This window comes from Molossus molossus, unplaced genomic scaffold (genome assembly GCF_014108415.1).
Source record: "Molossus molossus isolate mMolMol1 unplaced genomic scaffold, mMolMol1.p scaffold_m16_p_7, whole genome shotgun sequence".
Taxonomy (NCBI): Eukaryota; Metazoa; Chordata; class Mammalia; order Chiroptera; family Molossidae; genus Molossus; species Molossus molossus.
In genome coordinates, this window is record NW_023425401.1 from 101,841,983 (window position 1) to 102,085,775 (window position 243,793).

The 243,793-nt window shown below is 47.3% G+C and overlaps 4 protein-coding genes, 1 non-coding gene and 2 pseudogenes across 11 annotated transcripts; 2 read left to right on the plus strand and 5 right to left on the minus strand.

Moving 5' to 3' along the window:
- Positions 1-9,638: 9,638 nt before the first annotated feature.
- LOC118619706 lies at positions 9,639-10,369 on the minus strand (annotated as a pseudogene).
- A 1,332-nt stretch (positions 10,370-11,701) lies between these two features.
- Positions 11,702-47,952, minus strand: SLC37A3 (solute carrier family 37 member 3). Of its 7 annotated transcripts, none has more exons than XM_036246579.1 (15): positions 47,773-47,952; positions 44,703-44,808; positions 38,512-38,604; positions 35,644-35,727; positions 33,349-33,494; positions 29,023-29,119; positions 26,949-27,033; positions 26,069-26,247; positions 23,681-23,822; positions 22,084-22,185; positions 21,448-21,495; positions 20,354-20,505; positions 14,810-14,875; positions 13,481-13,565; positions 11,733-11,942 (listed from the first exon to the last, which is right to left on the minus strand). In XM_036246579.1, the coding sequence occupies exons 1-15, from the start codon at positions 47,859-47,861 to the stop codon at positions 11,752-11,754; spliced, it is 1,665 nt and encodes a 554-aa protein (XP_036102472.1). In that variant the 5' UTR covers positions 47,862-47,952; the 3' UTR covers positions 11,733-11,751. The 7 variants fall into 7 exon arrangements, with proteins under 7 accessions (XP_036102477.1, XP_036102474.1, XP_036102472.1 ...); XM_036246580.1 differs by lacking the exon at positions 11,733-11,942 and adding an exon at positions 13,120-13,151; XM_036246581.1 differs by lacking the exon at positions 33,349-33,494 and having other exon boundaries at positions 11,724-11,942; positions 47,773-47,926.
- Positions 28,597-28,717, minus strand: LOC118620580. The gene has a single exon (XR_004957484.1). It is a non-coding gene; the product is annotated as a small nucleolar RNA SNORA16B/SNORA16A family (small nucleolar RNA).
- A 16,297-nt stretch (positions 47,953-64,249) lies between the features above and the next one.
- RAB19 (RAB19, member RAS oncogene family) lies at positions 64,250-73,524 on the plus strand. Its single transcript, XM_036247164.1, has 4 exons — positions 64,250-64,315; positions 66,260-66,483; positions 69,073-69,256; positions 72,347-73,524. Exons 2-4 carry the CDS (start codon positions 66,283-66,285, stop codon positions 72,613-72,615), a joined length of 654 nt encoding a protein of 217 aa, XP_036103057.1. The 5' UTR covers positions 64,250-64,315; positions 66,260-66,282; the 3' UTR covers positions 72,616-73,524.
- Positions 73,525-74,741: 1,217 nt separating this feature from the next.
- Positions 74,742-95,078, minus strand: MKRN1 (makorin ring finger protein 1). The gene is made up of 8 exons (XM_036246635.1): positions 94,717-95,078; positions 85,692-85,820; positions 80,832-81,061; positions 80,194-80,420; positions 78,264-78,478; positions 77,431-77,541; positions 76,787-76,925; positions 74,742-76,429 (listed from the first exon to the last, which is right to left on the minus strand). Exons 1-8 carry the CDS (start codon positions 94,884-94,886, stop codon positions 76,217-76,219), a joined length of 1,434 nt encoding a protein of 477 aa, XP_036102528.1. The 5' UTR covers positions 94,887-95,078; the 3' UTR covers positions 74,742-76,216.
- Positions 95,079-103,234: 8,156 nt separating this feature from the next.
- Positions 103,235-103,333, plus strand: LOC118620565 (annotated as a pseudogene).
- Positions 103,334-131,597: 28,264 nt separating this feature from the next.
- On the minus strand, positions 131,598-243,568 carry DENND2A (DENN domain containing 2A). The gene is made up of 20 exons (XM_036247319.1): positions 243,519-243,568; positions 209,445-209,546; positions 204,503-205,651; positions 188,381-188,508; positions 185,252-185,373; positions 180,200-180,400; positions 171,673-171,766; positions 171,138-171,188; positions 169,833-170,020; positions 164,212-164,321; positions 162,743-162,812; positions 161,692-161,769; positions 156,468-156,608; positions 154,745-154,893; positions 138,920-139,097; positions 137,553-137,594; positions 135,228-135,345; positions 134,601-134,846; positions 133,075-133,161; positions 131,598-132,054 (listed from the first exon to the last, which is right to left on the minus strand). The coding sequence occupies exons 2-20, from the start codon at positions 209,516-209,518 to the stop codon at positions 132,023-132,025; spliced, it is 3,258 nt and encodes a 1,085-aa protein (XP_036103212.1). The 5' UTR covers positions 209,519-209,546; positions 243,519-243,568; the 3' UTR covers positions 131,598-132,022.
- Positions 243,569-243,793: the final 225 nt, after the last annotated feature.

Here is a 243,793-nt window from a genome sequence, read left to right on the forward strand (position 1 = left end):
AAAAAGCTATTACCATACTAATGTCTTTCGTAAAAGCCAAGCAGCCGAACGTGAACTTAAGGAAAACAAGGGTTACCTGTATAAGCAAGAGACCTGAAAACATATATCCACACAAACATTTGTTCACAAATACTCACAGGAGCATTATCCATAATAGCCAAAAGGCGGGAATGACCCAGATGTCCACCAACTGATAAATGAATAAACCAAGTGTGGTGTACACATACGGTTCAGTCATAATAAGGAATGAAGAGCTGATACTTGTTGCTACAATATAAATGAGCTTTTGTCTCGATTGGACCTGCAGGATTTTAGTGTATGGAGGGGACTGAGTGATGCCACAGAGAGGTCGATGCCATTGAGTGGTGTGTATTACTTACAGCCCCTGGAGGAGGGCACGCCACCGCCGCGTGGGGCTGGGGAAGCTCCAGGCCTTCATCGGGAGGCAGAGGAGCCAGAGCCTGTGCTGTGTTTCTGCAGGAAAGGCAGGACAGGGTGAGCAGCTCAGAACCGGCTAGCCTGAATCATTCTGGCAGGCTTCCGGAAGGGGCTGTCCCTAGGTGTCTGGGACTGGCCTGGGGTTGGGTTAGCACAGGAGAAATATTGGCTGTGTGTGAGTTTGATAAAGAAAATGGTTGGTCAGGGTGTGGGCTCTGGACTAGGTCGTTTGCATGTGAAAAGTGTGCTCCAGGGTGAGCCCTTAGGTCTAAGAATTGGCTGGCCTGGGAGGGCAGTTTCTGCCCAATCAAGGAAGCCACATATGTTAGAGAATCAAGACAGAGAAAATTGCCCTGGCCGGTTTGGCTCAGCGGTTGGAGTGTCGGCCTGTGGTCCAGAGAGACCCAGGTTCGGTTCCCACTAAGGGCACGTACCTCAGTTGCAGTTTGTCCCTGGCCCTGGCTGGGTCCTGCAGAAAGCAGCCACTCGATGTGTCCCTTTCACATCAATGTTTCTCTCTCTTTCTTCCTCTCTCTCCCTCCCACTCTATCTGAACAAAAAATGAAAACATGTCCTCGGGTGGGGATAAAAAAAAAAGAATAGAGAAAATTACAAAAATATAATTAATGCCCTGGCCAGTGTGGCCCAGTTGGTTTAGTGTTGTCCCATGCACCAAGAGGTCATGAGTTTAATTCCCAGTCAGGGCACTTGCCTGGGTTGCAGGCTCAGTCCCCAACAGAGGGCTTGTAGGAGGCAGCCAATCGATGTTTCTCTCTCTCTCTCTCTCCCTCTCCCCCCCTTTCCTCTCTCTAAAATCAATAAAGACATATTAAAATATGTGTGTGTGTGTGTGTGATTAACACAGCCCTCCGATGAATGGATGCCAAATACAGAATCTAAGAAGAAAACCCAGTTTGAACAGCCTTGAAAATATTATGTTAAGTGAAAGAAGCCAATCACAAAAGACCACATATTGTATGATTCCATTTATATGAAATAGGCAAATCCACAGGCACAAGACGTAAACCAGTAGTTGCCTGGAGCTGGGGAGAGAGGAGAACGAGAGTGACTGCTGAGGGGTTTCTTTGGGGGGTGATGGAAATGTTCTCGAGAGAATAGGTGCAGAACTCTGTGACTATCCCTAAAACCATGGCACTCTTTTAACTGGGTGATTTGTATGCTATGTGCAAATTATATCTCAATAAAGGTGTTATTAAAAAAAAAAGAAGAAGCCCTGGTCGGTTTGGCTCAGTGGTTAGAGTGTCGGCCTGCGGTCCGGAGAGACCCGGGTTCAGTTCCCGCTAAGGGCATGTACTTCGGTTGCAGTTTGTCCCCGGCCCTGGTTGGTCGTGCGGGTGGCAGCCACTCGATGTGTCCCTTCACGTCGATGTTTCTCTCTCTCCCTTCCTCTCTCTCCCTCCCACTCTATCTGTACAAAAAATGGAAAAATGTCCTCGGGTGAGGATAAAAAAAAAAGACAAGGGAAGAGAGTGTTCAGTACAAACAACATCAGTGTGAGAGAAATGTCGCCAATGATTACGCTCAGATCTCTGGTCCCCCAGACTTTCTAACCAGAGGTGAGAATTCGTGCAAGCTCTCAGAATTAACCAGTAAACAAAAGAGTCACTTGTGATACTTGAGCAGGAGAATACCACCACAAGAACACCGTTTAGCAAGATTATTCTAGGGGTTGGGCATGGGGCAGAATGGATCAGGGCAAGACTAGAAGGAGACACAGCAAAAATAAGGCTGTTGGGAATCGCTCAGGTAGAGGAAGGGGCTTGGTAATTAAAGCAAGAGGTAAGTTGGAAAAGAATCAGCAACACCTGGACGCTGACTACAGGAGAGGGGGAAGGATGTGTCAAAGATGATCCTGTGAGCCTGGGGGGACAGTCTCTTTAACTGTCAGATGGTATTAGCACTGACAGGTCAGGAGAAACCAGAAAGTGTGAGAAATGTGGCAAAGTGGAGGACTCGTGGTCCAGTAGTAAGAGAGAGCTACTTAATGAGTCAGAATCTGAGTGTGCCTTGATGCCAAAGGTCACTCAAAAACATTTCAAGCAGCCCTGGCTGGTTTGGCTCAGCAGTTAGAGCACCTGCCTGTGTACCAAGGAGTCGCCGGTTCAATTCCAGTCAAGGGCATGTACCTCAGAATCGGTGTCTCTCTCTTACATCGATGTTTCTCTCTCCCTCCCCCCTTCCCACTCTATCTGAAGATAAATGGGAAAATATCCTTGGGTGAGAATTAAAAAAAAAAATTTTTGCTCTGGCCAGTTTGGCTCAGTGGTTAGAGTGTCGACCCACAGACCAATGGGTTCAATTCCGGTCAAGGGCATGTACCTCGGTTGTGGTTCATCCCCGGCCCTGGTCATGGTCATGCAGGAGCAGCCAGTCGATGTGTGTCTTTCACATCGACGTTTCTCTCTCTCTCTCTCCCCCTCCTTCCCATTCTATCTGATGACAAATAGAAAAATATCCTCGAGTGAAGATTAAAAAAAAAAAATTTCAGGCAGTTTATTAAATAAAGACCACTAAGAAAGTGACGTGGGCAGAGGGTTTGCAGGGCACTGGGGTGAGGAAATGCACGATTACATTGGGCTGCCGGCAGACATCGACCTCCGGGCGATTTGAGATGGGAAATGAGAACCAAACGGGCTGGAGAGAAATCTGTGGTAGTCGCCTGCAGGTCTTAGAATATGAAAGCGAACTTTCCGAAGGCAGCGTAGGAAGTAGAACAGAGGGAGTTAAACATTAACTAAGTTCTACCTTCCACCTACCAGCCATACTCTATGAGGGGATTTTTCCAAAATGATTACAAATAGCACTGCCTGGCCAGTGTGCCTCAGTGGATTGACCATCACCCCATGAACTGAGAAGTCTCAGTTCCATTCCCAGTCAAGGAACGTGTGCCGGTGGTGGGTTCGATCCCCGGTGGGGGGCGTGCAGGAGGCAGCCGATCGCTGTTTCTCTCTCATATCGATGTTTCTACCTCTCTCTAAAAAAATCAATAGAAGTATATTTAAAAAAAGAAAAGGCCCTGGTCAGTTTGGTTCAGTGGTTAGAACATAGGCCTGCGGACCAGAGTCCCGGGTTTGATTCTGGCCAAGGGCACGTACCTCGGTTGTGGTTCGTCCCCAGCCCTGGTCAGGTCGTGTGGGAAGCAGCCAGTCAACGTGTCTCTCTCGCGTCAATGTTTCTCTCTTGCTCTCTGCCCCCACTCTCCCTCCCTTCCGATCTGAAAGATCAATGGAAAAAATATCCTTAGCTGAGGATTAAAAAAAAGAAAGAAAAGAACATAGTACAGACTTTCTTTTTTCTTTTTATCCTCCCGAGGACTTTTTTTTTTTTTGCGTTTATCTTCAGATAGAGTGGGAGGGAGAGAGGGAGGGAGAGAGAGAGAAACATTGATATGAGAGAGACGGGGCTGGGGACAAACTGCAAGAGGCACATGCCCTTAGCGGGAACCAAACCTGGGACCCTCCGGTCTGTGGGCCGACACTCTAGTACTGACTTCCTAGGGTTTTGTAGATGAGTTGAAAACATGGCTGAAAATAGACTATGAACAAGAGTCTTAAGAACACAGAGGGTGAAACAATTTTGTTTGGAAACTTGTCTTGGGAGTGAAAACTAGAAGGAAAAGGGAAAATTAAAGTGGAGAGAAAAGTAGACCTCAGAGAATGGGAAGGTAGTTAACAACTTCCACAGTAGAAAACTGGCCTGCCAGGTTTGATCCGAAGTCAATACTGGGGGAACAGTTTCAATACATTTTAAGACTGGAAGCCTAAAAAGCTGAAAGGGAGAGACGAGGTTGTCTTCAGATATACCAAGAAAAATATAGGTCTGGGTGGCTTCAGAAGGAAGAATTAGGACCAATGGAAGCCATGATGGAGATATGCACTCTGGTAGGAGCACGAATTTTCTAACAATTTAAGCTATTCCACAATGAAATGGCCTGACAAAGGAGAGTGTCCTCTGTCTCAAGATGCGTCCATTTCTAAGCGCAGGTCCAGGCTGTGACTGGCTGTTAGAAGGACACAAAAGAATTTGCACACTGGGGAGGAGAAAGAATAAGCGCCCTACTAGGGAACAAATAGCTGGTAAATGAAAACAGGTGCTCAGGGTCTGACATCCAGGTTTGCACAGGCAGACCATCGAGTTAGCATGGGTAGACCGCAGGGTTTGCTGGGTAGAGCATCCAGGTTTCACAGGTGCACATCTTGGTTTGCATGGGCAGACCATCCAGGTTTGCATAGGCAGACCATCGAGTTTGCATGGACAGACCATCCAGGTTTGCATAGGCAGACCATCGAGTTTGCATGGGTAGCCCTCAGGGTTTGCTGGGTAGAGCATCCAGGTTTCACAGGTATACATATAGATTTGCATAAGTAGACCATCCGGGTTTGCATGGGTTGATCATCCAGGTTTTCACAGGTACACACCTAGGTTTGCATGGGTACATCCAGGTTTGCATGGGTAGACCATCGAGTTTGCATGGGTAGAACATCCATTTGGAGAATTCACTATTCGTAGAGGACATAGTAGCTGCAAGGAATAGAGGGGATGGTTGAAGGTCTCAAGTGAGGGGCCTACAGAATTTAAAAACTGAAAGAAAAAAAAAAGAAACCAGTGGAGAGAAACTAATCAAAGCGAGTGGGATTTAGAGTGAAGTTAATTCCTCTGAGAGACAGAACTGTCCAAGTGGATAAATTCCAGGTAATCTTGGTCTTCCAGTAAAACAGGCTGTCATTAGTCTTCAGCGGTGATAGGAGGCTGGGACAGGGGTCACTGAGAACTTCAACGAGAATAACGAGCCAGGAGGGTTTCAAAACAAACGTATATAAAGTAATAATGAAATAAAGAACATGTGGCACTTTATGGTGCTGAAAGTACAGCAGGCAAAGTCTTTGCAACTTTGTCTCCCCCTGCTGAGTCGAGAGGTACAAGTGACTGGAGACATGGAAAAGGGTTAATAGTGAGCTGTTTCCTTTGGGGGGAGGAGGAAAACATAAATGTTGGTCTAAAAATCTCCTTATAAATTAGAATCACTATGATCCTGCAGCATTAAATGAGCTGGTTATACAGACTGTGCCAAAGCCACACAACAGATGGATGTGTGCGTGTGCGTGTGCGTGTGCGTGTGTGTGTTGGGGAAGGCAGAATTGTGTCATTCCTTTGGCCCACTCTTGCTAAAAGGTTCTTCTCTTAACCCACCCATCCCTTAATCCAAAGGCTGTTTCAACAGCCAATAAATAAGTGATAGCGGAGACCAGGGTGGGAGTGTTCTGGGGGCTTTGGTCTTGTTTTAACTTAATTAGGGACCTTTCCTTCAGTCATGACACAGGCTTGTTTTTCCAAAGTTTTGTTAAATGACAGTCTGGGTGATTATGCGGCACTTATATTCCCTCCCAGTGCTTGTTCACAGAATCATCATCTATGGGAACCCAACCAGTAGGTCGATGATCAAACCTATTGCACACTATGGGGCATTTGGGGAAAGGTCTCTACTGTTTCACCGCCCAGCCCCACCTCCTGGATCCATACGGGTTGTTCTTCATTCCATAAGCCCTTTAACATCTTCATTCCGTGAAATAAAGGCAAGGCATGTATGCTATTCATTAGATGCAATTTTTTTATGGAAATCAACTGCAAAACTGTTAGGTTCATGAAACTTCCTGTGGTGAGGCTAGGAAAACAAACAGAATGCTAACTAAATAAGCAAATGCACACTTACACACAATCTAGGCCGATCGCATCCTGATGTCACTCTTTAGGGCATGATAATAACTATTAAACAAGGTGAAGGCCTTTGAAGTCCTCAGATGAAAGGTTTTACTTAAATACAATTATCCCATTAAAATCCACAACAACATTCCCATCAAACAGGGTGGACCTTTTATAAGCATTTTCACTGATGATGAAGTTATGAGATGACAACTTCCTTGTGATAAAGAAGATTTAAAATAGTCTCAAGTGACTTTGCTACTTTTTATCTAATTTCTAAAACGGCAAATGGAAAAAAAAATTGTGTCTTTCATCAGCAGGCAATAGAAGGCAGTAAAAAGCTGTCTAATGGCATTTTAGAGCCTCATTCAAAGTGAATGAAACTTCATTAGAAGGAAAGTTCAGTCCATGTGGCTCCGTGGATTGAGCATCGTCCCATGGACTGAGAGGTCCCAGTTCGATTCCTGGTCGGGGCTCATGCCCAGGTTGAGGGCTCGATCCCCAGTAGGGGGCGTGCAGGAGGCAGCCAACTGATGTTTCTCATCGATGTTTCTCTCTCTCCCTACCTCTCTCTCTAAAAAAATTTAAAAAATAAAATAAAATAAATCATGTGTGGTGCTGGAGTTCTGCTTTAAAAAAAAAGAGCAGGGACCTCGGTAAAGAAGAGAAAGAGGTAGACCTGGCTAAGGTGGACCTGTCCCACCCAGGGGACCGGGAGGAAGAGATTACAATGCAATCCTTCTGCGTCTCAGACAGAAGGACCAGGAAAAAGAGGGAAGAGGTGCTTTTTAAAAAGCAAACTTGTAGCAGAAGGCACTGCAGAGATGCCAAGGTGCAGGTGCCAGGGCAGCCCTGAGGGGCTCAGGGGCACGCAGTCAAGCAGCGGGTGCGGGCCTGGGGGCTGATGCAAGCAAAGCCGCACAGCGTCACACAGCCTGCTCACCCTCCAGGAGTAAATGGGAAGAGGCCCCGTGGCATAATGGGAACCACACTGGAGTGGAGTTAAAAGGCCTGGGTTGTGCCTTAGGCCCTGTTCTATCATGTACCAGACTGTGTGGCCCTGGGCAGACTACTTAACTTCTCTGAGCCTGTCCTCACATCCGAGGAACAGACTCAGCTGCCCTGCCTACCTTACAAAGATGCGGTGGGACAGAGTAGGGACTAGGATGGTATTTTGAGAAGAAGTGTACGCATATGAAGTATTATACCAGTGCTGACGGGAAGACCAAACCGCTGGGAGCTCAGGTACAGAATTCCTTCTCAAGTATTAGACTTGAGATGTGTGTGTACTAGCATACCTATTTATACTTGCACACATAAATTACATAACATAGCTCCATACAACATGTAGTCACATTTGAGTTACATATAATACGTACACAGATATAATCATTTAAGTGACTTGTATCATCACATATATAAACATCTGTATTTCACCTTTAATCTGATTTAATTTTTTTTCTTCATTGATTTCAGAGAGAGAGGAAGGGAGAGGAAGAGAGAAATAGAAACAGCGATGAGAGAGAACATCAATCGGCCGCCTCCTGCATGCCCTGCACTGGGAATCAGGCCCACAACCTGGGCATGTGCCCTGACCAGGAATCGAACTGGCGACCTCCTGGTGCATGGGTCAATGCTCAACCACTGAGCCACACCGGCCAGGATCATCTTTAATCTGATTTATTCTGGATATATGCTGAAACTAACTTGGTCGCCAGAAATGCTCAGGGCATTTCAAGAAAAGCAAAAGGAAGATGACCCAGAATTTAAAAGTCCAGAGGCCACGAGGAGAGGTAAACCTGCTCTCGATGACATGGCTGCAGCGTCCTTGGACATGGAACTGACTTTTGGACACTCACAACTTAATTGAGGAAACAACCCAAGAACAAAATAAGGCAGTAAACTCAGCCAGCGGGGCCGACTGTGCGGTCCTATCAGCTCCGGGACTGCGGTGGGAATAAAGACAGCAGCGTGAGTGGCGGGCAGGGGGCAACCAGGCCATTCGCTGCAGGAGGGCCGTGCCCTACGCTCTGCAAGGCAAAGGGTCGTTGGCAGGGTCAGGGAGGCACAGCCGCTTTGCCCACCCTCCACTCTCTCATTTCCTTTCCACCTTTTCTAGCGTCACCAACAGTGACTTAGGACCAACCGTGCGAGGAACTAGGAGCTGGAGAAAAAGAGCAACCTTCTCCCTGGGAGTTAGACATAAAAATAGGTAAGACCGAAATAGCTAAGTACCAAACAAGTAATATTGACACTGCTGCCCGAGGAAGGGAGGCCGTGGACTCACAGGCTGGCTGGGGGAGGTTTCTTGGATTAGATGGTGCTTGGCCAAGCCTTGAAGGAAAATTAAGATTCAGAAAGCTGAGCATTAAAAGGGGGCATTACAGACAAGAAGTGTAAATCGTGACAAGAAGGTATACAGCCCTGGCCGGTTTGGCTCAGCGGTTGGAGTGTCGGCCTGCGGTACAGAGAGACCCGGGTTCGGTTCCCGCTAAGGGCACGTACCTCGGTTGCAGTTTGTCCCCAGCCCTGGTTGGGTCGTACGTGTGGCAGCCACTCGATGTGTCCCTTTCACGTCGATGTTTCTCTTTCTCTCTCTTCCTCTCTCTCCCTCCCGCTCTATCTGAACAAAAAATGGAAAAATGTCCTCGGGTGAGGATAAAAAAAAAAAGAAGGTATACACCACAATGTGAATATACTTAACCGTACACTTAAAATGGTTAAGTTTGTCAATTTTGTGTGTATTTTATCTCAGGAATTTTTTTAATTTTTAAAAACAGCAGGGGCAGCCCAGCCAATGTGGCTCGGTGGTTGAGCATGGACCCATGCCCCAAGAGGTCGCCGGTTCAGGGCACATGCCCAGGCTGTGGGCCTGATCCCCAGTGGGGGGTGTGCAGGAGGTGGCTGATCGATGTTCTCTCTCATCGATGTTTCCATCTCTGTCTCTCCCTTTCAATAAGGAAATGTCAAAAACAGATCTCCTTCGGATGCAGTTTCTGTAGGGTGATGAAGACAGACCTCGGAAGTTAAGGATAAGGTGTCCAAATCGGGACACGAAGAGCCAAGGGAAGTGCTGTTGATAATCATGTCAGCATGTCAGGCACGAGCCCACGTCCTGGGCAAACAGATGCAGTGAGTTACCTAGTTGAGGAGGAAGTCAGTAGTACAGCCAGGAAGGCAGCAGATACCAACTCAGAGGATTTGGCCATGAAAAGATAAACAGGAAGTCAGTCAGAAAAAGTAGCCGAGATAAGGCTTTATCAGTGACTTACATGGGAGGCAGGGAGCACGGCTGGAGGCTCTGAAGGAGATGGAAGGAGTGGACGCCAGCGCCTCGTATCCACCCCCCTGAACACCACGGTGCACACGGAGGGCCTCAGACATTTCTTGCGTGAGTGTTGACTGTGGGGCTCTGGTCCTCCAGGACGCAGGAAGGAGCAGAATAAGCAGGAAGGGGAAAAGGCTTTCTTCCTTTGAAACTATACGAAAGGAGAAAAGAAAACGTGTAACAAGAAAAGGCAGGCAGGAGTACTGCATTTCAACCTAGTGAGCATCACAGGCTGAGCTGTCAGAGTGTATTTCCATTTCCAAATTAGCCTCACTATGGAAGAGACCAGTGAGCAAGTGAAGGTAACTCTTGGGAGTTCTTTGGGAGTTCTTTTTTTTTTAGGTTTCACTCCTCTTTCCTTAGCAATAGTGACAGTCACGTGAGAGGGGACTCGAGGAGCAGCAGCAGCCTCTCTAGCAGCTCCTCTCTGCAACCACCCCCTGCTTGCTTTGCTGGGCACTTCCTGGCACAATGAGGGGCCCCGACACGGCGATCACGGTCCCGGCAGGGCTTGGCCCCCTGGGCACAGCTCTGCCTGTAGCTCTCACCTCGCCTCTGCCGACAGGCCTTCCGCCCTTCCTGGATAATGCTGACAGTCTCTTGATCACTCTGCAGTGTCTTCTCCCTGCATTTCTGCTTCCCGCAGGCGCCAGACATCCTTTTCCTTGACTTGGTGACGTCAGGACCCGGTGGAACGCGCGGTGGCGATGGTAATACCCGTTCTTTGCACGCTGCCACTCTATAAACTGTCTCATGAGGGTCACAGGCTGGTCAAAGGCCTTCGGCATGTAGGTGATGGGGCTGGGCAGCGAGGTCTACGGCAAGGGCACCTGCCTGCAGTGGGGGCATGGGGTACACATCCTTGTCCCAACTGTCCGGCATGGCAGTGGCTCACGGAAGGATCCCTCTCGGAAGGACGCGCTGTCCCAGCCTCCACCTCTGACACGAGACCTAGTCTGCCCGCAGCACAGGATGCCCGAGGGCGGCTGCGACTACCTGGGGAGTTAACACCAATTCCTACGTACGTGGTCAGAACTAGAACGAGGAAATATATCCATAGTGCAACACGTCATTTAGTGCTGAACAGTTATTTTATTTATAATTTCATTCAGGTACATCGAGGTTTAAACTGGGTAAGAAGACAACAGTTGGTGCTGGGAAAGATGGAAGGCTACCAGGCTGCAGAAGAGACTTTATGTTGCTGATGAAGTGAGCAACGCTGTAAGAGGCTACAGCAAGTGCCATCGACTGCAACGCCTATCAGCACAGCAGTGAGTCAGTGCACCACAAATGTAGAACAAACTGGAAGCCAACTCACCACGCTGGGAAAACCGTTTAAATATATTGTGGGCCCTGGCCAGTTTGCTCAGTGGTTAGAGCGTCAGACCCGGGTTCGGTTCCCACTAAGGGCACGTACCTCAGTTGCAGTTTGTCCCCGGCCCGGTTGGGGTTGTGTGGGTGGCACCCAGTCAATGTGTCTCTCTCACATGGATGTTCCTCTCTCTCTTCTTCTCTCTCTCCCTCCATTTCTATCTGAAGATAAATGCAAAAATGTCCTCGGGTGAGGATTTAAAAAAAAAATAAAATAAAATAAAATAAAAAATATATTGTGGCCCAGCCAGTGTGGCTCAGTGGATTGAGCATCGTCCCATGGACTGAGGACCCGGTTCGATTCCCGTTCAGAGCACATGTCCGGTTGCAGGCTCGATGACCAGTAGGGGGCGTGCAGGCGGTGGTCGATCAATGTATTGCTCACATCAATGTTTCCTTCTCTCTCCCTTCCTCTCTCTCTCTCTAAAAAGTAGAAACATATTTAAAAGTAAACACTGAGATCTGTGTGGTTGTGCAGAACAGAGCAGGATTCCACACGCCCGGTCCTGGTGTCGAGGACAGCTCCTCGGACGGAGCCGCACCAGGTGACGGCAGAACGAGACCATGTGCTGCGTCGGCCGCGCCTCTGGACCGCGCACCTGACCTCACCCGCCTGGCTCTTCCTCCTTTAGTCTCAACATTTCTCTTCCATCTTCTAACCCAGCCGGGAATTCAGTGGACACCTTCCCATTGTTTTTGTGGCCCTCTCAAAATGTCGAGAAAACCCAGACGACAGAACTGTTACGACCAGCACGCCCTTCGCCAGGAGCCTCGCGCGAGGGGGTCAGGGCCTCGACTGCTACTTGTCTTCACCCCGATCTCTCCGAACACTCACGTCTGCTGGCGGCGCCTTCTCTACTGAGAGTCAAACACACGGACTTCCCACGTGGTCTTCACCCCGATCTCTCCGAACACTCACGTCTGCTGGCGGCGCCTTCTCTACTCCGAGAGTCAAACACACGGACTTCCCACGTGGTCTTCACCCCGATCTCTCCGAACACTCTCGTCTGCTGGCGTGCGCCTTCTCTACTGAGAGTCAAACACACGGACTTCCCACACTTCGGACTTGGGCCAGAATAAATTACTCCAATGGAAAAAGCAAAAAAAAAGGTGTGACCATACTGACCGTGTGTGGGGAGAGGACTCTCGGAGAAAGGTCAGGAAGAGGGTAGGTAATCAGACCAGGGGTCCTCCACAGACAGCTCCTAAGTGACAGCCAGGCCACTCACCGGAAGGCAGCCCACCTCCCGGCGGGAAAGGCAGGCCACAGCACCTGCAGGGAGCAGCTGTGCAGCCGGCGACACTGTGGGGCCCGGGAAAGGTCCCTGGGGAACACTCAGCGGCAGGACATTGTCAGGCATGAGTCACATTCTGAAACATGGAGCTCAGAGTATAAATTTAAATAACCAGATGGACAGATATTTATTATAAAAATCAGTTTATTTTCCCTTTCTGTGTTTCATATTTTCCCTTTTTGTCAGTAATGAGCAATTAACGGATTGTAAATCTGCTTGATTAAATAACATTGATAAGTCCACATACACACCACATTTCAGAGTCCAAAGCAGGAGGTTAAAAAATATTCCCTACCCCATTGTAAATTAGGCAGTTCTCAAAATTGCACATTTCTCCCCTGGTTTGCTTACATAATTTAGAATATACATCCAGAATGGCTTTGAAACACTGACAATCAGAATAGGATTCCCAGCCTTGAAGACGTATCCTCTCCGAACTTGTCAAGGACACCTAAGTACCCCTCAGGCTCGAGTGACCCATTAATGTGATTCAATGTCATATACCTATTGCTTCCTAGGACAAACGCCCTTTCCTTTTCTCTAATTCTAGTCTTCTGTTGAGGTAACTCAAGGCACCCAGTTGTGACAGAGACCAATCCTCTGAACACAGGGCTGAGCACATTTGCTTCCTCATGGATCCCAGACAGCAAATCTGGGGTGAGTACATCGTTACCAGTTACACACTGGAATGCTCACAACGTGTACCTTGTGGTCCTTGAAAGGGGGACTCAACACTGCCAGGGGCCAGCGTTCGTCTTGAATGAAGACGGAGAACAAGTTGAGGACAATGCGGAGATGTTTCCGCTTCTGCGTGCAGGACGATTTTTCCCACCACAGTAAACAAAGGCATCCTTGGTCCAAGGCAGGCTTGTGCTGGATCCAGCTGGAGCAGTTCATCAGGGTTTGATGCTCTGAAGATAAGCCACTCTCCGCAACAAGCCCTTCTATTCATGGAGCCGGACCTTGCATGCTGCCTCGTACTCACTCAGCTTCCCAGGCTGGAAAACAAGGGTCCAAGTCCAATGCAGCCTTTAAGGTTAAACGGATAAATTTCAACAGGCCCAACAAAGACCCTGGCAGATTCGCAGGCCGTGTGTACATTCGTGAAACAACAGTGAAGCTCATCAGCAATAATTCCTGTAGTGTAGCAAAGCAGCCACCTTCACTCTGGTCAGCATCGCAGCACCCGACACCGCTGAAAGAGGCTGGGCAATGTGAGGTGGTGTTGGAGCTCCTAAGACAACCCCAAAATAGGAGGAAGGAAAAGAAGTAAGAGTCCTGATGTGTCTCCTATTATTCTTGTTCTCTGTGGGCACCAGTCACTCACTCAGGATGCGAGCCTGTCGCCTTCGCATAAGAGAGCACGTTTCCCTCACTATTAATGGTGAAATAAACAGAATTGTACAACTCGTCTGTGAAGAGAAGAAAAGCATTACATGTGCAGTAACAATTTAATTACTTCTTTTGAAGCATGTTATTAAACATAATAATGACTTTGGACAATTACATTCATTCTGACTTCATACAAAGATAACTCTAATCTTCAATTAGAAAATAATCTTGAAAATTAGTTACTATTACAAAATACTTACATTACAGTCTCTAAAAAGAAAAGAAAAGAACTAAGGTACACAAATGAAATAATTTGCAACAGGTGGAACAGAAAAGCAACACTGGGGCTCAGATTTTTTTAAAGTGCGTCTTATAATAGACCCAGTTTCTTTCTATTACAACTTCTAGCATGATCATAACAGCAAGTTCATCAGGAGAGAGTTCCTCTCCTTAGCATGGATGTCAGAAGCGGAAAGAGTTTCACGACCCAGTCTCTGGAAGCCAGGGGCAGCTAGGCAGAAGAAAGCGTCTTTTGTGACAGCAAAGTACGTAAGCCTTCAGGCCGCACCAGGGAACTCCAGGTGCTGACCTACCCCATGACTCCGTGGACAAGACTGTAGTGTCTGGACTTGGGACAACTGAGGCCACCTCCAACAGGATGCCCCAGATTCAGGGACAGCAAACTGAATGCATCCCCTGGTGGACGAAGCTGTCACTAGACTTTCTCAAGCAGATCTGTCGTAAGCACTGTCTCGCCCATAATGGGATAGACTAGGTCACATGCTTACACAACAGAAAGCAACATTTAGAAAGCACAAGGCCTTATTCAGTATTGGCTATTTCCCAGAAAGTACAAAATTCCAGCCAAAAATGTCTAAGACACAACAGATTATTTTCTTGAGAGACTCAGGTTCTTTTTAGAACCTGCACACCACAGTGTTAATCATAGCCAATGATTCTTTTTTAACCCTATGTGGCTTGGCACACACTGTCATTTCCTTCAGAATTCCTAAATTATATTCAGCAGACAGCGTACCCTGGAAGAGTACACCAATAAATGGTTGGTGATACTTTAAATAAGTCTCGTCTTTTTTTCTGGTTTTATCAATGACAATACTCATTAGAGTTGGGTCAAGGGCAAACGAACGGCCCTTTCCCTCCTTGAAAAAGAATGTCTTTTAGACTAATAAAATATTACTTTCTACAAAAGGGTCTTTAGAGGAATCACCAATTTTGCTGGTTTAAGAAGTGGTTTAAGTAAATGCTTTGAACTGAATCCATAAGAAAACCTACTAGTTCAAAAAAGTAGGGGACACACACGTACCATGAGAATGAAAAAGTAGAAAACCCACATCCATCCAAGGTTGTCCTGGATCAAAGACACTAAATACTAAAAGGGAGAAAAAGAAGTTACATTATAATTCTTCATAAACTAATGAAATGAAGTAGCTGTAAGTAGATTAAACATGGCTCTTCTAGAAATGAGCAGGGCGCTGGGATTCGCAGTGTTTTGCAGTCTGCGAACCTCTTGCACATCGTGTTCCCACGTGAGCTTCCTCAGCAGCCTTTGTTGTGTAAGCTGCCAGAGCCCAACACCGCACAACAGAGGACAGAAGTGTGGAAGGTTTATTTCTACTCACTTCACCAAGAGAAGAAGATGAACAACCTCAAGTCACTTCCGTTTAGTAATTCCAATGAAAGCACCATAACTGATGCTTTCAAAAAGAGTTTGTCATTTAAGTATACCACTCATTTTACAATTATGCTGTTTGCTCATAGGATTACTGTATGACGTTAACATTTGACAACATATTCTTTTACTTTACTTTCAATTAATAAAAAGGACCTGAGAGTATTTAACCCTTTTTCTTTTTTTATTATGGTAAAAAATATAACATAAAATTTGACATTTTAACCATTTTTTAGTGAACAACTCAGAGGCACCAAATACAATCACAATGTTGCACAATCATCACCACCGTCTGTTTCCAAAAATTTTCATCACCCCAAACAGATCCTCTGTATCCATTAAGCAATAAGTCCCCCTCACCCCCTGCTGCTCAGCCCCTGGTAACCTCTAATGCTTTCTGTCTCTGAAATTTGCCTAGTCTAGATATTTCAGGTTAAGTAGAATCACACAGTACTCATCCTTTGTGTCTGGCTTATTTCACTTGGCATAATGTTTTTAAGGTTCAACCATGTTGTGCTGCATATCAGACCGTCATTCTTTTTCATGGCTGAATAGTATTCCATTGTAGGGATATACTATATTTTGTTCATCCAGTCATCCACTGATCGACACTTGAGTTGTTTCCACCTTTGACTACTATGAATAGTGTGTTGCAATGAACACTGGCATACAAATGTCTGAAACTCTCTTTTCAATCCACTGGGGATATATACCTAGGAGTGGAATTGCTGGGTCATATGGTAATTCTAATGTTTAACTTTCTGAGGAACCACCAGTGTTTCTATGACAGCTACACCATTTTACATTCTCACCAACAATATATGAGAACTCCAATTTCTCCAGGCCCTCATCAACACTTGCTGTTCTGTTGTTTTTTTAAATTATACCCATCCTAATAGAGGTAAAGTGGTATCTCACTGTGTTTTCTACTTGCATTTCCCCAACAACTTAGGATGCTGAGAGTCTTTTCATGTGCTTATAGGACATTTGCATATATTTCTCATGACAATTTGTCCCTGTTTTCTTCTAAAAATTTTCTAGTTTTAGCTCTTAAAGTCGGGTATTTGTCCATTTTTGAGTTACTTTTATGTATGGTAAAAGGTAAGGGTTCAAATGAATTCCTTTGCATGTGCATATCCAGTTACCCCAGCACCATTTGGCGAAGAAACCATTCTTCCCCCACTGAATGGTCTTGGCACCCTTGTCAAAAAACAACTGGCCATTGATGTGAGAGCTTAACCTATAGTCTTTGATCATGTTACTCATGAGCTTTATAAGTGGAAGAAATTAAAGCAGAACAACTTAGTGATTTAGCCAAGATGACATCATAAAAAGCAACAAAGCAGAGGTCTAGTCACCCATGAAAGGAAGCACAGTAGCCGTCCAAACTCTCTGACTGCTATTTTACCTTTTTTTTTTTGTATCCTAACCCGAGGACATTTTTTGATATTTTGTTCAGATAGAGTGGGAGAGAGAGAAAGAGAAACATCAACGTGAAAGGGACACATCGAGTGGTTGCCACCCACACAACCCAACCAGGGCCGGGGACAAACTGCAACCGAGGTACATGCCCTTAGCAGGAACCGAACCTGGGTCTCTCCAGACCACAGGCCAACGCTCTAACCGCTGAGCCAAACCGACCAGGGCAGTATTTTACCTTTCTTTTAAATAACTTCGTTGATATATAATTTACATAGCACAAAGCTCACCCACTTAACATAGAAAACCCAATGTTTTTAGTATACTTAGAGTTGTGCAACTATCGCTGTAACCTAAGTTTAAATCATTTCTCATCACCCCCAAAAGAAACCTTGTACCCATCAGTGGTCACTCCCCAGACTCATCCAGCCTTAGGCAACCGCAAGTCTCTTCCCTTATGCATTTGCCTATTCTGGATTCCTCCCATGAATAAAATCACATACAGTGTGTGGTCTTGTGGGACTGGCTTCTTTCGCATATTATATTTTTTAGGTTCATCCGTGTTATAGAATCTATAAGTCCTTCATTTCTCTATAATTGCCAAACAATACTCCTTTATATGAATATACCACATTTTATTTATCCATGCATCAGTTGATGGACACTCGAATTGTTTCTACTTTTTAGCTGTTATAAATAGTCCAGTTATGAACAACTGTGTACAGGGGTTTGTTTATGTGGACACTCATTCTCATTTCTCTTGGGCAGATAATGCAATCTCATCTCACCGAGCCCCTGCTACTTGTCAAAAACATACTAAGTGCTGGGAACATGAAGATGAAACAGTTTCTGTCCTCAAGGAATGCAGACTCTGGTACAGATAAATAAACCAACACGGGTAATACACTGTGACAAGTATTCTATTAGAGGTAGGTAATCTTGGGAAGTCAAAGAAAGGTGTAGGGAGAACAACATTACTTAAGGTGAGTTAGGACAGGAGCTAGAGAGAAGATTGGTAGTTTTCAACATTAAATCATGAAGTTTAAGGTTTCATAACCAAGGCAATGGGAAATCTTTCAAAAATCAACACGAAAGGGGAATGAGGAAAGCTAACAATGATTTACTCCTGATCTTGCTGCCCAAACCACCAGTCAGTCTAATGCTCACCCAAGTTCACAGTTAGAAATCTGAAGACTGGTAGGTGAGACATTTTAAATAAAGGTAAACTCTCTGCAATCATTGTAATCCACCCATTTGATTAATAAAGAAAATACCAGTGAGGAAGAATAACAAACTACAGTACTTTCAGAAAAGGATGGCCAATAGTCACCTCTTACTGCTTATAAGACATCTCAACTGGTGGCCAGAAGCATTCTTTGGTTCCTACCTCAGAACATGATTAAGTAAGCAATTTCTCCTACCACTAAGTTTTTCTCCCTTTAGTCTCATAATCAAATATGCTAAGCACATCAATCACGTCAATCATTCGTTCTACAACCATTCAACAAATATGGAATGTCTACTGTGTGCCAGGCACCGTGCTTGGTCCTGGGGCTACAGCAGAACACAAACCAAACCAAAGGCTGCCCTCCTGAAGCTTACATTGTAGTGGGAGAGACAGACATTAACAAATAAACACATAATACCTGGCTGGACAGTGATTAGTATTAAGACAGTTTACTTTCCTTATACTTGCCCTCTCATTAACAACTGGATATCAGTGATCTATCCTCACCAAGCAAGCAAAACAGCAATAACCTAAATGTAAAACCTACCAACCTTTTTCCTTCCAATCTCCTTCTCCTGCCCTCTCTGTATCTGTGACCTTACCGTCTAACACCTCCACAAATTCTGGCTTCCTATTTCTTTGACCACTGGGCATCCCTGAAGTTCTGCCTATATTCTCCTTCTCTATTTAACGTCTCATCACTTTCATAGTTCCAACTATTTTATCCATGCAGATGATTCTCAAATCCTTATTTCTGAAAAATTAGCACTGAATGACCTGCAGTGGTATACCTTGGAGAGGCAGGACTCATGACTGTTCCAGCATGACTCATGAGATAAGGCTGCATTTAAGCAAAAAAGATCGATCTGAATAGTTCTAACTCCGTACAGTAGGCCACTCTCAGCCTAGGAGATCTCAAACTTTAGAGTACAAAAGAATCACCAGGAAGGCTTGTTGAAATACAGATCCCCAGGCTCTAGCTCAGCAAGTCTGTGGTAGGCTTAGTGTTCTGTACTTTTGATGACTACCCCAGATGATTCTGATGTAAGACATTTATCAGCTACCCCTTGAGACACAGTTGTAGGAGGCCAAGAAAGTGACTCAGAGCAGCTCCAGAGTCCCTGGCCACTTCCGGCGGGAACCCATGGGATGAGCGTGTATACGTGAGAGCTTGGTAGGGTTTGCACGTCAGGTGAGGGACAACGAGAAGCACATATTTCGGGTCTCGTGGTCTCCTTGTGGTGCCAAGTTCAGGCTGGAAAGCAGGGGAGGCAGGTTGGGACTGAAGGGTCTATCTGATGACATGTGAGCTTATTTCCAGACAGAAAGAAGCTGGAAGTAAAAGTGGGAAAAAAGAACTAAAAATGTAGAGGCACCTTCCATATGAGATCATATCTGATGGCCCATAGAGAGAACTAAACCCCCAGGTTCCCAGTACAGCAGGACCTCAGAGAGGACTGAACCTCCGGGCTCTCGGCACAGCCGGACCTCAGACAGGACTGAACCCCGGGTTCCCGGCACAGCGGGACCTCAGACAGGACTGAACCCCGGGTTCCCGGCACAGCGGGACCTCAGACAGGACTGAATCCCGGGTTCCCGGCACAGCGGGACCTCAGACAGGACTGAATCCCGGGTTCCCGGCACAGCGGGACCTCAGACAGGACTGAATCCCGGGTTCCCGGCACAGCGGGACCTCAGACGGGACTGAACCCCGGGCTCCCGGCACAGCGGGACCTCAGACGGGACTGAACCCCGGGCTCCCGGCACAGCGGGACCTCAGACGGGACTGAACCCCGGGCTCTCGGCACAGCGGGACCTCAGACGGGACTGAACCCCGGGCTCTGGCACAGCGGGACCTCAGACGGGACCGAACCCGGGGCTCTCGGCACAGCGGGACCTCAGACGGGACCGAACCCCGGGCTTCCGGCACAGCGGGACCTCAGACGGGACTGAACCCCGGGCTCCCGGCACAGCGGGACCTCAGACGGGACTGAACCCCGGGCTCTCGGCACAGCGGGACTCAGACGGGACTGAACCCCGGGCTCTGGCACAGCGGGACCTCAGACGGGACCGAACCCGGGGCTCCCGGCACAGCGGGACCTCAGACGGGACCGAACCCCGGGCTTCCGGCACAGCGGGACCTCAGACGGGACTGAACCCCGGGCTCCCGGCACAGCAGGACCTCAGACGGGACTGAACCCCGGGCTCCCGGCACAGCGGGACCTCAGACGGGACTGAACCCCGGGCTCTGACACAGCGGGACCTCAGACGGGACTGAACCCCGGGCTCCCGGTACAGCGGGACCTCAGACGGGACTGAACCCCGGGCTCTCAGCACAGCGGGACCTCAGACAGGACTGAACCCCGGGCTCCCGGCACAGTGGGACCTCAGACGGGACTGAACCCCGGGCTCCCGGCACAGCACACTACAGCACAAGAGTGCCACCTGCTATGGCCCCGTGGGCAGGGTCAATTCTCCACCAGCTGAAGGAGCACTGACACTCCACTTCAGCCCCTCCGCTGCTCACTCACCTGGCCCACTGCAGCTCCAATGCTCCCGGTGCCATCGACTATTCCTGTGACGGTCGCCAAAGCCTCACTGCTCCCTTGGATGAGCTCCTGGCGACCCAAGTCAGCAGAAATAGCAGAACTAATCATATTAGAAGGTCCACCAATAAAAAATCCTGAAGTCACAAACAGAACAGGTTCTTATTAAAACATTATTCATAATTCCACTTGGAATCTAGTGAATAAGGCAAATTCTTATTCCACAATAATAATCAGTATGTTGGAAAGAAACAGAAGAAAGGAGGGAAATGACCAGTAAAAATGGAAACTCTCCCAGGTAGTATCATCTTCAAACTAGTTTCCATCCACATTTCTGAATTACATAACATGCTAGTATATTTTATAGAAACCAAAGATATAAAAAATATAGTGAACACACAGCCTTTTACCTCCTGTGAAGTGTGCCTTCATCAATTACGAACTGCACTAGCTTGTCACATCTGTCACAGAGCACAACTACCAAATCCAGCCAAACACAACGGGACGGGGGGGCTCCTTCGATGGTGCAGGTGGCTCTGTCTGACTGCTCTGGGGGCAGCTGTCCGAGGACCGAGCAGGAGCGGCCCACATGAATCCGTTAACACGGCTGGAATCAGAGCCTGTGATAGCGTGAGCAGCTCTCGCTGCTGAGTATGAGTGTGAGTATTACAAACAAGGAACTTTCCTGTAACATGATCCCTAACAGCACTTAGCTGGGACTGAAGTGAAGCGATACTGACCAGTCCTGACACAGGAGGAAAAACTAGCTATACTGGACATTTCGAAGGCTGGGGAACTGGTTCCAATGTGGCGGCTCCCTAAGCCACTTCCAGCAGCGATGTGAGAAGCTGGGGCAGCGATCGGGCTGTTAGGACACCCCTGTCCAGAGGACTGATTCTGTAACAGGACCGAGATCACGTGGCAGCAGAGTAACAGACTCTGGAGGAAGTGTCTTTCCTTTTACCATTTGAATTCGCGGTAATTAAGGTTTTAGTGTAACTCAAACTGAGGGAAATAGTTTCCTTTTCCCTGCTACTGACAGAGAAAACGGATCGGTGCAATGGGGCCAGATGCCATACCTGTCACAGCCATCAGAAGAGCATTCACGGACTTGTTGTCCGGGGAACCTGTGAGAAAGGCAGAAACAGCGCGCTGACTTGACAAGCGTGTCACGTGTGCCTCCACTGGGCGGTCCCCAAAGCCTGGGCTCTGTGACCTCGCAGATCTCACCCAGACACAACAAAGGGACACAACGTTTTCACGGCCTCTTCCAACTTTTATTTGTAATGTCTGCCTCTTGCTGGTGCTCAAGCTAACAAGACTTCTGAAAGCTACAGAAAAACCCTACTCCAATCTCACAGCATCTTAAGGAACATATACCAAGCCTACCAATTACCATCTTTCCTCTTTTGAAACCCTTTCCCTTTTATTGTTTTATTGTCTCTAATGCTGTCCCTCTGGAGCCTACCCTCAAAGCATATACACTCCCAAGCGAGCTTTTAAACAAACCAACAAAGCAGAAGAGATGCCAGTTTCCTCCCCAGCACAAATAAAACTATGTGATGATACTTTCACCAGGTATTCACAGGTCAATACAAAGGTCCCATATCATGCCTTTGTAGCTGGTAGCCAGGATTTCCCCAGGGTTGATCACTGACTCAAGGAAAATGCCTTAGTCCTAAGTGATCATAATTTAATTGCAAAGGAATACTCACGACTGTAGCCAACCAGGGACCCAATTGCCAGAAGCAGGCTCAGAGCTAAAACTGGTGCTCTCTTCTGTAACACATCAGAGATGAAGCCTTGCAGAGTTCCGCCTTTGGGCACAAAGAGCACAGCACAATTACAATCACTTATGATTTAGCTCGGTTACCTGAATCTTGCTCATCAGTACCCTCCACCTGCTATTCGGATCCTAACACTGGTCTACGCAGAAAAATGGCTGACTCCCCTAAAAGTTTCCTTCGTTATTTCTTTTTAGGAATACTACCTGACTGTTAATGTCACGATGACTGATAGGGACAGGACACCACAAACCAGACACCAAAGTAAGGAAAAAGGGGAAAATCACCAAAACCACCCCATCCCTTGTTTTCTCTTCTCAAACCAGCTGTGAAGGCGTTTCCAGATCTTTCTGCTTTTTTATTTAAACGATGATTAAGGACCATACCTTATAGGCTATTAGTAACAACCAATATTCACTGAAATTAAATGCAGCATTTATGGCTTAATAATAACTAACAGGTCCTCATGCTTAAAAAGCAAGACAGTCACATTTAGATACAGTCCCACGCTAAGTTCTGGGGGCCAGGGGACATCTGGTACATCTTCATCAGACAGCAGGACACAGAGCACGGTGAGGTCTAAAGGCAGCAACCCCGCCTTTGGCTCCGGGTCTAAGAACAAGGGCAAACAAGCGCAGTGCAGTAGCGGCATGTCGCCTAAGTGCGCCAGGTGCTCGCATGCTCAGGGCAGTTCCGTCTCACCACACTTCTAACTGTGAGCTTGACAGAGGATGTAAAGGCTTCATCAGCCATTTAAGTCATACTCACTAAAATTCACTCTGTACGCCTGTCTTATTTAAAGTTTCTTACTTCCCTGTTAATACTTCCAGCTATAACAAAAAGTCACTACTAAAACCCGCTGTGAACAAAGCAATTACAAAATATTCACAAAAATCAATCTCTATTGTTCCCACCTCTATCGCCTGACAATCCATACACTAAGCTAATGTGCACAGTTAAGCCCTAACTTATACTAAAGTGTATGCAAGGGTTACATTAAAAGAGGTCAGAGAGGGCCCTGGCCGGTTTGGCTCAGCGGTTAGAGCATCAGCCCACGAACCAAAGAGTTGCGGGTTCAATTCCGGTCAAGGGCACGTACCTCGGTTGCAGTCCGTCCTCGGCCCTGGTCAGGGTTGTGCGGGAGGCAGCCAGTCGATGTGTCTGTCTCACATCAATGTTTCTCTCTCTCTCTCCCTTCTTCTCACTCTATCTGAAGATAAATGAAAAAATGTCCTCGGATGAGGATTAAAAAAAAAAAAAAGAGGTCACAGAGGGAAACATCCGAAAACAAAAGAACAGACCCACCAACAAAGGACTGAGAATAAGAAGCCCGCAAACTAGAGCACTGCCGCAGGCTGGGTCTGTCCTGTGGACTTTTCTACAGAGTGTGGCTGTGTGCTGGTAGGCTAGTTTAAGAAAAATGGCTGTGGAATAAGTAATAAAACTTTACATGATGTCAGATTTCATAACCCAGTAAAAGGGTAAGTAACAGTGACTAGTATAGAAAAAGATGCATCGTGGGTATTACCTATAATTCCTCCAACATCGTACCAAATGGACAGCTTGTCAGCTTCAGCCTCCTTCCATCCAAAGTTGTTACTCAAGTAAAAGGGCAACCAGAAAAAGAAGGAGTAATTCACTAATTTCAAGCAGGCATAGGCCAGTGAGTACTAGAAGGAAAACATTCAATTATCAGTAAGAACAAACAGCACAGCGGGACCATGATGTCTCATGTAACTAAAAAGCAAAACAAAATAGGGGAGTTTGGGACGATTAACCTGACCATAAAATTAAATACTTCTACAAATTCCCATTGGCCTGACTTCACCTAGTCTCCCTCTTCTCTTTATCCCCATAAGCTTCTAGAAAAGCATGTACAGCAGGCCTCTGGAATAGAAAACACAGATGACCACCTCCTAACTCTCTCCAGTTTCTTCTCCTTCCAGTTCTCTGGTAGAAGCAAACCAGTGTTTTGAACCTGTAAAGCAGGGCACAAACTCATATTTCTTTATTTAAACAAAGATTAAAGGAATTCATTCCACTAACTAGCACTAACCATAAGCAAATAAATCCAATAAACATCAGAGCTTTTATTGCAAGCAGCCAAACTATTTTAGTTCTTCTAAGATTTCCTGCAAAATTAATACTATGAACGGTGGAGAATAATATGACTAGGTTATAGTTTCAAGGTCTAAGAAAAGCATCAACAATACAACTACTTTCACATTCTAGTTTCCAAAAGCTTTACACTCCCACATCCAGTGGGAAAGCGGCACGTTATCTCTGGAGAGTCAAAAAGAAAAGCCCACGGCTGTCCTGGGCCTTGTGGCGCTACTTGAGGACTAAGAGGTGCGGCTGCTTTAAGATGGCAGTGGCGCTAGGCCCCGGCATCCAACACGTTATTACCAGGAAATCCTGGCATTTAGCATCAAAGGAAAAAGGGGAAGGAACAGAGAGACTGACTTCAAAGGGTGTCTGGCTAGTATATTCTTTTCCCTAGAGCTGCCAGTTATTCCCTAGGTATCACTTGTTTTAAAACAGCTTCCCTGGCCGGCCACAGCCACCCCCTAGAGAGCCAAGTCCCAGGCAGGAGTGCATTCTGTCCAGACAGCCTGCCACAGAGACAAAGGAATTCAGTTAACTAGATTTCCCTTACATCCTACTCATGTTGGGGAACAACAGCTTGGCAAATACAAAGGAAGAGCAAAAGATTCCATATTTAGTCAGGACAAATTTAAGTTCTGTCTCAGAAATTAACCTATTACCAGCAGAATATTTTAATAACTAGTTAAAAAATATAAATCTTTAGCATAAGAACAGGCCTAAAGAATCTTGCATTTCCCTTACATTATACATCATCTTTTAAAGAATCTCGAGAACTTATATTTTAACTCATATTTAAGTATCTGTAAATGTCAGTTCTCTTAGTTAGCTTGGGGGCACAGACAGAAGGGAACTGATAAGCATGGAATATGACAGCCTGCAGACTCTGACTCTAGCTCAGAGGCTACATTCAGAAAGCACCACTAAACAGTAAAATAAAAGCAGGTGCATGTTCACGATACAATAGCTCAGCATTCTAGAGCCCAGGGCAGACTAGTGTGCTTTCAGTCACAGGAAGGAGAACTGAGACACAAGGATGGGCTGTGACTTACCCCAGGCCCCACAGAGAGTTAGTGGGTAAGCTGGAAACATAACCTAGGCCTCTTAACTTCCACTCCCGTGCTAGAGCGCCCGAAACACCAAGACAGAAAAACTGCAGCAGAAGGGATTTAGTTTAGACATTAGAAAGTTCTCCTGACTGTAAAGGTTGTGGAAACACTGGAATGCATTACCAAGAAACACTGTGGAGTATTTTGCTCTAGACCTTTTCATAGAAGGGCAAACAACTGTTTCTTCCTAAAATAAGAATATCGGCAAATAGGGCAGATTTAGCAGCCCATTCAAAACCCCTCCTGGCTGACATAAAATTTTATAATACGGCAAGAAGCCATAAAGTATATATTTAAAAATACCAACTTGCTACTTAAATGCTAGGTCAGGGTCAGCACACTAGGGCTCAGGGCCAAATCTGGCACGTCCTTTTATTTCACGTGGTCCACATTTCATTTGCTCTCTAGAGTTAAGTCGCTGTAGCAGAGGCATGCGGGCCCCCAAAGCTAAAAACATTCAATACTATCTGGCTCTTCACAGAAAAGGTTTGCCAACCTCTGCATTCAATATCAGGAGAGATTTCCAGTGGTGCCAATATAAAACTAAGCTGAGGGGTACTATCCAATATTCCTCTCAACATATATTTCTAAACTAAAGTATCTGCGAGAAGCTAAACACTTAAAGATGCTTCGTCCCAGGCAGAGGTGACCTCCAGGCCGTAACAGCTCCCTGGCTGCAGCGAGGAGATGTGAACAACCCTTACCAGTGTAACTCCAGGAAGGCAACAAGCCTGATAGAGGCTGATTGCCTTCACTTGGGCGACAGTACTGCCTTCTTGGACTGAATAGTTAGGCTCATAGTCATCTTCATTTTCAGCACCATTAATTAACGGCCTGTGCGAGTCTTCTTCAAAATGGTCTTCTGCCTCAACACCTGGGAGACCTAAAATCACATCAGCATCATTTACAGAGTGTCTGCTAGGTGCCTGGCGTGTTAAGCGCTTTGCATGTATGGGGTTGATATTATTTTATTTCCATTTTATAGAAGAAGCAACAAGGTTCAGAGGCCAAGGTCAACTAAGATCAATTAGAGTCACATAGCAACAAACCTAGGGCTCTAATTTATGTGGCTTCAAAGCAGTATGTTCTCAAAGAAATCACTCTAATTCTCTCATATACAAAAAGAAGTTAATTACATACTATTAAATGGATGTACCTCTTTAATAATATTCAAGATAGAATTGTACATCTATTTGCTTCTATGGTTTCATTAGTATGAATTCTCTATTTAACCAGAGATAAGTATCATACTAAATTATTTTTATGAAGGAAAAGAAATCTGTCTCAAGAAGTAAAATTAGAAACACATCCATGCTAATTTGTAACCAGTGTCTCAATTATAAAACTCATTTGCAAATAATGAGTTTTCCTGTCCCTGTGACAGGTGAGCCTCACTCCCCTCAAACACGTGCAGCTGTGCCAGGCTTCGCTGGGCGCAGGACACAACAGCAATCCTGCTCCTTTAATCCACCGAAAGGAGGTCACAATTCTCCTAGGAAGAAAGACACTGGCTGTTCTGGCCTCGGATTTCCCTTCACCCATAAGAGTAGAACGTTCTGAACAGAAGCAACAGCTTGTCCTCACCAATTTCTTCAGGTGACACCAGGAGTCCAAAGAAGATGACAATCCCACCAGCAAACTGCACAGCCGCTGTCACCAGAAAGGCATACTGGAGGAGAGAGGGTAGGTGCTCCTTACACAGCGGGAACACTCACGAGGCACGCGCGGGAGGTGGGGTGAGGACGGGCCGGAAGACCGGGGACACGGGGAAGAGCAAGTGCTGAGAGCTCGGCCTGTGCCAGCGGAGCTGTGTTTACTCGTGTTTTCTCTTTGCTTTTCCCAAGGACTCCACGAGGCCCAGTGGATAATGAAGGTCCCCTGAACACTGAGTGGTACTATTACGATTGTGAAATCAGGACTAGCTCCAAAAATCTCATTCTTTGCACCACACAGCCTCCCATAGGAACAGTATCTGCCAGAGAAGATATTCCACCCAGCAGAGGGAATTAAACAATAAACAAAACAATAATCTAAGGCAGCATGTAGCTGAATAAATGAGGAGGCCCAGTCCTAATAAGAAACATGTACAACAGGAATTTAGAAGAAACAGCTAAAGAGGCTGAAGTAGCTACACAATGCTTTACGGAGAACTGAAGATCAAAGCAATGGACCCTGTTTCCGGGCACAAGCGAAGCAAAGGCACAGGGTGGGAGTGAGGTAGAGAGCCATCTCCCGACCAAGGCAGGGGGCTTCTGCGGGGAGGTCCCCGGGAACAGAAACCTGGTTTGGAAGGTGATACCAAGATTAAAGACGTTCAAAAGCCAGGCTGAGCAGCTGAATGCTATTTAATAGACTATGGAGCCTCATGTGGATAGACAGCCTACACTTTTTAACAAGTCAGTGACAAAATTAAGTGTTTTCAGAGGCCAAATGTGGGAGCATCCCATAGGGTGAACCGAAATTCCCACCTGAACCAATTAGTACAATCCAGGTGTGAAGCCAAAAGGCCTAGAATGAAGGTGACTGAACACTGGAAGGACTTCCCATTGACCCGAAATAGAGCAAAATTCTTCAGACAGCTGTTTGAAACTATCTTCTTTTTAAAAGAGCAACTTACATCAAAAATATTAAAAATAAATAAAAGAGCAACTTACCTACTTTTAATTAGTTAGGCTTCTGAATAGACAACACATGTACATGATTCAAGCAACAAAAAGTAGATGTATAGTAAAAACGCTCCCCCACACCCCTTCTCCCGTCCACTCAATCCTCATTTTCCCATCATATAAGCATTGTCGTTACTGAACTCCTCCTTTCCAGAGATTGCTTTAGAAATACTAGCCGTGCCCTGGCCAGTTTGGCTCAGCGGTTAGAGCGCTGGCCCACGGACTGAGGGGTCGAGGGCCAGGTTTCCAGTCAAGGGCATGTACCTGGGATGCAGGGTCAATTCCCAGCCCCAGTTGGGGTCATTTGGGAGGCAACCAATTGATGTGTCTCTCTCAGATGCATGTTTGTTTCTCTCTCTCCCTCCCTCCCTAAAAATCACTGGAAAAATATTCTTGGGTGAGGATTAACAAAAACAAAAAAAGAAATACAAGCCAATACAAATATGTACTCTATGTACTCTTGACTTCCTCCTCCATTTTACACAAATGGCATCATTCAATACACAGTTAGTCTCTCTCTCTCTCTCTCTCTCTCTCTCTCTCTCCCCCTCTCTCTCTGCCCCCGGAACTGCCTTTTCCCTAAATGCTGCAGACAGTTACAGCAAAGAGAGTGGCGACCGTCAAGGAACCCGTCGCTCTGGGCTTTCTGACACAGCGCTATGTGGAAACAGCAGCACCCTGGCTGTCTTCACTTAGTCCACACCACTGCCTGTGCAGCTGTGAACAGAACTGCAAAGCTGGCCCTGGCCGGTTTGGCTCAGCGGACAGAGTGTCGGCCTGCGGACCAAAGAGTTGCGGGTTCGATCCGGTCAAGGGCACGTTCCTCGGTTGCAGTTTGGTCCCCAGCTGTGGCCGGGGTCGTGCGGGAGGCAGCCAGTCGATGTGTAGCTCTTATATTGATGTTTCTCTCCCCTCGCCCCCATTCTATCTGAAGATAAATGGAAACAATCCGCAGGTGAGGAATTATAAAAAAGCTAGAAAGTGGCACCTACCTCATAGCCATACTGCAGAACAGAGGAGGCCAGACACGCGCCCAGGATGTTGCCCACTGAAGCACAGGCACTCCAGAGGCCGAACACAGCGCCCCGCCTGAGACGGAGAGCAGCGGTCAGCAGGGGACAGCAGAGTAACAGGGGTGCGACTACAGTTCAAGTACAGAATGGCCAAAACAATGAAAGTTCACATTACAAAGAATCAACATTCTATTTTAAGATTTTTTTAAATACACCCACACAGCAAAACATCAGGTCTCTTCCAACTCTAAGATTTTACTATACTAAAGTTTAATTTGGGGCTCACTGAAAGAAACTATCAAGAGAATTTAAAAAGACAAGCCACAGATTGGAAGAGAAAATATTGCACATCACTTATCTGACAAGATTTGTACCTGGAATATAAAGAACTCTCACAACTCAATAATATGAAAACAGACAATGCAATGAAACGTTAAAGAGTATGAATCTATAACCATTTCAAAATAAAAATGTTTTTAAAAAAGGGCAAAAAATTTTAATAGATACTTCACATATAAAAATATGATGCAAATAAGCACATGAAAAGATATGCAACATCATCAGACATGAGGGAAGCACAAATTAAAACCACAATGAGATATCACTATTTGGCTACTAAATAGCTAAAATAAAAAAGACCCACCCGGCCGGTGTGGCTCAGCGGCTGAGCATCAACCCGTGCACCAAAAGGTCGCCGGTTCGATTCCTGGTCAGGGCACATGCCCAGGTTGTGGGCCGAATCCCCAGCAGGGCAAGCAGGAGGCAGCCAGTTGATGTTCTCTCTCATCAATGTTTCTATCTCTCTCTCCCTCATTCTCCCCCTTCCCCTCTTCCTAAAATCAATAAAGAAAAAAAACTTTTTTAAAAGACCAAGTGTACCAAGTGTTGGCAAAGATATACAGTAACTAGAACCCTTTACACTCTGCTGGTAGAAATGTAAAATGGCGCCCTGGCCAGTTTGGCTCAGCAGTTGGAGCATCGACCTGTGGACCAGAGAGTCCCTGGTTCAGTTCCCGCTAGGGGCACGTACCAAAAAAATAAAATAAAATAATGTAAAATGGTACAATCATGTGGAAGAGACGGCCAGTTTCTCAAAAAGATATAAACATACCTACTATATGATCCACATTCTACTTCAAGGTATTTATCCAAGGAAAATGAAAGCATATGTCCATACAAGAATTCTACACAAATGTTCACAGTAGCTTTTTTTGTAATAGCCAAAAACTGAAAACAACCCAAATGTTCATTAACAGGTGGACAGATAACCAAATTGTGTGCAATAAATTACCACTCAGCTATGAGAAGGAATGGATTATCAACATGCAACATGAATGAATCTCAAATTAATTCTGCTGAGTAAAAGACCAAAAAGAAGGAGTACGTACTGTGTGATTCCATTTATATACAAGCTCAGAAAATCTTAATTAATCTAAAGTGACAGGAAGCAGGTCGGCAGTTGCCTGGAGAGGGCAGTGGAGGGAGGGAGGGGGTGGCGTGGGGAGCGGTGCGGGGAGGGACTGCCATGGGCCTGAGGAAACTTTTGGGGATTAGGGACTGTCCATTATGTTAACTGTGATGATGGTTTTATGGGCATATTCCTGTCAAAACTCATCAAATAATACATTTTAAACATGTGTAACTTATTGTATATCTCAATAAAGCCATTTTTAAAAGATGGGTGGGTAGAGGAAGAGTCAGGTGGAAGGGAAATTAGCTTTTAAAACATCTTGGAGAAAAATGGTTAGCTCTCCACATAGGCAGAAAGGGCGGGTAAGAAAAGGTCATTTTCTAAAAGTTCACATGTGTACCCGGCTGGTGTGGCTCAGTGGCTGAGAGTTAACCCATGCACCAAGAGGTCGCTGGTCCAATTCCCAGTCAGGGCATATATATTTTTTCTTTATTTATTTTAGAGAGAGAGGGAGAGAGAGATAGAAACATTGATGAGAGAGAACATTGACTAGCCGCCTCCTGCCTGCCCCCTACTGGGGATTGAGCCCACAGCCTGGGCATGTGTCCTGACCAGGAATCAAACCGGAGATCTCTTGGTGCATGGGTTGACACTCAACCACTGAGCCACACCGGCTGAGCAAAAAAAAATTTTTTAATAAAAATTAAATAAATAAATAAAACGTTTAAGCTCTGTCAAGAGAGTTCTGGAGAAAACAGTCAGAAGACCATGCTCTGAGCAACACTTGCTGGCCAAAGACATGCTTTTACAAGAAATTGGCTAAAATAACTTATTTTAAGTTAGCACAGTCTTATTGGTAATTGTAGTTTATTGTTATGTAGCACAGGAAAAGTCACTATGTCTCAAGCAATGCATCATCAATTTTGCTCACTAGTGTTACTTATTTAAAAACAAATTATCTTACTGTCAAAAAGAAACTGGAGCCCAGCTGGTGTGGCTCAGTGGTTGAGTGTCGTCCCATGGACCAAGAGGTTGCTGGTTCAATTCCTGGTCAGGGCAACGCCCAGGTTTCGGGCTCGATCCCCAATAGGGGGCATGCAGGAGGCAGCCAATTGATGTTTCTATCTCTCTCCCTCTCCCTTTCTCTCTCTAAAAGTCAATAAAAATATGTTTTTTTAAAAAAGAAAGAAATTGTAATGCCTTTCTTGAATTTTTTGTTTCTCTGTAACTGATCCGCAGAAATAAGGAAGCGAGAGATCAACCTGTCCAGTCACTGCTATCAAATACCCAGTGTCATCTAATTTATAAAAACTCACAAAATTATCTCAAAATGATACATGTCAAAGTAATTACCTTTGAGTGATAGGATTTCAAGTGGTTTTTGCCTTTATTTCTCTTTGCTCATTTATATTATCTAGTTTGTGTACAATAAACAAGTAGCCTTTGAATCATTTTCAAAAATCATGACTAGAAAAAAAAAATACCTTAAAAATCTTATTAAGAATAAACAGCCCTGGCTGGTTTGGCTCAGCGGTTAGAGCGTCGGCCTGCGGTCCTGAGAGACCCGGGTTCGGTTCCCGCTAAGGGCACGTACCTCGGTTGCAGTTTGTCCCCGGCCCTGGTCGGTTGTGCGGGTGGCAACCACTCGATGTGTCCCTTCACATCGATGTTTCTCTCTCTCTGTTCCTCTCTCTCCCTCCCACTCTATCTGAACAAAAAATGGAAAAATGTCCTCGGGTGAGGATTAAAAAAAAAAAAAAAAAAAGAATAAACAGCACATGAGCAGACAGCATCATCCACTCCAAAAGAAAATGAAAGTATGATAGGGGAAAAGCGCCTCTTACAATCAATTCTGTTAAACTAGTGATGCTAGAGTTAGAAGGAGATAGAACCCACTGGAACACTGAAATATAATCAGAGCATTCTCATTAAGTGGCTTATTCTGACCACAGACGTTTTATAGGTGAAGTTTCACAACGTTACAGATCATTAGCCAGCAAGCATCATTACTCCCCCACTGTGAAACCGGGGAAGCTGGAAACCGAGAGGATAGGTCAGAGCTTGCTCGGATCACTGCGCTGCTGGACAATAATTTCTAGTGTGTGTACACTGGCCCCGACGTAGAAGTGCACACACAAAAGACAGAGCCATCAATTAGATAAATGTGTATGTCACAACACATAAATATTTATCTACAAAAATGACAGGAATTCATACTATTCCTGAAATTGGAGTTTCACAAATAATGACATACAACAAAGCCAAGTCTTTGGGAATCTCAGCTTACTTCCAGGCTGTAAATTAAGTATGGCTCTTCTTCCTGGTGGCCCAGAAGAGACTTTAGCAGGTGCCTATCCTCACACCTTGGCCCACACCACACACACAAACTCAAATACAATCTAATAATGACTTAAAGGTTTAGGAGAAAAATGCCCCCAAAGTTTGACATTCTCCATCTACATCTTCTTAGAGCCTTTGCTAGGTGACCTTAGGCAAGTCCCACGGACCACTTTTGGCCTCAGTTTCCTTATCTTTCATGGAAGAAAACTAAAGATCACTGAGTCTCAAAAAAGGGAAAGGAAGGCAAAACCCACAGGAGGAGATATTCATGTTCTCTAAAGGGAAGATTAAAGAAAACACTGAGACATACTGCCTTAGCCACACTGACCACGGCCGGAGAGTGTTGTGGACGTGAATGACTGGGCTGGATCATCCCTGAGGTCACACCATTTCCGACACATGTTGACGCCTAGCCTGTTTCTGAACGATTCTGACTTTCTAAATTAAGGGAGGATGTGGGTAGTGTCGAAGGGATCAAATTAATTGACAAGTCTGAATAATCCGATACTGAAATTACTTAAAAAGAAAAATTAAAGAAGAAGGAGGTGGCATACCCAGCTTTCCCAAACCAGTTGCCCATGACAGCAACCACACAGGGCCACCCAGTGGACTGCAGTAGGCCATTCACAATCCACAGGCAGCAGTACAGCCACTTGTTGTAGAAATGCAGCCATTCTGTGACAGTGCCAAAGACAAACACCTTAGAGAAGAAGGGAAGAAAGAGGGTCATGTAACTTCCATACGGACGCCTGGGGTACACTCAACTGCCACGCACACTTGTGTTTCTGTGACGAGACTACAGGAAGGAGACATCCAATATCTAGACTATGAGACACGTGGCCGACTCTTGGATGCTCCTGCTCAAAGCAGCACTGAGTGAGTGAGACCACCACCAAACGCCACCCACCCAAGAGGCAAAGATGGCAAACAGCATAAAACTCATCAGTGATTGTTCCTCCAACTTGTGTCTTCAACTCTAAAAAGTTAAGTTCTCATTGTCTGGCCTCCTTTTATATCTACAGTTGACCTTTGAACAACATAGAGGCTAGATCTGCTAACCTCTGAGCAGTCAAAAGTCCATGTTTAACTTTTCAGTCCCTCAAAACTTAACTTCTAATAGCCTGCTATTGACAGCAAGCCTTACCGATAACATAAGCAGTCGATAAACACATATTTTGTATGTTTATGTATCATATGTTGTATTCCTACAACAAAGTAAGCTAGAGGAAAAAACTGTTAAGAAAATCATAAGAGAAGATACATTTACAGTACCTATTGAAAAAAACTCCCGTATAAGGGGACCCACGCAGTGCAAACCCATGCTGTTCAAGGGTCACCTGTATTTCCAATTCCTCTGCCTCAGGCCTGTGTTTGTGGAGGACTGTTACGGGGACTGAGTCCATGTGGGTAACTTAAGTCAGAGCCATGTGCGGCACATCACGGGGACTGGGAAGCGCTGGCTACTACTATTGGTGCCGCTACTAAGTGAATCCGAGTACCTCGTGACAGGCTCAATAATTCAGTAGCACTCATGTCTCTGCTTTTTTCCAGGCATTCTGCTCGAGTGGACATTTTATTTGTCGCTTAAAGCCTCTTTTGGGGATCTCTGGCATGGGTGTGTATAAGTGTATGATTCCAGTCACGTGGCACCCTGAAGTGAGCAAGACTATAAAGCCAGAAAAATGGTCAGTGGTGGCCAGAGCGCAGCAGGAGGAGGCAGGGTAGCAGTTACACAACTATAGTTGCTGTTCAAAATCCAGAATTAGACACCAAAAAGGGTGAGTATATATACATACTTCAATTTTTCAAAAATAAGTTTTAAGTATGTTTTGAAATAGTATGTACATATGTATGGGTGAGCAGTTTGTGAATAAGTCAAATGGTTGCATTCTCTAAAATATCAAAGAAAAAAATATATTTTTTCCTGTGCACAATGGCAGACATTGAAAAGCAATAATGAAACAGTCTAACTAAGCTCCATGCCTTCATTCAATCAACAGAAATTTCTCACCAGCCCTTGTAAGCAAATAAAGATGGCTCATGGAGATGCCCACACGCACACTGCGCCAGGCTGTTCCAAATGCCTCACACAGAGCAACTCACCGAACCCTCACTACAGCCCAGGGCGGAGGGATTCCAATGAGGAAGCTGAAGCAGAGAAATCGCAGCTAGGTTATCGCAGGGGAGGGACAGAAAGCAGGCAGTGCCGTCTCAGGAAGTCTGTGACCGTCACTGCCGTGCTGCAGCCTCCAGGGAAAGCAAGACTGATACAGGCATGAGTAGGCTAGGCAATGACAATATTCAGCCTTCTCAGAAATGCAGGCCTGGGAGCTCAGAGGAGGGAACGGTGACTCCTAGGAGGGGTGTCAGCAAAGGAAGGCATTACGAAGGAAGTGCCACTTAGCCAGTCACTTGAAGGAGATGTTGAGTGAGACTGGAGAGCTGCAAAGAGGGCCACCCAAGCGAGGTAGGAACAGCAGGAACGACAGCAGTGAGGCAGAAAGGAGCCGGATACGTTAGGGCCACGGAAAGTAGTTTGACCAAGCAGAGCCAGGAAGCACAGCGACAGATGCGACTGTAAAGACAGGCTGGGACCAGGTTCTGGAGAGCACTGAACAGTATGCTATTTATGCGCGGACTTTGTTGGCGACTAAAGTCAAGGAAGGGGCATGCTCCGAATCATACTTTTAAAACGCTCCCCTAACTGAAAAGGCAGGCAAGGGATTCAAACACTGCAGATTAATTGCACTATTCTCTTCTACATACAGAAGGAGGGGGATTGCTTGGCTTTTAAATACCTGGCAATAATCATAAGCATCATCGTAATTTTGTTTAACTTTCAAACTTACCACCAATGCAGAAGAGCACATGCCAAAAGATAGAACACTTCGTAAATTAAGCCGATCCCCAACAATACCGCTGATGAAAAGGCCCTAAAAACAAAGCATTTCATTTTATAGCGCTGAATTACAACACAGCCTGAAAAAAAGAGGCACTGCAAAGCAAATGAGGCAAGCAATACACTGACACTACTTAAAATTAAATCTCATCCTGGTGCCCAGACGAACTGTCTACATCAGTTTCACAAATGTTTCATGAACCGACACCAGGGCTGCTGCACACCTTGTGCACCGAGAATCATAATTCAGTGCAAACTTACGTTCTACTTGATCTCCTAACCGCCTAAAGGGAGACTGCAGGAGGGGGGCGGGGGACAAAACTAACAAAAACAAACACGAATTATTCCAATAAAACAAGCACAAAACTACATTTCATTTTCTAGAATAGATTAACTCCTAACCATCAGTTATCCGCTTTCCCAAAGGGATCTCTTAGCTATTTGCATTCTGAATGAAGATGTGTTACAGCATGTCCTGCAGAACAGAAGCTTCTGGTGCACAGGTGCTGTCTGTTTAATCTGACCCTTGGGTTTCATGACAGACATCACAAGGCAAGGAGTGTATGGAGGCACAGACAATAATTAGCTGAACGTAGGTACAAACGTTCTGCCTTCTGCTCTCCTCCCACAGAGTGGCAGCAATTAAAACACTCGGATCATGGCAGCAAGCAGACGAAAACGCTAAGGGCAACACACTTTAGGTTTCTTCCACGAATACGTAAAATGTATAAAAGTCCCTACTAAAAACCTAAATTCTGATACAAGTGTTTCTAGTAAGCTGACTATCTGTATTAGAGAAAATGTAGACGATAAATGTCATAATAAATCTCTCTCCCTCACTAGAGACAAGCTCTCACTACCTCAAAAGAGGCACCTGCAAGCATTTGAGAAGATTCTACTTTCTACAGCTGCCACTCACAGGTCGTACCACACACACGATAGGGGTGAAGAACCTCTCTCAACTGTTTCAGATGAGGGGATCGTTACTCTGTGAGGCTCCTACTGCCTGACAACACCTGAAGTCACAGAAGAAAATGCAGCTCAACAGAAAGAACCACAACCACCGATTTTTCATGGCACGTATCTGTCACCTCCTCAACCTATATAACCCTACAGATAGGTACTATCACAACTCTATATATGTGGAAACTAAATATATTTTTTTAAAAAAGGTTCGTCCTGGCCAGGTGGTTCAGTCGACTGGAGCATCATCCCATACACTGAACGGTTTCGGGTTCGACTTCCAGTCCAGGCACATACCTAAGCTGTAGGTTCAATCCCCAGTCAAGGCACGTACAGGAGGCAACCAACTGATATTTCTTTCTCTCATTGATGCTTCTCTCTCTCTCTCTCTTCCTTCTTCTCGCTCTAAAATCAATAAAATATACCCTCAGGTGAGGATTAAGAAAAAAAAAAACAAAGTTAAATGCCAATGTGAAACCAAGTTTAACACAACTAGTTGATGGTGATAGAACTGGTTTTTCCACTAGACTCCACTGCTTCTTAAAATACTCCATAAAAGGCCCTGGCTGGGGTGGCTCAGTTGGCTGGGCGTTGACCCATGCACCGAGGGGTAAGGCCACACATCCAGGGGCCTCAATCCCCGGCGTGGGACATGCAGGAGCAGCTGATCGATGGATGTTTTTTTCCCTGGTTCTCTCTCCCTCTCCCTTACTCCTCTCTAAAAATCAATAACAAATCTTTGAAAACAAGTACTTAATAAAAGGCTTAAAGAGAAGCCTCATGTGGAATAACCATATATTAGGATTTTGAACCAAAAATACCCAGGGTAGGGAGTGAGGCTACGTGAGGTTAAGATCTGTTCCAATTTGTAACTTTCCTCTTTGAAGAAAAGATATTCCAATAATTACCCAAATAAACATTTAGAGAGTACTTTGGGACTTTCACCCAGTATTTTGCTTCACCTGGACATTCAAGCTTAAAAGGCTTTTGTTATCACTGGACACATTTTGAAGACAGGAAAAATGATGCTGGGGAGAGAAGGTCAGACAGCTCCCACAGGGCCCAGCTCCAGCTGCTGCCACCACTGGCCCACAGCTACCACTCGCGGCCACCACAGACATTCCCTACAACCCGAGGACACCCTCCGACAGTCAGCTCCTGCCATGCTGGTGTGGCTCCTGGGACGCCACCCTCTCGTGGTGCCCCTGCTCCCCACGGCTCCGTCTCAGCCTCCCGGCCCATTCCTTACCTTTGCTCCTCTAATGCTCAGTCTACCAAGGCTTAGTCTTCACCAACTCTCTTGATGATTGTACTCAGTCTCATAATTTTAAAAATCACATACATGCGAGGAATTCTGAAGGGAGACCTCCAGCCTGAATGTCTAGACACACTGACCTCACTCCCCCACTTCAGCTTTGTTCAAATAGTCCCTTCGTTGCGAGGTTTTCCCCAGCCACCTTACTTAAATTACACCCCTCACCCTGAGCTATTTATTCCCCTTTCCCTGCTTTATTTTTCTCCACGGCATTTAGCACCTTTAAACATACTTTATAATTTACTTATTTATAGCAGTTTGTTACTGTTTGTCTCTCTTGGCTCCCACTCCAAGAACATAAGCTTTATGAAGGCAGGGGTTTTCCCTGTGGGTCCACTGATGAATTCTCTGTGACTGGACAAGCACCTGGCACACGCTAGGTGCTCGGTATCTGTCGAAGGGATGGGTGCGAAGGACACCACGTTTAAAATTCAGCCAATACTGAACTCTCCTCAGTCAGCAAATTCAAAATCTCTTATAGACTTTGGAGTCATTCCCTTGTATATCTTTCTTTAAAATCCCTGGAATTCTAAAACTTACCACGGCATAGGAGAAGAGGAAAATGGTGTCCAGCGTCCCAAGGAAAAGAGTGGCCTCCTCTGCGCTGGGGAACAGATGGTTGCTGCTCCAGAGCTGCGGGGACACAACAGGAGCGCGTCAGCCGCTGGTGCCCACAGCTCTCTGTACTTCCCAAAGCCCCTTCCCGTGCACCCGCCCCCCTCTCAGAAACCCGCGGAGCTGGAAAGGGCGAAGCGGCGCTTTACAGACAGGAACACACGCAGTCAAACCTAGATGCACGCTGTATTAGCCCCTCTTAGCCAAGGTTTCGCCTTCCACAGCTTCGGTTACCTGAGATCAACCAAGGTCCAAAATATTACAGCGTTTTGAGAAAAAGAAGGAGGAAGGAGGGAGAGAGAATGCTGGTGTGAACAAGGAGGGTGGGAGGAAGGGAAGAAAAGAAAAAGAGAGACCACATTCACATAGCTTTTATTACAGTATGCTGTTATAACTGTTCTATTTTATAATTAGTTATTGTTGTCAATCTGTTACCGTGCCTAAATTTATAAATTAATCTTTACTAGAGATATGTAGGTATAGGAAAAGGATAAACTGTACAGGCTTTGGTACCATCCAGAGTTTCAGGTATCCACTGGGGTCAAGAACATATCCCCTGTGGATAAGGGGAGACTACTGGACTAAAAAGTTATTTTGTTTTTCTCTTTAACTTTTTCCATTGATGGTGCAAAAGCTGTGGTAGGTAAAACTGCTGAGCCTTGGCATGAATCAAGCAGTTACACCAAACTGTGCTATATTAACCCCTGGATTCTTTATTGCCACATTTACAGGGGGGAAAAAAGGTCAATTTCACTTAAGAAAGTTCTTGATGAAGCAGTAAGAATTATTCATGGTAGTATGTCTGTCCGTGTTCTGTGTGATGAGGTGGGACACAGACATCAGACAGAGCGAGATGGCTGTCCTAGGGACGCACTGTGCAACTAGGAGCTGCAAGCTGGGACGTCATGTGTACTTGAAAGAATGACAGACAGACACAATGCCCAGTTGTAAGTATTTGAGTATTCGGCGGATTTAAGTATCTGGTACATATTTTCTCAAAAAAGAATGAAACAAGCCTGCCAATTCAAGATTCATTCAAAGTACAAGACAGACAAATGGATGTTAATGTAAGGTTATAAAAAGTTAATTAATACAGTTTCAGATTCCACATTGCAACTACCCTTTAAGAAATTGCTACTTGTCAAATTCTGGTGTAGTACCAAAGACAAATACCCACAATTATCTGAAAAGGCTGTTAAAATACTTCCCCTCTTTCCACCATGTTATCTGTGGAAGACAAACTCTCTTCAGAGACTTGAAAGAATCATGTTGCAAAAGACTAAATTCAGAAGCAGACATGAAAACCCATTGTCTTCTATTCAGCCAGACAGGAAGAGATTTGCAAAAAAAAAAAATGTGTCAATCAATGCTATTATCCTCATTAAGTGATTTTTTTTTTGTCTTGAAAATCGTTTTTCATAAAATGTCACTCATGTTAACATGTGGTAGGTTAATTCATTTGAAAATAACTTAAAAACTAATGCATTTTTTTTCCAATTTCTTATTTTTCCTTTCTAAAGCTGCAAATATCTATAAATATGAACCCACATAACCAAAAGTCAAGAACTCCTGGACTAAATTATTTCTCAGAAGGGAAATTTGTCCTTTTTAAATCCTCACCCAAGAAAATGTTTACTGACTTTAGAGAAAGGTGAAGGAAGAGAAGCATCAATCGGCTGGCTGCCTCTAGTACACCCCCCAACCAGGGAGCAAACCCACAACTTAGGCATGTACCCTGACCAGGAATCGAACCCACAACCTTTCTATGTACAGGAGGATACTCCAACCCACTGAGCCACTCTGGCCGGGGCAAGAGAGAAATTAAGAATAACAGAAACAGCCTGGCCGGTGTGCTCAGTGGTTGAGCATCGACCCATGTACCAAGACGTTGCCGGTTTGATTCCTGGTCAGGGCACATGCCCAGGTTGTGGGTCCGATCCCCAGTGGGGGGACATGCAGGAGGCGGCCAATCGATGTTCTCTCTCATCGATGTTTCTGTCTCTCTCCCTCTCCCTTCCTCTCTCTAACATCAAGAAAAAATAAAATAAGAATAGTAAAAAGAAAAAATCACAATGAGCAATTAAAACATATATACCTTCAACAGGGAGTAAAATCCCAAAATACCGAAGTGAGATTCTCAAGTACTGGGACTCACTTCTGGGCGGCGTACGGCGCCAGTCTTTACCCACCACCCGTGTATTGCTTTCACGCTCGATGAGAAGCAGCGCACACAGCTGGATCGGTGAATATTTCAGCATGCCAGCGGGGGCCCTGAGTGTCTCCAATTAGTTGTTTTGTCACATTTTCCCTCTAACCACAATCTCTGATCCTGATGCCTCTGGGCTCAATAGGACCCAGGAGTAACCCTGTTGAGCATACACTCATGTGACCTAAAGACCCAGAGCCTCAAGTAGCTGCTGCAAGTTTCAGGGTTTTTTGACTCTTGCGAGAAGCCGCCAAAACTCCCGCAGGTGCGGCTTTCCCAAGAACTGACAGACTGCAAACAGCTTTTTTCTGCTTTGCTGCCAGAATTCAGCTGAAATACACTTCCGCTAGCCTCCTTAACAAGTGTAAACAAAACTAAAACATCAAACTAAGGCTAACAAAAAGAATCAGAAAACAGGTTAACAGAAAAAAGCCCAAAGAAGCAAGTTTATGTCCACAAAACAGTGCCAATCAAGAGACTATGCCAGCAGGTGAGAAATGGCCCAAATGCACATAGTGACTCATTCAAGGTTTAATGAAAGTCATGGACAAAAGGACTTTAAATGCTCCAGTGACTCAAGCTGGCCTGTATGTACAATGACCATGTGAATGTACTGGCCTGTATGTATGCAGGGCTTGTGCCGTGGGGCAGGAGCTATACTAAGCCACTACAATTGCTACATGTTGGGACACTTCCTGGAAGCATGAAATTGTGGGCACATTCAAAAGGTCACAGTGAGAATGATCGTCACAGAGTCAGGGCTGTGCGCAGGGGTAGGAGAACTACTGACACAAAGAGCTTCCTGGTGCGCAGAGCATGAGCTCAAGGGACCAGAGTTCAGGAGTTTGTCCTCTGTCTCAGGTGAGAAAATCTGAGGGACAGTGGCTGTGGACGAGGACACCCTGAGCCCAGCATCCCTCTCCTGAAGAGAACTCTAGATTCTCTTATGCTGTTCTTGCAGAAGCACTAGACTGTTTAGAGAGAGGAGACTTTTTAATTTTTTTTTTTTTAAGATTTTCTTTCTCATTGATTTTTAGAGAAAAAGGAAGGGAGAGGAACACAGAAGATGCAAGAGTGAAACAGTGATCAGCTGCCTCTTGCATGTCCCCCACCAGGGATCGAACCCAAAACCGGAGTATTTACGCTGACCAGGAATTGAACCAGCAATCTTTTGGTGCACAGGACCACACCCAACCAACCGAGCCACATCAGCCAGGACAAGACTTTTTAATTTAATAGAACAAATTTTTGCTTACAACTTTCAGTCTAGTTGACCTCTGATATTAGAGTTAGCCATTACCTCTTTATTATCTATAAACATAGATTTCATGCTAGTTTCACCTAGTATTTCCAATGTTTGTATACATCAGTGGGATCCATTATAAGTTCTCAAGGTATGGAGACTGTGTCTGCTTAATTTTCTGTAAAACACTTAAGACAACTATGCATAAAAACAAAAGCTATAGTAAGTACTTTTTCAGGATGCTATTGAGGACGCTTAAGAAATCTGATGCCCTGGCCGTTTTGGCTCAGCGGTTGGAGCGTCGGCCTGTGGACCAGAGAGACCTGGGTTCAGTTCCCGCTAGGGGCTCATACATACTTATATATATACATAAAAAAAAAAAAAGTTAAAAAAAAAAAAAAGAAATGTTTAACGCCCTGGCCGGTTTGGCTCAGCAGTTACAGCATCGGCCTGCGGACTGGAGAGTCCCAGTTTCGGTTCCCGCTAGGGGCATATACCTCAATTGCAGTTTGTCCCTGGCCCCAGCTGGGGTCATGTGGGTGGCAACCACTTGATATATCTCTCTCCCATCGATGTTTCTCTCTCTTCCTCCCGCTCTATCTGAAGATAAATGCAAAGAAGAGGATTAAAGAAAAGAAGAAGAAATGTTTAACAACTGCCCTGGCCAGTTTTGCTCAGTGGTTAGAGTGTTGGCCCTCAGACCAAAAGGTCTCAGGTTTGATTTCAGGTCAAGGACACCGTGTTGGGAGGCAACCAGCAACCAATCGATGTGTCTCTCTCACATCAATGTTTTTCTCTCTCCCTCCCTTCCTCCTACTCTCTCTAAAAAAAAAAAAAAAAAAAAAAAAAAAATCAATGGAAAAATATCCTCATGTGAGGATTAACAAAAAAAAAGAAATGTTGCCCTGGCCAGTTTGGCCTACCGGTTAGAGCATTGGCCGGCGGACCAGAGAGACCAGGGTTTGGTTCCCGTTAAGGGCACATACTCTCAAAAAGAAGAAAAAAAAAAAAAAAAAGAAATGTTTAACAACAAATATAAATATTTTTCAGAGCTCCGATTCATTTTACATATACTTCTGGCACTAAGTACCTTTCCACTTTGGACAAGAGAGTCTCAAAAGGAAGCTACAGTAAAGACGCTACAAATCCAAAGCAAAGGAGGGGTGAAGGGTACATAAGGGTACGTGCTGCCCCACCCTCTGCACTCCTAGCAGCTGGCTTCAGGAAAACAAAATCTGGACTTGAAAGTCTAAAGAAAGTCCAAATTGCTTAATCTATAGTCCTAAAACACCAGAATAGTGAAACCTATTTTAGCAGCAGAGTAAGTAAATAAATGTCTAAGCAGAAAAGTTAATGCCAGTGCAAAAGAAACTAATAATGTAACATGGTTCCAGGCAGGAAAGAGCTAGCATAGCGGGCCTGAGACTGCTACCCTTAAAAAGACCTACTTGTAGCCCTGGCCAGTTTGGCTCAGCAGTTAGAGCGTTGGCCTGCGGTCTGGAGAGACCCAGGTTCGATTCCCACAAAGGGCACGTACCTCGGTTGCAGTTTGTCCCCGGCCCTGGTTGGGTCATGTGGGTAGCAACCACTAGATGTGTCCCTTTCACGTCGATGTTTCTCTCTCTCTCTCTCCCTCCCACTCTATCTGAACAAAATATCGAAAAATGTCCTCGGGTGAAGATTAAAAAAAAAAAAAGACCTCCTTGTAGCCCGGTGGGTATGGCTCAGTGGAGTCAGCATCCTCCCATGGATTGAGAAGTCACGGTTTGATTCCTAGTCAGGGCACATGCCCAGGTTGCAGGCTTGATACCCAGTAGGGGGCGTGCAGGAGACAGCCAACTGATGTTTCTCTCTTAAAAAAAAAAAATCAAAAACATTTAAAAAAAATAAATAAATAAAAATCAATGAAAACCTATCCTCAGGTAAAGATTAACCAAAAAAAAAAGTAACATTTTATCCTGACAAAGCATAATTAAAAAAAAAAAAACAGAATGATGGCCCTGGTCAGTTTGGCTCAGCGGCTGGAGCATCGGCCTGCGGACCAGAAAGACCCAGGTTTGGTTCCTGCTAGGGGCATGTATCAAAAAAAATGAATGACTTTTTTTTTAATCCTCACCAGAGGATATTTTTCTATTTACCTTCAAATAGAGTGGGAAAGAGAGAAAGGGAGAGAGAGAAACATCAACATGAGAGGAACACATAGACTGGTTGCCTCCCACATGACCCCGACCAGGGCTGGGGACAAACTGCAACTAAGGTACTTGCCCATGACTGGAATTGAACCCGAGACTCTTTGGTCTGCGGGCCGATGCTCTACTGCTGAGCCAAACTGGCCAGGGCGAAAGCACAAATTTGATAGGTGGAAAGAAAGTAAAAGAGCATTAAAAAGAACAAAGGCAGAAATGAGCACAGTAGTTGTGAAACTCAATGAAAAAATGGCCTAGCCAGAATTGTGTGATTTCAAAACAGTGAGGAATGGGTTGGGTGGAATGGACCAAATCAGGGCAAGCTAAGAAATCAGAAGAGTTTGGACTTCAGGCCATAGGAAACAGTAAGCCATTCCAGAGTGCTAAGCAAATGGATGAAACAAAATAGAAGACCCTAAGAAGAATTCAGAGGTGGCATGGTCACCTCCTTAAATCCATCCCAGCACTTTGTTCTATTTACCTCTTCAGGTTCAATCGATCTGTTAAAAGCAGTTGGGGTCCACTGCTTAGATATGCTGACTTTGACATTGCTGAATGTTTTTCTTGATGCATGCAACAATGAATAACTACAAAAGAGAAGAAATACGGCTGAATGAATAGCAAAGAAGATGGCATTCAATAAAATCACAGATACATTCCTATTTGTTTTATTCAGTTTTAGAAGTTTTCTCTTTAAAAAGAGAGAGAAATACTGCTTTATAAGGACTATCAACTGGAACAGTCTCTGCTAAGCAAAAAAAATAATTAACTCGTCTTCTTCAGTATGAGCTCCCATGTTCACTCTTATCCCTGGACCTAGAGGATGGAGATGTAACTGATCCCAACCCACTTTATTTATTTATTTATTTATTTATTTATTTATTTATTTATTTTTAATCTTCACCCAAGGACATTCTTCCATTTTTTGTTCAGATAGAGTGGGAGGGAGAGAGAGAATCAGAAAAGAGAGAGAGAAACATCGATGTGAAAGGGACACATCGAGTGGCTGCCTCCCGCACAACCCCAACCAGGGCCGGGGACGAATAGCAACCGAGGTATGTTCCTTTGAACCTGTGACTCATTGGTCTGCAGGCCGATGCTCTAACCGCTGAGCAGAACTGGCCAGGGCCCAACCCACTTTAAATTATGGCTGCAGTTCTGTAAAAAAATGTTAAGTCTTTTGCAAACACTGGCTGCTCACTGCACTAGCCATTGAGTAGCTTTTTCTTTGGGTCCTGGCTTTTCTTCATACTACTGCTTCCTCCCACCCCACACAAATAGATCTTCTCTAAACCAAGCATCCAAAACTATCTATCAACTCTTGCATAATTAGAGAACTGTTTTTCTAGTTTCTATCTTAAAACAAACAAACAAATCATCCTCATTTGTGGTACCTTCAATAAAGAAGAAAATCTATTCAGAAGACATAATCAAAATAGTTGAGTCACAAGGTTATGAATAACGCTGCTAACACCAAAAGGCCTGGTTTGTTGTGTCATCAATAGACCACTAAAGAGGGCCACTGAGCCCTGGCCAGTTTGGCTCAGCAGTTAGAGCGTCAGCCTGCGGTCCAGAGACCCGGGTTTGGTTCCTCCTAAGGGGATGTGTCTCGGTTGCAGTTTGTCCCCGGCCCTGGATGAGTCGTGCAGGTGGCAACCACTCAATGTGCCCCTTTCACTTCGATGTTTCTCTCTCCCTCTCTCTCCCTTCCACTCTATCTGAACAAAAAATGGAAAAATATCCTCAGGTGAGGATTAAAAAAAAGAGGGTCACTTAGGGCCACAGACTCATAAACACAGATGATTTTTTTTTTCTTTATTGATTTGAGAGAGAGAGAAAGGATGAGGGAGAGAGGGATAGAAACATCAGTGAGAGAGAACATTGTCTGGCCGCCTCCTGAATGTCCCCCAGTGGGGATCTGGCCCACAACCTGGGCATGTACCTGACTAGGAATCAAACCGGCGACCTCTTGGTGCATGGGTCAATGCTCAACCATGAGCCACACTGGCTGGGCTACACGGACAATTCTTTAGTCACGTGGACTGGTCGGGGATCTCACATGAGTTACCAGAGTTCCTCACGACTGTCTCATACTATTTTTACTGCTCAAAAAGGCACAGGGTGGTCCCTGAACACCCTTTGTTCTCAAGCTCCTGACTTTAACAAATAAAGGACTTTATATTAGATCAGTTTCTCAACCACCACACCACTGACATTTTGGGCTCCTCAAATTCTCTATTGTTGAGGGTTGCCTTGTGTACTGTAGGACGTTTAGCAGCAACCCTGGTCTCTACCCACTACCCACTAGATGCAAACAGCATGACAACCAAAAATGTCTGCAGACAATGCCAAATATGGGCAAAAGAGCCCACAAGGACTACTCTATTAGAGCTATCAAGAAATATAAGAGGCCCTGACCAGTTTGGTTCAGTGGTTACAGCATCGGCCATGGACCAAAGGGTCTTGGGTTTGATTCCCAGTCAAGGGCACAAACTTGGGTTGAAGGTTCGATCCCCAGCCCCAGTTGTGGTTGTGCAGGAAGCAACCAAAGTGTCTCAAATGTCTTTCTTTCTTTTCTTTCTTTTCTTTCTTCCTCTCTCCCTCCCTCCTTCCTTTCTCTCTCTCTCTCTCTCTCTCTCCCCTCCTCCCTCCCTCCCTCCCTCCTACTCGCTCTAAAAATCAATGAAAAATATCCTCAGGTGAGGATTAACAAAAAAAAGTACAAGAGGCCCAACCGGTGTGGCTCAGTGGATTGAGCATCAGCCCATGCATCAGAAGGTCACTGGTTCAATTCCCGATTAAGGCACATGCCTGGGCTTGACCCCCAGTAGGGGATGTGAAGGAGGCAGCCGATCTCATCGATGTTTCTATTCCTCCCTCTCTCTCTAAAGTCAACAAAAATATACTTTAAAAAAATAAATAGCCCTGGGCGGTTTGGTTCAGCGGTTAGAGCGTCAGCCCATGGACCAAAGAGTCCCCGGTTCGATTCCAGCCAAGGACACGTACCTCTGTTGCAGTTCGTCCCTGGCCCCAGTTGGGGTTGTGCAGGTGGCAACCAATCGATGTATCTCTCTCACATCGATGTTTCTCTCTCTCTCTCTCCCCTTCCCTCCCACTCTGTCTGAAGATAAATGTAAAAATATCCTCGGGTGAGAATAAATAAATAAATAAATAAATACGCACAAGAGGAGTGGCTAGGATAAGCCCCTACCAAACGCTGCATTAAGCACTTGCCATGCAATAAGTACCCCCCTCAAAAGGCACAAACAGCCCTGGCCAGTTTAGCTCAGCGGTTAGAGCGTCGGCCTGTGGTCTGGAGAGACCCGGGTTCAGTTCCCGCTAAGGGTACGTACCTTGGTTGCAGTTTGTCCCTGGCCCTGGTTGGGGTTGTGTGGGTGGCAACCACTTGATGTGTCCCTTTCACATCGATGTTTCTCTCTCTCTCCCTCCCTCCCTCTCTATCTGAACAAAATATCGAAAAATGTCCTCGGGTGAGGATAAAAAAAAAAAAGGCACAAACAACACGAGAGCAGCTGTAACAATGCACCCACCTGAAGAAGGTGAGCAGGAACACGACCACATGATGGTGGCTGAACCGGGACAGCAGAGTTCCTCTCTGAAAAATACTTGGCCAGGCCATGTTCTTCCTGACTTTTCTTCCAGCCTCTGACCTTAAAGTTTCAATAGTGAAAGACTTACAGCATTTCTTCTTACTGAAAAGGCAAAACACATTATTAACATTACTCAACTTATCCAAAAACTGAATTATTTAGACTTAGAATCAGTCGGCATATAATCAGGGCTTGCAAGAAAAATCACTTGGGCCAGCTGACACCAGAAAACCAGGTGGATAATTATGTTCTAAAGTGGTCAGCTAGTCCTTTAAAAAGGGAATCCTTGACCAAAGATTACACCCTAATAGAAAGAACTCTCATACAAACTGATTTTATTAAAATTACTAATTTTAATAGAAAAAATGAATAAAGGAAATGAATAGACAACTCAGAAGAAAAGAAATTACTATTAAACTTACGAAATGAAAGTTCCAATCGCACTAGGAATATAAGAAATGCTAATAGCCCTGGCGGGTTTGGCTCAGCAGTTAGACCGTCAGCCTGAGGTCCAGAGAGACCCGGGTTCAGTTCCCGCTAAGGGCATGTACCTCGGTTGCAGTTTGTCCCCGGCCCTGGTTGGTCGTGTGGGTAGCAGCCACTCGATGTGTCCCTTTCACGTCGATGTTTCTCTCTCTCTCTCTCTCTCTTCCTCCCACTCTGTCTAAACAAAAAATGGAAAAAAGTTCTCAGGTGAGGATAAAAAAAAAAAGAAAGAAATGCTAATAAAGGCAAGAAAATGTTTTCACAGTTTAAACAGATTATGGTCAATGTAGCTCAAGGTCCAATGATTTCTGAACTCTCATTTGATGCTGATGGAAGTGAAATTAGTACAGTATTACAGGAAGACAATCTGGCCAAGTTCATTAAGCGCCTTTGACACAAAAAAAACGTAATTTCCAGGGATCTATTCCTAAAGAAATATAAGATGCATTCAGGTCTACTAAATAGAGTTAGTTTTTACAAAGGAGCTTTTATAATTTAATTTTTAATCTTTCACCCGAGGATATGTGTTACTGGTTTTTGAGAGAGAGAAAAAATCGGTGGGGGGGGGGTGGCAATCGATGTGAGAGCAAAACATTGATCGGTTACCTCTTTTTTTTTTTTTTTTTTTCTTATCCTCACCCGAGGACATTTTTCCATTTTTGTTCAGGTAGAGTGGGAGGGGGAGAGAGGAACAGAGAGAGAGAGAGAAACATCGATGTGAAAGGAACACATCGAGTGGCTGCCACCCGCACAACCGACCAGGGCCGGGGACAAACTGCAACCGAGGTACATGCCCTTAGCGGGAACCGAACCCGGGTCTCTCAGGACCGCAGGCCGACGCTTTAACCGCTGAGCCAAACCGGCCAGGGCGATCGGTTACCTCTTGCACACATCCTGACCTTGGAGACCAACCTCACAACCCAAGTATGTGCTCTGACTGGGAATCAAACCCAAAACCCCTTGCTGTGCGGGATGATGCTCCAACCAACTAAGCCACCCAGCCAGGGCAAGGAGCTTTTTTCTTTTATAGAAATGAACCCGTGTCCATCGTAAGCATACAGGGAACAGAGGAAGGGCTGGCCACTCCTATGCCATCTCTCTCCACTATTTCCAAGGAAAAGTCCTCTCTGAAAGCTGCATCCATGCTCTGACAGCATGAAGCATAAAGTAAGCAACTTAATGTCTCCATTATGAGTCTGCAGAAACAACCTAAATATGCAGGAGTAGAAAGATTAAATAAATTATGGTATATCCATATGGCCGAATATTTTATAATCATTTAACATGATGAATTCACTTTCTTTTTGGTACATGCCCCTTGCGGAAACCAAACCCAGGTCTCTTTGGTCTGCAGGCTGATGCTCCAACCACTGAGCAAAACCAGCCAGGGCTGAATTCACTTTCTAATAACATGAGAAAATGTCAAATGAAAAAAGTAAGATATGACATAAGTATAATCAACTCTGTATTTACATACTATTTACAAATAAGTAGGGAATATACTAGTTCTCCTTAGGTAGTAGAATTATGAGTAATTTTAATTTTCTATACAATTCCCTAAAATTTTTATAATAAATGTATATATTACTTTTATAATCAAGAGAGAAACACCCACAGCATTGGAAAAATCCTATAATTGATCTGCATATTAAAAAAAAGTTGTGACACCCTGGCCGGTTTGGGCCCTGGCCGGTTTGGCTCAGCGGTTGGAGCGTCGGTCGGCCTGCGGTACAGAGAGACCCGGGTTCGGTTCCCGCTAAGGGCATGTACCTCGGTTGCAGTTTGTTCCCGGCCCTGGTTGGTCATGCGGGTGGCAGCCACTCGATGTGTCCCTTCACATCGATGTTTCTCTCTCTCTCTCTTCCTCTCTCTCCCTCCCACTCTACCTGAACAAAAAATGGAAAAATGTCCTCGGGTGAGGATAAAAAAAAAAAAAAAAAAAGTTAAATTAACAAAACGACTTGTATGATAAATACACTACAATAGACAAGGTTAGAGACAAACTCAAGAGCTCCCAATACTAAAATGAGCAAATCCTAGGGCTTAGCTTTCAAGGCCATGCTCCCTGTGAGTGCTGTCATACCCCCATTTTCACTAGCCACAGCTTGGTGATGTATCCAAACTATAAATGCTGAGAGACCCAGGTGAAACTTTTTTTTTTTTTAATCCTCACCCGAAGACATGTTTTCTATTAATTTTTAGAGAGAGGAAGGGAGCAGAGAGAGAGAGAGAAAGAGACATTGATGTGAGAGAGAAACATCAACTGGTTGCCTCCCGTACACACCCCAACCAGGGATCAAACCTGCAACCTAGGTATATGCCCTGACCAGGAATCTACCCCAAAACTTTTGCGCACCAGATGACACTCCAACCAACTGAGCCTCCCGGCTAGGGCAAAAGGCCATTCCTGGTCAACATTACAGCCGTTGCATTTACTGGCTATGAGCTCTTGGACAAGTCACTCTCTACGAGTCGCATATGGGTCTTCTGTAAAATGGCCTCTCTCCTCTAAGAGTTATGGAACTAACATACACAATGTATGCAAGGAATTAAGATTATTTTCGTCTGGCCGGTAAGGCTCAGTGGTTGAGCATCGACACATGCACCAAGAAGTCTCCAGTTCAATTCCTGGTCAGGGCACATGCCCAGGTTGTGGGCCAGGTCCCCAGTGAGGGGCATACAGGAGGCGGCCAATCGATGTTCTTTCTCATCGTTTCTATCTCTCTCTCTCCCTAAAAATCAATTTTTTAAAAAAAGATCATTATTTTAGCTACTGATCTGCCTAGGATTAATCCCACATCAGCAGAATGCATCTAACTTCATTTAATCATTCTCCCTGAAAAATGCTAACAAAATTATGAGCTAAGACTATAAAATTCCATATACAAAAATGTAACAAATAAACTTTCTGTCTGTAATTCCAGGAAGTTACAAAACAGAGTGCTATTAGTGTTACTGCTAAATGTATCTTCATCCTCAAATTAAAGATGCAACCCGAGTGGAACTGGAAACTCACCATTCTTCATAAAGCATAGTTCTTTGAATACATTCACACCTCAAAACACTGTATTGAGTTTTTCCAAAAAAAGTTATGGGTTATGAAATTCAGTAATTTATCAGGGAAAATAATTCCAAAAATATACACTCCAACAGATGAGGATGACATCACTTCAGCAATAATGGTTGTGTATTTCAGGGCTGTACAGTTACATCAACAGATTTAATGACGAACTATCTGGATTTGAGACCATCTGGATTTACTTTCTAAATAAAACACCTTTTCCTTGGCTACAGTGATGGAGGAGAAAAGGCTTAGTAAGTACATCAGGAAAATGGTTTTAAGAGTTCACTTGCTATCGGCAGAATGACTTTTAAAATGAATGCTACTGAGACTTCCAGTCAAGATTGCAGCGTAGGTAAACGCGGTATCCCGTCCTCCCACAACCATATCAAAGTTACAACTAAACTACAGAACAACCATCATTCAAAACCGCCTGAAATCAAACTGAATGGAAGTCCTACAACTACGGAATTAAAGAAGCCACACAGAGACTGGTAGGAGGGGCAGAGGCGGACGGGCTGGTGGTCCCACACCCACGTGTGGCAGATAAAAATTAGGACACCTCCACTGGGAAGGTCCTCCCTGAGGACTGAGGGGTCCCTGTCCCACACCAGGCGCCCAGCTCAGGGTACCAGTGCCAGGAAGAGAATCCCCATAATTTCTGGCTGGAAAAACCAGCGGGAACTGAGGCTCAGGGAGGCTGAGGCAGCTGGAGCCCCAGGCAGCTCCTCTTAAAGGGCCCACGCATGGTCTTACTTGCACTCGCACCCTTCAGGCTCCAGCGTTGGGGAGGCAGCTTGAAAGGCACCAGAGACATACAGGGAAGAACTGAGCTGTTTGGCATTGGAGTGAGGGCAGAGAAGCAGCTTTCTCCGGACAGACGTGCTGTCAGAGGCCTTTGTTCCTTTTTGGTGAGCCCTTCCCTGAAGCAGCAGACAGTCACCATATCTGGGACTCCAGCAACCTGGCTCACACTGGTTGCCCCGCCCTTGTGACTCCCTGAGGCCCCGCCCCTCCCAACTTTCAGGCCCACCCAAGCTGTTGCCAGTTGCTTAACCATAGGATTGGATCCTGCTTCAGGTTTTCCTAAATTCTTTCAAACAAGCAGCATCTGGTCTCAGCTAGCCCCATACCTCTCGTTAAGTAATACACAGAAACAAACACAGGGAGGCAGCCAAAATGAGGAGACACAGAAACAGGTCCCAAATAAAAGAACAGAACAAATCTCCAGGAAAAGAACTAAGCAAAATGGAGATAAGCAACCTAACAGATGCTGAGTTCAAAACACTGCTTACAAGGATGCTCAAAGGACTTAGTGAGAACCTCAGTGAACTTAGTGAGGACCTCAAGAGCATAAAAAAGGACCAGTCAGAAATGAAGGAGGCACTAACTGAAATAAAGAATAATTTACACCCTGGCCGGTTTGGCTCAGTGTTTAGAGCGCCAGCTCGTGGTCCCGAGAGACCAGGGTTCAGTTCCCGCTAAGGGCATGTATCTCAGTTGCAGTTTGTCCCCAGCCCTGGTTGGGTCGTGCGGGAGGCAGCCACTCGATGTGTACCTTTCACGTCGATGTTTCTCTTTCTCTCTTTCTCTCTTTCTCTCTCTCCCTCTCTCTCCCTCCACTCTATATGAACAAAAAATGTCCTCGGGTGAGGATAAAAAAAAAAAGAAGAAGAATTTACACAGATTCAATAGTGGAGTAGGTAAAGCCAAGAAATCAAACCATTGATTTGGAATATAAGGAAGCAAAAAATACCCAATCAGGACAGCAAAAAGAAAAAAGAATCCAAAAAAATGAGGATCGTGTAAGGAGCCTCTGGGACAACTTCAAGCGTGCCAACATTTGTATCTTGGGGGTGCCAGAAGGAGAAGAGAGAACAAGAAATAGAAAACCTATTTGAAACAATAATGGCAGAAAACTTCCCTAACTTGGGGAACGAAACAGACATACAAGTCCAGGAAGCACAGAGAGTCCCAAACAAAATGAACCCCAAGAGGCCCACACCAAGACACATCATCATCAAAATGCAAAAGATTCAAGACAAAGAGAGAATCTTAAAAGCAGCAAGAGAAAAGCAGTTAGTTACCTACAAGGGAGTTCCCATAAGACTGTCAGCTGATTTCTCAAAAGAAACTTTGCAGGCCAGAAGGGAGTGGCAAGAAATATTCAGTGATGAAAAGCAAGAATCTACAACCAAGATTACTCTATCCTGCAAAGCTGTCATTTAGAATCGATGGACAGATAAAAACTTTCCCAGACAAGGAAAAGCTAAGGAGTTCATCACCACCAAACCGTTATTATATGAAATGTTGAAGGGTCTTCTTGAAGAAAAAGATAAAAAATATGAACAAACAAAATAGCAATGAATACATATCTGTCAACAACTGAATCTACAAACAAAATGAATAAGCAGAACAGAAACATTCTCATAGATACAGAGAAAAATTTTGTTGGTTGCCAGATGGGAAGGGGGTTGAGGGAATGGGTGAAAAAGGTGAAGGGATTAAGAAGTACGAATTGCCCTGACCAGTTTGGCTCAGCAGTTAGAGCGTCCGCCTGAGGACCGGAGAGTCCCAGGTTTAGTTTCCACTAAGGGCACATACCTTGGTTGCGGTTTGTCCCTGGCCCCGGTTGGGGTTGTGTGGGTGCAGCCACTCGGTGTGTCTCTCTCACAAGGATGTTTCTCTCTCTCTTCCTCCCTCTCTCCCTCCCGCTCTATCTAAAGATAAATGCAAAAAAAGTCCTTGGGTGAGGATACAAAAAACAAACAAAGAAGTACAAATTGATTGTTAGACTGACAAACCTCAAAGGGAAGGGAGGTTGGGGGTTGGGAAGAAATAAACCAAAGAATTTATATGTATATATGCATAACCAGTGGACACGGACAACAGTGTGGAGAAAGGCAGGAGGGGGGCCAGCATGGAGCGGAAGGGGTCAATGGGGGAAAAATGAGGAAATCTGTAATACATTCAACAATAAGTTAAAAAAATAAAATGAATACTATTGTAACATCCGGACCTATGTGATTATAAGTAACAATACCTTCACTTCTATACATCACAGAAGTGATTTCTTTTTTTTCAATCCTCACCCGAGGACAGTTTTTCTATTTCCAGATACAGTGGGAGGGAGAGAGAGAGGAACATCAACGTGAGAGGGACACATCGACTGGCTGCCTCCTGCAGGACCCTGACCAGGGCCGGAGACAAACCACAACCGAGGTGCATGCCCTTGACCAGAATCAAACCCGAGATACATTGGTCTGTGGGCCGACACTCAACCACTGAGCATGCAGGCGATTTCTAATCACCTATGAGCTCTGGGAAAGCACACAAAGTTTTTGCCAAATCTGAATCCAGCAAGCACTTCCTACTTTCTAAAGAACATTTTCTTTCCTGATCTAAATAAAGACTAAACAAATGTCTAAATTTTTCCAGGGTATGTAAATGCTGTTATAATAAAATCAAAATCCATTTAAGTGTTTCTGAATTCACAATAGGTCTTCATTTAATATTTTCTCCATCGGTGGATACTGGATATACATACAACCATCATGTGAGAACAAGAATTATCTTGAACAAGGAAAAAACCCCACCTTATTAAAAATAAGATCCTTGCCATCATAAAGGATCCAGAACCATTGAACCATGTTTCACTTTTCAAAGCAAGTTCATAATCACTAATTCATCTGACTGTAATGAAGCTTCTAGCAGATCACCCATAACTGAATCACTTCCCCAAACTCGATTTCAAACATCCTTCCTTCCAGAAAACTGCTGACTTTCACAGGCTCCCACCTCGGTCACCTCACCATTTCTCCATTATCCATCACCCCCTCTTGTCCTCATTTCCTTCTCGACCAACTTAGAAACTGGACTATCTCCCTCACGGGACTTCGTTTTCTTTTTCCTGCTTGCCTCTGTCCTTCCCTGCGCCCAAGCAGCTGAATTCTGCCAGAGGAAAATCACACATTCCTGCTGGTTTCACTTTTTAGATTCAAAACCACAAACCTCAAAGGACATGCAATATTGCCCAGCGAGTCTACACTTCCCTAATTACTCTGCTTTCTCAACCTCTAAGGCAGCGATTTCACACTTCAGACTTCCACCATTCTCTCCTCCGAGTACCACAGCTTTCTGCCAATGACCAGCCCTACAGTGCAACTCAGACACTCCAGGGTTCCCCACAGTACAGCCAACTGACGTGATTCCCCTCCCTGCATCGACAGAATTCTTCGTCCTCCCTCCAAACCCAGTCCTCCTCCATTAGGCCCCACCTCAGCTAATGGTGTCACACTGCTCCATGTTGCCCAAGGTAACTAGGCCTTACCCTTCATTTCTCCTTGCTCTCAGCTTCCACATACAACCCATCACTAAGCACAGTCTCTATAACCTCCCAAATCCCTCCCAAATCAATCCTTTCCTCTCCATCCCCACTGCCACCACTAAGATAGACCACCCATATCCCCCACCAAGCCTCCTGCAGAGTTTCACGATTTCTACATCAACCCGCCCCCACCATCATCCACACATCAGCCAGAAATATATATACACACCCGAAGATATCTTTCCATTGATTTTTAGACAGAATAGAAGGGAGCAAGGGACGGAAGGAGGGAGGGAGAGAGGTGGGGGGAAGAAATGCCGATGGATTGGTTGCCTCCTGCTTGCCCCAGACCAGGCTGGGGATCGAACCTGCAACCCATGTACATGTCCTTGACCCAGAATCGAATCTGAGACTCTTTGGTTTGCAGGCTGACACTCTTAACTGATGAGTCAAACCGGCCAGGGCAGAAATATATCTCAGGGCATACACCAGCTGTCAGCCCTCCACTTAACACACTTTGATGGCTTCCCAAGACTCAGATGAAAACACAAGACTCCGCCATGGCCTTCAGGACCTGTACACCACAGTCCTCCATAGTGAAATAGGAAGGTTAAGGGACGGGGAGCAGTAGAGTTGATAGCTGGGGTTGGCACAAAGAGGCAAGGATGAAGGAGGGGGCTCTCTGAGCAACGACAGGAGAGACTGGGTTCATTTTTTAGATTATTTTATTAGTTTTCAATAGGTTCTGTATGCATAAGGTAGAAAGTTCAAAAGACACCAAAGGATATACAGTGACATCTTGCTCCCCGTGCTACCAATTTCTTCCAGGCATAGCTCCTCACACTCACACGTACACAAATGACATATGACGTACACTATTCTGCACCATTTTTCTCCTTATCAGAGGCTGGGGGTCTGTCCACATCTTCACCTACAAAGCTGCCACATTCCAGTCTACAGGATCTGGGCGGTCCCCAATCCCTTGCAAATATACAGTGAGGTACAGCACATTCCTTTCCTAGTCTTTGCCCACCTTGCCCCCTACCCTCGCCAGCACCTTGCCTCCACACTCTCTCCCATCTCCCCACACTTAATCCCTTTCTCATCTCTGAACCTACCAAGCCCTTTCTTGCTTTGGGCCTTTGCATTTGCTGTTCCGCAGCCTGAAATGCTTTTCTCCTGGTTCTTTGCAAAAATGGCTTGTTCTTTCCTTTTCTTGGCTTGTCCTCAAAAGTCATCTTCTACAATAACCTGCCCTGATCGCCCTATTTCAAATGGTCTCCCTCACCCTGGCCAGTTTTGCTCAACGGTTAGAGCATCAGCCAAGGACCAAAGGGTCATGGGTTCAATTCCCAGTCAAGGGCACATACCTGGGTTGCAGGTTCGATCCCCGCCCCCCTTGGGTAGCATTCAGGAGGCAACCAACCAATGTGTCTTGTTCACATTGATGCTTCTTTCTCTCCCTCTCTCTCTCCCTTCTCTCCCTTCCACTCTCTCTAAAAATCAATAGAAAAATATCCTTGAGTGAGGATTAACAAATAAATAAATAAATAAAACAAAATAGTCTTCCTCAGTCACTCCCCCCCCCCCCCATTTCTTCCCTTATAAAATTTTTCCTAATCTGATTATCTGGTTTGATTGATTACTTGTTTATTGCTCATCTGTAACCTCCATAAAAGCAGTGGCCTTATCTGTCTTAAGTCCACAGCTAGATCCCCAGCCCCTAGCAGAGCATTGAGAACGATCAGTAAAGATGTTTTGGATGAGCAATTCTTTGACTGACGGCCAACACTGAAGGCTTTCGAAGTGCCGGGCACTGTGCTAGGTCCTTGCCATGTATCACTGCATTTAGCTCTCACAACATCTTGCAGATGAGAAAACAGATTTTAGAAAGTAATCTTTCTCTCAAGAGATGAAGCGAACATTCAAACTCGGACCTGACCCTAGCCCCTAGGTTACACTGTGCAATATCCCAAATTGGGTAAACACAGAAATCAGAAATATCTCACCTTAAACTTAGATATATAAATTCAGGATGGAGCCCTGGCCGGTTTGGCTCAGCAGTAGAGCGTCGGCCCTTGGACCAATGAGTCGCAGATTCGTACCTTGGTTGTGGTTTGTCCCCGGCCCTGGTCAGGGTAGTGTGGGAGGAAATCAGTCCATGTGTCCCTCTCACATTGATGTTTCTCTCTCTCTCCCTCCCACTCTATCTGAAGATAAACAGAAAAATATCCTCATGTGAGGATTAAAAAAAAAATTCAGGATGAAAAAAAATGCACCTTATTAGAGGGCTTTAGAAGGGCAATTAATTCACTTCCCAACTTCAGTTTTTACATTTGCAAAGTACAAAGATTATATGTACTCAAAAGTATAAAGAGGTAGGTGAGAAAGTATTAAATGGGTAGTTGGGTTCACCTATTCCGACAGTATTGTGCATACTGGAATCTGGCACCCCAATGCTCGACACTTCTATAAGTATCTTTTTATCCCACATTATCTCATTTGAAGCCATTTACCTATACCACATAAACCCTTTTATTCAAAACTCAAGTCTCCCTGTAACTGTTCTCTTTTCTCAATTGTTTCATTACCACAAATATAAAACACCTAGCACTTATCTGTAAAATTCTCTCATCTTATTCCAGGGTTCCCCAAACCACATTCTTCCTACCTATTCTGAACACATTCCACAGACAACTAGTTTACAAGATAAACTAGACAAACGACTCCATTAATGGCCACTGCGGTGGCATCTCAATGTCACTATTAAATAGGGACAAAATAGCACCTACAGTAATACACTTGATCCAGACAGCTAGAGAGCAACAAGACACTGCACCGACTGTACGTTTAAAGTGCTGTTTCTGGGGTCACTTTCTGATGGAAATTAAAGATGAACAGAAGGATGTCACCTGAAGCCACATGTGGCCCACAAAAAGGCATCAAGTTCGAGTTGGAATCCAAGAATCCCCACTTAATCAAATTCTTTGAGCCTCAATGTCCTTATTTAAAGATCAAATGGGATCATTTACAGAGAGTGCCTAACACAAGGTCAGGCACAGCCAACAAGTGGGAAAGAAATAATTCAAGTACCAAGTACCAAGACACTGAAGAAAGGTGGCAATTAAGAATGAGGTTTTGCTCACCCCGGAAACATATTCTCCCTACAAACATTTCGGTAAAAGTTACCATGACCTCACCCACAATCTTGTATTCCAGAAAGCCTCGTGGGCACATTCCCATTGTCCTCTGTCAAAAGTGAAGATAAACAGACCACCTTCTGCAAATAATACTGAGGGAACGACTAATACTTAGGTTGACCAAATTCCTTGACTGAGATCCTGTAACCAAAAACCACAACCCAGGAATTCCACCAACACCCGTCTCCCTCTCTGGCCCCTGCACGCCCTTTCCAGAGGCTTCCCCACCCTGCCCGAAAAGGGTCCCTTCCCCTGGCCCGAGGTGCAAGGCTGCCCAAGAGCCCCGCCGCGCGCGGGCCAGGCCGCCGGCTCCCCCCGGGGCTCCTCCGGGACCCTCCCGCTGCGGTCCTCGCCCGCCCGCCCGCAGCACCGGGGGCCCAGGAGCCAGGCCCCGGGGTGGAAGGAGCATGTGGCCGGCCCGCCCCGCCCGCGGCGCCACACCCACGGGCCACCACCCTCCGCATCTCCGCCTCGCCCTCCCGCCTCCTGGAAGTCCCTCGGACCTGCCCTCCCGCGCGGCGCCCCCACGCCGCCACCCCAAGCTGGGCTCCGCCTCTTCCCGGCTCGCGCACCCGTGACCCGCAGAAACCGCTGCTCCCCGACACGCCGCCCGTTCACCCCGCTCGGAGCCGATGCCCGCAGGCCGCCTCCGCCGCCACCTCACCCCCGGTGCCGCGGCCAGGGTTTCCGGGCGCCCACGTGACCCGCGCGGTTCCCGACGCATGCTGGGAGTTGTAGTCCGACCGCGGGGGCGGGGGAGACTGGGTGGGCGGGGCTGCTTCCAGCGGCCCGCAGAGTAGTCCGTGGACCCCGCTGCGGGGCGGGGATGGGGCGGGAGGGTGCGTATACCGTCCGGGGGTGTTAGGAAAACAGCGGCGAAGGGGAAGGAAGACACGACCTGAAGAGAAATGATGTACACATCACCCTTTTGTAAAAACCTTTCTCCCGCTCTTTGTTTTTCGCAGAAAGCAACGTGTTGCTAAGTGTACTCCTGACCTGCCGGGAGGGCACAGGCTTTGCATTGTTGTTTAGTTAAATAGTTAGTTGCCCAGCCCTGGCCGGTGCGGCTCGGATGGTTGGAGCGTGGTCCATCGCACCACAAGGTGGCGGGTTCCACTCCCGCTCAGGGCATGTGCCCGGGTTGTGGTTGCCCCCCCCCCCCCCCCCCCGCCCGGTGGATTCCGGGTTGGAGCACCTGCGGGAGGCAACTAACTGATGGGTGTTTCTTTCTGGCATCAGTGTCTCTCTCTTAGTCTCCCTGTCTCTGTCTCTCACTCTTCCTCTCTTTTAAAATCAATATAAGAAAAAAAGTTTAAAAAATAAATAAGTAAATACAGTTGCCCATAGTCTACCAGTATCATTCACTGTTCTATGTCCCACCCCACCCACCAAACAAATAAATGAATGTTCAGATCCTGGCAGCCTCAAGCAACAGTTAAAGGCCTTATAACACTGAACTTTGAACAAGGGTCCTCTGTCCTCCTGAGCTGCTTCCAACTGTTGGGGAAATATAATTAGAAAAACAAAACAGCCTGGCTGGTGTGGCTCGGTGGTCGATCCATTCACCAAGAGGTTGCCGGCTCCATTCCCGGTCAGGGCACATGCCCAGGTTGTGGGCCAAATTTCCAATGGGGGGTATGCAGGAGGCAGCCAGTCAATGTTCTCTTTCATGGATGTTTCTCTCTCTCTCTCCCTCTCCCTTCCTCTCTCTAAAATAAATGAAGAAAAAAAATGTTTTAAGAAAAAAACAAACAAACAATAACTCCCAACCCAGAAAACCTCTCCACAAAGGTAACGGATTAGAAAAGTTTTATTATCGAATGAGCTTTAATCCAGGATGTGAGTGAGGCAGATCTCAGGCAATGCAGGAAGATTGCAAACGCAGACGGAATCTCCCCTTACACAATTAAGCCAGTACAACCCTTTGCAGTCACGTTCTCAAGATAACCATTAGTCCTCAAATGAGAGAACTCAACAGCACTTTTTGTTACTCATAGTTCATCCTAACTTTCTCACGGTAACTGGGGAGACCACCTGTGTTGGCTAATCCAGAGGGGAAACAAACGTCTCACTTTTTTTTTTTTTTATTCCTCACCCGGGGATATTTTTACATTTATATTCAGATAGAGTGGAGGAGAGAGAGAGAGAAACATCGATGTGAGAGAGACACTCGATTGGTTGCCACCCGCATGACCCCAACCGTGGTTCGTGCCGTTGGCCAGAATCAAACCTGGGACTCTGGTCTGCAGGCCGACGTTCTAACCACTGAACAAACTGGCCAGGGCAATGTCTCACATCTTTGGGACAGGAGATAGTTTTGCAGATTGGAGCAAGGTGCCCACACAGGAACTGAGAGTTAGGGATACTAGCTGGATGTTTACATTTCAATGATTGCCTGGTCCTGGAGAAACCGGTCCTGGGTGTGAGCCTAACCACAGGTTATGTAGCCATTATAAGTATACGCATGTATTTGAAAAGTACACAGGAAGAAATTTTGAAAGAAAAGGGAGTTTATGCAATGCTGTAGTTTTGTTTCCAGTCACCTAAGGGGATAGCTGGGGAAACGTGCTATCAGGGTAAGCAACAATAAATCAGCCAAGCCCTGGCCGGTTTGGCTCAGCGGTTAGAGCATCGGCCTGCGGTCCAGAGAGACCTGGGTTCGGTTCCCGCTAAGGGCATGTACCTCGGTAGCAGTTTGTCACCGGCCCTGGTTGGGTCATGTGGGTGGCAACCACTCGATGTGTCCCTTTCACATCGATGTTTCTCTCTCTCTCTCTCCCTCCCACTCTATCTGAATCAAATATCGAAAAGAATGTCCTCGGGTGAGGATAAAATAAATAAATAAATAAATAAAAATAAATAAACAAAAATAAAAATAAATAAAAAATAAAAACAAAAAATACATGGTATGCCCTGGCCAGTTTGGCTCAGCAGTTAGAGCATAGGCCCAAGGACCAAAGTGTCATGGGTTCGATTCCAGTCAAGGGCACGTACCTGGGTTGCGGGAGGCAACAAGTCGATGTGTCCCTCTCACATAGATGTTTCTCTCTCTGTCTCTCTCTCTTTCTCTCTCTCTCTCTCTCTCTCTCTCTCTCTCTCCCCCCCTCCCTCCCACTCTATCTGAAGATAAATAGAAAAATATCCTCAGGTGAGAATTAAAATAATAATAATAATTAATTTAATTTAATTTAAAAATACATGCTAGGATATTATTCAGACTTAAAGAAGGGATGAAATTCTGAAACATGCTACAATATGAATGAACCTTGAAAACATTAGGCTAAGTGAAATAAGACACACAAAACAAGTATTGTCTGATTCTGTTTATGTGCCATACCTAGAGTAATCAAAATTCATAGGAACAAAAGGTAGAATAGAGGTTACCAGGGGCTGGGGGAAGGGGAAATGTTTAATGGACATAGAGTTTCAGTTGGGGATAATGAAAAAGTTCTGGAGATGGTTAGTGGTGATGGTTGCACAAAAATACGAACATATTTGTCCATCCGGTGTGGCTCAGCAGTTGAGCACTGACCCATGTACCAAGAGGTCAGTTCAATTCCCGGTCAGGGCACATGCCCAGGTTTGGGCCCGATCCCTAGTTCCATGCAGGAGGCAGACAGTCGATGTTCTCTCTCATCAATGTTTCTCTCTCTCCCTCTCCCTTCCTCTCTAAAATCAATAAAAGGATAAAAATAAAAATAAATGAACATATTTCATGAACGGTAGGTACACGTAAAATGGGTATATTGTGAAATACATGTATGTGTATGTACATATGTATTTATGCAGGTATATAAAATAAGTCTATAACCTGATCACCACCACTCAGAACGCCTCTTCCATAGTTACAGTCACGTTGATGGAGAGGGTCGGAGTAGAGAGAGGCAGAATCTCTCCTTGGCTTCCGTAACAATCTGGACATCTTACTTTTGATTTCTACTCTAGATGTTCTCCAAGTACTGGGTCTGAGTCAGCTATTTTTTCTTCTTTAACAGTAACCATTACCAGAAGGAAACGTTTGACTATTAACCTCATTGACATTGACATCTAACGGGTTTTGTTTCCTGACCCTGACCATACATTTGTGGTGGATCTTGACCTACATTTCATTTCCTAGTGGCAGACATGTGACCGTGGCTCAAAGTGCGGCAGCATTTGGCAGTGTCTTTTGTCTTCTTGCTCTACCTGCCAGCATCGGGTTTACCTTACTCCAAAGAGCAGTTCCCGAAAATTGATCTGTAAATGGAATTTGGAGTAAAATAGGTCGTATTTTAAAGGTTATCTGAAGGAATCATTTTTAAAAATGTTCTTGGGTAGTGAACAAATTGTCCTCTATTTCAATGCTTCTCAATCTTTCTAGACCTCAACCCGCAGAAAGAAATACATTTTACACCACCCCCGGTTTACACTTGCAGGTCTGCAACTGACCCAAACATCTCACAGAGCAACACTGAGCCTCACTACGTGAGACACAGTCAGAAATTTCTTGCTAACCTTTCCTGCAACAATGCAGGTTGCCACCCACTAAAACTGATATCAGGACTCATTAATAGGTCTCAGCCCACAGTCTGAAAACACACTACCAATGTAAATATTTTATCAGTCGGATGTTTCTCTATATGGTGTAACTGGGCAATGTTACATTCTCCAGAGTGGAGAAAATGGAATCCCTACGATCTGAGAGCCGGTGACTCCAGCCTCTGCAGGGAGAAAAATAAGGCAAATGCACTACTGCTTTAAATGTTTTCTGCCAGCATCGGGGACTGATAAACAGTTTTCTCAGACCTAGAAATGAACCTTCGTTCTGTGGTAGATTATTTGAGGGAGAGAAAGAGACGCTTTTTCAGCTCTTTCTTCCCGTACAAATTCAAAGTTCTTTTAGGTTTTTAATCTTCTCTTTTGATCACCTCCTTTCTCTTAGTGGCTCCTCAAGAAGAGTAATTCAAATCCACAAAACAAGGAAAAGACTCCAGACCCAGATCCGTATCGTTTAAATTGCGTTCTCTCCCCTCGAGCCCCCAGCCCAGCCAAACAAGGGACATCGGGGAAAATCGGGGTGACGGCGGGGGGGCTGCATAAGAGAAAGGGAGTGGAAAGGAGGAACAGGGCAGTTTGCTAGGTATCCTGGCTGAGTTGACCGGCTGTGCCAGGTGTTCACAGGCTGTGCCCAGGGAGTGCTGCCAGCGCCTCACCTGCGCTTTGTGCCCAAGGGCAGCTCCGGGCCCAGGGGCGGTGGGAGGGCTTCGTTTTCCTTTCACTTTCTCAGGCCGCCCAACCTGACAGCTGGGGACAGAACTACAGTTCCCACCGCGCAGCGAGGCAGCAGGAGGAAGGGGCCCTGAGGGCCAAAGAGGAAACAAGAAGAAAAAGAAAACCTTACCTGCTAGCAGAGGTGAGAGAGCAGGACAGGTAAGCGACAGGTGAACCAGAAAGGTGGACGCTCCGAATACAGGATGGACGATGTCTCGGGTGGACACCGCTGTCTCCTCGCAGGGCGTGCGGGCTGAGTGAAAGGGGCTTTTGTGGAAGCCCTGAGGACTTCCTGGGGGGGGAGGTGGCATGGAAGGAAATTTTCAGCTCACGTTGTAGTAATAAGACACCGGAAGTGGGATGGCTTTCTCTATATTTGAAAAGTCAGAGGGGACAAAACAGTGGTTTGATTGTGTCTCTTGTCTACTGGATCATTGAGCCACAGGTGATTTGGGGGGCGTCCAAGAGAGGTACGGGGTTTTTACAGATTGGATATTTGTGTGCATTTTAATTTGTGTAACAATATGCACTTGTCCTTGTCTATGAGTTTAAAGAAAACCAAAGAATAAAAGGGGGGGGGGTGAAGAAGGGTATCCTCCTCCGGCAGCAGCGATTTGCAGCACATCAGAAGGAATCATCAAACGGGGTCAGGTTTCATGTATTTTTATGAGGCATTGGAGGTGGAGATCCAACACAATAGCCGGAGAAGAGTTGAGGGCCTGGGGATGTTTGCCTGGAGGGGATATGCTGGAGGCACCAAATATCTGATGGGCTGGCATGTGGAATGGGAGTCTGCCCAGACCTGGCAGAGCATGAGGGTCAGCAGATGGGGGAGATAGATTTCAACCCCCTGTGAATTAGAGCTGCGCACACAGGATGGATTTTTGCAGGAGGTAGTCGATAATATTGAGGCACAGGTGGAACGTTGAGCAGACACGCTGAAGGTGAGAATAAAATTTCAGGTGAGTGGTTGTGTTGACCAATGTTTCCCAAACCTGGCTGGGCATCAGAATCACCTGGGGAGCGTGTGCATGTATGTGTGTGCATGTTTCTAAATATCTTTAGCAGACCTGGGATGGGCTTTGAAAAATGTATGTATTTTTCATTATCTCCCCAGATAATTTTGATATAATCAGTTGGTTTGGGAAACACTGTCATTTAGAAGCTTGAAGCTATTTTCCAGTTTATGGTGAAGGATGCCGTAGACCTTCTCACGACAGTTTTTTCTTTTCTTTTTTCTCCTCACCCGAGGACATTTTCCCATTTATCATCAGATAGAGCGGGAGGGAGAGAGGGAGGAAGAGAGAGAGAGAAACATCCATGTGAGGGAGACATATCGAGTGGCTGCCACCCGCACAACCCCATCCGGGGCTCTAGACAAACTGCAACGGAGGTACGTGCCCTTAGCGGGAACCGAAAGCAGGACTCTCTGGTCCATGGGCTGATGCTCTAACCGCTGAGCCAAACCAGCCAGGGCATGACAGTTTTCTTTTTGAATATTCCCAAAATCCTAACTTCCTGGTGGAGAAAAATTAGGTGCCAGTCAGAAGAAGACCATGTCATCTAAACTAATTTCTCTGTCCAATCTTGTCGCTCCTTGCTGCTGGCCGCCTGGACGTTCAGTCTCCCCGGGGCTGGGAGTCCTTCTCCTCGTGTGAACTGGAGAGAGGGTGACGGCTAGGCATGTCCTCCAGCTGGTGAATGGCAAGGAAAGCACCCTTGTGGGCATCTCCTCTGCCATCCTCCTACAGTGTGGGCACTCGACGGAGCAATGGACACCGGGTCTCAATGACTAGGATTTCCATCCTTGCTGTCATGACTGTGTTGACCGTGCAGTAGGCCCAGCAGGAATGGCAATAGAACCCCTTCATTCTGAGGACACCCCTACAGTAATATCAACCCACCTAAGGCAGGTGTGAGCTTATGGGGGCAGCTCCCTTGCACCTGATGGTAATTAGTGTCCTTCTCCCACAAGGATGTTAGTGCTACGAAAGCAATGACCTCCCTCTGCCTTGCCCTGCCCTGGACCCCACAGGCCTTGAACAGTGCCTGGCACCTGGTCGGGGCTCACTCGAGATGCTGAATGCCTTCTTTTCTTCCTAGCTCCACTCTGGGCAGCCAGAGCCATGCAATTCTCCAGCTCAGCGCGGGCCGCAGATGAGAACTTCGACTATTTGTTCAAGATCATCCTCATCGGGGACTCCAACGTGGGGAAGACGTGTGTGGTGCAGCACTTCAAGTCTGGGGTCTACACGGAGACACAGCAGAACACGATTGGGGTGGATTTCACCGTGCGCTCCCTGGATATCGACGGCAAGAAAGTGAAGGTCAGCGGGGCACGGGGATCGCTCCCCTTCTTTTAGCCAGAGTAACACCGAGACACACGCCTGAGGAATAAAAGGTTTAAATATAAGCCCAGGCGGTGTGGCTCAGTGGTTGAGCATTGAGCCACACACCAAGAGGTAGCAGTTCGATTCCCGGTCAGGCCACAGGCCCAGGTTGTGGATCCAATCCCCAGTGGGGGGCGTGCAGGAGGCGGCCAGTCGATGATGTTCTCTCTCTTTGATGATGTTTCTATATCTCTCTCCCTCTCCCTTCCTCTCTCTTTAAAATCAATAAAGAAAAAAATTAAAAATTAATAAGATAAAAAAGTAAAAATAAAAGATTTAAATATAAAACACGAAATCATGAAAGTACCAGGAAAAAACATAAGTGTATTCATTTTTATCATTGTGGAATGAGAAAATTGGGTTTTCCAGTAGGACAAAAAACCCAGAACATCTGTGATAGTGTCAACAATAAAAATTAAAATAAAAAAAAAAGACAAGGCCCTGGCCGGTTTGGTTCAGCAGATGGAGCGTTGGCCTGCGGACCAGAGAGGCCCGAGTTTGGTTCCCGCTAGGGGCACGTACCAAAAACAAAAATAATTAAAAAAGACGAGAGCCTGGCTGATTTGGCTCAACAGTTAGATCGTCAGCCTGCAGACTTAAGAGTCCTGGGTTCGATTCTGGCCAAGGGCACATACCCATTGCAGTTCATCCCCGGCCCCAGTTGGGGTCGTGCAGGTGGCAACCAATTGATGTGTCTCTCTCACATCCATGTCTCTCTCTCTCCCCCCCACCCCCACGCTGTCTGAAGATTAAAAAAAAAGGCGAGAAACCCAGAAGCCATAAGGGAAAACATTGCTCAATCTATCTCAAGGTCAAATGCATGTGTTTCTATGTAGCAATGTAAAGGTAAAATTTCTGCATATTCAAAAATACCATAAACCAAGTCAAAAGATAAATGACAAATTGGAAAGAAATATTTGCATATGTGGGTCTCAACAAAGGACAAATAATTCCTTTAATGTGAAAAGAGCCCTGCTAAACAGCTAAGAAAAAGCTCAACCAAACAAAAAAATGGGCAATTAGCAGATTGAACAAACTGCTGTAGCCCAGGCAGTGTGGCTCAGTGGTTGAGCGTCGACCCATGCACCGAGAGGTCACTGGTTTGATTCCCGGTCAGGGCACATGCCCAGGTTGTGGGCCAAATCCCCGGTGGGGGGCATGCAGGAGGCGGCCAGTCGATGTTCTCTCTCATCGATGTTTCTATCTCGCTCTCCCTCTCCCTCTCTCTAAAATCAATAAAGGAAAAAAAAAATTTGTTTTAATTGCTGTTTCACAAAATTTATAAGAACTAGCTCATACATTTACGTAAAGATGTAAAGGTGTCCATCCTCACTCCTAGTTAAACAACCAACTAATAGTGAGAAACTGTCTTAGCCATTTGATTAGAAAAGATTAAAAAATGTTGGTAAAAATGTAATAAATGGGCTTGTTTGGGATTCTGATTAAATAAAAACAACAGTAAAAAAAACATTTTGGAGACAATCAGGAAAATGTTCACATGGGCTGGGTACTAAATGATACCAAGGAATTATCAAAAAGTTTATTAGCAGTGATAATGGTGTTGTCATTATGAAAGAAAATGCCCATTTTGTAGGGATGTATATCGATGTAAATAGAGATGAAATGACATGAAGTCTGAGATTTACTTTAAAATCCTACCTCAAAGAAACCAACAGAATGGGCAAAATCTTGATAATTATTGAATCTGGGATGATGGCTATATGATTGTTCAATTCTGTCTAGTCTTGTGCATGTCTCCAAACTTCCTTAAGAAATAAATTTTGTAAATAATGTAAGAGTATGAAGAAACAGGTACCCTCAGACACTGCTGGAGCGTATATACATTGGTGGCATTGCCTGGGATGGTAGTTTAGAGGAAATAGTATGAGGACACTCGCTCCTGAACATACACACTGGAGTGGTCCTTTAAAATCCAAACAGTTCAGCCAACACTCTCCTTTTCCAGTGTTGGTATCAGTGGGCAGGCTCAAGAAATAAACCCCAGCCCTGACCGGTTTGGATCAGCGGTTAGAGTATCGGCCTGCGGACCAGAGAGACCCGGGTTCAGTTCCCACTGAGGGCACGTACCTCAGTTGCAGTTTGTCCCCGGCCCTGGTTGGGTCGTGCGGGTGGCAGCCACTCGATGTGTCCCTTTAACATCGATGTTTCTCTCTCTCTCTCTCCCTCCCTCTCACTCCATCTGAAAAAGAAAGAAAGAAAGAAACCCCAGAATCTGTTTGAAGGGATGCTTGAGGTGAAAAGGGAAAAAAACACCAGACCCCAGGACATTGGAATCCCCTCTCCCTGTGAAGCATCCCTGGGGTGGTGGCTCCCACACGTGAAAACCCATCCACATGACCCTGGAAGCAACTGAAAAACCAGACGCGTGGGCCCCAGCCCAGACCTCCTGAATTTGGAGATCTAGAATTGAGACCCAGCAGACTGTCTTTGGCAGATGACTTAGTGAGCAAGTGCCCGTCAGGTGCGGGCCCTCCTGACGCCATCCCCTTTCCTGCCCATCTCCAGATGCAGGTGTGGGACACCGCAGGCCAGGAGCGCTTCCGGACCATCACCCAAAGCTACTACCGCAGTGCCCACGCGGCCATCATCGCCTATGACCTCACCCGGCGGTCCACCTTCGAATCCGTTCCCCACTGGATTCACGAGATAGAAAAATACGGAGCTGCGAACTTGGTCATTATGCTGATTGGTACGGTGCTTCCGAAGGGTTAGCTCGGCTGTACTGGCCCCGCCGCAGAGGCTCAGAGGCTCCGCTTTGTGTTTCCAGTGGCAAGGGAGCATGACATCATAAAAATGCAAATGGGGGGCAGGACCTCAGAAAGTGTCTGGCCTAGCCCTGGCCACTTTGGCTCAGCGGTTAGAGCGTCCACCTGCGGTCCAGAGAAAGTGTCTGGCCTAGCCCTGGCCGCTTTGGCTCAGCAGTTGGAGCGTCAGCCCGTGGACCAATGAGTCCCAGGTTCGATTCCGGTCAAGGGCACGTACCTCGGTTGCAGTTCATCCCCGGTCCTGGTCGCATCATGTGGGAGGCAACCAGTCAACGTCTCTCTCACATCGATGTTTCTCTCTCTCTCTCCCTCTCTCCCTGCCTCCCACTCTTTCTGATGATAAATAGAAAAAATATCCTGGGGTGAGGATTAAAAAAAAAAAAAGAAAGAAAAAGAAAGTGGCCCAGAAACTCCCATCAGATTCCCTTGAAAATGAGAGTAGAGTGGTGAACTTGTTAATAGCGATCCTAGCCCTGGCCAGTTTGGCTCAGCGGTTAGAGCGTCGGCCCACAGACCAGAGAGTCCCGGGTTCGGTTCCCGCTAAGGGCACGTACCTCCGTTGCAGTTTGTCCCTGGCCCCGGTTGGGGTCATGTGGGTGGCAGCCAGTCGATGTGTCTCTCTCACATAGATGTTTCCCTCTCTCTCTTCCCCCTTCTCTCCCTCCAGTTCTATCTGAAGAGAAATGCAAATGTCCTCAGGTGAGGATTAAAATAATAATAATAATAATAGAGATCCTAGAGTTTCTCACTCTGGAGACATGGGATGGGGCCAGACATCTCTGCTGGATGCCCCAGCTGACCTGCTGCTCAGGATGTGTAGACCACACAAGGAGAGTCTGGAGGCTGAGGTTCACAGTCAGATGGCTCCATATCCCTGAGGGCGCCTCTCAAGAGAAAAGACTGACACACCCGACACACCCTTGAATCAACTCGTTAAAAAAATTTTTTAATCCTCACCGGAGGATATTCTTCCATTGATTTTTTTTAGACGGAATGGGAGGGAAGGAGGGAGAGAGAGAGACAGGGAGAAACATCTGATGTGAGAGAAATACATCGATTGCTTGCCTCCCACACAACCCCGACCAGGGCTGGGGATCAAACCTGCAACCCAGGTATGTGCCCTTGACCGAGAATCAAACCCCAGACTCTTTGGTCTGCAGGCTAACATTCTAATCTCTGAGCCAAACCAGCCAGGGCTTAAATATGTTCTTATTTATTTTTTTAGAGCAAGAGGACCCTTAGGGAGTAGGAGAGATAGAAACATCTTCAATGAGAGAGAAACATCGACATTGATGGGCTGCCTCCTGAATGGCCCTACTGGGGAGACAGCCCACAGCTCAGCCATGTGCCCTGACCAGGATTCAAACGGCGACCTCTAGGTACATGGGTCGATGCTCAGTCACTGAGCCATACCTGCTGGGCTCTTTCCTTTTTGCTCAATTCCTCCACCCCCTACCCACCTACCCCGGCCCACCAGAGCTGTCTACCTGCTCTCTATGAGAAAGTATTTTTTCACTCTTTTTTATTGGGACATATTAATGCATATAAAGAAAAAATATGCAGCCCTGGACAGTTTTTCTCAGTGGTTAGAGCATCGGCCTGTGGACTGGAGAGTCCCGAGTCGGTTCAGGTTCGGTTCCCACTAAGGGCACGTACCTTGGTTGCAGTTTGTCCCCATCCCTGGTTGGGGTCTCGGGGTCGTGTGGGTGGCAAACACTCAATGTGTCTCTCTCATCATAGATGTTTCTCTCCTTCCCTCTCTCCCTCCCACTCTATTTGAAAATAACTGCAAAAATGTCGGGTGAGGATTAAAAAAAAAAAAAGTATGCAAACGCTTATCACAAAGGGAACACTTGTGTCTACACCACCTGGGTCAGAAACATTGATAGCACTGTACCCCCAAACTCCCTTCTTGCCTCTCCCCATCACCTCCTCATTCTCCCCAAAGTGCATCATGACTGTCTGCAGTTCTACTTTGCTATTGTTTTTGGACCTTATATAAACGGCATTGGACCAAATGTCTTCTCGTCTAAGCATCTTTCCCTCAACATTACGTTTAGAAGTTTCGTCCACATGGTTGCAGGTAGCTATGTGTTCTTTTACGTAGTTGCTGTAATAATCCTTTGCACGGATGCACTACATAGTTATTTCTCCCTTCTCTTGGTGATGGACATTCAAATTGTTTTCGGCTTGGGACGAGTAGGAAAACTGCTGCTCTGAGCATTCTTGTAGATTTAGTGATGCACATGGGCTCAGACTTCTCTTAGGTGCACACCTGGAGCAGAACTGCATGGTCCTGCCGTGTCTTCCTCTAACAGATAATCCGTCGCTCGCATATGCATTCATCCAGACCCACTGAATGTCCAGTCTATGCATTTCACTGTATGCAAATTATAACTAACAAAGTCAGTCCTTCATTATTCAACCCAAGGCGTCCTGATCACAAGTCTCAGCTAGAGAAAGGTCTGTCTCAGTGCCCAACACTCTGTAGCTTGGGGGAGAGAAACCGGAGCATCACCCCTGCAGTCTCACCTGGTCGCACGTAGGAGCTGACAGTCTCCCAAGAGTACAGAGGCTCCACCCGTCCCAGCCAATAAAACACACGCCTCCAGCTAGTTCCTCTGGGAACAGCAAATACCGCTTGGTCTCCTCTGGCCCTGTCAGAAGGGAAGCCAAGTAGCTTCCTTCCCATCAGCCCGTCCCCATCCTGGAACCTGACCACTGCTCCAAAATAACCAGGGAAGGGTCCCCCCCATCTGTCCCCACCCTTCCCCCCATCCTCTCGTCTGGCTCTGCCAATTCCTCGCAGCTCTTAGAGATCTTAAAAACAGTGAATTAACAGAGTGGCTGTTTCCATTCATCCATGGTTTCATTTTCACTAAACTGGCCCTCAATTACTACTTGCAAATGAACGCATGCATGCATATTGCTGAACTAAAATGTTTTTCAAGTTCATTTTTTAAAAAAAACAAACCAGATTAAGTTAACGCGGTACTTGCCTCTCTCACTCCCAGGGAACAAATGTGACCTGTGGGAAAAGCGGCACGTTCTGTTTGAGGATGCCTGCACCCTGGCCGAGAAATACGGCCTCCTTGCTGTTTTGGAGACATCAGCCAAGGAGTCCAAGAACATAGACGAAGTCTTCGTGCTCATGGCCAGGGAGCTGATCGCCCGCAACAGCCTGCACCTGTACGGGGACAGCGCCCTGAACAACCTGTCCCTGGACTCCAGTCCAGTCCTCACGGCCCAGGCGCCCAGTGGGAAGCCCCACTGCACTTGCTGAGCACCTTCGGGCCAGCAGCAACCAACGGAGGCATCGCAAAACCGAAGGTAGCCGGGTCGTCCAGTGTCTGCGGAGCATTTCAGACCCAAGTGCAGACTTGCCGCTGGTTCCCATCCTCAGTTCAGACCAGAGGCCACGACGGTTGACTGCGGACAGGGACACCACCGTTTCGTGTTGTTGTTTTTTTTAACTTTGCCTTGGACCTAAGCACAGGGGTGGGACAAGGCTTATTCTTTTTCACCTTTTTTCTGTCTCCACAACCCTTCATGTATGTTTCTACTGAATCTTGCTTCTCACTTGCAGAGGGTAGTGAAGAGAAGAGTATCAAGGGGGAAGAGGATGTTGAGAACATTCTGGAACAGCTCAGGCATGGGAGAAGGTGAAGCTCACCCTGATAAACTAGAATGCTGTTAACATCTGCTTCCTGGCCGGCACACCTCAGGGCTTTAGTTTGGGGAGCAAAGCCTTTTGACATAAAGGCCATAAATCCCTCTCACCAAATGGTCAGTAGCCATGCGACAGAAACAATTGGATTTCGCTTCATTCTAGTTTGGGCGGGTTTGACCACCCTCCTGGAATGTGGGAGGTGTCTAGTACTTCTTTCTAAATGACCAAATTGGCTCCTGGGCCAGAAGGCATTTCTGAATTGACATTCAGTTGGCTCCCAGATGAAGAGCGAACCGATCCTGACCTCGCGCCCTGGCCCTGGACCTGTGGGGAACACACCATGGTTGTTCCAAGTCCCCTGATGTTTGGATGATTGTTGCTGGGGTTCATCTTGCAGTCACAGTAAGACCCACAAAGGCCAGTCTGGCCACAACACTGGCTCCCAAGGGGGAAATGCCTGGGGAGCTCCCTGTGGGCCCAGGCCAGTGCCCCGGCACTTACAGCCCGTGCATCAGTCATTAGGTGGAGATCTGCACAAAGCAGCCTGAGCCACGTGGAGTCCTTGACAGATGAGCAGGCCATTCGGCCCCCACCAACGTCCCCTCATTTCTGTGCACTCAATCTCAACCATACTCTGGAAGCTGCATCAGCTCCTAGGATTACGCACTCTGGGGACTACTTGGCACCTAAACCCCAGGCACCTGTGACTAACCGGCCTGGGCTTCTGTTGGAATAACAGGGCTGTGACAAACCCTGGAGGACACTGAAGGGGCCCCCACAGTGGAGTAGCTTCACTGGATCCGGGCACCCCAAAGTCACCTGCAGAGAGGCACAGGCTTTTGGGGAGCTGAGCAGTGTCGAACACAACCTGTAACCTAGCTCGGGCAGGCTCCCTTTGTGGCCATGGTCTCAAAAGGCTGCGTGTTAACTGAACTCACACTTGACACTACCTCAGTGAATACTGTCAACCATCTTTGGGGCAGGTGCTCTTTGTAATTCCTGTTTTCGAAATGACGACACCGAGATAAAGGTCAGCCACACAGCAAGGAAGTGGCAGAGTCAGGATCCAAACCCAAGCAACTTGGTTCCAAAGCCCACTTTTTTAATAATTGATTTTATTGGGGATGACCTTGGTCACAGAGCCCATTTTTTCTTTTTAAAATCCTCACCCAGCCCTGGCCAGTTTGGCTCAGCAGTCCGAAGGCTAGCTTGTGGACCAAAGTGTCGTGGGTTCGATTTTAGTCAAGAGCATGTACCTTGGTTGCGATCCAATCACTGAGCCACACCGGCCAGGCAGCATAAATTCTTAAATAGATATTAAAAACTAGGCAGCAATATTTTTACAAATAAGCACCGCAAAAAGGTCGCTGGAGGTATTCCCTGAGTGGCAAAAAGGCTTGTTGTTGTATTAATAAAAATCCCATACAGTAGAATTAGGAAAACAATGGGACCTACCAGGTATTTGCAGGTATGAAGCAGGTTCAAGTATAAGTATACATGTGGCAATGCCTGAGGTGGCCCAAGAGACTTGCAAATTCTAAAATACAGAATAGTTTGATGATCCTGCTGGTATGGTTTCCTTCTTTATCTCCCATTTCTCAGCAGGTTAGACATCTGACGAGGTGTAACTTGACTCAATGAAACTATCCACAGAAATTGGACTCACTGATGAGCTGATCAGAGTCGATGAAATAAACAGTGTGTGCATTTCAAACAGCTCATCACACAGGACAGAAAGACAACTTATGGTTTTTTTATTGTTTTATTTGGGAAAAGTGCTTCTTACAAAAGGGCAGCTGTAAAATACAGAGACCTCTGTAACAATGACTTGTTTTTCTTAAAGTGAAAGAATGGGTGGGACCCAAGGAACGAGCAGTAGATGGGACAACTCAGGAGCATGTCCAAGTTATTTTCAGGAAACAGCAACAAAATGCAAGCTCAGTTTTCCAATCAAGGAATTCTAACAACGTAGCTTGTATCATGGATTGCCAACCTCTCCGCCCTTTAGTGGGAAAGCATAACTTATTACTGCGAACCAATGACTCCACTACGAGAAACACCTTAGAACACAGCTTTGAATCACATCTGTCTACCTGCAAAGCACAGGGATGGAATGAGGCAAATACCCACAAAAACAAACACAAAAACCCCACAACAAAACCCCTGAAACCAGGACAAAGGTTTGCCAAAAGGTGCCTGAACTGGAGAGGGTAGGAGATTAAGTATTAAATAGAACTGTGTGTCCAAGACTCAGTTTGTGTTAATATATGGGATAACCAGATAGTTTGAAACCTCTATGGCTAAGCCCATTTATTTATATAGACAGGCAAAGCTAGCACTGCTCTAGTAACAGCTACCAACATACTGCTTTGTCCTGTAAGATCTATTTGCCACACTAGGCTGAAACCACTAAGCCGAGGTTTTCCACTAAGGCTAAGAACACTGCATCTATGCAGGGATGAGAAGCTCACCACACGCTCACACTCATACATGCCAAAGTCTATCAGTTCTTGGGAGTCAACTTCAACTCTGCATTTCTTTTATGCCAGTATATCTTTTATATGTGTTCTTTCAGAATTTCCCTATCACACTAAACACGGTAAAAAATCTCAACACATTCGCACCTGGTTATGGTTACCCAGTAGTTATTACTTGTGTGCAATTAAACAAGAGACCAAAACCACAGAACAAGTGCACAGGGCGGGGACTGCAGGGTAGGGAACAGATAAAAACACAGATGTGCAGATTTCACCAGAAACCTCAAGTATCCGCCTCCAAGTCCGTAGCTCAAGGCTACTCGCCAAGTCCCAATCCTTTGCCCATCACCCCATCCTCGGACCCCAAAGCAGGGCCAATGCTGTCTCCTCTGAGCCCGGGTCCTCAGAACGAGTGCGGCAAGTCCACAAACAACACCCTCCGATCGTGTGAATCTGGCTGAAAACAGGACGCAACAAACCTACACTAACTGTCTGACAGTTAAATCCGTGTTACAAAAAACTGACTTGAAGGTTTATTTTTGTAACTTTTTTAACCAGAGAAAACATACTCCTTGGGGAAAGGTGAGGGAGTGGAAAGACAGGCCCTGGGTAGGAAGGGTCAGGACAGCACCTGGAGTTGCTAGGCCCGCCTAGGAGGACACGGGCACTGCCACGTCACCACAGGGGACAGCTGCTGTCTGGGCTCAGCAGGCCAGTCCGCACGCCACGCAGGGCTGCTATAGGTCCAAGTCATAAAAGTCTTCCAGCTCATCGTGAAACAAGTCCCACTCGTCTTCAGAGTCTGTCAGCTCGTCGTCCCCACCTGCAGCCCAAAGCATAAGCAACATCTCGCCCAGCTCAAAGGTGACCACCTCTTCTTCGTCGTTGTCAAAGGGGTGGCTGTTCTCTCTTTCCTCAATGAGCTCCCAGAAGTGGTTCCTTCGTTGGGCCTGTAAAAAACAAGGCCGTGATAGGGACGGCACTGCCGAGCGGTCTCTTCTAGTCTCTCGTGTCTAAGGCAACACGTCCAGCACACCAGAGGGCATGACGAACCCGACTCCGCCTTTCGGGTCTCCACTGGACCAATCCTCCCCGCTGGCTACGCGATGCGAAGGGTTAGTCTAGAGCTTTCTGTATTCTAGCTTCTCCTCGCACCCCTCCCAGCTTCCTGCCGGTGGTTTCCTGCTTCCGGACCCTAGTCTCGCTCCCCGACCTGAATCCATCTTCTCCGGCCCCTACCCCAATCTGTGCAGAACTCAACTGACAGCGTGGCATTTCCCCCTCTCGAAAAAAACAGTGAGAGTTACCCGGTATCTGCTTGATGTTCCCACTTTCTGTCTCTGTGGCTCCTCTCTACGGCCATCAGGGTACGCATGCTTGTAAAAACAGTTCCCTCCAAATGGGCAGCTCCCACGTCCTTCATCAAAATACCTGCACGCCTTGTTGCTGGAAAGGAAAATATCGCAACCCTTATTCACAGTGGATTTCAGGTCTGTATGCGACTAGCATCCGGGGTTTCTTTAAACAGGCAGGGAAAGGACCGGCACGGCAGTTTACAGCCCTCCCCGGTGTGTTCTTAGACGCGCGTGTGCCAACGCACGAAACACTAGCTAGAACAGATCCTCGGTTCCAATCCACGCTAACAGCTCTGCTACGGCAGACCCAGCAGGGAGGAGTCTTCTAGAAAGCCCCCACACAAGAACACAGGACAACTATCACATGGACTCGGGGAAAGGGAGGCCCCCGGTCACGGGGCTTCAGCTACCAGCAGCACAGACTATAGCAAGACACGCCACGGGGCAGTGTTCCCGAGGGGGACGAAGTGCACTGTCCTGGGAAGTAAAAGAAAGGGTAGGAAGGAGGTAGGAGTATATAATGCAGCACTGTTCTTTTCAAAGTGAACCCAAGCTCTGTTGGGATCTTGCTGAAGAAAAGGCTGCAGCGCTCATACCTCATTGCCTCCTTGTATTTCTGAATGAGTTTCTGCTTCTCTTCTTTCTCCTCCACCCAGTACTCACTTGGAATGACAAAGTTAGATGTGATCCGGCATTCGGGGCAGGACCTGGGAAACAATGAACAGGCTGCAGTGCAAATTCCCCTCCACGGGCCCACTCTTCAAGGACACACCCTGGTGTGCTGCCTCCAGACTTAGACTCAACCCAAAGACAAGGGCACGTCCCGAAAGGGCGCCCAACACTGCCACACAACTGACCGTGTCCTCTGAGGCAAGACAAACCCTTAGCATTCAACTCGATGGCTAGCCAGTACATCAACCAAAATAGAACTTAAGAAAAAAAAGAAGACATTTCACACAGACTCCTTTTTCTTTCGTTTAAATAAATTTATTTCTTGCAACTTTGCTCTGTTTAGTTATGTGGTTTTTGTTCAGTTATGAGAACAATCTTTAAAGATGGTGGATTATTGGCTAGCTTAATGGATGGAATAGGAAAGTGAAAAATGTAAAACGTCAGGAAACATACATTCAGAGCCAGGTAAGTTTGTTCACTGAGCCTCAGGGGCTAATCCCTTCAACACAATCTCCTCAGAAAAAGCACGAAGATTCTAACTGATACACAGGGTTTCCTCATTCAAATAAAAGTCGAGATACCAACTAACCTAGAAGCTAGCTGAAATACAAAGAAGAAATCCCAATTAGAAGAATACCCCCGTTTCAAGATAAAATGCATGCATTTAAATGCAGTCCATCTGGTTGAAAGTTGGCACAAGATACTAAATTCTTCCCCAAAACAGAAAGCACAAACGAAGATTGGGGAGGAGTCTCACTTTATGATCTTGCTCTCAAATTGGTTAGCACTCCTCCACTTGCGAATACACTTGAGACAGTAGGTGTGGTTGCAATTGGAGAGGATCCCGAAGCGGCGCTCGCTGGGGTTGGCTTTCTCGAAGACCACCTCCATGCAGATGCCACACACCTTGTCCTTACTGCGCTGGACAGCGAACGAGAGCTCCATGTCCTTCTCATGGGCCTCAATGCACGACTGGAAAAGGAGAGAACAAGTGTGATCGGCAAGTCACCGCACCATGAGACTTCAAACAGAAGGTTAACGACTGTGTTCAGAGAATCAAATAGTCAACTGAAAAGATAACGTTCTCAGTTTAACATTAAAAGCAGCTTTGGCCCTGGCCAGTTTGGCTCAGCGGTTGGAGCGTCGGCCTGCGGTCTGGAGAGACCCAGGTTCGGTTCCCGCTAAGGGCACGTACTTCGGTTGCAGTTTGTCCCCGGCCCTGGTTGGTCGTGCGGGTGGCAGCCACTCGATGTGTCCCTTCACATCGATGTTTCTCTCTCTCTCTCTCTCTCTCTCTCTCTCTCTCTTTCTCTCTCTCTCTCTCTCCCTCTCTCTTCCTCCCACTCTATCTGTACAAAAAATGGAAAAATACCCTCGGGTGAGAATAAAAAAGAAAAAGAAAAAGCAGCTTTGTTCATTCCCGAGTAAGTACAGGTGCACTGACATTTTGGGACTTGACATCACTACAAAGTCACATGATGAGAACTTGACTTCCAAGTTTCTCTATTCTGCAGTTCAACCCCTGCTGTTATCCTCGTTAAAGACCGTTTCCACACTAAGTCGCTTGACTTTCAGGTTTCTACATAGAAAATGCTATTAGAATTAAGGTCCTAATTTATAACCTGTCAGATATTGGGTGAAGGAAACTAACATTTGAGGTGGCAATTATGTACCATGCACGTTAAAAAAAACCCAGCTTTAATGAGATTCACATACCACGTGATTCACTCATTTAAAGTGTACAATGAAATGGTTCTTGGTATATGCAAAGTTGTGCAACCATCACCACAATCAATCTTAGAACACTTACTGCCACAAAGAGAATCCCCTTAACCCATGCCCTCACTTCCTCCTGAACCCCAGTCCTAGGCAACTATTAATCGGTGTCTTTGCTTATTCAAACATTTCATATGAATACATAACCTTGTGAATGGCTTTGTTCACTTAGCACATTTTTAAGGTTATCTATGTAGTAGCGTCTACCAGTATTTCGTTCCCTATTACTGCTGAGTAATGTTCCATTGCATGGATGGACCATAATTTATCCATTCACTAGGTGATGAGCATTTCAAGTGCTTCTACTTTGGGGCCACTATGAACAATATACTCCTATGAACATTCATGTACAAGTTTTTGTGTGGGCATCACATATTTTAATTGAAGTATAACTGATTTATTATTATATTATACAGACATTTTTCCCCATTGATTTTTTCAGAGAGTGGAAAGAGAGAGAAACATCAGTATAATAAAGAGACACACCAATTGGTTGCCTCCACACAACCCTGACTGGGGCCGGGGATCAAACCTGCACCCCACCACATACATGTCCTTGACTGGAAATCAAACTCTCAACTCTGCAGTCCAAGGGTCATACAAACTTTTTAATCTATAAGAAACATGGTAACAGTAGGAAATGCAAAAAAATCAATAGAAAAGTCCCCCACAATCCCACATAACCACATTTTAGTACAGTAAAATGATCCTCGCATGGCTGGTGTGGCTCAGTGGCTGAGCATCAACCCTACACCAAGAGGTTGCAGGTTCCATTCCTGGTCAGGACACATGCCCAGGTTGTGGGCCTGATCCCCAGGGTAGGGCATGCAGGAGGTGGCCAATCAATGTTCTCTCTCCCTTCCTCTTTCAAATCAATAAAAAGGGTGAAGGGTTTTTTTTTTAAAACTTACTTTTATGTGCTGTGACCTCTGGGCAGCGTCCGCTGGGTGGAGAACCTGCAGCCCACACATGTCACAGGAGTCTCCGTGGAGATACACACAGTTCTCCCCGTAGCGGCACTCCCCAACCGCAGCATAGGGGCAAAGCTGCTGCTTCGTCTCCACTGCGGTCGGCTCCTTCTCTGCTCCTTCCTTGGCCCCTGAGCCCTGCAGGGGCGCTTCGGTGCACGAAGGGGCAGCTGAAATGTTGAAGAGGGTGGTAAAGGTCCAACATAGATGAAGCACATAAACTAAGGTGGCAGAACCTAACTGAGAAGAACTTCAGCTAAACTCAGAACACTGTCTACTGAACTAATTTCCTTTCTCCTGGAAGAAATGAACTCTTTCTAATGCTGCTATTTCCGAGTTGGGGGGGCTTTTTATGTGTTTATTGTGCAACTCTACTGATAAAAGGAGGCTTCCCTTTTTCAACATTCTAAAGCCAATACTATTAGGATTCAAAAGCTGCTTACATTCCACCTGTAATCCACTGTAGACTGTTAAGATTATGCTACATGTGAAGATGCAACTGGAAGGTTGTGAAAACTCAACAAATTGATGGACTTCTACTGTCCAGCTCTCTGACTTGTTTTATTCTTCAAAATACTCACTACGGCCACAGTAGGGCTGCCCAGGAACAAACTCAACAGCATTCACCCAGTCTTCTGAACCTGCTCCTACAGTTGCAAAGTTTGAATTTCTTGACTCAGCCTCGCCCGTATTCATTTCAACCACCGGTCCAACTACTGATGAGAGACTTGAGGAAGCAGCAAGAGATGATTTTGCAGTTAGATCTGTAGCAGTCGCCTCTTCCTGTTTCAATGGTTTGCTATGTTCATATCTAAAAAAAAAAAATTAAGTCAGCAGTCACTGTCTAGACAGAACCCTTTGGGTAGGATATATAAGATGGGATATAAATATTCTCAGATCCTGTCCTTGCGTTCTTTTCACACTGCTGTGCACGCGAATCGTCTGGGGAGTTGTTAGAAGGCAGGGACCTAAGCCCTGAGCCCTATTCTGCCCCCACACGATGCTCATCATGCTGGTCCAGGGACCACAGACCAGTGGACAGACCTGCCTGGTTAATCAAAGAAAAGCTGGCACCCGAATCCAACACGCAGAAATGTGGAACCTTTTACCAATGCATAGATTTAAAAACAAACGCTCCATTAAAAGGAATGGTATTTATAAAAATATGCAATATGTATTTCCTTTTCCTATATCCAATCACCTAATGGCTTACTTTACCAAATTCTTACCACCTTTTTATCTCTAAAATTACAATTAAGCCACATCTCCAAGTATAAGGAAAAACTATTTCCTTCAAGAAGCAACTACCTACCTGAGAAAATCCTCACAATTCTTTTGAGGTTGCATGCAGTAAATCTATACCGTTATAACTTACAGTATGTATCTAGCACTTCTTGCAATTACTGGGCAATACCACAGTGTCATGTGTTACAGGTGTCTGTTTACATCTTAAAAAGGAGTAAACCTAACTAAACACTGTCCTTTAGCTTAGAGCAAACAATCAGTGAACAGATTTTTATTATGTCAAATCTTCATATTCCTACCTAGCATTAGGTAGCCTACTTTGCTTTGCAGTACAAGGCACTTGAGTATCCTGCTATCAACTCCAATGCATTTTATTCCATAACCTGGAATCGTGGAAACTGAAGATCGAAGGAGAGGAAAGAACTACCACGAATATCCTTTTCCCAAGGGTGACGAAGTCTTTCATCATTCCAGGTGATGCAGACTACGTAACTGTCAATTAAGTGGTGTCCTAGGTCTAATGTGAATCTAACACTGCTTTGTACAATCGTACCACAGCCACTGGCCAAATCTAGCTATTTATTCTTTCCTTTTTCTTAATCCTCACCAGAGGATATTTTTCTATTCATCTTCAGCTAGGGTGCGAGGAAGGAGACCTCTCAGACCACGGGAGGAGGCTCAATCCTTTAAGCCACACCAGCTGGACGGTTATGACATTTTTAAATGGTTTGGGGGAGGGGGGATCATTTGATGACACAAAAAAATTATGAAATTCAAATGTCAGTATCCCTGAAAAAAGTTTCATCCTGGTCATATCTAAGATCTTGTTACAGTTATTAATTTAACAGGTTATCACAGAATCACTGTTTTTTTTCTTTATTGATTTTAGAGAGAGAGGAAAGGAGGGGGAGAGATAGAAACATCGATAAGAAAGAACATCAACTGGCCGCCTCCTGAATGCCCTGCACTGAGGATCGGGCCCACAGCCTGGGCATGTGCCCTGACCGGAAAGCGAACCGGTGACCTCTTGGTGTGTGGGTCGACGCGCAACCACACAACGGCTGGGCTCACTGATTCTTTTAGTCAAACTGTTAAGTGATGAATTAATGCTGAGTTAACAGTGAAATAAATACTGAGTTTTTCTTTTACGTCTTACACAGAAAACTATGATATATAGTATCAATTTCTATCTAAGGACGTTTAGTCACTGTTTCTTCTAGCTCTAAGCAACAGACACACTTTTTCCTCTGGTTGGCTTGCAACTCCCCACTCCCAGTCACTCCATCTGATGTCTGCCTGTAAAGATTTTAGTGTATACGATTTAGGAGATCCAGGGGTAAAACCCCACCATAACAACCAAGGCAATACTGCCTCTTTCTCCAGGTGCATATGTTCAGAGACCAAGGCAGGGGGTTCTGATGCGTTTAGTGGGTGGGGACAAAAAATGCCAGCTGTCCTGCAATGTCCAGTCCTGAGCAATGATGACCTGGCCTCACCAAATAACAGCACCACCACTGCAAACCACTGGTGTGGCACCACATCCAAGATGTCGGAAGTAGGATGCTATCTTCTGTTATAAACTATCCCTGGATGAGGAGTTAAAATTATTTGAAATCCCTGGGCACTGGCCCAGTTGTAAAAAAACAAAAAACAAAACATCCCTATAGACTAATAGTGAAAGATAGATTGAAGTCCCCAGGCATAATTTTAACAAAAACAAACAAATAACAAGCAGCCAGGGACCCAGACCCTCTAAGATTCCCTTCCTTGCCCTGGCAGGTTTGGCTCAGGGGTTAGAGCTTCGGCCCGCGGACCGGAGTCCAGGATTCAGTCCCTGCTAAAGGCATGTATCTTGGTTGCAGTTCGTCCCCAGCCCCGGTTGGGGTTGTGCGGGTGGCAACCAGTCAATGTTTCTTTCTCTCTTCCTCCCTCTCTATCTGAAAATAAATGCAAAAATGTCCTCGGGTGAGGATTTAAAAAAAAAAAAATTTCCGTCCTTCCGTAGTGTACAATACAGCTTGTAATCATCACCTGCATTAGCCTCTCGGAGCCCATCACCACCAAACTCCCCTTTCAGGCAGAGCATTGGTACAGAGGTTTCCCAACTCCTTGCACTTTAAACAGCCCCGGCTGGTTTGGCTCAGCGGTTAGAGCGTTGTTCTGTGGACCAGAATCTGGGGTTCGGTTCCTGCTAAGGGAAGGTACCTCAGCTGCAGTTTGTTCCTGGCCTCAGTTGGGGTCGTGTGGCTGGCAACCACTTGATGTGTCTCTCAGGTCAATGTTTCTCTCTCTCTTCCTCCCACTCTCCCTCCTGTTCTATCTGAAGATACATTAAAGAAAGAAAGAAAGAAAAGAAAGAAAAAATTAGAGAACAAATTACTAACGACTAAACTCAGGTAGCAGGAGTTCCATTTCTGAGTTCCTACAGTTACGTGAAAAGGTCCTTTTCTCTCCTCTCTCCTTACCAGATGCAGGAAAACAGATGCGGGGTGACCTAATATCAACATCCCACCCATCAATCAGTTCTGAGTCTCTTGAACTCGATCTGGACCCAACAGTTGCCACAATTCTTTTCTAATAGGACACTAGCTATGATGCCTTACCTCATGTGATGGTTTAAAGTATGTCCAGAATTCTGACACTCCTCCCTTCAAAAGGTGGAGCCCAACTCGTTCCTCTTGAACATGGGCTGGACTTCGTGACTTGCTTGTAATAAACAGAATATAGTGGAGGCAACAGTGTGTGACTTCTGAGACTAGGTCATAAAAGCCATTGTGGCTTTGTCAGGGCTCTCTCTCATACCACCTGCTGTCTGCCGAGTGTGGGGACACTAGCCATAGGGAAAGGCTGGTGAGGAAAAACTCTGGCTAGCAGTAATCTGAAAAGTGATCCTTCAGCCCTGGTCAAGACTTCTGATGATGGCAGCCCTGGCCAAAATCTTGGCTGCAATCTCGTGAGAGTCTGGGCTGGAACCACCCAGCAAAGCCACCCTCACATTCCAGACACCCAGAAACTGATCAGTGTTTTTAACCTAAATTTTGGGACACTTTGTTAACATCAATAAATAATGTATTATTAAGACACCTAGGTATTTTCTGAGCTGGCAATAAAGGAAAAGTCTACCCAATTCTGAAGCAGAGTCCACTATTGCTCAACCACAGCTTAATGGGATTATGGTGCCCAGTCCCTCAATGTGAGATACTAGAAACACTTTTGAAGCATTTACCATAAATCTTAGCTTATAATTATTCTTGGGAGCTGGCGGGGGAAGGCGGGCATAACAAACCCTTTTTTATTTTTAAATTCTCACAGGAGGCTATTTTTACATTTTACTTTCAGAGAGAGAAATATTAATGTGGGAGAGACACCAATTGGTTGCCTCTCCTTAATTTTTTTTTTTTTTATCCTCATCCGAGGACATTTTTCCATTTTTTGTACAGAGTGGGAGGGAGAGAGAGGAAGAGAGAGAGAGAAACATTGATGTGAAAGGGACACATCAAGTGGCTGCCACCCGCACGACCAACCAGGGCCGGGAACAAACTGCAACCGAGGAACGTGCCCTTAGTGGGAACCGAACCTGGGTCTCTCCGGACCGCAGGCGGACGCTCTAACCGCTGAGCCAAACCGGCCAGGGCAGGTTGCCTCTCACATGACTCTGACCAGGGCCGGTGATGGAACCTCAATCTGAGGTTCATGCCCTTCACTAGAATCAACTGGCGACTCTTTAGACACTAACGGCTGAGTCAAATCGGCCAGGGTCTGACACACCCTCTTAACTAGCAACCTGACACACTATTCCCATATACATGTGATCCCACTTTCTCTCCATAATTCCTATCAATAGAAAATGACTGAAACCAGTCCAGTTTGGTCCATTATGGGCCTCCTCCTTGGTTTAGATAAGAAACGCCACATACGAACGTACCACCGCCACACCCTAGCCCAAGGTTTGCAGCAGCTGCTCCTCTGGCATTAACTACATTTGGGACTAGCTTACAAATCCATTTTTTTTAAATGTAATGATTTATTCCCTCCAGAGATTTCTGTCAGTGTACTAACATTCCTAAGTCCTTTCAAAAGCATTATTTTCAATCTATAAATTATAAAGCTACTGGGATTATGCATGCGTTTTCCTCATTTTATCCCAAGCTATAATAATCCAACCCTGAACAAAACTGGTTTGGAAACAGTCTTACCTGCAGCGGTCTCCGTAAATACAGTAGCCTCGCTGAAAATACTTGCACACCACACCGTACGGACTGTCAGAGAGGTCGTGCGAGTAGCGACAGTTGTCTCCTTCCTTACAGACCCCATGCATGAAATACCTGTGAGACAAAGAGCCACAAAATTGGATTAAATGAGATGAAAGCCAATACTCAAAGAATTCATGACCAATATATTCCACTATTAATATACTGGTACTGTATACTAATACTACAGCCACAATTATATTCTATACAAACATGTAAAGTAAAACCAGACTATGGCCATAAAGTTATCCATTACGCGCCTGGCCAGTTTGGTTCAGCGGTTAGAGCGTCTGCCCACAGACCAGAGAGACCCGGGTTCGGTTCCCATTCAGGGCACGTGCCTCGGTTGCAGTTTGTTCCCGGCCCTGGTTGGTCGTGCGGGTGGCAGCCACTCGATGTGTCCCTTTCACGTCGATGTTTCTCTTTCTCTCTCTTCCTCTCTCTCTGAACAAAAAACGGAAAAATGTCCTCCAGTGAGGATTTAAAAAAGCAACAGAGGTGCGTGCCCTTGACCGTAATCGAACCCGCGACATCAGTCCGCAGGCCAACGCTCTAACCACTGACTAAAACCGCCAGGGCTAAATATGTTTTTATTGACATTTTTAGAGAGAAACAATCGGCTCCTTCCTGCACACCCCCTTATTGGGGATTGAGGCATGTGCCTTGACCTGGAATCGAACCCGGACCTCTCAGTCCATGGGAGGACACTCAATCCACTGAGCCACACCAGGCAGGTGACACATGTACCAATTTAGATTTCAGCTTTGAGGATGTCATTAATCTTGGTCTCTATAGGTTAAGTCTGACCACTGGTCTCATGTTATAGCCCTACTGGGGTACCTTCTTGTTTTTCAATCACCTTTAGTCATACTGGCAGCTCCATGTGTTTTTAAAAATCCAAGCCATGCCTGGCCAGTGTGGCTCAGTGGATTGAGCACTGTCCCATGTACCATGAGGTTGCAGGTTCAATTCCCAGTCAGGGCACATGCCCAGGTTGTGGACTTGATCCCTAGTAGGGGGGCATGCAAGAGGCAGCAAATCGATGTTCTCTTTCTTTTTCCTTCATTTTTTGTTCAGATAGAGCGGGAGGGAGAGGAGAGGAAGAGAGAAACATTGACGTGAAAGGTGCATATTGAGTGGCTGCCACTCGCACAACCCAACCAGGGCCGGGGACAAACTGCAACCAAGGTACGTGCCCTTAGCGGGAACCAAACCCGGGTCTCTCTGGACCACAGGCTGACACTCTAACTGCTGAGCCAAATCAGTCAGGGCTGGTGTTCTCTTTCAATATTTGTCTCTCTCTCTTCCTCCCCCTTCCTCTTTAAAATCAATTAAAAAATAAAATATAACTACTGTATGTTTCACTTCAAGAAACCATTTTAATTTTTTAAAAGCCACATGTGAAAATATAAGCAAAACTTGCTAAAAAAAATAGCGACAAAGGGAAATTACTATGTCCTTCGTTTAGTGACTTCTTCCTCAGCCTTAAAGGAGTCCTCATGTACCTAACCAGCAGTTTCCAAAAACCAAGAATCAGACCAGGACCAGCAGCATCAGCAGCATGTGGGGATTTGTTAGAAATGCACATTTTGAGACCTTACCCCAGACCTACTAATCTGTACCTGTGGATGGCCTGGGAGGGGGGGGGTGAAAGGGGTGGGACAAGCAACAATCTACATTTCCTTAAATCTCTAAATCCCTCTATGGATTAGGCAAGTAGTAAATTATCTTAATCATGTGAATCGAGAAAAACAAAAAACCACACCCACCCCCATCTTCCCATCACACTTGCCAGGACTCTATTCTTCTTAGTCTTTCTCCTGAGCAGGGTTAAAGATGTAATTTTGGCAGGTTACCCTCCCCAAATATGCACCTACACATGGCTGGTAGTGAGTAAGCAAAAAGTACCTATTTCCTGGGTGGAGAATATCAGTAAACACATTCCACTAGCCCACTAATCAAAATGATACACAGAAAAGACTTGCATTTAACTAAGTAGCCTTTAAGAAGGCTGCCCCCAGTTACAATGTGGAAGGTCCTAGTCAGAGATTTCCTGCAAGTGCAGTTTACTTACATAGATAACAGTATTATTTTCACAGCAGATTAATAAAACCAAACAAGTCAATGATAACTACCATGCTTCTGAGTATAAAAGTATCCACAATTCAAAATAGGTTATTCATTTGAAACAGTGTTGCTATTTGAATACAATTGTTTTTTTGTCCCATCCACCCCTGGGGGCACTTTCCCTCTCAGATTTTTTTTTTTTTTTTTTTAATTTGAGGGAGGAAGAAAGAGGGATAGAAACATCAATGACAGAATCATCAATCGACTGCCTCCTGCATAACCCTATTGGGGACGGACCCCACAACCCTGGGAACTCGGGCGTGAGCCCTGACCAGGAATCAGAGCAGCAACCCTTAGGTTCATGGGACTATCTATGCCCAACCAACTGAACCACACTGGCCAGGGCTAAGTTTGCTCTTAAGTCCCACTGGGCCACGGTTGTGTTCATTCTGTTGTTGCATTGAGGCTTATGATGCTCTACTTTATGTCAAATTATGTCTTCCAGGAATAAATACCTAACAGCTGACCTTAACCTTGTTTCCCCAATAAGTTGCTTCAAGGACCTCAACTCCCTATATCTGCACCTTCATGTTCAGCGTGATACTCTTCAACACACTTTGGCAATACCTATACCAGTATTCCTTCTTGATATCCATGATGGGGGGAAACTGCTCTAGAATCCAAAATGAAAGAAAAAAATAAGGTCAAATAGTTTGGCTTGCCTAGGACAGCAGAACATGGCCTACTAGCACTTTTCTGACAAAAAAAAATTGATACAGCACATGACAAGAGTGAAGAAAACGGGACAACTTGGGGAGAGATGGGCTAAATGCTAGGGAAATGACTACAGGACTCTTAAGCCAAGGTACCTTAAAATAGTAAAACACCATCGAAGGATTTAAAAGTGTCAGAACCCATTTAAATTTTAAAACTTTACATTTAAAAAGACCTAGACAGCCCTGGCCGGTTTGGCTCAGCGGTTAGAGCGCCCGCCTGCGGTCCGGAGAGACCCGGGTTTTCGGTTCCCGCTAAGGGCATGTACCTTGGTTGCAGTTTGTCCCCGACCCTGGTTGGTCGTGCGGGTGGCAGCCACTCGATGTGTCCCTTTCACGTCGATGTTTCCCTCTCTCTCTCTTCCTCTCTCTCCCTCCCACTCTGTCTGTACAAAAAATGGAAAAATGTCCTCGGGTGAGGATAAAATAAATAAATAAATAAAAAATAAAAAGACCTAGACATGCCCTGGCCAGTTTGGCTCAGCAGTGAAAGCATCGGCCGATGGACCAAAGAGTTGCAGGTTCGATTCTGGTCAAGGGCATGTACCTTGGTTATGGTTCGTTCCCAGCCTTGGTCAGGTGTTTCTCCCTCCCACTCTATCTGAAGATAAATAGAAAAGTATCCTCGGATGAGGATTAAAACAACAAAAGACAAAAAGAGACATAGACATGCCATAAGAAGAGTTTAAATGACTGGAGCTCAGCCAGGGAAGACGAAGGAATATGACCTTTCCAGCAGCAGATTCCTGACAAAGTGAATACATGCAGGTCACTGCTATCATAGATCTGGCTCAACATAAGGATTGAGAAATAGAACCACCCAGCGATGACACAAGTCCCTGAGGTCCATAATGAGCATAGCTAAAGGAATTCAAGCAGGCACGAAATCACCTGATACTGCAGAATCAACAGAAACACTAGAATACAAGTCTTAATTACTCACTGCCAAATGCGTACTAAGCATTATTTCGAGTTTATTTGGTAACCGTGGTCTCGGTTTTAAATTCTTTTTTCTCAGTGATAATCAACACTGTTGGTATACCCAGAATTATTATATAGACAGTCCTCATGGTGAAATCCCTTCTTGCCAACCTAAGACCGACATGACAGTGTAAGTTACAACAGATAAAAAGAAAAAAGCAACCCACTCCCAAGAATTTCTCCCCAAGACAAAACCTATCAAAATAAGTGCTTTTGGCCCTGGCCAGTGTGGTTCCATTGTTAAGTGTTGTCCAGTGCACAGAGAGGTCGCAAGCTCAATCCCCAGTAAAGGGACAGGGGGCAGCCAATGAATGTTTCTCTCCCTCATGGATGTCTGTCCGTCTCTCCCCACCTTCCTCTCTCTAAAATCAATTACAAAGAAAGCCCAACATATACCGTGTGTGTGTAAAACCAATTACGTGCTTTTATTGTTTTTAAATGCCACCAGGAAAAAAAAGCCACCATTCAAATTCACCTGGTGCCCCCCTGCCTAGGCTGAGAATGCTTTGGATGAAAGGCTGAGAAGCTGATTTTTTTTAATTTACTTTTTTTTTTTTGAGTGGGAGAGAGAAATGTCCATGTGAAAGTCAGCTGCCTCCTGCACACACCCCACCGGGTATGGAGACTGAAACCGGGTTATGCGCCCTGACCTGGAATCCAACCTCTGACCTTCCTGTGCATGGGATGATGTCCATCAACTGAGCCACACTGGCCAGGGCACCATTGATTTCTAATGTTCCTTCCACCTTGAAGATCACATGAAACTGACTAGAACCCCCCTACTGCTGTGCCTCTTAGAAAACTAAGCATGGCCAAGATACATTACAAGAAACCCCAAGAGCCCTGGCCGGTTTGGCTCAGCGGTTAGAGCGTCGGCCTGTGGTCCGGAGAGACCCGGGTTCGGTTCCCGCTAAGGGCATGTACTTTGGTTGCAGTTTGTCCCCGGCCCTGGTTGGTTGTGCGGGTGGCAGCCACTCGATGTGTCCCTTTCACGTCGATGTTTCTCTCTCTCTATCTTCCTCTCTCTCCCTCCCACTCTATCTGTACAAAAATTGGAAAAATGTCCTCGGGTGAGGATAAAAAAAAAAAAGAAACCCCAAGAGCAGCTTGTGAGGCTTCAACAGAGCCACGCATGCTCAGTTCCTATAGGCATAACAATCTTTGGGAATCTATAGAAATTACAGTTTATTAAATAATTTGGAATTTAATCTGCTATTACGTTTTTCTTTGATATTGATTTTTTGATGAGTGGATGTACCATTTCTCAAACTAGTGTGTAAATTCCTGGTGTTAACTATGCTTTGTTTTTATCTCCTACAGTATCCATACACATTATACAAATTTGCTTAATAAAAACTGAAGATACATATATGCATAGACCATGGTCATAGACAATAGTGTGGTGAGGCCTGGGGTAGGGTTAGGTGGAGGGGGCAAAGTGGGGGAAATGAGACATCTGCGATACTGACAACAAATAAATGGGGGGAGAAAGAAACTGTCTAAGACAGCTAAGTGTCACGGTGAATCATAGTAACAGTAGCAAATTAACTTCTTTCCCTGGGTTGCATAACTTTTTCAATACCATCATTTTCTTAAAAAATTTTTTTCTTTGCTGATTTTGAGAGAGAGGAAGGGGGAGGGAGAGAGACAGAAACATTGATCAGAGAACATCGATTGGCCGCTTCCTGCATGCTCCACACTGAGGATCGAACAAATGACCTCTTGATGCATGGGTCAACACTCAACCACTGAGTCACACCGGCCAGGCTTCGATACAATCCTTTCAAAAAACCCTATCAAGCCCTGGCCGGTTTGGCTCAGCGGTTAGAGCGTCGGCCTGCGGTCCAGAGAGATCCGGGTTCAGTTCCCGCTAAGGGCATGTACCTCGGATGCAGTTTGTCCCCGGCCCTGGTTGGGTTGTGCAGGTGGCAACCAGTCGATGTATCCCTTTCATGTCATTGTTTCTTTCTCTCTCCCCTACTCTAACTTAACAAAAAAATGGAAAAATGTCCTTGGGTGAGGATAAAAAAAAAAAGCCCTATGAAGCCCAGATGGTGGTGCTCAGTGAATTGAGCATCCTCCCATGGAATAAGAGGTCCAGGTTAGATTCCGGGTCAGGGCACATGCTCGGGTTGTGGGCTTGATTCCCCACTAGGGGGCGTGCAGGAGGCGCCAGACTGATGTTTCTCTCTCATATGGATGTTTCTCTCCCTCTCTAAAAAATAAATAAAATCATATTTTTTAAAACCCTATCAAGTTATAAGAAATAAATTTCAACTATAGGTATCACAGCACTTGGATGAAGACCTTCTAAAGACTTTCCTTCAGTTTCAACCTATACTATCTACCCTTAAAATTACAATTTGCAAATAATTTCTTTTAAGTATTTTGTTTAAATCCCCACACACAAGGAAGTTAGAAGTGACAGCATTTCTATTTCATAATAATCCTCTAATAATATATATGAAAAACAGCCTGGTGGGGGCAGCATAACACAGTTCCTTGGAAGAGGTATGCTTAGGCATTTCTTAAGCTGCAGAAATAAAACACAATGAGATAATAGGAACCAACAGAAAATGCAGATGATCTTGAGCAATTAAAAACAAATATCCATCACCCAAGCAACTTCTAACTTCTAAGAGAATTATACTCCAAGGGAAGAAAATAGCCTTAGTCAAAATCCTAAGGATGAGGGGGAAATGGGCATAAACACTAGAACACATCACACTGCCTGGGATCCTCAACAGAAGTTTAGCTGTAAAACACAGTATAACACAGTGCAACCCTGCATTCCCTTTAATGCCTAGCATTTGTAGGCACATATGCTTACCCACTGAATAAGTGCCATACACATGTCCCACATTAAGTCCTTTGTCTTTGTTAATTTACAAGTGGTGGTTTTTTGTTTATTTAATGAAAGCAAAGGAATCTTACTATTACATATTAAAGTGTGTGGTTTTAGGAGTGGGTTTATTAACATCAAATCAAGTCTTTACTGACTATGCCAGGTATAAGGTCCTACAGATAGGATGATGAACTAGAGCCCTGCTTTCAGAGGTCAAGTCTAAAATAAATGAAGATATCAATGATATTATTCTGCCCAATACAGATTTTTTTAAATAGGAGATCACACTGTTACCTAGAACAACTGAAAACAATGTCAAGCATTAAAACCCAATACATAAACTAACCTGCACATTTTAGATAACTGTCTCAAGCAAAAGCTATTGACAAAAAAACAACAACAAACAAACATGTAAGTTTCTATAGTGTTGGGTTTTTTAATTTTTAATTTTTTTTTTTTGCCCCTAGCGGTAACCGAACCTGGGACTCTCTGGTCTGCAGGACACTCCAACCACTGAGCCAAACAGGCCAGGGCTAGTGTTGGTTTTTTTTAAAAAAATACTAGATTGCTCTGCTATGTTAATTTCTGAAATACATAAATCAATTGGTTCACGGGCAAAAAGAAATCCCACTGGTCTGGGAACAATCTAGGGTATTTCATTAACTCAAAAATCCAAAAGGCAGGCAAAGAGGAGTAATTCCTTTGGTAAGCTCCCTTTTGAATTCTGATGTAAGGAACTAGAAAAGGGGAACAAGAAAAAGTACTGAACAGAGGGGAAACAGAAAGTGAAGTAGAGGTAGTGACAATGAATTCTCTGCAGAAATGTGAAGTTTGGCTCAAGTTACAGACCCAGCAAGATAATCATGAGAATCATGAGGGTGAGTATGTCAGGTTGGTGAGGGGTTTTCTAGGCTACTTAGATTGGAGAGGGTGAGGGGAAGCACCACTGCATGGAGTCCTTAAAGAAGTCACCAACTCCAGGGAGATTATCTTCAGTGTATGGATGTAGATTGGACTGCAAGGTGAACGGCTGGAAAAGTTCAGAAATATAAAAGGTTACACTAGCACTTTTATTTTCTTAAGACTCAACTATAACACATAAATCAACTGCAGCACTGTAAAGGCAAACATTCTAGTAATTAGTTACACGGATGGGAATTTTCTTAATTCTCATTTTGGGGACACTGCACTTGTTTCCATTCTTAGGATCTGCCTAAAACAGCTTTTACGCCTTCTCCATCCCCTTACTGAGAATTAAGGTAATTAAGCCTATCATTCATGCCTTAATTGCATCATATTAAAGACTGGGAGGGCTTCAATCTCGATGTTAATACTAAGGCAGTGAGTTCTGTATATTAGGAATATTTTTATGCATTTGTGTATGAATTATCCCACGGTAGATTTTTGCAAAGGAAGGCTTGTTCCTACTAATCACATTTTTAAAATCCGAGTACAACATCCAGTTAAATGCCCTAACCTTAACCTTATTATATATACAACTTGATAATTTTTCACACGCGTGTATACCTTCATAAAACCGCCATCCACTAACCACTTAAAAAATTATTTCATCTGATACACCAAACCAACACAAACCTCTCCCCTCCGGGTGCAAAAAGGTCTTTCACTCCCTCCAAGGGTATAATGCGGATTTCAAAAGGGAAACACATCACACCGGGGAGGGGAAGGGAATGGCAGGTCGTAAAATTTAGGGCGGGGGAATAGGACCCCGGCCCGGCCCTCCTTTCTAAGACAAAGCTCAGAACCGCCAGCCTCGATAAACATACAAAGAAGAAATAACAAAAGCTACTTCTCCGGGTGGGGCGGGGGCGGAGACGCGAGCAGACGTTACAAACCGATGCCCCGGCGGCGGGACCCCGCAACCACGCCACCTCGCCGGGACTCGCGCGCGCCGGCGCCTCCCGGCCCGGCAGGCTCGCGGGGAGGCCGGCTGCCTGCCAGCGACACCCGGCACCCCTGGCCGAACCTGCGGGGCTGGAGGCAGGGGGTGGGGGATCGGCGACAATAGAGGGAGGGAGGAGTCACCCCACCTCTCCCTCCGCGCGCCGTGCCGCACAGCCAGGCGCAGGGCGGGCGGCGGGCGGCGCGGCGGCTCCGCAGCGAGGGCGCGCGCGGGGCCTCGGCGGCCGGCGGGGGTTGACGCAGCGCGGGCGGGGAGGCCGCGGCGACCGCGGGGACGGCGGGGACTGCGGGGACCGCGAAACGCCGGCTGCCCCCCTCCCGTCCCTTCCTCCGCCGCATTAGCCCCCTCCCTGCGCCGGCGCCGGGCCGCGCAAGGTCTCACCTGCAGGTGACCTGTTTAGTCCAGCCGCCGCCGCCTCCCCCTCCCCCCGCCCCCGGGGACGGGGAGGGGACTGTGGGGATAGGGGTGGGGGAGGCCGCTGCCACCGCCGCCGCTGCCGCTCCTGCTCCTGATGGTTTGGCTGTTGTTCCGGGAGCTGCAGCCTCCGCCATTACTGTTTATCCCACACAGCAATGGCACCGGAACTTCCGGATCACATAGTTCCGGTCCGGCTGCGGGGAGAAGGCGGTGAGGCGACGGGAAGGGAGAAGAAGGTGACTGAAGGGCCGGCTCGCTCCCCTCGACACCGCGTCGGGTCTCCGAGCGCTCTCGCCGCTCGAACTGCAGACCCGAGCTGGAGCGCCCGCGGCCCGCCTCCAGCGCCCTGATTGGTAGACGGGGCGGTCCCGCCCCCGAGGGGCGGGGCAAGGGCCGGCTCCTCCAGGTGGGCCCCACCCCCTGCTGCCCCCAGGCTCCACCTCAGGGAACCAAAGTCTCAACTTCAATAGCCGTGACCCCGGGGCGCAGTAAGCAGAGGCTAGGACAGTGGAGTGGCGGGGAGGCAGCGGGGATTTGGGGTCTGGGCTTGAATTCAGACTTTCCCACTTACTGGCTTTTCCAATCACTAGGTGTATGAACTTGGGCTAGACACGTATTTTCTCTGATCCTCAGTTTCCCCATCTCTCAACGAGCATGAAAATAGGCTCTACCTCATCAGGTTGCTGTGAGGATTGCAAGACAAGCGTGGCAATCTCTGAGCCTAGTGCCCTGAGACCAGCTCACACTTAAATGTCCTTATCCCTCCAGAGGTGGGGTTGCTAAACCCAAGAGACCGGCACAGTAGTTCAGAGAAAGCTCTGGGGTTGGCTATCTCCCTGTCTCCCTGCTTCTGCCATTTCTAGTTACTTGTCTTTGAGCAAGTTAACTTACCTCTTAGTGCTCCTGCTTTAGTTCTAAAAACAAGTTTAAAAACCTAAATAACAATAATCTTACAACACCTACTCCAAAGATGGTTGAGAAAATCAAGCAAGTCTATGTAAAACCCTGAGCACTGCGTCACACTGCAGTTAAGACTAATAGACAATGAATAACAAAAGGTGTCTAAAATATCCCAACTTCTCAGGGTTTTTTTTCGGCTTTTTTAATCCTCACCTGTGGATATTTTTCCATTGCTTTTTAGATGGAGTGGATGGGAAAGAGAGAGAGAGAAATGTGAGAGAGACATCCACTAGTTGCCTCCCCAATGGTCCCCACCAGGGCTAGGGATCAAACTTGCAACCCAGGTAACATGCCCTTGAACAAGAACCGAACCAGCAACCCTTCAGTCCACAGGACAACACTCGAATCGCGGAGACAAACCGGCCAGGGCTAAGAGTTATTACTGTCAAAATTTAAATGTTTCCAATCCTATTGCCCATTAATGCCCACGCAAATGCTGCATATTAAATCCTGAGCTTCCACCCGGCTGGTGTGGCTCAGTGGTTGAGCATTGACCCATGCACAAGAGGTTGCCCGTTCAGTTCCAGGTCAGAGAGCATATGCTGAGGTTGTGGGCCAGGTCCCCAATGTGGGGGTCGATGTTCTCTCTCATCGATGTTTCTATCTCTCTCCCTCTCTCTTCCTCTCTCTAAAATCAATAAAGAAAAATAAATAAATAAATCCTGAGCTTCCATAGGCAGGTTTTCATAAGCCCATAAATTTGCTTTTCTCCTTTTTGAAGTATCTTTTTATTGACTTAAAGAGAGGAAGATCTCTCTCTCCCCCCTTCTCTCTAAAATCAATAAAGATGAAAAAATTTTAAATAAAAAAAGAGAAAAGGAGAAGATAAACATCAATGAGAGAGAAATATTGATTGGCTCCTCCTGCACACCCCCTACTGGGGATCAAACCCACAACCTGAGCATGTGCCCTGATTGGGAATCTAACTAGTGACCTCTTGGTCCATGGATCAAGGCTCAACTGCTGAGTCACACTGGTTGGGCTTAAATTTGCTTTTCTACGGTCTTGAGACAGGCCAGTGAGCCAGGACAAGTGGCACAGGGAAACTGAGACAGACAGCTGGACAAACCGGCAGAACAATTTACAGTGGATACAGAAGGTCATCTCCCTAGAAATACCATCTAGGCCTCAGTTGTATTTAGCTCCAGACCCAGACCCCAGACAAGCAGCAAAACCAGAAGGGCAACCTCAGGATCAGCTGCAATGCCTGGACACTGACTAATCAGTGAGGCCCACGACCCTGCAGGAGCACACCTAGAAAACTGATGAATCTTCTGCTGAAACCCTCCCCGAGATCTCCAAGATTCCCGCCTGCAAGAGAAATAAAAGCCTCAAGACAAAGGACCCGATGATGCCTGCTCTCCTTCCCAGGAGCAGGCCCGCGGTCCCGCTTCCCTACCCCCCACAGGCATGCATCTCCTAAACTTTAGAGAACCCCACCGGGCTTGCATCCAAGGCAACAACAATGGGCAGGGGCAGTTCATCCCATGTAAAACCTGAATCTGACCCAAAGGACCCCTTTTCCCTGACTTCTTCGTGAGCAGGGCAGATGAGCTTAGGCCTGTTTCCCCGGCCCTTTCTTGTTTCCCTGTCCCCAGCTTTAATAAGTGTCCTCTAAAATTCACCCGGACTCGTGATGTGAAACAAGAATTCACACACTTCTGACCCGGCCCCGGGCAAACCGGCCCGGTCCCCTTTTCCCTAACAGTCTCGACCTTGAGAAAGTGAAAATCGGTTCCACTGCTAATTAGACCAAAATGTAGCAAATACACAGAAACCGGGTCAGTGACAAAGCCAAGAGAAAACAACGTTTCTCCCAAGGCCACACAAGGGCTACAAAATGACTAACAATCCCTTCTTTTGAACAATTACAGCTTTTTTACAAATGACTTCCCTAGACCCGCTTCATTTCTCCCACCTCCCCAAGGCTTGCTGAGGCTCCCTTCCTAACCCGCCCCACCTCATGACACCACCCACCCCGGAGCGGGCCTGCTCTTCCCCCAGAATCCCCAGCACGATGAGCTTCATCATGTAAAAAGCCCCCCAGCTCCCTTTCCCAAGATGTCCCCACTCCCCTGGTTCGGCAAGTGAAATTTAATTTTGCTGGACTCCCATGTATTGCCAGTAGTCTGTGTTAGGTGTTACCAGTCAAGTAATTGTTTTTAATGGGGTGGGTGGAAGGAAGCACTTAAAATTATTTATGTAAAAAAAAAAAAAAAAAAAAAGAGCCAAAAAAAAAAAAAAAGGAGCCCAGCCGGTGTGGCTCAGTGGTTGAGCATCGACCCATGCACCGAGAGGTCGCCTGTTTGATTCCCAGTCAGGGCACGTGCCCAGGTTGTGGGCCCGATCCCCAGTGGAGGGCATGCAGGAGGCAGCAATTAATATTCACTCTCATCCATATTTCTGTATCTCCCCTTCTCTCTCTAAAATCAATAAGAACATTTTTTTTAAAAAAAAAGGAGTCACAAGAGAAAACAAACAAAAAGGTTAAAAAAAGGCAGCAAAAAAAAGGGGGGGTCAGTTAAACCTAAAATAATTCTACTTTAGGAAAATCGTATAGATAATGAATTCTTTTTGTACAATGGCACCCAGCATAAATTAAAGACTTCAGAGTCACAAAAGATCTGAGTCCTAAACAAACACCTAGGCCTGAACTTCAGAAATAATCCAGACCTGGTCCTAAAATGGAAGGAGCGTGGAACTCAAAACTATCCCCAAGCTTTTAGGTAAATCCCTGGGCCAGGAGACCTAAGAGGCTGACAACTCCTCGATTATCAGCTCGTTAAGGGAACTTACATGCAAGGTTGGTCTTGGGAGGAGGCAAGACGCCGTGGGTATCCCCTGCGCGACATGGAAGGCTGTGGGACAGGACGGAATGGATGAGGGTACTGGAGCGTGACCTGCCCTATATAAGGGGTCAACGCCTCACGTGCTTGCCTGGGGCGGAGAATGGGCTGTTCCAGAAACCAGCATGCCCGGGGCCTAGGGGAGGGTGAGGCAGTTTCTGAGATGCTTTAGGGCAGTAGTATCTGTTCTGGCCTGAAGCTAACTGGATCTAGTTTGAGGATCCAACACCAGCCAAGCCAGTGAATACAAACCCACACCGGCCCAACCGGGCTGAGTTCTGAATTTTAGATCTTCTCCTTCAGACTTGCAGCCTGTCCTGGGCTCGAAGTCCTGCAAGGAGGGTTTCCATCGGGCTTAGTCTCCTACGCCCTGTGTGACATGGCTGCTCCCCTTCTCAGACCCCATCTCTATTCTGCCCCTTTCTGGCTTCTCTCCAACCATCTGGCCGCATGCTGACCCCACACACTAGTCACAGGGTCTGTACATTAGCTTTCCCTCTGCTGGGAGCCTCAATACTCGGTTATTTCCTTGGCTGGCTTCTCCAAGTTCCTGCTAAATCTCAAGAAGAAATTTTCAAATCTTTTGTTTGTTTGTTTACTGATTGATTTTTTTTTTTTGAGAAACAAAAACCAAGTTTATTTGTTCATTTCTTGCATTTGAAGTACTCTTCGATGACATCCTTTGCCTGAGATTCTTTACCGTAGTCCTGAACCACCACACAACTGCAACCAACCACTTTACAGGGTTTTCCCTCTCTGTCGATTTTGCAGAGGCCTACCCGCTCTCCTAGGTTCTTGTCGTCAGCCTCGATGAGGTTGATTTGGTGTCCGCACAAAGGGCCTCCACCAACTTGACATACATAGGCTCATCACAGTTGGATGCGAGCACACAAAGGTGGGCTTGGCGCTTGTCTAAGGCTTTGGCAGCTTCGCGAATTCCGCGCTGGGCCATCGTGGATGAGGGCAGACTTCGGCCTCCTGTAAAGCTGTGTTAACGTCCATCACACCTCCAGCAGCAATGCCTTCCTCGGCCCTGGCGCTGGGTTATGGGTAGAGCCGAATCTTGAAGGCACCCAAGCCTCCGCCTCCGCGCAACTCCGCGGCGGCAGGGAGAGAGTGCTGATTGATTTTAAAGAGAGAGAGAGAGAAACAGCAGTCTGTTGTTCCACTTATTGATGCATTCATTGATTGATTATTGTATGTAACCACACGTGTTAAACAGAAAACCACAGGCCCAAAAGGGCTTAATTCTCGATGGAAAGCCCGTGACAACAAACCTAGATTTAATACCTGATGTGACTGCGATTCCAACCTCTCCCAGGAACCTAATCTTGTGGACGAAAAGGGGCCACATGCTAACCTGACAAACTCAGGGAAGGTCTGCGTGGTGGCCTTGCGAACCCAGAGACCTCGAGTAACACAAAGGATGTTCTGAAATTAAAACTTTTTAACTAAAAGCAGTTTCTGGAGGGTAGCCATGTCCTAGGCCGGCATCTTCCCTGATAAAAGTCACTCTTTACCTCAACCAAGCCTGTCTATTGTCTTTTGCATTAACTATAACATTCTTTTGGAATGTCAGGGTTACTCCCCTTTTCTCCAGACCCCTCAGGGCACAACCGAGGCACCACAAATCCGCTCATTGTTATTGTTATCAGCTTAATTGTTGACTGTTAACTATCCTGTACCCACCTAAATAAAAGATGTGTGTGTCTGTTATTTTATCTTCCATCCAATCCCAGAGGTTCCCCCCGCTTTGCTTTCTCCCACCTTCCTAGTCTATCACCAGTGGATTTCATGTAACTCACTTGTGTCTTTCTTTTGATTGTAATGAATAAAGTGCCAAGCTGCCATTCTCCGGAGCACTATCTCAGTCCCTTGAGATTTTACTTCCTAGCAATTGTCAACAGTTTGGCTCAAGTAAACTCACAAAAATTATTTCTGGGTTTGAATGTTTCACACCTTGACATTTTAATCAGTCTGGGATTTCCTGATCCACACTAGTGAGGTAATCCGCCTGATAAAACCCCCTGCATGCCTCCCAGGGAAGGTGTCCTTGCCTGAAATAATCCACTCTTTTAATTCCTTAGTCCCATCCTCTTTCTGCCTATGAAAACCTTCCGTTTTGTACAACTTGAGTGTCTTGGTAATTGCTAGATGGGATGCATTCATGAGTGGCTGAAAGCCAATTACAACTTGAAATGTACGTACTTGGTTGAAGTTTGGTTTTTAACAGGTGTGACGACCTTGATTTACCCAGTTATCCCAGCAGCATTTATTGAATAGTTTATCTTTTCTCCGCTCACTTGAGATGCCACTTTTATGGCATGTGACCTTCTTAGACTAGAGTCTATTTTTGAACATTCTATTTTGTTTGCTTTACTTAAATCCTAGTCACCATACTATTATTGGAGGTATATAATATCTGTTAGGGCTATATTACTTTTCTTTTTCAGGAATGTTCTCATATATTTACTTTTAACATATGCACTTGAGAATTTGCTTGTCTTATTTATTTTTTTATTGTTGACAGTATTACAGATGTCCCCCATTTCCCCTCATCTCCCCCCCCCCCCCGGCTTTTGTCCCCCTCCACCCAGCCCTGGCTCTCAACCCCCGGCCTTCAACACTATTGTCTGTGTCCCTGGGCTATGCATATATGCATATGAGTTCTTTGGTTAAGCTCTTCCTGGGGGGGGGGGGGGCATCTGTCAGTCTCGATTATTTTTAACGTGAAACATTTTTTAAGGAGCCCTACCCTCCACCCCACCCCAGTCTTCATACAAAGTTTGGAGGACTTTCTCCTCAGTATTTAGCTCAGTGCCTGACTCAGAGATTAAAATAATTTGTCAAGTACACAAGTGAGTATATAAACCAGGGGACAGATGCAGGAATGATAAACAAATAAACCAGGGAGGAGGGTGTCAGTGTGGGGGGGGGGGGAGGACAAACAATCTGTAACAAAAATAAATAAAATATCAAAATAAAAAATAAATAAATATAAATAAAAATTAAATTAAATTAAAAAAATAAAAATAGCCCTGGACAGTTTGGCTCAGCGGTTGGAGCGTCGGCCGGCGGACCAGAGTCCCGGGTTCGGTTCCCGCTAGGGACACATACCCAAAAAATAAAAATAAAAATAAAAAATAAATAAAAATAGCCTGGCCCGTGTGGCTCAGTGGTTGAGTGTCGACCCATGCACCAAGAGGTCGCTGGTTCGATTTCGGTCAGGGCACATGCCCAGGCTGTGAGTCCCATCCCCAGTGGGGGGCATGCAGAAGGCAGCCAATTGATGTTCTCTCTCATTAATGTTTCTATCTCTCTCTCCCTTCCTCTCTCTCTAAAATCAATAAAGAAAAAAATATATATGTATTTATTTTTTAATAAATAAATAAACCAACAGGGCTTTACCCTAGCTCCCAGCACCCCCACCCACTCAAAAGGATGAGAACTAAGGCATTTGGAAAACAATGCCTCCGGCTTAAATGGCAGAGTCTCTCAGCCATCCCACCCCCAAACGCCTTGTGCTGACCAAAGCCCAGGTGCTGCTTGAGGGCATCTCTTAGGGAGAGACAAAAATGCTAATGACACTTTCAGCTTCTCTTCTGGCCCCGGCTACCCGGCTACCCGTGAATTGAAAGCAACTGATAATCTCCAAAAGTACAGAAAGGGCCTGGGGCTGCCTGTGTGTAGAAAAGAGATAAACTAGATTTTTAAGAAAAGGGCTGATAATAACCATTTGAAATACCAAGAAGTCCTAGCAAAATCTTATCTGTTTTAACCTTTACTTTATTTATTTTTGCGTGTATAGTTTAGAAGTTGCAAATGAGCCTGGCCAGTGTGGCTCAGTGGATTGAGCGTCAGTCCCACGGGCTGAGAGGTCCCGGTCCGGGCACCAGCCCAAGCCGAGGGCTCGGTCCCCAGAAGGGGGCGGGGAGCGTGCAGGAGGCAGCTGATTGATGTTTCTCTCTCACATTGATATTTCTATCTCTCCCTTCCTCTCTAAAAAATCAATAAAAATATATTTTTTTAAAAAGTTGCAAATGAAACTCCCCTTGTTTACACACGTGCCCACACTGCACTTGATAGAAAGCTTGACTGCATTGTGTGGTGAGGTGTGTGTGTGTGTGTGTGTGTGTGTGTGTGTGTGTGTGCATCGTTAGAACAAATGACGTCATAGTGAAACCCAGCTTTTCTGGAAAGGGAGCCTGGAGAGGGCAGCCTAATCTTCATAGCAATTATCCATTTCAAGAGTTCTTGAGCCCTAAGAAGTAGATGCTGAGAACAGATTAAGAATCCCCTCAGCACCAACCATGTGATTAAAGGATTGAGATGCTCTTGACCTCAGGGGAGAGAAGGGCTGGAGATTGAGTTCATTACCCCTGGCCAAAGATTTGATAAATCATGTTTATATCATGGAACCTCCATAAAAACCTTAAACTAAGGGCTTTGGAGTGCTTCCAAGTTGATGAAGAAATTGAGGTCCTGTGAGGGTGCTGCACCGGGGAAGGCATGGGAGTCCGGTACCCCTCCCCACATACCTTGCCCGATGCATCCCTTCCATGTGGCTCTTTCTGAGTTGTATCCTTTATAATAAACTGACAGTAAGTAAAGAAAAAAAAAAAAAAGAATCCCCTCTGGCCTTATTTGGTTTAAATGCAAAATGTTGTTGTTGTTTGTCTTCTTAAGAAAAAGCCTCTACCTTTGGAACGATGCAGAGATCAGCATGGCCCCTGCGCAAGGACAGCAGGCAAATTCATGAAGTGTTCCATATTTTAAGAAAAAGAAAAAGCCTCTTCTAGATACAATCTTATTGGGCCACAGTCTTAGAGGACGATGGCGTCAGTGAATGAGTTCATTTATTCATTCATTGGTTGTCAGGGGAAGCCGAAGGTCATATTTGAAGGGAGACCTAAAGGATTTGAAAGCATAAGCCACATGGACACCGAAGGGACTAGTGTACGGGAGGGGAGGGAGGGGACAGCAAATGGAGAAGCCCTGAGGGGACTGTGTGGGGCCACATAGGAACCACTGGTCCCAGCCTGGCTGAGAGGCAGGTGGAGCAGGTGGGCTGGAGAGCAGCGGGGAGAGAGCATCCTCCCAACACTGCGGTCCCCAGCAGGCTCGGGACTTCCTGGGTCTGACTCCGCCGGCCAGCCAGAAGTTACCGAGCCCAGCGAGACTGCTGCGCAGTGAGCATCCTGGGGTGGCTACTGGAAGGGAACAGGCAAAGGTGTTTTGAGTGAGGGGCAGGGGCAATATTAGACCCCCCCTTTTCACTCTTGGATAATCACAGGTGCAGCTTACCTAACTTCCTGTCTGCTTCTGCTCCTGACTTCACACTAATGCGGGGGCTTTAATGGGAAGGATCACAGCGGTGCATTCTAAATGTGGTAGTTATTAGAGGAGAGGGAATTTTAAAAAAAACTTTTCCTCTACCCTCTTAGGTTGACTAATGGGGAATCTGCAAATTAAACTGGCAAAAGACAGCTTAACAGGAGAAAAAGAGTTACATTAGTTGTATGAGAGTCAACAATAGAAGTAGCTGGACCTTAAATGGTTAAAGGCTGATACACTACAGTATTTTAGTAGGAAAAAGGGAGGGGGGAGAAATGGCTTCTATAGGAAAAACACGTTTATTTAGGAAAGACAGATGGGTTTTTAGGAGAACAGATGACAGATAAGAAAGTTGGTGATGCCCTGGCCTGTTTGGCTCAGCGGTTAGAGCGTCAGCCTGTGGTTCAGAGATACCTGGGTTCGGTTCCGGCTAAGGGCATGTACCTGGGTTGCATTTTGTCCCCGGCCTTGGTTGGTTATGCGGGAGGCAGCCACTCTATGTGTCCCTTTCACATCGATGTTTCTCTCTCTCTCTCATCCTCTCTCCCCCTCCCACTATCTGAACAAAAAATGGAAAAGTGTCCTCGGGTGAGGATAAAAAAAAGAAAGTTGGTGATAATGTTTGTCTATCTGGGTCTGAGGGGTCTTTCTTTTTTATTTTAGAGGTCTTTTTTTTTTTAAATTAATTTTAGATAGAGAAGAAGGGAGAAGGAGAGAGAGAAAAAATATCGATGAAAGAGAACATCGAGGAAAAAAAAAAAAAAAGGAGCCCTGGCCGGTTTGGCTCAGCGGTTAGAGCGTCCGCCTGCGGTCCGGAGAGACCCGGGTTCGGTTCCCGCTAAGGGCATGTACCTCGGTTGCAGTTTGTCCCCGGCCCTGGTTGGTTGTGCGGGTGGCAGCCACTCGATGTGTCCCTTTCACATCGATGTTTCCCTCTCTCTCTCTTCCTCTCTCTCCCTCCCACTCTGTCTGTACAAAAAAATGGAAAAATGTCCTCGGGTGAGGATAAAAAAAAAAGGAAAGAGAACATTTATTGGCAGCCTCCTGCATGCCCCCCACTGGGGATTGGGCCCACAACCTGGGCATGTGCCCTGACCAGGAATCGAACCAGCGACCTCTTGGTGCAGGGGTCAACGCTCAACCACTGAGCCACATGGGCTGGGCTAAGGGGTCTTTCTTAAGGGCTGAACAGGATTTACAGTGGCTTCATTTTCCAGAAGTTGCTGCTTTTAGTCTAAGGGAAGCTCTGAAAAGGCTTTTGTCTGCATCTGTTGAGTTTCAAACGTTTTGGTAATTCTGAGCCCCCACATTAAATAACATGTATCTCCCCATATCTTGTGTTTACTGTCCAAAAAAAAATTTGCGTATATAACTGATGGATGAAAGCAATGTCCTTGATTCTTGGTTTAGAGAGGGGTTTGGGGGTTTGGGGGTGGATAATACCCAAATTTATATGTCCTAATAAGGCCGGGATCTGCCCGGCCAGTGTGGCTCAGTGGTTGAGCATCGACCCTGCATCAAGAGGTCGCTGGTTCGGTTCCCGGTCAGGCCACATTCCCAGGTTGTGGGCCTGATCCCCAGTAGGGGGCATGCAGGAGGCGGCCATTCGATGTTCTCTCTCATGGACGTTTCTATCTCTCCCTCTTCCTTCCTCTCTCTCTAAAAATTAATAAAGAAAAAAAAAAGGCTGGGATCTGAGCCCCCTGACTCGCCCCCAGGAGCAACACCGGACCACCTGGCCCTCAGCCTGCAGGGGAGTCCTCAGGTCATTGCCTGCCTCGGCCTGGTGCCTGCGGTCCCTGTTGGCGCTCACAGCTCCAGCCCAGCTCCCTGAACACTGGTTCCCTATGAAGGAACACCAGCCCAGCCCAGAGGTCACCAGTGACTTCCTCTCCCCTCTCCCCACAGCCCACCTGTGCCCAAGTCCTGAACTTCTGGCTTCTGAAATCTATTCTCTCCTCTCCGCCACCACTGCTCCCAGGCCAGACACTGTCATTCCAGCCCGATGACTTCAGTCGCCTCGGAAACGGTTGTGTTCCAAGGCCTCACCCTCAGTGGCCTTTTCTTACTCTTCTTTTTAACGCCAGATACCTTTTCTGGTGTTTACACCAGGTCTTTTCAGCCCCATAACCGCTCTGCCTCTGTCCAGTGCTGTCAGAGCCCATTCTCGGACCACATCTAATAGGGGTCTCAGGGACAATCGTCTTATGAGCCCAGGACTCCCCAAGAAAATGCCATTTGTCAAAAAACCTTTCTTGGTCACCACATTCTCCCCAAACCAATGAAAGGCGAGGGGTTTTAAATAGGAAGCTGGTCGCCCTGGCCGGTTTGGCTCAGCAATTAGAGCGTCAGCCTGCGGTCCAGAGAGACCCGGGTTCGGTTCCCGCTAAGGGCACGTACCTCGGTTGCAGTTTGTCCCCGGCGCTGGTTGGGTCATGCGGGTGGCAGCCACTCGATGTGTCCCTTTCACGTCGGTGTTTCTCTCTCTCTCTCTCTTCCACTCCCTCCCACTCTGTCTGAACAAAAAATGGAAAAATGTCCTCAGGTGAGGATAAATAAATAAATAAATAAATAGGAAGCTGGTCAATTCCGTTTTATTTTAATTCAGCAGTGTGTGTAGGGAGGTCCTTGTTCCAACACTGCACTCGAAATGTAAAAATGTATGGTGTACCCTGGCTGGCTTGGCTCAGTGGTTAGAATATTGAGCCCGCAGGTTTGATTCCTGTTCCCGGACAAGGACACCTAACCTACCTGGGTTGCAGGTCCCAGCCCTGGTTGGGGTCCTGCAGGAGGCAACCAATCGATGTGTCTCTCTCATATCGATGTTTCTCTCTCTCTCCCTCCCTCCCTTCCACTCTACCTAAAAATCAGGGGGAGAATATCAAGTGAGAATTAACAAAAGTAAATAAATGAAAATAAAAATGTATGGGGTGACTCAGATGTCCGTGGACAGATAAATGGATAAACAATGTGGCCGGTTTGGCTCAGCTGTTAGAGCCTCGGCCTGCGGACCAGAGAGTCCCAAGTTCGGTTCCCGCTAAGGGCACGTACCTCGGTTGCGGTTTGTCCCTGCCCGGGTTGGGTTGTGTGGGTGGCAGCCACTCGATGTGTCTCTCTCACATCGTTGAGGCTTCTCGCTCCCTCTCTCTTCCCCCTCTCTCTCTCCTGCTCTAACTGAAGATAAATGCAAAAAAAAAAAAAAAAGCCCTGGCCGGTTTGGGTCAGCGGTTGGAGCATCAGCCTGCGGACCACAGAGTCCTGGGTTCGGTTCCCACTAGGGGCATGTACCAAAAAAAAAAAAAAAAGTCCTCTGCTGAGGATAAAAAAAACAAAAACAGTATGTGGTGTGTACAACGGAATGAGTAATATTCAGCCTCAAAATGAACTCCTGACGTACACTCGCACGGGGATGAGCCTCGAGGATGCTGTGCTAAGTGAAATAAGCCAGTCACAAGAGGACACGCGGCAGGATTCCGCTCAGAGGACCTAGGAGAGTCACGTTCATCGAGAGAGAAAGTAGCACAGAGACGCCAGGGGCTGGGGAGAGCAGAGGCGGGGGTCGCTGCGGGCAGAGTTTCAGGCTGGAGGGTAAAGAGCTCTGGACGGGACGCTGGTGCTGGAGGCACAGCAGAGCAGCCGAGCACTGACGACACGCAGACATGGTTCGGATGGATGGCAGGCTTCACGTCACAGTGTTGCAGCACAGTTAAACCCAGCGGATTCAGGAGCGCTGGCGTCCAGACGGCCACAGGGCTGCGTGCCCGCTGTGGGAACCCCTGGTCAGCCAGAGCTGCACCAGCAGCTTGGAGACCTCATGGGGAAGGCAGATCCCAAGGGGAGAGAAGACCCAGCACCTGGCAGAGCCTCCAGCTACCAAATAAGGGGGTGTGTGAGCTATAAATAGTTGCTGAGGCTAGCTGAGGCATGTCCAGACTTTAAGAGCAGCTCAGCTGTTAGCTGCCTGGGAGACACATGGGGGGCGGGGGGCGCGATTGCTCACTCTTGTCACCTCCCTCTTCACCAGCCACCTGTCCTGCCCAGGCTCCAGCCCCCCCCCCCACATGTGCCCAGGGGCACCAGCCACTGAAGGCCCTGGGATCTGGCCCTGACCAGACTTCTAGGCCACACTTCTTGGGTGTGGCCGCAGGTGCCCCAGGAATCAGTCACGTCTGGGGTCAGAAGGGACCTCTCCCACTTTACAGATGGAGTGACACAAGAGCAGGAGGTGAACAGATGTGCCCCAGGTTCCACAGTGACCTGCAGGCAGAGTTGGGCGAGGGTGCTCTGTGCTTCCCTCTCTCCCATACTCCAGTGCCCACTTGGTGCCAGGGCCTCCGTGGGGACCGGTAAGAACCTAGAGTAGTGATGGAAATTAATCTCTTCCCCTAGGTGAGGCAGGGGATATTATCAACTTGCCAGTGAGATGCCAATCTGCTGGGCTTGGCATATAACACTCAGAGGGGATGATGACTTTTCCTTTTCTTCTTTTTTTATTTACTGATTGGTTTTAGAGAGTGAGGAAGGGAGAGGGTGAGAGAGAAACATCAGTGAGAGAGACCATCGATTGGCCGCCTCCTGCATGCCCCCACTGGGGATCGGGCCCACAGCCTGGGCATGTGCCCTGACTGGGAAGGGAATCGAACTGGCGACCTCTTGGTGCAATGGGTCGATGCTCAACCACTGAGCCACACCGGCTGGGCTTTCTTTTCTTTTTTAGGTGTGTGTGTATAAACATAAAAATAGAAGAGTGTGCACCCTGGTTGGGTGGCTCAATGGGTTAGAGTGTTGTCCCTTACACAGAGAGGTTGAGGGTTTGATTCTTTTTTTTTTTTTTTGGTATGTGCCCCTAGTAGGAACCGAACCCAGGACTCTCTGGTCTGCAGGCCAACCTCCAACCGCTGAGCCAAACTGGCCAGGGCGAGGGTTTGATTCTTGGTCAGGGGGCATATGGGAAGGCAACCGATAGATGTCTCTCTCTCTCTCTCCCTTTCCTTCTCTGTAAAATCAATAAGCAAGTCCTCAGTTGAGGATGAAAAACAAACAACAAAAAACAGAAGTGTGCAAAACCAGTGTGCACAGTCTAAATGGAAGAGGGTCAGGATATGCCCAAAATATGCCATTTAAGCATAAAGATTATCTTGAGCTGAAGGCAGCTGAGAATCAGCAGAGGCAGCAGGTGCCCTCTGCCCTCTCCCTTCCCCCTCCTAGAAGCAGGGCACCCCGTCTCCCTGGTGAAGATGCGCCTTCCTCCTACACCAGGAGGAGGAGAGCAACTCATCCCTGGAGATGATTACGTCCATACCCAGAGGAGTCTGCACAACTGAACCTTGTTGCCAGTGACTCCCCTCATACATTCCCTAGTGCTTTCCCCACAATTCTATTGTTCCTTCATGCCCAAGCCCCTTTTCTTTGTTAAAATCACATATAAGCCCTTGTATTTTTTATTACATTTTTATTTCTTTGTTAATCCTCACCCAAGGACATTTTTGCACTTATCTTCAGCTAGAGCAGGAGGGAGAGAGGAAGGAAGAGAGAGAGAGAGAGAGACATCGATGTGAGAGAGACACATCGAGTGGTTGCCACCCACACAACCCCAACCGGGGCTGGGGACAAACTGCAACCGAGGTACTGCCTCTAGCGGGAACCGAACCCGGGTCTCTCTGGTCTGCAGGCTGACGCTCTAACCGCTGAGCCAAACCAGCCAGGGCTTTCCATCGATTTTTTTTAGGTAGAGTGGAAGGGAGGGAGGGAGGGAGAGAGAGAGAAACATCAACATGAGAGAGACACATGGATTGATTTCCTCCCACCCAACCCCAACTGGGGCTGGGGATCGAACCGGAAATCCAGGTACAGATACGTGCCCTTGACCGGGAAGGGAACCCTCAACCCTTTAGTCTGTGTGCTGGTGCTCTAACCACTGAACAAACAGGCCAGGGCTTAATTACATTTTTATTTTAATTTTTTTTTCTTACTGATTTTAGAGAGAGAGGAAGAGAGAAGAAGAGACATAAACATTGATGAGAGAGAAAGAACATTGATTGGCTGCCTCCTGCATGCCCCCGACCGGGGATTTGGCCCATAACCTGGGCATGTGCCCTGACCGGGAATGGAACCAGCGACCTCTGGTTTCTATCTCTCGCCCTCTTCCTTCTGTCTCTAAAAAAGAAAAAATTAAAGTGTTGGATTTATTTAGTTTTCTTTTTGTCTTTTTTTGTTTGTTTGAATTTTTATAAGAGTTTATTGAGCCCTGGACAGTTTGGCTCAGCAGTTAGAATATTGGCCTGCGGTCCGGAGAGACCTGGGTTTGGTTCCCGCTAAGGGCATGTACCTCGGCTGCAGTTTGTCCCCGGCCCTGGTTGGGTCCTGCGGGTGGCAGCCACTCGATGTGTCCCTTTCACGTCGATCTTTCTCACTCTCTCTCTCTCTCTCTTCCTCTCTTTCCCTCCCACTCTATCTGAACAAAAAAATGGAAAAATGTCCTCGGCTGAGGATTTAAAAAAAAATTTAACTAATTCAAACCTCATAAAAGTTCTATTAGTTCAACTTTAAATATGTTTTGATTGATTGTTTTTAGAGAGGAATGGGGAAAGATATCGAAACATCGAAACATCGATGTGGGATGTGAGAGAGAAACATCCATCAGCTGCCTCCTGCCCGCCCCCTGCTGGGGATCGAGCCCACAACTGGGGCACGCGCCCTGACCAGGAATCAGAGGGACCACTCAGTCCATTGGACGACACTGAATCCGCCGAGCCACACTGGTCAGGTCATTAGTTTAACTTTACAGATGAGGAAACCGAGGCAGAGATGGTCAGGACCTGCTGAGTCCCACAGCTGGTGAGAGGGCTCAGACCTGGCAGTCCCCCGCTCTGGCCGCTGCCACGCTCTGCTGGGACTAATGTGTGTGCATGTCTGCAGCGAGGCCCAGTTTCTTCTCTTTCTATATGGAAAACCCCATTTGATTCAGGAATACTCTACCAGCTTCAGAAAAAAATCACTGTTCTCTCAGCATTGAAAATGGAACAAGATGAGACCAAGTACATGCTGTCCCGTCAAGCACCCAGGCCTCCCTAACCTTGGTCCTGCTGCTCTTCAAGGGCGGTGTGGGCCTCTCTCCCCCACCCTGGGCCCTAGTCTTCCCTTTTCAGCACAGCGCAAAAGCACCCAAAACACCCTTTCCCAGCCACACAGAGTCAGCATGGGTTGGGACTGGGATAAAGTGTGGCGGAGCCCTGGCCTGTGTGACTCGGTTGGGCGTAGTCCATGCACTGAGAGGTCGATGGTTCTATTCCTGGTCGGGGCACAGGTCTGGGTTTCTGGCTCCATTCCTGGTTGGGGCGGGGTGTGTGCAGGAGATGCCCCGAGAGATGTTCTGCTCTCACATCGACGTTTCTCTCTCTCCCTCTCCCTTTCTCTTTCTCTAAAAAAAAGGACCAAACACTCGGACTTTTTCATTCTTCTTTCTTTTTTAATATCTTTTCTTTATTGATTTTAGAGAGAGAGGAAAGGAGAGAGATAAAAACATCGATGAGAGAGAACATCGATTGATTGGCCACCTCCTGCATGCCCCCCACTGGGGATCTGGCCCACAACCTGGGCATGTGCCCTGACCAGGAATCAAACTGGCGACCTCAGCCTCTTTGTGCGTGGGACGATGCTAAACCACTGAGTCACAATGGCCGGGCTCATTCTTCTTTCAGAAGCCTGACTGCTACCCTGGCCTCCTTCCTAGAGGGCACTGTTGTTTGTCGGCAGATTAGCAATCACCCCCGGCTCTGGGATGGTGAAGGGCCTGTGGCAGCGAGGGGCATGGGGGCCTGGCCTGTCCTGGTCCAGAGTGTTTGAGTTGTTTCCTGTTTCACAGGCTGAAGGCAAAGCCAGGATTCCAGGAAGTGTTTGAAGCCTGGATACAGCCAGTGGAAGTGTCTCTGGGAAAGGATTAATGGGGGTGCTGTTGGGACCTGGGTGTGCAGAACACCCAGTAATCGTGCGGGTAGGGAGTGACCGGTCGTTCGGGGTGATGCTGTCAGCTGTTACAATGGAAACACGCTTCTCTAAGGAGCAGAATCTGTAGCGATCATGAAGGATCGTCAGCGTCGTTTGTGACGGGTTATTAGTGACAGTAGCCCTGACCCCCTAGGTGTCAGAGCCAAGCACCAAGAAGGGGGCTCTCTCTCCTGACAGAGGCGCAGATGCTGCTCCCCGTCCTGCAGCTCCTTGGGCCCCACACCTTGGGCAGCTGCAGGCTCAGCCTATCCCATGCACCAAGCTTTACTTCCTCTTGTCCCCCAGTGGCTGGTTTCGTCAATTATTAATTAAAATACAATTCACGTACCATAAAGTTCACCCTTTTAATATTTTTTCTTTATTGATTTTATAGAGAGAGGAAGGGAGAGGGAGAGAGAGATAGAAACATCAGTGAGAGAGAACATCAACTGGCCGCCTCCTGCACGCCCCCCACTGGGGATTTGGCCCACAACCTGGGCATGTGTCCTCACTGGGAATCGAACCAGCAACCTCTTGGTGTATGGGTCCACACTCAACCAGTGTTGGGCAGAAATGTACACTTTAAAAGGGTGAACTTGCCCAGCTGGTGTGGCTCAGTGGTTGAGCTTCGACCCATGCACCAAGAGGTAACTGGTTCGATTCCCAGTCAGGGCACATGCCCAGGCTGTGGACCAAATCCTCAATGGGGGGCATGCAGGAGGCGGCCAGTTGATGTTCTTTCTCATCGATCTCTCTCTCTCTCTAAAAAAATCAATAAAGAAAAAATTTTTTAAAAAGAGGCTACAGTGTTCCCCTGAAGGTCATCAGTGTGTGTGGGGGTTGGGGTGGCGGAGTGTCCCGGCCAGAGTGTGTTGCCTCAGAAGGTGGAGGGTTTGGCTATGAGGGAACCCCCCACGGTTGGCTGGTTCAGTCCCGGGGAGTGGCAAAGCCAGGGATAACATTCAGGGCAGGCCCCCCAATACCCGTCTCAGCTCTGCAAGCTGTGCCTGAGAAAGGGGTGCTGTAAAACCACAAATTCCTCACTGGGGAGGTCCTGGTGGCTAGGCATGCCCCAGGCCTGTACTGTCTTCAGTGGGAGGTTTGAAGCCGGCCCTGCCCATTGTTCTTGTGCACCTAGGTTAGCACACCTCTGAGGTGTGAGAAGGAATACCCCTGAGGGCGGAAGGCATCACCACCCTCAGGGGAGCACAGACTCTTCTAATCCAAGGACTTTCTCCCACCCTCCTGTCCCCTTCCTTACGTTCCCTCCTTCATCTCAAATTCATAAAAGAAGCTGCAAAACTGCCCAACTGGTGTGGCTCAGTGGTTGAGCAAAGACCCATGCACCAAGAGGTCACCAGTTCGATTCCCGGTCAGGGCACATGCCCAGGTTGTCGGCCCAATCCCCAGTGGAGGGCGTGCAGGAGGTGGCCAATCGATGTTCTCTCTCATCGATGTTTCTTTTTTTTTTTTATCCTCACCCGAGGACATTTTTCGATATTTTGTTCAGATAGAGTGAGAGGGAGAGAGAGAGAGAGAAACATCGAAGTGAAAGGGACACATCGAGTGGCTGCCACCCGCACGACCAACCAGGGCCGGGGACAAACTGCAACCGAGGTACGTGCCCTTAGCGGGAACCGAACCCGGGTCTCTCCGGACCGCAGGCCGACGTTCTAACGGCTGAGCCAAACCGGCCAGGGCTCATTGATGGTTCTATCTCTCCCTCTCCCTTCCTCCCTCTCTAAAATCAATAAAGAAAAAAAGAAGCGTCCTGGCCGGTTTGGCTCAGCGGTTAGAGCGTCGGCCTGCGGTCCGGAGAGACCCGGGTTCGGTTCCCGCTAAGGGCGCGTACCTCGGTTGCAGTTTGTCCCCGGCCCTGGCTGGTCGTGCGGGTGGCAGCCACTCGATGTGTCCCTTTCACGTTGATGTTTCTCTCTCTCTCTCTCTCCCTCTCTCTCCCTCCTACTCTATCTGTGCAAAAAATGGAAAAATGTCCTCGGGTGAGGATTAAAAAAAAAAAAGAAAAAAGAAAAAAAGAAGCTGCAAAACTGTTGTCTTTAGAGTGGAGTGTTTGAGATCTTGCTCCCCGGCCTATATGGTATTTGGCTCAACTAAAATCTTAGCAAAATTCTGTGCCCTGACAAAGACACACTTTAGGGGTCACAGATGAAGACTCAGCATTGAAACAGAAACGCTTTGCAGGGGGGAAGCAGCTGTTACACCGCAGACAGGTTCTCTGGGAAGTGAGTGAGGAGCCCAGGGGGGCGGGGGGGGGGGGGGGGCTCTGGGACAGGGAGGCGAGGGTCTCTGGCTGCCTGGCCAGGGAGAAGGGAGAGGAGACAGAGGGAAGACAAGGTCTCAGCAGAATCCTGTCTGGCGGCCACACGCGCCTTGGCCCAAGCTTCCATTTGTCATTTCTAAGCCTCGGAGGGGGAAGGCACTGGAGAATTCCTTCACGGTTTTCCGGACCAGTCCTGGGACGATGAGAAAACCAAGTTGGGGAGGAATGCATGTAACTGTGGTTTGTAGGCTTAGTAGGAAGTACTTTTAGGATCGAGACGTGGCGTGGAAGAGGTTGGCATGTGTCCTATGGAAATACATGTGTGAGTCACTTCATAAATTATATAAATGTCTCACCACGGTGCTGTACACCTGAAACTAATATAAAATAATATTAAATATCAACTGTAATTGGGGGGAAAAACTCTATGAAAAGAGCCACATTTCAACAGCATTTAAAAGACCACTTTAGTTTTTAGTACTTAATATAAAGTCATATTAAACTGTTATAAACTTAAAAAAAAAGATACATGTGTGAATGCTATGCAGCCCAAGGTTAAATCATTGCACTAGAACATAAAAACATTGCAACATTACTGGGGAGAGGTTGTGTGGTAACAGGTATATAACATAAGATGTATCATTTAAACCATCTTTTTTAATCCTTGCCTGGGGATATTTTTCTATTTATCATCAGATAGAGTGTGAGGGAGGGAGAGAGAGAGGGGGAAACACATGGACTGGTTGCCTCCTGCACCACCCTGACCAGGGCTAGGAATATTTACAACCAAGGTACGTGCCCTTGACCGGAATCGAACCCGTGACTCTGGTCCACAGGCTGATGTTCTAACTGCTGAGCCAGACCAGCCAGGGCTCATTTAAACCCTTTTTTTTACATCCTCCCCTCAGGACATTTTTCCATCTTTTGTTCAGATAGAGTGGGAGAGAGAGAGGGAGGAAAAGAGAGAGAAATACTGACAGAGAGATACATGAAGTGGTTGCCACCCACATGACCCCAACCGGGGCCAGGAACAAACTGAAACTGAGGTATATGCCCTTAGTGGGAACCGAACCCAGGTCTCTCTGGTTCGTGGGCCGATGCTCTAACCGCTGAACCAAACCAGCCAGGGCTGGAGTGGCGGATTTGATTCGATTCTAGTCAAGAGCTCGTACCTTGCAGTTCAGTCCCCCGGCCCTGGTCATGCGGGAGGCAGCCAATTCATGTGTCTCTCTCACATGGATGTTTCTCTCTCCTTCCCTCGCTCTCCCCCTCCCTCCTTCCCTCCCCCTCTATCTGAGGATAAAGATAAATGGAGTGGCCCTGGCCCGTTTGGCTCAGCGGCTGGAGCGTCAGCCTGTGGACCAGAGAGTCCCGGGTTCCGTTCCCGCTAAGGGCACATCACACACACACACACACACACACACACACACACGATAAATGGAGGAATATTTTCAAGGGAGGATTTTTTTCAAAAGTGCAGATGGTGGCCCTGGCCAGTTTGGTTCAGCGGTTAGAGCATCGGCCTGTGGTCCAGAAAGACCAGGTTCGGTTCCCGCTAAGGGCACGTACCTGGGTTGCAGTTTGTCCCCGGCCCTGGTTGGTAGTGTGGGTGGCAGCCACTCTATGTGTCCCTTTCACATGGATGTTTCTCTCTCTCTTCCTCTCTCTCCCTCCCGCTCTATCTGAACAAAAATGGAAAAATGTCCTCAGGTGAGGATTAAAAATAATAATAATTAAAGATAAAATAAATAAAAAGTGCAGATGGTGAAGGTCCAGCTTGGTGTAGCATGGCCCTTACCTTACTTGTCCCCCAGGGGGCGAATGTCCTCACCTTGAGATGTGGGGCAGCTTTTGGCTTCACGCTGCTTCCTCAGCCCAGGACTCTGCGGGCCTCAAGGGGCCGGAACCAAGGACTTGGGGCTGATGGACGCCATGCTGCTGGGAATGACACCGACCCACCCCACTCTGTGAGCCACTCTACTGGTTGACCCTGGCTTGGGCACAGGGCTGCTGTGCCCTCCCTGTCCCTGCCCAGAACTTACTTCCCCCCGACCGTGAAAACCAAGGCAGGGAGCGAGCGAAGCAGCATCAGCCAGAGAACCAAGCTACGCTCCAGGCACGGGGACTCCTGGCTCTGTCGGCTGGCCAGGCCCTGCCAGCTGGTCTCTTGGCCTCCGGCCTCGGGGCTTGTCCCATCCTGCCATCACCCAGAACTCCCTGGAGAAGCCTTCACACCTGTCCAGGGGCCTGGAGACACATGGAGGGTGGGCCTGCATGGATTCGGAGCTCTCTGCCAGGAAGGCCACTCCGTCCACGCCCCACCCGTGTGGGTAAGGCAATTAGCTCTGGGTGGAAAGGACTCGTGTTGTGAGGTTTCGTGGCAGGATTTAACTATGTGCTCTTAGAGTTCTGGTTGGGGTGGGGAGGCCAGGAAGGGGCCCAAGGCGGATCAAAGGTGAGCCTGTTTGCTCTCTGGCCTGGTGCCGGGGAAGCTGGAGCCAGGCCTCTGTGATTACAGCCAAAAAGAAGTTAGAGGTTGGCAGCTGAACCCCACCCAAGAGCTGGGTGAGGATGAGGTGTGGTCCCTGGGCAAGCCAAGGAGTGAAGTTAATTGGCCCCGACAGGTGCCAGCAGTTAAATGGCCCATCTCACTTGCCTTTTGCTTTTATTAACCTTTGCTCAGGCCACCAGCTCCCCTTCCTCTGCCTGTCAGCCCCTCCCACCACCCACGGCTGGCTCTGAAGTCAGCTCACACGAGCTGAGCCCGCCAGCCTTGCCCCCCTCCCAGTTCACCCCTGCGGCAGCCTCTCCTCAGGATTTTGGGGGGTCTGAAGTACCACTTTGGGTTTGCTCTCAAACATATGCAGGGTAACTAGAGTAATGGGACCTTAAAAACAACAACAAAAACAGCTGTCTTCTCCAGGTTTGATCTACTTCAAGAGTGTGGCCTTTTGGTGGCTTCTTTTGAGCGTATACCCATTTCACTGATGTTCTTATTCCCCAGAGCGTTTTCGGTCTGGGTAACGCCGAACTCAGGACACGTGGGCAAAAGTCTTATTTCTGAAACTTGGCCCTAACGCTAATCTCTATCAGTTCAACTGAAGGGAAAATCTGCATCTAAGGGAGGAAGGAGGTCCGTCCCCTGAAGAAGTGAGTCACGTAAGACAAAGTCCGGCAGATATCTTGCAGTCATTTAGGGAACTTCCAGCAAATCAAGCACCTTAGCTCCAGATAAGTCCCGGTAGATCCTAGGAATCTGCTTTTCAGACTAGTACCCCAGGCAAATCCTATATAGGTGGTGCCAACCATCCCTGAGAAACTCGGGGTCCTCTCCAGGGGGTACGGTTGGAAGGTGATGGATATAGCTAAGAAAGAAAGGGGTGTCCCTCAAACATTGTGGGTGGGAATGTTAAATGGTACAGCCACTGTAGAAAACAGTTTAATGGTTCCTCAAAATTTAATTTAATTTAATATTTAACCAGTACTTTTATCCCCTCACTAAAATTCCAGGTTTATTACTTGTGACTTTTATTTTATTTTTTTTTAATTTATTTTTTATTGAATTTACTGGGGTGACATTGGCTAATAAAATTATATAGGTTTCAGGTGTACACTTCTATAATACATCATCTGTATATTGGAGTTCCTCAACATTAAAAAAAATATATATATATATGTATTTTAAAGAACTGATCTCAGAGAGAGGAGGGGGAGGGAGAGAGAAGAGAGAAACAAGAGGAGCAGAGAAACTTGATTGGCTGAATGTTCCCCGCTGGAGGTGGAGCCCACAGCCCAGGCATGTGCTCTGACTTGGAATCAAACCAGAGACCTCTTGGTGCATGGGGGCCACTCTCAATCCACTGAGCCACACCCACATTGGCGAGGCCCACAACATTTTATTTCTTTAATTTTTCTTTATTGATTTGTATTTATTTATTTATTTTTATGAATTTATTTATTTATTTATTTTTTTGTTACAGATATTTTACCTTTTTACCCCATTGGCACCCCCCACCCCACCCCACCCTCCACCCTTTCCCCGGCTTAGTTGTCCATGTCCATTGGTCACGCATACATGCATATAAGTTCTGTGGTTTATCTCTTCCCACCCCACCACCCCCCACCCCCTCTTCTGAGGGATGTCAGTCTGTGCCCTACTTCCATGTGTCTGGGTCTACTGTATTCCTCAGACTGTTATGTTCATTATATTCCGTATATAAGTGAGATCATGTGGTATTTGTCTTTTTCTGCTTGGCTTCTTTCACTTAGGATAATACTTTCCAGGTCCCTCCATGTCGTCTCAAAGGATAAGAGATCTTTCTTTCTTACCGCTGCATAGTACTCCATTGTGTATATGTACCACAGCTTTTTGATCCATTCGTCTACTGGTGGACACTTGGGCTGTTTCCAGATCTTAGCTATTGTAAATAGTGCTGCTATGAACATGGGGGTACATATATTCTTCCTGATTGGTGTTTCAGGCTTCTTAGGGTATACTCCCAGCAGTGGGATCACTGGGTCAAATGGAAGTTCAATTTTTAATTTTTTGAGGTAGCACCATATTGTTTTCCATAGTGGCTGCACCAGTCTGCATTCCCACCAGCAGTGTATTAGAGTCCCCTTTTCTCCACACCCTCGCCAACACTTGTTGTTTGATGATTTGTTGATGGCAGCCATTCTGACAGGTGTGAGGTGATACCTCATTTGTATTTTTTTTTTTAATTGATTTTTACAGAGAGAGGAAGGGAGAGAGATAGAAACATCGATGAGAGAGAACATCCATTGGCTGCCTCCTGCATGCCCCCCACTGGGGATCAAGCCCACAACCTGGGCCTGTGCCCTGACTAGAATCGAACCAGTGACCTTTTGGTGCATGGTTCGATGCTCAATCACTGAGCCACACTGGCTGGGTCTCAACATTTTAAATGTAGAAATTACCATATGAGCCTTGGCTGTTTTTGCTCAGTGGTTAGAGCGTCGGCCTGAGGACCAGAGAGTTCCGGGTTCGGTTCCCGCTAAGGGCACGTACCTTGGTTGCAGTTTGTCCCCGGCCCCGGTTGAGGTTGTGGGGGTGACAACCAGTTGATGTGTCTCTCTCACATCGATGATGCTCTCTCTCTCTTCCTCCCTCTCTCCATCCCGCTCTATCTGAAGATAAAATGCAAAAATGTCCTCGGGTGAGGATAAAAAAAATAAAAAATAAAAATAAATAAATAAATGTAGAAATTACCATGTGAGCCCTGGCTGTTTTGGCTCAATGGTTGGAGCGTAGGCCCACGGACCAGAGAGTCCTGGGTGCGGTTCCTGCTAAGGGCATGTACCTCGTTTGCAGTTTGATCCCGGCCCCGGTTGGGGTTGCGTGGGTGGCAGCCACTTGATGTGTCTCTGTCACATGGATGTTTCTCTCTCTCTTCCTCCCTCTTTCCCTCCTGCTCTATCTGAAGATAAATGCAAAAATGTCCTCAGGTGAGGATTAAAAAAAAAAAAGAAATTACCATATGACCCAGCAATTCCACTCCTAGGTATATGCCCAGAGAAACCGAAAATAGGTACTCAAATACATATGCACAAACACATGTTTGTAGGAGCACCATTCATAATAACCAAAAGGTGGACACAACCTGAATGTCCATTGCTGGATGGACAGATAAACAGAACATGATATATCCATACCATGGAGTATCATTCAGCCATAAAGAGGAGTGAAGTACTGATACATGCTACAGTGTGGATGAACCTTGAAAACACTATGCTGAGTGAAAGAAACTAGCAAAAAGGTGACATATTGCAAAATACTCCAAACAGATAAATCCATAGAAATAGCAAGCAGATTGGTGGTTGCCAGGGGCTGGAGGGAGGAGAGATGGGCAGGAGGTTTCTTTTTAGGGCGATGGAAATGTTTTTAGTGTTTGCACAACAGAGTGAATGTACTAAATGTCACTGAATTGTTTACTTTAAAATTATGTGAGCCCTGACTGGGTAGCTCAGTTGGTCTCAGCATCGTCCCAATACTCTCAAGGTTGTGGGTTCAATGCCCGGTCAGGGCACATACAGGAATCAAGCAATGAATGCATAAGTAAGTGGAACAACAAATCGCTGTTTCTCTCTCTCTGTCTCAGATCAATCAATACAAAAATAAAGAAATAGCCCTGGCCGGTTTTGCTCAGTGGTTAGAGCATCAGCCCATGGACCAGTGAGTCACGGGTTCGATTCCGGTCAAGGGCACGTACCTTGGTTGCAGTTCGTCCCTGGCCCTGGTCGGTATCGTGCGGGAGGCAGCCATTTGATGTGTCCCTCTCACATCGATGTTTCTTTCTCTCTTCCTTCCTCCTACTCTATCTGAAGAAAAATTAAAAAATATCATTTGGAAAAAAAAAGAAAGAAAATGATGTTCATTTCACCCATAGAAAATAGAAAGAAGGAAAAGAAACGGGGTGGCGGGTGCCCGGGACCAAGGAGCAGCAGGCTGCCCAGCACTACCCGGGAGACAGACCCTCTGGGAGACAGGGGGGTCTGTCCTGCCCCCACCTCTCCTGGGGAGACGTCCCCTAGGCTGTGCAGTGCCCTTTGCTCCGAGGCCACACTCGCCAAGCAGCCTTCTGATGATCACTGTGGTGTCCTAGGCAGGTGCTTGGTGCTGAGACAGTATCTGAGATGCTGAGAACGGCTCTCAGTCGGCGGACCAGTTGACTGCTTCGGCTCTGTGGGGTCTGCCACCATCTCTACGGAGCCTGCTGCCTGCGGTAGAGACAGGAGCGCTCTGAGTCCTGTCGTGGGAATTGTGTCTTTGGTTAGCAAACCTTTGGTAAGAGCCTAGTGATGGGTAAAGAAGCGCTCAATACGTCGGCCTACGAACCAGGTTCAGTTCCCACTAAGGGCATGTACCTCGGTTGTGTTAGCTCTAACTTCCATATTACTGCCCCAAGCCTCTTAAATCTTTTACTTTCATACTGATGCCCCAAGCCTCTTATCCTTTAACCTTGCCCTAAGCCTCTCATTCCAGGACACCAAAACCCACCACTCCAGTCAGGCGGAACGGAATGACAGAACTACCCTAACCGACCCAAAACTGCAAGGTTGCTCGATAAGAAAAACAAGTCTCAGCCCGGCTGCTGTGGCTCAGTGGTTGAGCATCAACCCATGCACCAAGAGGTTGCCGGTTCGATTCCCAGTCAGGGCACATGCCCCGGTTGTGAGCCCGATCCCCAGTGGGGGGCATGCAGGAGGCAGCTAGTAGATGTTCTCTCTCATCGATGTTTCTCTCTCTTCCTCTCTCTCTAAAATCAATAAAATATTAAAACAAAGCAAAACAAAAAAACAAGTTTCAGGAGACCCCAGCCCTGACCAATCAAGGGTGACCACAACTCCTCGGCTGAACGACCACCCACCACAGCCCTAAATTTAAAAATCTTTAGTCTGCCCTGGCCGGTTTGGCTCAGCGGTTAGAGCGTCCGCCTGCGGTCCAGAGAGACCCGGGTTCAGTTCCTGCTAAGGGCATGTGCCTCGGTTGCAGTTTGTCCCCGGCCCTGGTTGGTCGTGCGGGTGGCAACCACTCGATGTGTCCCTTTCACGTCGATGTTTCTCTCTCTCTCTCCCTTCCTCTCTCTCCCTCCCACTCTATCTGTACAAAAAATGGAAAAATGTCCTCGGGTGAGGATAAAAAAAAAAAAAAAAAATCTTTAGTCTGGACAAGCCGGTTGCTATTTTCTCCTTAGAGGTAGCCCGGCAGGTCTTTCCCTCAATAAACCTGCACTCTGCTGGTTACTCAGCACTGTCTCGTTCTTACATTTTGGTGCTGAAACCCAGGGCAGGAGCGTGGTAGCCTGGACGATCCCTGGCACAGACCACCCTTACTACCTGGGAAGCAGTGGGCTGCGGCAGCTCGTCTGGGCTAACGCCCAGATTCCGGGCGGACTGTGGTTTGGGTTGACTGGCTGGCTCCAGCCCATCCCGGACCCCCTCCTACCTGCTGAACCAGAAGGTAAGGAATTTCTCCTTCCCCTCTCCAGTTGGTCTTCCCAATTTTAGGCCCCCTCACTCTCCCTTTCGCACACTCTTTCTCTCCTTCCCTATTCGCCCTTATTCTTCCACCTACATTTGCTACTGGGTGGCCCGCCTACCTCGTTCTCGTCTTGAAATTCACCGAGTGGCCTGCCCATCTCGCTTTTGTCTGGAAATTCTCCCCCTTGGCTGCCTACTGAAAAACCCAACCTCTGCAATATGGCCTGGCCCCAATATAAACTCGACAATAACTCTCAATGGCCAGAAGATGGCACTATGGACCTCAATATCCTAAGGGACCTAGACAATTTCTGCCACCGGATAGGCAAGGCCTCAGAACTTCCTTACCTGCAGGCTTTCTTCTCTCTCTGCTCACACCCTTCCCTTTGCTCCACCTGCTCCACACACCAAGTCCTTTCTAGCCCGATCCCCACGCCCTCTGCCTTCCACTGATTCTGTTGACTCTCAAGACCACTTGGCCCTCACTCCTCCTCCTCCTCCTGCCCCAGATACCCCCCTTCTCCCGCCCCACCAACCACTCCACCTCCACCTTACCCGAATACCTCTTCTCTTCCCCCACATCCCTCCCCTCTCTCCGGCCACGTAAGCCTCCGCATCCCGGCCTATGTCCACTCCGTGAGGTTGCGGGAGCTGAGGGGATAGTCCGCGTAGCCATCCCCTTCTCCCTCTCTGACTTCTCCCAAGTTGAACGCCGCCTTGGCTCCTTCTCCTCTGATCCCAACACCTACATCAAGGAGTTCCGGTACCTCACTCAATCGTATGATCTTACCTGGCACGATCTGACCTACCGTCCTTACTTCCTCCCTCTCTGCACACGATAAGGATCGGGTGTCCAGCAAGTAGCAGATGAGGCACATGCCTGAGACAATACTCTCCCTCTAGGGGGAGCAGCAGTTCCCCCCAGTGACCCAAATTGGAACTATCAAATTGGCCATGCTAATCGAGGGAACGCAACCGTCTTATACACTACCTTCTTCAGGCCTTAGAAAAACTTGCCAGCCCTGGCCGGTTTGGCTTAGCGGTTAGAGTGTCGGCCTGTGGTCCAGAGAGACCCGGGTTCGGTTCCCGCTAAGAGCGCGTACCTCGGTTGTAGTTTGTCCCGGCCCTGGTTGGTTATGTGGGTGGCAGCCACTCGATGTATCCCTTTCACATCGATGTTTCTCTCTCTCTCTCTTCCTCTCTCTCTCTCCCTCCACCTCTATCTGAACAAAAAATGGAAAAAAAATGTCCTTGGGTGAGGGTAAAAAAAAAAGAAAAACTAGCCAATAAGCCAATCAAATCATTCAAAGGCCCCAAGAAAATCCAGGAGAATTCCTAGAGCGACTCTCCCAGGCCTCTCATAGATACACTCGTATGGACCTACCTCCCCAGCGGGGACCACCCTCCTCCACTCCCATTTCCTCTCCGAACCTGCCCCCGACATTAGACGCAAACTCAACAAACTTGAGGACGCCTGAGATGCCTGGGAGAGAGCTCTTACATACTGCCTCCAAGGTCTGTAACACCCGGGAGGAACGGACAGGGAGGAGCAACAGAAGAGACAACAGGAGAACTGCCTATGCTAGCGAAGGCCCCTCAAGGGAACACGGGTCCGAGCGGCCGCGGCTCTAGGGGAAACCTCCCCAGTCAAATCCTCCTGGCCCCTGCTTCGAATGCCAATAAACGGGCCACTGGGCGAGGCAGTGCCCAAACCCTCGCCCCCCACCGGGGCCTTGCCCGCACTGTCACCGCACGGTCACCGCGAGGGCCAATGGGAATTGATTGCCCCGAGCACCAAAGGGCATTCGGGTCGACGGTCCCCAACAACGCCCCACCTAGGACAGTAACAGACTCTGGGACTGGGGCAGAGGACTGAGGAGGCCCTGGGACACCGGCCCCAGTACACATCACCAGCAGTGAGCCCAGGGTAAACCTTTGTGTAGCAGGTAAGGAGATCTCCTTCCTCATAGACACTGGGGCCCCTTCTCCACCCTCCCTCTCAGCTCTTCTCAAACCTTCCTAGTGGGGGGTCTCAGGTCAGCGCTCCTGCCCCCTTCTTACCCCTCCTGTAACTTGTCTTAGAAGGAACTTCATTTACACATTAATTCCTAGTCATGCCCCAATGCCCCACCCCCTTCCAGGACGGGATATCTTAAGCAAATTCCATACTACCCTCCAACTCTTCCCTCCAGAGAGACCTACAACCGTGTCTCAACATATCAGAATATTCTGTTTTCTGGACGACAGCCACACCCCCGATCCCTCCGATCCCTTCGCCTCCTTTCCCATTTCCCCTCCATTGTTAATCCTCAGGTCTGGGACACTAGCCAGCCCCCCACAGCTACTCACCTGACCCCCATCAAAGTATCCCTTAATAATATCTCTCTTTCCTAATGTACCCCAGTACCCCATCTCTCAACACTATAACCAACACTATCAACTAGCAATGCACAACCTCTACCTTGCAAGATTTTTTATTTTCTCACTCAGATTTTGGAACAATGTAGACGACCTCCTCACCTGGATCCAAGACCTCTTCAGGCAAGGAGCCTTCGAGGTTTTACACCCTTGGAGACCAACTTCTACACCTTCCTCCTCCTCTTTCTTCTCATGTAACATGTTTTCCCCACTTCTTTCTCTTGCCCTCTTCACATCTCTTCCTCTGACCTCAAGGTCCGAACCCTACGTTTGGAGGTTCTTTCTTAACATATCCTCCACCCAGCCTCTTTACCAAATAATCGCCTCCACAGACTGCCCCCTCACTGGCTGCTCGTCAACCATCACAATCACTCCCAACTCTGACGAAACAACCATTCAAAGGAATGGAGCTTTGCACCCCCTCTTCCATATACCTCGCCCTCCAAAATAGCTATATACTAGCCGCCACATGTCCTAAAAGAGACAACAGGTGTATAAAAACACCCACTGGCGCCCTGGCCGGTTTGGCTCAGCGGTTAGAGCGTCGGCCTGCGGTCCGGAGAGACCCGGGTTCGGTTCCCGCTAAGGGCACGTACTTCGGTTGCAGTTTGTCCCCGGCCCTGGTTGGTCGTGCGGGTGGCAGCCACTCGATGTGTCCCTTCACGTCGATGTTTCTCTCTCTCTCTCCCTTCCTCTCTCTTCCTCCCACTCTATCTGTACAAAAAATGGAAAAATATCCTCGGGTGAGGATAAAAAAAAAAACACAAAAAACACCCACTGGCCCCTGGACTTACTCCATTTCTGACCCCTGGGTCTATAAGTGGGAACGAGGCCAAAAAGGAACCCTTATCAAAGGATGGACCAAATACCATATAATCATCGGCCGGAAATATGTCCCGCAAAATCATCTTTCCAGAAACTAGAAGACCTCACCCACAAAATCTTAGCCCTAACGGAACACCTTTCTGACAAACAAACCCCATTTTCATGGCTAAATGTAATAAAAAAGGGAGTCCAAATTCTAAACCTAACCCAGGAAGTCGAGCCCTCTCAATGCTTCCTCTGTGCCTTCCTGGATGGACCACCAGTGGCTGCATCCCACCCCCTTACCCTCAACACTTCTAAAACCCGCCCCGCCTCCTCATTCCCCCTGGACCACGTGCCCTACACACCCCAAATAACACCTATCATCTATGCTACTGTAAAGTCATCTCCCACCCGACATGCAATCAAACTCATCAAATTACCTCTGACTTTACAAGTCTTTGGGGAACTTTCTTTCGGTGGAACCGCACCCTAACCAACCACATCGACACCACCTCTCCGGGCCCATGTGTCCCGGCAGTCCTCACCCCACAGCTTCTATGTTACACTGAGGATGAGGGAGCCGGAACCCTTCAAACCCCCCATCTTTGAAGGCCCGGGAACGGGCCATCTTTCTCCCTGTTCTTGTAGGCCTCTCTTTCTATCCTCACCCGAGGGTATTTTTCCATTTTTTTTTGTACAGATAGAGTGGGAGGGAGAGAGAGGAAGGGACAGACAGACAGAAACATCGACGTGAAGGGACACATCGAGTGGCTGCCACCCGCACGACCAACCAGGGCCGGGGACAAACTGCAACCGAAGTACGTGCCCTTAGCGGGAACCGAACCCGGGTCTCTCCAGACCGCAGGCCGACGCTCTAACCGCTGAGCCAAACTGGCCAGGGCTGTAGGCCTCTCTTTCTTCTCCTCCATAGCCGCCCTGGGAATCGGGGGAGCTGGACTCGGCTGCAGCCTTAAAATGACTGAACAAATTCAGGCGGATCTAGAAAGTTTTAGAAAACTCAGCTGCCTCCCTAGCCTCCCTACAATGACAACTCACCTCCCTAGCAGAGGTCGCCCTCCAAAACCGACGGGCCCTGGACCTTCTCATCACTGAGAAAGGAGGTACCTGCCTTTTCCTCCAAGAAAAATGCTGCTACTGTACCAACGAATCAGGTATCGTAGAGGAAAATACTAACTCTCTCCGAAAACTCCCGGAGAGGCTCTGCAATCACAGGCCCGAGGAAGCATCACCACCAAGCCAGTGGTGGCCAAACCCCCTCTTTAACATCCTGCTCCCACTTATAGCTCCACTAATAGTAATTTCTCTCCTCTTACTGCTTCTCCCATGTTTTCTGAAATTTCTACATGCATGGGTGACCGAGCTCACCAGGGTCACCCACCACCAACTACTACTCCATACTTACACCCCAGTACCCCAGGGGACCCCCAGGAGGAGCAACCCATAGGGAGAACAGCAGGAAGTAGCTACAGAAGAACACTCTTGCCCAAGAGGCCCTCCCTAGGGGTCAACCCACAGTTCCAATCAACGCAAACTTTATTCCAACTTATGTTAACTAAGAGTCGGGAATTGTTAGCTCTAACTTCCATATTACTGCCCCAAGCCTCTTAAATCTTTTACTTTCATATTCTCGCCCTAAGCCTCTCATTCCAGGAAACCAAAACCATCACTCCAGTCAGGCAGAACGGAATGATGGAACTACCCTAACCCACCCAAAACTGGGTCGCTCAGTCGCTCGACAAGAAAAACAAGTTTCAAGAGACCCCAGCCCCAACCAATCAAGAACTCGAGAGACCCCAGCCCCGACTAATCAAGGACGACCACAACTCCTCGGCCGAATGACCACCCACCCCAGCCCTAAAATTAAAAATCCTTACTCTGGCCGAGCCGGTTGCTATTTTCTCCTTAGAGGTAGCCCGGCAGGTCTTTCCCGCAATAAACCTGCACTGTTCTGGTTACTCAGCACCGCCTGGTTCTGACAGGTTGCAGTTTGTGTCTGGCCCTAGTTGGGGTCGTGTGGGTGGCAACCACTTGGTGTGTCTCTCTCACACCGATGTTCTCCCCCCGCCACTCTATCTGAAGATAAATGCAAAAAAGTCCTCAGGTGAGGATTTAAAAAAAAAAAGAAGTGCTCAATAAATTCTTATGAGTAGTAAGAGGTTTCTGTGATAGCTCCTAAGAATTCATTCTTCCTCTTCCCAGCAGTGACGGCTGCCGCCCCGATTGCTACCTGTGGCCCCCCACCAAGACATTCCAGCCCTACCTGTGGCACCAACCAAGACATTCCAGCCCTACCTGTGGCCCCCGACCAAGACTTTCCAGCCCTACCTGTGGCCCCGACCAAGACATTCCAGCCCTACCTGCGGCCCCCGACCAAGACATTCCAGCCCTACCTGCGGCCCCCGACCAAGACTTTCCAGCCCTACCTGTGGCCCCCGACCAAGACATTCCAGCCCTACCTGTGGCCCCCGACCAAGACTTTCCAGCCCTACCTGTGGCCCCCGACCAAGACATTCCAGCCCTACCTGTGGCCCCCGACCAAGACTTTCCAGCTCTACCTGTTCTCACCCACCCCTTCCGTCCTCGGTCCCAGGAGTCTCCGGTATTCCATAGCAGGAAATCCCAGCCGGCAGTCCTGCTCCAACGAGTTTTCATGACCTTCACTGAAACACAATAACAATCGCTTGTAAACACACACTCTTCATGGAAAATGTAGGCTTTGATTGGAACTGGAGGTTTGGGTGCTTGGACAGAGGGTTGCTGTGGACGAAAGGGGCCACCTGCTAACCTGACAAGCTCAGGGGAGGCCTACATGACAGGCTTGCAAACTCAGAGACCTCAAGTAACCACAAAGGGTGGTCTGAAATGTAATCTTTTAATTTTTATTAATTTCTTTAATCCTCACCCGAGGACACTTGTGCATTTATCTTTAGATAGAGCGAGAGGGAGAGAAAGGGAGAAAGAGAAACATGAATGTGAGAGAGACACATCGACTGGCTGCTTCCCAAAGGACCCCGACCGGGGCCGGGGATGAACCAACACCTAGGTACGTGCCCTTGACTGGAGTTGAACCTGAGACTCTTCGGTTCATGGACCGACACGCTACCGCTGAGCCAAACCAGCCAGGGCTGAAATGTAAACTTTATAACTAAAAGCAGTTGGTGGCAGGAAGTCATGTCCTAGGCCGGCATCTTTCCCGACAAAGTTCAGTTTGCACCTTAATTGAACCTATTGCCTTTTCTTTTTTCGCGTCTAAGATAACATACCTTTGGAATGTGGGGTAACTTCCTTTTTTCCAGACCCCTCAGGGCACGACCTATGCACCAGGGTGGAGACCACAAATCTCCATTGTTATTATTATCATGCCGATTGTTGACTGTTAGCTATCCTGTACCCACCTAGGTAAAAGAAGGATGTGTTTCATTTTACTTTTTATCCAACCCCAGAGGACCCCTCCCCTTGCTTTCTCCCGACTCCCTAATCCATCACCAGTGGATTTCATGTAACTCACATCTTCTTTGATTGTAATGTACAAACTAAGGTGCAAAACTGCCATTCTCGGGAGCATCTGTCGAGTTTGGCTCAAATAAACTCCCAAAATTCTTCACAGGTTTGAATGTTTCTTACGTTGACATTGCCAAGAGGCGAGACTCAAAGGCTGAGGAGGGGTGACCTGGTCTAGCGCAGCCAGGCCTGATAGCCTGCTGTGTCTGCACCCAATGAGCATCCCCTCCGGAACCCGCCCTAGGCTGCAGGCGGATCACAGCTCTCCTGTTTTCTCTCGCCTCTGACCCTCCCCAGCTACTTGACCACTTTGCAAATGTAGACAATTTGTTAGTTGGTTTAAACATCCGCAGAGTGGATGGGAGGGATTTCGGGAAGGCGGCAGGAGGGGCCTCAGGGGTCCGATGAGGTTTTGCTTCCTGACCTGGGTTCTGGTTACAGGAATGTGGTCATTCGTGAATTTTTTCAGCCTCTCTGACCATGAACATACTCATGACCTGAGCATTTTCTATATGTATACTCTACTTCAAGCAAGCATTCAAATGAAAATAAAGCAAATGTGCTTGTCCAAAGATGTTTCCTCCCATGCTCTTTAAGCTATTTTTTTTTCTTTTTAAAAAAATTTTCCCCCTTTATTGATTTTAGAGAGAGAGGAAGGAAGAGGGAGAGAGACATAGAAACATTGATGAGAGAGAGCATCGATCAGCTGCCTCCTGCCTGCCCTGCACTGGGAATCGGGCCCACAACCTGGGCATGTGTCCTGACCAGGAATTAAACTGGTGACCTTTTGGTGCATGGGTCTACACTCAACCACTGAGCCACACCGGCCAGACCTGAGGTATGTGCCTTTGGCTGGAATCGAACCCTCGATTCATTGGTCTGAGGGCTGACACTCTATCGCTGAGCCAAACCGGCCAGGGATCTTTAAGCTATTAAAAACTGGCCCGGCCGGTGCTGCTCAGTGGTTGAGCATCGACCCATGTACCAGGAGGTCACAGTTTGATTCCTGGTCAGGGCACATGCCCAGGTTGTGGGCCCCATCCCCAGTGGGGAGCATGCAGGAGGCGGCCAATTGATGTTCTATGCAGGAGGTGGCCAATTGATGTTATCTCTCATCGATGTTTCTATCTCTCTGTCCCTCTCTCTCTAAAAAAAATCAATAAAGTGGGAAAAAACCCTGAAAATGTCCTGCATGCATACAAGTAGAGGATTGGTAGGATAACTTTTAGTGTATCTATAAAACAGAGTATTATACAACCATTAGAAATATTGATAAAATGTATATTTATTCACTTGGAGGTGTTAAGTAAACAATAAAATATAAAATAAGTTAGAAAAGAAAGTATATTCCAAAATATTAAAAGTGATCATCTCTGGGCAGAATATTGGTATTAATAAAGTTAACTAATCTGAAGAGTTTGTTAGGTACAAATTCCTGAGCCCCCACACTCAGATCCTCATTCAGTCCCCCCCCAAACCCTGGACCACACACCTACCCAGGCTAATTGTTAAGCACAGCCCGGTTCCTACCAGTTTGGGAACTCCTGGACCCCTGTGCGAATCCGCTGTAAACTATGCACCCTCTCCCCTGACAAATAAATGGGCACATCGAATTCTGGATACAATTTGGAGAGAGATGGTCCATGATTCCAGGTAAGAACCCCTGATGTGGAATGAGAAGTCAAACTCCTCATTTTTTATCTTGTTCAGTTTTTCTTCAGAAGGCCCCTTGCTCCCACCTCCCAGGGGCCCGGGCCCTCCGCCCAGCAGCACAGGCCCTGGCCACGGCCCCCATCACAACACATCTCTGTGTGGTTTTTTTTTGGTATGTGCCCTTAGCGGGAACCGAACCCGGGACTCTGGTCCGCAGGATGATGCTCCAACCGCTGAGCCAAACCGGCCAGGGCTCTCTGCGTGTTTTTGTGGTGGTTGCTCGGCCATCCAGAGGGTGGGGCGGGTGGTGGGTGGGATGTGCGGGGCCCTGAGGCCTGCTTTCGAATGTGCCTGTCCCACCCCCACTGCGTCTGTCTTCCTGCCTCTCCTGGGTTCCCTGCAGGAGGGCAAGCTGCCTTGAAGGCCCAGGGCATAAGGAAGCTGTCCCCCAATTTTTTTTTTTTTTTGGTACATGTCCCTCGCGGGAACCGAACCCGGGACTCTCTGGTCCACAGGCTGATGTTCCAACCGCTGAGCCAAACCGCCCAGGGCTGTCCCCAAATTGTGATGCTCTCTCATTTACACCAGTAACAGAAGTCACTCTGTTCTCCCAAGCACTGTTTCACTTTGTGCTGATCTGGGCCCTACGAGATGGGAATATTTCATATAGCATACATGGGAATGGGGTCAGAACCGTGGCTTTAGGTGGGCTCCATGACACGTTATGATCATTAACTTTAGGACCCTAAGGACATTTTACTAACAGATCTTACGATTTCCTCTTTTTGTGTGTACCTCAAAAGTCACAGACAGCTCCGGTAGGGGCTCTAACAGAAGAGAGGCAGCTCAGAAGTCAGGTTCTGGGTGAGTTGGTGGCGCGTCGCTGGCCTCGGCCACCAGGTGGCGTCACTGGCCACTTTGGAAGCGCAGCTCATCCCAGGAAGCCCGAATCCCTGGAGCCCAGATCTGACTCCACAGAGGGCTCTGCCCTGGCCGGTGGCCCCAGTCTGCAGGGGTCAGCACAGCCCCTCCCTAACACCTGCACCTGTCCCCACTCGGCCCCGAGGAGCGCTGTCAGGCAGGATGAGCCAGGAAAGATGACACAGGGCAGGACAGTTTTCCTAGCCCTGGCATAATAAAAAGAAAATCCAAACATTTTTCTTTTTTTTAATATCTAAGATTTAAAAAAAATTAAAAATCCCCAAACCAGCAACCAAAACAATCCATCTGAATGTCGGCGACATGCCTGGTCTCGGCCCGCTTCCTGGAGCTGTTCTAAAGAAGTGGCACCTTCCGGGCAGCTCTGGGGCCTGGGGCCTGGGGACAAGCCAGTGGTGGCCGAAGTCCACCCTGGTCTTGACCAGCACCCCTGGGACAACTGAGGACCCGATGTTTCAGAAAGGCCACCAGGACGGTGTTTGAACATGGGTTGTTCTGAGAGTCACTTCTTCGAGTCTGAGGGTTATTTCTTGTGGAGAAACTTCATTTTATTGCCTAAAAAAAGAAAATGCAAACCTTTCAGCAGGAGATAAAGGAGGCTGAGTTAAATGCTGCACTTTTCATCCAGCTGCAGTGTGGATAGCAGGGCCCCCCGCCAGCCCCCCCGGGGCCTTCCCCCCGGGGCCCTCTCTGCACCGCCCTCTGCGACCTCCTGCACCTCCCCAAGGAAAGGGGTCTTCCTCAGACTGGGGAATCTGAGAGGAAGACTGTCAGGGCTACAGATACTGCTTCTGAAATGGTGAGTCAGGAACCTCTGAATGGAGTCGGTGGGAAGTCCCGGCCCAAGTGGCTATCTGTCCGCCCTGTGACAGGGACAGGGACAGGGACAAGCAGGCCCCTCCTCAGGTCTTCGCGGGGTCCTCCCTGCACAGCTCCTCCTCATTGACCTGCACCCTCCTTTCTTTCTTTTTTTTTGCATTTATCTTCAGACAGAGTGGGAGGGGGAGAGGGAGAGAGAGATGGAAACATGGATTGGCTGCCTCCTGCATGCCCCGCATCGGGGCTGTGCCCGGACCAGGAATCGAACCGGGACCTCTCAGTCCATGGGACAATGCTCAATCCACTGAGCCCCACCGGCTGGGCATCGTCCTCTTTTTGATTTCTTTTGATCCATCCTCCCTTTCCCAGCAAGGACCTTGTTACTGATTAAGCCGTAGTCCTCGTCATTCTTACATGTCCACTCTGCGGGGACACTAGGTGGCTGGGCCAGCTCTGCACTGCCAGACCCCACACCTGCTGCCATGCCCCCGCTTCCTGAGCTCAGGTCCCGGAAGACTGGGGAGTGCCCAGGCGACAGTGAAAGAGGGGCCAACCCAGCCCAGGGCCAGGAGAGCTGGGCAGGGCATCTGCGTCCGTTTGTACTTTGGGTCAGGTTAGAACAGGGGGTCGAAATGCCCATTTCGCCTGCGCAGCACAGCCAGAGAGCACTGCGTTCCTAGGGGCCGGCTCCCGTGGAGCAACTGGCCAGGAGCGCCTGGGCCAGAGGCTGCTGATGGGGACAGCCCTGGGCCTTACCCAGTCCCTTCAGGAACTTGTTGACACCACTGTGTTCTCCACTGGGGAGTGTTTCCAGGTACTCTTGGGCTCGGACCTCGAACAGACCTGTTGACGAGAGAAATCCCACCCATTACAGTTCCCTCTCTCGGCACTTCCGACCATACCCACTTCCTTTCTGCCACAGAAGAGGAACCTCGCTTCTGAGATGAGCTGCTCCTATAAACATACCCTGGATCATAAGGTTTATAAGAGTTTTTATGACCCTTATAATTGCCCAGCTCTGCGATAACTGTCTTTGGAAAGCTGTAAAACCAGCTCCTGCATGAAATCCTATTTTTACTCCACAAACACCTTCCAAGTGTCGACACTGCGCCAGGCACGCGGTTTCAAAGACGGACCAGCCGGTCCTGGCTCTCAGCAACTCCTGGAGTCCCCCTGAGAGAGGGACCTCGCCGCGTGGTGCAGCTTTCTGGGGATCTGCTTGCCATCTGTGAGCGCGGGAGGCTGGCGGGCACCTCTCAGGTGCCTTCAGCTCCCACTGCCCGTCTGAGCCCCAGGTGCTGTCTTCTCTTCTCTCGGATCCTCTCTGCAGAGGGCTCCCTGCATGGTGCGCTGAAGCTGTTACGTCTGGACCTCTGACACAGTGAGCGCACACCGGTTTCGTGTGTACCCAGGCGGCCTTCTGTTTGGAAGGGCCCTTCACCCGATGCTGTGACTCACACTCTGATCACTCTGCTCTGGTCTCTCAGATCTCACTCATCACAACTGCCTCCGCTTTACTCTGCAAGGAGCTCTGGGCATGGTGTGGCTCCTGCGCTCACTCTGCGACCACAGCACCAGAGCACAGCGAGGCCTGGGGCGGGCGCTCCTCCGGGACTCTGCCTGGTCACTGCCCAGCCAGTCCTCGGTGGCGAGCATCTCGCCCCTACTCAGGTCTAACTCCCACCTGCGACAGCCTCTACCACATCTCTAGTTTTGAGATTCCTGAAAGTCCTTACGATGATGTAGGAGAGACAGAATGTCGTCACCCTCTTTTCTTACACCTCGTCCTCCTCCATCCCTGACCCAGATGACAGGGACAAGGAGAAGGTAGGAGAAAAAAGAACTCCAGGAAGAGAGAGAGTGGGGTGGGGAGGGAATGGAGACCCACATGCTCCCAGCCCAGGGGCCGCAGCAGGCGCTCCTGCGAAGCAGAAGGTGTGCCGGCCTCTCCCGCCGGCTCCTGCCTGCTCCACGGTGGAGGGGAGGGAAGGAGGGCAGAAGGGGCGAGAGGAGGCCCGAGGAGAAGGACAGAGGGCAGGAGAGAGGAAGGAAAGGGGGTCTCCTTGGGCTGGAAAGCATGGCGCCCGAGGACAACCTGCCAGCAGGCCTGGCGTGCGTCTGGGAGAGGTGGGAGGGGGAGGTGCCCGAGGAGACGGGCGTCAGGGCAGCGGCTCAGAGGTGTGGAGAGGAACGTTCTCCAGAAGGGCCACAAGCTGCTTCCACCTGTGCGGCCGTGACCACCCTCCCTACTCAGCAGCCCCCAGCATGGAAGAGGCCCTGACCTTTGGCATCCTGCCGACGCAGCTCTCGCTCCTGGATGAAGCCCCGAAACATCTGGGTCTCCATGAACACCTCCAGGAAGCTGCGGAGGCTCTTGGAGGAGACGGCCTTGCGAAAGGCCTCTCGCTGCAGGGGCCGCTCCTCGCGCTCGCCCGCCGTCAGGAACAAGGAGTAATGGCCCACGATTTCCACGAAGAAGCGGACGAAGGCCTCAGACACCACCTGGTTCAAGGGGCTGGACTCCGGGCCTGAGCAAAGAGGGGATGGCCAGGCGGTTGAGGGTCAGAGCCTCTGAGACGAGCCAATTAGCAATACAAGCAACTTCTAGCTCTCAGTGAAAAATCGTGATGATCCATAGAAAGGTTGCCCAAAGTTACTAAATCATTTCTTTCCCTCTTTTAAACAGATATTTTAGGGCCAAATTGGGGGTGGTGGGAGAGTTCTCCCCACCGCTCATTGTTGAAATGAGATCCAGATGGGAGGCTGCGCGCCCAGCTTCTCCCCTTGCTCGCCTCTCTGCCCATTTTCCTACGTCACCTGTGCCAAGTGGAACGAATGGCCGTTGTCCATTTGCTCCCTGACCAATGCAGGAAGAGGGAGATGCAGTTTGGAGGCGGCTGAGCACTTACTGTGCCTATAGTCGGGGGGCCCTTCGTCCTGGTCACTGGCCAGGTCATTCCTCTGTTCCAGAACGTGTTCCAGGGCTACCTGAAGCTTCCGGGGCAGAATGGAATCCTCATCGTCCATCTGCAAGGACAAAGAACAGGTAGGCCACTGCCCCGTGCTCATGGAGATGGCCTCGCGCCCCGGGCAGCAGGACACACCGGGGAGCACAGGGCAGGCCCGCGGTTCTGTCTACAGGAAGAAACATGGCGTTGGGTCAGGGATCCGAGGTTTGAATCTTGACTCCACTGTTTACAAGCTGTGTGAGCCTCGGTTTCCCCATTTGCAGGATGGGCTCCTACTCAATATCTACCTCATTGGGAAGACTGAATGGAATATGCAAGACACTGGTGAAAGAAACTGAAGACACAAGCAATTTAGAAGATGCCCTGTGCTCATGGGTCAGAAGAATCAATGTTGTTAAAATGCCCAAGCCCTGGCCAGTTTGGCCAGTATCGGCCTGCGGACCAGAGAGTCCCGGGTTCAGTTCCCGCTAGGGGCACGTACCAAAAAAACAAAGTTGGCTTTATGATCTAGGCCTCTAAGCAGAGCCTCGGGGAAGGGAGTGGAAGCAATGCTAAAAAATGGCTTTAATGGCACAGAACTTTCCAGCTGTGTGGCAACTCCACGTTTAAAAGCAACCCAAGCCCTGGCCAGTTTGGTTCAGTGGTTGGAGCGTCAGCCTGTGGACCAGAGAGTCCCGGGTTCAGTTCCCACTAGGGGCACATACCCCCCGAAAAAATAAATAAAATAAAAAAAAATAAAAAAAAATAAAAGAAACCCAAGAGAGCCCGGCTGGTGTGGCTCAGTGGTTGAGTATCGTCCCATACACTAAGAGGTCGCCAGTTCGATTCCCGGTCAGGACACATGCCCAGGATGTGAGCAAAATCCCCAGTGTGGGGCATGCAGGAGGCGGCCAATCGATGTTCTCTTGCATGGATGTTTCTATCTCTCTCTCCCTCTCTCCCTTCCTCCCTCTCTCAAATCAATAAAGAAAAAAGAAAAGAAAAGAAAAGAAAAGCAACCCTACAGGATGCCCTAAAACCTTTCTGTTCAGGTTCTTTGCAAGACCTGATAAGAGTTAGACCTCTCTGGAAAATGATAATGAAAAAATAATGGTGTACTGCTTTCTCTAATAATGAAAGTAGTGTATAATCATCATAGAAAATACATGAGCCCTGGCCGGTTTGGCTCAGCGGTTGGAGCGTAAGCCTGTGGACCAGAGAGTCCTGGGGTTCGGTTCCCACTGGGGGTAAAAAACAAAACAAAACATGAAAGTTTAACAACAATTAAAAATCACTCATAATCTGTCTCCCTTTCAGTCTCCCACAATCAGCATTAATGTTTTGGTGAGTTTTCCTTTCCTACTTTTTTGGAGGTATATATATATATATATATATATATATACACATTCTCTCCTCTTTTAGAAAAACAAGGTTAGCAAAAAATGTGCATAATTTTGAATCCTGTTTTTTTTCCACTTAATATTACATCATAAAATTTGTTTTCAAATATTCTTTCTTTATTTTTTATTTTTTTATTTTTTATCCTCACCCGAGGACATTTTTCCATTTTTTGTTCAGATAGAGTGGGAGGGAGAGAGAGGAAGAGAGAGAGAGAGAGAGAGAGAGGGAGAAACATCAACGTGAAAGGGACACATCAAGTGGCTGCCACCCGCACGACCAACCAGGGCCGGGGACAAACTGCAACCGAGGTACGTGCCCTTAGCGGGAACCAAACCCGGGTCTCTCTGGACTCTAACCACTGAGCCAAACCGTCCAGGGCTCAAATATTCTTTAAAAGCATGTAGAAAAAGACAAGTCCATAGTTAAACCTATACAAAATCCTAATTGTTAGAAAACCATTTTGTCTTTTATTTTTATTGATTTTTTAGAGAGGAAAAGAGAGAGAGAAACACTGATGTGAGAGAGAAACATCGACTGGCCGCCTCCTGCACGCCCCCCACCGGAGATCGAGCCTGAAACCCGGGCATGTGCTCTGACTGGGAACCGAAGCGGGACCTCTCAGTCCACGGGACGTTGCTCAGTCCCCTGAGATACGCAGACCAGGCTAGAAAACCACTTAGTGACAGAACACATGGGGAATCAATCCTTGTGCCAAACCCACCCTCTTTGGCCCCTGCCTTCTGCCTTCTCAGTCCAGCCCTGGCCAGCGATCGCCCAGCACCCCCAGCCTGGTTTGCACCCCAGGCCCACCAAGGAGCTGAAGCTGAGCCCCCACACCAGAGAGGTAAAGAGCGAGCAGCCGGCTGGAGCTGGCCTTCCACTCACCTGTCTGAGGAACCGACTGTTGACGAGGTCGACCACAAGGACCTGCAACACAGGACGATGGACAATTACTGGTCCCGGGGCTTCTGGGATATAGTGATGGGCTCTTAGCCTTCTGCCTTCTTGGCACCCAGAAAGGCAGTGGGGGTAGGGATGGAGTGTGGTTTCCTGACGTTGCCACTGTGGCCACGAGTGATAAAGAGGGGAGGTGGGAGCAAGGGCTTTCTTGAATCGCATGCTTTCAACACGGAAACCGCAGGCTGGAACATATGTGTGCCACGGGCTGGGCTCCCCGCCTGCCGACTGGCTAAGGCAAAGCCTCCCAGACTGCTTTCTCAGTGCATGGCTTACTGGGGTGGGCGAGAGAGGCCAGGGGCCCCCCTGTTCCTCTTCCACTTGGCTCTGTCTCTCTGTCCCCAGGGGTTCTTTCTCCTTCCTCCGGGACACTCCCTTGGCCTTGTCATTTCTTAGCGGGAGAGGAGGGGAGAAACCCAGAGGAGAGCGATCCAGCCGCAGGTGCTGGCTTCACTAGTCAAGGGTCTGGACACAGCACCTTCTTTCTCCGTCCCCAGGGGGGCTGAGGCCCAGGACCAGAACGAGGGTGATGCAAGTCAAGTGCCAGCCCTTTGCTTGCAGGACCTCGAGAGCGAGACCTTCACCGGCCTCCGCACAGGCCACTGGCTACGAGGAAGGAAGAGGGGGACTGGAGGGACCCCCGTCTCCACAAAGAGCTGAAACGGGGGCCCTAATACCTCCCAGGACCCTGCCCAGGAGCTGAGGGTGCTTTCTCCTTCCCTCTGAAAAACCCTTCTGGGACGGAACTGAGCCACATTAGGGATCACAGGGCACCCAAAGTTCCTGCAGCTCACAAACCCACGCCTGAAGACCTGACCCTGCTGGTCACTAGTAATGAGGTTTTAGGAAAAACCTGGGCACCTGGAGGAGCTACATCTGGGGACCGAGGCTGAACTTTAGGACAGGTGTTCCCCCAGGGTTTCAGGGGTGAGGGGCACCAATCAGACCCCTGTGGTCCTCTCTCTGACTGCTGGGAGTTCTCAGTCCATGGGCACAGAGACTATTCAGAGGAAGGGCTAGGACGGAAAAACCAAAGAGCTGCCAAGTAGGACTTTCCCCACCTGGGTGCAAACCTGCAAACCCAGAACTTGGTCACTAAAAATATTTTGGTGGTTGTCTTTTTACTGATATAAAAAAGGACCTATTTGCAGACTTGGGGGGGGGGTGCGGCTATCTCCTAGCCAAAATCATGGGGTACCCTGCTCCCCTGGCACTGCCTGTCACACAGCCTTAGCCAGCACCTCCCCATGCCCTCTGCCCCCAGGGGAGGGGACAGGGACATCCCCGGAGCTCACCTCTTCCAGGGGCAGCTCCCTGAGCAGCGGCAGTGAGCTGGTGAGCAGCCCGATGAGGAAGGGGGTTGGTGAGCACACAATGTCGATCATGGCCGGAGGCAGCACGGGGATGTAGGTGTGCTGCCAGGTGAAGGGGTAGGTGATGGCCACCATGGCGTGGCAGCACTTGGACAGCTTGCTGCAGCCAGGAGAGAGGGAGGAGGGGCCGAATCAGGGAGGGCCCAGACAGAACAGTGTGCGACCATCCCATCCTGAGGCACGCTGGTGAGCGAAGTGGCATGCATGTGTTCAGTGTGCCATGTCACAGAGCCCTGACACAGTTGTCCTGGGCACACGCAGCCCGTGAGGCTCTGAGACACAGCAGAGGGGAAAATGTAACGCTCTGGCTAGTTTTTCCAAGTGTGCCTTCAACGTGAGCCCCATTCTGGTCCCATGTGGACGAGATCATTCGCTGCCACGCCCCTTCCCCACTCGCTGCGTCAAGAGCAAACCCAGACAGCTGAAGCCCTCTTCTCATGGTGCTCATGCTCCCACTGAAGACACTTTATACTGAACACACGCTCTCGGCCGAGCCTGAACACCTCGCTGCAGTCCGGGGAGAAGGTGACTGTGGGTATTCACCTGGCAGCGGTCAGCTCCAAATGACTGTTTTGTAAACATGAAACCCATTGGCCAGAACTCAAAACTTCAAGAAATACCAACATAGGAAAATACTGAGGTTTTCTCTTTCTTTTAAAAATACTTGTTATATGCATATGTATATTTTACATATATATTTTACATATATATATTTTAAATCCTCACCCGAGGACATTTTTTGATATTTTGTTCAGATAGAGTGGGAGGGAGAGAGAACGAGAGAGAGAGAGAGAGAGAAAACATCAATGCCAAAGGGACACATCGAGTGGTCACCACCCACACGACCCAATGAGTGCCCGGACAAACTGCAACCGAGGTACGTGCCCTTAGCAGGAACCGAACCCAGGTCTCTCCAGACTGCAGGCCAACGCTCTAACCGTTGAGCCAAACCGGCCAGGGCTATACATATTTTTTTAATTGTTTCTTTTTCTTTTTCAATTATAGGGGAGTCTTTTTTTTTTTTTTTAATGTTTTTTTTTAATTTATTTTTTATCCTCACCTGAGGACAGTTTTCCATTTAGAGTGGGAGGGAGAGAGAGGAAGAGAGAGAGAGAGAAACATCGACGTGAAAGGGACACACCCGCACAACCCGGGGACAAACTGCAACTGAGATACGCGCCCTGAACAGGAACTGAACCTGGGTCTCTCTGGACCGCAGGCTGATGCTCTAACCGTTGAGCCAAACTGGCCAGGGCCAGGGGAGTCTTTCTTTCTTTCTTTTTTTTTATCCTCACCCGAGGATATTTTTCCATTTTTTGTACAGAGTGGGAGGGAGAGAGAGAGAAACATCGACGTGAAAGGGACACATCGAGTGGCTGCCACCCGCACGACCAACCAGGGCCGGGGACAAACTGCAACCGAAGTACATGCCCTTAGCGGAAACCGAACCCGGGTCTCTCCGGACCGCTGAGTCAACTGGCCAGGGCCAGGGGGGTCTTTCTTAAAGAAGGACGACCACGTTGCTGTGTTGGTGGCAAGCACACGCTGTATGAACCGCTCCCTGGCTTCACGGCTTCGCGTTCAGGTTACCCAGCGAATGGGGGATGATCGACTGGCCCACCGAAAGCAGCAAGACCCAGATGCCTGGTGCCCATCCGAGGTGAGTGAGCGCCAACTTTCTCTTCCTTGCGACCGTTCCTACTGCTGGTGAGCCGGCATCCGGCAGCTCCTCTCTGCTCTCTCTCTGATAGGCTGTCTCCAGAAGCTTACGAGAAGCATGTGTGATGTCAGAATAAAACAAAGGTGAGGTCCCGGTGGGGTCTCCGTGAGTGCGCTGCGCCCTCCTCAGGGCACGAGCCCCTCCAGGCTTGCCCTGGCTTTCAGCTGTGCACTGCGCAGGGAGAGGTGTGGGGACGCTGAGTTCTGGACACACGAATGCTCCTTTACTGGGTCCCCATGATGTCAGGCAGCTATAATCTCGTTACAAAACTTTTCTGAGCCACTAAAAAAAAACCACCGAGTGCTGGCTTACTTAGGGAGGACAGAGGTGGTTAAAAGATACTGGCTAGCAAGTGAAGTAAGCCAGACAGAAAAAGACAAATACTATATGATTCCATTCACATTGAGGGACTTACCACAGGCAAATCCACAGACACAGGGGGCAGAACAGCAGTTATTGGGGGCAGAGGAGGGGAGAATGGGAAGGTAACAGGTCCAGAAGTTTCATTTCGAGATGAGAAAAAGGCTCTAGAAATGGGCCAACATTGTGAATGTATTTAATGCCAGTGAATTGTAAACTTAAAAGTGATTAAAATAGTAAATTTTATGTTATGTGTATATATATATTGTTTTTCTTAAAAGCATTTTTTTTCTTTTAATCCTCACCCGAGGACATTTTTTTTTTCCATTTTTTGTTCAGATAGAGTGGGAGGAAGAGAGAGAGAGAGAGAAAGAAACATCGATGTGAAAGGGACACATCGAGTGGCTGCCACCCGCACGACCCAACCAGGGCCAGGGACAAACTGCAACCAAGGTATATGCCCTTAGCGGGAACCGAACCCAGGTCTCTCTGGACCGCAGACCAATGCTCTAATCGCTGAGCCAAACCGGCCAGGGCAAAAAAAAATATTTTTTTTCTTTATTGATTTTAGAGAGAGGGGAAAGGAGAGGGAGAGAGAGACAGAAACATCAAGGAGTGAGAACATTGATTGGCCACCTCCTGCATGCCCCCCCACTGGGGATCGGACCCACAACCTGGGCATGTGTCCTGACCAGGAATCAAACCGGCGACCTCTTGGTGTATGGGTCAAGGCTCAACCACTGAGCCACACCGGCTGGGCTATATTTTTTTCTTGATGGATTTTAGAGAGAGGAAGGCAGATGGAGAGATAGAAACATTGATGAGAGAGAACATCGATTGGCCGCCTCGTGCACGCCCACACCGGGGATTTGGCCCACAACCTGGGCATGTGCCCTGAGCGGTAATCAAATCCGTGACTTCTTGGTGCATGGGTCAGTGCTCAACCACTGAGCCACACTGGCTGGACTATCTATGTATTTTTAATAGTTCTATTCATTTTTTTTTTTTTTTAGAGAGAGAGAGAGAGAGAGGCAGGGGAGAGAGATAGAAACATCAATGTGAGAAACCTTGATTGGCCACCTCCTGCATGCCCCTACTGGGGATTGAGCCTGCAACCTGGGCATGTGCCCTGACGGGAATCGAACCAGGATCTTTCAGTCCATGGGACAACGCTCAATCCACTGAGCCACACCAGCTGGGCATGTTATGTATATTTCACAATAAAAAATTTTTCACTAAGCTCCAAATGAATTCTGCTGAATCTAGCACCCCCTTGATACATCCTAAAATATACATTAGCCCTCTTTCTCACCCCACCCACATTTGGGGGCCCTAATAAGGGCAATGTTGAATCTGTTCATGCACCACAATGAGCTCCGGCTTTCCTGACCCCTGACTTTGCAAACAGTCATTCTCACAGTGGTCACTGGAGTCAGGAAATACTGCTTAGCAGCATAGCATCCACATGTTTCCACGGTATTTAGTTGTCTTTTCTTTCGAATAATCACCCCCAAAATGAGAAAGATGCTACAACAACGTTTCATTCTAATCACTATAATACCTTCCTTATTACAGTGGGGTTAAGACCCAGGGACGAAGGAGGAAGACACCAGAGACCTTGGTGAGCCCCCAGAAGAGGAGCAGCCAGGAGCCCAGCCGCAGGGCTGAGTCAGAACAGCTGAATCAGGACTCAGGCCAAGGAGAGAACAGTAACAATTCAGCCACCAGGTTGGGGTGAGGTGACTCTGGTCTTTCGAAGATCTGCTCTCAAAGCAGAAAAACTCCCCCCACCCCCCGAAGGCATCACCTTCTTCCCAGAGTCAAGAACGTTAATACGTTTAGTGAGTTGCTTAGCATTTGTGTTTCATTTCCTTGCTCTATAGATCACTGCATGTATAGCACTTACTTTGCTCTCAAGTTTTCTTATTTTAGGACTAGTCTGTGTTTGTCTGCTCATGTACTGCAGCTATAAGGTCCCAACTTAGAAAACTAGGAGGTTAGCCGGGCCGGTGTGGCTCAGTGGTTGAGCATCGCCCATGCACCAGGAGGTCTCCAGTTAGATTCCTGGTCAGGGTACATGCCCAGGTTGTGGGCCGGATCCCCAGTGGGGAGCATGCAGGAGGTGGCAAATCGAAGTTCTCTCTCATCAATGCTTCTATCTCTCCCTCTCTCTAATGTTAATAAAGAAAAAAAGAAAAGAAAACTAGGAGGTTAAAATCTAAACAGGATAGTTGTGTCTGGAGCAGGCTTTTCCAGACGAGAGTGTGCAGGCCATTTTGGAGATCCCTGAAAGAATTTAGTGGATTATAACTAGCATTCAAAACAACAACAACAAAGAATCGAATAAAAATAAGAGTTTGCTGGTCCTGGCCGGTTTGGCTCAGCCATAGTGTCGGCCTGCAGACAATGAGTTGCGGGTTCGATTCCTGCTGTACCTTGGTTGTGGTTCCTCCCCAGCCCTGGTCAGGGTCGTGCCGGAGACAACCAGTCAATGTGTCCCTCTCACATCGATGTTTCTCTCTGTCCCTTTCTCTCCCTCCCTCCCACTTTATCTGAAGATAAATAGAAAAAAATATATATCCTCAGGTAAGGATTAAAAACCAAAACAGAGTTTGCTGTATTTTTTTCAGTTGCAGATGACAGTCCGTGCCCGTGTGTGTTGCAGGTACTGGCTGTGAAGGTAAATGTCTCTCGTTTAGACCGCAGTGAAAGGGTTGGGATCCGATGGTCTGGGCCAGTGAACTGGGGGTGGAGAGAGGCAGAGAGCGATGGTGGAGCTGGAACTTCAGTATTTACATGTTTTACTGGGGTGTTGGCTTTCCTTTCCATGGGACTAGACAGAGTCCCTTACCAGACCTAAAGAGAGAATTCCCTGAGTGAAGAAGCACTTTGTATAAAACCATGTCTTTTTAGGGCACATGTGTTACACGTCCCTAAATATTCCTTGGAGAAAGAAGTGGATCGGGTGACAGTCTCGGCAGCAGACGCTGGCACCCGTGGGCCACGTCGCCCGTCTTTGACACGCTCACTCCCGTCAGTCCACTAAAAGAGAATAAAGACGCAGAGCGTGTGTTTAAGAGTTCTTTCACACGTCAGGGCTGCGGTCTGAACACTTCTGATTCCAAGGAAGGTACAGAATCACAGAGTTTTTCACCCGGGAGCAATCTTGGAGATAGAGTTCATGTTCTTTTGAATGTTATAGCTAAAGAACCTGAGGCTAAAAGAGGAGCGAGTCACCTCTGGATTGGGTGCAGAGCAGGCGGGAAGGGCCCCGCAGACTGGAGCGGACGAAAGAGATGCAGAGAGAACGGAGCCAGAGCCTCTGAGTTTTTCTCCATCACTGCAGTAGGGAAATAAATCTGTCTAACTTCTTCCCAACTCGAAGGAAAGGCCTCCTGCCCTTCCGCTGTCCTGTGGCCTCCTCCTCAGGAGCAAGTAGAAGTATAATCGGCTGCTCCCTCCTCTGCTGCCACAGCGAGGTGTCTCCTGGCTGGAGCCCTGCGCTGCCCTGCTGCCCCAGGGGGCCCCAGAGCGGGGGAGACCCTGGTTCAGCTGCAGTGAGTATGAGTCAACTGGATAATGATGGAACCATTTTTATTTTTTAAATATGCTTTTATTGATTTCAGAGAGAGGGAGGGGAAGAGAGAGATAAAAACAGTGATGGAAGAAAAACATCAATTGGCCAGCAATCGAGCCCACAACCCAGGCACCTGTCCTGACCAGGAATCCAACCAGCAACCTTCTGGTGCACGGATGACGCCCAGCCAGGTGAGCCACACAGGGCGGGCAAGGAACCAGCTTTTTGAAAATGATAAGCAATGCCAGTGACACAGGGTGGGGAATAAATAAAAGGGTGGAGAGCTCAAATTCATGCAGGTGACTGGAGTGCAGGAGCCAAAGGACTGCAGTATCCACTTGTGATGGGACAAAAGATGACAGCAGACCTGGGGAACCTGCTGGCCAGACACGTCGGGGTTGCCACTGTGGACGATTTTCCTAACAAGTGGTTTTCATTTGTTTTTTTAAGTCTGACTCTGTTGCAGTTGGAGCCAAGCGTCCCCACACCTGGCCGTCGTTAACACCTCGCTGGCTGGCGCACGTGGGCACAGGGCATCAGGAGTGACACGACAGGCGGGCCGATTGGGCAGTGGCTTGCTCCTCTTACCCTCGAGCCTACACCACCCTTCTCTAAAAAAGTGCCTCTTGAAACATTAGAAGAAAAGGTCAAATTCTGCAAATAATCAGTTAGCGGAAGCCTTTTCCCAAAAATAAGTGGCAGAGGAGAAAAGAGGGACTATTTTAAGTGCAGCTAAAGTGTTTTTCTATCCCTGATGCAAATGCTAGTGAAACTGTTTTCCCTGACCTGTGAAGGAGAGAAGCCTTCCACGGGGCGGGGCTGAAGGAGAGAAGCCTGTGAAGGTGCAAAGAGTAGTCTGGTTTTGGGGATGCTCAGGATGACTCTCCAAGTGTGTCTGCTGCACAGCCTCCCTGGGGATCTGCTGGTTGGAGGAGAGGTAGTATTGCTGCGGGAAGGCCCAGGAAGAGAGCCCGGGCAACTGGCTCACAATACAGTGGGGGTGGAGGACAGAAACACAAGCGATGAAGCTGTGATCAATTCTGTGCAGAAGTGGGGGAGGGAGGAGATGCCTCAGTGGGAGTTTGGCTGGGACCCAGGGTTAAAAGCTGGGCACAGGTGAGAAGGATCGGGTCCCAGAATGCTTTGCTGTTTGGTGGTGGTTCCTGAGGGTTGAAGCAGGAGTCCACAGACATCAGCATGCACTGGTGAGTTCCATCGTTCTCCTGCAGAGGGCGCTTGGGTTCTGGTGCGGCCAGTCCCTGTGCCCCATGTGGGGTTACCATGCTCACAGCCTTTCCACTCACCTAGGAGTCAGCAAGCATGGAGCATACACCTTCCCCTAAGGTGCCACCAGAAAAGTAAACGAGGAGTTTCCTGACTTACACAGACACCCCAGGAATTTGAAGGATGTGCTATCAGTATCCTTTACTATTCCAAGCAAAGCATCTCTCCTACAGTCATCACAACCAGGCACAGGAGTGACAGGCAGACTCTGGTCTGGCCTGCTGTGACTTAGCGGGAGGTGGGTGTCACCATGCAGTGGCTGCCATATTTCCATTATTGTGCTTTCAGACCCTAAAGTAACGTCACCGAGTTTACAAAGAGCACAGGCTGGGACTCAAGAAAATTGTGTGACCTCAGGTAAAATCCTTAACTTCTCCAGATTCCTCTTTGGTAAAATAAGAAAAGTGGACTTGATTTCTGATGTCCTTCCAGCCTTAACGTCTATAAATTACGGATCGGTGAGAGAGAAAGCCAGAAGCAGGGAACAGAACTGAGGCTTGTCATCAGAAGGCACTTCTAGGGCTCATCAGCAAGGACGGGACCAAAGAGCCACGGCGAAATCTCGCTCTGAGAAACTGACAGACGAAAGTGTTGGAGAGGTTTTGAGCTGCCGCAGTAAAACCCCCAGAAGACCACAACACGAAGCCAGCACAGCCCGGAGGGACCCGGCGCAGAGAAAACTGGAGTAAGAGTCCAGCCCAAGATTCTGCTAGGGATGGGCTTGGGGCAAAGCTTGTGGCTATGCTGTCCTCTCAATCACATTCCAATATGTGTGCTCAGGCAAAAACAGGTGGCTAATCCTTAATATTTAATCAGACTGATGCTACTGTGTTAGTAAAACTGCATTTTTCACAGGATTTTACTGAATTAAATATACAGGGGTAGGTAAAAGTAGGTTTACAGTTGTTCGTATGGAAAAAGACACGCAGGTTATGATTATTACAATATCTTTATCAACTCTCTTTTGCGTACTGACAACCTACTTCTGCCCACACCTGCCCAAGACTCTGTCAGCTACTCAGGACCTCTGGAGTGGCTGGTATTTGGATGTCAGACCACCAAGATGGCAGCTGCTCACTCTCACGCAGGCCGTGGGTAAACTACCTGCCTGGAGAGGTCATACTCACAAACCCAACCTTTTTCTGGGATGGCAAACATTGCTGGGCACAACCGATTCTAGACAGGATGTGGGGCACCATTTACGACTACAGAAACTAATTAAAAATGGAAAAAGGAGCACGCAGAAGGACAAAGGTGCACAGTTCCATACAAACTTATTCGTGTAGTTACCCATATGGTTGAGCCAAGGTTCAAACTCTAGTTAATCTGTCAAGATTTGACAAATACTTATCATTAGCTAGCAGTCTGTCATTCAGCTTCTAGTGTTACTTCACTATAAAGAGATAAAAAATAAATAAAAATTTAAAAAATATGTTTTTATTGATTTTTTAGAGAGAGAGATAGAAACATTGATGTGAGAGAGATACCTCGATCGGCTGCCTCCTGCATGCTCCCTAAGAGGGATCAAGCCCACAACCTGGGCATAAGCCCTGATCGGGAATCAAATGGAGACTTCTCAGTCTATGGGATGATGCTCAATCCACTGAGCCATACCAGCCAGGCAAAAAAGTAAGTTTCTTGAATATTAAAAACTCTTTCCTGTGGTTCTCTCTCTCTCTCTAATGTCCCCTGCCTTTCCCCAGCCTTCTTTCCCCAGGGTGTGCGCGCTCTCCCCTAAGCTCCAAGGGCCCTTCATTTGCCTCTGTAACTTGTTTCCTGAGCCCATGCAGCCCAGCTGGCTCACTTTTTCTACCTCTAACTTTTGTTTGTATTTGAAAAAACAAAAACCTCTGTCCCATCTAAAACTTTTATACAAATTTGTTAATGTGCAGCTATGACTTTATTATTCAGCCTTGTCTATAGATTTAGCCAAAACTGGGAACTGAAATTAATAAACTAAAAAACAAAATGTTTATCATTAGGGACATGAAGAAAGGGGTATAGGGAAATATTTATTTGGGTTGTTATGACAACAGAACAAGCCATCACAACAGCATTCTTTCTTCTCCATCTGTCAGACTTTGGCTTGACAGAGCTTAAGAAACACTCAATGTCCATCCTAAAGATGAAACGGAACAAAAATGTTATTCTAGATTGGATAGATTTTTGGCTCCACTTAAAACCCTTTTATAACTCATACAGCATTTGCCACAATTCTGTGATTTCCTCTTGCAGGGGGCAGACTCCCTGACAATGACGGTACAGTAAATGCACTGTGCGGTGGGGCAGGGTGCTGGCTGCGGTGACTGCAGCCTCCGGAGCCTAGAGCCCACTCTGGGAAGTCACAGGGCCACTCAGTGAGGGTCATGCCTGTTCTCATGCACTGCTCTGTGGTACTGAAAACATCGGGGCTACGGACGGAAATCAGAAGAACGAGGTGCTGCTTCCACTCCTGGCTGGACAGGGCCGGAAATGGGCGCGTGTGCCGAGCTGACCCGGATGAAAGCACCAGCTCGAACTTACACGGAACTTTCTTTATAGGTTTTTCCAGGTCAGACAACCAGCAGCCAGCCCCTGCCTCCCAAGCACATGGCCTGGCCAAGCACCCTCAATTTCCTATCGCTATTTCCCGCAAGCCAGACAGCTGGGTAAGCGCTGATTCCTCTCGGAGGAGCAGCTTTAGGTGGAGCAGGCCGGAGGAGAGAAGACAGTCCGGGCTTTTCCACCCGCTAACCTCACATACACGATGCTCATTGGTGGCATCTCTGGGCTCTGATCAGTAGCTACATCACTGTCTTTCAGGCTAGCCAGACTCCCCTGTACCTGCTGACCTGGCCTGTTGGGGAGGGGGCACAACTGAGGGCCAGAGAGACCCCAAAAGGAAGGCTGAGCCAAGGCCCCCAGAAGCATGCAGTTAAAGCTGCATGAGGAGGTGGAGAGCATGCCCCGACTTCTGAGCACAGTCCAGGGTGAGGCCCAGGGAGGCCACTTGTGTCTGAGAACCGTGAGAGGGACCCCTGACCCAGGTGAGGTGAAGAGGGCACTGCATGTGCACTCAGTGCCCTCAGCATCTCTCCAGCTCTGAAGTGCCCGGGTTAGAATCATGTAAGGCAGGCAGCAGCGACAGATGACGTCTACTGAATCGATCGGCTGGGAGAAGAGTGAGGAGGGGGCAGAGGGTGGGGAGGGGGCTGTCTGCTTTCAGAGCTGCTCGAATCACAGGGCACGTGTGCTGAGGGGCCCTGCAGGAACGGTGTAGTCCACGTCCCCATTTCACAGCTGGGCAAAATGCCATCCCCTGGACCTTCCGGAAGCACAGGGAGCCTGAGGGGATGAGTCCTGCGTCAGACTGGGGGCTTAGCAGGTTCTGGGCCAGGAGGGCTGGGACGGCAGGCACCAAGGGCACAGTCCCAGAAGGCACAGAGCATGGCCCACGCAGCCAGGGCATTTCAGAGCTGGGAGAGACTTTGGGGCCACCCAGTCCTACCTATCTCACTGAAACCCCAGCTGGAAGGCTGCAAGGGAGGGCGCCCTGTGGAAAAAAAGCATAGATGTCTTAGCATCTTCAGGATAAAATTCTAGCCTGACAGCTAAGCACTAAGGAAATCCCAATGACCTGTTTTTTTTTTAAATCCTCACCCAAGGACATTTTTCTATTTATTTTCAGATAGAGTGGGAGGATGGAGGGAGAGAAAGAGAAGCATCATCAATGTGAGAGGTACACATTGACTGGTTGCCTCCCGTACAACCCTGACCAAGGCCAGTGACAAACTGCAACTGAGGTACGTGCCCTTGACCAGAATCAAACCTGCGACTCTCTGGTCCATGGGCTGATGCTCTAACCACTGAGCCAAACTGGCCAGGGCTAATGACCTGTTTTTCAAAATTTATTTGTTTGTAATTTACTTAAGAGAGAGGAGAAGGGGAAGGGGAAGAGAGAAACAGAAAGAGAGAAAAATCAATGTGGTTGCCTCCTGCGCGTGCCCCGACCAGGGGTGGAACCCACAACCAACTGATGATGCTCCAGTCAGCTGAGCCACACCAGTCAGGGCCTAATGGCATGTTTTTAAAAAGGCTTTCCTTGTCCAGCCGGGGTGGCTCAGTGGTTGAGCGTCGACCCACGCACCAAGAGGTCGCTGGGTTCCATTCCCAGTCAGGACACATGCCCAGGTTGTGGGCCCAATCCCCAGTGGGGGGCATGCAGGAGGCGGCCAATTGATGTTCTCTCTCATCACTGTTTCTATCTCTCTCTTCCTCTCCCTTCCCCTCTCTCTAAAATCAATAAAGAAAAATAAATAAAAAGGCTTTCCTTATGCACATATTTCTGTAGGCAGACAGCCCTTCACCCCCACCCCAGATCCTTCTCCTCTGTCCTGGAGCCAGGCTGCCTGGGTCTGCACCCCAAGTCTCCCACTAACTGCTTCCTTGAGCAAAGTAACTTAACCTCTGTGCTTTTCAGTTCCCTAATAACAGAGCTCATCTGGCTGAGCTGCGAGGCTGGGAGAGCACGGGTGGGCCCTCGGAAGAGCTGGCCCAGAGGCAGCATGCCAGCAGTCCCCGCTCCTGGGCTGGTGGGCTGTGCGTGTGCCCTGGCTGTGCCCGTCAAGCACCCCTGGGCTGGCGGGCTGTGCGTGTGCCCTGGCTGTGCCCGTCAAGGACCCCTGGGCTGGCGGGCTGTGCGTGTGCCCTGGCTGTGCCCGTCAACACTCCTGGGCTGGCGGGCTGTGCGTGTGCCCTGGCTGTGCCCGTCAAGCACCCCTGGGCTGGCGGGCTGTGCGTGTGCCCTGGCTGTGCCTGTCAACACTCCTGGGCTGGCGGGCTGTGCATGTGCCCTGGCTGTACCCGTCAACACTCTTGGGCTGGCGGGCTGTGCGTGTGCCCTGGCTGTGCCCGTCAACACTCCTGGGCTGGCGGGCTGTGCGTGTGCCCTGGCTGTGCCCGTCAAGCACCCCTGGGCTGGCGGGCTGTGCGTGTGCCCTGGCTGTGCCCGTCAAGCACCCCTGGGCTGGCGGGCTGTGCGTGTGCCCTGGCTGTGCCCGTCAAGCACCCCTGGGCTGGCGGGCTGTGCGTGTGCCCTGGCTGTGCCTGTCAACACTCCTGGGCTGGCGGGCTGTGCGTGTGCCCTGGCTGTGCCCGTCAAGGACCCCTGGGCTGGCGGGCTGTGAGTGTGCCCTGGCTGTACCCGTCAACACTCCTGGGCTGGCGGGCTGTGCGTGTGCCCTGGCTGTGCCCATCAAACACTCTTGCTGTGCTTTCTTCTCCTCTGGCCGATTTATTTTCCCACTTCTTCAGGTCTGCTTGGCACTGGTGTTGGATAGAAAGATAATTGACTGGGCATAAGAGGGAACGCTTTGAGCCATCTGTAACAGAAAAAGCACAGGCTGCCTTTGGGGACAAAGAAACATCAGCACCCTCACAAGTCAGAGCTGAGAGGGGCCTGGGTGCAGACAAGCCCTTGCTTTTTGTTTTAATTATTTTTTCTTTATTGATTTTTAGAGAGGAAGGGAGAGGGAGAGAGAAAGAGAGAGAAATATTGATGAGAGAGAAATATTGATGAGAGAGAACATCGATTAGCCTCTTCCTGCATGCTCCCACTGGGGATCAGGCCCACAACCTGGGCATGTGCCCTGACCAGGAATCGAACCAGCAACCTCTTGGTGCATGGGATGATGCTCAACCACTGAGCCATAAAACGGCCGGGCCAGGCCCTTGTTTTATAAAGGAGGAGACCCCAGGGCCAACAGCAGAGGATGCTCGGGTCCCTCCCTGTTCCCCAGAAGGTTGCCCTGTGTGATGAGAAATGAACATGCAAGTCTGAAAGCTGTAAAGGGTCTAAAATGTAACGAAGGTACTTTGCCCACACATGTGCACACACACAGTAAATACTGCACTGTGGCCTGGCTCTAGAGTAGCGGTTCTCAACCGACCCTTCCACAGGGGTCACCCAAGACATAACAGTAGCAAAATTACAGCTATGAAGTGGCAACAAAAATAATTTTATGGTTGGGGGTCACCAAAACATGAGGAACTGTATTAAAGGGTCGCAGCATTAGGAAGGTTGAGAACCACTTTTCTAGACCCAAGGATGGCATCCAAATGATCCGCATTCCAGCCGCAGCCTCCTTCCTGTCTACCCAAATCCATCCGCTCAGCGGCCCGCACCTGGCAGCTGCTGCAGAAGACAGCACCCGGGCAACACTGCCCTGCACTCAGCACCTGCTGCAGCACAGCTGGTGTCCCCCCACGAGGGTGTTTGCTGTCTGAAGACTGATTCTGAAGGGGAGAATCCAGGCACCACGTGGGTGGGGTAAGAAGAGAAACTCCAAAGTCCCTCCAATCAGACCACGTGGCGCCTGTCTCCTCCACAAAGCTGCCTAGAGCAGGGGGCAGGGGCTGGGGCCATTCACAGGGATGGGGTCCCTCATTTTCTGTTGGCTCTCATTACAGCAGCTGTGGGAGGGGCTTCCCCAGTGTCCAGGCTGTCAATCAGAAATCTGTCAAGGGAGAAGGCAGAGGTGGCCAGTCTCCTCCCACACATCTTTGTCCTAAGCACTTCCAGGTGTCCTGGTGCCCTGAGCCTCTGACCCCTCCCCTCCGCGGCCCTTCAGGGATGCATCTGTCTTTGTCTTTGACTAGGTCCTATCCCTTCCTGTTCTCCCTGGAAGAAGCCCGGTGGGGTGGGGGCATCACAATCCCTGACTGCATGGCTTCTCTCCAGCCATGTTCATCTGCCCAGACGTTTCCTCAGGCTGGGCCCTCCTGGGGACTATAACAGCTTTAGCCCAGCAGCAAGCCCCTCAGGGATGTCTGGTGGGCAGCAGGTCTACTCTCTAGGCCCTCACTTCTTGCCTAGGCCTTTGAGATCATCCCTTTCCCCTCCTCCAAACTCAAGCCTGAGAATGTGCAACTAGAAGACAGTGGGGCACGGATGGGGCTGCCAGAGAGCTCAGACAGTTTCTAGAGTGTGATGAAATCTGATCCCGGTCACTGAAGGGTTATTACTCATCCTTGGCTTCCAGGGCCCCAACCTTGAGAACTCTCTGGTCTGAATTCCCCAGGGCCCAGGGGCCTTGGAGAGCTGCCAGCGCCCAGCACCAGCTGCAGGCTCAGGGACAGAGGCTGCTGCCTGAGCTGACAGGGTGCCCAGGGAGTACAGTCAGTGTGACACTGAAAGCAAGGAGCTGACTGGGACACGGGGTGGGAGCAGGATGGGAAGAGCGGTCCAAAGGGAGCATCATCAAGGTGACAGATGCTCAGTGTGGGGGGCGGGGAGCCTGCATTCCATCTCCTACCGCGCCCCAGAGGAGCTCCACATCCGCACACTTTGTCCTTTCCATTCCTTCCCTTTCTTCTTCCTCCCTCTTGTTCTCCAGAAGGGAGAGGCATACTTCCTCTCTAAACCACAGTTCTTTGGTTTTTGTGTTTCTGGCAGATGGACTTCTCAGCTGGCCTCACCGGCTTCTCCTGGGCAGCTGGCCCTTCTCGGACAGGCCCCACAGCTCGGCCCTTCTGGAGCTGCAGCGCCACTCACGCTTCTGAGCCCTCAGCTCCAAAGCAGAGAAGGCTCCATGCAGTCTTTCGTCATGATGAAAAGGCCAGAAGTCCTTTTAGAAGTTCAGAATTACCCCAAATCCCTATCTGCACCTCCTTCCGGACATTCTTTGATTTGTGACATGGCCCTCGCAAATCACTGAGGGTGACTATTAGTGTGTAGGTAGCATCCTACTGGTATGAGTATGTGTGTGATTCTGTGGTTTTAATACGGATGGCAGGGATCCCTCAGGACACGCCTGTGCTCTTTTGCATGGCCCTGCAGCCCTGCAAGGAGCCAGGCCACGTCCATCTCTGCCGGCTCCTCGCTTCCCACTCCGCTCTCCTCTCTGCTTAGCCACAGAAAACTGCTTTGTGCTCAGCCTTCTGTCTCCTCGCCCTTTTAAGCGTGGCTGTTTTTGTCTGGACTGTGTCTTAGACTTAGGAGGAACGAACCTACTCTGACAGTGAGCGCCCTCCTGGCCTCCAGCACGCACCTGCTCTGACAGTGAGCGCCCTCCTGGCCTCCAGCACGCACCTGCTCTGACAGTGAGCGCCCTCCTGGCCTCCAGCACGCACCTGCTCTGACAGTGAGCGCCCTCCTGGCCTCCAGCACGCACCTGCTCTGACAGTGAGCGCCCTCCTGGCCTCCAGCACGCACCTGCTCTGACAGTGAGCGCCCTCCTGGCCTCCAGCACGCACCTGCTCTGATAGTGAGCGCCCTCCTGGCCTCCAGCACGCACCTGCTCTGACAGTGAGCGTCCTCCTGGCCTCCAGCACGCACCTGCTCTGACAGTGAGCGCCCTCCTGGCCTCCAGCACGCACCTGCTCTGACAGTGAGCGCCCCCCTCGGCCTCCAGCACGCACCTGCTCTGACAGTGAGCGCCCTCCTGGCCTCCAGCATGCACTGCTAGCGAGCCCTCACAACATGGTGCTGGGTGGTCTGCTGCCTTCCTGGTCCCCCCCACTGTACTGAGAGCTCCTTTCGGACAGCTCTGGGTCTTTCCCCCTGTTCCCAGAACATGGCAGAGTGCCCAACTCAAAGCAGAATGAATGACAAGTAGGCCAAATACCAGATAAGTATTGCAGAGAAGTGCATGCCTGCCTCGTTTGCTCCTCGTGTGCTCCTGAAGCTGCTTCTAGATGCCCGCTGATGCCCACTGTCCCCTCAGAGGAGCTTCCTCTGCAATCCTAAGCCATCGCTTGCCCTCCCAACACCACAGTCCAAGACTGCCTGGCATTCAAAAACGTTATCAGAAGTAGCCAAGGTTGGTACCTGAGCTTGTCTGCGATGAAGATGACCCTCCTTTCCAGAAGCAGGGAGGCAAAAACACAAAGCAGGTGGCGGACGCTGAGAGAAGAGAAGAGAGACTCGAAGTCCACGTGTTCAAGCCGGGAGTCCAGTGGGCGGCACAGTTCAATCACCTGCCAGGGAACAGGAGCAGCCGTGAGGGGCCGGTCTACTCAGCCAGGCCTCTCCCCCATCAAGTCGGCCTCTGCTGGGGTGGCCCACTGGCAGGGGCAAAGGGAAAGATCAAAGGAAACAAAGAGTTTGGGGAAAAGAAAGAACCTAGGAGATCAGGGGCAGGCACATGCCTTCACACTCAGCCACCAGACTGAGGACAGTTCGGATGGAGGTGGGGAGAGGACGCAGAAGCACTGGCCCGAGGCCCTCCTGGATTCCCCATGGAGCTCTCTGACTGCTGAAAAGGTGCGCCCCCTGAGAGAGGGAGTATCGCCTGCTGGAATGGACACAGGCTCCCGCAGGAGAGCCAGCAGATCCAAGCAGCACTTCCCAGACTCACCTCCTCTGGAAGGAGTTTCTCAGTGGACCCGCCCCATCCCAACCCCTTCCCGATGTGGTGCCTTCCAGCTTGTACGCTGAGTGTGTCTTCTCATTCCGGACTTGCGGTCACGTTCCTGAATTCATCTCTGGTCACTACTCATGGGCATGACTTCTCTGCAGGTAGCTGAGTCCCTCATGTGAGCAGAGCCTGTTTTCCGCTCTCAGCACAGTGCCTGCTCAGTGCTGTCCACACAGTGGGGGTCCCTGCTGCTAACATCCCTGCAGCCAAGCTGCCTGCATCTGGTGTGGGATGGTTCTCCAGCCACAGGGAGACGGCTCCTCTCTGCGCTGGGACATTGGGTTGTTCCAGAAGGTCCCAGACACATCCTCATCACTCCCCATCTCCACAGGTGACCTGCTTTTCCAGGGCCTTTATATATATATATATTTATTTATTTTTTTTTATCCTCACCTGAGGACATTTTTCCTTTTTTTTTTCAGATAGAGTGGGAGGGGGAAAGAGAGAGAGAAACATCGACGTGAAAGGGACACATCGAGTGGTTGCACACAACCAAACCAGGGCCAGGGCAAACTGCAACTGAGGTACATGCCCTTAGCGGGAACCGAACCCGGGTCTCTCTGGACCGCAGGCCGACGCTCTAACCGCTGAGCCAAACCGGTCAGGGCTTCCAGGGCCTTTAGATACTCAAGTCTGAGTGGGATGTGTCCCCAGAGCCACATAAGGGGAATGGGAAGAATGCAAACCAGCTCCTGCATCAAATGCCCAGCCAAGGACCGGAGTGCGCTGCAGAGTCTGGGTGAATAAGGCGTAGTACCTGAGCTTGACTTCGCTGAAGAGAATCTGTTTTGCATGATGAAGTTACGAGGTAATGCAGACCAAAAATGTGGACAGGTTCATACACAATGCAAGAATGCAATGGGCTACAATGAGAAGCCAAGAATGTTCAGTGCAGGTCCCTAACCTGTGAGGCCAACATCATGCAAAGAAACACCATGTGCTGCCATGCGTAGCTCTGGGGGCTGCTCTCAGGGCCAGAACCCTGGGCTTAGGGTGGAATTTAGGACAGCTGAGGAACAGGAGGACACCACCAAAGGTGACAGTCCACCAACACAAGCCAGCCCCTTGGACCTCAGGGACTTGGCTGTCTGGGTCACTGTCCCCCTAGGAGAGGAAAGGAATCTGACTGCTCACCTCAGTTCCTGTTCCTGGCAAGAAGTTCTTGACAAGGATGGTTTTGCCCAGGGCTGGGAAAGGGGCTTCCATGACACTCCTCATGAGGGGCTGCACCAGGGCGGGAGAGATGCTGCGGCGTTTTTCCACCTCGTCCAAGATCTGTAAGGGTCAGAAGACAGCTCAGCCCCGAAGGCAGGGCACCCGGTGCAGCTCTGCTGCAGGGGGTGGGCCTGCCACGGACACTGAAGGCTTACGGGAAGCCCTGTAGTCTCCACCAGACCAAACTGACACTCTCTTTCACCCTATGTGTTATTCCCCAATTCTCCCCGCTCCCCGGGACCATTCCCTCTGCCATGTGACTCTGTAGTTTCTCCCACTAAAAGGGTGAAGTCTACTTCCTTGCCCCCCTTGACTGTGGGTTTGGCCATGTGAGTTACTGGGCATTCTCAGTGGGATAAATATGCAAATATGCTGAAAGCCACTGAATTGTATATTTTAAATGGGTGAATTATATGGTGAGTTATAGCTCAATAAAATTGTTACTAAAAAAATTCAAATGCAAGATGCTCTGCAATCTAGCTGGGAATTAAAGTATTTCAATAAAAAATGTCATTTTGGGGGGCTGGGGGGAAGCAGAAGAGGGTAAAATGGTGATGGGAGGAGACGCAACCTGAAATGGTGAGCACACAATACAATATACAGATGATGTACAGAATTAAACACCTGAAACCTATGTAATTTTATTAACCAGTGTCACCCCAATAAATTCAATCATAATTAAAAAAAATAAAAAACATCACACTTCAATTATGCCTTAATAAAACTGGGAAAAAATTTAAATGCCATGTATAATAATATCACATGTACTCACTGAGCACCTGAAACACGGCTGGTCTGAACTGAGATGTGCTATAAGTGTAAAATAATCACTGGATTTCAAAATACAAAATTAAGTCCTGGCTGGTTTGGCTCAGCAGTTAGAACACTGGCCCTCAGACCAAAGGATCTTGGGTTCAACGTACCTGGTTGCAGGTTCCATCCCTGGCCCCAGTTGGGGTGGTGCAGGAGGCAACCAATCAGTTGTCTCTCTCACATCGGTGTTTCCCTCTCTCATCCTCCCTCCCTTCTACTATTCTAAAAATCAATGGAAAATATATCTTTGGGTGAGGATTAACAAAAAATTTAAAAAGTACCAAAACAAAATACAAAATTAAGAATGTAAAATATCAATGACTTTTCACATTGACTACATGTTGAAATGATAATATTTTGGATACACTGGATTAAGTACATTATTAAAATTAAGAAGATAGTTCCTTAAAAAATTAAACAGAATTATCATATGATCCAGCAAGTCCACTTCTGCGTACAAACCTGAAAGAGCCGGAAGCAGAGACTCAGAGGCATCTACATACCCATGTTCATAGCAGCATAAGTAGGAAACAACCCAAATGGCCATCAATTGATAAATGGATAAACAAAATGGGGCATATACATATTATGGAATATTAGACTGACTTAAAAAATTAAGAAATTTTCACACATGTTCATGATTTTTTTTAAAGAGAAAGAGTAGGAAGAGAGAGAAACATTGATCAGGTGTCTCCCGCACACACCCTGACTGGGGATTGAGCCTGTAATCCCCAGCGCATGTGCTCTGACCAGGAATCCAACTGGCGACCTTTCCAACGATGCTCAATCCACTGAGCCACAGCAGCCAGGGCTCACACGTGTTCTAACATGGATGAACCTTAGGACATGTGCTAAGTGGAATAAGCCAGTCACAAGAGAATAAATACTGTATGATCCCACTGACATGAGATGCTAGAACAGTCAAATTCATAGGGACAGAAAGCAGAATGGTGGTTGCCAGGGGCTGGTGGGAGGGGGGTGGGGAGGAAATGGGGAGTTAGTGTTTAATGGATACAGTTTCAGTTTGGGAAGATGAAAAAGTTCTGGAGATGGATGGTGGAGATGATTGCACAACATGAATGAACATAATGTCAATCAACTGCACACAAAATGGTTAGAATGGTAACTTTTATGTTACATATACTTTAGAACAATAAAAAAATAGTATGACAAAAAATTAACAGAATTTCATAGGGAGGGTAAGCAATTCAGGGAAAAAAGATCTAAAAAGGCAGCATAGAAGAACAATAAAGAATGGCTGAGATGCCCTGGCCGGTTTGGCTCAGCGGTTAGAGAGTCGGCCTGTGGTCCCGAGATACCCGGGTTTGGTTCCCGCTAAGGGCATGTACCTCGGTTGCAATTTGTCCCCGGCCCTGGTTGGTTGTGCGGGTGGCAGCCACTCGATGTGTCCCTTTCACGTCGATGTTTCTCTCTCTCTCTCTCTGTGTTCCTCTCTCTCCCTCCCACTCTACCTGAACAAAAAATGGAAAAATGTCCTCGGGTGAGGATAAAAAAAAAAAAAAAAAGAATGGCTGAGGAGCACTGGGCTGGGGAAGGAGGGTACCAGTGCTCAGCCCGGGCCTTCCGAGGCCTGCCTTTTGTGCTTCTGCTTGCCCTCTTGTCCTCTGCCGGCCATAAGAAGAGCACATGTGGGCCGGCTCACTATCTAAGTAGGATGACAGACACGTGGCCCAGACCCAACACAGACTAGCAGCCTAAATTAGAGATCAGCCAGCCCAGATCAGCCAACCCACAGCCTTCACTAAGCACACGACAGCCCAGAGACTAGCAGAGCCAAACCCCAGCTGACCTGCATGTCTGGGAGAATACATGACTGGACTTTCAGCCACTGTGGTTTGCTACACGGCATTACTGTGGTAATGTTTATTTATTTATTTATTTTTTTATCCTCACCTGAGGACACTTTTTCATTCTTTGTTCAGATAGAGCAGGAGGGAGAGAGAGAGAGAGAGAGAGAAACATCGATGTGAAAGGGACACATCGAGTGGCTGCCACCTGCACGACCAACCAGGGCCGGGGACAAACTGCAACCGAGGCACGTGCCCTTAGCGGGAACCGAACCCAGGTCTCTCCGGACCGCAGGCCGACGCTCTAACCGCTGAGCCAAACCGGCCAGGGCACTGTGGTAATGTTTAATGATACACCTTTCTTCAGAGATTCTGAGAGCAGTTCTTCTTATCCATGACTCCTGTCTATACCAAAGGACAATCTGCCATTTTAGTCATCCTTGTCCCTCATGTAAAAATAACTCAAGTTCTAGGGATCAGTTTGCCAAAACTATTTCTGGTTCTATCCTGAGTATTAGCTGTGTGGTCTTTAGCAAGTCATGACACTACACTCTTAAAATATCCCGTCACAAAACTGACTTGACATCTCAGGATGGTGCCTCACTCAAGCATGCCAGCATGTTTACTTGCTCCACACCCCTACTCAGGACGTAGCAGTGCCCTGGCCGGTTTGGCTTGGTGGCCAGAGCGTCGGCCTGTGGTCCAGAGAGACCCAAGTTCGGTTCCCGCTAAGGGCACGTACCTCGGTTACAGTTTGTCCCCGGCCCTGGTTGGGTCGTGTGGGTGGCAGCCACTCGATGTGTCCCTTTTATGTCGATGTTTCTCTCTCTCTCTTCCTTCCACTCTATCTGAACAAAACATGGAAAAATGTCCTCAGGTGAGGGTAAAAAAAAAAAAGATGTAGCAGTGAAGCTCACGTGAATCCCAAAGCTGCCACTGGGAGCTGGGCTAAGTCACATGAGCCGTTTCCCTTCCAGCTGTCTTTCTTGGGGGCAGGGGAGAGGAAGAGAGGGAAAGACAGAGAGAGAGAGAGAGACCTGTGGTTCCACTTATTGATGCGTTCATCGGTTGATTCCTGCATGTGCCCTGATTGGGGATTGAACTTGCAACTCTGGTGCATCGGGACGATGCTCCAACCAACTGAGCTAACTGGCCAGGCTACTTCCAGCTGTTATATGCATTCTCACAACAACAAAGGTTGCAACCTATGGCCTCACCTCCACCTTTAGACAAACCTACATAAAAGTCTTGCATGAACAGCAATGCATTCCTGTGCTAGAACTTGTAAATGGCCAACTTTAATGCAGAATAATTAGCATCAATGGAGTGGAGGTAAGACCATGTCTCAGATTATATTGATACTACTAATTATTTCAAACAGATTTGAGTAGAAGTTCAAGTTCTATCATGGCAAGAGGGCACACCATACCAGTATAATTTAGTCTTTCTATGATTTTGGGTGCATGGTGGATAGAAGGTGGACTTTTGTTTCAGAATGCTTTTAGGAAGTGCTGTCTCACACCCATAGACAGTAGACGTTAAGACTGAAATTTTCCCAAAGGAAGCTCAGACTGAAATAAATGTTCAAGAGGATTTTAAACAAACTTATGGATTAAATACGCATGTCCGGTTTACGTAGGAAACAAACGTTGGGTTATATCTGGTGTTTGAGATTAGCATCATATAACATAATAAGGATCTCCTATACACCAATCCAAAATACTGGGGTGGATGGGCCCACTCAATATGGCAATTCCTATATCTTGATATATTGGCTTATCTTCCTTAAAAGAGGACCAAATTATATTACGATTTCAATAGATTGCCCTGGCCGGTTTGGCTCAGCTGTTAGAGCGTCGGCCTGCAGACCAATGAGTCACAAGTTCGATTCTGGTCAAGGGTAGGTAATTCGGTTGTGGTTCAGTCCCCAGCCCTGGTTGGGTCATGCATGAGGCAGCCAGTCGATGTGTCTCTCTTGCATTGATGTTTCTCTCTCTCTCCCCCCACCCCCTCCTTCCCTCCTTCCCACTCTATCTGAAGATAAATGGAAAAATATCCTGGGGTGAGGATAAAAAAAAAGATTTCAACAGACTTACAGCACTATTACAATAATAAATCTCACATGCGCATAACACATATGTACACAACACATATATACATAGATACATATACACACATACATACATCATAGTGGTTTTTTGTACAGCAAAAGCAAATATGATAAAAAAAATGCTTAGAAGAAGAAAAGTAAAACATGGAATATTTGGGGAAGATCCTCTACCCCTCCCATCCTCAGCTACAATTACTTTGCCTCTCTCCCTTACCCCAGTTCTGAGCCCTGACCTTCATCAACTGCTATTTCCTGTCCCAATGATAAGAGAACAGAGGCTGTTGAGAGGGGAGGAGGAGGAGGAAGTGGGAAGGAAAACAGCGGAGAATTAGATTATAAAAGTACCGGAAGTTGGAGTGCTTTCTGTGTCCTTCTGCGCCCTGCCTCCTTTTTCTGAGGCCCACATCCTCACCTTTGAAAAGAGGCTGAAGCATCCCAGGCGGCTCACTATGCAGTAAACTTCAGGGAGACGCTTCCCTTTGCCACCAGGCTTTTTGGAGAGAAACAAAGAAAATCATGAATGTTATCAACCTCAGGGAAGAAGAGGTCACAAATTTTTTTTAAAAAAATATGTTTTTATTGATTTTTTTAGAGAGAGAGGAAAAGAGAGGGAGAGAGAGATAGAAACATCGATGAGAGAGAACATCGACTGGCCGCCTCCTGCATGCCCCCCACTGGGGATTGGGCCCACAACCTGGGCATGTGCCCTGACCGGGAATCAAACCAGCAACCTCTTGGTGCATGGGTCGATGCTCAACCACTGAGCCACACCGGCTGGGCCAATCTCAATACTTTAAATTAATTTTACCAACAAAAGTTATGATTCCACTTAACTTTTTCAAGTATTGTCTATACTTTTTATTCACTAATTCAACAATATTTATTGAACAGCTACTATGTGCCATACATTATTCTTTACTCTAAATTGTATTAGCCTACTTCTAAAGCTAAAATCATTCTCAGTGGAAAGTGATTTGTCACTACGGAGATTTTCAAAGGAATGGGCCTCAGAGAACAATGTTGCAAATGTTCTAGCACAGACAGTTATAGGAATAGTTCCTGACTTTTAAAGGTGATTATTCTGAAGGAGACACTCAATCGAATTATCTGTGTCATAAACAATAAAACCAACCTTCTTCTGCCCTTAGCCCATTATGAACTTCTCTCTAAGCTACCAAGGTCTGCTTAGCACGTTTTATTAGAAAGGACATTTGGTTTATGGAGAAAAGTCTTTTACTGGGTGGGGAAAACAGTGGAGAAAGTACTTTCTTTCTAAAGGAGACAGAGACATGTTTCCCCTCTGTCAGTAAGGTGCAGCTGAGCCCCCAACCTTCCTCCACGTTCTCAACTGCCCTGGTTACCCTGCACACCCGTCCCTTCTCTCGTGGCACGTGGTGCAAGCTCAGGAGGCCAGCGCCGGCTCTGCTCGGCGCTCCTGCAGACTGAGAAGCAAAGGTACTAACCAGCAGTCTTCGGCAGTAACCGAACCTTCTGCTCCCGTCTTCTCCAGTTAAGACAAATGAGAATGTTTCACTGCAGCAAGGAAAACAAAAGTACATTACAACGTAAAACAAAACAAGGACACATCATGGTGAGCAGCTAGAACATCCTGAAGGAGGTTGTCCAAAAGGGCTGCTCCCTGTCCTGTCCACTGTGCTGGGTCTGTGACAGGGACAGGGAGATCGAAAGTGTCACTGTGCCCAAGAGGAAATGAGAACATTCTCTTTCAGTTCTCATATAATTGTCACCTGAGCCATCCCAAGATACAAAATGCAGTCATTTAAAAAAATTTTTTTTCTTTATTGATTTTAGAGAGAGAGAAGAAGAGAGAGGGAGAGAGAGATAGAAACATGGATGAGAGAGAACATCAGCTGGCCGCCTCCTGCATGCCCCCCACTGGGGATCAAGCCCACAACCTGGGCATGTGCCCTGACTAGAATTGAACCAGCGACCTCTTGCTGCATGGGTCGACCCTCAACCACAGGGCCACACCGGCCCGGCCCAGTCATTTTTTGGGCATCTGTTGTGGCTACTGCCTACAAGAGCTTGAGGGTGAGGCTGCACCCACTGATCTGGAACGTGACTCAGCACAGGAACAGTTCTGTGGCCCTCTCGGAACTGCCCTGGGCACAGCATTTCCAGGGGACAGTCTGCTCAGAGCCACCCTGAGGCTGGGGCTGTCCTCGGAGACTGAGGGCCAACTTTGAGGACCACAGTGGGCCTCAAACATTTAGGATACCCATCCTACTGAGTTTGATCAGTCGCTGAACATCTGATAATGACAATACCATACCTAACCATGGGCTAAAGCAGAGCTGTGAAGTAACTGATCCTAAACTGACAACAGCATGAAGAAATGTCTCAGAGGATCTGGACAGGATGGCTGACAGGCAATGTTTCCCTAGACTAAGAATGACCCTACTATTACTGCCCTTCACAAAGCTCTTGAAGTAAACAGACGCCCACACTGAGTGGGAGGTCTAAGGATCTGCATACTTAGCAAGGTTATTTTTGTTGTTGTTGTTAACCCTTACCTGAGGAGCTTTTCCCATTGATTTTTAGAGAGTGGAAGGGGGAGAGATAGAGAAACATCGATGTGAGAGAGATACATCAACTGGCTGCCTCCCGCAGACCCCGACAGGGGCCGGGAATCGAACCTGCAACCCAGGTATGTGCCCTTGACCAGGAATCAAACCCATGACCCTTCAGTCTGTGGGCTGATGCTCTAACCACTGAGCAAAACTGGCCAGGGCAGCAAGGTTATTATTATCTTCAGGGAAGTTTTGAAAACACTGGTGAGGGACATCTCCAGGCCTGGGCCCATGAGGATCGCTTAATGGTAGGCTTGACTTACGGGGTCCGCCATCTATGACCCCATCTCTAGTTCTCACCTTAGTCTTTGCAGGTGGCGAGGGTAAATGCTAGCACATACCTGGTAAACTGCTGGACAGGAGTCCAATCCTTCGCATCGGGGAAACAGAATTGGGGGATGACCTTCAGCTGGTCCTCAGCCTCCCTCATGAACTTGAAAGACCTTTCCAACTGCGGGGAGAAAGGCAAGAGAAGCTTGGAGAAGGAACCCAGCATGGGAGAGTGAGGCAGAGGCGTGGCAGACCACATGCTACCTTCCTGCCGCTGGGACCGCCACCTTCACCCCTTTCCTTGGAAGTCTTCCCACCTCAGTCTGCTGAGGCCCTTATCCTCAGGGCAGTTCTAACTATGGCCTCACAGGTCAAGTCAGGAGGAAAAAGCAGTGTGCTTTACAGAACTGTTTTCTATGCCTAACATTCTGGAATATAACTATCTTAGTCCATAAAGAAAACCGTCATACAATCCTTTCCAAATAGGAGACGCAGGAGTCTGCAAGCTGAGCCCCAGAGCAGGTCTTCAGACCTCTGGGCCAGGGCGGAACTGCCCCTCTCGCAAAGCAGTACAACACTTCTCGGTGAACACACTTAGTCACATTGTCACACGGTGACTTTCAACTCATTTCAGATCCTTGGATGTCAGAGCTAGAAGGAAAGGAGGTGTCACTCAGCCTGACTTTATTCTTTTAGAGACATTATCTGTTCATGATCATGTAACTAATATGGGACCGAGCTGGGAATAAAAATGATCTTAATCTCTAGAGTGTCTGTCTTTCTCTCTCTCCTATCTTTTATCTGACATCATAGATTGGGTATCATCTTATTTATTAAATATGTTTTTATTGATTTTTTTAGAGAGAGAGGAAGGGAGAGAGAGATAGAAACATTTATGGCAGAACATCGATCGGCTGCCTCCTGAACGCCCCCTACTGGGGATCAAGCCCGCAACCCGGGCATGTGCCCTGACCGGGAATTGAATGGGGGACCTCTCAGTCCATGGGACAGTGCTCAATCCACTGAGCCACACCAGCTGGGCTGGGTATCATTTTATTTAAAACAGAACAAATGAATAAAGTCTGACTTAGATTATATTTAAAGCCACGAGTTTGCTTCCTTTGCATATGAATAGGTATCTGCCCTTTTAAAAAGCCCCCCCCCCCCCCATTGCTCTGGCCGGTTTGGCTCAGCAGTTAGAGGGTCAGCCCACGGACCAATGAGTCACGGGTTCGATTCCAGCCAAGGGCACGTACCTCGGTTGTGATTCATCCCCGGCCCTGGTTGGGGTCATGTGGGAGGCAGCCACTCAATGTATCATGTCGATACTTCTCTCTCTTTCCCACTCTATCTGAACAAAAATGGAAAAATGTCCTCAGGTGAGGATTAAAAAAAATAAAAAAGCCCCCATTCTGTGGATCTGGGCACCACACTGTGCATGTAATTGGCAGCACTGAACTGTTGTACACTTGGAAATGCTGAAAGGGCAAACTTTATGGCATGTGCTTTACTGTTACAATTTTAAAAAGGCATTCTGGGTATATGTTTTGAAAACAAAAAGGAATGATTTATAACTAGCAGAGTTTGCCTATGAATTGGTACCTTAAAAATGTTAGGAAGAATTGTTGGCTTTTTGTGTTTTTGCTGTTGTTGATAGGTTTCCACTTGTTAAATTTCCTTTATAAACAGTTAAAAAAATTATTGCTGAAGTTACCTACAGTAATTTGAAATATCAGATATTTGAAGTGCGTAGAGTCTGAATTTCTTTTTTTTTTTTTTTGTTAATCCTCACCTGAGGATATTTTTCCATTGATCTTTTTTTAAAAATCTTTATTGTTGAATGTAGAATGTATTACAGATGTTCCACATTTTTCCCCCTTTGACCTCCTCCTCCCCACCCCTGCCCCCTCCCGCCTTTTCCTGCACTAATGTCTGTGTCCATTGGTTATGCATATAAGTTCTTTGGTTTATTTCTTCCCACCACCCCCAACCCCTTTCCCTTTGAGGTTTGTCAGTCTAGCAATAAATTTGTACTTCTTAATCCCTTCCCCTTTTTCACCCATTCCCCCAACTCCCCTCCCATCTGGCAACCAACAAAATGTTCTCTGTATCTATGAGAATGTTTCTGTTCTACCTGTTCATTTTGTTTGTAGATTCCATTGTTGATAGATACGTATTCATTGCCATTTTGTTTGTTCATATGTTTTATCTTTTTCTTCAAAAACACCCTTCATCATTTCATATAATAACGGTTTGGTGGTGATGAACTCCTTTAGCTTTTCCTTGTCTGGGAAAGTCTTTATATGGCCATCGATTCTAAATGACAGCTTTGCAGGATAGAGTAATCTTGGTTGTAGGTTCTTGCTTTCCATCACTCTGAATATTTCTTGCCACTCCCTTCTGACCTGCAAAGTTTCTTTTGAGAAATCAGCTGACAGCCTTATGGGAACTCCCTTGTAGGTAATTAACTGCTTTTCTCTTGCTGCTTTTAAGATTCTCTCTTTGTCTTGAACCTTTTGCATTTTGATGATGATGTGCTTTGGTGTAGGCCTCTTAGGGTTCATCTTGTTTGGGACTCTCTCTGCTTCCTGGACTTGTATGTCTGTTTCCTTCACCAAGTTAGGAATGTTTTCTGCCATTATTGTTTCAAACAGGTTTTCGATTTCTTGTTCTCGCTCTTCTCCTTCTGGCACCCCCAAGATACTAATGTTGGCACGCTTGAAGTTGTCCCAGAGGCTCCTTACACTATCCTCATTTTTTGGATTTTTTCTTTTTGCTGTTCTGATTGGGCGTTTTTTGCTTCCTTATATTCCAAATCAATGGTTTTTCCTTGGATTTACGTACTCTACTATTGAATCTGTGTAAATTATTCTTTATTTCAGTTAATGCCTCCTTCAATTCTGACTGTGCATCCATAATTTCTGACTGGTCCTTTTTTATGCTCTTGAGGCCCTGCCTAAGTTCACTGAGGTTCTCACTAAGTTCATTGAGCATCCTTATAAGCAGTATTTTGAACTCAGCATCTGTTAGGTTGCTTACCTCCATTTTGCTTAGTTCTTTTCTTGGGGTTTTGTTCTGTTCTTTCATTTGGGACCTGTTTCTTTGTCTCCTCATTTTGGCTGCCTCCCTGTGTTTGTTTCAGTGTATTACTTGACGAGAGGTATGGGGCTCGCTGAGACCAGATGCTGCTCGTTTGAAAGAATTTAGGAAAAACCTGAAGCAGGACCCAAGAGAGGCCAATCCTATGGTTAAGCAAGTGGCAACAACTTGGGTGGGCCTGAAAGTTGGGTGGGGCGGGGCGGGGCCTCAGGGAGTCACTAGGGCGTGGCTACCAGTATGAGCCAGGTTGCTGGAGTCCCAGATATGGTGGCTGTCTGCCACCCCAGGGAAGGGCTCACCAAAGGAACAAAGGCCTCTGGCAGCACGTTTGTCCCGGAGAAAGCCCCCTCTCCAGCCCTCGCTCCAGTGCCAAACAGATTAGTTCTTCCCTGTATGTCTCTGGTGCCCCTCGAGGTGCCTCCCCTCCAAGCTTAGAGGGAGAGAGTCTGACAAGTCCGTGCGCGGGCTCTTTAAGGAGCTGCCTAGGGCTCCAGCCGCTCCAGCCCCCCTGAGCCTCAGTTCCTGCCGGTTTTTCCAGCCAGAAGTGATGGGGATTCTCTTCCTGGCACTGGAACCCTGAGTGGGGCACCTGGTGTGGGACAGGGACCCCTCAGTCCTCAGGAAGGACCTTCCCAGCCGAGGTGTCCTCCTGATTTTTATCCGCCACACGTGGGTGTGGGCCCAGCCCCTCCGCCCTCCTACCAGTCTGGATGTGGCTGCTGCTTTAATTCCGTAGCTGTAGGACTTCCATTCAGCTGGATTTCAGGCGGTTTTGAATGATGGTTGTTCTGTAGTTTAGTTGTAACTTTGATGTGGTTGTGGGAGGACGGATACCGCGTTTACCTACCGGTTATCTTGACTGGAAGTCCCCCCATTGATTTTTATTAAAACATTTTTTTTTCTTTATTTATTTTAGAGAGAGAGGAAGGGAGAGGGAGAGAGACACAGAAACACTGATGAGAGAAAACATCGATTGGCTGCCTCCTATATGTCCCCCACTGGGGATCGGGCCCACAACCTGGGCATGTGCCCTGACTGGGAATTGAACCAGCGACTTCTTGGTGCATGGTCAATGCTCAACAAGTAAGCCACACCAGCCAGGCTTCCATCGATTTTTAAATAGAGTGGAAGAGAGGGAGGGAGGGAGGGAGGGAGAGAGAGAAACATCAATTTGAGAGACACATTGATCAGTTGCCTCCCTCACAACCCTGACTGAGGCTGGGGATCAAACCTGCAACCCAGGTATTTGCCCTTGATCGGGAATCAAACCCGAGACCCTTTGGTCTACAGGCCAATGCTCTAACCGCTAAACCAAACTGGCCAGGGCAGAGTCTGAATTTCTAAAGTTAGGAAATTGTAATGTATAACCTAAATTCTTTCTGTAGTATTTTCATCGATTTCTTATCTGGCTTCTCACAGCTTGCCATTTCCACTTTAAACAAGCCTTGCCGACAGTTTCTAAAGTCTGCAGGCTGCAGTCCTGTTGACTGTTTCACATAGGGTCCACAAGTCTTCTCATGGCCACCAAATGTCAGAGAGGCCGACGCTCTAACCGCTGAGCCAAACTGGCCAGGGCTCAAGAAATGTTTTGATGTGGAAGTCTAGGAGTCTGAAGATTCCAGGCTGGACACTAGCACTCAGTGGCTGCAGTGACTAACTGACGAACTAACTCGTGAAGCGATCCTTTGGTCCCGGGACAGAGTGCTGCCACGTACACAGCACTGTGCTCGGCTCTAGCAGGCGTCAGCAGCACAGTCCTTTCTGCCTTGGGTGGGGATGCAAAGGGAGGCCCTCAGGGAGTCAGCATATGAGCTCTCCCCGACCTGAACAACCCAGCCTTGGGCCCTCGTGAACCCTGTGGAAAGGGTCACAGCTACCTCCCAAGTCTGTGTGCTTATCTCCTGCCCTCTGTCAGAGTGTGAATTCCTTGAGGACAAAACACACTGCTCGTCTTTGAAATGCCTGGGGCCACGTAGAAACAGGTTGAATGCCTAGGGTCTCAGAAAGTTCTGGTTGAACTGAATTAGAATGCAGTGGACACGCTTCAACACTGCCGGCAAAGCCTATGAACAAGGTACCTGCTGGCCATGCGATCTGAGGCCTTGTTCAGTGCCATTTCATTTCAGGTGCATGACTTAATACATGGGGAAGCCCACTCCACAGAGCCATGAACGCTGTTGGAACAGCATTGGATTCCTGTGCACGGACATGCAGTGGCGGGGCACCTCCAGATGTTTAGCAGGCCGCACCTGTGACACTCCTTAGGGAGTGTGTGGCTGGATGGGAAAGAGGCCTGTGCACTAGGCTGGGAGATGTGGTTGGATAAGGACACGGAGAGGATGAGGAGGGTGCTCGGCACAGTGACCACAGGGATTCAGGATGCCTTTTTGACTACAACCTGAGTCCTTGGGTCTCACCTCCCGGGACTTCCCAAATTCTCCAGCAGCAGTTTCTTCATGATCGACCCTAATTAGGACCCAGTTTTGAGATTCTAGACACTAAGTGATCCTCAGACTCCCACACCTCCTTGAATCCAGGAGTCCCAGCAAGGTGCTGGCAAGAACGCTGTGGTCCCCCTGCAGCCCGCCCCTACCTTCAGGGGGAACTGCTGGGTGATCTCTGGCACGTAGGCGGCCCCCGCCTGCTTCTTGTGCAAGGACACAACCACAAAATACTCGAAGAGCTGCCTCTCCTGGTACTCGATGAGCTCCCGGTCAAGGGATGGGTATCTTGGAGCCTGCTTCAGACGAGACTTCACATTGACCAGGCGTTGGCTGTGAGCTGGGGAGAGAGAGAGAGAGAGAGAGAGAGAGAGAGAGAGAGAGAGAGAGAGCGCGAGCCTGAAAACAATCCACTTTCCAATGTGCAACGAACTGCACAGAGCTGCAACAGGTTATGTAATTCCCAGCTCAGAGCACTGTTTAATCCTAAAAAAGTGTTCCCACACTTAACAAATTAGTACAAACTCTTTGGGGTAGTTGCCAAAATTTGGGGAGGAGCAATATTTGCTAGGCCGCCAGGCTAATAGGGGTGCAGGAACTTGGAATGCGGAGCCTCTGCTCCACCATAGATTTGTTGTCTGGCCTTGGGGCCGGGCCTGGAGAAATCCTTGTGTTCCTCTGTCAGATGGGGTGGGGACACCGACTCCTCCCTTCACTCATTTCTCTCATCTTTCCCATTGTGGGATGTAACAAAACCCAAACCACAGAGATTTCGAGCTGGGAGCTTTGTAAACATCCCGCGTGACTCAACCGGCAGAGCCCTGACTCCAGAACTCCATCTGCCTTCTCTCTGGCCACCGTTCTGTGCAGTGGAAATGCACTGGCTCTATTCGAGGTGGGCCGGGGGGCAACTGAGCATTAGAGGCGAAGGAGGCAGGGCCACCGGCAGACGGTCTCCACCACAGCCCTGGGCTGCAGCTTTCTGTGGCTTCCACCTGGGGTCTGAGAAGGTACAGAAAACTCACTAAAGCCTGACCTACGTCACCATATTTTGAGCATAGTGACCAATTATTCCCAGGACTTCATAAGACAGATGAGGAACTAGAGGCCCTGAGATCTTACGTGAGTTCCTCCAGATCATACAAGTGTTTTTACGGAAGTAGGGCCATAGCCCCAGGTGTCTGGAGTCAGGCCGGCGGAGCTGTACCTCGCACAGGTGAGAGTCACACCTACGACACAACAGAAAGGCTTGGGAACAGCGGAGCCCTGCAGGTGTGGCCACGCTGGATCTGTGGAGTGGGACAGGCCCATTCTGGTCCTGCGGGGACCGCCCCGCCCCGAGCATGCCGTGAGCATGCCGTGGGCCCGCCGACAAGCTCTTGCAAGGACGCTCCGCTGCAGAGCCGTGCTTGTGGCCGCCCAGGCACCTGCCAGTGCTCCGCGACTGCTCTTCTCACCTTTCAGCTTCTCCTCCGTCTCGCTGTCAGACTCACTGTTCTCATCTGTCACTGGACAAAAGGAGAAAAAGGAGGTTGCAAATGTAAGTTTTTCTGATGTAGAAAACTTTTTATATGTAGTAGCACAAAGCCAAGATTCCTAGTTCAGAAAGGCTGTTTTCTTTTTGTCTATTTAAATGTAATGGACAAACTACGTATTTGCCCAACAAAATCTATTTCCAAATTAATTTGGCCCTAAATCACATGATACCTGTATCAAATTCTACAGCAAAAGATACTGGCCCCTTTTGTGCGTGGTGAGGTCAGAGCATGCTGCCCTGGGCTCGCGGGATGGATGGGCAGGGAGAGAGGACCAGGGGACATGCCACCGAGCTGAGCTCCTGGCTGGTGGACCGTCCTGGGGACAATGGAGACATTCACAAAGCACCAGTTTATTTTCCTTGGTGAGCCAACTCAAAGCAACAGGAATCCACTTTGAGGAAGAATCTGCTTTCAGATCCTCAGGGGAGGAGGGGTGGAGTGGGGGTGCCCCTACCTTTTCCTGAGCTGCTCTCTGTTGACTGGGACAGTCTCTTCACCCGCTTCTTTCCTCTCCGGGCCTCGTAAATGGCATTGATTCGCAGTACCAGCTGCCAGACACCAAGAGAAGAACACCAGTGTTAGCAGCCGCCTCCCCACGTGCAGCAGGGATTCCTTTGCTGCCCATTCTCTTCCAAAAGGTGGAGGGCCCCGCAAAGGGGCAGGGAGGAGACAGTTCCCACTGGCCCACTGGTGTCTTCCAGCCATTCTTTTCTGCCAGATAGGAATGTGGCTGTCAGGAACACTAAAGGAGGCTGTCATCCTTACTGAAGCACGAGTGGGTGTCGTCTAAACATGCTAACGCATCTACCTGAGCCACAGGGAGACGATTTCGTTGGTTAACGGCGCGATGGCTGTTCCCTTCCGACACTGCAATGTCACTGTGGCTTGGGAAAAAGCTTTTGCCCCCAAAACAAGAAAAGGAAGAGACCAGGAAAAAAGCTCCCAGAAGGGCCTCGTTTGTGGGAACCATGCCAAAGAATGTCTGAGCAGCCGAGTGGGAAGGGAGCGGGGATTACGGGGTCCTGAGTCCTCACTTCCGCACAGAGTGGTGCCATGCACCCAGCATGCTGCCCTTTCTGCACAGGACCACTCGTGGCCTCTCCTGGTGCTCAGAAGCCGAGGTACTCAGCAGACACCACTACTCCAGGCTGACGACTGCAGAGCCATCTCGTGATCGGAGCCGGGGGTCACTTCCCTCCAGGCTTTATAGCACCACCTGCCACTTTCAAGAAGTGGAAACCTGGGTTCTACCCAGTTGGGAGAAAGGGAAGTCTGCCCAGGCTGAGTTGAGGCGAACAAACTAGTGGTTTTATTTACTTCTTTATTGATTTTATAGAGAGAGGAAGGAAGAGGGAGAGAGAGATGGAAACATTAATGAGAAAGAATACTGACTGGCCACCTCCTGCATGCCCCTCACTGGGGATCGGGCCCACAACCTGGGCATGTGCCCTGACCAGGAATTGAACCGGCGACCTCTTAGTGCATAGGTCAGTGCTCAACCACTGAGCCACACCGGCCGGGCCCAACTAGTAGTTTTAAAGGGGAGCTGTGTTTGGAAGCTAACTTGAAAAGTTTTAAATTCTTTTATGCACTGGGAAGAACAGGAAAGGGTGTGTGTGTACTATGGTGAGCTGGTGGGTAGGTAGGGGGATGGGATGCAGTGGACTTGCTGTAGCCAGTCTCCATCTCTGCCCTCCACTCCCCTGACCCACTGTAATAGCTCCCTAGCTCTTCTCCCAGCTGGAGCACTGGCCTGCCCAGGGAAGAGGGTGGCTCATCTCCAGGTCTCCTTGTGGCAGGCCTGGGCCCTGTCCCTCTAGCTCTGCAAACTGTCCCTGACACTGTCCGGCCCTGCCCTCCGACACCTGCACACTCCTGCTCCTGGCAGGTGGCCTAGCCCTGGCCTTACCAAGTGTCTGTGTAAACGCCTCATCCCTAACCTTGACTCTGACCTGAATGAGGGCTCTGCCTTCACCACCATGTGTAGTTTATTTACATTTACTCTTCCACACCAGCTGCTTCCTTGAACTGGTCTTCTCTTGTTTTTGCGCATGTCCTAACACTAACTCCATTTCCCATGGGAAAAGATGCCACATAAATGAGTGGCTAGTATTAGTCACAGTAGCCGGGAGGGGGAAACAACCCAAATGTCCACTGATGGAAGAATGGATAAACAAGCTGTGCTACATACATACAATGGAATATTATCCAGCCGTGAAAAGGAAGAACACTCTGACTTACACTCCAGCGTGAATGAACCTTGAGGACAGACATTATGCTAAGTGAAATAAGCCAGTTACAAAGGACAACTTTTGAATGATTCCACTTACATGAGGTCCTTAGAACTGGCAAGTTCATAGCAACAGAAGTAGAAAGGTGGTTGCCAGGGGAGGAGGAATGGAAGTTTGTGTTTAGTGGGTACAAAGTTTCAGTCTGGGGAGATGAAAAGTTCTGGGGATGGATACTGGTGAGGCTGCACAGCAGTGTGAATGTACATAATGCCCCCAAACTATACACTTACAATGGCCAGCATGGCCGTGGCCGGTTTGGCTCAGCGGTCAGAGCGCCAGCCCACTGACCAAAGAGTCGTGGGTTCAATTCCTAAGTTGTGGCTTTAATCCCCGGTCCCAGATGGGGTCGTGGGGAAGGCAACCAATTGATGTGTCTCTCTCATATGGATATTTTTCTCTCTCTGTCTGTCCCTCCCTGCCTCCCACTCCATCTAAAAAAAAAAGTCCTGGCTGGTTTGGCTCAGCGGTCAGAGCGCCAGCCCACGGACCAATGAGGTTCGATTCCAGTCAAGGGTTCGTACCTTGGTTGCAGTTTGTTCCAGGCCCTTGTTGGGTCATGTGGCAGGCAACCAGTCAATGTGGCTCTATCACATTAGATGTTTCTCTCTGTCTCTCCCTCCTTCCAACTCTATCTGATGATAAAATAGAAAAATATCCTCGGGTGAGGATAAAAAAAAAAAGGAAAAAAAGGCTAAAATGGCAAGTTTTATGTTATATATATTTTACCACAATTTAAAAATATATATTAAAAAAATCAAATGAGTTGGTAGGTCCAATTGTTTTTTTGGAGAGGAGAAAATTTTTAAATCCATTCAAAATCTCCCCCTCAAATCTCCAAAAATAACTAGAAAGAAGGCAGTGGTGGCGCAGGTGACACCCTTCCACTTACTCAAGCACGATGAACACAGAGGGTGAGCTCCGGGCGGGCGGGACTCCTGTCGGCTGCCTGTGCTGTGACCGCCCTGCCCGGGGCGGAGCAGCGCCTGGCACACAGCAGGCACTCGGTCAACACCTGTGCGCTGTGAATGTGCTGATGGAATGCAGAGCACCTACTGTGTACAAGGGATTTTGCCAGGAGCTGTGAGGGAGAAAAAGACATGCGGGACAGGCACCTGTCCTCAGGGAGCTCACAAGCTAACGGGGAGGACACGGTGCCTCCGGAACGACCCCGCAAGACAACCGGGAGCCCTCCGTGAGCAGTGCAAGGCCTGCGACAGAGAAAGCCCGTCTCGCCCCAACTCAGGCCTGGACTAAGTAGAAGCCATACATATGCTTCAGTCAACAAATCTTTGTTCCTGTTTATTTAAAAAAATGTTCTCCAGAGAGAAAACTTTATTTTATTTATTTTTTGACATCTCAATATTTTATTGAGAAAAATCTTTACAATCCTGTGCAACGACATCTGTGATAAACCCTCTTTGATCCAGAGCAGTGCAGAGAGAACTTTAAACATGCTTTCACATACTGAGCCTTCAACGGGAGATGCGTGGTGTACTAGAAGCACTGCCTGCTTTAGAAACTTTTTTTGAAGATGAAAAAATATTTAAAAATATAAGTCTATTTGACAGATGGTCTGTTTCCCTTTTTTTTAACTCCTCAGCCGAGGACATGCTTAGAGAGGGGAAGGGAGGGAGAGAGAGGAGGAGCGAGAAAACGTGTGAGAGAGAAACATCGCTCGGGGGAGGGCAAACCCACTGTAATAGCTCCTTAGCTATTACAGGTATGTGCCCTGACCGGGAACTGACCAGGTCACCTTCCAGTGCAATGGCCAACGCTCTACCCACTGAGCCTTTGTGGTTGGGCAACATGGTCTGTTGCAGAGAAAGAGTCATCTGATACCTAATTCTGCCTGTGGTGGCCGCTCGAGAAACAGTGGGCTTCATGCAAACTGCAGGGTGTTGAGAGGAGGCCAGATGGAAGAGGGGCCGCCCAGCCTACTTCTCACTCATCACAAAGACAGCACAGTGCTTCACGAACCCCGAGGACTTCACGCTGCAGTGCAGCACACGGCTCTGCTCTGGCTGCCATGCTAGCGGAGGTGCAGGGTGGCCAGCAGGATACAGAGAAGGACTGTCTCTCACACTCCTCCCCGGACAGTCATTCCTCTCAGGGCTGACGCGGGGATGGGTCTGGGACGTGTCCACATTGCCAGAAGCAACTAAGGAAAACCAACAACCCACTGTTGGGTCAGTTGTGAGTAGACCCCCTCTTGCTAGGTAAAAACACAAAAGCTAGGGTTTGGACAGCAAATGGTTTAAGGTTCCAAGCCTAGAAGTCATAAATGTGCCTTTAGAGAAACTCTGACTTCAAGTAAGGGATGGAGAGCATTTTGAAAGAAAGAAACAATACTCAGGATGATAGGGGGAAGAGCACAGAATAGGAATAGAACCCGAGTTGTTTAACGATTATTCATCTTACTAACTATAGATAAGAGGTTTTCTTACAGACCCTGGGAAACTGGAGGACATGCTGCAAGAAGAAAAACAGGGCTGTAAAAAGATAAGATGCCTCAGAGCCCGGATGGGTCCATTATTCAGAAGAACAGAAAACAAAATACCACCTTTTGAGAACAGACCGAGGACAGGACACACTTTGACCTGGTGGCTGTGCCTGGACCCTGTCCCCTCCAGGAGTTTGCCTCAGGAGTGCCGATAATTCTCCAGGCCCAGGAGTGGGCAGAGCTGCTTTTAACATCATGGAAAATGAACTACCTTGTTACCGGACTTGAAGATCCTGGAAGGAGACACATGGACCACAGACCCTGAGCTTGTACCCTGCTCCCTGCCCCCTTGCACGTAGCCCTCATTCCTTAACCCTGTATAATCAGCTGGCTAGTAGGAGACGCTAGAGCAGAATTTTCAGGATGACCTGACGCTCTCTCCATACTGCTGGCATTATTGGAATAAACGCTCATACATGATTCAACTCTGACTCTGCTTAACTTGGCTCAAGTAGTAACAGGCAGCAAACCTAGGTTAACATGAAATAACAAGTGATAAAGCAGGATTAATGAGACTTCTAACAGCTGCACTTAGACATTTGTTTCTTTTGAAAACATCTCTGCAGAGAATTATATACTTTGCTGGCCAGTGTGGCTCAGTGGTTGAGTGTTGACCTGCGCACCAAGAGGTTGCCGGTTTGATTCCCGGTCAGGACACATGCCCAGGTTGTGGGCCCAATCCCCACTGGGGGGTATGCAGGAGGTGGCCAGTCGATGTTCTCTCTCATCGATGTTTCTACTCCTCTCTCCCACTCCCTTCTTCTCTCTCTAAAAATCAATAAAGGAAAAAAAAAAAAGAATTATGTACTTCATCTTAATGATTCAAGTGTTAATAAGATTTTTTTTGTAGTGTGATGGTAAAACATGCTGATTCTCCTCTGGTTTGATTAGGTCTGTGAAAAGCCTATTTGACCCCTGCTTGGGTGCTGTTTAAATGGTGGCAACTCACATTCATTTCAGGCAGTAAAGTCAGAGGAAATAAACTGGTGTGCTTGCAAATTAAACATATGGATGGAAAAAAGATCATATACCAAACCGGACACACTCAGGGGAGGCCTGCATGGCAGCCTTACAAACTGAGAGACCAAAAGTAACCACATTGGATGGTCTGAACATAAAAATTTCTAACTAAATGTGAGTCATGGAGAGTAGTCATGTCCTAGGCCTATAAGCCCTGACAAAGGTCAGCCTTTACCTTAAGTGCCCTGTCTACAGTCTTTCTGCATCTAAGATGCATCCCCTTGGAATGTCAGAGTGGTCCTGCTTTCCCTGACCCTTCAGGGCACAACAACCCACACTGTTACCTTGTTCCCTGAGTACCAGCTCTGTGTGCTGTAAATGTTAATGAACTATCTGTACCCACCAATGAAAAAGAAGTATTTATATTCTTCATTTTACTCTTTATTCAATCTCAGAAACATTTCCCCACTTTGCTTTTGCCCGCCTCCCTAATCTATCACCGGTGGATTTCTTGTAACCTCCTCCTTTGATTCTAATGTATAAAATACGATGCAAACTGCCATTCTCTGGAGCATTTCTAAATCCACTGAGATTTTGCTTCCCTCCAATTGTCAACTTGGTTCAAATAAACTCAAAAAAATTCTCTACGGTATTTGGAACTTTCTTACATCAACAAATACATACAAAGTGACAGTAACAATTTACCTCTCTCTCCACCTCTTTAGTTTCACATAAAATATGTACACATTCTTTCTTGCAATCTCAAAAAAATCTTTTTTTTTTTTTTTTGTTAATCCTCACCCAAGGATATTTTTTCACTGATTTCCAGATAGAGTGGAAGGGAAGGAGGAAGAGAGAAATATCAATGTGAGAGAGATACATTGATTGGTTGCCTCCCGTAAGACCCTGACCAGAGCTGGGGATCAAACCTGCAACCCAGGTATGTGCCTTTGACTGGAATTAAATCTGACACCCTTTGGTCTGAGGGCTGATGCTCTAACCGCTGAGCAAAACTGTCCAGGGCTCAAAAAATCTTTTAAAAAGATTAACACAGCCCTGGCCGGTTTGGCTCAGCGGTTAAGAGCGTCGGCCCGCGGACCAGAGTCCTGGGTTCAGTTCCTGCTAAGGGCATGTACCTCAGTTGCAGTTTGTCCCTGGCCCTGGTTGGGGTTGTGTGGGTGGCAACCAGTTGATGTGTCTCTCTACATTGATGTTTCTTTCTCTCTCTCTTCCTCCCTCTCTCCCTCCTGCTCTATCTGCAGATAAATGCAAAAATGTCCTTGGGTGAGGATAAAAAAAAATCTATATATATTAAAAAAAAAAGATTAACACAGTATATAGGGTTAAGTGATGGGTAAAGGCATGGGGGCAGAGAGAGAGGTGAAGTGCTTATTAAGAGATCACAGACTCAGACTTAGACTTGTACCAAAGTTCTTTACCCTGACAGCTAGCTCATGTGATCGTTCCTGTCTATCTGCTGCAATGACGAGGTCGTATAGGTGTTAACAGCCTTGTGATTATTCCGCAATTGTAGGTTTTTGACCTACAAAGATATGTATGAGCCAGAACAAGCAGAAGGGGGTAAGGGAGTGGCTCGAGACCCCAAACTGGGTGTTCCTCATGAGCAGCTACAATGACAGCGCAGGACAGTGACTGGAAGGCAGCCAAAGGGAGATATGGTGAAGTGAAGTTACCGACCATTAGAATAAGAATGATGGGGATGAAATTATGGCTCAAAACACTGATTAACCAAACTGTGTCAGGAGGAACCAGTTTGTGAATATGTCCCTTAACTTTTTTTCAGGTCAATAAGTCATTTTGAGAAATCTGATGAAAACTATAGACAGTCTCTCCCCTCCCCCATCCCTCAAACTCATCCACACAGTTTGACACAATTTTACGGGTTTTATGAATCCCTAAAGCCCATCCATGAACTCTGAAATTAAGAGTCATGCCCTAGCCCTAGCCAGTTTTGCTAGGTGGTTAGAGCATCAACCCATAGACTGAAGGGTCGTGGGTCTGATTTCTGGTTCAGGGTACATACCTGGGTTGCAGGTTCGATCCCGGGCCCTGACCGGGGTCATGCAGGAGGCAACCAATCAATGTGTCTCTCTCACATCAATGTTTTTTCTCTCTCTCTCCCTTCTTTTCTCTTTTTTTTTTTTTTTATCCTCACTCGAGGACATTTTTCCATTTTTTGTACAGAGTGGGAGGGAGAGAGAGGAAGAGAGAGAGAGAGAAACATCGATGTGAAAGGGACACATCGAGTGGCTGCCACCCGCACGACCAACCAGGGCCGGGGACAAACTGCAACCAAGGTACATGCCCTTAGCGGGAACCGAACCCGGGTCTCTCTGGACCGCAGGCCGACGCTCTAACCGCTGAGCCAAACCGGCCAGGGCTCCCTTCTTTTCTCTAAAATCAATAAAAACATATCCTCAGGTGAAGATTAAAAAAAAAAAAAGGAATCACTGCTCTAAAAGTTTCTGTAGGATATAGGTACCAAAATGGCCAATGAAGAGTGACCAGCACGCCTGTGGCTCAGTGTGGCTCAGTGGTTGAGTGTCGTCCATGTCCGGTTTAATTCCCAGTCAGGGCATATGCTCAGGTTGCAGGCTTGATCCCCAGTGGGGGGCATGCAGCAAGCAGCTGATAGATGTTCTCTCTCATCAATGTTTGTTTTTCTCTCTCTCCCTTTAAAATCAATTAAATATATATATTTATATTTAAAGAGTGACCAGCCCTTCAGGGCTGAAACTGAGCAGGAGGAAATTTAATCAACAGTGGACACATTAGGATGCACACCCAAGCCCCTGGGTGTGTTTTACCTTTTGGACCAAAAGAGGCAGGAAAGGTAAGTGCCACTCACAGCACAAGCTCCACGCAGGGCCTCTGCAGTGGGCGCTGACATGGTCTGACACAGAGGCATGGCGGATGGAGCTCTACTCCTTGAGGCCTTTTGAGGCTGGGCATTGGAAACACTGTCTGGGTTGAGAAGAGAAGTCTCTGCTGGGAGAAGGACGGTGGTGAAGTAGAAAGCTACAGAGCCACAAGAACTATTACGACAAAGGCCCGGACATCCCATCCTGCTGGCCCCACTGTCCCGCTGGCCTGTGATGAAGCAGGTAGAAGAGGGCCCGGTGAGTGTCCTCCGCCCAGATTCCTCTGCAACCTTCCTTTGCGGGGACCGGGTATGCATATCTGAACACAAAGTTTGTTGCAAGCCTTACCTTGGGGATCTTTCTCTTCTTCCTGCCATTTGGCAGGTCTCCAAGGTTAAAGAAAGTGTCATCAGGGCTGCTGGGGGTGGAGGGGGGGCTGATTTTGGAAGGGGACCCAGTTCCATCCCGACTCAGCTTCCTAGTGTCCAGCAGTTTGAAGTTCCTCCTCTCTGAATTTTGCCGGAAAAAAGCAGGTTTGGACAATAACTGCTGTGAGGGGAAAGAAGAAATGAAGAATAAACACAACAGGAATTAACTGGGAGACCACTGGTTGTGCCAGAGTCCACGAGATCCAGAAGGGGAGGGGTCTAGTTTCCTAGGGTCTGTTGAATTTGTCTCTGCTAGTAAGTGCTCATGAACACCTATAATCCAATTACCAAGCATTGGTATGATGATGAATGCAGATCTAATTCACTCTCTCTTGTTAGACAGGTGGGAACTCACCTGGCTCAGTCCTTTTACAGATGAGGCTTTCTGACAATCCAAGTCACACTGTGTACATGGAAGTACAAGACCTAAGCCTAACTCTGACCCTGCCACTGGCAAGCTGAGTGCCTCCTATGTAAGAACTAATTTTCTTTTTATCCTCACCCGAGGACATTTTTCCATTTTTTGTACAGACAGAGTAGGAGGGAGAGAGAGGAAGAGAGAGAGAGGGAAACATCGATGTGAAAGGGACACATCGAGTGGCTGCTACCCGCACGACCAACCAGGGCTGGGGACAAACTGCAACCGAGGTACATGCCCTTAGCGGGAACTGAACCCGGGTCTCTCCGGACCGCAGGCTGACGCTCTAACCGCTGAGCCAAACCGGCCAGGGCAAGTGCCTCCTATGTAAGGAATGTCACGTCTCTGGGCCTCAGTGTCCTACCTCTAAAGGTAGAGAGATATCGAGTTGCTTTAAGATCAAAAGGCAAACAAAAAACTGAAAAAAAATTTTATGTATGTCATAGAGCTTATTTTTCTAATGCATATTACAAATAAATAAGACGACTAACAATTCAAAAGAAAAACAGGCCAAAGAATGGAAAGTTTGTAGAAAAGAAAACACAGATCGCTAGATATATAAAATATTCTTGCCCTGGACTGTTTGGCTCAGCAGTACAGCATTGGCTCTTGGACTAAAGAATCACAGGTTCAATTCTGGTCAAGGGCACGTACCTGGCTGGGGTCATGCAGGAAGCAACCAACCGATGTGTCTCTCTCGCATAGATGTTTCTCTCTCTCTCTCTCTCTTCCCCTCCCTCCCTTCCTTTCTCCTACTTTATTTGAAGATGAATGGAAAAAAGTATCCTTGGGTGAGGATTAGAAAAAATACTCTTAGCTTCACTCATAAGAGTAAAGAAAATTAAAATGCCACTGAAGAAATATTTTTCAAGGTAAGATTGGCAAAGGTAAATAATTTTATAACTCACTGTACTGGTAAAAGCAAGGGAAAACAGTTACTTTCATACACGGCTGGGGTGATTGGAAATTGGTACAACTCTGGAGGGCAATCTAACAGTATTAACAAAATTGCTAATGGATGTACCCTTTCACCTACCAATTCTGCCTGCAGGAATTTGCCCTGCTCTGTGCTCGTACTCATGCAAAGTTATACTGTCAAAGCATATTGTGTACTGTGCTATGAAGTATAAACACAAAATACCGGAAACAACAAATGTCTATCAGTAGAGGCTGGTCAAATAAATTGTACATCCATACAATAGAATATCATGCAGGTGTAAAAAATCTTAATGTATTGGTGTAGAAGGTTCTCTCAGGTATATATTGTTAAGCATAAAAAGCGAGGTGTAGAATTGGTATAGTATGGCAATATCCGTGTGTGTGTGTGTGTGTGTGTGTGTGTATGTAAGGAGCTACTCTGTTGGTATATGCATAATTTCTAGAAGGATACACAATAAACTAACAGTGGATGCTCTCTCTGGGGGAGAGAAATAGAGGGTCCAGGTGAGAGGGAGACTTTTCACTGTATAGCTTTCATGGTCCTTACAATTTGAACCCTATGAATGTATTAACTATTCACTAAAATAAGAAATACTAATATAATAACTACTTTGACTACATGTTTTCTAAAGGCACTTCCAAAACTCACACTTTTTGATACTATAATATAGTTGCAGATTCTTTTTCAAAATAATGAATTAGATGAGATAAGGCACTTGGCAGAGGGCCTAATATACAACAGGCATTCAATATAAGTTATTTCTCTTTCTTCCTTTTATGACATTGACTTTCTCATATTTTAATATACAAATGGAATTTTTCTTTAGTATATTATTCATATTCTTTTGACTATTCATCTTTTGGGATCCCAGTGTTTTTCTTATTAACTTGGATGAGCTCTCTATATAGATCAGATAGTATTAACTATTTATCAGTTTGGCTGCAAGTCTGTTTTTTCTGTGAGGTTCATTTATATATTTATTTTGGTTATGTGGCATTTTTCACATAACATTTTTATATATGAAAATCTGTTCATCTTTTCTTTTGTGAATTATTTAATCCTTGCTTAGAATATCTATATCTTTTATTTTTTTTTATTTTTTTTTATTTTTTATTTTTTTTTTATCCTCACCTGAGGACATTTTTCCATTTTTTGTTCAGGTAGAGTGGGAGGGAGGGAGAAGAACAGAGAGAGAGAGAAACATCGATGTGAAAGGGACACATCGAGTGGCTGCCACCCGCACGACCGACCAGGGCCGGGGACAAACTGCAACCGAGTACGTGCCCTTAGCGGGAACCGAACCCGGGTCTCTCTGGACCGCAGGCCGACGCTCTAACCGCTGAGCCAAACCGGCCAGGGCTATATCTTTTATTTTTTTGAATCCTTACCTAAGGATATGCTTTTATTGATTTTTTAGAGAGGAAGGGAGGGGGAGAGAGAGAAACATCAATGTAAGAGAGAACATCGATTGGCCGCCTCCTGCATGCCCCCTCTGGGGATCGGGCCCACAACCTGGGCATGTGCCTTGACCGGGAATCGAACCGGTGACCTCTTAGTGCATGGGTCAATGCTCAACCACTGAGCTACACTGGCTGGGTTATATTACATAATTTAAATCAGAACCCAAATCATCAAGGTAAGAGATGTCATAAGGAAGTGTTTACAACTTGGTGTGAAATGAGTGCTTTTGCCACTGAGTATTGCAGGCAAGAAGAGGCCTCAGGGTCTGGGATGGCCTGGAAGCTTCCTAAAGGAGGTGTGCTTGAGCAGACCTTAAAGGATGGGGAGAGGGAGGTTCAGGCGAGAGCCAAGGGCAAAGAGGTAGGGATGATCTAGCCCACAGGGTCATCCTGTGGGTAAATTACCATCTGTGGGCCCCATCTGGTCCACCACCTGTTTTTGTACAGGTCGGGAGCTAAGAATAGTTTTCACATTATTTTGATGTTGTTTTTAATCCTCACCAAGGATATTTTCCCACTGATTCTTGAATAGAGTGGAAGGGGAAAAGGAAGAGAGAGAGAGAGAAAGAAAGAGAAAGAGAAAAACATCGATGGGAAAACACATCGACTGGTTGGTTGCCTCCTACACGACCATGACTAGGGCTGGAGATCAAACCTGCAACCCAGGTATGTGCCCTTGACTGGGACTCTAACCGAGACTCTTCGGTCTGAGGGCTGACACTATCTGCTTAGCCAAACTGGCCAGGGCAGTTTTTACATTTTTTTTTTTTCTTTGTTGATTTTAGAGAGAGAGGAAGGGAGAGGGAGAGAGAGAGATAGAAACATCGATGAGAGAGAACATCAAATGGCCGCCTCCTATATGCCTCCCACTGGGGATCAGGCCCACAACCTGGGCATGTGCCATAATTAGAATTGAACTGATGACCTCCCGGTGCATGGGTCGACACTCAATCACTGAGCCACGCTGGCTGGGCAGTTTTTACATTTTCAAATGGCTAAATATATATGTGAGAAAATGATATAAAATTCGAATGTCAGTTTCCATTAAGTTTTATTGAAACACAGCTACACTCACTCGTTTGCATACTGTCTATGGCTGCTTTCTACTACAATGGCAGCGCTGAGTAGTCCCAACAGAGATTGTATATTTACTCTCCGGCCCTTTAGAAAAAGCGTTTGCTGACCCAGGGCCTACTATATCAGGGGCAGTCAGTGGGCTCTCGGTGGCGGGGAGCTTTTGTATGGAGGAGCTGTGTGGAAGTAGGTAGCAATGGACACCTAGGGATCAGCATGAAGGAAATTTAATACCATGGTAAGGAATACGAATTCAGTCCTACAGGCAATGGGTTGAAATGATCATGTACATGAATATAGTTCTATTATCTATATGTAGATAATTCCAAACCTTCAAAAGGATATTCTGTAAAAATGTCAGTCTTCTACCATGACCTCCGGGTCCCCAGATACTCAAACAACTCCCCAGAGGTACCCATTTACTCATCCTTATGTATCCTTAGAGATCTTCTTCTACATGCACAAACATATACAAGATTACATATATGTATATTCTTTCATTTAAAAATAACCCACAATGGTGGCATACAATAACAACACTGTTTCTGAACCATGCTTTTCAGTTCTAGAGTTTAGAGTTTATGACATTATTATTTTTATTTTTTTTCTTTAGTGATGTTAGAGAGAGAGAGGAAGGGAGAGGGAGATATAAAAATATCAATGAGAGAAAACATCGACTGGCTGCCTCCTGCATGCCCCCCACTGGGGATCTGGCCCACAACCTTGGCATGTGCCCTGACCGGGAATCGAACCGACAACCTCTTAGTGCACAGGTTGATGCTCAACCACTGAGCCACACCGGCTGGGCTATGACATTATTCTTAATGGCCCTATGGCTATACACTACCTTATTTACCCAGTTGGGGAGGTTTCTGAAACCAGAAGCTAAAGTGACACTTCAGGAAGCTGTGCTGAGCAGTGAGTTCCAGGAGAACCAGAGGCAGGCAGTTGATGTATGTACACATCTAAAGCCTGGCAGTGAGGGATGCCTGGCATTCCAGTGTAACCCAGAGTTTCAGGCTACACAAGCCATGGTGCTGGGGACCCCTCGCCCCCCAACACTCCCTTGGGGGCTCATACCTTGGTGGATGTGTCAGAAATGGAGGAGGTAGGAGAACCAGGAAAATTCAAGACACACTTCTTTCCCAGGCAGCGACCGTGTAACTCAATGTCCTCGTAAGGGTTTTCCTTCACTGGCGGATCTGCAGTCAAAAGCAATGGGTCAGGAACTGGGAACATTGAGGAGGTTTTCCTTATCGGATCTACCCAATTTCCCAGCCTCTCCTTGTGGCGATATCTGATGTCTTGCTATCCATTCATCTTTCCTCTTGGTAACTGACCCTGATTGTCACTGGAGTAACTCCCCATCTCCCATTCTTAGACACGTGTGAGACTAATTCCACCCTGGTTTTAGGACTTTAGCCAATCAGTTTCCGAGTCCTGGCCTCAGGGAGCAGTGCCAGGAAGGGCTCACACCCCAAGTCTAAGCCAGTCACAGCATGACATTCCTGGGCTCTGAAGGTGAACAAGGGACCTAAGCTGGTCTAGTCAGAGGAGCCTCAGGATTTTGGCTGGGACTTGCAGGATACAGACTCTCCCTCCAGGGAGCAGATGGCAGTCATGGGAAACCTGCTGAGAATGGAGCTAACTCAACAGATAAGAAACAAGGAAGTAGTAGCCAGTTCTGGTCTCATGAGCCAACAAACTCTCTTTGTTGTTTCAGCTGGGTTTTCTGTTCCTTGTAATGGAGAACTTCCCTGACAGGTAAATACACTGCTAAGGGAAGTCCAGATCTCAAACCCGCTTTGGATTTGGGGAAGTCGACTTTGGCAGAAATCCACCTCCAGCAGCTTGGACACAGTAATTCAAACAGTCCATGGTGCAAGTCATGAAGCTCAGCTAAGTCTATGCCCATGTTTCCACCGACCATGAGTTTTTTTCTGGAATTCACTACATGCATCATGCATGTATCCATGTGTGTATCTATCTCACATATGGACACATGTGGACACATGTGGGTTTCTCTTTCTTACTAGTTTGTTTCTTCCCCAACCCCCGCACCCCAGGTCTTCCCCCCACTATTGTCTGTGTCCATGGGTTATACATATATGCATATATGTTCTTTGGTTAATCTCTCTGCCCCCGCCACTGAGACCTGATATTCTGTTCCATGCATTCATGGCTCTGGACCTATTTTCTTCATTAGATTCCACATATAAGTGAAATCATGTGACATTTGTTTTTTTTTAACTGGCTTATTTCACTTAGCATAATGATCTCCAGGTCCCTTCATGTTGTCTCAAAGGACAAGAGATCTTTCTTTTTTATAGCTGCATAGTATTTCATTGTGTAAATGTACCACAGCCTTTTTATCCACTCATCTACTGATGGATACTTGGGCTATTTCTAGATCTTAGAGACTGTAAATAACGATGCTATAAACATAGGGGTACATACATTCTTTCTTTTTTTTTTTTTTTGTACAGATAGAGTGGGAGGGAGAGAGGAAGGGAGAGACAGAGAGAAACATCGATGTGAAGGGACACATCGAGTGGCTGCCACCCGCACGACCGACCAGGGCCGGGGACAAACTGCAACCGAAGTACGTGCCCTTAGCGGGAACCGAACCCGGGTCTCTCCGGACCGCAGGCCGACGCTAAGATATAGTCCCAAAAATGGGATCACTGGGTTAAATGGCAGATCCATTTAAAAAAAATTTTTTTTTTTTTTTTTTAATCCACCCGAGCCCTGGCTGGTTTGGCTCAGCAGTTAGAGCGTCGGCCTGCGGTCCTGAGAGACCCGGGTTCGGTTCCCGCTAAGGGCGCGTACCTCGGCTGCAGTTTGTCCCCGGCCCTGGTCGGTTGTGTGGGTGGCAGCCACTCGATGTGTTCCTTTCACGTCGATGTTTCTCTCTCTCTCTCCCTCCCACTCTACCTGAACAATAAATGAAAAAATGTCCTCGGGTGAGGATAAAAAAAAAAAAAAAAAAATCCTCACCCCAGGACACGTTCCCATTTTTTGTTCAGGTAGAGAGGGAGGGAGAGAGAGGAACAGAGAGAGAGAGAGAAACATCGACGTGAAAGGAACACATCGAGTGGCTGCCACCCACACAACCGACCAGGGCCGGGGACAAACTGCAACCGAAGTACGTGCCCTTAGCGGGAACCGAACCCGGGTCTCTCCGGACCGCAGGCCGACGCTCTAACTGCTGAGCCAAACCGACCAGGGCAAAAAAATATGTTTTTTTTATTGATTTTTTTTTAGAGAGAGAGGAAGGGAGAGAGAGATAGAAACATCTACGTCAGAGTGAAACATTGACTGGCTGCCTCCTGCACACCTGCTTCTGGGGATTGAGCCTGAAACCCAGGCATGCGCTCTGATCAGGAATCAAACTGGGACCTCTCAGTCCATGGGATGATGCTCAATCCACTGAGCCACACTGGCCAGGCCAGATCCATTTTTAATGTTTGAAGAAACCTCATACTGTTTTCCACTCTGGTTGCATCAGTCTGTATTCCCACCTGCAGTGTACTAGGGTTCCCTTTTCTCCACATCCTTGCTAGCACTTATTTGTTGTTTTCTGACTTACTTTGCTTAGCATCAAATATCGACATGAGAGAGACACATAGAGTGGTTGCCACCCACACGACCCCAACCGGGGCTGGGGACAAACTGCAACAAAGTACATGCACCTAATGGGAACCGAACCCGGGGCTCTCTGATCCACAGGCTGACGCTCTAACCGCTGAGCCAAACTGGCCAGGGCATAAGCCAGGTGTTTTACACAGCACTTTCTCCAGTCCTCAAACAGCCCTGTAAGGTAGCCTACCACCATCCTTAGCTTGCAGATGAGAGAACTGAAGCTCAGAGATGCTAAATCACCAGCTCAATGTCATGCACCTAGTCAGTAGCAGAGACAAGACTCAGTCATGGACACGGAGGCCCCAGGTCTCCAGTGCAAACCATGCTGCACCACACTGCCTCCTTGGCCGGTTGCCACAGCGCTTCCTCCCCACCCGGCCCGTGTTCTCTCACGTATTCCATCGAGGGGTGCGCTTTCGCTCACCTCCCTGCTCTCTCATTCGAGCACATGTATGTCTTCGAGAGAGTGTTGTGAGTGTGCAGGTCTTTCAAGCACCCAGCTGCATTCCTTCCCTCCCTGTCGCAGAGACAGATGCACACCCACACGCAGACGTTTTGGCCTCTTACCTAGAATGTCCTCGTAGACGTTCTCCTCTGATAAAGTGCGTGTGAGCCCCAGCTTGGTCTGTGCGTACCAGTCGACCCTGCTGTTCTCAGAGGAGGACTGCAGTAGATCTTCAAACTCATAGGACTTTCTGGGTTGTATCAAATGGGAGGAAAAACAACAACAAAACACCAAGAACTTGAATTAAATTAGGTTGCTTCAGAGAAGACACATTAAAAAAATATTCTTTTTCTTGCAAAAAGTCCTATTACTGAAATCAACTCTGGTTTTTGTAAGAAGGTATGAAAATCCTCAAATATGAGATATGGCTTTGACTTGAAAGAATGTTTATACTACTATGCCAAGTAAAGATAGCAAAGTGTGTATATAAAACACAGCCCCAGCTTTGTAAGCAAACATCACAGAGAAACAAAGAGAAGGAAGTGGACTACACGGCTGCTATCTCAGGACTAAGGATGGCTCCTGGCTGCTCTCCACTCTCACTTCCCCAGGCCTTTCCACTGCTCTGCAGTGTGCAGGGTACACACACTAACAATCAGGAAGGAGCAGTGATGGCCAATTAAGAGTGGGCCAGAGGCCTGGGCACCCCCCACCAAAGGGGTTATTATCAGAATGAAACCCAGAGGCCACGAGACACTCCACCCTCCCTTCAGAGATCTGTGCAAATGTGGCCGGGTCTCTGTCTGTGCCTGGCTCACTCCATGGCTTTCTACCACCCTCCCGACACCCACGTGGGCGGTCCTTGTTCTGATGGTGTTGATCAGAATCTTACTCTCAACACACAAAAACGCACACAGCCACTCACCTTGAGTTTCTATGATTTTTGTAACTCTATTGAACATTTTTGGGGTCATATTGTGAAACATACAAAATATCGGCAACCTCACAGGTTCACTACACCTCCTCCTCTCCTCTCCCTCCTCGTCCTTCTCTAAAGTAAGCCAGAACTGTCTCCCTCCGACGGAAGAGAACAGTCCTGCCCGCTCAGGCTCCAGAGGCTCACCTTCCACCCCAAGCAGATTTGTCAGGAATACCTGCTGAACACCCCTGGGCCCTCCTTGAGCAGGACTTAGGTGAACACGCAGTCCCCCACACTAGAAGAACATCCCGGCGGCCTTGGTGCCGGCCCTTCTCCCCTCCTCGGATGGGTCACAGCTCCCCACCCCCGGGCCTCAGGAAGCACGGCCCTTCTCCCGTCGTGGTCACGTGTCCAGCACATCTTCTACACATGCTGGGTGGTAAACTGTAGCTGACTACTTAGAAGTGTACGGTGTCTTTGTTTTTTTTATCCTCACCCGAGGACACTTTTCCATTTTTTGTTCAGATAGAGCGGGAGGGAGAGAGAGGAAGAGAGAGAGAGAGAAACATCGATGTGAAGGGACACATCGAGTGGCTGCCACCCGCACGACCAACCAGGGCCGGGGACAAACTGCAACCGAGGTACATGCCCTTAGCGGGAACCGAACCCGGGTCTCTCTGGACCGCAGGCCGACGCTCCAACCGCTGAGCCAAACCAGCCAGGGCGGTGTCTTTGTTTCTTCACCCACACTCCCAATCTCTCTCTGGCCCCTGGGAAAGGTACCCCACTAGATACAGAGCCAGGACCCCTCATTCACAAGCCTTTTAACCTTGGAGGAACCACTTCACTGGGCTGAAACTTAGTGTCCTGATTTGCAAAACAGTCACCACCTCATAGGATTGTTCAAAGCATAGAAAGAAAAATGTTTGCAAAGTCCTTAGCACCTAACCAGCACTCAACAAATGGTAGCTATTACTATTACTATAGTGATGATATTCACTATTTATGCAGCAAACGTTTTCCATCGAACATTTCCTGTGTGGAAGGCACTGTGCTTAGGGTGTGATGAGTAAGGAGTGATAAAACCCTGCCTCAAGGAGCTTATATTCTAGGGAGGAATGACATTCAGCCAGCTCACGCAGAAACAGAATTATAAAATGTACTAAGTTTGCCCTGGCCAGTTTGGCTCAGCGGTTAGAGCATCAGCCCATGGACTGAAGGGTCTCAGGTTCAATGCTCAGTCAAGGACATGTACCTGGGGTGCAGGTTAGATCCCCAGCCCTGGTTGAGGTCATGTGGGAAGCAACCAATTGATGTGTCTCTCTTACATCAATGTTTCTCTCTCTCCCCCTCTCCCTCACTTCTACTCTATCTAAAAATCAATGGAAAACTATCCTCAGGTGAGGGCTAACAAAAATATAAATAAATAAAAGTAAAATGTGCTAAGTTCAATGACAGAAAAGAACAGGTTGCTACAAATGAGACTATCCAGGAGGCTCAATTTAGGCTGGGGACACATCCAATGGAAAGTCACTCCTAAGGCTGAGACCTGGAGGATGAAGAGCTCAGTCAGGGAACAGCAGTCCAAGAAGAGGGAGGGCGTGTGAAGGGCCTGCGGCTACGCCAGCCATTCAGAAGGCTGGCCTGCAGGGACCATGAGTGGAGAGCCCTGGGCAACCAGATGGCAGAGCCGGGCAGAGGCCGACTGTCTGCTTTCCAAACTTTGAGGATTTCTTGCATTTTCAACCTTTTCCTCTTTACTAGTTTCTTCCTCTCCTTTAAACATACTCAGGTTTCCTCTATCTTGAAAAACTTTCATTTGAGGCAATGCCCCTGGTAGTTCTGCTATTTCTCACCTTCCCTGCCAACATTTCTAACTGAGGAAAGGGGAGGAGGTGGGGTGGAGGAGGGGCGGAGACTATTCTGACCGTCTACGCGTTAGTTTACCACAGTTCACAGGTTTTTCCTTCCTTTACCCTCTCAACCTGGCATCTCTCCACATCCCGTTTCTGACACTGTCTCCTAAAAGTCACTAGTGAGTTTCTGGTAAAACCTAACCACTTTCTTGGTCCTTTTCAAAAAAATATTTTTTATTGATTTTTGGAGAGAAAGAGAGAGGGAGAAAAGTATCCACGTGAGAGTGGAACAAAGGTGGACCGATCAGCTGCCACCTGAGCACTCCTGCCAGGGACCCAGCCTGCAGCCCGGGCAAGTCCCAACCAGGAACTGAACCGCAACTTTCTGGTGCACAGGATGATGCCCAGCCCACTGAGCCACGCTGGCCAGGGCTCTCGGACCTTTTTCTACATGACACCTCTTAGTTTCTGCAGTGTAAGGCGGCAACAGGCAGTGTGCCACCCATGGCCAGGGGCTGCTGTGTCAACTGCTGGCACGGGGCCTTGATGAGACAAGCACAGAAGCTGAGAGTAAACATTTAAAAACTTTTTAAGTAATGTTTTTTCTTTTTTGATTTTAGAGAGAGAGAAAGGGAGAGGGAGAAAGAGATAGAAACATCGATGAGAGAGAGCATCAACTGGCTGCCTCCTGCACGCCCCTCACTGGGGACCAGGCCCACAACCTTGGGCCTGTGCCCTGACCAGGAACTGAACCAGCGACCTCTTGGTGCATGGGTTGATGTTTAACCAGTGAGCACACCGGCAGGGCAGGAAAAAACTTTTTTTTTTTATCCTCACCCGAGGACATTTTTCCATTTTTTGTTTAGATAGAGTGGGGGCGGGGGGGATAGAGAGAAACATCGATGTGAAAAGGACACATTGAGTGGCTGCCACCCGCATGACCAACCAGGGCCGGGGACAAACTGTAACCGAGGCACGTGCCCTTAGCGGGAACTGAATCCGGGTCTCTCTGGACCGCAGGCCGACGCTCTAACCGCTGAGCCAAACCGGCCAGGGCAGAAAAAAATTTTTTTTTTTTTTATCCTCACCTGAGGACATTTTTCCATTTTTTGTTCAGGTAGAGTGGGAGGGAGAGAGAGAGAGAAACATCGATGTGAAAGGAACATATCGAGTGGCTGCCACCCGCACAACCGACCAGGGCCAGGGACAAACTGCAACCGAGGTACGCGCCCTTAGCGGGAACCGAACCCGGGTCTCTCAGGGCGGCAGGCCGATGCTCTAACTGCTGAACCAAACCGGCCAGGGCAGGAAAAAACTTTTTAAGTAATTTGACAGGATACATTTTTTGTTGTTGTTAATCCTCACCCAAGGATATTTTTTCCACTGCTGTTTACATAGAGTGCACCCATCCCCCATCCCCATCCTTTATGAACCTGAACTTGGCACTTAGGGCAGGAACAGAGAGAAGGGCCAGGCGGAATCTTCCATGCTACGTGTCTATGGTTTTAAGTCAGGCCATGAGGCTAAAACTATCATCCATGCCCTGAGGTCCTGACTTACTAACAGAAGCTCATGGCTACCAATCCACGAGCCCCTTCTCCCTCCCCTTGAGGTGTCCAGCCAGGACAGGAAGGACTGAGCTCCAGAACTCTGGTAGATGGGGTCTGGTGGTGACGGTGGTAGAGGGGGAATCAGGTCTGGGCTCCTTTCTCTAGAGTGGGAATGGGCTGTGCTGTGAACCCACCCTGACAAGTCCTAGGCATCTGGGTCGCCATTAGCCCAGGCGGGCATTCATCAGGCATCTGATTGGAGATGGAGGGGTGGTGGTCTGTGGCCAGAGCAGAGTGAGGCCACAACTCTTGGGTTTCCCCTGGTGAGCTCATCAGATTATGTTAGCCCGGGGCCTCAGGATGCCCACTACTTAGATCTGCTAGAAAAGAGGCAAACTGCTCAATGAGACCACAGCTCATTCATTCAACAACACTGAGTACCAACTAAGCGCTTTACCTGAATCCGCAGACTTCGCGCCAACCTTGTGAAGAATTACTATTATTGTGTACATGTTATTCATGAGAAAACAGAGGCATGGGAGGTTAGATAAGTTGCTAAGGTCACACTGGGAGAACGCGGTGCACAGGGCGGTCTGGCTGGAGACTCGTGCTCCTGACAGCGTGAGAGCTGAGCAGAGCGAGCAAGTTCAAGGCAACGTGAGAAAAGCTGCAGTCAGTCCACGAATTAAACAGGCTGCTCCGGAGTCTGAAGTTATGGACTTGAACTAATCTTCCATACAAAATCGTATTACATATTACTGCGAATTACCCAGCAGGCTCTCTATTTCCTTCCTAATGTAACTACATTACGCTATGGAGAGAAGCTATGAACCTTGGCGGGAAAAAAGAGAAAACAGGCAATAGTTGCTTCCTGGGAGCGGGGCAGTTTCTGCCACAATGTCAGGAGGCCCCACTCGGGACAGCAGGGGGCAGAGGGCTGCCCCTTCCAGGGAAAGCCCTGACTGTCTGGAATTTGAGCGCGACCCTGGCTAAGCTTGGTCTTTTCTTTGATTTCAGAAAGGGGCTGCTGCAGCTATGCCTTCCTTTGCCATAAAGAGAGCTCTATAATTGTTTTTTTTTTTTTTTTTTTTAAATCTCATTTGAAGTAGCTATGAAGCAATATTTGTACAGGTCAAATTTTAAAATGAAAAATTATTATAAAGTACCTATGGAATAATATCTGAATAATTCAAATGTTTAATAATAATAATACATGTCCTAACAAAACAGATGTGTGCATGCTCTTGGCTCTCCAAGTCCCAGTGGAAGGCTCACTTACTTAGGGCACATGTAACACAACCTGGATTATCTGTTGGGGTTTACTGGGATGAGATTAGCCTGTATCCAAATGGCCGCTGTCAGATACCCTGGGATTTCAAGCCAGAGTTTGAATATTTTTTTTTACAAAGCTTCCTTAGTTCCAAGAATAGGATGCTAATGTAAGAGTTTAGCTATACTTTGCCTTTGCTCCCCAACACATAAAAGATACTGCCAGTCTAAATAGCATTAGAAAAATGCAACTTTTAAAATGATAAACTTCCTTAACAAAAAACTGATTAGAAGATGCTAACTCACATTGCAAAACTCTCATTTAATTTGCAAAAGAATTCAGCACAAGATTTCTCCATTTCTGTATTAAAATGTTGCTTTTCAGCTCTGGCCAGTTTGGCTCAGTGGTTAAGAGCGTCGGCCTGTGGTCCGGAGAGACCCAGGTTCGGTTCCCGCTAAGGGCATGTACCTCAGTTGCAGTTTGTCCCCAGCCCTGGTTGGGTTGTGCAGGTGGCAACCACTCGATGTGTCCCTTTCACGTCGATGTTTCTCTTTCTCTCTCTTCCTCTCTCTCCCTCCCACTATATCTGAACAAAAAACAAAAAAAAATGTCCTTGGGTGAGGATAAAAAAAAAAAAGTTGCCTTTCAGGTGATTAATTCCTATGCAGGAAGCATGAAAGACAAATTTAAATAAACACAAAGCCACAGGACATACAAAACTCAGGGAGAAACCAGAAATCTTTACAAGCCCAGTTTCTAGAGCCAGTGGGAAAGAAAGTTCCAATGACAAAGTCTGATTTCTCATCATCATGTGTTGGTAACATTTTTGCAAGCAATGACTTCACACAGCTCCTCCCAGGCACTATTTCTGTAATCTGCATAAATGCCTCCAAGGGCTGGGGGTTCTCTGGTTCTGAGGCTCAGGTGGGTGAGTAGGCTCCCCAATGAAGAAAAATCTGATTAAACAAATCATCCAACCACTTAGCTAAGTCTTTTCTATAAAAATATTTTTTTAACTTGAAAGAACGGTTTTAATGCTTTACTTACATATTAACTTTGAGAGAAAGGATATTTTCAAAGGCTAATGATAACCACATCTCAACTGGCTTCACCCTTGTTTAAATATTTCCACATTCCTTCCACATCCAGCCCACATGCTTAACAAACACCTTCTGAGGGTTGCGATGAGCTCCCAGCTGGTGATGCAAAGTCAGGAAGTCCCTGCCTTCCAGGGGCTCACAGCCTGGGAAGGGTACAACCCCCTTGCTTCCCGGGCCCTCAAACGATCACATGCTTTGGGTCCTCCTTAGTTTTAGAAATGCTGAAATGATCTGATCAGTCCACTTAAATTTGCTGAAGTGGGTTATGTAATATCTAAACTTCAACAACCAGTGTCAAATACTGTGATTTCAAGTAGTACAGCCGTCCCTCGCCACTTCGTGCTTCGACTTTCACGGCTTCACTCTATCGCAGTTTGTTCAAATGTATTCATTAAAAAGTTGATCGAGACAGTGGAAATGATACAGCGTGTGCTCGGTTGTCTGAATCAATTATACACTCCTGTATTACAATTAAAATGAAAATTACTGCCCTGGCCACTTTGGCTCAGCGGTTAGAGCATCGGCCTGCGGTCCGGAGAGACCCGGGTTCGGTTCCTGCTGAGGGCACGTACCTCAGTTGCGGTTTGTCCCCGGCCCTGGTTGGTCGTGCGGGTGGCAGCCACTCGATGTGTCCCTTTCACATCGATGTTTCTCTCTCTCTCTCTCCCTGCCACTCTATCTGAAGAAAAAATGGAAAAATGTCCTTGGGTGAGGATTAATAAATAAAATAAAATAAAATAAAATAAAATAAAATAAAATAAAATAATTAAATAAAAATTACTGTACGTATGGACTGTAGGCCTATGTATTCGAGCACCCCAGGAATCCTTCAACGCCAGGTGCAACCACTAGAGTCTGGAATGGATTAATCGTGATAAACGAGGGACGACTGTGTTTTGAATGTTATTTGTGACTTTCCCATACTTTTGTCAATGAAATACTAATGTAAGACCTCATCCCACATCTCCATTTGGATGACGCACAGGATCTCAATCTCAAAAGTAACAGATCCAGAGTTGAACTCATACTCTTACTCCCAGGGCTCCAACAAGGACCAGAGCCTCGCCCTGGCCAGTTTGATTCAGAGGTTAGAGCGTTGGCCTGTGGACCAGAGAGTCCCGGGTTCGGTTCCCGCCAAGGGCATATACCTCGGTTGCAGTTTGTCCCCGCCCTGGTTGGCGTCCTGTGGGTGGCAAACAGTAGATATGTCTCTCGCACATCGATGTTTCTCTGTCTCTCTTCCTCCCTCTCTCCCTCCTGCTCTATCTGAAGATAAATGCAAAAATGTCCTTGGGTGAGGATAAAAACTAAAATATAAATACATACATACATACATACGTATTTTTTTAAAAAGAAGGACCAGAGCCTCCTCCAGGAAAGGCCATGTCAGCAAAGGCTGTCACCATCCATCCAAATGTTTATGCCTTAAACCTGGAAGTCCTGTCCACATCTCCCGGTCTCCTACTGCCTGCTTCTAACCCGTTCACAAGAGTTCTACCTGCAAAGGACTCCTGGAGCCCGCCACTTCTCTCAGTCCCCACTGCAGCTACACCTAGGGTAACCCCAGTACCCCCTTGCTCTTCCTCCCACCCCCTCAACTGCCACCCTTTCCAGTCTCCATGCAGCTGCAGGGTGAGCTCTTTTTAAAAAATTTTTTTTCCTTTCTATTGATTTTATAGAAACAGGAAGGGAGAGGGAGAGAGACAGAAACATCGATGAGAGAACATCGATGGGCCGCCTCCTGCATGGCCCCCACTGGGGATCGGGCCCACAACCTGGGCATGTGTCCTGACCGGGAATTGAACCGGCAACCTTTGGTGCATGGGTTGACACTCAACCACTGAGCCACACAGGCCAGACTTTTTTTTTGTACATCAACATGAAACTGATGAATCTATTAAGATCCTTCCCTAAGACTTCCCCTAAACTCCCAGCCTTTATTTTATTCATTTCTTTTTTTTTTATCCTCAACATTTTTGTATTTATGTTCAGATAGAGAGGGAGGAAGAGAGAGAAACATCAGTGTGAGAAAGACAAATCGAGTGGTTGCCACCCACATGACCCCAACCGGGGCCAGGGAACAAACTGCAACCAAGGTACGTGCCCTTAGCGGGAACTGAACCAGGGACTCTCTGGTCCATGGGCTGGTGCTCTAACCGCTGAGCCAAACCAGCCAGGGCCAGGGTAAGCTCTTAAAAATGCAAATCAAATCATGTCTCTCCCCCTCTCAAAACTTGTCAAATATGCCCTGGCCTGTTTGGCTCAGCAGTTAGAGCGTCGGCCTGCGGACCAGAGAGTCCCGGGTTCGGTTCCTGCTAAGGGCACGTACCTCGGTTGTAGTCTGTCCCTGGCCCTGGTTGGGGTTTTGTGGGTGGTGACCAGTTGATGTGTCTTTCTCACATCAATGTTTCTCTCCCTCTTCCTTCCTCTCTCCGTCCCGCTCCATTTGAAGATAAATGCAAAAATGTCCTCAGGTGAGGATTAAAAAAAACAAACTTGTCAAATGCTTCCTATTTCTCGTAGGTAACAGGTCCAAGCCCTTGCTTGGTCTACAGGGCTCTTCTGGAGGTTGGCTCCAGATTACCTCTAGGGTCACATCCCTCCTGACCCCTCTGGCCACACAGCACAGTTCAGGTCCTCCAGTGGGCTGAATGAAGTCTTTCTTGCCCCAGGACCTGCTTGTTCACTCAAGTTAAACCCCCATCTCCCACAGTCTCCCTTCCCTGGGAACCTTGGGCCTCGGTCTGAGCGTCACTTCCCCTCCAAGCTGGCCATTTCCATGACAGGCTGAATACCCCTCCTGCGTGGTCCCATAGCACTGCGGTTACACAGCTAGTTGTTCACTTCTAACTATTACCATAGTCTGTAAGATGTGAGAGAGACACATCTACTGGTTGCTTCCCACACATGCCCCAACCAGGGCCGGGGATCAAACCTGTAACCCAGGTATGTGGCCTTGACTGGGAGTCAAACCCACCACCCTTTGGTGCACAGGCTGACACTCTAACCATGGAGCCACACTGGCCAGGGCTGAATGCTATTTTAAAAGCTGGTTTTAACAGTTACGTTTACTGCTTATAATTTATACCTATTTTGGCATAAACAGATAAAGCAACTAAGTATTCCTAGAGATAATTTTTAATCAATTGCTTTGAAAACATTTTCTCCAGAATTATTTTCAGCTGGGGGTTAAATGAGCTTTAGTAGCCAGGGACCCAGCCACCTCTTAAAACACCATGACATAATCGGCGAGAACCAGGGATGCCATACTGATTCCCTCGTCCACCTCCAGCTGTCAGACTCTCTTCTTGCCTGCCCGGGCATCTTCCCCACAGCCCGCTGCAGGCCTGCGGGAGGGTTCCATACCACCTGCTATTCAGAGCAGGCAACTCTTGGCTTGCTCTGTTACTGGGCATGTAGTTGTGAGGACTACAACTACCCACATTTGGTTTCTGCTTTTCTCTATCCTGAATCCAAAATAGAAATGTCAGAAGAAAACTCTCTCTATCCACCGTTGTGTCTAAAATCCAACCGTTTCCACCTCCTGATGAGAACTAAGGCATGACAACCACTCTTCTAAGGCAGAATAGCAACCGCTCTCTCTGCTCCCATCACGGTTTTCCAACGCAACTACTGTCAAAATAACCGCATTTACAAAATCAAGCTTCTCAGATACTTTCAAAGTGATCTTTGGCCTAAATCCCAAATTAATCAAACAATTTGCCCCTTGGAAGCTTTTAAACATTCAGTTTACCTCATGGGTGTCATGTTGACTAGTACAGACTCAGAACGACAGGGACAGACCACAGTGTGGCTGGTAAGTGGACTCGAACCGCTAAGCCAATCATAGCCGAGGGCTGCTGCCAGCCAGGGAGAGCCAAGGACTCGACAACAGCACAGTGGAGCTGGCAGTCATAAAGTGACTGAGGTCTCATGTCCTCCAAAGGTTCTGAACGTCTTATGCTAAAGTCCCAAGGAAAGGCTGAATCTATATAATGCCAAGAAAATCAGTTGAAAAGTTGCAATTTTGGTCAATGTAGCTCTTTGGTTGGATAATGATCTAAAAACCCTGTCACATGATGAGATTAAACTAAAATAAAAAATCTGAATTCACGTTAGAACCTTTGGGGTAAACAGATACATGTGAACTCGGGATACTGCTTATACTTGAAGAATAATAACTTTTCTTGTTGAACGTCAGTCTTCAGACATTCCTGCCAAAATTATTGAATGTACGCCATAAAACATACATAACCAAGTTAATGCCGCTGCAGGAACCTTATCTTTGGAATTTCCTGACGTTTGAGGGTTTCTCATTCTCCACTTCAGGGCTGAGGGCGTAAGTCCTTGCACTTGATTTCCTGGGCTTTAGAGAAATGGAGAAAGAAGAGACAAGAAAGGGGAGAAAGAAGGGAAGGAGAGGAGGAGGAAGAAGAGAGAAAAGAGGACAGAGGAAAAAGGGAAGGGAAAAATAAGAAGAGGGAAAGAAAAAAAACCCCACATTTTCTCAAACTGAGTATCTGAATTCACTGGTTTGGCTCTTACTGAGGCAGATTAATCGGCCTATGAAAATAAGCCGAAGACGCTCTCTAACGCACACAGCCTAGCCGTGTAATTCTAAACCTTCGTAACCTCAAAATCCTTAATCATTTCTTTCTTCAACCTTGGCTTGGCTTTCTCGCCTCAGAAAGGGCTGTGAGTCTGCCAAATTCAGAGTTGAACCTTTTCTTTTCTTCTTCCCTTTTTTTTTTTAGAGATAGCACCACAATAAAGAGCACACTTCATTTTTTAAGAACAGAAAGTGAACATCTTGCCCTAATCACCCCCATTGTACTATTTTAAACAAAATGAAAAATCCAAAGCCAAAATTCTTAAAACACAGCTGATGCAACCATATTCAAACTGGCCAAGAAAAATTTCATCTTTGGACTGAAACAAAGTTACTTTAGCTAGTTTTAAAGAAAACGCTGGAAGACTGAAAAGAGCAGATGGTAGCTAAGAGAGAAAAGATAATGGGAATAACTGTTCACCAGGTTACCGGTCTTCCCAGTGATGACACAGATGAAAGACCCCATTTCCCAGAACCGACCTGCCCTGGGACCGTGGGCCTCTTTGCAGAAGCAGCCCAGAAAAGGGTGCGGACCAGCTGCTGTTAGGAGGCACTGGGGACAGGAGCCGTCACCAGGGTATTTAGGGCCTTGGGCTTGGCACTAGTTTGGGAAAGGATGTAGGATTGGAGATGGATTCAGACTTTCTCAGAACATAAAGAAGGAATTCTCTAAATTCTTCTATAGATCTTGCTGATACCAAAGCCTGATAAAGATAGTACAATAAATACCAAGTACAGGCCAGTCCCATTTATGGAATACTGAGACAAAATCTTAAAATATTAGCAAATAGAATTTAGTACTACATTAAAAAACTAATAAACCAAGTCCAAATAGGGGTTCATCCCCAAAACCTAAGGATGGGTTAATATTAGGATATAAATTCACTATTAATAGGTTAAAGGAGAAGAACCATATGATTATATAAAGTTGCTATAGTGTAATTTGACAAAATCTACCATTCAGTCTTAATTTATAAGACTCTTAGTAATATAAGAAGTATAAATTAACTATCTTGATAACATAAAAACATATCTCAAACGAGTGCTTAAGAGTGGAATACTAGCCCTGGCCAGTTTGGCTCAACGGTTGAGCGTCAGCCTGCGGACCGGAGAGTCTCGGGTTTGGTTCCTGCTAGGGGCACGTACCACAAACAAACAAACAAACAAAATCAGGAGATTTCTCTATTAAAAAAAAGAGTGGCATACTAGAAACATTACCATCAGGTTAGGGGTGAGATGGGAGATAACCCTGCCTGCCGCTCTCAGCACTATTACCTAATTCTGCCCTGAGAGTATCAGCCAGGGCAGTTTGGTGAGAAAAAGAATTCAAAGGTATAAATTAAAAACAACAAGGTAAAATGATAGTTCTTTGCAGACAATATGATTATACACATAGAAAACCCAAGAGAATCAACTGAAAAACTATTAGAAACAATAAAATATTTCTTTAAGGTGTCTTTTACAAGAGTAATATACAAAATAAATCTTCTTAAATATGAAAACTAATGGCAACAAGAAGATAAAAGACTTAGAAATAAACTTGGCAAATACAAGAATCTCAATTAAAAACTAACATAATTGTCAGATGGGTATTAGACTATCAGGGTGATCACTTCGTAAGTTATATAATTGTCTAATCATTATGCTGTCTACCAGAAACTAATATAATACTGTATGTCAGCTGTAATTTAACATTTTTAAATTAAAAAATAAAATAAAAATAAACATTTTTTGTGAAATTTGATAGTGATATATAAGACATTTAGAAAAATACATGTAAGAATAGCCAAGGCATTTTTGAAAAAGGAGAATAAGAAAATAAATAAGAGGTTTATAATTGTTAAAAAGTAGACCAAATGACCCATTTTTTCATATGATATGACAGTATATGTAGGATGTCCAAGAGAACCAACTGACTGACTATTAGCAACAATAAGAAATTTCTGTAAACTCTACTAGATATTAAAATATATTATGAGGTTAACATAATTAAAACATTTGGTATTAGAAAAGAAATAGATACCCTAATTAATTAAACAGAAAAAATTAAGACCTAACATTTACTGAGCATTTTCTATATCCCAGGCTTTGTTTTATGGTTTACACATATTTACTTATCTTCTTCACAACTTATGAAGTGGTCATTATAATTATCACCATTTTATAGATAAGTAAAATAAGGCCAAAACAAATTTAGTAGCTTGTCCAATGTCACACTAGTAAGTAGCAGAGCTAGAAGTACTCTGGCTCTAGTCTTCTCTAATGCTGTATAGCGCTCATCACAGCATTACTTGTAAACTGGAAACAACCTAAGTGTCCATCAGTAGGGGAACAGCTAAAAAAAATAGAATTTATCCACATGATGTAAAGAATGTGGCAGTTATAGCCCTGGCTGGTTTGGCTCAGCGGTTCGAGCATCAGTCTGAGGTCCAAAGGGTTGAGGGTTTGATTGCCAGTTAAGGGCATGTGCCTGGGTTGCAGGTTCAATCCCTGGCCCTGGCAGGGCCATATGGGAAGCAAATAATTGATGTGTCTCTCTCACATCAATGTTTCTCTCTCTCTCTCTCCTTCTCCTCCTCCTCCTCCTCCTCCTCCTCCTCCTCCTCCTTCCTCCCTCCCTCCCTCCCTCCCTTCCTCTCTATCTAGGACAAAAATTAGTGGGCCCTGGCCAGTTTAGCTCAGCAGCTAGAGGGTAGGTCCATGGACCAAAGAGTTGCAGGTTCGATTCTGGTCAAGGGTACACACATCAGTTGCAGTTTGGTCCCTGCCCCTGGTTGGGGTCATGCAGGAGGCAACAAATCGATGTGTCTCTCTCACATCAATCTCTGTCGATCTCTCTCTCTTTCTCTCCACCCTACTCCATCTGAAGATAAATGGGAAAGTATCTTCGGGTGAGGATTAACAACAACAACAAAGAAGGAAGGTGGTAACATTGAAAGATTGCAATGATATCTTAAGTAAAAAGAAGTATATAAAAAACTATATATATAGCATGCTTTCACTTTTATTTTTTTATTTTTATTTTTTATTTTTTTAATCCTCAACCGAGGACATTTTTCCATTTTTTGTACAGATAGAGTGGGAAGGAGAGAGAAGAAGGGAGAGAGAGCGAGAAACATCGACGTGAAGGGACACATCGAGTGGCTGCCACCCGCACGACCAACCAGGGCCGGGGACAAACTGCAACCGAGGTACATGCCCTTAGCGGGAACCGAACCCGGGTCTCTCCGGACCGCAGGCTGACGCTCTAACCGCTGAGCCAAACTGGCCAGGGCATGCTTTCACTTTTAAAACATATAGTTTTTATATACCATAAATTATATAAAATACTAGAATATACAAACTTTTCCCCCAGAAGAGAACATAAGAAATTATTATTTTTTGCAGCCAAAAGAATCCGACTGGACAGATCAAAAGAATCCTACTGGACAGATCACGTCGAGTTGGGGAGTGACATGGTCTGATCTATTCTAGACAAGTTCACCCGGCTGCAGAGAAAGGAATATGCTGGGGGGTGGGCATGGATCCAAGATGACCAAAGTAGCAGCAGTGGAGATACAGTCAGAGTCAAGATAATGTTTACAACTAGAACCGAAGGACTTGCTGGTAAGTTAGATGGCGGTAGGTGAAAAAGTGAGGACTTCTCGCCTAAGCGAAATGAGGGGCGATGCCAGGTAATAAAATGGGAATTACTTTAAGAGGAGACGGTTTGCAGCGGCCTGGACTGAGAATTTAGGTTTGGACATATTAAGTCCAGACTTTGAGATAACCCAGTGGAGCTTCAAGCAGGAGATGACCATACGCACCTGAAGTTGGGTGAGGGAGTTGGGGCTGGAGCTACACATTGGGGAGTCATAAGCATGTGACTGACATCTAAAGCCATGGGACTGGAGATCACTGAGGGAGGGAGTGTAGACGGAGAAGCGCGTGTTCTGATCCCAGGATGAGGGATGCTCGGGTGGGGTGGGGTCGTCCTGACACAGAGGAGGAGCAGCCAGTGAAGCAGGACTGCCCGGACAGGGGTGACCTTGCAGCCATGTGAATGCCGTGTGTTAAGATGGAGCGCTCCGCTGATGCTCAGATGCCAAGAGAAGTCAATCACGGAAAGAACAGAGACCTGACTGGGTGCAGCAAGATGGTGGCCTTGGTCAAGAGCAGTCTCAGGAGAAGTGGCAAAAGCCCAACTGCAGAGGGTCAAGGCAGAAAACAGGAGGTAAAGAAATGATGACAGTAAGTATAGACAACTGTTCTGAGGAGTTTTGCTCTAAAGCTTGTTTCCACATTAGTGGGTATCAACCAATGAGCACATGGCAAAATGGACTAGAAATTAGGTTTCAAAGCAGAAAAGAAACCGTTTCCAAAGCACAGATTTTATTTTCAAGCATTCACATGTTCTATTATTTAATGTGTTCTTTTAATATTATAAAATATTCACAGTGTGTGCATCTATGTATAAATGAGAAAACTGAGGCATCAAGAGGTTAAGTCACTTGTTCAAGGTCACACAGATAGACCGTGATGGAGCCAGGGTAGACCCAGGCAGTGTGTTTCCAGGCCTCCCCCGCCCCCCGCGAAAAAACATGACAGTAAGCCAGGGAAAAGTACAAGCACGAGCGGGGATGGCAGTCCCAGAATGAGCACCAGTCAGCTGCAATCAGCAGACTGACTGACGGTGATAAAACAAGTTTTCACTGAACACTTGGTTACTGTCTAAATCACACCCTTATCGCACCCAAAGGGTAATTTTTCATAGCAGATAACTCTTTTTTGAGAACAGAGAACACACACAAAACACATGCATCAGTCATCATGTGTCCAGGTTTAGCCAATAAACTACCTTAAGTTATGAACAGTCCCAACTAACTACAAGCCCATCAGTTCACTAAAAACGAATATGCAGACCGAGCAGACAGCTGTGATGCGCAGTCGCAGTCACCTACCTGTGCTCAGCACTGGGCTTCGGTCTCCCATTCCACAGTCTTCTGTTCACAGAGGGAGGAGGTGGAGAGGAGGGCAGGGGCGGGGGAGGAACAGTGGGCAGAGGAGGCAGGTTCCTGCCATCTTTCCTGAAGCTGATGCCTGGATTCCCATCCCCTTCTCCATCATGCTTGAACGTTCTCCGGGGTTTGGGCAGGGGGTTGATGAAGGGTTTTGTGGGGGAGCCCCTGTACACGCTGTCCAGGCTCTGGTCACAGGGCTTTCTGCACCAGCCTCTTCTTTCCTCCGCAGCCTCGGGGGCAGGCTGCCTGGCTTCCAGGTCCCAGTGGTGGGACCTTAATTCTGAGCCGCTCCCACACCCATGGTTCCCGGTTAGGGTGGGCCCCTCCTCGGCCTTGTCCGGCAGGCAGTGCGGGGAATAACAAGTCCCTGGTAACTGGGGATCCAACCCTGCCAACCCATCCTTCAGAGCCTGCTCAAGTTTCTCGACCTGCTTCAGCACAGAGAGGCTGTCATTCTGAAGGCGCTGTTTGCTGAGCCGCAGCTCCAGGCCTCTGCCCAAGCTCGGAGCCAGCTCCCTGGCTGGCTGGCTTAGGTCTAGCCTCTGCTCTGCATCCTGTCCCCCGACTTCCACCACCTCCTTATTCCTCTCATTCTCTCTGCTCTCTCTTTCTAGCCTCGTTCCGTTCTGAGCTGCTGTGACCCGAGTCCTCACACCATCAGCACGTCTCCTCCCCGTCATGCAGGATGTCAGGTAATCCTCTTGCCCATCGGCCTTCCTGCCAGGCGCAGGGCTGGGCAGCTCCTTTTTCCCTTCCCATTCTGATATCTTGTCCTTGATGCTGAGGGACTTGTGCCCGGCTCCACCTCGGGCAGGAGGGCAGGGTCTCTGAACACCGCTGAGCTGCCTCCTGCCAGCCCTGCTGGCTTCTTTAGTACCGAGACCTGAAGCTGGGTCGCTGATGATCATATTTGAGTTGTACATGTTCTGCTGAAAACAGTCTACTCTCGACTTTAGCATCAGGTCATTGAGGCTTCCCAGCGGGCTTCTTCGGAGGGGTAAGTCCTGATCAGTCTCTAGGAAAGGAATGGGGGACCGAAAGGGCTGCCTTTGAGGGTCTTCCCCAGCCTTTGGACCTTCCAACTTGACCCTGAACAAGAAAGATAAACACTGGGTGAGGGATTCTTATTTATTGTTCTTGGCTGGTCATAGAGATTTCCTGGAACTTAGATATAAATGTTATATGCTAGTTGCAAATCACAAACATTGAAACCACCATTTAAAAAAATTATGTAATATTTTTCTTGAGGAGCTTTCATGGAACTATAGGATTTTGGAGTCCAGTCGAATTGGGTTTAAATCCTAATTCCCCCACTGACCAGCTGTGTGACCTTGGGCAAATTGCTTAATTTCTCTCTAAATCTCAGTTTCCTCATTTGTGAATTGGGAATAATAGTGATAATAATACATATCTAACGGGTGATAGGTGATTAAACATTGAATGAGCTAGCCTACATAAGGCATCTAGTGTATCATGAATGTACAAGTGGTGGTTACCACTATTATGAGCTTTTTTTCCCTGATGAAAATAGGAGAAAAGTCATGAAATAAAAGAGTATATAGTCTAAGTTTCCTCTGCTTCTATAATCAGTGGATGGGCCTGTGTAACACTATTTAAAATGAAAGCAACCCCATGAGTTACAAAATTTTTGCTAATTCTGGGCTTGATACGTTGTCTGAATTTGAATCAGTAGAGACACAATGATGGCTGCGTCTGAATTGCCCTCCTCTAGAATGTGAGCCATACTAGGGTGGTCTCTCCGTGAGGACAGGGACTGTCTTGTTTTGTTTTGAATTTGGCCTGCTTTGGCTGCTGCTGCATCCCTAGCACCTAGAACAACACCCAGCAGAGTAGACGGCCATTAGATCTCAGCTGTGTGAATGAACGGATGAATCAACAAAGCAGATCCGGATTTCACGGGGGGCCTAGAACTGCCCTGTCCAACATGGTGGCCACTAGCCACATGTGGCTATTTAAATCGAAGTCTAATTAAATGAAAGCTTTTGTCGCTCAGTTGCACCAGCCACATGCAGAGCACTCGGTAGCCACATGTGGCCAACGGTTACTACACTGGATGGAGTGGATCATTTCCACCACTGCAGGGAGTTCTGGCCTAGAACGTATATGTGGGGATACATGCTTCCAGATGTGATTGTAGGAGATGAGTGTCATGGTGAAGATGTTGACATTTATTTTGACAGAGAAATATTTTTAAGCTAGTCAAATGAGAATGGGAGTATCTGTGTTTTGAAATGTGAAACTGTCTTCCACCAGCACAGATCATGACTGAACACAGGGGCCTTAGATGTGTCAAGATTAGCAAACATGCACGGGCCAACTTTATGGTGCACATATTGTGAATATGTAGATCAGGTTGTACAGGAATTCTGAAACCCCCGTAAGGTTCACACGAGGAATGAATAATTAGCAACTTCATGCACCCAGTTACTATTTCGCTTTCTATTCCAAACACTAATGGTTGTTTACGTAAAGACTTCTTCCCATCAGGACATTAGCCTGTAAGTTCTGTTGCTATACTTGGTTGCTCGACATAAATGAGAAACTTGTGAAATTGCAAACACATTTTCATATGTTAAATATGGCTACCAAAGCAGAATTCCTTATTTAAATAAACAATTAGCATTCATAACAGAGTGCTTACAAAAAAGAAACACATTTTTTTTATATTGTTCTGTCACTACCGAGGACATTGGCATAAATTCAGATTTTTGTCAGAATTGGAATCAGAATCATTTTGTTGATATTTTACTGAGAATTCAAAAGGCAAAAGTTAAAATCCTTGTTCTCACGGTGATAGAAGTGAGATGAAGAAATAGGACAGGCACATAAAAACACAGTTCAGGCCCTGGCTAGTTTGGCTCAGCAGTTAGAGCATCGGCCTGCGGTCCAGAGAGACCCGGGTTCAGTTCCCGCTAAGGTCTTGTACCTCGGTTGCAGTTTGTCCCTGGCCCTGGTTGGGTTGTGCGGGTGGCAACCACTCAATGTGTCCCTTTCACGTCGATGTTTCTCTCTCGCTCTCCCTCCCTCCCACTCTATCTGAACAAAAAATGGAAGAATGTCCTCGGGTGAAGATAAAAAAACAAACAAACAAAAAAGCACAGTTCAGGTTAGTGCATGTTTAGTAACAAATGCATCATCATTAGTATCATATATACTGCTAAACAACGCTTTTTAAAATTTTTATTGATTTGAGAGAGAGAGATAGAGGGAGGGAGGTGGGAAGGAGGGAAGAGGGAGAGGGAGAGGGAGAGAGAGAGGGAGAGGGAGAGGGAGAGAGAAATATCAATTTGTTGTTCCACTTATTTATGTATTCATAAGGTCCCAAACATATGTGCCCTGACTGGAGATCGAACCTGCAACCTTGGTGTATTGGGATGATGTTCTAACCAACTGAGGTTACCTGGCCAGGGCTCTGGTTTTAGAGTCATAGGGAGGTGGACTGGAATTTTGGTTCCATTTTTTTCATCCTAAAGTAAGAGTCCTATCTCCTTTGTATAGACTGCAACTTTATAGGAGTACAGAGGCCTAATTTATCATTTGCTGTGTCTAATATATAATAGGTAGCCATTAAATATTAAATGAATGAATGAATGAGTTAATATGTATAATATGCCTATAGTATATGTTATAAATCTTGATATTAATAAGTGGTAACTAGTGTTATTCGATGATGACAGTTATTGTCTAAGGTCCCAAACATCTGGCATGACTTCACAATCCCTGAGGCACCATGTGAAAACTGAAGAGGAAAAAGGACGCCTTGCTGGAAGACCACAGTAGAGTGACAAAGCTCAATCAAGAGCAACAAGGATGACGAAAACAAGGGCAGCCCTACTGTGTGGCTCAGTGGTTGAGCGTCAACCAATGCACCAAGAGGTCAATTCCCGGTCAGGGCACATGCCCAGGTTGTGGGCCTGATCCCCAGTGGGGGGCATGCAGGAGGCAGCCAATCGATGTTCTCTCTCATTGATGTTTCTCTCTCTCTCCCTCTCCCTTCCCCTCTCTCTCTCTCACTCTAATATCAATAAAGAAAAAAAATTTAAAAAACCCCAAAAACAGGGGCAGAGAGTCTTCTTCACATGCTTGACACACCCAAGAATTTCTCCAGTTCCTGTTTCCAGGATTCTGTGGCCCCAGGAGGGGCTCGAGAGCTGTGAACAGCTCAGTGATCGCCAACTCCTTTGCAGAATTCAAGAGAGAGTATCAGAGGAAAACATCTGGGGAGACAACAATCCTGCTAAGACAGATACAGGTACTATGTGGACAGGTGCAGCTGCAAAGATTTAGAGCTCACTGATAACGAATAGTACCTGTGCATTCTAGTAGGAAGAAAAATAAACCCCCAACTGGAATGTAAATATGGGGACACTGCCTGGAGTGGCCCTGGGATCATCATCTCCACACACTGGGTGCTAGTCAGACCTTCCCTTCACCACTTTGGTTTCAGGTTCTTAAGAGCGCAGTGCATGGAGATGACTGGCAGGAGGCTCATCACAGTGACTTGGAAAAGAATGCCTCCTGCCCGGCCAGTGTAGCTCAGTTGGCTGAGCACTGCCCCATGGACTGAGAGGTCGCTGGTTTGATACCAGGTCAGAGCAGATGCCGGAGTTGCAGGCTCGATCCCCAGTAGGGGGCATGCACGAGGCAGCCAATCTATGTTTCTCCCTCACATTTATGTTTCTATCTCCCTCTCCCTCTCCCTTCCCCTCTCTTTAAAATCAATAAACACATATTTTTAAAAAGAAGAATGCCTCCTTAGTTCAAGGAAGTGAGGTCAGTGAGCAGGGAAAGGCAGTAGAGAAAGGAATGAGACTGGGAATCCGGGCCAACTTCTTCACTCTCAGGGGAGAAAAGTTCTTACTTGTCAGCCAGTTTGTAGCTCAGGTTTTCAGTCTGGCTGTGGCTGCCCTTGGCTGGCCTGCACACGGTCATCATGTCAGCACGGAGAGGAGCTCCAAGTCGCCTAGGGGGGACAGGGATGCATACCCAGTGAGCCATGAGAACAAATCTAGGGCCCTCGCCCCAAACGATTTACCCCTGATGGATTCTACCCCGGAGTGGAGGGTGACAGGAATGTGCCATTCAGAATTCCTGACTTGCAGTGGAGGGCAAGGACAGAAAAGCCTGAGGTCCACCCAGATTCAGACCCCATGCCAAACCTCTTCTCGCATGTGTGTATGTATATTTATAAGAAGACACATAGCCCTGGCCAGTTTGGCTCAGTGGTTGGAGCACTGGCCCACGGACCAGAGAGGCCCAGGTTCGGTTCCCGCTGAGGGCACGTACCTCGGTTGCAGTTTGTCCCCAGCCCTGGTTGGGTTGTGTGGGTGGCAGCCACTTGATATGTCTCTCTCATCTCTATCTTTCTCTTTCTCTTTCTCTCTCTCTCTCTCTCTCTCTCTCTCTCTCTCTCTCTCTCTCTCTTTCTCTCTCTTCCTCCATCTCTCCCTCAAGATAAATGCAAAAATGTCCTCGGGTGAGAAACACATAGCTTTAGAAAGCAATACATAAATACCAGTACAATCTGACACTTTTTCAGGCTCTCTACGAACCTGTGATGCACTAACAGCCCCTAAAGAAGGGAAGAGTTGTTACTTTATTTGAAACAAGAAATGAACCACCCACCGAAGTGTTAGCATCCACACAGAGGTACTCTGCTCTTCTGTCCTTGGCTTAGGAGTCCTGCACAGAGAACCTCTCCCGCAGCTCCAAACCCGGGAGGAGGAACCACCTAGCCACTAGGTCACCTGTCATGTCTAAGGAAAACTACGAGATGGGCCCGGTTAACACAGGAATCCCACTGAACCTCTCAACCCTGAAAGATGACAAGGACCGTGTGGTTACCAAAGCAGCAGCCTCGGTGCAGAAGTAGCAGTTTTATAATGCTACAGTGCCTGACAACCACATGAACTGAAGTAGCTGATTTAGATGTATGATTTCTATAGCAAGTCCCTACAGCAATCTGTGTCTCTCAACATGAGGATGAATGGACACTGCGCAGGTGGACGTGGCTGGGAAGATAGACCACCCGGAGAACGCCGAGTATGGAAAGCATGCGGCTGCATGGCCAGTCCCTCCTAAGGGGGAGGAGGTAACTGCTTGACCAGAAGTTCAAGGAGCACTGAGACACTGGAGATTCAGATTTCTTTCCCACTGTACCTCCAGGGAATCCCTCTCCCAACTCCTCACATTTCCAAGATTCCTCTCCCCTCTCCCAAGATGGGTTACCTGCCAGGTGACAGGGTGGCTGTCCAAGGTCCTGGCACTGGCATTGCCCGCCCCCCCCACCAAGGGAGATCTCAAAACACTGGCTCTCAAGGCATACATATAACTCTTGGAAACAAAGAGAGGAAGGTCAGAGGGAGAACAAGAAAGAGAATGAACAAGGGCAACAAATTAAAAAAGAGAGAGGTGTGCTCGCTTTGGCAGCACATATACTAAAAAGAGGGAGGTTAGGGACCAGTGAGCTGAAAAAAAACTCAAGGAAGGGAACAGAGCTCAGGCCTGCCCAAGTAGCTCAGCTGTCCCCTGACCCAGCGATATAACACCCTGCATCCTGGTGTATGTCAGTGCTGAGAGCAAGCCCAGTTCTGTAAAGAAGCCAGGCCCCAGGGCTCTCCCTTCCCTGAGAGGCCTTTCAGGGACAGGAAGGAAGTCATTGCCCCTCTCACAATGCTCCACAAGCTTCTGGAGCCTCTCCATTTGGCTGGGCTGACAGACACTGCTCTTCTGTCCTACTTCTGGCAGAGGGCCATCGGAGGTCGAGGACAGCGGCCACTCCCCGCCGCCCGCCTGCCTCGCGCCTGCACTGGGTCCCTCGTAGACCAAGCCCCCTGTGATGCAGCCTTGTGCCATGTGAGCTCCACCCCGCCCCACCCACGCTCTTCCGTCCAGCTGGCCTCCTCCTTCACTGGCACTATGAGTAGGTGCTGGGACTGTGCCTGGGTCATGATCAGTTCAGCAATGCAGCTCTCTCTCCAAGGGGACAGTCTCTCTGTAATTCTCAGAAAGCCATAGCTTTTCCAAAAGGAACAAAGCCCACTGTGTCTAATGCACAGAGAACCACATATGCACTCTGGGGTTAAAAATCAAGAAATACTTAAGGGAACGCTGTGTAACTTATATGAATGTCTAGCCGCTGTGCTCTACACCTGAAACTAATACAAATGTTAAATGTGTTAAATGCAAACCTTAATTGAAAAATAAAATAATAAAAAACAGAAACACTTAAACATAGTACTTAAGTAAACTCGCTTTCCATCGGGCAGTAATAACTTCAGTATGAAAACCATGGTCTTTAGAGGAACAGCTGATACCATATTCTGAGAAGCAAGTTCAAGTGGGATTCAGGAGCCAAAACTCAGGGAACATAGGTGCCCATACACTCAGAAATCAGCCCACCAGCATTTCTGAATTCACAGAGGAATGGAAAATGCTTCTCCCACAAAACTTTGACCCTTCCCTTTTTGTCTCTGCTGTTAAAAGTCATTAATTAGGTGACAAACAAGCTGAATTTGCTTAGTGAGGAGTATTCTGTGACAAATTACCACGATAAACTTCAACATCACTTTATAGGTCTGGGATTGCAGGACACAGCTGTTTTCCAACAGTAATACCTTCTTCCTGTTAACTCTGGTAGGGTTTCTTTTTTATTTTATTTTTATTATTATTATTTTTTAATCCTCACCTGAGGACACTTTTGCATTCATCTTCAGATAGAGTGAGAGGGAGAGAGGGAGGGAGAGAGAGAAACATCGATGTGAGAGAGACACGAGTGGTTGCCACACACAGGATCCCAACGGGGGCTGGGGACAAACTGCAGCCGAGGTACTTGCCCTTAGCGGGAACCGAACCCGGGTCTCTCTGGACTGCGGGCTGACTCTCCAACTGCTGAGCCAAACCAGCCAGCACTCTGGTGGGGTTTCTATGGTGGCAACAGGGGAGGTGATATATGGTCTACAGAAACGTTGCTAACAAAGTCATTGACAAAAAGAAGCTTGATTACTGCTTTAGAGACTGCTGGAAAAATAATCTGGACATGCTTAAGCCATGGGGAGGGGACTGATTTTCCCCAAATCTTAGTGCAAAAACAGCGATTTAAATAAAAAGTGAGCCCTGGCCGGTTTGGCTCAGCGGCTGGAGCATCGGCCTGTGGACCAGAGAGTCCCAGGTTCGGTTCCCACTAGGGGCACATATACCCCCCCCCCCCAAAAAAAGTGAGCCCGGCCAGTGTGGCTCAGTGGTTGAGTGTTGACCCATGCACCAAGAGGTCACCGGTTCAATTTCCGGTCTGGGCACATACCCAGGTTGTGGCCAAATCCCCAGATTGTGGCCAAATCCCCAGTGAGGCATATGCAGGAAGTAGCCAATTAATGTTCTCTCTCATCAATGTTTCTTTCTCTCTTTCTCCCTAAAATCAATAAAGAAAGAAAAAAAGAGTGAAATGTGGAAATGTTGATCAAATGATAAATGGATTTTTATTTTTTAAATTTATTTTCATTGACTTTTTTAGAGACAAAGGAAGGGAGAGAAAGATAGAAACATCGATGTGAGAAAGACACACCAATCAGCTGCTTCCTACACACCCCTCATTGGGTATCAAGCCCACAACCTGGGCACGTGTCCTGACCAGAAATCGAACCAGGACCTCTCAGTCCATGTGACGACTCTCAATATACTGAGCCACACTAGCTGGGCACGAACAGATTTTTAAAATGTGGTACAGTCATACAATGGAATATTATTCAGCCATAAAAAGGAGTGAAGTGCTATTTCATGCTACAACATAGATGACCTTGAAAATATAGTAAGTGAAAGAGCCAGACACAAGAGGACACATATCACAAGAGGCCACATATAATATAATTCCATTTATATGAAATATAAATAGACAAACCCATAGAGGCAGGGGGGATTGGGACTGATTGCTAATAGGTAGGGGTTTCTTTTGGGGACAACAGAGATGTTCTGGAATTAGTCAGTGGTGATAGTTGTACAATATAGCGAATATATTATTAAGTCACTAAATTGTACACTTCTTTCTCCCTCTTTTTTTGTTCTGTTTTGTTAATCCTCACCCGAGGATATTTTTCCATTGAGTTTTAGAGTGGAAGGGAGAGAGGGATGAAGAGAGAGAGAAAGAAAAACATCCTTGTGAGAGAGACACAGGGATTGGTTGACTCCCACATGTGCCCCAACCGGGGCTGGGGATCAAAACTGCAACCCAGGTACATGACCTTGACCGGGACTTGAATCTGTGACCTTCAATGTGAGGGCTGATGCTCTCACCACTAAGCACACCAACCACGGCAACTATAAACTTCTAAATGCTGAATTTTATGTGAATTATATCTCAATTAAAAATACATATAAACATATTCAATAAAAAAAATAAGAAACTTAGGCAGGGGAGAAAGTGGAATAAGGAATAAAATATACACAATTGTAATTTTCCACTGCCCTTCACTGCTCTAAGGTTAGTGTATTAGTTCTGAAATATATATAATGTGATTCATAAAATGGTCATACTTGATATACTGAATGAAAAATACAATTTGGATCATAATTATATATTAATAAAATGAAATTTTAAATGGTTGTTATTTGTGTGGCAAATAAAGCTACAAGCTATTTGGCTTTAATGATTCTAATAACTCTTAGTTTATTAGCTTATAAAGAGCAAACATCAAAATTGAGAATACACCATAACAATTACAGCAGAACAAAAATGATTATTTTCTCAACTAAGCATTCTTATTAGCAAGCATATCTAGAAGGTGCTTGTTTCCAGAAAACACACCGAGAATGAAAAGCGTGCAATCACATAACACAGCTCTTGCTGTGTCTAACTGCTCATTCAGGGAAGCCCACTCCTGAGCCTTTCGATGCCTCCTTTTTATCGTTGTCTTCAAACAAAAAGAGCATTTTTAAAAAAATTAAAATCAATTGCTCTCTTTTTAAACAAATAGCTTAGCCCTAGCTGGTTTGGCTCAGCGGTTAGAGTGTTGGCCTGCAGTCCCGAGAGACCAAGGTTCGGTTCCCGCTAAGGGCACGTACCTCCGTTGCAGTTTGTCCCCGGCCCTGGTTGGGTCGTGCGGGTGGCAGCCACTCGATGTGTCCTTTTCACGTTGATGTTTCTCTCCCTCTTTCTCTCCTTTCCACTCTATCTGAACAACAAAATGGAAAAATGTCCTCGGGTGAGGATTAAAAAATAAAATAAACAAATAGCTTTTTTTTTTTTAATTTTGGAGTATTTTCAAAAACAACCTAACTTTGTCACACTTGGAAGATGGAGGACTGAGCAGGTGAAGAACGAGAGGAGCCAGAAGTTATATGCACTGCTTCAGAACCACACCCAAGGGACCATGTCTGGAGAAATCACATCCTGCACTCTTGGACCAAATCCTTAAACTGCACTTGCACAAAAACACCACACACCATGACTGGATGCCATGTGCACCACGCCAGGTAGAGAGCAGCAGAGACAGGGTAATGACTTTTCTACTAACAACCACCAGTCTTCCTATTTCTAGGAGTTCTGCTTTGAAGCCCAAAAGATTCCCCCAGCAAATAAGAGTGCTCAAGAAATGCTTGTTGAATGAATGAACACATACCATGTTTTGTTTTGTTTTTTTCCTTTTTTTTTAATCCTCACCCAAGGACATTTTTTCCCCTCCATTTTTTGTTCAGACAGAGTGGGAGGGAGAGAGAGGAAGAGAGAGAGAGAAACATCGACGTGAAGGGACATATCGAGTGGCTGCCACCCACACGGCCAACCAGGGCCAGGGACAAACCGCAACCGAAGTACATGCCCTTAGTGGGAACTGAACCTGGGTCTCTCTGGACCGCAGGCCGATGCTCTAACCGTTGAGCCAAACCGGCAGGGCCATACTATGTTCTTGTACCTCACATGTCCATCAAGATATGGCTGGATAAGCAAACCATGGTCTCGCCATACAATGGAATATTACTCAGCTATAAAAAAGAATGAAGGACCGATACATACTACAACATGAATAAACCCTGAAACATTATGCTAAATAAAAGAAACCAGTGACAAAAGACCACACATTGTGTTCCATTTGTATGAAATAGGCAAATCCAGAAAATAGATTAGTAGTTGTCAGGGGCTTGGGTAGTGGGAATGAGGAATGACTGCTAATAGGTATGGGTTTTTTGGGGGGAGGAAATGGATGAAAATGTCCCAAAATTAGATAGTGGTGATGGTTGCACTAAATAATGAATATGCTAAAAAGAAACTCAAACCCATTTAGTTATATACTGTAAAGGGTGAATTTTACAGTACTTAAATTATATCTCAATAAAGCTGTTATTTTAAAAAAGAACAAGGAGGGACAATTACTAAAAGCGAGGAGTCCTGGCCCCACCCCAGACCGTGTTTATTCTCCTGTCACTGGCATCGTCACTCGGCCACAGAAATACTCTCCCTGAAAGGCAGTCTTCAGCTCTTTCACTCCAGTTACCTGTGTGCCCCTATTTTGGAGCATTTCTGCCATCTGACGGGAGTTAACAGCATGCTAAGTTGCGCCTGCTCTGTGAAACCCAGGTGTAAATGCTCCAAGGTGCTGTTTCCCAGAGCTGTTCCTACACAGGCTTCAGAATCAAGGCTTCTATTCACTCTAAACGAGGCCTCAAGAGCCAGAGTCTAATCTGAGTAATTGTAAGACTTTCTGATGGTTCCACTACTCAGTTCCTGACAACGTGTAGTATTCTCCTGACCTACACCCGTCAGTCTGTCTAACAAATGAAGCCACCGGGAATCTGGCTAGAGCACCTTGAGAATGCAGATGGGACTTCCTGAGGCCAGAGGAGGCTAAAGTTTTTTTATTGTTCTTGCCTTCCTAAGCCCAAGAAGGATTTCTTTTTCACATCTGTAGAACATTCTTACATATAGACATGTATTCGGCCACCTGAGTAAGATGGAAACACATTTTTCACTTGCCTCACTCACTTGCAGTGTGAAAATACCGCCACACGTGGCCCTGGGGTTCACCACTGTGTGGAGGGTAAAGAAGAAAAGTGGATCCCAGTGGCCACCTTGCACAGGAGCACCGAACCAGCGTGTACACGGTGTTAGTGGCACCAGCGCTCCCGAGTTACTGCTGGGTAACCAGTGTCACCTCTCTGGTAAAACTTAGTGTAAGTTTGCCATAAAGCATGACATTATTAAAGTTAGGAAATAAGCCAATACTGGTGAAAATGGCTTAACAATCTGAATTCAACTAAATGTATTTTCCTTTATATAAAAAAAGTATACTTCCTTTTATTTCTTTTGGGTACTGCAGGTCACCAAACTATGTGAAGTCAGGTTCTAACTTCTTTCTACTCCCAAACATTTATTTTCTTTTATTATTTTTTATTAAATATATTGGGGTGACAGTGCTTAATAGGATCATATAGGTTGCAGGTGTGGGCTTCTATGTTACAAGATCTGTATACTGTACTGTGTGCCCACCACCCAAAGTCTAATCATCTTCCCTCACCACATACTAGTCCACTCCCAAATATTTTAACTTGCTCTTCCTACTGTCTATTCTTGGCTAGGCCAGAAACCACCTCTTGCTTCTAATCACTACAGAAGTCAATGTCAATGCTCTTACCATTGTTCAGATGAGGAAACTGAGGCTCAGGGAATTTTAAGTTCAGGCCATAATCATGAGTGCAAGCCAGGAATGAGTCTATGCTATGAATCCAGTTCTGGTCCTCCTTGTACACTATAGCTGTGGCCTCATGTTACATTACCTCATCATTTTAGACTTTAGCTCATCATTTTGAATGTCCGTCTTATTCAGCTCTTCAAGATCAGCAGTTGTTTATCCTGTTTTTACACCCTGCTGAACTTCATAAGCATTTGCTGAGTGAGCTGGGGCAAAAAGCAAAGGTTATGGGGGGGTCTCTCTTCTTACAGTTCTGTGATTATACATTTCTGTACTTTGGGCACCTATCCTAAGAAATAATCCTAAATAGGGGGAAATGTATATATAAATATATATACTTATATTATTTATAATATTGAAAAATTAAAAATACCTAAAATGTCAAGCAATATAGTAAACTATAATACAGCGATCTAATGGAACATTATACTACAAATTAAATTATGTTTAAGAAGACTACAATTCTACAGCGACAGAACTAGATTAGTGGTGGCCTAGGCAGGGAGTGGGCAGGCAGGAGGGATGAGGAGCCACTGCCAGTGGGCGTGGTGTTTCTTTCTGGGTGGTGAAATGGTGGTTGCACAACTCTGAATATACTATAAAACATTAAACTGTACACTTAAAATGAATAAACTGTACCATATTTAGATATATCTCAATAAATCTACTATTTTTAAAATGTAAATTTAAAAGTCAATTTAAAAAACGACTATTAGTAAATGAACAAAAAAAATGCTCACAGTGTAACGTTAGACAAAACAAACAGGATCCAAAAGCTTGCATCTAATATGAAAAACACACACCAGGTTTTTACAAAGGGGGCGAGGGCCCACCTGGTGTGGCCCACCTGGTGTGGTTGAGCATGGACCCATGCACCAAGAGGTCGCCGGATCGATTCCTGGTCAGGGCACATGCCCAGGTTGTGGGCCCAATCCCCAGTGGGGGGCATGCAGGAGGCGGCCAATCGATGTTCTCTCTCATCAATGTTTCTCTCTCTCTTCCTCTCCCTTCCTCTCTAAAATCAATCAAGAAAAAAAAATTTAAGGGGGAGAGTGAGGAATCTATTCAAATTCAAAATTATGCACATAAGAAAATGACTATAAGAAAATGTAACAAAGGATGAACAGTTGCCATCAGGTAAGAAACGTGGAATGGAGCCCTGGCCAGGTAGCTCAGTTGGTCAGAGCGTCGTCTTGAGATGCCATGGTTGTGACACATACAAGATATGCAATCTCTAATCAGGGGACATCCAAGAATTAACTAATGAATGCATGGATAAGTGGAACAAATCGATGCTTTTCTTTTAATCCTCACCCGATGACATTTTTCCATTTTTTGTTCAGATAGAGTGGGAGGAAGAGAGAGAGAGAAACATCGATGTGAAAGGGACACATTGAGTTGCTGCCACCTGCACAACCAACCAGGGCTGGGGACAAACTGCAACCGAAGTGCGCGCCCCTAGCAGGAACTGAACCCGGGTCTCTCTGGACTGCAGGCTGACACTCTAACCACTGAGCCAAACCGGCCAGGGTACTCTTCTTTTTTTTTATCCTTACCGGAGGACATTTTTGCACTTACCTTCAGATAGAGCGGGAGGGAGAGAGGAAGAGAGAGAGAAACATCGACATGAGAGAGACACATTGACTGGTTGCCACCCACACAACCCCATCCAGGGCAGGGGACAAACTGCAACCGAGGTATGTGCCCTTAGTGGGAACCGAACCCGGGTCTCTCTGGTCCATGGGCCGACGCTCTAACCACTGAACAACCGGCCAGGGCCAAATTGATACTTTTCTCTCTCTTTCCCTTTCTCACTCTCTCAGTAAAATCAATAAATAAAAATTTAAAAAAGAAAAGAAACTTGGAATGATTTTACCCATTCTCTCTACTTATTTATATTTTAAAAAATAAAAAACTTGATTTCCAAATTTTCTATAATAAGCAAGCGTTATTACTACTATTAGAATAACAAGGGGAAATGTAAACCCTGCTATTGTCTGTGGGGGTCTAGGTCAGCCCTGTGGTGACCCCAAAAGGCCCTGAGGTTGTTCCGTAGTCACAACCACAGTTGCAGGGCTTCTGGCTCAGCTGAGTCCATCATGCTACAACTTGTTTTGCTTTGTCACAGTATCTCCTGAAAGGAAGGGTAAGTGATACTTTGTTCTCATTACCTCCTCTCCCTTAGTGACCTCCAAGACTTGGTCTGTAGTAACCACTTCCCAGTACAGGAGTTTAAATGGGTCCAAAGAGAGATTATACTGAGAACCATGGCTAACAGGAAAATTGACATGTAATTCACTCTTCCAACTAATAGTTGTGTCTGTTTCACACATGGAACTGAGTGAAGCCTGGGAAAAATGAAGAATAAATCAATTTATTTGCCTTCTAAGAGTTTTCATTTTCATACAGGAAATGAGATGCATGTGACAATACTGTTATTATAGACTTGAAAGTTGCTTAGAGAGTAGATTTTTTTTATCCTCACCCGAGAACATTTTTCCATTTTTTTTGTTCAGACAGAGTGGGAGGGAGAGAGAGAGAAACATGGACATGAAAGGGACACATCGAGTGGTTGCCACCCACAAGACCCAACCAGGGCCCAGGACAAACTGCAACCAAGGTACGTGCCCTTAGCGGGAACCAAACCCGGGCTTCTCTGGACTGCAGGCCAACGCTCTAACTGCTGAGCCAAACCAGCCAGGGCTAGAGAGCAGATTTTAACTGTACTCACCACAAACAAAAAAAGTTAACTGCGTGAGGTGATGGAGGTGTTAACTAACCTTATTGTGGTGATCATTCTGCAATATATGCGTATATCATATCACATTATACATCTTAACAATGTCATATATCAATTATATCTCAATAAAGCTAGAGGAAAAAAGATGCACACGAATGTCTCCAACACAAAACACAATATAATAAGCAAAGCAGGTGAAAGCAAGATCCTTTTGTGGATCGGGTCTTGAAGGATGCACCAAATTTCCTTTGGGGTAGAGAGGTGAAAGGCATAGATGTTTGCATAATCTCAAAATGACTAAATGCTTAAGGAAGTTGTGTAGGTGTGAGCTAAACTAACTCCATCTTTGTGTCCAGGATTTCTTTCACGCTATGACCTGTGACAACCTTACTGATCTTAGCAAGCATGTCAAAGCCTTCTAGTTGATGATTATCTGTGTTCCATAAAATGTAACCATAAACATTTTTTGTTAGTAATGGCTAGAATGGCATGGGAACTTATACAAATATCAAACTGGAAACAGTATCAATTATAAACAATCATCCATCACATGACCTCCGGCAGGTATATCGCCTGGTGCTTACTGCATTCTTTGTCCCTTTGTCTTGTCAATCATATAACTCAGCACCTGGGTTATACCATAAAAAAATTACTGTCACAGAGGTCTGTTAGCAGAAAATAATCCTTGCAGTCTGTCCACTTCGACTCTACATTCCTTACTTAAATTACCCTATAATAAACTGTTATATTCTATGGAGTTACTTGTATTATCTTTCGGTCTGAAGATTCCTTCTCCTTATGGTGGTCATTGTGTGTGCCCCACCATCGGACAATGAAGCACACACCACAGAATGAAACTCAAAGCAACACTGATTCTGTGAGGAGAATACACCTAACTGGTCTGCTGGATTTCCTTCAAGGAGTCAATCAACATGTGAACCAAGGCAGAATCTGTGAACACAACTTGGGTGGACTTTCTGAAAACTTCTACTGAGATGTTACCAAAAGCATAACAACCTTAAATATGTTTTATTTTGAAATAATTACAAGCTTGCAGAACTGAAAAAATAGTAAATTAATTACAAGCTTGCAGAACAACTGAAAGAATAGCAAAGAAAAAGAAATCAGAAAAAAAAACAAAAAACGAATAGTACAGAAAACTCTATCCAAATTGACCAAATTTTTTTTTTTTTTTTTGGTACGTGCCCCTAGCGGGAACCAGACTCGGGACTCTCTGGTCCGCAGGCTGATGCTCCAACCACTGAGCCAAACCGGCCAGGGCAAATTGACCAAATTTTAACACGCTCTCTCAATTAAAGACTGTTTTTAAAAGTTCTTTTGGAGATTCGGGGAGAAATGAGTACTATCCAGCCACTAGAAGCCTTCATGTTCATGAATCTAAAAGAAAACAGTCTTACAAAAACAGTTTACTGAAATAGGTAAGCACACCCAGGTCTAAAAGACAACTCAATCCTAAACCCAATCCCACCCCCATCCCAGGATCTCACAGGAGGTCAATATACTTTAAAACCAGATTGCCAAACATATGAGAATACTTAGGAAAACACTGAAATATTTAAAAATGGGGAGAATGGTTTGGGGGGCAACTAGCCCTACCAGATATGAAAAATACTGCAAGGCCTCTATAATTAAAACTGCCACAAGAATAAACAGACCAATGGAACAGAACAGAAAGTCTAGACATAGACTCAAGTACACATAGAACTTTATATACGATAAAGGTGACATCTTATGTTCAACACCCTATGGTGCCTGCCCCCCTCCACTGAGAATGATCCTTCCCTAAGTGTCCATGGTGCCAAGGTTAAGGAAAAAAAAAAAAAATGGTGACATCTTAAACCACTAGGGCAAAGATGAACTTTTTAATAAACAGTGCTGGGATAACTGAATAGCCCAAAGGTGTTCAAGTAAGATCTTGCTGAAAATCTGATGCATCTGAGTCCTGGTGAACTAAGGATGACCTGGGTCTTTCTCAGAGCCAGGTAATCAGCTGCAGGCAAGAACTAGTTTCACTAAGGTGCTGCAGCCCTAAGGTGTTAACAGCAGCCCCTGAAAAATCTGACCAATGCTCTTAAAGAGCCCTGCTCACCCTCTGAACCCGCTATGACTTAAGTAGATTCTGGCCCTGGTCAGGTAGCTCAATTGGTTGGAGTGTCATCCTGATACACCAAAGTTGCAGGTTTAATCTCTAGTCAGAGCACATGCAAGAATCAACCAGTGAATGCATGAATAACTGAAGCAACAAATCAATGTTTCTCTCTCCCTTCCTCTCTAAAATAAAAATTTTTTTAAATGTTGAAAAAAATTTTTTTTAAGTCTGATTCTTTTCTTATGGCATCCCTATGGGCTTAGAATATACTTGTAAAGCCCTTGGTTTCCATATTATACACATAGTATAACATACAAGTCCCCTCCCTCTCCCTAGTTTCCAGATATAATTATTGTTATCTTCCTTTGGAAGGTGAGGTCAAGGTTCAGAGACTTGCCCAGAATCACAGTGTTTAAGTAGCAGAAGAGGGTACCCATTTCTTATCATTTTACTCTAAATTTTATATTTTGACCCTCAAACCTTGTTTTCTGCTCCCTCAGTTCCTGCTACCAGAACCACCCTGGATCGACTCATTCACAGGCCTGGAGGAAGAATCTGCTCCTCAGTGATGCCAGGACCCCAGGGACAGTAACCTCAGAGTCTGACCTACAGGGGTCAGGCTCTTTGGGAGAGCCTGACTTTCTTCTAAGGGCAGCAAGCAGGAAATAGCTTTCATTCATAACCTTTGGGAAGGTCAGAGTAAAGAAACTAGCACTGCTATGTTCTATGATCTGCCAGGCATTGCATTAAGCACTACAAACATAATCACAGAAATAATCTGTCTTCCAAGAGAAATGAAAACATGCCCACACATGTTCTTTTACACTAACATTCATTGATTGCAGCATTATTCATAATGGCCATTAGAAGAAGCAATCCAAATGCCATCAACTGACAAATAGATAAACAAAATGTGATCTATCCATACTATGGAATATTATTTAGTCATAAAAAGAATGAAGTACTGACTTCCGGTCAAGATGGTGGCGTAGGTAAACGCGGTATCGCGTCTTCCCACATCAAAGTTACAACTAAACTACAGAACAACCATCATTCAAAACCACCTGAAATCAAGCTGAATGGAAGTCCTACAACTACGGAATTAAAGCAGCAGCCACATCCAGACTGGTAGGAGGGGTGGAGGCGCGACGGGCTGGTCCCACACCCAAGTGTGGCGGATAAAAATCAGGAGGCTCCCGCGGCTGGGAAGGTCCTTCCTGAGGACTGAGGGGTCCCCGTCCCACATCAGGTGCCCCGCTCAGGGTTCCAGTGCCAGGAAGAGAATCCCCATCACTTCTGGCTGGAAAAACCAGCGGGAACTGAGGCTCAGGGAAGCTGACACGGCTGGAGCCCCAGGCAGCTCCTTAAAGGGCCCGCGCACGGACTTATCGGACTCTCTCCCTCTAAGCTTGGAGGGGAGGCAGCTCGAGGGGCTCCAGAGACACACAGGAAAGAACTGAGCTGTTTGGCACTGGAGCGAGGGCTGGAGAGGGGGCTTTCTCGGGGACAAATGTGCTGTCAGAGGCCTTTGTTCCTTTGGTGAGCCCTTCCCTGGGGCGGCAGACAGAAGCCATATCTGGGACTCCAGCAACCTGGCTCACACTGGTAGCCCCGCCCTGCTGACTCCCTGAGACCCCGCCCCACTCCACCCAACTTTCAGGCCCACCCAAGCTGTTGCCACTTGCTTAACCATAGGATTGGCCGCTCTTGGATCCTGCTTCAGGTTTTTCCTAAATTCTTTCAAACGAGCAGCATCGGGTCTCAGCGAGCCCCATACCTCTCGTCAAGTAATACACTGAAACAAACACAGGGAGGCAGCCAAAATGAGGAGACAAAGAAACAGGTCCCACATGAAAGAACAGAACAAAACCCCAAGAAAAGAACTAAGCGAAAGGGAGATAAGCAACCTAAGAGATACTGAGTTGAAAATACTGCTTATAAGGATGCTCAATGAACTTAGTGAGAACCTCAGTGAACTTAGGGAGGGCCTCAAAAGCATAAAAAAGGACCAGTTAGAAATCATGGATACACAGTTAGAATTGAAGGAGGCATTAACTGAAATAAAGAATAATTTACACAGCTTCAATAATAGAGTACGTAAATCCAAGGAGCAAACCATCGATTTGGAATATGAGGAAGCAAAAAATCCCCAATCAGAACAGCAAAAAGAAAAAAGAATCCAAAAAAATGAGGATAGTGTAAGGAGCCTCTGGGACAACTTCAAGCGTGCCAAGATTCGCATCTTGGGGGTGCCGGAAGGAGAAGAGAGAGAACAAGAAATCGAAAACCTGTTTGAAACAATAATGGCAGAAAACTTTCCTAACTTGGTGAAGGAAACAGACATACAAGTCCAGGAAGCACAGAGTCCCAAACAAGATGAACCCCAAGAGGCCCACATCAAGACACATCATCATCAAAATGCAAAACGTTCAAGACAAAGAGAGAATCTTAAAGGCAGCTAGTTACCTACAAGGGAGTTCCCATTAGGCTGTCAGCTGATTTCTCAAAAGAAACTTTGCAGGCCAGAAGGGAGTGGCAAGAAATATTCAGAGTGATGAAAACCAAGAACCTACAACCAAGATTACTCTATCCTGCAAATCTGTCATTTAGAATCGATGGACATATAAAAACTTTCCCAGACAAGAAAAAATTAAAGGAGTTCATCACTACCAAACCGTTATTATATGAAATGATGAAGGGTCTTGTTGAAGAAAAAGATATTCATATCTATCAACAATGGAATCTACAAACAAAATGAACAGGTAGAACAGAAACATTCTCATAGATACAGAGAACATTTTGTTGGTTGCCAGTTGGGAGGGGGGTTGGGGGAATGGGTGAAAAAGGGGAAGGGATTAAGAAGCACAAATTCATTGTTAGACTGACAAACCTCAAAGGGAAAGGGGTTGGGGGGGTGGGAAGAAATAAACCAAAGAACTTATATGCATAACCAATGGACACAGACAATAGTGTGGGAAAAGGTGGGAGGGGGACGGGAGTGGGGAGGAGGGGGTCAATGGGGGGAAAATGTGGAACATATGTAATACATTTTACATCCAACAATAAAGATTTGAAAAAAAAAAGAATGAAGTACTGATACATGCCACAACATGAATGAACCTCGAAAACACTACACTAAGTGAATAGAAGCCAGTCCAAAAGTCCACATATTGTATGAGTCCACTTATATAAAATATCTCGAGAGAGGCAGAAAGTAGATTAATGGTTGCTAAGGACTAAAAGGGATGGGGGTGCTGCTGACTAAGAAGCATGGTTTCTTTTTTGGTGTAATGAAAACATTTTAAGATTGACTGCAGTGAGGGTTGCACAACGCTGTGAATATACTAAAAAATCATTACATTGCACACTTTCATTTTTGTTGTTGTTAATCCTCACCTGAGAATACTTTTCCATTGATTTTTAGATACAGTGGAAAAAAGGTGGTGGTGGTGGGGAAACATGATGTGAGAGACACATCATTGGTTGCCTCCCACACAACACTGACTGGGGTGGGGGATCAAACCTGCAACTCAGGTAGTGCCCTTGACCAGAAATCAAACCTGAGAGGCTTCAGTCCCCAGGCCGATGCTCTAACCACTGAGTCAAACCAGCCAGGGCTCAAGTGTACACTTTAAATAGACAAATTTTATGGTATGTGAATTATACCTCCGCAATAAAGCCGTTATGAAAGAGAGAGAGAAAGGCAGGCAGGCAGGCAGGCAGGCAGGCAGGCAGGCAGGCAGGCAGGCAGGCAGGCAGGCAGGCAGGCAGGCGGGAGGGAGAGAGGGTTCCTCAAAGCCCCTGGCGTCATGTATTGAATACATAAGAAGTCAATTCCATTTTACAGTCGAGGAAGCTGAGGCACGTATTTGACAATAGTATCACCGACACTTAAGAAGCAATGTGTCCAGCCCCAACGCCCTGGCTTTAGTATTCCACGACGTCTGCCACAAGCAACATCTTTGTGAACGTATTTAGCAGGTGCACCTGAGGAAGCAAGATTCTTATGAACACAGTGGTTAGGCCCACGGAGCACAAACTGGTTACAGAAACATAACACCAGCGGTAGATACTGCGGTCCCGGCGAGCTCGCCTACCTCCCAAGGAGACCCTCGTTCCGCAAACCCTGCCTTCTCTCATCCACCGGTCCCAGGAACGTGGGCCGCCATGTTTGAGCCATGATCCCACCCCAGCCACAGCTGATTGGCTCTAGAGGAGGCCTGACTCAAGTCAGCCAATCAGGTCGCGTCCCAGGGAGTTGCATTCATCTGTGTGGCCAGCACATGGAAACCGGCGCTGAGAGGCACCATACTCCACCCCGTGGACCGAGAAGCGGAGAGGGCGAGGCTGTGGCGGAGGAGAATGAGGCCAGTGGAAAGATGGCTGTGTACTGCCTGGACCCAGTCCACTCCTGAGACCAGGCTGCATTCCTGCCCATGGTTCCACAAGATACCCTCATACGCTTGTTTGCTTAAGCAACCAAAAGAATCCCCACTAACGCAGGCTGTCACATTCAATTTGGGTTTCATTACTTTCCCGAGGTGAAAAAGGAAAGCTATTTGGGTGTACAAGTTTTAAACATGAGTCTGCATCCATATGGCTGAAGCTGAGCAAACTTTAGTTACTAAGGAAACTAAGCTCCTCCCCTCCCGCCCCCATTAGGTTTGCCTCCCCTCTGGCACAGGCGGTTGGATGTGATCTGGGCATTTCCATTCCTTTGTTGAGGGTCAGAAGAGCATCAACTATCAAGTCCCTTTCCCTCCCCAAGGAGACTCTTCATGACATGCAGCTGCTGGGAACATCTGAAGTCTTGGCAAGGCCGATGTCATGAGACCTAACCTTTGTAAGGGCCCAGAGCACACATTATAAGCTTTACTAGAGGAAGCGCTGCCCAACCCTTGGATGAAATTAAATAGGGCATGGTATAGGAAGGTGTGCACTTTCCTTCCATCCCAATAAAAACCCATTAAAAAACTAGCCTTAGCCCTGGCCGGTTTGGCTCAGCAGTTAGAGCGCCCGCCTGTGGTCCGGAGAGACCCGGTTTCGGTTCCCGCTAAGGGCATGTACCTTGGTTGTAGTTTGTCCCCGGCCCTGGTTGGTCGTGTGGGTGGCAGCCACTCGATGTGTCCCTTTCACATCGATGTTTCTCTCTCTCTTCCTCTCTCTCCCTCCCACTCTGTACAAAAAATGGGGGGAAAAAAAAATGTCCTCGGGTGAGGAAAAAAAACTAGCCTTAGCCCTGGCCAGTTTGGCTCAGCAGTTAGAGCATCTGCCGGAAGACTGAGGAGTCCCGGGTTCTATTCCAGGTCAAGGGCATGGACCTCAGCTGCAGGTTCTAACCCTGGCCCCAGGACAGCAGGCAACCAATTGATGTCTCTTTCTCCCTCCCACTTCATCTAAAATCAATGGAAAAAATATCCTCCGGTGAGGATGAAAAGAAAAAACTCTAGCCTTATATTGGAACGGACCAATGAGAGGTTACTGTGGGTAAAACAACAAGTAAAGGGCATGGATGTATTCTTCAGTTTTTATTTTGAATTAGACAAGAAAACAGAACTCACGTCACACACACACACACACACACACACACACACGCACGCTGACACATTTGAATGAAAAGCGTTTACAAGAGGCTGCATAGTCTGGACGCCAGAAGGAAGAGCTGAGTTGACAGGATGAAAGGAATAGAGGAATCCTTTTCCCATCCCTCTGTCTATTTATGGGAGGCATTTCCCTTCAGGAAATGCTGATCCTCTTCTCCCAGGACCCTGTTGGCAGTGACGCCTGCACTGGTGACCCAGCCCTTCCACATCCTCCTCCTGGCCTCAGCACTCTCCCCTCGTGACCCAGTCAGTCACTGGGAACCCAGCCTGTAGATGACAGTGCTTATTAGAGGCCCCAGTCTAGTGAGGAAATTCAGAGGGAAAAGATACATAATAAAGCTAGGAAAGCCCCTGGCACTGGGAAGCTCTAAGGCATGAACAGAGAGGAAGGTGACAGGGAAGCAGGCAGAGTTAGAAACGACCTCGGTATGACCCAGGAGTTTTGTGGCTCACCTAACCTCAGTCACCTGGCTGGATGGTGGCAAAGGCAGCAGCAGGACCCAAGATTCCTGTAACCCCATCTAGAGCTCATTCACCTCCTCCACACTTCTTTCTCTTCCCTGGGTGACTTGTTTCTATGGAGAACCTGGGTCTATGAATCACTATTTGGGATGAAAGTGGTTCTTTTTCTTTTCTCTTTGGTCAGCTCGAGGAGCTCACCTCTTCAGAAACCCAGAGAGATTTCTGCAGTTAGTGTTCTTGTTGTTGTTTTTTTTTAAGATTTTTTAAATTAATTTTTTTATAGAAAGAGTAAGGGAGAGGGAGAGAGAGAAGCATTGATGTGAGAGCAAAACATCAATTGGCTGCCCTCCTGCACATCCCCTACCAGGGATTGAGCCCACAACTTGGGCATGTGCCCTGATAGGGAATCAAACCAGCAACCTTTGGTACACAAGACAATGCCCATCCAACAAAGCCACATTGGCCAGGGCATGGCGTTGGTATTCTTTTTGTTACTGGTGTTCTTTTCATTATTGGTGGTTTTTCTTTTTTAATTTTAAATTTTTAAAAAGTTACTGATTTTAGCCTGGCTGGTGTGGCTCAGTGGTGAGCATCGACCCATGCACCAAGAGGTCGCCAGTTCGACTCCCGGGCAGGGCACATGCCCAGGTTGTGGGCCTGATCCCCAGTGGGGGGCATGCAGGAGGCAGCCAATCGATCATCTCTCTCATCAATGTTTCTATCTCTGTCTCCCTCTCCCTTCCTCTCTCTCTCTAAAAATAAATAAAGAAAAACAAATTTAAAAGTTACCACTTTTAGTGAGAGAGAAAGGGGGAAAAAAGAGAGAAACATCAATCTGTTGTTCCACTTATTTATGCACTCATTAGTTGCTTCTTGTATGTGCCCTGACTGGAGATCAAACCCGTAACCTTTGTGTATCTGGATGACGCTGTAACTGAGCTACTTGGCCAGGGATGATTTTTCTTTAATTTTTTTTTTTTTAATTCTCACCAGAGGACATTTTTCTATTTATCCTCAGACAGAGTGGGAGGCAGAGAGAGGAAGAAAGAGAAACATCGACATGAGAGAAACACATCGACTGGTTGCCTCCTTCATAACCCCGACCAGGGCTGGGAATGAACCGCAACCGAGGTACATGCCCTTGGCCAGAATCAAACCCCCGACTCATTAGTCCGCGGGCTGACACTCCAGGGTAGAGTTTCTTTTTTTTAAAGAGAAATATTCCTTGTTATTAGGATGTTGAGAGATTTTTATAAAACAACAAAAAACAAAAACATTTGCCCCAAAGCTTCCAGGTCATATTAGCCACTGGCTCCTACTGCTTTTTCTTCCTTTATGAAAAAATAAATAAATGTTCAGAGCCTCTCTGCCCTATACCAGAGAGGAAAACTGTTTTAGTGTTAGCAGGTTAAAGGAGACAAATTGGAGACTGAGGGTAAGACAGAGAAGAAAAAAAGACACAGAGACTGAAAAGAAAAGAAACAGGGAGAATGATACTCCAACAGCCAAAGCCACAAAGGTGAAACCCACCAAGACACAGACTGAGCAGGGGCTACGCTAGGTCACAGCCAGACACCTCTTCATTTGGTGCAGCACCCTGGTGATCAACCTTTTTGCAGCTGGAATGTCAACAGTAAATGAAATACTATGCCCAACTGCCTATCATGGACAAGAGAAAGGCTAGAATGTCCTAACACTCCAGGGCTTCTGTGAATTAGAACCCCACCACCCCCTCCTTTGGTTCACACTCTTTTCCTCAATTGTCAGCCTCCCCCTTCCTTGTTATTATTTTCCCACCTCAAAATCTGGCTTAATATCCAACTTTTCCAGAAAACCTATCCTGGCCACCCCGAACTGAAGGTCTTCCCCCTCTGAATTTCCATAGCAAGTATTCATTTATCTCCACTTGATTATCGAAATGTGCATGGCCTTGTGATTTAGTTGGTCTAGAGTGGAGCCCAGGCATCACTGTTTCAGGGCTCCGAACTGCGTATTCTGATGTGCGCCTCCAAGTTAAAATGCTAAGAAATGCGGTGGTGGGGAGAACAGTAGAACCTCACGCCTAGTCAATGTTAACTTCAGACATCCGTAGTTGGCAAGAAATGGTTTAAACTGCCAGAATGAATAAATGGCTAACGTGCACTGAGCACTTATTCTTCCCTAGGCAAGATTCTACACGGATTGTTTCACTGAATCCTCACACCAGCCCTACGCCTACGGCCGAGGCCTGGAGGGATTAACTTTCCCAAGGCCGGATGCTGGATGAGTCCAGGTTGTGGACTTGAGTCCAGTGTTGCCTTTCCTCCCTGCTCCCCAGCCCCTCTGTGCCCACCATGCACACCCTGGCACCATGGCACCACCTGGCCGTGCCCCCCTCTTCCAGAGGCAGCCCTCAGGCTGCTGTTTGGTAACTTATTTTTCCAATCTCTGAAGGCTTTCCTGATGTCCATTTTAACCTAACCTCACCCAACAGGAATACTGAGGAGTGGAAGAGGGGAGCAGGGAGGCAGCGCCCCCTGTGGGATCTGTCCGGGCCTCTGCTGCCAGGGCTGCTCTGCTGCCAGGGCTGCCTGCTCCCAGCACCCCAGCAGCAGCACCTGGGGAGGGCAGCTGAAGGTCCAGGTTTGTTTGCTCCCTGGCAGGACTTCTCCGGCTCCAGCTGCGCTGCCCCAAACCCCTCACTTCCTCACTTCCCCACCTCCTCTCCCCTCTCTCCTTCCTGCCTTCCTCGTCCTTTCCTCCCCCTCAGCCCCTTTCCCACCCTCTTTTGCTGGCTTCTGTTCTCTTTCTTTCCATGAGCAGAGAGTTTCCAGCCTGGCTCCTGGCCAGCACATTTGGACAGAAGGCAGCAATCTTAGAGAGAGACGTCATCTCCCATCCCCTTTCCCGGGCCGGCACCATGGCTCCCTGAGCCCAGCGCTGGGAAGGGGCTTAGGTCTAGGCAGATTCTGGGGGTGAAAAGTAAGGGGTTCAGAAGCAGACTGACACAGGTTCCATTCCGGCTCTGCTACCCGTGAGCTGAGAAACCTGGGGCAAGTTACTCTCTAAGCCTGAGTTCTCCCCTCTGGAAAACAGGGATAATGGTCGCACCTACTTTGAAAGCCGTGTTGGGATTAAATGAGATTGCACCTGTAAAGCATCCAGCCCAGTGCCTGTCCCATAAAAAGCACCCAACACACATCTTCTGTCCTTATAAAGTGAACTTAACTCTGCTAAATAATAGTGTGCCTTCCCCACACTATTGTCTGTGTCCATAGGTTATGCATATATGCATATAATTCTTTGGTTGATTTCTCCCCCCACTCCTTTAAGTTTTGATATATGGGAAATGGTCTTTTCCCTATGATTTTAGTTAGCTAATCTGAGCCAGCATGGATGGATTTTAAATTAATCAATAAGATAATCAATGTACTTGATGTGAAGGTGTTGGTGGAAAATACACAAATATTTGGTCCCTGCCCTAGAGCTAGGAATACAAACTGTGGAGGAAAAGGAGCTTCTATGGAAAGGAACCTCAGGGTGATCTGATCATAAATTCCTAACTGGGCAGGTCATGGTGGGTAGACACACCCCAGGCATATAACTTCTTTAGTAAAACGTTTATCATTTGTCCATTGTTTCTGTGCATCTAGTTAACCCACCTTTGAAATAACCACCCTCATGAGAGCACATAATCTCATTAACTCTCTTGTAATCCAATCCTCCCAACCCTCCTGTCATTAATTTCAAATGCATAAAAGAAACTGCAAACTTTCATTTTGCAGAAGCATTTGAGATCTTGCTTCCTGGCAATTGTTGTCAATTTTGGCTCAAGTAAACGCTTATAAAAATTCTCCACAGGTTGGACGGTCCTTACATCCACAGAACCCAAAAAACCAAATGGCAACAGAAGATTGAAATTGTTCAAGACAAGCCCTGGCCGGTTTGGCTCAGCGGTTAGAGCGTCGGCCTGCGGTCCTGAGAGACCCGGGTTCGGTTCCCGCTAAGGGCACGTACCTCGGTTGCAGTTTGTCCCCGGTCCTGGTTGGTCGTGCGGGTGGCAGCCACTCGATGTGTCCCTTTCACGTCGATGTTTCTCTCTCTCGCTCTCTGTTCCTCTCTCTCCCTCCCACTCTACCTGAACAAAAATAAATAAATAAATAAATATAAATAACAAAAAAAAAAAAAAAAAAAAGAAATTGTTCAAGACAAAAAGACAAGATCAGCCCAGGAAATGCCTGACACATGTTTAACCAAAAGTCTAAATTGAACTGCAGGGGAGATGTTATGAAACCAGTATAAACTGGAGGGAACTGAGAGGCGAGCAACGAAGTCAGAGATGTCCTGGAACCTTCAAAGAAGTAGCGCATGGAGGCCCCTGAAAGCTAGATTGGGTTCCAACAGCAGGGAAGGAGAACATGTTCAAGGTAAATCAAGAACGTGAAGAAAAGCAGGGGTGCTCCTACCCGGGACAAAGACTGACTGGTGAGAAGGGGGGGGGGGCGGGCTAGGGGACCACGGAGAAGATGGAAGAGTTGGAGGACTAGGCTTGGGGATATTCTGAATGTAAGAAAGAGGAGTTAAGCCCTGGCAGGTTTGGCTCAGCAGTTAGAGCATCGGCCTGTGGACCAAAGGGTCTCAGGTTTGCTTCCTGGTCAAGGGCATGTACCTGGGTTGCAGGTTCGATTCCTGGCACTGGTCAGGGTCGTGTGGCAGGCAGTCAATAGATATGTCTCTCTCACATCCATGTTCCCCTCTCTCTTTCTCTCCCTCCCGCCCTTCCACTCTATCAAAGAACTAATGGGAAGAAATCATTGGGTGAGGATTAACAAAAAAAAGAAAGTGAGCCCTGGCCGGTTTGGCTCAGCGGTTGGAGCACTGGCCTGCAGACCAGAGAGTCCCAGGTTCGGTTCCTTCTAGAGGCACGTACCAAAACAAACAAACAAACCAAAAAAGTAAGAAAGAAAGAGGAGTTAAGATTTGCTACCCTTAGAAAAGAAAGAGGATACATAATGAAGGTCTGCTTGGAACTTAGATCTTTGGGGCGTGATAAGGTTAGAATGGTGCACTCAAGAAAAAACATGTAGAGTAGGCTATCAAAGGTAATGATCTAAGGGTCTGGTGAAAGAGCAACCTTGGAGCTGTAAAGGTGGAAGGGGTGGAGAACCAGAGAGCACGAATGAGTTCTTTGAAAGAGGTGACGAAAAAGAAGTGTGGAGAACCGAGCCACGGGGACTACTCCTACATTGCCCTCGTTATTCAGCCCTTGATTCAGTCTCTCACATTTTTTTTTCTCTTTATTAATTTTTAAAGAGAGAGAAGATGGGACAGGGAGAGAGATAGAAACATCGATGACAGAGAACATTGGCCGCATCCTGCATGCCCGACTGGGGATCGGGCCCACAGCCTGGGCATGTGCCCTGACCTTGAATCGAACCGGTGACCTCCTGGTGCACTAAGCCACACAGGCCGGGCTTGACTCAGTCTTTTTATCTGGGTCTTCCAACTAGACAATGAGGTCTGATGGCTGAACACACTATTGGGTTTCTTCTCATTCCTTTATAGCAGCAGTTCTCAACCTGTGGGTCACAACCCCTTTGGGGGTCAAACGACCCTTTCACAGGGGTCGCCTAAGACATAACAGTAGCAAAATTACAGTTATGAAGTAGCAACGGAAATAATTTTATGGTTGGGGGTCGCGGCATTAGGAAGGTTGAGAACCACTGCTTAGTGTCTAGCCCAGATCTTGATCTACTGTGGGTACAGCACAAATCCTTGTTAAATGAGAAGAAAAGAATCAGTGCAGATGTCTTTCCTTTGAAAGACAATTAGGACAACCAAAACAGCATGATGTCTCAGATGAAGAGGCAATATTCAAAATACTTAACAAAGGAGTGGCTCAGACACCAGCCAATCAGAATGGCCTAACTGTTAATCCTTTAATGTCCGAATCGGGGTGGGAGGTCTGTGGGGGCTCAGAAAGCATTTCAGCCTTTGGGGCAGTGGCACAGATCAGTCAGGGCACACCAGATTCACGTCAGCCTGGATCTGCTTACACGGAGAACAATGGGAACAGCCAGAGGGCCACTGGATGCAGCAGCAGTAGCCTGGAATACGGTCTCAGCAGGTGGTAGGGTTGGAGGTTAGGGACAGAAGCCAGATTTCAGGGACTGGGGAGGAGCCTGTAGACCCGCCTCAGGGGGCTGGCTCTTCCAGTCGCTCTGTCTCCCCATCCTGAAGACAGCATTCTCGCCTTTTCCTCCTGTCCACTGGCAGCGGAACCTGGGGGGGGTGTGCATTCCTAACCCTAACAGCAGCCTCTCTGACCCTTTCCCCATCTCTTGCCTCTCTGTCCCAGGATCTTGGCTGTCCTGTGTTCAGGTGAACAGAGAGCTTGGAGTAAAAGCTCTCTCCGCCCTGGCTCTCCAGTGCTGGACTCTCCAAATCTCATGGTTTGGGGAGGCATTAAGCAGTTTGCTCCTCTGATGTTTTCCCACCCCATTAGATGAACCAGCACAGCTGGAGGGTAAACAGTGAGACTGGCCCCTTTTGATGTCCTGGGAGCTTGTATATGTCTGTTGATTGTCACAAACAGACAATGAAATGGACCAGATGTAAAGGATGACAGTCGCCACAGGATGCCAGGGAGTCAGTCGTACTTGGGGTTGGATGGCCATACACTTCATTCCAAATCTGAACCAATCTCACCTACAGCTCAGCGTATTAAGTAGAGAATCACTCTGAGCCCCAGAGAGCTGGAGACACTGCCTGGCAGAAGCCAGAGGCACTGGCCAGCTATGGGAAGGTCCTGGGCCTTCCCTGCCGCCACCCTGACCAAGTCTGTGGCTGCGAAACTTGGTCCTACTCCAGTTGCAGGGGACGCAGTTCTGTGCCTCAGGCTGCCCATCGTTCCTGTCCTGTGACAAAGTCAGAGGTCTACGGCCTCTCACCCAGCTAAATTCTCCCCTGACCGTGGAAGGTCCATTTGAACCCTAATTTGCTGCATGAGTCCATACAAATGCCTCTGCTTGGTCATCTAAGGAGGTTGAGCCTGTACTTCCCAGGGACGTGAGAAACACAAATAAGATTATAGAAGCGTCCTGTTTCAATGGTTCCAATTTGCTGGAAAGAGGCAGCCAGTTGTTATTTTCCCCATGGTGAGCTGCAGTGGCAGGGACAGTAGTACCCTTCTCCTCTGACTCATTCAGTGGGGAGAGAAGTTCACATGCAGTGCCGGGTACCCACCTGACCCGCTTCCTTCCCTGGGCTCAGGCCTCTACTCTAGGGGGGCTAAGAAAGGCTGGGGGCAGAGGGATGGTACATAATCACCTCTGCCTGTGTCAGTACACCTGGACCACTTATCAGTGCCCCAGTGAGTACATATGGTTGCCCTAGCTACTACTCATGGTGGGTTTGCAGAGAATTTAGCACTAAATCAGATTCAATCTGGCTACATCTTCCCTACTGAGAAGGAAGTGCGAAGGAGAAAGAGGGAGGCGCTTTAGATTATCCCACTGGGTTGGCTCCTGTGGGTAAGTCACCTACCAACCCCAATTTTCAACCTAGACCATATGTGGGACCATGGTGATATGGGATCGAGCTTATGGGAATCCGAAACCAACAGCAAGAGACAAAATTGGATGATTTGCTGGGTGACGATCTATAAAGCAAAAGATGTCTCAGAAACTCTAATTTTAATATGTTGCCTTTTTTAACTTAATAAAACTCAAAATAAGAGATTGCCTCTTCAAATGTACCACATTCTGAATTTTAATTTTCATATCAACTTAAATAGAATTCATACTAAATTCAGTGGGGAACTAGAGCGGGAACATGGATTAGAGAGAGAGGTCATATATTTTACAATTTTTTAAAAATCGAGTATCAGAAGCTTATTTTTAAAATATCCACCACTGGGCCAGGGCAGTGTGGCTCAATGGTTGGGCGTCGACCCATGCACTAAGAGGTTGCTGGTTCAATTCCCGGTCAGGGCACATGCCCAGGCTGTGGGCCTGATCCCCAGTGGGGGGGAAGGGCATGCAGGAGGTGGCCAGTTGATGTCTCTCTCATTGATATTTCTATCTCTCTCTCTTTCTCTCTCTCCCCTTCCTCTCTCTCTAAAATCAACAAAGAAAAAAATATTAAAATATCCATCACTGGGCACAAATATATTAAACATGCATTTGGCTTTGACATCTATTTTAATCTAGCAATCCACTTCTGGGAATTTATCTTACAGAAATAATGGACTAAGTGCTGGAGAGTATTTCTGTCTAAAATCAGAAACAACTGCCCTGGCCGGTTTGGCTCAGCGGTTAGAGCGCCCGCCTGCCGTCCGGAGAGACCCGGGTTCGGTTCCCGCTAAGGGCATGTGCCTCGGTTGCAGTTTGTCCCCGGCCCTGGTTGGTCGTGCGGGTGGCAGCCACTCGATGTGTCCCTTTCACATCGATGTTTCCCTCTCTCTCTCTTCCTCTCTCTCCCTCCCACTCTATCTGTACAAAAAATGGAAAAATGTCCTCGGATGAGGATTAAAAAAAAAAAAAAAAGAGAAACAACCAGTTGCTCATAAATAGTTTGTTAAACAAATGAAGTCAGTCCATGCAAAGGAACCCTAGGCCGCTGTTACGAAGGAGAACTATGTATGTACCACGTGGAGTTACTCCCACAAAATACTGCTCAATTATGATGGCATGCTTCCCCTTTTGTTAAAAAAAAACCACAAAAACATAATATATTACATGCAAAGAGAAAAAGCCTTAGAGGATTTGATGTATATATATACCAAACAGTGATTGTCTCCAAGGAGGGAGATAGTATGGGATAAACTCTCATTTTATTCTTTTTTTTTTATTTTTATTTTTTTTATTTTTTTTTATCCTCACCCGAGGACATTTTTCCATTTTTTGTACAGATAGAGTGGGAGGGAGAGAGAGGAAGGGAGAGAGAGAAACATCGATGTGAAGGGACACATCGAGTGGCTGCCACCCGCACGACCAACCAGGGCCGGGGACAAACTGCAACCGAAGTACATGCCCTTAGCGGGAACCGAACCCGGGTCTCTCTGGACCGCAGGCCGACGCTCTAACCCTGAGCCAAACCGGCCAGGGCTCATTTTATTCTTTTTATGTATAACTTTTTTTGGTTAATTCTCACCTGAGTATATTCTTCCATTGATTTTTAAAGAGAGTGGAAGGGAAGAAGGGAGGGGGAGAGAGAGAGAGAGAGAGAGAGATTGATTGGTTGCGTCTTGCATGACCCAGACTAGGGCTGGGGATTGAACCTGCAACTTAGGTATGTGCCCTTGACTGGGAATCAAACCCATGACCCTTCGGTCTGTGGGCTGACCCTCTAACTGCTGAGCCAAACCAGCCAGGACTTATGTATAACTTTCATAGTTTGTATATATAAAAGTATGTATAGAGAAGCAATTTTTAAAACCTTAAGTATACTTTTAAAGAAAATAAAACAACAAAATGCATTTGATTCTCTGCTTGAACTGGTCTGACAAACTCCTGATGAGACGCACAGCCCGCGGAAGGCCTGAGCACCATGGAAGAACAGCAGGTCATGGCCAAGGCTTCCTGCCCTGACCCCGCTCTCCAGCTCCATCTCGCTCTCACTTCCTGCTAAAGGGCCGCAAGGACGCTCCAGGTGTCCTACTACCCAGGGAAGCTAACCTCTTTCCTAAGCTTGCTGCAAGGGTGACTTATCCCTTCCCTCCCTGAGGCCAGGAGAAAATGATATCTTGGTTTTTGGTAATTTAGCCTGTTAGGAAAGGGGGTCTCGGGCTTACCTCTCTTTCAGTCAAGTGTAGGCCCAGGACAAAAATGTCAAAGGGAGACCAAAGACAAATCAACTCTGAGTTCCAGTAGGCAAAGAGCTTAAGTTTTAGGCAAACTGATAGTTGGGCTAAATTTCTGCCCAAATCAGACAATGGTTTTAATACAAGGGAAAAAGATAGTCTGATATATTGCTTGCTGATACATTGCTGTCTTTTGGATGTCAAGTATACAGAACTGAGTTAATCAACTGCCTCAGTTCCAGGCACTGACTTGCCTCCTGTAATTAAAGAAAAAGATGTGCCTGTCAATCTTTGTTAGGTGGCAAGTGTGGGGGATTCAAAGAGAGCCTGGGCTGGCTGTGGAAGCTGTCTGGTTCTGATGAAGAAAGAAGGGTCCATGCCTGGACACAGAAGACTGTATGTGACACAAGGCATAAGCAGAGGTCAGCCTTGGTCACCGGATCAATGAGACATTCCATGGGCCTTCGGGAAGCAAAAAAGAAGGGGCTGAGGTTCCTGAGACAGCAGGGGAGACTAAGTCAACCTTGCCCATAGACACAGAAGCAACTGCCTGCAAGGTATCTTTGAGAGGTGCTGGGAAAACCCCTGGTCTTCAAAATATCTTTTCTTTTTTTTTTATCCTCACCCGAGGACATTTTTCCATTTTTTGTTCAGGTAGAGTGGGAGGGAGAGAGAGGAACAGAGAGAGAGAGAGAGAAACATCGACGTGAAAGGGACACATCGAGTGGCTGCCACCCGCACAACCGACCAAGGCCGGGGACAAACTGCACCCGAGGTACGTGCCCTTAGCAGGAACCGACCCCGGGTCTCTCAGGACCGCAGGCCGATGCTCCAACCGCTGAGCCCAACGGACCAGGGCTCAAAATATCTTTTCAATTATCCTGTCAGAGTTGCTAAAATTCAACCCTTAGAGATTCATGCCTTTTGACTGAGACTTTAAGCATGTTAAATTGCAAACTAATTCCCCTAGCTTCTTTCCAACTTAGAGGACATGGATCAGAGAACGAATACATTTGAATATCAGGAGGAAAGTAGAAAGAACCCATGGGTCAGAGGCTCAGCACTCAGGAAAAGTTCGAGGTGAAAAGAGAAAGATGTGTGGGGCAGCCCTGCATGCAGCAGTATTAGACCAGCCCTGGCCGGCTGGGCTCAGCGGTTAGAGCGCCGGCCTGCAGTCCCAGAGACCCGGGGTCGGTTCCCGCTAAGGGCATGTACCTCGGTTGCAGTTTGTCCAAAGCCCTGGTTGGGTCGTGCGGATGGCAGCCACTCGATGTGTCCCTTTCACGTCGATGTTTCTCTCTCTCTTCCTCTCTTTCCCTTCCACTCTATCTGAACAAAAAAATGGAAAAATGTCCTCGGGTGAGGATAAAAAATAAATAAATAAATAAATAAATAAATAAATAAATAAATAAATAAATAAATAATAGTATTAGACCAGAAGGATGGAACTGCAGAAGCCTTGTCAATATGCTTTTAGAGTTTCTGTTCAAAAAATGTTTCAGCCCTGGCTGCTCTGGCTCAGTGGTTGGAGCGTTGGCCCTTGGACCAAAGAGTCGTGGATTTGATTCCAATCAAGGGCACATACCTCGGTTGTGGTTTGTCCCCAAACCCTGGTCAAGGTCGTGCAGGAGGCAACTCATCTATGTGTCTCTCTCACATCGATGTTTCCCTTTCTCTCTCTCTCTCCCTCCCTCCCACTCTGTCTGAGGATAAATGGATAAATGGAAAAAGTCCTCGGGTGAAGATTAAAAAACAAAAAGTTTCTCTCTCACATACTCGCACACCTTCACATAAATGGGTCTGTTACCAGCCTCCTTATCTGTACCTGTTCAGATACAGATCTTGACGTTGAAGACTGATTAGGCAGTTGATTTCATCTGAGTAATAGGCTTCCTAATTTAAAATTCTATGGAATCCTTGCTTTGGGATTCTGAGGTTTTTGTCCCCTACGCTAATGAACCCTCTGGGTGATTTTTAAAGCAGCCACTCTTGTCAGGCCCGTGTGGCTCAGTTGGCTGAGTGTCAGCCCATGCACCAAGAGGTCATGGGTTCGATTCCCAGTTGTGCCTGGGTTGCAGGCTCAATCCCCTGTGGAGTGTGTGTGTGGGGGGCATATATGTTTGTGGAGGCAGCCGATCAATAAAAACATATTTAAAGCAGCCACTCTCAACCTTGGCTGTACCTTAAAGTCACCTGGGATCTTTCAAACATCCTCAGGCACTGGGCCCGTTCTCAGAGATTTTGAATTAATTGGTCTAGAGTGGAGCCCAGGCATCACGGTTTCAGGGCTCTGAACTGCGTATTCTGATGTGCACCTCCAAGTTAAAGTGTTAAGAAATGCGTGGTGGGGAGAACAGTAGAACCTCACGCCTAGTCAATGTTAACTTCAGACATCCGTAGTTGGCAAGAAATGGTTTAAACTTTGGAGGCACACGAGGAAAACACCGATGTCAATTCTGCAGTCTGTCCCTTCTGCAGAAACCACGGGGAAGGCCCAGCTGCGAGATTTGTGGCTGAGTCTGCAGAACCTGTCAGGTCTTTTTTTTTTTTTTTTTTTTTTATATCCTCACCCGAGGCCATTTTTCCATTTTTTGTTCAGATAGAGTGGGAGGGAGAGAGAGGAGAGAGAGAGAGAAACAAATATCAACGTGAAAGGGACACATCGAGTAGCTGCCACCTGCACAACCCATCCAGGGCCGGGGACAAACCGCAACCGAGGTACAGTGCCCTTGGCGGGAACCGAATCCGGGTCTCTCTGGACCATAGGCCGACGCCCTAACCGCTGAGCCAAACCAGCCAAGGCAGAACCTGTCAGTTCTTAGCTGAAATTCCTTGTTCTTCTGCAACATTCCTTGTGTCAAGCAAACAAGATTCCACCCTCTCTGGTCTCTCTTGGAGTGAATCTCCGGTCTCACCCTTTCCCCACCCCTTAGAAGAGGGCTTAACATCAGGTCTGAGGGCAGAAAGACCTGGATCACTAGGGAAGTGACTTGCCCACCTGAATGGAATCCTCAGATGCGGTTCCCACTCTCCCTGTTTCTCTTTGGTCAGGATTTCCAGAAGCCGTCCTTCCCAACACACTCTGCCCTGTCTGGCCCCTTCTCCAGACAAGTCTCAGCCCACTCACCTCCGATGTGCCTGCTTCACCCTGCAGGGTTGGGCACCCTGGGTGCTTTGCTCTCTACATTCCTCAAAGTAGGTGTCACCTCTTCCTACATTTGAGGGACGATGGCTTCTCCGTATAGGGCCCTCGCTGCCCTCAAGCCTAAGCTGACACTCAACTCCCCACAGAAATGCAGCGTATTTCCAGCCATAACAGGAAGATGGTATATGAGGATAGTGATGTGGAATTTTATCTTCCCATGTTTTGCAACATGGACAGGAACATTTTATTCTGTCACTCTTTAGTCTTTACTACATGACAAATTCCCAGTTGAGTTCAATTACAGGAAAAATTTTGTTCTGAAAATTAATTCATATGCTTTCTGTTGTCCCAAATCCAAAACTATGCAATCCAGTGTATTTTTGTTTGTCTCTAAGCTGCCAGAAAATTTAGAGCCAAATTCATTGTCCAAGTGTTGTGATCTGCTAAATTCAGGCTATTCAAAATATCCATTTCTTTTGCTTTGCTTTGTTTTCTCCTGGGCTTTTCTACACTGAGTTTGAGTCTAAACTATGTCGCCTGTGCCCAAGCCTGTCACCACATTCTACCTCTTTATCTCCGAGCCGGCACCCTCCCTGCCCTCCCTGGGTGCTGCAGGGCTGGCTTCACTGTCCTCCATCTGTGGGCTTTCTAAGCTGCCAAGCTGATCCCATCACTCCTTCTTCAGTGAGATCCTGCTTGCCTGCAGGACCACACTACAGCCATGAATTCTTCCCACACTTGCCTGTCCCCCTCCCTCCCTCCCTCTTGGTGACTTTGCCCAGGCCAGTTCCCTCAGCCTAAAACAACCTCCCCCGCTTTGTTTCCTTGGTGGAGAGGTTCTCAGCTCAGCCCCAGCAGTACTGACTCTGGGGGCCTCCCTGAACTGGGTGCTCTGCTCTGGGGTGCCCTGGCATGCAGCACTCACAGCCAGGCCAGACCAGGGCTGGTTTTCATGTTTTGTTTGACTGTCCCACTAGGAATGGTGAGTTCCTGGAGGGAAGGGAGATACTTATCACTCTGTCCTTAAGCCTAGCACGTAGAAATGTTAAGTCAATGAAAACAGGACACAGGCAGGATTCAAGTCTCTGGAACAAAAGCACTGGAGGCCAGCCTCTCCCCAGTCTCTTCACGACCCTTCTTTTTTTTTTTTATCCTCACCCGAGGACATTTTTCGATATTTTGTTCAGATAGAGTGAGAGGGAAAGAGAGAGAGAGAGAAACATCGACGTGAAAGCGACACATCAAGTGGTTGCCACCCACACGACCCAACCAGGGCCGGGGACAAACTGCAACCAAGGTACGTGCCCTTAGCGGGAACCGAACCCCGGTCTCTCCGGACCGCAGGCCAACGCTCTAACCGCTGAGCCAAACCGGCCAGGGCTCTTCACGACCCTTCTTCACACAGTCACTGCCTGCCCTTGACTTCTGGCAGAACTCTGCTCCATCCTAAGCAGACACCCTAAAGAAGTTCCACGTTACTCCTTTGGTGTGTTTGATACCTGACAATGCTAGCAGAAAGGATTTTGTTATTTTCTTTTATGTAGTAACCACCAAGGAAGTAAGAGTTCAGTAACAAAATTACGGGAGGGTGCCTATTATTGAGGGGGCCATTGTTACCTTTGCACTTTGGGACATTAGAGAAGTCACACCCCTGAAGCACATCTCAACACCAGCTAGAGCCGGCCTGCTGCTTCCCAGCACCACGCTGGTTAAAGCAGTCAATGCACTTCCCTTGCCCCAGTCTGTGCCCCCTAGGGGTACAGCACAGCTTCCCCACCCTCCCCTCAAGGCCAAGACACTCCCCCCACCCCTTAGGTCTGTCTGGCTGTTGTCAGTGGTCTGAATCAAGTTCTCTGTGACACTCCTAAATGTCATTATGTCCTGTGTTAACCCCTCCCCCCGCTTCCACGGCTCCCAACTTCGTCCTTAGGGGAAAAGCGAGAGAAAGACAATCATTCCATCGTCTTTACCTTCCTGCTTTCCCAAGACTGCAAGTTCTGACTACAGTGAGAGGGAGGGTTGGCTGCTCAGCCGCTCACGAGTCTTTCTCTCTCTCTCTCTCTCTCTCTCCTCACGCCCCCCTGGGACCCAGCACGGCGCAGGGAAGGGGCTCTGCCCAGTTTGTGCAGGTTTCCGGGGCGCGCGGGACGACGGCTTCCCGGCTCGGCCCTGGAAGTCATCGCGAGCCCCCATTAGGGCGTCTGGACAGCACTTTGCTCACGTCCTGCAGGTCTGGTTGCAGCGCCTCGGTCCCCACGTCCGCACACGGGAAACCCAGGCTGCGGTCTGCAAACAGCCACTTCCCCGCTCTGGGCTGGGGCAGCTCCAGCCGCCGCCTCCCTTTCCCCCGGCGCGTCCCCTCCTCGGTGCTCGGTCCCCCATCGCGTCCCCTCCACCATCCTCCGGCCCGGTCCTACCTCCAGGCGGGCCGCGGCTCCGCGGGCTCCGAGGCGCAGCTCCGGGGCCGCGGGCGGGCGCCGGCTGCAGGCGGCGGGGGCCCGGGGCGCCATGGCCCGCAGCCCTCCGCCCTGGTGTCCGCCGGGCCTCCCGGGACAGCCGCGCTCCCTGCGCTCGCGTCCCCGCCGCGGCCGTGGGCCAGTGAAGGCGCGCTCCGCCCGCAGCCGCGTCCTCTTCCCGCCCGCACGGCGGCTCTGTCCCGGCCGCGCGCCCGCCGGCCCCCGCCCTGCGCCCC

Bases quoted from the DNA above. Each gene is read 5' to 3' on its own strand.
- SLC37A3 (XM_036246579.1), bottom strand. From the start codon at position 47,861: ATGGCCTGGCCAAGTATTTTTCAGAGAGGAACTCTGCTGTCCCGGTTC. The intron at 35,728-38,511 runs GTAAGTTTTAGA...CTTTGTTTTTAG, and splicing joins TCCTCTTCTCCTATGCCGTG to GGCCTTTTCATCAGCGGTAT. The intron at 26,248-26,948 runs GTGAGGACAAGC...ATGTGATTTTAG, and splicing joins GGTGTCACCTGAAGAAATTG to GTCTCCCAGGTGTTGAGGCA.
- RAB19 (XM_036247164.1), top strand. From the start codon at position 66,283: ATGCAATTCTCCAGCTCAGCGCGGGCCGCAGATGAGAACTTCGACTAT. The intron at 66,484-69,072 runs GTCAGCGGGGCA...GCCCATCTCCAG, and splicing joins TCGACGGCAAGAAAGTGAAG to ATGCAGGTGTGGGACACCGC. The intron at 69,257-72,346 runs GTACGGTGCTTC...TCTCACTCCCAG, and splicing joins CTTGGTCATTATGCTGATTG to GGAACAAATGTGACCTGTGG.
- DENND2A (XM_036247319.1), bottom strand. From the start codon at position 209,518: ATGATGACCGTGTGCAGGCCAGCCAAGGGCAGCCACAGCCAGACTGAA. The intron at 180,401-185,251 runs GTATGAGCCCCC...TTCCCCTCACAG, and splicing joins TTTCTGACACATCCACCAAG to CAGTTATTGTCCAAACCTGC. The intron at 171,189-171,672 runs GTAGGGGCACCC...CCTTTTGTCCAG, and splicing joins AGAGAGCAGCTCAGGAAAAG to TGACAGATGAGAACAGTGAG.
- MKRN1 (XM_036246635.1), bottom strand. From the start codon at position 94,886: ATGGCGGAGGCTGCAGCTCCCGGAACAACAGCCAAACCATCAGGAGCA. The intron at 78,479-80,193 runs GTAAGTTTTAAA...CTCCTTTTCCAG, and splicing joins AGAGGTCACAGCACATAAAA to TCGTGCATTGAGGCCCATGA. The intron at 77,542-78,263 runs GTGAGACTCCTC...ATTGTTTCCCAG, and splicing joins TTTGAGAGCAAGATCATAAA to GTCCTGCCCCGAATGCCGGA.